Source organism: Schistocerca piceifrons, chromosome 3 (assembly GCF_021461385.2).
Source record: "Schistocerca piceifrons isolate TAMUIC-IGC-003096 chromosome 3, iqSchPice1.1, whole genome shotgun sequence".
Classification (NCBI taxonomy): Eukaryota; Metazoa; Arthropoda; class Insecta; order Orthoptera; family Acrididae; genus Schistocerca; species Schistocerca piceifrons.
Window position 1 is genome coordinate 296,217,797 of NC_060140.1, and position 288,358 is coordinate 296,506,154.

Genomic DNA, 288,358 nt, shown 5'->3' on the forward strand with positions numbered 1-288,358 from the left:
TTCCAAGTCACTTGCTGTCTCTGACAGAATTACAATGTCATCGGCGAACCTCAAAGTTTTTATTTCTTCTCCATGGATTTTAATACCAACTCCGAATTTTTCTTTTGTTTCCTTCACTGCTTCCTCAATATACAGATTGAATAACATCGCGGAGAGGCTACAACCCTGTCTCACTCCCTTCCCAACCACTGCTTCCCTTTCATGTCCCTCGACTCATATAACTGCCATCTGGTTTCTGTACAAATTGTAAATAGCATTTCGCTCCCTGTATTTTACTCCTGCCACCTTTAGAATTTGAAAGAAAGTATTCCAGTCAACATTGTCAAAAGCTTTCTCTAGGTCTACAAATGCTAGAAACGTAGGTTTGCCTTTCCTTAATCTTTCTGCTAAGATAAGTCGTAAGGTCAGTATTGCCTCACGTGTTCCAATATTTCTACGGAATCCAAACTGATCTTCCCCAAGGTCGCTTCTACTAGTTTTTCCATTCATCTGTAAAGAATTCGCGTTAGTATTTTGCAGCTGTGGCTTATTAAACTGATTGTTCGGTAATTTTCACATCTGTCAACATCTGCTTTCCTTGGGATTGGAATTATCATATTCTTCTTGAAGTCTGAGGGTATTTCGCCTGTCTCATACATCTTGCTCACCAGATGGTAGCTGTAGTGACGTAACAAGACTGTTACGCCACACGGTAGTAGCCAAAAGAAAGGCACGCTAGACTAATGCTGTGGCCGATAGTGCACGAACGGCAATAAGCAGACGGGCGTGAAGTCTGGAACATGAGAACTTATAAATGAATACGAAGAAAAGTATGTAGATGCTTTTTACTTAACTTTTATTTATTCCTTGGAATACATCTCTCTTGAATACTCGTAAGCTATAGGCACTGATACAAATGGCTCCTTGCTATTCGTAGCCATTAACTTCTGATGGCTATTCTGTCTCTCGGCTAATGAGAGAGAAAGGCTTCGTACAACTGGGCGATAGCTAGGTTCGCGTACAACTGGGCGGTAGCTTGGTTCTCGTACAACTGGGGTCGAGTTCACTCTCGTATCACGAGACCTGCCTTGGTGGTGGCGCTAGGTCTGCGATCACAGTGGCGACACGCGGGTCCGACATGTACTACATGGACCGCGGCCGATTTAAACTACCACCTAGCAAGTGTGGTGTCTGGCGGTGACACCACATTCCTCCCCCGCAAATCGGCGAACGGTCGTGTAATAAGGCTTCCGCCCGCCGTGGGGAGGACCACATGTTGACGTATGCGATGAGGTGGGTAGCCTAACAACAGGCGAGGCTGTGCCACCCGCACCCGGCCATCCGGTCCGAGGGGAGCTAGGAAACGCCTGCAAAACTAGTCCAGGGTGCACGTCAACATGCGGTGTATGCGCCCGTAAAGAGACAGAAGGGACCGCAGGATCAATTTCCATTGCGTCGGGGCAGCCGACGCGCGATGACGTCACGTGGTCCGGAGCGGGCGGGAGTTCCATGGCGGCGGACAGCTGGTCACGGGCAAAAAACACACATTTGTCCTTCCTCAAGCGAAGACCATTTTGCCGCAAGACCTGAAATAATGTTCGTAAAGTCGCAAGATGATCTTCTTCTGTCTGTCCGGAGATCACTATATCGTCCAGATAGTTTGCTGCAGTAGGGACCGACGCACAAATAGTTTGTAAATATTGCTGAAACAAGGCAGGGGCGGATGCTCACCCGAAAGGCAGTCTTTTGAAGCGGTACAATCCAAGATGCGTGTTAACCACCAATACGCGCTGGGATGCGTCGTCCACCGGTATTTGCAAGTACGCATCGGCTAGGTCCAACTTTGAAAAATATTTTCCCGGGCACAGTTTAGCAAAAAGATCTTCCGGGCGGGGCAAAGGAAAAGTAGCAGTCACTAGCTGTGGATTCACTGTGGCCTTGAAGTCCACGCAAAGTCTCAATTTTCCGGAAGGTTTTGGCAAAATGACTAAGGGTGAGGCCCAGAGAGAAGCTTGCACACGTTCAATTACACCCTGTGATTCGAGATCGTGTAACGTTCTTGCGACCTCATCACGCAATGCGTGGGGAACATTGCGCGCCCTGAAAAATTTCGGTTGCGCGTTTACCTTCAGTTCTAAATGTGCTTCATAGTTTTTAGCGCAACCTAAGCCCGGTGCAAAAATGTCTGCAAATTCGTCACACAGCCGAGAAACACTGTCTGTAGGCACAGTCTGAGTCACTGATAGGACCTGATTTACAATAGACATGTTAAACAACTTAAATAAATCTAGACCAAATAAGTTCACTGCAGAAGAAGAACGAAGAACGTAATATGACACAAGTTTTGTTTGTCCCTTGAATGTTGCAAGAAGGCTGCACTGTCCTAACACAGGAATGTTCTGTCCGGAATATGTAGTTAGCTTAACATTTGCGGCACGCAACGGAGGTGCGCCCAGTTGTTTGTATGTGTCGTGATTGAGCAATGAAACTGCAGCTCCGGTATCGAGCTGGAATGGTATCACTTTGCCTTCAAAGTCTAAGTCCACAAAAAGTTTATTGTCCTGCTGACGACAAGAGCGACTGTTTTGTGCAATTGGAACAGACACTGGTACAGAATCACTTGCTACTTGACGTGATTTCCGGCGACGTCGACGCACAGTTTTTGTGGGACGATCACAGTCACTGTTAGAGAAAGTGTCACTGGACGAAGCGGAATTAACGACATGAATGTCCATAGGCGAAGGTCCACGAGCCTGAGTGTCCTTGGTTCGATTCCGGCGCGAAGCAAAGGGCCTGGAATGATCGTGATTGTCTGATCTGAGCTTTTTCTGGCAAACACTTTGAACATGTCCTTTCTTATTGCAGAAAAAGCAAATAGCTTGGCGGGACGGGCAATGTTCACGCGAATGTCTAGCAGCACACCGCGGGCATGATTTCACTACATTTGTGGGCTGGCGCGGCACACCTGGCTTAGCACGCGGCGGTCGCTGTGCGGACGGGCGCAAGGCCCGGTTACCGGGCCGCGGAGCGCGTCCAGCGGGCCGGTTAATGTTACACACGGCTGGCGAAGTGTCAAAAGATTCCTGAGCACAGTCCAGTGTGTCCTGTCTATCCAATATGTCAATCACTTGTTGAAGGGAGGGATTAACTAGTTTCAAAATTTGCTCCCGTATGCGAACATCAGAAACATTCTGTGCAATTGCATCACGCACCATTGTATCTGAATAAGAAAGACCACAGTCACATTCAAAGGCACAGTCCCTAGTAAGTCCTTGCAATGTTGCTACCCACTCCCTATTAGTTTGACCGACCGTACGTTTTGTACGAAAAAACGTATACCGTTTTGCAACCACATTAACTGTTTCTTTGAAATAGGCATCTAATGCAGACAAAATTTCCTCGTATGACAAAGTTGCTACGTCGCGGCGGGGAAACAATTTCACTATCACACGGTATGTGGACACACCGACACAAGAAAGCAAAAACGGCTGCCGCTCATTACCTTGAATTTTGTAGGCTGCTAGATGAAAGTTGAACTGGCGAGACCACTCGTGCCAGGTCTCATCGGCTGCCACGTATGGTCGAAAGGGAGGTGCAACAGCGTTTAGTGGCAGCGGTAGCGAAGAAGCGGCGGCGGCCGCATCGGTTTGAATGTTACGTTGACCCTGGACGAGCTGTCCAAGGGCATCCAGTAACGCCTGCGTCTGCTGATTCTGCAAGCGATAAAATTCGGACAGTACATCTGGAGAATGTGGCGAAGCCATGACACAATTAATTGTAAGCAATCAGAAAGAAGTTTGTACTCGTCGCCAATCTGTAGTGACGTAACAAGACTGTTACGCCACACGGTAGTAGCCAAAAGAAAGGCACGCTAGACTAATGCTGTGGCCGATAGTGCACGAACGGCAATAAGCAGACGGGCGTGAAGTCTGGAACATGAGAACTTATAAATGAATACGAAGAAAAGTATGTAGATGCTTTTTACTTAACTTTTATTTATTCCTTGGAATACATCTCTCTTGAATACTCGTAAGCTATAGGCACTGATACAAATGGCTCCTTGCTATTCGTAGCCATTAACTTCTGATGGCTATTCTGTCTCTCGGCTAATGAGAGAGAAAGGCTTCGTACAACTGGGCGATAGCTAGGTTCGCGTACAACTGGGCGGTAGCTTGGTTCTCGTACAACTGGGGTCGAGTTCACTCTCGTATCACGAGACCTGCCTTGGTGGTGGCGCTAGGTCTGCGATCACAGTGGCGACACGCGGGTCCGACATGTACTACATGGACCGCGGCCGATTTAAACTACCACCTAGCAAGTGTGGTGTCTGGCGGTGACACCACAGTAGCGTTTTGTCAGGACTGGCTCTCCCAAGGCCGTCAGTAGTTCTAATGGAATGTTGTCTACTCCCAGGGCCTTGTTTCGACAGGTCTTTCAGTGCTCTGTCAAACTCTTCACGCAGTATTGTATCTCCCATTTCGTCTTCATCTGCATTCTCTTCCATTTCCAGAATATTGTCCTGAAGTACGTCGCCCTTGTATAGACCCTCTATATACTCCTTCGACCTTTCTGCTTTCCCTTCTTTGCTTAGAACTGGGTTTCTATTTGAGCTCTTTATATTCGTACAAGTGATTCCCTTTTCTCCAAAGGTCTCTTTAATTTTCCTGTAGGCAGTATCTATCTTAACCCTAGTGAGATAAGCCTCTACATCCTTACATTTGTCCTCTAGCCAACGCTGCTTAGCCATTTTGCACTTCCTGTCGATCTCATTTTTCAGACGTTTGTATTCCTTTTTGCGTGCTTCATTTACTGCATTTTTATATTTTCTCCTTTCATCAAGTAAATTCAATATTTCTTCTGTTATCCAAGGATTTCTACTAGCCCTCGTCTTTTTACCTAATTGATCCTCTGCTGCCTTCGCTACTTCATCCCTCAGAGCTACTCATTCTTCTTCTACTGTATTTCTTTCCCCCATTTGTGACAATTGTCCCCTTATGCTCTCCCTGAAATTCTGTACAACCTCTGGTTTAATCAGTTTGTCCAGGTCCCATCTCCTTAAATTCCCACCTTTCTGCAGTTTCTTCAGTTTTAATCTACAGTTCATAACCAATAGATTGTGGTCAGAGTCCACATCTGCCCCTGGAAATGTCTTACAATTTAATACCTGGTTCCTAAATCTCTGTCTTACCATTATATAATCTATCTGATACCTTCTAGTATTTCCAGGATTCTTCCATGTGTGCAACCTTCTTTCATGATTCTTGAACCACGTGTTAGCTATGATTAAGTATTGCTCTGTGCAAAATTCTACCAGACGGCTTCCTCTTTCATTTCTTTCCCCCAATCCATATTTACCTACTATGTTTTCTTCTCTTCCTTTTCCTACTCTCGAATTCCAGTCACCCATGAGTATTAAATTTGCGTCTCCCTTCACTACCTGAATAATTTCTTTTATTTCATCATACATTTCATCAATTTCTTCATCATTTGCAGAGCTGGTTGGCATATAAACTTGTACTGTAGTAGGTGTGGGCTTCGTGTCTGTCTTGGCCACAATATTGCGTCCACTATGCTGTTTGTAGTAGCTTACCCGCACTCCTATTTTTTTTATTCATTATTAAACCTACTCCTGCATTACCCCTATTTGATTTTGTATTTATAACCCTATATTCACTTGACCAAAAGTCTTGTTCCTCCTGCCACCGAACTTCACTAATTCCCACTATATCTAACTTTAACCTATCCATTTCCCTTTTTAAATTTTCTAACCTACCTGCCCGATTAAGGGATCTGACATTCCACTCTCCGATCCATAGAATGCCAGTTTTCTTTCTCCTGATGACGACGTCCTCTTGAGTAGTCCCCGCCCGGAGATCCAAATGGGGGACTATTTTACCTCCGGAATATTTTACCCAAGAGGACACCATCATCATTTAACCATACAGTAAAGCTGCATGCCCTCGGGAAAAATTACGGCTGTAGTTTCCCCTTGATTTCAGCCGTTCGCAGTACCAGCATAGCAGGGCCGTTTTGGTTAGTGTTACAGGGCCAGAGCACTCAATCATCCAGACTGTTGCCCCTGCAACTACTGAAAAGGCTGCTGCCCCTCTTCAGGAACCACACGTTTGTCTGGCCTCTCAACAGATACCCCTCCGTTGTGGTTGCACCTACGGTAAGGCCATCTGTATCGCTGAGGCACGCAAGCCTCCCCACCAACGGCAAGGTCCATGGTTCATGGGGGGGGATTTGCATTATGGTTCAAAAATGGCCCTGAGCACTATGGGACTTAACATCTGAGATCATCAGTCCCCTAGAACTTAGAACTACTGAAACGTAACTAACCTAAGGAGATCGCACACATCCATGCCCGAGGCAGGATTCGAACCTGCGACCATAGCGGTCGGGCGGTTCCAGACTGAAGATTTGCATCATGGATTTGCTTTTTAGGTATAATTTTTTGCTGGCGCGTATTGATAATGCTAGCTATTCCTGCAACACGATAGTCCACCTACCCACCTCAGTTTAGGTCATTTCAGTTTAATTCATTTCAATTTGCAAAATCGTAAAAGTATTGCCTTGTAAGACTTTTGTAAAGAAAGTAAAGTTTTGGTTTTCTGTGAGTTTTATGTTCTTGTGAAATAAGAGTTTCAAACACAGCATTGTCATTCTAATGAACGGATTAGTACTTTTATTTCAAGTAAGAAGTTTTTGCTAGTGTGGGAAAATCATCCCAATCTTTATCCCAGTAGTTTAGCTTTACTTTAGCACATTTTAACTGGCGTGATTTCTTCATGCTGTGGTGTTGCTGCTGATTATGCCATAATTTTTTCAGGTAAGATTCTTTTCATATTTTGTTGCTTCCTTTTTTCTCATCTAACGTTTGCATAGCGCAAATTCTAAGCACTTTCTTTGCAATTCAGATATTTAATGGGGCAGTGAACAGTGTGTGCTTCATGGTGTTGCTACGTAATTTCAGAGTTTCAATTTTTTTTGGGCGTGAACAGTTTGATTTTGGTAGTGGGTTTTGAGTAACAGTTTTGATTTAATCTCCTGCAGAATAACGCCAGCTAGTTTTGTCTTTATGCAAAAGTGTGCACTGAGACACACTGTTCACAATAGTAATTTCAGTTCAACAGTTTTTAATAAAGGACAATAGATTCAGTTTTTAGTAAAAACAGACAAATATTTTAATGCTCATTAACGAACGAATGATCGAGTCAGAGGAAATAGCTTGTAACAGTATTAGAATCAGAATTTGAAAGCGTTTTGAACGACTTAAGATCAAATAAGGCAGAAGAAATGGATAACATTGTATTGGAATTTATGAAAGCTTTGGGGGAAGTGGCAACAAAACAGCTGTTCACGTTTGCTGTAGAATGTATGAGACTGGCGATATACCATCAGATTTTTGGGAAAACGGCGTCCTTATAATTCCGAAGATTGAAAGAGCCGACAGGTACGATAATTGTAGCGCTATCAGGTTAACAACTTATGTATCCAAGTTGCTGACAAGAATAATATACAGAAGAATTTAAAAGGAGAGACGTGTTGGGCGATTATCAGTTCGGCTTTAAGAAAAGTAAAGGCACCAGAGAGGCAGTTCTGACGTTGTGCTTGATAATGAAAGTGAGACTGAAGAAAAATCAAGACATCTTCATAGGATTTGTTGATCGGGAAAAAGCGTTCGACAGTGTAAAATGGAGCAAGATGTTCGAAATTCTGAGAAAAATAATGGTAAACTATAGGGTAAAAAGTTAATAAATAATGTGCACAAGAGTCAAAAGGGAACAATAAGAGTGTAAGATCAAGAACAAAGAGCTGTGATTAAAAATGGTGTAAGGCAGGGATGTAGTCTTCCACCCTTACTATTCGATGTATGCATCGAAGAAGGAATGAGGAAATAAAAGCTCAAGATTGGGATTAAAATTCAGGGTGAAAGGATATCAATAATAATGTTCGCTGGTGACATTGCTATAGTGAGTGAAAGTGAAGAATTGACTTGTTGAGTGGAACGAACAGTCTACTGAGTACAGAATAAGGACAGAGTAGATCGAAGAAAATGGCTCTGAGCACTATGGGACTTAACTGGTGAGGTCATCAGTCCTCTAGAACTTAGAATTACTTAAACCTAACTAACCTAAGGACATCACACACATCCATGCCAGAGGCAGGATTCGAACCTGCGACCGTAGCGGTCGCGGGTTTCCAGATCGTAGCGCCTAGAACAGCTCGGCCACTCCGGCCGGCCGTAGATCGAAGAAAGACGAGAGCAATGAGGAATAGCAGAAATGAGAACAGTGAGAAACTGAACATCAGAATTGGGGATCACGAAGTAGATGAAGTTAAGGAATTCTGCTACCTAGGCAGCAAAATAACCCATGATGCTCGAAGCAAGGAGGACATAGAAAGCAGACTAGCCCAGACAAAATGGGCATTCCTGACCTAGAGAAATCTACTAATATTAAACATTGATCTTAATTTGAGGAAGAAATTTCTGCGAATGTACGTTTGGAGAACAGCATTGTATCGTAGTGATACACTGACTGTGGGAAAACCGGAACAGAAGAGAATTGAAGCCTTTGAGAAGTGGTCCTACAGACGAATATTGAAGGTTAGGTGGACTGATAAGGTAAGAAATGAGGAGGTTATCCACAGAATCGGCGAGGAAAACAAGTCATGGAAAACATTGACAAGAAGAAAGGATAGGATGACAGGACGTCTGCTAAGGCATCTGCGAATAGCTTCCGTGTTATTAGGGGTAGCTGTAGAAGGTAAAAAACTGTAGAGGAAGACAGAGATTGGGGTACACCCAACAAGTGATAGAGGATGTCGGCTGGTAACTCATCTCTTTAAGAACGAAAGTCTTCATTGCTCAGAAACATGCTGTAAGAACTACATCTGGTGCTCACCCGCGATCATCTTGTAGACTTTTGGTTAAGGAGTTGGTCTCTTCGACTACTGCTTCACAATACATTTATATCATCATCATGCTTGTTATAATTTTCTGTTGCAGTTCCAAAGGAACAATGATGTACATAATTACAATACCAAAAGAAAAATGGCTTTCATTACTCCACATTAAGGTTGTTTTTAGCGCAGAAAGGGGTTCACAATACTGCAACCAAAAGTATTGATTACTCACCCAGTGATTTAAGATGTGTGACATACGGCAAAGTAAAATTTCAAAACAAACTGAAAAGTTTCTCCTTGACAACTCCCTCTAATATGTAGAAGAATTTTTATTTTTGAAATGTGTACAATCTCTTACGCTGCCGTAACAGGCGCAGAGGTGCTACTCCGACGTGGCGCGTCCCCAGGTGGCGGATAGTGAGGGGGGGGGGGGGGGGGGGGGGATCTCACTGGCTTGCCAGCGGACTTGAGCGAAATGAAATAGATCTCGCGGACAAACACAAACCCTGTGGACTAACGCTCCAGTTGTATCTCGAGCAATCTTCGGAAAGTTCCACCACTCAAACCTTACAAATTTCATGGATTATGAGTGGAAAGAAAAGAAAACAAATCACCCCAGGGGGCATAATCTCTCGACATCAGGTCTAAGCAGGCATTTCGGATTCTGGGGAGCCTGCACTTTCTGCTCTTGTTTTATCGAAAGAACCTGAAAAACTCAAATTCAAGAGGAAATAATATAAGAATACTGAACATTAACTCACTGATCAAAATAGGAAAACATCAAGACTGACTCACGTACTTGAACACCATAATATCCTAATTTTGGCAGTACAAGAAACTCGCTATACTGATGAAAATTCTTTTGGAACGGGCAGTTACAGAATTTATAAAGGAAAACCAGCAGAGTATATCTTTGGAAAATGCCTTCTATTGGGTACAGCCTTTATTGTTAGAAGAAATATAGCGGAGTCCGTAACAAACTTCAGCTCTACGTCCAACAGGCTCTCAATATTGACGATCAAATGTAAAAGCAAAATCTATACGGTAGTGAATGCTCATACTCCAACAAATATTGACAATAAAAAAATGCGAACAAAGTACAGACTTTCTGAGAACTAGAAGACACGATTCAGAAGATTCCAAGGGAAAATGTCATCATTCTTCTCAGGAATTTTAATGCACAGCTCGGCAAGGAAAAGAAATACAAAAACATCATTAGAGAATACCCAGCGCATGAGAGGACAAACAACAACGGAATAAGACTTGTGGAACTGTGCCAAATCTTCAACCTCAAAATTATGACCACACACTTCAAGAAATATCCCAAGATGATGAAGACATGGAAACTATCATATCAACTCCTTGGAGAGTTCAACCGGCCGGGGTGGCCGAGCGGTTCTAGGCGCTGCAGTCTGGAACCGTGTGACCGCTACGGTCGCAGGTTCGAATCCTGCCTCGGGCATGGTTGTGTGATGTCCTTAGGTTAGTTAGGTTTAAGTAGTTCTAGGAGCCTGATGACCTTAGAAATTAAGTCCCACACTGCTCAGAGCCATTTGAACCTTGGAGAATTCCAAATTGACGACACAGCCATTTATAGAAGAGAATTTAAGACAATTCAAAATATTAAGGTACAGAAAGGAACCAAAATAGATACGGATCACTATCTTGTTAAGTCTAAAATTAAATTTCATACCAAATTCAGGAAGAAATAATAATAAACCTATGATAAAGCATTTTGAAACCAGGAATATTGAGGCAGATACTCAAAATTATTTCAAATCAAAATTGCAAGGTGAGACATGGCACGAAATGAAGTCTCAAATAATGAAAAAAATGGGTCAAATTACTCTGAGCACTACGGGACTTAACATCTGAGGTCATCAGTCCCCTAGACTTAGAACTACTTAAACCTAACTAACCTAAGGACATCACACACATGCATGCTCGAAGCAGGATTCGAACCTGTGACCGTAGCAGCAGCGCGGTTCCGGACTGAAGCGCCTAGAACCGCACGGCCACAGAGGCCGGCAAAATAATGAAAGCGGAAGCAGGCTCTCTTCCAACCAAAACTAAACACAAGTATATCTGGTGGAATGAAAAGTGCAACGAAGCTTTGGGAAACAGACAAAAGCTATGGCAAAAATTTACATCGAATCCGACACAAAACAACCTGGAAAGGTTCAGAGAATGTAGAAAAATAGCCTTCTATACAATCAGAAATGAAAAAAAAGACTGTGTGAAAGACTATCCCTTCAACAAATACTGGTGTACTTCACCCAATCCAAATCCAGAGACTATTACCAATCTTTGAAAGACACCTGAAAGGTTACGAATAACCCAGTTTAAATTTTCGTGATAAATCAGGGAAATTAGTACAATGTACTACAGTGTCTTGAAAGGAGGATATAAGATGAACACCAACAAAAGCAAATCGAGGATAATGGAATGTAGTCAATTTAAGTCGGATGATGATGAGGGAATTAGATTAGGAAACGAGACACTTAAAGTGGTAGATGAGTTTTGCTATTTGGAGAGTAAAATAACTGATGATGGTTGAAGTAGAGAGGATATAAAATGTAGACTTGCAATGGCAAGGAAAGCGTTTCTGAAGACGAGAAATTTGTTAACATCGAGTATAGATTTAAGCGTCAGGAAGTCGTTTCTGAAAGTATTTGTATGGAGAGTATCCATGTATGGAAGTGAAGAATTGAATAGAATTGGGAAGAAGAGGAGTTTGTGGCACAACTTGACAAGAAGAAGGGATCGGTTGGTACGACATGTTCTGGGGCATCAAGGGATCACAAATTTAGTATTGGAGGGCAGCGTGGAGGGTAAAAATCGTAGAGGGAGACCAAGAGATGAATATATTAAGCAGATTCAGAAGGATGTAGGTTGAAGTAGGCACGGGGAGATGAAGAAGCTTGCACAGGATAGAGTAGCATGGAGAGCTGCATCAAACCACTCTGAGGACTGACGACCGCAACAACAACAGTACAAATGACCAAGAAAAGAGCAACATTTTAGCATACTATTTTGGATACCTTATCAACTGTAAAGAGCCTCCAGAGAAATCGGAATTCGAAACTCCAGAGGAAATCCCTGCAGAATCACATCCAACAAATCTAAATGAAGTCCGGAAAGCTATAAAATACCTCAAGAACAAAGAATCTTCTGGTGAAGATGGAATCACAGCTGAACTTTTGAAACTAGGTGAGGAAAAAGTAGCACTACACCTCGGTACAATTATTATTGAAATTTGGAGAACTGAGAAGATCCCAGAAGATTGGAGGACGGCACTTATACATTAACTTCACAAAAAGGATGACAGATCAGATGTGAACAATTACAGAGGGATTTCCCTTTTATCCGTTCCACACAAGGTCCTTTCCAAGATATTACTAAATAGAATTGAACCAATTCTCGATGCACAGATAGGAGAATACCAAGGTGGATTTAGAAAAGGGAGGAGCTGTTCGGAGCAAATTATTAACCTTAAAAACATAATTAGAGCACGTGCTGGTCAACCACATGTTACGACGTTTATTGATTTTAGAAAAGCATATGACTCCATAGACAAAGTCTCACTAGAACTCTCGAGGAATTTGGAATCGGCAGAAAAACTAGAGAGATAGTAAAGCAAACACTGACAGATACCAAGCCCAAAGTCAAATTTCGAGGCAAGATTTCTGAACCTTTTAAAATCCAAACGGGTTTGAGACAATGGGATGGACTCTCGCCAATTCTATTCAACATCACTTTGGAAAAGATTATGAGGGAGACTTTGGACGAATACACACAACAAAGAGTAGAAACATGCACTAGCTTTTGCAGATGATATTGCTCTCCTATCCACAAATATAGCAGATGCAATTAAACAAATAGAAAACTTAGCAAAGCACGCAGCAAAATTTGGTTTACAGATATCACAAGAAAAAACTAAATATAAGGAAATCAAATATAAGGAAATCAAAGAATTGCACACAGTTATTGGATGTATCAAAAGTGTCAAACACCTTAAATAGTTGGGAGAAACAATAACGGATACTAACATAGAAAAAGAAGCTGTCAAACTTCGAGTAGCTAAACTTCGGAGGGCACACACTTTAACACAGAAGCTGTACAAGAAAAAATCCCTATCTCGAAAAAAACACTACAATACAGTGACGAGAACAGAAGCTCAATATGCAGCAGAAACACTCTCCCTCAAGAACGAAGGACTAATAGATGAGCTCGAGAAGAAGGAAAGTGTAACTCTGAGGAAGATTCTTGGTGGACACAAAAAAATTGGTGAAAAATGGGTAAAGATGAGCAATGAGAAGATCTATCAATTTATTAAACCAGTCACAACGGAAATGAGAAAGAGAAGGTTGATGTTCTTTGGTCATCGGGTGAGAATGGATGATGACAGATTAACGAAGAAAATCTTCAATATAATTCAACAGAAGAAAACACCCAACTCTTGGTTGCAGAGAATAAAGAAAGACCTCGGTGAACTTGGATTTACAGAAATGGAAGCAATGAATAGGGACAAATACAGAAAGGCAATAATTGAATTCGAGGTTTTTTAGGAGGCTCCAAAACTGAAGACCAACAGGAAACTAACAGCTGAACATCTAGAAAAAATGGCAGCAGGCAGAAGAGCGACACGAGAGAAGAGAAAGAAAAAAGTGAACATGAAATAAAATTTATAACGCTGTCCTTAGTTGACCAATTCGTGTAAATAAAAAAAAAAGTTGGGAATTACCAACTGGCATTGTAACGTTCTTCTAAAAAGATTTGTGGTTTTGTTTGCCAATGAATATGAAATGCGAAATGCTTCTGTCATGCAGATTTACTGTGTGATGTGTTGTTGAGCAAATGACTTAATATGTAAAACCAGTACGCAATTTTCATAATGAAATCAGTCCCTCTGAAATTTACCCAGTCTCGTGAGCACCGAGTTTTATGGCCCTGTGCAAAAAACTGATAAAATTCCTTGTGCAAATAAACAGTGAAATAAATTTTCCTTAGCTCTTGAGTCGCAACGGATATTGGTATTCTGTTCTCTCCCCAGTAGGCATAGAAAATATTCAATCTTGCTACAGCGAAGTACAGTGCCGCCCGTAAAATAGCTTCAGTAGATTGGTTGATAAATGAATAACCTTGCAAATGTGCAGTGAAAATACTGGATATTGGCTCAGCGCTGCGCAATGCTGCACGCATTGAAGCTGTTACAAACATTAATACTTTTCTGATTCTGGTACATTAATGTGTTTCTGATTGAAAAAAAGATTTTAAAAAAATATTCATTGGAACTAAATACACACACATGGAAAATAATGTGGTACTCATAACGGAATATGCTAAGACCGTATGCTTCAGTTTGAAAATTGTATTCAAAATAAAGTTTCTCCTTCACAAAACCTAATGTGAAACATTTTAAATTAACTTCAGAATCAGTGAACTTCTCAGCTTCTACAATTCTTACGTACTTACGTAATTAAAAATACTTGGATTGTTACATGACAAAAAGTCTGACATCGTTTGACAAAATAGATTCCAGAATTTAACTTCTCTGTATCAGGATTACAAAACACACAAAATATACCTAATCAACATATACATTAAATCTGATGAAAGATACTTGGTTCCTACATTCAAGGGTAAGTACTTTAAAATTAATTTCGTTGCTGCATACTTAAAATTAAATATAAAAAATTTCATTACCTTACAAATTTGTTCCACTTGCTTTGCCTTTCAGTTACAGTATCATTCATCACTTAATTTTATAAAAAAATCTCGCAACTAGCCACTAGCTTGAAGTCTTACATTCTACCTTTAACAGAGTGCAACGACAACTGCTACAGCGCTCCGCGAGCCCCTTCTTACAATCGATTCTGCCATTCAGGCATCTTTGGTTCAGTGGTGTCAAAAATACAATCTCTTCTACATATGACAATCGTTTCAGGTCATTTTTCATGAGTTGTATTACCAAATCGGGCATATTAAAAACAAAATAAGATATAAACATTTGTAAATGGGCTACATGTAGCCATAATTACAAAATAATTTCTGATGTGGTTAAAAATGAGTCATTTCACATCATTATGATATATCATGCAAATGATCCATGGAACAGGAAACTAAGTAACTAACTAACTAACTGTAGCATCAGACTCCTAAGCACAGTGTGATATTACAAGAGGCATGTCTATTAATGCAGAATATTTGATTGAGTAGTGTGCAGCTGGCAAGTTACCGATCTGTGGCAGCGAGATATTGCAGAGAGCTGAGAGCAGACGTGAGCGCTGCAAGGGAGGCTACAGCGGCTCAGCAACTTGGAAATTCGGAAGGGTTGAGGGAGAGTGTGCCACTGCATGCTGCAGGAAGCGAAGCTAGATGGTCCAGGAAATAATTGTGAGTGTATTAAAACTGAAACTTTACATAATCACTGAAAAAACCGAAAATGCTTACAAACATGCTACGAAAATCCTAAAGACAGCGTCGGAATTGCGATTGTGAGACGAACTCACTAAAATTATTAGCACGTGTATAAAATTATTATTTACAAAATTATTAACTTTTACACAATAAAACCGTTCATAAAATCAATAACAAATCAAAAAGACACAAAATATAAGCATGTGAAGTACCATTACGTAACTCTTGATGTCAGCTAGGTAATGACCATATTTCTATTTCTGTTAAAGAAATAAACATATATTTTAAATTATTTATTGAATAGTGTGAATCAGAAATCCAAAACAGATTTCTCCACGTGAAAAGGATTGTTTGGGGGAGGATACCAGACAGCAAGGTCATCGGTCTCATCGGATTAGGGAAGGACGGGGCGATTTAGGGAAATCACGGAAAACCTAAATCAGGATGGCCGGACGCGGGATTGAACTGTCGTCCTCACGAATGCGAGTCCAGTGTGCAAGCCACTGCGCTACCTTGCTCGGTTCTCCATATGAAAAGAAACGATTAATGTCGGCCTGAGAGACTTGCTCCATTATTCTATCAATCTATAGGTATATTTAATGAGATTTCAGTAACTTAATATATGTATCAATTAACTAATGAGCCGGCCTCTGTGGCCGAGCGGTTCTAGGCGCTTCAGTCCGGAACCACGCGGCTGCTACAGTTGCAGGTTCGAATCCTGCATCGGGCATGGATGTGTGTGATGTCCTTAGGTTAGTTAGGTTTAAGTAGTTCTTAGTCTAGGGGACTGATGACCTCAGATGTTAAGTCCCATAGTGCTTAGAGCCATTTGAACTATTTGAGCTGACGCTGACTGACGATTAATTTGTCTTTATTGTTATCCGTGTCCCAGTGAAGTAGCACCAGGCCACGCTATTCTTGTAAATTATGGGCCGGTGGTTTGTGGGCACCTAGTTGGCTCCCGATAAAATTTCCGATGTGTTTTGAGCGCCACTGGGCTCAGACCAGACGAATTTGGTGGCAGTGACATCAGCAGTAGTTCACTATCATGCTCTTCAAACTACAGCTGTGCGATTCTGGCCTTTTGATGTAGGTAGTTATCCTGGTGGAAGTTGCCATCAGGGAAGACTTAACGCATGAAGAGATGTAGGTGATCCACAATAATGTTCAAGTAATCCACAGCTCTCATGATGCTTTGATTAGTACCATACGTCCCAAGGAAGCCAAGTTGAATGTTCTACATAGCATAATACATCCCCCATTGGTATGCATCAGTGGCGTGGTGCATGTTTCGAGCACATGCTCGCTTGGATGACGTATCTAGACACGATCACCGACCTGGTGTAACAAGAAACGTGATTCATCCGACTATGTGACAAGTTTCCGTTGGTCACTGTCGAATCTCGATGATCCCGTGCCCTCTGAAGTCATAATTCACGATGTTGTTGGGTCAACATTGTAACGTTTAGTGGTCGTCTGCTACTGAACTCCATGTTCCACAATATGTGCTGAACAGTTGTAAGGTGGCAGAATAAATGGACAGATTCGCACCGTATATACATCGCAATGAGAAGGTGAATATGACACCTAACGTAATTTGGCAGTTATGAGAACAGTATGTAATGCAAAAAGGGATGACAGTCAATCGACAGTAATTAACACATTGTTCCTATACAATGCATCTCTTTGAGCGGAAGGTGGAACAGGCAATGCGAGTCGCTTTTAGTTGGAATGCCAGGCAGACTGTGGTGTAGCGAAGGCGCGCTGTAGGGGTTTAGAGGGAAACCACTTAAAGGGGTGGCACAGGAAGGTCAGCGACCAGAACCAGATGATTCAAGAGGGAGGACCGCGTGTAATGGCACATCTGCACTAGGGACAGAGAAAAAGCTTTAGAAAGCTGCGTTTCGGAATTCCAATGGGATATGAACAAAAACTAGTAATGCATTTCGATGACATGTCCACCGAGTGTGACACACAGAAAGGTCAATGTACTTTAGATGTCTAGAATGGGCACAAAACGTCCGATTGGAGGAAACGGACTAGGAAGGAGAAAAATACTGAAGTTTAGACGCAGTTTGATGGAAGGGACATTGCGATTGGTAGAGAGAGTCTCTACAAAATAAGAGGAACGCTCCTATTGGGCGAAAAGGGCCGTGATGTGAAGAACTAATGAACCTAAGTGGGGGAGGCAGTTCTGCCATGAGTAGGACAAGAGAGAAATTTCCTGGGGACTCTTCTCTGAACTGGCGTCAAGTGCAGGACGGAGCGCTTAACGCTCTGTACGACGCAGAGAAGAAATATGTGTGGATGCTGCATTCCAGCTAGAGATTAGGTGTAGCAACGTTTAGCTCCAACTTTGGAGAAACAAAACGGCCAAATTATTTAATTGTTCCTGCGAGAATTGAGAGGGCACTATAATATGCATGCTGCTCCAACCATGTGTTTGTATATCGCCACATACTAAGTCTAGAGCTGAGTACATGTTTTCTCACATAACGAGAAACATAGGGAAAGTTTCTGTTGGAAAGTTCAGCAAAGGCCTGATTATTTTTGTAGGAATTTCAGTGGGAGAGAGCTGCCTTGCAGTCGGCAGATCATCGCAGCTTATGGTAAATATCGCGTGCAGAAGCATAAACTTTGTTGGTTCACACGCTTGCGTCCACTGTAAACTCGAGTGGCCTTGGGTAATCTTGAGCTCAAATTAGTCACATAACTAACCATCCACCGGAGACTTGATTGTCATCCTAAATAGTACCGAACTTTGAACCGGAATCGGACGATTTTCGTAGTACTGATCAAAATCATAATGTATGTGTAGGTGCAATTTTGTAAAGAAACTTCCAATTAAACTTTCATATTATTGTGTTTAGGATTAATGTTCCTTCAAAGAGTTAATATTTAATAGTGTTGTGTATAAGATTATTTCACTTTTTGATGTTGGCGAGATGCATTATCCATTGCACTGTTTTTATGTTGTCGAGTTGAAAACTGTGTAAAAGCTGTAATATTGTGCTAAAAATTTGTGACATTAAACTTGTCATTTCAACTTACACAGTTGTTCTCAATTCTAGAATAAGCACCCATATTACACAGTGCACAAACTGGTCCTTTCAAAGCGTAAGTTAGCGAGCACTCCTATCTCAACAAACGTCACATCCAGCTCTTCTTCCTTTCTCTTATAACCTGCACCAGTCTTCTCTCCTCGCAACTCTTTCCAACACTCGTGCATTACTTTTTCCATCCAGCTTATCCACTCCATTCGCCTCCACCTCCAAGTCCCAAATACTTCTTTTAATGGCCATTAAAATAATGCGCTGAGATTGGGTACAGAGAGCATGGGAAGGGCGGGCAGCGAGGGAGGGGAGGGGCTACAAAGCGCAACTGGGGTAGTTTCGCCATCTTGCATCTTTTGAATAAAAAAAATTAATTTTTTATTAACTTTACTGCTTTCTTGCATTTCTGAATTTCCCACCACCGTCATTTTGTATTTTTATATTTTCCAGCAGTGCCATCTTAAATTTTTTATTTTACCACTATACGCCATCTTGGATTTTTTAATATCCCCCCACTGCCAGCTACTGCAATGCTGCGACAGCAATGCCGACTAGTGGTGGAAAATTTAACTATGGCCTGGTTAGTATTACTCAGGTCTCTTCTTCTTAATCGCCTATATTCCTACTATTTCTTCAGTAGTTTATAACCAATAAATCAGGAGCAGTGTACACATCAGCCCTGGAAATTGTTTACAGTTTAAAATCTGTTTTCGAACTCTCTGTCTTAGCATTATGTAATCTAGCAAACCTTCCGATGTCTCCAGACCTTTTTCACATATACAACCTGTTTCCATAATTCTTAAGGTGTTTAAAGTTGTGCTCTATAAAATGCTACCAGGCGGGTACCGCTTTCATTCCTTTCCTCAGTCCATATTTTCTTTCTCTTCATTGTTTAGCTACTACCACAATTTTCGACTCCTTTAACTACGTGAATTTTTCTCCTTCCATTAATCATCGGCGGAGCTAATAGGGTAATAAAGGTATACTACTCTGGTGGATGTGGGATTTGCAGCTATCTTGGCTGCAACAACGCGTTCACCATGCTATTTTAATAGCAGCTTGGTTGCATGTATATTTTCTTATTCATTATTAGAGCTTTTCCTATATTATCACTATTTCGTTTTATGTTGATTACCATATGCTGACTAGAATAGAAGCATTGTTCTTCCTGCAACTGTACTTCCCTAATTCCCACTACCTCATACAACTACGAAAGATAAATAAGTGTAGTAGTGCCCGTGAATTATGATTATTTTAGTGAAATATTGTTATCGAATGGTAACGTAGAAGCTATTTTATGAGTGACAGATAGAAAGGTACCATTCAACAAGAGCAGTATACAACTTGCAGAAAGATATCTCATAGTTAATTGTGCATAACTGGAGACACGATTTCCTACGAAAAAAAAAGACCACTGTTAATATTTCCGTATCCCGCCTGGAAGGCAGCGCGTGTGTCTACTCCTGTAAACTGAAAAGTGGACCGAATCTAGGAAGCGAGTAGGAGCAGGAAAATGTGAAGTATGTGGGCATTTCGAAAAGTAAAGATACAATGTCCCGCAATCCTTAAATAGAACATTTATTTAGAAAACGTCAGTTACATCTTATTAACAGGATTATATGCTGTTTTTCGATATAATGACCCCCGTTATCCAAACATATATTAAGTCGGTGCACAAGCTTTTGTATCCCACAGTCATAGAAGGTTGCCGCCTGTTGTCGGAACCACATTTCAGCTTCATCTTTGATCTCTTCATCGTCGTGGAATGATTTTCCACCAAGATGTGACTTCAGGTAACGGAAGACATGGAAGTCGGTGGACGCAAGGTCCGGGCTGTTTGGCGGATGGTCCAATACGTCCCATTTGAATTGTTTGAGTAGTGCTTTGGTTACGAGCGCTGTGTGAGACCGAGCGTTGTCATGAAGCAAGCGGACTCCACTTGTCAGCATTCCCCTGCGTTTGTTTTGAATTGCCCTTCGAAGACGTTTCAAAATCTTGCAATATGCAGCTGCATTAATTGTCGTTCCAGGAGACATATATTCCAACAGATGAAATGCCTTGCCTGTACCAAAAAACAAAAGCCATGATTTTCTTGGCTGAAATCGACGTTTTGCATTTCTTGGCTTTTGGTGAATTCGCATGGCGCCATTGCATTGATAGTTGCTTGGATTCAGGTGTATGGTGATAAACCCATGTCTCGTCACCTGTCACAATGTGATCAAAGAAGTCATCATCTGCTTCAGCATAGCGTGTGAGGAAGTCGAGTGCAAAGCCCATCCTTTTCTTTCTGTGTTCTTCCGCTAACAATTTTGGAACCCAGCGCGCACACAATTTCCTGTACCCTAACTTGACAGTCGCAGCATCATGAAGAGTTGTCATTGACACGTCCAGTATGATCTGAAGAAATTCTTTCAATGTGCGACGTCTATTCACACTAATAGCTTCCTCCGTTCTCCGATGAAGGGCATCAGAGATCACAGGTGGCCTACCTGTTCTTTGTTCGTCTTGAACATCGGTCCTACCGTCAGAGGAATGACGACATCATTTCGTTACATTTTGTCGATTCATAATGTTCCCATATAACAAAAAAACAGTTTTCAAAAGAGTGTTTTCTTCCATTAAGTCTATACCAAAAATGCAGGGCCATCATTAAACTCATTTGCCTCCGGTGTCATCTTTTTTCAGATTATTCGTATGGCAATCGTCCAATACCAAGTAGTGAATTTTCTTGGTGTTTTCATTTATAAGATTTCGTACCTCAATCGGCAAAAACTGAAGCCTTATAGCATCATTATGTTGTCTGTATATTGTTCTTCTATCTGTCCGACTATTAAGAAATATTTTTCTATGGAGTTTGTAGACGTATTCAGTTGAAATTTATGACACTACTAAGGTCTATAGTCCCTTGACTATGCAATAAATGCAAGCTTCTAAGTCCATGCAGTCAAAAGATACGGATAATTATGTCACATATTTCGATATTCGCAAACTGACTCATCGAAACCTGTAGGGAACTTCCTGCTGACCAAGAATCATGAAATTTGGCAACAAGCAAGGTATCACAGTATAAGTAAGGGAAAAAATGCGAAAACAGTTAATATGAATTTATATCGCACGTTAAAGTGTTTTGTCATTTGTTATACGACTATCAGTATGTTCGTCTGTTGAAACCCATTTTTATCAGGAATTTTATCACGCCATTTTATCCTTTTCGCCGCAATGTATGCGAAACGACTACTACAGAAGGGTGCATAAACAAACCTATTCTGCCGATGAAGCTCTCACTTGACTGCTCAGTTTCTAATAACATAAATGCGCTGAAGTGACAAAAGTCATGGGACAACGGCTCTCCTGGGCTCGTGACAATATTAGTTGGACGTTAGAAGAGATAGGGGATCCAGTATTAGAGCTGTGGTGCACATAAGATCAATTAACGCAGAAGGCATATATAACCTTCCCTCAGAATTTCTATAATCGTTGGGAGAAGTGGCAACAAATCGACTGTTCACGTTGGTGTGTAGAATGTATGAGCCTGGTGACATACCACCTGACTTTCGGAAAAATATCATCCACGCAATTCCGAAGACTACAAGAGCTGACAAGTGCGAGAATTATCGCACAATCAGCTTAACACCTCATGCATCCAAGTTGCTAACAAAAATAATATACAGAAGAAAGCAAAAGAAAATCGAGGATGAGCTATATGACTATCAGTTTGGCTTTAGAAAAGGTAAAGACACGAGGGAGGCAATTCTCACATTGCAGTTGATAATGGAAGCAAGACTAAACAAAAGTCAAGACACGTTCATAGGATTTGTCGACCTGGAAAAAGTATTCGACTATGTAGAATAGTGCAAGATGTTCGAAATTCTGAGAAAAATAGGGGTAAGCTATAGGGAGAGACGGGTAATGTGCAATATGTACAAGAGCCAAGAGGGAATAATAAGAGTGGACGACAAAGAACGAAGTGCCCGGATTAAAAAGGGTGTAAGACAGGGATGTAGTCTTTCCCCTCTACTGTTCAATCTGTACATCGAAGAAGCAACGATGGAATAAAAGAAAGGTTCAGGAGTGGAATTAAAATTCAGTGACACGATTCGCGGATGACATTGCTATCCTATTGTATGTATTGTATTGTATGTTAACCGGAGATGCTCCGTCCCCGCCGCAGCCGCAGTGGTCCACAACCCCACGACGACTACCGCAGTCCACTTCACCCCTCCGCCGCCCCACACCGAACCCAGGGTTGTGCGGTTCTGCCCCCGGTGGACCCCTCCAGGGAACGTCTCACACCAGACGAGTGTAACCCCTATGTTTGCGTGGTAGAGTAATGGTGGTGTACGCGTACGTGGAGAACTTGTTTGCGCAGCAATCGCCGACATAGTGTAACTGAGGCGGAATAAGGGGAACCAGCCCTCATTCGCCGAGGCAGATGAAAAACCGCCTAAAAACCATCCACCGGACCTCGACACACATCCGCCGGGCGGATTCGTGCCGGGGACCAGGCGCTCCTGCCCGCCCAGAAAGCCATGCGTTTGACCGCACGGCCAACCGGGCGGGCTTTGCTATCCTAAGTGTAAATGAAGAAGAATCACATAATCTGCTGAACGGAATGAACAATCTAATGAGTACAGAATACGGAGTGAGAGTAAATCGAAGAAAGACGAAGGCAATGAAAAGTAGCAGAAATGAGAACAACAAGAAACTTAACATCATGAGTGATGGTCATGAAGTAGATGTAATTAAGCAATTCATCTACCTCGGAATTAAAATAACCAGTGACGGACACAGCAAGGAGGACATCAAAAGCAGACTAGCAATGGCAAGATGGTGAAGAGAAGTCTACTAGTATCAAACATAGGCCTTAATTTGAGGAAGAAATTTCTGAGAACGTACGTCTGGAGTACAGCATTGTATGGTAGTGAAACATGGACTGTGGGAAAACCGGAAAAGAAGAGAAAAGCATTTGGTGGTGCTACAGACGAATGTTGAAAAGTAGATGGACTGATAAGATAAGGAATGAGGAGGTTCTACGCAGAATCGGAAAGAAAAGGAACATGTGGAAACCACTGATAAGGAGAAGGGAGAGGATGATAGGACATCTGTTAACACATGGGGGAATGACTTCCATGGTACTAGAAGGAACTGTAGAGGCCAAAAACTGTAGATGAAGATTGGAATACATCCAGCAAATAATTGAGGACGTGGGTTGCAAGTACTACTCTGAGATGAAGAGGTTTGCACAGGAGAGGAATTCGTGGCGAGCCGCATCAAACCAGTCATAAGACTGATGATTCCCCCCTCCCCTCCCAAAAAAAGATGATTGGAAAACGGTGGACTGGTCAGATGAATCCCGATTTCAGTTGGTAAGAGGTGATGGCAAGGTTCGAGTGTGGCGTGTACCCCACGAAGCTACGGACCCAAGTCGTCAACAAGACACTATGCAAGCTGGTGGTGGCTCCATGGTATCGGCTGTGTTTATACGGAATGGACTGGGTCCTCTGGTCAAGCTGAAGCGGTCATTGACTGGAAATGGTTATGTTTGGCTGCCTGGAGACCATTTGCAGCCGCTCATGGACTTCATGCTCTCAAACAACGACGAAATTTTTATAAAGACGATGAGCCACGTCACCAGGCCACAGCTGTGCGCGATTGGCTTGAGAATATTCTGGACAGTGATTGGGTCACCCATATCGTACGACATAAAGCCCATCGGAGATTTATGGGAGGAGGTCATTTCGTGCACAAAATCCTGTATGGCAACACTTTCGCAATTATGGACGACTATAGAGGCAACATACAGTACTGCTACAGGGGACTTCCAACGACTTCTCCAGAGCATGTCGCGTCGACTTGCTGCAATACGCTACGAAAAAGGAGGTCGACACGGTAGCAGGAGGTATCCCACGGCTTCTGTCTCCTCAGTGTATAAATCTCTAGAGCTGACCTCATTTCTAACCCAGCTGAGAAATTTTCTCCATGTCCTCGTAGCCTATACATTTCTAAACTCAGATATCTCTCTTCTAAGAGCAAGAACTACAAGAATGCTGTAGTCTCCGACACAGACATGAATTAGAAGCCAATGCTTTCTCACGGCGTATTTCCGGAAGTGGCGGGCGCTAGCTATTCTATCGCGTGTTTTCGACGGCGTCCGCGGGCTGCTTTCGCCGGGAATGACAGCACAATCTCCTTTCTCCGCGGGGACGTGCTGATGCGTGACGGCTATTTTTTGATTGGGCACGCTGCGACCGCAGTAGATTCGCTCCCGCAGAAATAGCTTCCCAGCGGCAATGTTCGTGTTTCACTAGCGCCGCGTGATGCCTTTCGGCCGACTGTACCACTTCCGGCCGCTGGCTGCTACTTTGAAGGAAAGGCAATTGAACAACAACGACACGCGCAAAATAATGCGAGGTGGTATCCAAAAGTTCGAGAAATACGAGGGTGTGTCAAATGAAAACCTCAAATATTTTTTTAAAGATTAATTATTGTGCAGAAGTGGTACAAAGCTGTATTACTTTTCAACATAATCTCCCCCACGCTCAATGCAAGTCCTCCAGCGCTTACAAAGTGCATAAATTCCCTTAGAAAAAAGTTGTTTTGGTAGTCTACGCAACCAATCATGCACCTAGTGGAACTTCTTTCTTACCATTGTGTCTTTGAGTGGTCCAAACATATGGAAATCACTCGGGGCAAGGTCTGGTGAGTATGGTGGATGAAGAAGTGATTGGTGGAAGTGAACCCAGGTTTCGTCCCCAGTAACGATTCTTGCAAGGAAGCCATCACCTTCTCATTCAAAGCGCCGAAGTTGTTCTTCACAAGCATCAACACGTCGTTCTCTCATTTCAGGAGTCAGCTGCCGTGGCACCCATCTTGCAGACACTTTGTAAAACTGGAGTACATCATGCACAATGTCGTGTGCTGACCCATGACTAATCTGTAAACATGCTGCATTGTCATTCAGTGTCACTCGGCGTTTTTCCTTCACTACGACTTCAACTGCTGCAATGTTCTGTGGAGTCACAACTCGTTGTGCCTGACCTGGACGAGGAGCGTCTTCCACTGAAGTCACGCCATTTGCGAAGTTCCTATTCCATTCGTAGACTTGCTGCTGGGACAAACATGCATCACCGTTCTGAACTTTCATTCGTCGATGACTTTCATTAGGTTTCACACCTTCACTACGCAAAAACCGAATAACAGAACGCTGTTCTTCCCTGGTGCAAGTCGCAAGTGGGGCGGCCATCTTTATACTGATACTGCGACGGTATGTGTGCATCTGCCCTATACTGCCACCTAGAGCCATTCTGCACTCTGTTTGTAGCACGCTTACCAACTTACAGGATAACGGCGCGAAATTTCGATATGTTATTACAAATTTAAGGTTTTCATTTGACTCACCCTCGTATATTAATTGAAATTATTACGTCTTACCTTGATTTCATTCTGCACCCTTGGAAGTGAATATACCGATCAAAACGTTTCTCCCACTTTTGAAATGCTTCCTGGAAGTCTGTCTTTTAGTATCCTCTACGTTTCCATTTTAATCTCCTCCACTGTATCAAATCTTCAGCTCTTTCCCAAATTCTACCCCTGCCCAAAAGAACTGAGATAAGCGGTCTTCTGTCTACTGTGGCGTGCAGACTTGTTTAAGGTTACTTACTCCACCTAACCAGAAGAAGGCGGCTTCAGCTTGATCGACTATATATCGAAGTGCACTTCTCTGTTGATACACACAACATACAAAATATAGAAAACAACCCGGCGAGACCGACAGCAGCCTTGGTCGACTAATACTGATTAAAGTACCTTACAAAGATTCCACCTACACTCTGTTACGTGCCACAACACTACATGCGTAACACCTATATAACAGGAAGCGGACTTAATACCAGAGAGAAGACTGTAGAGAAACTGTACTACGCCGTCGGAGATAAACCACTCAAGAATACCATTGAGTCAAAATTACTGCAGTACTGGTAGAACATCGTATGGTACAATGTCTCCGTTGCGTTTATTACGTCAAATACGCAGCACATTGTTGAAGATTGTTAACAGGACGATATCTAACAAAATTGTAAGAGGTCCATGACTAAGGAATTTGTTGCTAGCGCACTCGAGCAGATGTAATTTCGATGGATTGCTCACGCGCTGCCTGCGATATGTAAGCTATAAGAGAATCTCAGACCAAAGAGCAGTGTTGGCTGCAGTAGGAACTGAGTGGCAGTAGGAGTAAGTAGTAGCTAGCAGTCGTGTGTATGGAGTTGGCTGGGCCGGTCGTGGGGAGCGATGGCGGTGCCTGAGCGATGTAGTATAAGGTAAAAGCAGCCTCGCGCATATGTACTATTGTCATATCAAGTCCCATGTAAGCGTTTTTTCAAAAAATCTCTTAATAATAACCTTTCTTATAAAAATTAACTTTTGACAATCATTCATCTCAAATTTAAAGAATTTACTAATTTCTCCAATCCATGGTCATTCCGATTATTGTAAAAAAAAAAAAATCAGATGTTTCTTTTTATACAGGACAAATCTATCGGCCAGCATTGAACTGGGCTGTGCCAGAAAAAATTCTTATAGGAGCAGATATATACGCGTTATCCGGTGACTTCATTGAGGTAAGATTTTTCAATTTATTCAGTATGACCTTTCAGGGCGATGACGCAGCACTGCTGACGTCCAGAATTTACCAGTTTACATTCACAGTCAAGAATTCTCAGTTTATTCAGAATGATCTTCCAGGGCCATGACGCAGCACTGCTGGCGTCCAAAATTTATCAGTTAGATTCACAGTCAGATTATTATTGGAAGGTTATATATGAGTCACATTTTTTATTGGGAAGTTACGTTGAATGTGAATAATGAACATACATATTTTTCATGCTCCGGACAGACGCCTGCGACTCGTGCAGCGAAGCAGACATTCTGGTTCAAAATGGCTCTAAGCACTATGGGACTTAACATCTGAGGTCATCAGTCCCCAAGACTTAGAACTACTTAAACCTAACTAACCTAAGGACATCACACACATTCATTCCCGAGGCAGGATTCGAACCTGTGACCGCAGCGCGGTTCAGGATTGAAGCGCCTAGAACCGCTCGGCCACAGTGACCGGCTACACATTCTGGAGCACAGGATTTTGTGTCGAGCGGTCGCAGCCGTTTGGAAAATTGGTTATAGCTGACACCGAAGATTTTGTGAGGCTGCTAGTGTCAGGAAGCTGGGTGGCCGCGAAGTTGAGACTGGATGGCAGGCCAGCGAGGCCCATGAAGCAGCGGCTCTCAAAATTAACACTGTAGTTCCAACACATAAATTGGTTCTGCAGCTTAGTTGAGAGGCGATCACGACCCTACCACAAAGGAATGGATCGATAGTCGGTCAGCTGGCTACAACATGTGCTGGTGCCCTGCTTTGCTGATGACAGCACTCAACGCCAGACCCACAGCTATGTTGCATGAGCCACACCACGGCTATCAGCGGTGCGTACTGGAATTTTGCAGATGTAGCCCCTCTTCAATGGATGACTGCATCCTGGTGAGTGGGAAGAGGTACGCCTACCGCATTGTTTGGAGGCTGCTGTTAGGCCTGGAGTGTGACCTGCTGTCTCCTGGCAGGAGTCCGGTTGCTGCTGGTGTGGACCGGTAGGCTTGCTGCACTGTGGTACCAAATCTGGGAGGCGAACTTAGTGCAGGAAGCAGGTACCCCACCAGGGGCTCTAACCCGCAGCTGCGGCTGGCGTCTCCTTGTTGTGTCCTCGTCCAGTGAAGCCCCTGCGTCCTTGTGGTACTGCTGGACTTCGAATGAATCTGCTACAAAATCAATGATTATTTATACGAGGGTTATTCGGAAAGTAAGGAACGATCGGTCGCGAAATGGAAATCATAGTAAAAATCCGATGAAGTTTTGCACAGGTGTGTTGGGCAGTATCTCTAGTACGCCCATCGATCGCTTTACGTCGTTCTTCATAGTTCTGAGCACACAGGGAGCACATAAAGATACCTAGAACAATAGGGCCTCCCACCAAGTACGAGGGCCTGGTGAGAAATTTCGCCTGAAGCTACGCAGCCAACATTACATAACTGTCGTGCTTTATCTTCTTCAAGACAATTCTCAGCCGCATTCTGCAGGGGCCATGAAGATGCTCCTGCATCGTTTTCAATTGATTACCCACAATACAGCCCGTAATTGTCTCCCTGTGAGTTTCATCTCTGTTCACATGGACCGCTGGCCATGAAGACAACCTTTTTGGCACAGACAACGAGTTGTAGGCCAGGGTAGAGAATTGGCGGAAAGCACTGGCGGCTGCCTTCTCCACTCCTGGAAATGGAAAAAAGAACACATTGACACCGGTGTGTCAGACCCACCATACTTGCTCCGGACACTGCGAGAGGGCTGTACAAGCAATGATCACACGCACGGTACAGCGGACACACCAGGAACCGCGGTGTTGGCCGTCGAATGGCGCTAGCTGCGCAGCATTTGTGCACCGCCGCCGTCAGTGTCAGCCAGTTTGCCGTGGCATACGGAGCTCCATCGCAGTCTTTAACACTGGTAGCATGCCGCGACAGCGTGGACGTGAACCGTATGTGCAGTTGACGGACTTTGAGCGAGGGCGTATAGTGGGCATGCGGGAGGCCGGGTGGACGTACCGCCGAATTGCTCAACACGTGGGGCGTGAGGTCTCCACAGTACATCGATGTTGTCGCCAGTGGTCGGCGGAAGGTGCACGTGCCCGTCGACCTGGGACCGGACCGCAGCGACGCACGGATGCACGCCAAGACCGTAGGATCCTACGCAGTGCCGTAGGGGACCGCACCGCCACTTCCCAGCAAATTAGGGACACTGTTGCTCCTGGGGTATCGGCGAGGACCATTCGCAACTGTCTCCATGAAGCTGGGCTACGGTCCCGCACACCGTTAGGCCGTCTTCCGCTCACGCCCCAACATCGTGCAGCCCGCCTCCAGTGGTGTCGCGACAGGTGTGAATGGAGGGACGAATGGAGACGTGTCGTCTTCAGCGATGAGAGTCGCTTCTGCCTTGGTGCCAATGATGGTCGTATGCGTGTTTGGCGCCGTGCACGTGAGCGCCACAATCAGGACTGCATACGACCGAGGCACACAGGGCCAACACCCAGCATCATGGTGTGGGGAGCGATCTCCTACACTGGCCGTACACCACTGGTGATCGTCGAGGGGACACTGAATAGTGCACGGTACATCCAAACCGTCATCGAACCCATGGTTCTACCATTCCTAGACCGGCTGTTCCAACAGGACAATGCACGTCCGCATGTATCCCGTGCCACCCAACGTGCTCTAGAAGGTGTAAGTCAACTACCCTGGCCAGCAAGATCTCCGGATCTGTCCCCCATTGAGCATGTTTGGGACTGGATGAAGCGTCGTCTCACGCGGTCTGCACGTCCAGCACGAACGCTGGTCCAACTGAGGCGCCAGGTGGAAATGGCATGGCAAGCCGTTCCACAGGACTACATCCAGCATCTCTACGATCGTCTCCATGGGAGAATAGCAGCCTGCATTGCTGCGAAAGGTGGATATACACTGTACTAGTGCCGACATTGTGCATGCTCTGTTGCCTGTGTCTATGTGCCTGTGGTTCTGTCAGTGTGATCATGTGATGTATCTGACCGCAGGAATGTGTCAATAAAGTTTCCCCTTCCTGGGACAATGAATTCACGGTGTTCTTATTTCAATTTCCAGGAGTGTATAACGAGGGTATTGGAAAGTTGGTAGAACGCTATGATAAACGTCTAAGTCGGATCGGCTACTATGGAGATAAGTAGCTGTAAGCTGTAGCTACCTGTTGCAAATAAAACAGTTTTCATTTTCACTGTGGTTTCCATTTCGCGACCTATCGTTCCTTACTTTCTGAATAGCCCTCGAAGAATACAGAAGTGAGCCGGCCGCTGTGGCCGAGCGGTTCTAGACGCTTCAGCCTGGAACCGCGCTGCTGCTACGGCCGCAGCTTCGAATCCTGCCTCGGGCATGGATATGTGTGATGTCCTTAGGTTAGATAGGTTTAAGTAGTTCTAATTTCTAGGGGACTGATGACCTCAGATGTTAAGTCCCATAGTGCTCAGAACCATTTGAACCATTTTGAAGACAGAAGTCTTCTTGAGCCAGTGCAACGCTTGTGGTCACGTACTTGGCAACACCACCAAAATCTTGATGATGAAGGCATCATCTTGCCTGCGCTGTGCGTTACCAGTGTGCTGGTAACGTACACCACGCAAGACTAGCCCATTTGTCAATAGTTTCGCATGCTAAGTGAGATAACCCAAACGACGCGCTGTGCGCACTGGCTACTGTGGCTAACCCAACGTTCAACCACTTCTTCTCTCAAATTTTACTCTCAACCTAGTAGCGGCGATACATAGTAAATAAATACAAATTCTGATCAAAAGAACTACGCCGGACCATTTTTGTGCGACAAAAATCACAGCACCAGACTTTAAGCCGTTCCTGCATGGAAGCGATCAACCACCAAGTGCAAGTCGTCCACACAGCGCAATCCACCTCCTATGTGCGACACAGTGAGAAAGAGATTTTCGTTACCTCCCTGATCATAGCACTCGCCTCCCCAAACGTAATACTGTGACGAACGTCAGCAGTGAGGTCGGATACTGTGACGAACGCCAGCAGTGAGGACGGCCAACAAACTGTTTAACAATAAATTCAAAACCGACTGGCTCCTATCAACACAACATCGAGACATAGCAACACCGCGCATCAAGGCCTGGGAAGAAAGATACAGCAACCGGACCAAAGATGCAATCCTTTACACAGAGCCGGCTTTCCAGGGTTCCCACAACGAACCTCCAGCTACGAATCACATCAAAGGACAAGGATCGTGTATATGGAAATTGAAAGACTTCTCACGAATCAAATCGAAATACTTGTTTCTTGTTAACTACTAATTTGTATGTTCACTTTTCTTGTCATCTCTTTCATTTTATACCACTACGTACCATTAAGAGTCAAAACGTCTCCATTGCAAAAATATAAAATATTGAATTAGCTATATAAATTTCATAAGATAGTAAGTGAGACTTGTAAAAAAGGTGACTAGTAGGAGTGAACTCTTCATGAACAGTCTCATCGACGCAAAAGAAACAACTTTCAAACGGCCTTTGAAAGAACGTTTGGATCGGCTTAAAGCAATTTGAATTCATTTCAGGCTTCCATGCGATGTTATTTCTAATCGTCCAGAAGAAATCGTGGCGCAGACTTGGCAACGATCGTTTTTATTTTCAATTTTTCTGACAAAATATGTACATATAAAACTTCCTGGCAGATTAAAACTGTGTGCCGGACCGAGACTCGAACTCGGGACCTTTGCCTTTCGCGGGCGAGTGCCCTACCGACTTTTTTAATTTTTTTTTAAATTTCTCATTTTGTTCGTTTTCGTTCGCTGCATCTGCTCGGGGCCGATGTCACAAGACATCCGTTTAAGTTCGTTGTTGATCGATTAACTCATTTTTTTTTATTACAGAGGGCAGCTAACCCTCTGACCAAACACGCTGAGCTACCGTGCCGGCAGCCGACTGAGCTACCCAAGCACGACTCGCGCCCCGTCTTCACAGCTTTAATTCCGCCAGTACCTCGTCTCCGGGCGTGAGTCGTGCTTGGGTAGCTCGGTCGGTAGAGCACTTGCCCGCGAAAGGCAAAGGTCCCGAGTTCGAGTCTCGGTCCGGCACACAGTTTTAATCTGCCAGGAAGTTTCATATCAGCGCACACTCCGCTGTAGAGTGAAAATTTCATTCTATGTGCATATATACTGCAACTTATTCCCAATGTGTTGCAGAGGTCTTGGAATCTCCACGATATTACAGAATCAGAATCCCCATTTTCTCAACAATTTGTAGTATCGTACCAATTGGAGGCCTACCAATTTTCAAGTGGCCAGTTGCTATTTTTGTGTAACGGGTGAAACTTGAGTATGGCTAGCTGAAAACAGTAAAGGGTGGTTGTAAATCGTCGTTTTAAGCCCAAATACTACCACAATTAAGTATTCTTAAAACCTTTTATCAGCAGAGACAAATAAGCGAAAAAATAAATCAGTATCAAATAGTTCAACGAAATGCTGTATGATGATAATGTGAGCCCGCATCTCGTGGTCGTGCGGTAGCGTTCTCGCTTCCCACGCCCGGGTTCCCGGGTTCGATTCCCGGCGGGGTCAGGGATTTTCTCTGCCTCGTGATGGCTGGGTGTTGTGTGCTGTCCTTAGGTTAGTTAGGTTTAAGTAGTTCTAAGTTCTAGGGAACTGATGACCATAGATGTTGAGTCCCATAGTGCTCAGAGCCATTTGAACCATTTTTTGATGATAATGTGAGCTAAACCAGATTATTTCAAGTTGGGACCGAATCCTTATTTCGGAAAAATATGCACAAATTTCTGGGAATGGTGGCCTTACATAGATGAAATTGATAAATCGGTTGTACAATAGTTGAACCAGCAGTGAATAATGTAGTTACGAAGCGCATGCAAAGCATTTACATACGCAGCAAGCCCAAAATAGAGCCATGCATTAATTCACAAGAAAACAGTAGCAAAATCTTAAAGTTACTCAGCACAAAAAATCACTATCAGTCACTGCAAAAGCCAATGTCTCCAGTAGTAGTCACCTGTGTTATTAGGACATTACACGTAACAAGTCCGTAGAAATAGTAAAATGCAGCGATAATATTAAAGTTGACATCTGCCTTAAGCTATTTAAGCAACGATAAGTTCACGCAGTCGTAAAAGAAAATAACTGAAAGACATATGAAATTTTTAAGTCCTGACAGAATTCCAGCCCTCACTCCCACGAACTCTCCTAACAAGGTCCGCACCTACTTGCCGTCACCACTTTCTTCCAAATTAAATTTTATGATTAGCTTTTCAGAGCATTCACACAAGGTTTGCGCCGGTGGCGACACCTACAACGTGCTGACAGGAGGAAAGTTTCCAACCGATGTCTCATACACAAACAGCAGTTGACCGGCGTTTCCTGGTGAAACGTTGTTGTGATGCCTCATGTAAGGAGGAGAAATGCGTACCATCACGTTTACGACTTTGATAAAGGTCGGATTGTAGCCTATCGCGATTGCGGTTTATCGTATCGCGACATTGCTGCTCGCGTTTGTCGAGATCCAATGACTGTTAGCAGAATATGGAATCGGTGGGTTCAGGAGGGTAATACGCAACGCTGGATCCCAACGGCTTCGTATCACTAGCAGTCGAGATGACAAGCATCTTATCCGCATGGTTGTAAGGGATAGTGCAGTCACGTCTCGATCCCTGAGTCAACAGATGGGGACGTTTGCAAGACAACAACCATCTGCACGAACAGTTCGACGATGTTTTGCAGCAGCATGGACTATTAGCTCGGAGACCATGGCTGCGATTACCCTTGACGCTGCATCACAGACAGGAACTCCTGCGATGGTGTACTCAACGACGAACCTGGGTGCACAAATGGCAAAACATCATTTTTTCGGATGAATCCAGGTTCTGTTTACAGCATCATGATGGTCGCATCCGTGTTTGGCGACATCGCACATTGGAAGCTTGTATTTGTCATCGCCATACTGGCGTATCACCCGGCATGATGGTATGGCGTGCCATTGGTTACACGTCTTAGTCACCTCTTGTTCTCATTGACGGCACTTTGAACAGTGGACGTTACATTTCAGGTGTGTTACGACCCGTGGCTCTACCCTTCATTCGATCCCTGCGAAACCTTACATTTCAGCAGGATAATGCGCGACCGCACGTTGCAGGTCCTGTACGGGCCTTTCTGGATACAGAAAATGTTCGACTGCTGCTCTGGCCAGCACACTCTCCAGATCTCTCACTAATTGAAAACATCTGGTAAATGGTGGCCGAGCAACTGGCTCGTCACAATACGCCAGTCACTACTCTTGATGCAGTGTGGTATCGTGTTGAAGCTGCATGGGCAGCTGTACCTGTACACGCCATCCAAGCTCTGTTTGACTCAATGCCCAGGCGTATCAAGGCCGTTATTACGGCCAGAGGTGGTTGTCTTGGGTACTGATTTCTCAGGACCTATGCACCCAAATTGTGTGAAAATGTAATCACATGTCAGTTCTAGTATAATGTATTTGTCCAATGAATACCCGTTTATCATCTGCATTTCTTCTTGGTGTAGCAGTTTTAATGGCCAGTTGTGTATTTGCTGGGTTTTCTTTCTTGTAGAATACATGGTGCGAATATATGCTGATCAGCCAGAACATCACGACCATCTATCGACTATCGATATAAACCCAACCAGGCGAAAGCAGCGTCACCTGGCGAAGAATGACTGCTAGTCAGAGACATGCACGGTGTATGTAAGTGTGCTGTTCGTGTGTAGAATGGGGAAGGTGCGCGATCTATCTGAGTTTGACCGATGGCAGATTATGATATCCTAGAGGCCCGGCACGAGCATTTCGGAGCGACACGACTTATTGGGTGTTCGAAGAGTGCTGTAGTGAGTGTCTTCAACACGCGGCGAAGCCAAGGTGAAACCACGCTCATACGGCCACCCCTCATTACAGACGTCGTCCGTCATAGGCTGAGCAGGCTGGTAAACAGGACAGGTGGTGAACTGTGGCCGACCTAACCTCAGACTTTAATGCTGGGCAGAGTATAGAAATGTGTGAACACAGTACACCGAGCACTACTAACGATGGGCCTCCGCAACCGACGACCCACGCATCTGCCAACGTTAACACCGCGGCGACAACTACGACTGAAATGGGGACTTGACTATCGACACTGCACTTCGGCGCAGTGGCAGGGCATTGCATGGTCCGATGAATCCCGATACCTTCTTCATAATGCCGAGGCGAGAGTGCGAATTCGTCGTCTTCCAGGGGACACCTGTACTGCGGGTCGGAGACAAGTTGGCGGCGGCCGGCCGAAGTGGTCGTGCGGTTAAAGGCGCTGCAGTCTGGAACCGCAAGACCGCTACAGTCGCAGGTTCGAATCCTGCCTCGGGCATGGATGTTTGTGATGTCCTTAGGTTAGTTAGGTTTAACTAGTTCTAAGTTCTAGGGGACTAATGACCTCAGCAGTTGAGTCCCATAGTGCACAGAGCCATTTCAACCATTTTTTTGAACAAGTTGGCGGCGGCTCCACTATGCTCTGGGGAACACTAACGTGGGCATCGGTGGGTCCAGTGGAGCTCGTGCAAGGTACCGTGACGCCCAAGGAGTGTCGTACACTGGTTGCAGACCACATATGCCGCTTCATGACGACCATGTTTCCCGAACGCCGTGGAATTTTTCGACAAGATATTGCACCATATCACGTGGCCATGCGTGTGGTGGAGTGGTTGGAGGAACACAGTGGCGAGTTATAGATTATGTACTGGCTTCCGAACACGCCAGGTTTGAAGCCGATCGATCACACCTGGGATGTGATTGAACGTGGCGTCGGAGTTAATCGCCGCCTTCTACGGAATTTATGGGAATTAGGTGACTTGTGTGTGGAGATGTGGTGCCAAATCCCTCTAGCGACCTACAAAGGCCTCATTGCTTCCACGCCACGACGCATCGGCGCTGTTAACTTCGCCAAAGGTGGACATACCGTCTATTATGTAGTCAATCATAATGTTCTGACTGATCAGTGTAAGCCGTTTCAAAGTACTAGCAGACTGAGATTTCTCGGCAACGCGTCGTTGTAGTTACGGTGACAGGAAACTACATATCGGTAGGTAACAACTTCCCGTAGTTGATGCTTTTAGAGTCTAGCTACTGCACTACGAAAGTATACCGCTCCAGTCCTATGGTACAATGATGATCTACCAAAAACTCGTGTCTTTTGTCTAATTTGGACATTAAATATCAAATAATGGTATGAGTAGATACAATCGTTAGACAATGTATGTCATATACGGTGATTCAGCAGCAATGTCGAAACTGTAGTGCAGTTGACAGCGTTGTGAGCTGTGAAAATAGCGGTAGCAGATTCGCGTCGACCTCCTTAAAAAAAAAAAAAAAAAAAAAAAAAAAAAAAAAAAAAAAAAAAAAAAAAAAAACTTTTTCACCATTAGTTTTCTGAAAGATTCTGAATTTTTGTAATTCATTTAATTGAAGTATTATCTCAAAAGTCGATGTTATTTATCGTAAATGATGTATTTGCTGTAATTATTGTTCCAAAGACCAACGACTGGAATTTTTCCCCGATTACCAGAAATCTTAACGTGGCTGCCAGTCTCTAAGAAAACAAGTGTTACACTCTGGAAGTTATTTCTAGGCTTGGAACTTAAATAGTGGCAATTATTTATTCACAACCGATACAAAAGAATTACATGTTTGCACCTGTTACTGTCCTTCAAAGTAGTCACTGGCTTCTGTTTGTATCTTGTCGGTAAATATCTTTTTCTGTTATGCTGAGCAGCCTCGAAACAATCTGATCTTCGAATGAAATTACGAAACGAACCATGAACCTGAAAGGTATGTGATGAAGTACGTTATTTCAGGGTGTTGGTCGTCAATGCAATATCGAGAATATGGATATTATTAATGCGCACACTGACATTAGACACTATACCTGAACTATATTCAATTTAAAACCGAAAATGGGATGAGAATACAATTGAGATATCGGAATAACTTCGACTAGTAGGTATCTTAGGCCGTTGTACAGTATAATGCTGTGTTCCTCCAGCAGCAATTCACTGTTCAACCCATCGACGACCTTCTTAGCCATTTTCTCCACTCTTCTTGGACAATGGCTACGTAGTTAAGGCAGCTATTTTACGCGCATGCATCTTCGTAAAGAAACTGAGCGGTTTGCGAGCCAAACAACGGCAGCTGGAGAGCGCCGAGAGCGCAAATCACCTTAATGAGCTCGTTCCGTGTGCTGACGGCGCTGTCTCTCGTGACGTCGGGTGTCTGGTCCGCGTCCACGTCAGCGTTAGCTGCCTCGTATCTTAGGAGGACGGCTTTCGTGTAGCTTCCATGCAGCGGTTGGCGCAGCGGAGACAGAATAGAACGGTAGTCCGAGGGCTATGCAGAAATTTCGTTCTTTTTTCTATTTTAAAATGTTATGTTACTTACGTTACAAATAAACCGAAACAATGCTCAGTATAATGAATTTATTAATATTTTCATATACGTCATGAAAGGGAAAGGAAAAGGAAAATTTGCGATTGCAAATAAATTTTCAAGAAAGGATTGTACTTCCAGCGTCAACAACAACTCTGCAAACAAGTTTCCAAGTAGGCATTGTAATTAAAGTGTAAACGACTTCGTATTCCGTTAGTTTAATTTCGACCTTCGAGCAGCTCTCGGCAGCTGCACGCAAACGAATGGTGCCAGGTGCAACGGTAACTACTGCTACGAAACATATTCGCTTGCTAGCTTTCGACCGAGTAACGGAAATGTTTCAAGTACATTGCGAAAATATAGTAAGAATATCGTGAAAAATATCGCGCTGACAGAAAATGTTTGATAGTACATGTGAAAACGTTGGTGTGCCTGAAACATCGGCAAAACCATTATTTTGAATGCTAGTAACATAAAAATTGAAAATAAAAAAGTTTCCGCACGGGGACGCACATCATAATCCTCGGACTACTGTTATGTTCTCTTTCCGCTGCCTCAACCGATACCTCAAAACTGATCTAACATAAGTGGCCCATGTCTCTCCCAACCTGCGCCAAAACTGTTATTTTACGTAAACGCTTGGCCACCTGGAGCTCGCACTTCTGTCATTTTCATTTCTGGTCAATCATAAATCTGCACGAAATCGGTCATGACTAATGGGTGTGGTCCCACTGTAAGTCCTGGATTGCTTCTATGTGTTCACCTCAAGACCACCCTAAATTTACCAAGCCCCACGAACGCTGCGTTAGGCTTGTGGCGCTCTGAGCGCTCCAACCTTACTCACCAACCATACTACACTCAACATTCTCCATCGAAAGATCCTGCCTCCAGCTCTCTGCGCTCCTTTAAGCTTTCAGTCACGTGAGCTCAATACGTGTTTACAAATGACCATCATTCAATTGTTAAAATTAATTTCGCACATACATTGTAGAATATAGAGATACCACTCACGGTCAGCTTCTAACCTTACGTTAAAACGTTTTTTGGTTATATTAGCAAATGCTAATAAATTTACGAGTACCATGGCGCATCCGGAATTTTAACGTGTTCACATTCAAAACACGAAAGACAAATACATTTTAAATATTAAACTATGGTTCGTTAAACAATGGGATTTGTTGGATAATGGAATCGGATACACGTGCTGATCTCATACCATGTTTTCGCGTGTATAAATCGTACTTATGGCACAATTTGGATATAAACCAATACAATGTTTACATTTTTGTTTGACTATAAAAATCAAATTAGTAATTTTTATAAACGATAATAATTAGAACCATCGTTATTAAATAACGTGTTTGTAATAAAGGTTATATTTCCAATGAGCTCGTCTCATCGCTGTGATTGATACAGTGTATCTTATTCTCTCGTAGCCCGTCTGCAGGACATTTTATGTATTTTTCGAAGTATGTGGCAATTCACTTCCGTATTCCTCCTTAGATTAATCTCCATCTTTCGGCTCGCTCTACACGCAAGATGTTATTTCTGCGCTCCAGGTATTTTCTCTTTCTGACCGTTCGCGTCCTGCCTGCACTAACCGCCTCCAGCCTAGGGATGCTGCGATACCATCAAAGCACAGATACCTACTCAAACGAACAGTACTCAAGCCGTCCTGCAGTACTACTTATACGAGTTCTCTAAAACTATTCATATCGAAAATTTTTAATTTTTTATGCAATTGAAATAACGCTTAATGTTAATATATGTATTTTACTTGACTGCTTATTTTATTTATTCTAATAAAACACATTACTTTTACTCCTTTATGAATAATAATCCTTAAACAAAAAGTTGCCTTTTGGAAGGTTTTCCATAGAGAGCAGTTGCTGTAAATATTTAGGAGGCAATCCATTTCCATTTTGAATCACAGTTGCGTTACCTTTTGGAACAAGCACTCACTAGGCACTGAAGATGCGACGACGATAAGATATTGTTGAGCATAATTATACAAAAAAAGAAAAATTACTTTCGTGTCTTCCCTGCTATTACAGGGTTTGACAATGGAGAAATTGCTTTCGTGTCTTCCTTGCTTTTTGAAACTATTACAGGGTTTCACAAAAGACGAGACACATTTCACTACGGCGTGTTTCCTGTTTCTTTTTGCGGCTGTGCCTTAGTTCTTTACGATGCTTGCAAAAGCCATATTCCTGTTTTACAATGGACGAAGCATCATCTTCATCCGATTCAGTTGCGCTACTTCGTTGCTTACAAAACCATACTCTTAAAATTTTGTATGGCTCGCTGGCATGCTGCTGGATCTTGAAAACGCAATTTTTTGAACCTTGTGTCCAGCAGAGCAGCAGTGGCTGCATGGCTATTAAATTCAGTAACACCTGCCTTTTCTTCAGGTCTCTCAATAAAACATCCTTGCATTCTTTGACAGCTGTTGAGACTCTTGTGATACAAACAATTAATCACTGATATAATGTTGTCTATTGTCAAATGACTTTGTCCAGACGTTTCTCCTGTGCCCTATTCAACGCTCTTTTAAGACGCTGACCGCAATGAGGCCGCTGGAGGCCACATCAGGGCTTCACACACTCCTGACGTCATTTGCCAGCTGGCGTAACGGGGAAACATCCATCACCGTGCGTGAGACAGTGAACTTGTTAATAAAGCTATACATTCGTTGTGTGTTTCCATCCTCACAATCACAAAAAATGCCAATAGGAAGAAAACGGCACAAAGTTAAGGTAGACGTCGAGTAAGAACGTAGAATTAAGGCAACCATTATTACGAAGAAATTTTTAGCATCGATTTTACGGCTTTGATACATGGACTACAAATTTATGTCGTAAATTCGGAAACTATGTAAGACCGAAGTGTCACTAATTTGTCGAAAGATGACACTTTCCAGCACAATACGCATTAATTTTACTTTCGACATGTTATTTTCTCAAATCATCTTGTAATTTCCTAATTCAAAAGAAAGTTACTCGTAGCTACATAGTGAATCAAATTAAAGTACTGATAAATGTTAAAATACATCCACATAACCTAGAAAATAATCCTGCATATATATAACAGTACTGCATCACAGGATATACAAAGGGAGTTATTATTAGGATTATGACAGCAGATTAGAATCATGGAGGTAAAGAAAGAGGGGAGTAGTCATCACGTCAAAAACATGAAGCCGAGTCCGCTGTCTTAAGTTGCCCAAAAAATTAGTTTCACCGCATTCATACCTCCGTGATTCGCCCCGGGATAATTCCTCGTGACGTCACTCTGACGTGCTCGTACCCAGTTTCGACCCTGTTGGGTGCATTGATTGTGTGGAGACGTTGTTGTTTCATAAAAAAATGCCAGATTGCGTTGTGTATTGGTGTATTAAGCGATCCGATCGTAGTATAATGTTAAAAGGAATCACATTTCATTCGTAAGTGGAGCCGTTCGTGCTACATTTTCTTTGGTATACATGAATCATGGTTGTACTATTTACAAATATTGTAGTGATTTTGTTTCTGTAATTTGAATTTAGATTGCATTTCTTTACTCATTGTGCGTTATTTCTCTTCGTTCCTGTGTTTTCATTGCTTTCTTGTCCGCCTCCACAGTGAGTGGTCAGCGAGGCAGAATGCCATGCGAGGGGCCCGGGTTCGATTCCCGGCTAGGTCGGAGATTTTCTCCGCTTGGTTACGGAGTGTTGTGTTGTCTTGGGGTGTTGTGTTGTCTTCATCATCATTTCATCCGCATCGGCACGCAAGTCGCCGAAGTGGCGTCATATAAAAAGACCTGCAACAAGCGACCAGCCTACTCGACTGCAGGCCCTATCCACACGACATTTCATTTCATTGCTTTCCAAATAGCAAGCGCACAGACATCCGACACACACTGCATAAACGGTCTCGTCCTCGCACAACACACGGTGATGACTGCTGGGACAGTATCTCACGCCCTAAATTCCTCCCGCCGACAAATATTCATTGTTCACATTTCCTCCCCCTTTAGAAAGAGATTCGAGTCCTCCCTCGGGCATGGGTGTGTGTGTTGTCCTTTACGTAAGTTAGTCTAAGTTAGATTAAGTAGTGTGTAAGCTTAACAACCGATGACCTCAGCAGTTTGGTCCCATAGGATCGTACCACAAAATTTTTTAGATATTCCCTCATGAAGTTTGATGTAAACAATCCTTTGTACTTCAACAGGGATAAAGATGTACATAATTACAATAGCAGAAGAAAAAAATGACATTAAGGTTGTCTTTAGCACAAACAACACTTCACAATAATGCGAACAAAAATTTTGTTCCCTTGCCTTTTGATATAAAATACCTGGCAGTCAGCAAAGTAAAATTTGAAACTAAATTGAAAACGTTTCTCTTTGACAAGCCTTCCCATTCCTCAGAAGATTGTCTACTACTGTAATGTGTGAATCGTGATGGGTAGGAATTACTGATTAACATCAGTCTGTCTTTAATCAAAAAGCAAAACACTAATAAATGATCAACATGGAGGCATAGTTACAAAAAAAAAAAAAAAAAAAAAAAACCTGATGACAATGTATTATAACGACTCGTTCAACATCATTACGATTATTTCAGATGATACGTGAAACATGAAACCAACTAAGTAACTAACTATTGGTATATCACAAAGCATGGTATAGACTTACATACTTCGAAAACCTCAAAACCAAATTCGAAAGTAAAATAAACCAGATGGTCGAAGTAGACATCCATTCAAATTGTGTTGTTTTGTTATTCTTGAAAAACTGATAGAGCCACTGCCGAAAAATATTTCTGGAAAGGAAGCAAATAGGCTATTGTTGAAAAGTAGTCCTATGTGTTACACAGGTTGGGCTATCATTACTAAAAAGTAGCTTACATATGTGTTAAACAAAACATTCATTTTACGGGGCTTAAACGTTTGAGACCATTCCGTATTTATAATATTGCACAATGCTGGCACATGTTTAACAAATTATGTCGTTTTTTTATCCTGGAAATTGGTATTATTGGTCACACACTGAATGACACACCATACATAAGATGGTTCAAATGGCTCTGAGCACTATGAGACTTAACATATCAGGTCATCAGTCCTCTAGAACTTAGAACTACTTAAACGTAACTAACCTAAGGACATCACACACATCCATGCCCGAGGCAGGATTCGAACCTGCGACGTAGCGGTCGCGCGGTTCCAGACTGAAGCGCCTAGAACCGCTCGGCCACCATCGGCCGGCTGTGAGAAGATGTGCAAACTACAGTGAAAGTAGTGCAATGGTAATCTAACAGAACAAGAACTCTATTCTGAATGGAGTATACCTCCATGCAGTTCAGTTTCTTTGATATTTCGATAATTGTTCACTTTGTTGGCGTGCACTAGCATGCCTCGTTTCATTCCTCACTGCACGCATTTATGGGATAACAAACAACATGTAGGTACTTTTTTTTTTTTTTTTTTTTTTTTTTTTTGCTAACGTGAACATTAAAAATGTTGCGCATACGAGATGATAGCTGAAAATATACGAACAAGAAGCAGCCCCAGTAAGCTTTGTTTTCGGAGTTACAGCTTCATTTGCTATCGATACAAATATAGTAAAATGCATTACGAAAGCATCGTTTTCACATCATATACTTCTCTTCTTGATTAATTAAAATATATCAATAAAAGCAAGCTACATTAACGAGCCCGAATGAGCTGCATTACTAGACCAAATGCACCTTCAAGAACAGGAAAACGTTCGAAATTGCCTTCCTTGCACTATGTTATTCATGTAAGCACTGTAATCTTTAATATTTAACATAGCTGTCACATGCACATGACAGAAAGAATGAAGAAAAAGCTGTCGCAAACAGTAGCCTGCTAATGTTTTGGGCTATTTAAGATGGCGGCAGGCCTCGATCACTCTGTCTTAGAAATAACGGACATACTGCGGTAATCTGTAGCGCCATTGTCCTTCTTTTTTTTTACACCATACTTAGAGTAAAGGGAAAACGGCGTCATCTATGCCAAGCACAGACAAGCATATCCTCTTAGTGTTACTCCATTGAATTGACAGCCATTTATAAGTCCATACTTTCATCCATTAGTGGATGAATACTCATCGTCAGACAGTTCAAACTTGATTTTTTAACGTCAGTTCTCGTTCGTCGCGCATAGGGTACATCGCAGAAAAACAGCCGAACGTTTTATTCCTGTTTCAAGTGAACTCGAAGAGCAGAACTAAAGTACGAACACTTAACTAAGATGTGGTTATCTGACATGACCAGTCAGTGCAGGAGGCGATCTATAATTTTGTATTGTAGTCTTCTTTTAAAAACAAATTTATTTGCCACGCACGCTATGTAAACACAATTACTGGATTACTAGTTTCGGTAATATGTATTGCCATACTCAGATCCATAACACCGAGCAGTGGTAGCTACATCATGACAATGCTTATATCAGTCTGTCGTGTGAGGGCTATACAATACGCTGTAAAGTAACAATTGTTATAAAATTCTGTTCATACGGACAGCAACACTCCAGAGTCAACATATACTAAAAATGAATACTTCTATTAAGCAAAAAATTTTAAATAAAGACATACTATAAAGAGTTGAGGCATTACAGTGACATGCCAGCTATTCCAACACGAAGTATGTACAACTTTGAACACGAACAAAAGAGATACTTGCCACATCTTGGAGCTTCGTGTTTATAAAGCCATGTTGGCTGCGACAGAGTAACTGAGGACCGGGTTTGGAGTATAATGGGAGCTAGTTCAAAAATGGTTCAAATGGCTCTGAGCACTATACGACTTAACTTCTGAGGTCATCAGTCGCCTAGGACTCAGAAATAATTAAACCTAACTAACGTAAGGACATCACACACATCCATGCCCGAGGCAGAATTCGAACCTGCGACCGTAGCGGTCGCTCGGTTCCAGACTGTAGCGCCTAGAACCGCACGGCCACTCCGGCCGGCAATGGGAGTTAGTGCGGAGAGTTACCACCAGAAAGACGAAAGTTACATACAGATATGAAGACTGAACAACAACAGTTATGCAGAGATTTTAAGACTTTTAAAGCAGAACAGAGAAAACAATCCAAAGAATTAGCGACTTAAGCTGTTAATTTTAGTAATTTGTCTGTACCATACAATTGTTTAGCAAGTGACGTATCGCAGTTGAAAACAGCTTATCGTGATATTCCGGGAGACGTATCAGATTTGTAGAAAGAACAAAAAGAAATACGTGGTACCGTAAAAAAATTAGAGAACAAATTGAACACTTTTGTCTTTGATCAGCGGGCGAAATTGGAAAATCAGCTTAAAGATAAGACGGCTTTTCGCCATAGCTGACTGAAATAGCTACGGAGATAAATGATAAATTAAATTCCGAACGAGTTGCTGAGTGAAACGGTCAATGTCGTCGTGTCAAATTGTGACAATTCTGATAAATCTAAAGCAAACCTTAAATAAAGATTTACCACGATGACGTGACCAGATGACTAGGCAGATTTCTACCATGCAACAAGAAATATCTACAGTTAAAGGTTCACTCAAGTTGCAGCACCGACTGCAAACCAAATATATACTGAAAGTGCTAATTGCACTGTTTTTCTACACCGCACAATAATGCTCAGATCGAGGTACTGTACGAAATACCTGCAACCTCTACGTGCACAATGTCTTGCTTGAAGAAAGCACACTCAAACACAGACAATTCCAGTCTCGTATCTCAGAAAATGATACTCCACATCGAATTGTATTCATTACGTCCTTCATAGGTGTATTACCGTCATCCTGGTCGGAGCAGCAAAAGATAAGCTTCATGACAGTATATACACTGAAGAGACAAAGAAACAGGTACACCTGCCTAATATTGCACGTAGGGCCACCGCGAGCACGCAGAAGTGCCGCAACACTACGTGGCATGGTCTCGACGAATGTCTGAAGTAGTGCAGGAGGGAATTGATATCATGAATCCTGCAGGGCTCTCCATAAATCCGTAAGAGCAATAGAGGGTGGAGATCTCTTCTGAACAGCACGTTGCAAGTCATCTCATATATGCTCAATAATGTTCATGTCTGGGAGGTTTGGTGGTTTGCAGAAGTGTTTAAACTCAGGAGGGTGTTCTGGAGCCACTCTGTAGCAATTCTGGACGTGTGGGGTGTCGTATAGTCCTGCTGGAATTACCCAAGTCCGTCGGAATGCACGATGGACATGAATGGATGCAGTTCATCAGACAGGATGCTTACGTGCGTGTCAGTGATGTATCTAGACGTGTCAGGGGTTCCAACTGGACATGCCCCACACCACTAGAGAGCCCCCACAAACTTGAACAGTCCCCTGCTGACACGCAGGGTCCATGGGTTCATGAGGTCGTCTCCATAACCGTGTGCATATGTATGCGTATGTTGAGCCTATAAACGACAGAGAGGCTTCGTCTTCGCCGTAGCCCTCAGTGGTTCACAACCCCACAACAGGCTACAGCAGCCCACTCACCCCACCGCCGCTCTACACCGAACCCAGGGTTATTGTGCGGTTCGGCCCCCAGTGGAACCCCTCCCTCTCAGGAACGTCTCATACCAGACGAGTGTAACCCCAAATGTTTGCGCGGTAGAGTAATTATGGTGTACCCATACATGGAGGCAGTATTTGCACAGCAATCGCCGACATAGTGTAACTGAGGCGAAATAAGGATAACCAGCCCACATTCGCCGAAGCAAATGGAAAACCGCCTTAAAAACCATCCACAGGCTGGCCAGCACACCGGACCTCGACACTAATCCGCTGGGCGGATTCGTACTGGGGATCGGCATGCCTTCCCGCTCGGGAAGCAGCATGTTAGATCGTGCGGCTAACCAGGTGGGCCTCCATACTCATACATGTCCAGCCCCTCGATACAATTTGAAACGAAACTTGTCCAACCAGGCATGTTTCCAATCATCAACAGTCCAATGTCGGTGTTGTCGGACCCACACAAGGCGTAAAGCTTTGTGTCGCGCAGTTATCAAGGGTACACGAGTGGGCCTTCGGTTCCAAAAGCCCTTATCGATGATATTTCGTTGAATGGTTCGCAAGCTGACTTGCTGATGGACCAGCATTGGCATCTGCTGCAGTTTTCGGAAGGGTTGCATTTCTGCCACATTGAACGATTCTCTTCAGTCTTTGTTCGTCCCATTCTTGCAGGAACTTTTTCCAGCCACAGTAATGTCAGAGATTTGATGTTTTTCTGGATTCCTAATATTCACAGCACACTTGTAAAATGGTTGTAGGGGAAAATTTCCACTTCATCGCTACCTCGGAGATGATGTGCCCCATTGCTCGTGCACCAACTACACGTTCACACTCGTTTAAATCTTGATAACCTGCCATTGTAGCAGCAGTAACCGATCTAACAACTGCACCAGACATTTGTTGTCTCAGCACCGTTTTCAGCCTCTTTACATATCTCTCTATTTGAATACTCATGTCTATACCAGCTTCTTTGGCGCTTCAGTATACACAAGGAGATGGAGCACAAGGGGTAGGGTTGCCATCCGTCCAGATATAACGGGACCACTTCATTATGGGGCTTCTTGTCCCAGAAGCCCCACAAGACCCAATGTTGTCCCGATTTTGGAAAATATTGTTACAAGCTTGGCTGAAGTAACGCCATCTGTTAGCGCACCATATAAATGCCACCTCACTCAGTTTTATTTATGTCAACAAGTTTATTTTGATAAGGTCGTCTCACAGCTGGCGTTGCATACTGTGCATCTTGTACCTACGATGCAAGAACCTTCTAGATCTAGTGCCATCATTCGAGAAAATACAAGGCTCTTCCAGTAGTACGGAGATGAAACTATTTAAGCAGCACCAGGTGGAAGAATCAGATCCTTTCACCATCCTCCACACCTACAACTCCTTGATCTGCACCATCCTTTGTTATGCCAGCATTGCTTGAATTTCCGCCCCTCCCAGGTTCTATAACGCCCTCCAAATCCTTGAGTGCCATGCACTCCGCCTAGCCTTCTGTATCCGCCTTCCATCCCCCACACGCATCCTCTACAACCTCATTCCCTTACCCCACCTTCTGTTTTTCCTTGAACATATCTGCACCCTGTATATTGCCTGCTGCCTTGATCCCCACACCCCCTGGTATCCCCCTTCCTCTCCACCCCCAGCCCAATGCTGCGCCTTTACTGTTGTGTCCCACCCTCTCTCCATCTCCACACCCTCCACCTCCTTTCCCAACGCAACTTCCAGCACCTATCCTGTAAGTAGGCTGTTTAAGTTTTTATGTTGGCAACGTCACATAGTGCTCTAAATGAAAATCACTGACTGTGCTGTGTGAAGGCTGTGGCTGGTTTGCATTGTTGGAATATTTGCTATTGTATTGTTGGGCAGTTGGATGTGAACAGCACATAGTGTTGCGCAGTTGGTGGTGAGCTGTCAGCAGTGGTGGATGTGGGAAGAGAGATGGCAGAATTTTGAGAGCGGACGATCTGGACGAGTGTCCATCAGAAAGAGTAAATTTGTAATATTGGATATTATGAACTGATATATATATATATATATATATATATATATATATATATATATATATATATGTATATATATATATATATATATATATGATGAATTTTGAACATTATTAAGGTAAATACATTGTTTGTTCTCTATCATAATCTTTTATTTGCTAACTATGCCTATTAGTAACTAGTGCCTTCAGTAGTTAGAATCTTTTATTCAGATGGCAATATTGGCATTCGCTGTATTGCAGTAATTTGAGTAACGGCGATTTTTGTGTTGTAAGTGATTCATGAAAGGTAAAGGTTATTGTTAGTCAGGACCATTCTTTTGTAGGTATTATTGAAAGTCAGATTGCGTTGAGCTAAAAAAAAAAATTGTGTGTCAGTTTAGTGGTGATCAGAATAAGTAAAGTAGCGAGTGCTAGGAACCCTAGCTAATATGGTATTTGCTTATACAGCTTTACACATCAGTACCATATTTCTCTGACACAGAGTTACACAGCTATCTGATCATTTAACTGAGAGAGACAAACTTTTTTTTTTACTGCGTCAGTGACAGATGTTTACGCAATTACACAGCTGGATAACTTCACTCTTATGAAATTGTATTTTGTCTGTTCTGTGTTAACTGTTCACTTTTTTTTGGAACCATTGTGACACTGTGAGAGCTTTGAATGTCGTATTTGGTAAGGGATAATGATTTTTGAAATATGTTAGTACGTTTGAGGTAGATGACTTTATAGAAAGTTTTGAAATTATTGAAAGAAGCTGCAACGGTTTTGAGATGTGATTGATCTGTTATGATGTTATTATTACCACGATGATGTGTATTATGCTGTTGAGGTATGTTTATGATCAATTAGCTGATGCTATATGAGGAATTTGATTATGCTATGTATTTATTATGGTGAAATATTGAAGAAGTATCGACGAATATGTGTAATAAAGAAAGGAATAATGACTAGTGGTTAGGGACTCTGATTTGTGAAAATGGATGTTGGAAACCAAGAATTGTACTTTAAGAGTTATGAAATGTGTGTACATGTGTGAATGTATCACAATGTATTGGACCATGTTATATTTATAGGATTTCCTTTTTACACATTTGTAACATAAATTCTCGAGCTGTGAAATTTTTTATATGAGACTGTCACTGTTGCGCAAACTGCTGTCGTAAATATTTCGGTAAGAAAGCTAAGTGACCTTGATGTAATTCATTGTTGGCGCCCAGCTGCGCCAGTCGCCTGGAGAAAAAGCCATTAGGTGAAGAAAAAAGAGGCCATTAACCTCGCTATTAACATTCCTTTGTAGAAAGCATCGCAAATACGACACGCTCATTACTTGGAAACATATGATTACACTTTGGAGCTCGTACTTTGTGCTACTTACTGAAATGCTTATGAATTGATGGGAAATATTCTTACACCTGCACACCTGATTATGACAAGTGCCTTTCTACGAGAGTTGAGAGAATTTCTACTGACTTATGAAATGCCACATGGCTATTGAATGATGTTTTTATGCTTTGATTTGTGCATAGTTGCTTATTTGATATCTGGTTTCCAGCTGTGCTGCAACATTGGTTTTATAAAATAAAATTAAATGCATTTGCTAATGTGAACTCTTTCTTTCAACAGAGCTATTAAATAATAATTTTGTGATCCACATTCTTCAAAAAAGGAGCACTTGGAAAGGAAAGAACAATAAGAAGGGACTAATTAGAGTAACTACATACATAATTTTCTTTTCAAGTACTTGGTAATTTGTTTTGTAGAATAAGTTTTTGTGGTGCACCACTTTAATGACATAGACATTAAGATGTGAATAGACATTTCCCTTATCTGCATTGTTGTCTTTAGTGTACTATTTTTTCTGCTTGTGGGTTTGTCATGTTTAGATATAAGTTAGTGCATTTGATGCTGCTGTTTGCCAATCTTAGCGCTACTGAATTTAACTTTTTATTACTCTGTTAAACCAGTTTTACTACTGATTTATCTTTCTTGTTTGCTGCACATTGCCTTATATTAGTTGTAATATTGCATTTTCTTTGCTAATTTAGATATACTGCTGCTTGCTTTGCCAATTTGCATTTTTTTTTGTCACTGCTGTTTGTGTTAATTTTTCTTGCTGCTGCATTGCGTCATCCCTTAGTATATATATCTGAGCTCAGTAGATTTAAATTAACTTAAGAGGCGGCATGCTATATAAGAGAATGCGTTATGAAGAATGGGAAAAGAATGCATTGAGAAGTTATATGAAAAAGATTAGATGTTACACTGAAAACGAACCCTGTCCTTTCCTTTTGTGTTATTCCGCTATGTGTTTGTGTACCCTTGTATATTTGTGTTTTTCCTGTCTTTATGTATTTAGCAAATAAGATTTATGTTGTAGAATTTTTCTAATACTAAGCTACATTCACTATGGTTCAAATGGCTCTGAGCACTATGGGACTTAACATCTGTGGTCATCAGTCCCCTAGAACTTAGAACTACTTAAACCTAACTAACCTAAAGACATCACACACATCCATGCCCAAGGCAGGATTCGAACCTGCGACAGTAGCGGTCACGCGGTTCCAGACTGAAGCGCCTAGAACCACACGGCCACACCGGCCGGCTATTCACTATGATGAGGAATATTGTTATCCTCAAATATAATCTGCATTAATAATATGTTATTTACTTTGTAAAGATGTTTAGACATTATTTTCGAAAGCTATTCTGATCTTTTATGTATTTACTTATGTCATAATTCCTGTAACACTGATGTATATGTTTATTTCTATTCTTTTGTAAAGCCTGTATTACTACAAATGTTATCTCTATTATTATGTTTTTTAATGATGTTTTCTGTACCTTTGTAATTGTATTCTCATGTTATAAAATTGTTATTGACACCAGTTCATCAAATTAAGTAACTTGTAAGCATTCATTTCAGTGCACACATTACTGTTGGTCATAGTGTATGCACAATATGTGAGAAGTTGGGACTGTTAGTGTTTGCACATGTATTGACAATTCGGCAAGGGACTGGTTAACAGCATTGCTGGTTCTAAGGACATTTCAAAAAAATATTTTGTGAGTGCACAAGTGGTGGTTCATGGACTTGCTATAGTATCCGCAAGACTCTTCAAGGGTGATTGTGCACCGGCACAGTCACAACGGATGGCTGCTAGCAATCTCTACAAGCACTACAGAGGGTCTGCACCTTCGATGGCCCACCAGTACCATACTCTCTACAAGGACTACAGTGGGTCTGCTCTGTGATGACCTACCTGCGAATATTCTTCAAAATTTCGAGTGACTCTGCTGTGGATTTGCTATATTGTGGCCCACTACCTGTCTGCATGTTAAGAGTTAACACTGTCTTTCCATTGGAAGGACAACTTCTTCAAGACTGCATGGAAATCCACTACTCCCGTGTGAATTTTCTTTTACTGCTCAGACCTTGGGAGAAAAAAAGAAAACTGTAATTACTATTGTGATGAATAATCAGGACTGTCTTTATGAGAACAATTTTTGCTTTTGACCAACATTGCATTTGATATCTTTGTTATTGTAATTATGAAAAATTTTATCAAATCATTATTGGCCACCGCCCAAAACAATTTGTAAAATTTTTTGTGGGGACCATGGGGGCGATGTAAGTAGGCTGTTTATGGTTTTTTTTTTTTTTTTTTCGTTAGTAACGTCACGTAGCGCTCTATATGAAAATCACTGACTGTGCTGTTTGGAGTCTGTGGCTGCTTTGCATTGTTGGAATATTTGCTATTGTAGTTTTGGCCAGTTGGATGTGAACAGCGCATAGCATTGGGCAGTTGGAAGTGAGCCACCAGCAGTGGTGGATGTGGGGAGAGAGATGGCAAAACTTTGAGAGCTGACGATCTGGACGTGTGTCCATCAGAGAGAGTAAATTTGTAAGTGATTCATGAAAGGTAAAGGTTATTTTTAGTCAGGGCCATTCTTTTGTAGGGATTATTGAAAGTCAGATTGCGTTGCGCTAAAAAAAATATTGTGTGTCAGTTTAGTGATGATCAGAATAAGTAAAATTTTTCAAAGGGGATATTTCAACCTCTTACAGGTGATGAACTTCGCCATGACGTCAATCCCTCCTACCAACTCTAACCCCACCCTCCTCCTGCCTTCTCCTCAGGGCTCCCTCTCCTCCCCTCCATTCTCCTGAGTGGCTTTCCCCCTCCTACACCCCATCCCTTTCGCATGCTCCCCTTCAGTGTCTCTGCACTCTTTCCTGCCTTGTCTTCCCTCTTCATCTTCCACCCTGCCCGTCTCCTGCCTCTTGGGGTGCTCCCTGCCGTCCCCACCCCCACCCCCACTTTTTCATCTGAATGAAAGGAATCCTGCCAGTTTTATTAGCATCCTAACTAAAACGAATCTGAACAAATTAAAGAATGAGAACCCTAAACATAAATAATCAATTTGATTTCGAAATTTGAGAAAGAGACAGTCGCTTGCTACACCACTGCACTTTATAACTTTTTCTTTCAAAAAAATATCAAGTATTCTTTGGATGACGCTGTCAGAAACCCCAGATGGGCTGACGATTGAAAACGGTACCTGACTTGAAATGGTGTGAACATTTCAGGCGACAATTGTTTTCAGGAATATGTGTACCAGAAGAACTTTTTGGAAACTAAGCGTGACTCGAAGGACTGGAAGTCTAAACACTCCGTGTAAGAAAGGTGCATTTACCTTCTTCAGGAAACAGAAAATCCTGAACCAAAATGCCAAATGCTAAAATTATGCGAGTATTTGTTTTCTATTCCCGCACGCAACGCCATAGTGGAAAGAAATCGACTGCTGCAAGGTACTGTGGAATCAATCTTACAGTGCGAGTTTAACAAGAAGCTAACTTGCGTGGAGTTTTAGAAATACATAGAGGGGAAAAAGACTTGCTGGAAACGGTGAAATCTTCCGAAAAATGTGGTGAACCAACTACTTCTGTCACAACAAGTTCCATGTAATTGGGCTCTAAATAAAAAGTAATTATATTGAATAAATTTTTACTTCATTTCTTCACCAGCACCTCAGAGTGTCCCGACGAGGTCCCAGCTAGATACGGCAATCCTAATTATGGGCGACACAAACGGCTGAGTAGTGTCAAACTTATGAACAGTTAGAATGAGCCTTTTTGTCAAAAATATGTCTCGTAGTTTATAAGAGAAACTTGGAAACCTGGTTTTCAACAAAGAGGAATTCAATTCTAAACAGGGCAGTCTCCGCTTTTACTTTGAAAAGTTGGATAATACACGTTACTGGGACGAGGCGATCTCGCACAATGATGTGGGTGAGAATTTTGAAGGCAAAATTGCCATTAAATATTCGTGAAAAGTTAATGCCCGTATAGGAAGACGACCTAGAATTTTTTGTATCGGTTGTAGATTCAACTGATGTTTTACACGAAGATGGGAAAGGCGATAAGAACAACAATAACGGCTATAACAGTGCACCGGCGCCGAGCCTGTCGCGCGCGTAGCACCAAGAAAACGGCAGATCGCATGGCTTCCGCGACTCGCCTGTGATGTTACAGTCTACATGATTCGGATATGATGCGAGGCGATCTGATTATCGCCCGCTGAATATGAACAGGAATAATAAAAGTAGATACAATAATAACAACAGTTATCATCCCGGTTATCAGAGAAATGACAATGGACGAAATTACAGGAACAGTAATAAAGGTTACTGGCATGCGCACAACGCAAACCCGACCAGGAGAAATGAAAATGGTTCTTACCTACAGCATAATCAGGTGCCACCCGGTCCGCCTGACAATGGCTGGCCCAATCAAGGTCATTCTGTGAATATCATAGAAGTCACGAATGAACTGCCACCCGCTATTCAAATTAGATTCGACCCAATTAAACCCTCTGATGTTGATCGTATCACAGGTTAGGAGCAAGGTTGACAGTCACCTGAACATTTTGCGCTATAATAAGGGTAATGGTATTCGAGGAGAACTGTACAACGAGCACCACACAGATTCGAATGAAATGCAAGTTATGGTGCAAGTGTCTATAACTGCAACTGTAGGAACAATCCCTACTAAGATTATCCTAGATACTGGTGCCTCTGTGAATGTCATGTCACAAAAACTATTTAATAAAATTAAGGAAGTGAGCAAAGTACCAATGCAACCGTACAGAATTGTCGGATAGCAGGAGCTTTTCGTGTAAGGTCGCAGCGTATCAAATAGCAAACTCAAGTAAAACTTTAAATAGGAAATGGAGTGATTTTATACCCGTTCCTAATTGTAAAGAAAATTGTAGTTGAATGTCTGAGTTTTTAACGGAGAAGGACGCAACAATCGACCTACGTGTGTGCCGAGAGCGATCATGGTGAAGTTTACTTATAAGTGTTACAGTTGAACTTGATAAATATTATCAAGGAATAACAGAACACCATCTGCTTTCTGTAGTAAGAATTAAAGAGATAACATTAGTATGGTTGATGATGTACTTAAATCACCTCATACTGATGAGCAACAAGGACAACAACTGAAAGAATTTCTAATGACCCATTTACATATATTTGATGAAAAATTTAGAGTGATAAACACTTACGCAAGTCACTTCGACTTAGTGCCACTTTCTATAGAAAGTGATACCCCATCCCCTCGCCTAAACGTGAGGCTATAGGTTGCGAGATTAAGAGGATATTACAATGGAAAGTTCTTGAGACTTTGCACTCTCAGCACTGTAGTACTTCATTACCTGTAAAGAAACCTAATGGCCTTACGTTTGGACATAGACGCATATGCAGTTAATAAAATTATTTTACCAGTACGTACACAACCTGAGAATTTGGAGGAGAAGTTGCAAAAGTTTCACGGTGTACACCATTTATGTATCCTCGATCTGAGATCTTCCTACTTCAGATCCTATTAACACTAGAGCCTATGAAATACGCAGCTTCTTTTCATGCTCGCAGGAGCTATCAGTTTTGTATTTTACCTTTCAGTCCATATGTGAACTCTGGAGTATTTATTACAGCGCTAGACATTGTGCTCGGACCTGATTTGGTAGACAAGGTAAAGTTATATGCTGATGACATTTTATTTGCTACTCCCATGTGGAAAGAACACGTGGATTACCTAGAATTTTGTGCAAATTTTCGAAGAGTGACGTGATAGCTAATCTACAAAATTCGGAGTTTGGTAGAGACAAAATTAAGTTTCTAGGTTATTGTTTCCCCATTATGTATAGTGCCTGGTCCCTACAAAAAAAAGTGCAATCACCACGCATTAAACGACAGGTAAAATCATTCGTTCGTTTATATTCTTTCTTCTGTCGTTTAGTGCCGATTCAGTTACTGATCTACCCATCACTCTTAGGGTTACTGAAGGAGAACACTGTTTGGTTTTGGTCAGATAGTTGTCAAACAGATTTTAATGCTATTAACGATCACTTGTGAATTCCTATATCGCATGTACCCCTGACGTGAAGTTAGACTTTTATATTGCCACTGACGTATCCTTCACAGGAATCGGAGCTTGTCTGTTCTAGGTGCCAGACAGAAATGGTGAAGCTGGGATTGACGTGATGAACTTTGCAAGCAGAACTTAGTGTGAATGTGGATACTCAGCTACCGAACTTTAAGCTCTAGTTCCCATTTTGGCTTCTAAGAAATTTAATTGTGTTTATGACAAATTTATCAAAGTATACTGTGACCATGAAGCACTTACCTTTCTATTAACATGTAAGTTACTGTACCCTTGAGCTGATAGACGGACAGCATTTCTTCAAGAATACGACTTTGAGATGAAGTCCCTACAAGGTAAGGATAACGTCGTTGCTGATGCTTTAGCACGTTTGCCACAAAGAGTAATTGACCTTTCTAATCATCACTGAACAAGTCACAAACTACAAAATACTTTTGATGAAAGACGCCCACTGCACACAGTGTTATTTAGACACGTGTAATATCATGGAAACATTGCAGGATTCAGATCCTAAGTGGCATAAAGTAAAAACATTTCTATCAGACAACCCTTCTGAGAGATTTCAGGACCATTAAAAGATTCAAAATGACGTATATTTCTACCGATGCAATGGTAACAGGAACACACACACACACACACACCCTGCCCAAGGGAGGACTCGAACCTCTGGAAGAAGGAAATAGATTTATATATTAATACCTTCAGCTGCTGAGGGGCGTTGATGTGTATCAACGGGGACACGAACCCGGGATCTCCTGCTTACATGGCAGACGCTCTATCCATCTGAGTCACCGAGGGCACAGAGGATAGTGCGACTGCAGGGACTATCCCGCGCACGCCTCCCGCGAGACCCACATTCTCACCTCATATGTCCACCCACTACATTCGTAGTGTCCCTACCCAACACACTCATTACTCGTGGAAGACATTCTTACCAAGTCCCGTAAAACTTCGGGTAATATGTGTGCATCCGCACAGAAGAAGAAGATCATGGCCGGTATTGCCAGAACTATATACTTATACGGATATGGTGTCTGTTCATTCGGACATGTCCCGCTTCTCAACGACGATTCGGCGTATATCCCTCGGAGTGGTTGGTGGGTCAGGTCGTCCATAAACAGCCCTTTTTTCAATCTATCCCAGGCATGTTCAATAGGGTTCATGTTTGGAGAAAATCCTGGCCACTCTAGTCGAGCGATGTCGTTCTCCTGAAGGAAGTCATTCACAAGGTGTGCACGATGGGGGCGCGAATTGTCGTCCGTGAAGACGAGTGCCTCGCCAATATGCTACCGATATGGTTGCACTGTCGGTCGGGGGATGGCATTCACGTAACCGCAAAACAGCAGGGACCCTCCACCTTGCTGCACTCGCTGGTCAGTGTGTCTAAGGCATTCAGCCTGACCGGGTTGCCTCCAAACACGTCTCCGACGATTGTCTTGTTAAAGGCATATGCGGTACTCATCGGTGAAGAGAACGTGACGCCAATCCTGACGGTCCATTCGGCATGTTGCTGGGCCTACCTGTTCCGCGCTGTATGGTGTCGTGGTTGCACAGATGGACCTCGCCATGGTCGTCGGGAGTGAAGTTGCGAATCGTGCAGCCTATTGCACACAATTTGAGTCGTAACACTACATCCTGTGGCTGCACGAAAAGCATTATTCAACATGGTGACGCTGCTGTCAGGGTTCGTCCGAGCCATAATCCGCAGGTAGCGGTCATCCACTGCAGTAGTAGCCCTTGGGTGGCCTGAGCGAGGTATGTCATCGACTGTTCCAGTCTCTCTGTATCTCCTCCATGTCCGAACAACATCGCCTTTGTTCACTCCGAGACGCCTGGAAGCTTTCCTTGTTGAGAGCCTTTCTTGGCACAAAGTAACAATGCGGACGCGATCGAACCGCGGTATTGAGCGTCTAGGCATGATTGAACTACAGACAACACAAGCCGTGTACCTCCTCCCTAATGGAATGACTGGAACTGATCGGCTGTCGGACCCCCTGTGTATAATAGGCGCTGCTCATGCATGGTTGTTTACATCTTTGGGTCGGTTTAGTGACATCTCTCAACAGTCAAACGGACTGTCTGATACAATATCCACAGTCAACGTCTATCGTCAGGAGTTCTGGGAACCGGGGTGATGCAAAACTTTTTTTGATTTGTGTATAAAACCATCTTTTGCGAAGTCAAAAAGGTGACATTATGAGAGCCCAGATGTTGCCTTAAATTGCTTAATGGCATGCATCTATCATCCTCAAAATTACTTAATGAATTCCTAGATAGTGACATTCTATTGATTAAAACTGTTTTCATTACTGCTTCGAAATGAAAGTGGGTCGGGTTGCTGTTTGAAACACCATATTGCCTCACACATCAAAAACCATTATCGAGTGAGTCTTGATTGAAAGCCCTCTTGCTTAAAAAACTGAAGCCATTTTTTTATCTGTTCCAAGTTAACATCAGCGATGTTATTGTAATTTCCCACTCACTTATGTAAGTGAAGATTTTTGTCTCGTCTCTTCCTGCTCCTAGATCCAACACTTTCCAAATTTCTATTTCCTTTAACTGTACCACATTTCAATATGTGGTGACTCTGCAGAGAGAACACACTTACCAGATTTGCCATCTTGTGGGTAATAATGGGAGCAGTTTAGTGAACTGAACAGGCCGGTTGTCTTTTCGCCAACGGCCTTGCCGCAGTGGTAACACCGATTCTCGTCAGATCACTGAAGTTAAGCGCTGTCGGCTGGGCTAGCATTTGGATGGGTGATCATCCGATCTGCCGAGCGCTGTTGGCAAGCGGGGTGCACTCAGCCCTTGTGAGGCAAACTGAGGAGCTACTTGATTGAGAAGTAGCGGCTCCGGTCTCGGAAGCTGACATACGGCCGGGAGAGCGGTGTACTGACCACATGCCTCTCCATATCCACATACAGTGACGCCTGTGGTCTGAGGATGACACAGCGGCCGCTCGGTACCTTTGGGCCTTCATGGCATGTTCGGGAGGAGTTTAGTTTTAGTTTGTCTTTTCAACAAATTCTCCAATGTATATTTCCTCTGCAGGTAAAATGCTAAATGCTGCAAACGTCTCAGTAACTGCAGCAATAGTACTGCTAAGCTGGGCTGCAGCTACCATAACTTTCATTTTAGTATAAGAATCCTTTTGAATTTTTGGCAAAGTCTTAAATCTCTTCTGCTGATTCAGGAGAAAAGCGCTCTGAATAAATTCAAAACAGGTCTAATTTTCAAACCTAAATTTTATTTTATTTTCTGGTAGAGCATTTCTAGCATTCCTCAATAGGTGTGGGACATCGTAAATCATTGTGTTAGGTTCATCACTAACTAAAAAATGAAATGGACTGGAGACAGTCTATTTCTCATTGCGGAGTTCCTTCAGTGTTCTATCGTTGGCTGCACCCTGGCCAGAAACTGTGCAAACTATCTTCAGCCCGATTTCTTGCAGTTGCCTTATAACATAGGTAATGAGAAATTTTAAAGTAGTACTTGAAACCGAGTTTTGAGTGAAGTAATATGCAACAACCTGCTTTCAACTTGTATGTATGCCACTGAACATGAATACCAGTACATGGTCTGAACACACATTTGACCTTCCTACGTGTCCTAAATCCTCAAACCCTCTGATTTGTTGCTTGCTCACATCATAGTACAAGCCTCCCTCCAAAGACATTTCATCAAACAACAAAGCACAGTATTTATCATTGTTGCACATTGCCTAAACTTCTGCGTCTTTTATTACATTTCTCACTGCAGAATTCAGTCCTGGCACGAATGCTGCAGCAGACAACAGAGATTTCAGGTGCCTCACAGGAGGAGTGGAAAATGAACTGACAAATGCCTGTATTGTGAGGGCTTCGCTTGTATGACAGAGCAAATTCATGGTCCTCAGATGTACAGTCGTGCTCAAAAGTATCCGAACGACCTGAATTGCATTTCGCCGGATTCGCATGCAACCCACATAACGCAGCTGTCTAGCATGTCCTCTAATCGCTCCTTGGTACAGTCGTTTCACTATTGAAAATGGTTCCAACAAGTCACCACTAGAAAACACTGCTCTGTATCGCAATAACTCAAGATGTAAAGTAATACTACGATACTACAAATATCAGGGAACATCTTATCACAGATAACAGAATTCTCTTCACTTCTCAACCCAAAATAGTCGCATGTGGGAAAAGGGCTAACTTCTGCGACATTTTATTCTTTTCATGTTTAATAGACAACCAGGCAGCAGACGCATCTCGAAACTTTTGTATTATGAAAGGGGAGAGCGCATCTTGCCAAAATACGTCGGGAAAGTATTTCCTACATTAGCTTTCGTCTGGTAGTGGCATTTTATACTTCTTCAAACCTTGTTTGACAGCTTTAACTCAGAACAAGTTTTCTACATGCATGTAATCAATAAACCACATGCGCATTTTCACACTGTTATAGATAACATCAGAGAATTCGCATATATCGTTGATTATTAATTTCTCCCTCATGTTTACTATTGTTTCAACAACACTAAAGGAAACCTTAGGAAAATTGTGAACTGTATTATAAGAAATGTAATAAAACTATTCACAATAACCTTACGACGAAAGTCTGTTTTTATAAAACTGAGTATCTGTAGACGAGCGTGCCTCTATCGACACCAATTGGTAAAATACTACTCACTAGATTTTGATTGGGTCTGTGTTTAATTGGCATGCTGTGTCATACTCAAGAGGTATGCAAATGTGGCATTCCATAAATAAAGTTCTGTATTCCTACAAACCCAAAATTTGCTTGTTAGCAGCGGAAAGAGGAGTTACCTGTTGTGCAGCATTGTAAGTTTTTCACAATTGCACTATGAGCCGAAAGTATTTCCTTGCGATTTCCTTATCGATGTTTGATCTGACTGTTTGTAGCTCTTTCACAGAAGGGATATAAACGTTACACTCAGTGAGAGTGGAACTACGAACCATAACAGACGCTTTTTCACAAGTCAGGACGTTACCACAGAGCTGCTGGAGAAGTATCCGGCTTAGCTTCCTCTTACGTACCAATAGTGGCTAGAACTCGTAAACCACTATTTGAAGGACGAGATTAGTTGCGATTTCCACGTGCAACGACTTTCCTGGGCTGAAAACCCTAAATTTACAATCTTTTGTTACACCTCAAGCGATAATAACTCAGATTATTCAATGGAAATGGCAGGTAAAATCAAGTGAACTTTGAGGCTTAATTCCGTGCACACCAGGAAGTAACTCCTCATTCACAGAGTTGCCAAACATACATTGCCTTGTTGCCAAATCTCAGTTACAATACCAGGAGGAAGAAAACGAACCGATGTGATCTTATAGCGGGCTGGGAAGTGACCATAGCTGGTGTCTCCAAGTCGCGGCTGCTACGGCCTGGAATACGTAATGCGTCTGATTCGCATTTCTGTAACTAGGTTTAGGGACTGGAGCGTAGTTACTAATAATACTCAGAGCTGACTGCAAACTAAGTTTGGAAGGTAGGAGACGAGATACTGGCAGAAGTAAAGCTGTGAGTACCGGGTGTGAGTCGTGCTTCGGTAGCTCAGATGGTAGAGCACTTGCCCGCGAAAGGCAAAGGTCCCGAGTTCGGGTCTCGGTCGGGCACACAGTTTTACTCTGCCAGGAAGTTTTTTAAGCATCATAAATCAGTAACTCTCATAGTTGTTTCTATATTTCTTTCGTAAGTGTACTAAAAACTAAGAAACTCATTCAGACGTTTTCGGGCCTCGCCGATGGTCGAGCACAACAAACTAATAAAAATAAAAAAAGAATGTGAGTGTGTGTGACAGAACGGGAGAGAGAGAGAGAGAGAGAGAGAGAGAGAGAGAGAGAGAGAGAGAGAGAGAGAGAGAGAGAGAGAGAAATCAAAAAGAATGAGAGAGAGAGAGAGAGAGTGAGAGTAAAAAATTGTAAAGAAATTGAATCATGGTATGTAAAGAAAGCATTCATTAAAATGACACGTTCCACATCATTACGAAATATCGTATTCATGATCTATGAAACAAGAATTAATCTAACGTAATCTAATCTAATCATATCATATTGATGACTAGCCATGAGGAGTCATGAATTACCGAAATTTTTGCTAATACCATTAACCAAATCTAAACTTGAAAATAAAAGACGACAGTTTTTGTAATAAACCGGGACTTCTATCAAGACCCTTTCGTCGCTGTTAACTAACCACGAAAGATGTCTGATATACCTCTATTCTGAAGTAACAAAGTGTGCATGCATTTAAAGATGAAGTGCATGATGTGAAGTTCTGTGACGGAGATACGAACCCAACCTGTAATCGGATTGTTAACTAAGTAAAATGAAATGTTTCGTATCGGTTTTTCTTACCAGCTGCTAGGATTTTGAATCTAAAATAAGGATACAAACTTTTGTGCCTAAGCGACAATCGAACTGCACACCTACCGTGCATCCACAAATATAGCTTAAGTATCAGTTGCTTATTCACCAGTAGTGTGCGTGTTTGACCAGAAATAACGACACCTATTGCGACTGTTGGCAACACAGGAACAGATATTAAAAATGTACGTTAATTTTCACTAACAGGCCGGTGTACACGTGAGAGGGCTTGAAATGAAATTATGAATATTTTTGTACTGGATCAGGATTCGGACCCACATTCTTACCTTTGGAGGAGACCTAGAGAAGATTGCAGTCTTGAGTAAAGGAACGAAATGATTGAACTATACTGTTCCGAGAGATTCAGTTCCTTGAAAGAGGAGATACGAATTTGAATCACAGTCCAGCACCAAATTTTTCAACGTCTCTACTTCAATCAAGTACAAGTAAAGTAAGAGTCCTGTTCCTTTAAATGGCTATCGGTTCATCAAATAAAATAAAAGTTTCTAATGTAAGTAAGTTTACTGGCGACTGTATTTGTGTTTACCATGACTTCCGCTATGTCTTTTCCCAAAGTAAACCGGCTCTGCCCAGTTGGTAATAAAGGAACGTGATGTTTAATGCGGATTCTGGATTATAACGTCTTTCTCTTGATGTTACCAGGGGTAAAGTAAATCTGTTTGTGCCTCTTAAAAGTCAATGCCTGAACCCACGCACTGCACCTGTGATAGTTCGTTCCATCAGACCATTGTGGCCACATTTCCCAGCCCCAGGAGTGTGCTGTAACGAATGATGTGCTTAGCTTACAAAATTAGTCACGGTGGAAAAAACTCGAGTATATTAAATGGTTAAGTAGAAGCAAGCTTCTGAAGCGGAGATTATGTTATTCTCATGTCAGCAGGATGCAAAGACTCTTCTAGGCATCATAGGCTCGATGTGAAGCCATTTTGAAACTTTCACAAATTCATCAAATTTCTTAGTTCGAGAAAATCCACTGGGAAGTGTGACGTTACCGGATAATTCGATTATTACCGTCATTATTACTATCATTTTCTTCATACTGCTGCTGGAACACTGTACTTGAAGATCATTTGATGCCTGTGGTCACTATAGAAGTAGTTTCTCTAGAACAGGTTCTTTCCCAGTCTACGGAATCCTTTTCATGTTAATATCAAACATCAGCAATTACTCGTAGATTACATTAAAACTAAACTAATTGATGAAAACGTTACTTGATAACAAAAACGCGCTGCCTTTCTTCATTTACTTGCGCCTAGAAATGGCTATCGAGTACTGCCAAACCAAAAGGCAACATATCTTACTGCCTTCCGATATACGTCGCTGTCAGGTCTTCCATATGATTTGATCGACATGACCTGTTTCAAGTTGTGTATGACAGACAATGTTTTAGAAAATCAATTGTTTTCTTTTGCAATAAACAGAAAGATTTTCATTCTAAGCTATCCAAGTACAAAGTTTTCGCAATATTAGTTCAAATTTAATATTCGCTTCTGTAATGTAGGAGAGTATTTCACAGTTGCAAAACTCGCATCCGACTCATTGACCTTACACTTAGTCGCTGACCATAAATTCTAGCTCAGAGTGACACCAGATTAAGTAACCTAATGTAGCGAAGACTGTTTTCCAGTGCTCTTTCTCACCGGAAAATACGCAATTCACTCATTGGGCTCCATAAGTACACTGTAACAGTAATTTATGTGTGTATGCAATGCAGTGGTGCTCTCTGTTCCACTTCTGTATACAATATGCCTGACCTAAACGGGTCCTTTATCATTACAGGCCCTGGGCAGTGCAACATCATACTTACAAGAGTAATGTGCTTATACTGACAACGATTTTGTAATCATTTAAACAAAACAACATGACCTTCCAGTGGGAGACATTTAGTCCCACTTTTTCTTCTGTGAAATTTGTCAGTAAGCTTTTTGCCGTCCAGCCAGCGAAATGCAGCAGAGTAAACGATTCAAAAACCACGATTTAGTCCCGTTAAGACGATTTCTTTAAACATTGTCGTAGCTGAAGGAATTTTGTTTCGTCTTAAATCGTCTCAAGCAGAAATATTCACAGACATCTTAAATAGGAAAAAGCTCATTATCCAGGTACGAAGGTTGTAAAACAAACTTCCCACAGTTTGTGTCAGGTTGATCTTTTCGTCTGATAGCACTGCGTAAGTATTTTGTCTGTGAGGTATCACAAGTAGTGTTCCTGTAGCTGTGGGAATCATTGGTTGAAAACGAATTTAACACCAATGAGTACAGTGCTGCTAAATATTCAAAATGACTATCAACCTATGTCTGAGTTCATCCGCAAACCGAGGCGAATTTATAATATTGAAGCTAGACTGTGTATCCTTGTCTGCCTTGAGTGGGCATTGGAAGGCGTTTACACGCACGTATACAATACTAAGAATACTTCGAACGCTATAGTTAACGTTGCTCTCATGAACTACTTTCGTTTTTTAATTCTTCTGGGTCTTCAGCGTGCAATATGTGTAGTAGATCAGTCTTAGAGCAAAAAATTGACCGCCGAGTCGTTCACGTGAGGTGGGCAATACAGTCGTGCTCCTCTCAGAATCCTATTTCCGGCAATATGCTAGATCTGGCAACACTGTAGGCTGCGGCACTTCCCAGAGGAAGTCTTGACTTAAGTCTTAGTACTCTATTCTTGACTACGACCGTAGTCTTGAGGTAAAACGCGAGACTAGCTAATACGACGTCTGGTAACTAAAAGCACACGTCGACAAAGTTTTTATCGCCCCTTTCCTCTCGGTGCTGAAGCTATGAGTGTAATTCAAGCTAATCTACAATAGATATCGCTTTCTGTCACACTGGTAATAACAGTTTGGTCCAACAATGTTTTAGCGAAAGATTTCTTTGCAGACCATCTGCCTCTGAACACCGCATGCGTCTGAGTTCTCTGGGACCCATTTACTGCCTACCGGCGGGGGCTGGGGCACTGCATTGTCTCGCCTTCTGTCGACAACGTCTGCTCCACTCCGCACTCTCGACCATGTAAAATGCTTTAATAATGTTGAATAGTGACTGTTTACGATTTGTGTTTCACTCTTGATAGCAAAGGAGGCACAAAACCGTTTATACTTCATGATTATTTTATTACACTAGAATGCAATACATCAATGTGGCACAGAATTAATTTCATTGGGAAACTGTGGAAGAAAGGCGATGGTGTTTTGAAGGAAAACTGGACAAATGTTTCGTCTTCATCGCATACATCGCGTAAGATTCGTGATAAGAGAACCAGTGCTATTTTCAGTATCTTATCACAGACAGCTCTCCAGGATAGTCTGTCCCATGTATGCCTCCTCATCTCTGCATAACTACTGCTACCCACAATCACTTGATGTTTCTTACTGTAGTGAAGGCTTGGTCTCACTCTATTATCGAATTCCCCACCTCCCCCTGCCCTCTCCTATTTTTTCACTTGACCTGCATTACGAAACTGAACATTTCATTTGTGCCTTAGAACGTGTCCTATCAATAGAACCCTTTACTTAGTCAACCCGTGCCATAAATTTCTTTTTTACCCACTTTGATTCTGTACCTCTTCTACGCATCTACAATTCACGTTTCAGAAGCTTCTGTTCTCTTTCTGTCTGCACTGTCCACATTTCACTACCGTACAGGAGTTTATGAAATGATTTTAATTAATTCTCTTCTTCAGCTTATTTTCTTGCTGTTGGCTGACTTAAAATCCTCTCTACTTCAGCTATTGTCAGTTGTTTTGCTTCCCAAATTACAAAACTCCCTTTTTCTGCCTTTAATGTCTCATTTGCCGTACCTAATTTCCTCACATTCGCCTGGTTTAATTGAACTAAGCTCTCACTGTTCTTGTTTTAGTATTGTTTATATTCATCTTATCACCTCTTTTCAAGAAGCTATCCGCTCCATTCTGTTGGCCTTCCATGTCCTGTGCCATCTTTTGCAGAACTGCAGTGTCATTGGTAAATCTTTTTTCTTCTTCATGAACTTAAATTATCTTTCAAAATTCTTCTTTGGCTTCCTTTAGTGTTCGATCAGTGTACAAGCTGAGTCACATTGTCTCATTCCTTTCTCAAATTGTGCTTCTCTTTAACACTCAAAGAAGGTTTTTTGCTCTGGAGCTTTACCACCGGAAGAAACTTTCGGGACAGTAATAGCAGCCAACAATATATGTTTATCAGAAAGTGAATGTAATTTTAAATGCGAGTAACCATCTGATGATGAACTATTGATTTGAAACACTTAACGGTTCTCTTTATTCCTAGTAAATGGCATGATTAACAGTGACCGGCTTCTGTTTTCACTTTTTCGTAAGAATTAACCTGAAACGCGTGTTCCTGAGTAGTGTACACCTTTCTGGATCAAAGAAAACGACTTTAAGTCATTGTGTAGATTGTTATTATTCCTAGGGCGGCATTGCACCCAAATGCGGGAATGATACATGGAACATATTCATGAACATGTACTAGAGGACAGTAAAGTGTAACATCCAACACAGTGGAGCAGTATTACATTACTTGTTAAGGTAGACCACAAATGAAATTTCACCCAATTAGATTGTGTTTTAATAGAAAAGTCAACTACAGTTATACTAAGTAGGGCAACAGCTCATACTGAAGTCAATAGCAGCTCATAGCCACACAATTGCAATTATCTTGCAAACAGTTCATTTTCGGACCCTTTTTTGTTAAAACCTTTTTGTCTATTATTTTTTAAATTGATTCATGTTAGTTTTTGCTGTTAATTATTGCGCACCCTCTGCAAAGCAAGAACAGTAGTGGTCCCAATATTGAACCAAGTCGAACACTAGCTATTACCTGTGCCCACTAAGAAAAAATTATATCAGGAGAGCTACACAAGCTAACATGGCCCTTCACTTCGTGTCAGTTACATATTCTGAGGTGAACGACTTACTTCGAAAGCCATGCACTTTTAAGTTTCTCCAAAAGAACACTGGGTTTGTACAGTCAAATGCTTTAAATAGATCACAAACAGTACATGAAGGTGCATTCTTGTCGTTCAGATATTTTAATGCCCTATCCGTGGAAGAGAACATGGAATATATTCAGTGGGGAAGTCTTTTTGGTATTCAAATTCTGACTAACAATCTTACATCTGCAGATGTTCTCAATCAAGCTCAAATACGAGAATGTTTGATAAGCCTGGTAAAAAAGTAAGAAAAATGTTTGTTATGTGAACAACTCACCTTACTTCTCGACATAGTCTCCTTTGAAGGATATAAATTTGGTCCATGCGATCCTCCATCTTTTTCAGCCCATTGGGAAAATAGGTTCTGTCTAACTCTGCAAAATACTCATTGCTGCAACTATCACTTCCTCATTTTATGAAAATTTCTTCCCAGCAAGCCAATGTTTCAAGTTAGGAAGCAGGAAGAAGTCATATGGGGCTAAATAGGGTGGATGAGCGACCAGTTCAAAACCCAATACGTGCGCTTTCGCCGTAGTTATTGCTGATGCACGAAAAAGTACATTAGCCTGCTGAAAATGCATTTTCCTGCGTGCCAACCTTCCTCTTTTTTCAGCCAACGTAAGTTTCAAACGATCCAACAATGAAGTGTAATACGGTCCATTTATGGTTCTGCCTTTTTCCAAGTTATTGACGACTATTCCTTGGGAATCTAAAAAACTGTGGCTATCACCTTATCAGCTGACAAAATGGTCTTTGCCTTCTTCAGTGCACTTTTACCTTTGTCCATTGTTTCGAACGCTGTGTAATGAAGAATCTAGGTGTCGTAAACAGTCACAAATGGACGCAAAAAGTCTTTCGGACTGCTGTCAAACATCGCCAGACATTGTCTAGAAATGTTGTGCCTGCTACACTCTTGGCCGATTGTGAGCTATCGGTGCACCCACCTCCCACACAGCTTCTTCAAACTCAGTACTCCGTGCGGGGTATTATCCACTGACTCAGTTATGATGGCTCTGAGCATTATGGGACTTAACATCTGAGGTCATCAGTCTCCTAGAACTTAGAACTACCTATACCTAACTAACCTAAGGACATCACACACATCCATGACCGAGGCAGGATTCGAACGTGCGACCGTATCGATCGCGCGGTTCCAGGCTGTAGCGCCTAGAACCGCTCGGCCACCCCGGCCGGCTCAGTTGAGATGCCACCGAATAGAAATTCGTGAGATTGCTGAGACTTAAATATCTCACGAATTTTTTTTCGGCGGTCTTGCATTATCATATCATGGATTTCGTCCATGGTTTCCTTTTTGGTGACCTCAGTTGGGCAGCCGGAGTTCCCTTCGTTTTCGCTGCTTCTCCCACTACGTTTAAATTCATTAATCCAAAAGCAAATGGCCTTCGACAATCGTGCAGTGTGTGAACTTCATCCAATTCTATTTTGATTTGTGCGGCAGTCCAACCCTTCAAATAAAGTCTGCTTTCTCCATTTTCAATCGCAGTTGACACACTGACCACTTCGTACGACCGTCAACAATGAATTGTACACTGTATATTGTTGAAATCATTCATACGACCCTTGGAATAATCAAGCTTAGCAACAAAAGGTTTTAACAACTTTCACTGGTCTGCGTCATGAATTGCAGAACCGAGCCGAGCGTCAGCGCAAATACCCAAGAATGCTTCCCGGGCGCAGTACAAAGCAAGCGCCTTGCACTCTCTCCCTTGGATTTCTCCCGCGGTCCAGACTGAAAGAAATCGCAATTGGGATACGGGCCGTGGACCAGCGATTGCTCAATCGTGCTCCAGACAATCACCTGTAGAAAATACTTCCTAAAATTCAAATTTTTATTCGAAGTTAATAAGTTCCTGTTTTCCAGAAACGCTTTCCTTGCGATTGCTAGTCAGCATTTTATTTATATCTCACATTTTTTGCTGCCCTAATAGAAAAACCCATCTACTACTTCTAGTGCCTCATTTCCTAATCTAACACTCTCAGCATCGCTTGACTAACTTTACTATATTCCATTACCGTTGCTTTAGATTTGTTGACCTTCATCTTAAAATTTCTTTTCTGTATTCCAAGTCCATTGTCGTCTGTGACAGAATTATTGTATCGTCGACAAACCTGAAAGTATTAATTTTTTATTCCTGAAATTTAATTGTATTTCCGAATTTCTCATTAGTATCCTTCACTGCTAGGTGAGCGTACAGATAGAATAACATCGGGGATAGGTTTGATGCTTCTCCCACTCCTTTGTCAACTGCTGTTTCCCTTTAATGTCCTTCGGCTCTTATAACTGCAGTTTGGTTACTTTACAAGTTGTAGACAACATATCGTTCTCTGTATTTTATCTGTGCTACCTTTAGAATTTCAAAGAGTGTATTCCAGTCAACACTGTCAAAAGTTTTTTCTAAATGTAGAAAACGTAGATTTGTCTTTCTGCAATCTATCTTCTGTGCTCAGTCCTATGTTCAATAATGTCTCTCGTGTCCCCACATTTCTACGAAAACAAATCTCTCCTTGAAACTTCCTGGCAGATTAAAACTGTGTGCCGGACCGAGACTCGAACTCGGGACCTTTGCCTTTCGCGGGCAAGTGCCCTACCATTTCAGCTACCCTAGCACGACTCACGCCCCGTCCTCGGAGCTGTCAGAAATAAAAGCTGTGAGGACGGGGCGTGAGTCGTACTTGGATAGCTCAGATGGTAGTGCACTTGCCCGCGAAAGGCAAAGATTCCGAGTCCGGCACACAGTTTTAATCTTCCAGGAAGTTTCATATCAACGCACACTCCACTGCAGAGTGAAAATCTCATTCTGGAAATCTCTTCTTATTGAATGAAAGTGGCGGAGGGGCGCAGTATTCAGACTTCACATCTGGTGGACATGTGCTTTGCTGTTCTTGTTCACGTTTCTACGCTACTTGTTTATGTTTATATGGTTTTCTCCAAAGAGTATATGAAATAGTGTAATGAATCAGTATTTGTGCTCTGTGGGTAACTACACTACTGGCCATTAAAATTGCTACACCAAGAAAAAATGCAGATGATAAACGGGTATTCATTGGACAAATATATTATACTAGAACTGACATGTGATTACATTTTCACGCAATTTGGGTGCATAGATCGTGAGAGATCAGTACGCAGAACAACCACCTCTGGCAGTAATAACGGCCTTGATACGCCTGGGCATTGAGTCAAACAGAGCTTGGATGGCGTGCACAGTTACAGCTGCCCATGCAGCTTCAACACGATACCACAGTTCATCGAGAGTAGTGACTGGCGTATTGTCAAGAGCCAGTTGCTCGGCCACCATTGACCAGACGTTTTCAATTGGTGAGAGATCTGGAGAATGTGCTGGCCAGGGCAGCAATCGAACATTATCTGTATCCCGAAAGGCCCGTACAGAACCTGCAACATGCGGTCGTGCATTATCCTGCTAAAATGTAGGGTTTCGGAGGGATGGAATGAAGGGTAGAGCCACTGGTCGTAACACATCTGAAACGTAACGTCCACTGTTCAAAGTGCAGTCAATGCGAACAAGAGGTGACCGAGCCGTGTAACCAATGGCACCCTATACCATCACGCCAGGTGATACGCCAGTATGACGTTGACGAATACACTCTTCCAGTGTGCCTTCACCGCGATGTCGCCGAACACGAATGCGACCATCATGTTGCTGTAAACAGAACCTAGATTCACCCGAAAAAAATGACGTCTTTCCATTCGTGCACCCAGGTTCGTCGTTGAGTACACCATCTCAGGCGCTCCTGTCTGTGATGGAGCGTCAAGGGTAACCTCAGCCATGGTCTCCGAGCTGATAGTCCATGCGGCTGCAAACGTCGTCGAACTGTTCGTGCAGATGGTTGTTGTGTTGCAAACGTCCCCATCTGTTGACTCAGGGATCGAGACGTGGCTGCACGATCCGTTAGAGCCATACGGATAAGATGCCTGTCATCTCGACTGCTAGTGATTCGAGACCGTTGGGATCCAGCACGGCGTTCCGTATTAACCTCCTGAACACACCAATTCCATATTCTGCTAACAGTCACTGGATCTGGACCAACGCGAGCAGCAATGTCGCGATACGATAAACCGCAATCGCGATAGGCTGAAATCCGACCTTTATCAAAGTCGGAAACGTGATGGTACACATTTCTCCTCCTTACACAAGGATCACAACAACGTTTCACCAGGCAACGTCGGTCAACTGCTGTTTGTGTATGAGAAATCGGTTGGAAACTTTCCTCATGTCAGCACGTTGTAGGTGTCACCACCGGCGCCAACCTTGTGTAAATGCTCTGAAAAGCTAATCATTTGCATATCACAGCATCTTCTTCCTGTCGGTTATCGCGTCTGTAGCACGTTATCTTCGTGGTGTAGCAATTTTAATGGGCAGTAGTGTCAATTTGACGCCACCGAAAGGCAAGTTCATAATCGCTCGGTTCTATTTGTTTGTGGATGATGAACTGTTTTGGTGCTTTGAGTAAGAGTACAGTGGCCGGACTATCGTTTCAACAATCGTACAGTACCTTCCTCAGAGTAGCGAGGCAATTGCCCTACAGATCGATTTGATCTTAATATCATTGTCAAAGGCCTCCTCTAATGATTAATAATTAGTGCTAAACACAGTGAAGTTGCGGTGTCGCTTATCTGGGAGCGAAACGGCAAAAGGCTACATTATTTCTAGAGCGAAACTGTTATCCTCTAACAGGGGGTACGAAAAATTATAGTTATAACGGTATTTATTCATATGAGAAAGTTCATTTATGCAGTTAACTATACTAGATCTGTTGTTTAGTTGCGAATTATCCTTTTTATCAAGCTATTCCTCCGGTGAGAATGGGCCTCTTGAGATTTCTCGCTACATTTCCTGTTCCACTGTAGCGAGGCAATTGCCCTACAAATCGATTTGATCTTAATATCATTGTCAAAGGCCTCCTGTAATGATTAATAATTAGTGCTAAACACAGTGAACCGCAAGGTCCTGTCCGCGGGTGGCGAGCGAACTGTTCCTAGAACGGCCTCTGAGTGTGCGAGTAACGGAGCGGACGCTGCCCTTGTCTCGCGCGGCTGGCCATCCGGCGGTTGTGTAATGGCGAGCAGCGGCCTTGGGGAACGCGAAGGAGGTGGCTCATTCAGGGAAAGCACCGCCGCCGGCGAACAGTGCCCGGTAAGGGCCGCCTGACTTCCCCGTACACGTCCAGCGGCCGATGGCCACCCTGAAATCAGCCGCTTGCTTTGGTTGACGCTTTCGTACTCTGCTTCATAGCCCTGAGAAGGGAAACTCCCTATCGCAGCCCCCTCAGATTTAGTGGTAAGATGGCCCAGTGGATAGCCTGTCAGAAAGTGAACACAGATCAGGCTTGCAAACAGGAAGAAGCTGTACCGAACTGTGAAAAAAGGAAGCAAAGTAGAAACAGTGAACAGTCCAAGCCCAAGATATGTTACATCAAAGGGACCGCACGAAGCAAGGCGTTGTGTGGTCACAGTATTTGACTGCCCAGCGGGAGTCTGGGTCCAAATCTTCCTCGTGCCGTTTTTTTTCCCACAAAATTATGTAGTTTCCGTCCGTTCATTGAAGCGTCTGTAGTCTTCGCAATTGTCATACTACATATTGGTTTTAGAATACGAGTCATGTGGTAAGAATACACTACCGTCGCAAGCATGAATACTGAGAGCAGGCTAGATGCTGCATACATCTCTAACAGAAAACAACAAATAAACTGGTGTGAAATACGCTGAAGCGCCAAAGAAACTGGTATAGGCACCGTACTCAAATACAGAGATATGTAAACAGGCAGAACACGGCGCTGCGGTCGGCAAAGCCTATATCAGACTACAAGTCTCTGGCGCTGTTGTTAGCTCGGTTACTGCTGCTACATTTGCAGGTTATCAATATTTAAGCGAGTTTGAAGGCGCACGAGCGATAGGACACAGCATCTCCGAGGTAGCGATAAAGTGGGGATTTTCTCGTCCGACCATTTCACGAGTGTACCATGAATATCAGGAATCCGGTAAAACATCAAATCTCCCACATCGCTGCTGCCGGAAAAAGATCCTGGAAGAACGGAACCAACAACGACTGAAGAGAATCGTACAACGTAACAGAAGTGCAATCCTCGCGCAAATTGCTGCAGATTTCAATGCTGGACCATCAACAAGTGTCACCGTGCGAACCTTTCAACGAAACACCATCGATACGGGCTTTCGGAGCCGAAAACCCCCTCGTGTATCTTTGATGACTGCACGACACAAAGCTTTACGCCTCGCCTGGGCCCGTCAACACTGATATTGGACTGTTGATGACTGGAAATATGTTGCCTGGTCGGATGAGTCTCTTTTCAAATTGTATCGACCGGGTGGACGTATCAGCAGGGGACTGTTCTAGCTGGTGCAGGCTCTGTAAGTGTGTGAGGCGTGTGCAGCTGGAGTGATATGGGACTCCCGATACGACATACGACCCCGACACGGGGCATGTACATAACCATCCTGTCTGATCACCTACATCCATTCGTGTTCGTTATGCATTCCGACGGGTTTGGACAATTTCAGCAGGACAATGCGACACCATGAGCGCTACGGTCGCAGGTTCGAATACTGCCTCGGGCATGGATGTGTGTAATGTCCTTAGGTTAGTTAGGTTTAAGTAGTTCTAAGTTCTAGGGGTCTGATGACCTCAGAAGTTAAGTCCTATAGTGCTCAGAGCCATTTGAACCATCTGAATGCGACACCCGAAACGTCCAGAATTGGTACAGAGTGGCTCCAGGAACATCCTTCCGAGTTTAAACACTTCCGCTGGCCACCGAACTTTTCAGGCATGAACATTATTGAGCATATCTGGGATGCCTTGGAATGTGCTGTTCAGAAGAGGTCTGTACCCCGTCGTACTCTTACGGGTTTATGGAGAGCACTGCAGGACTCATGGTGTGAATTCCCTCCAACACTACTTCAGGCATTAGTCGAGTCCATGTCACGTCGTGTTGCGGCACTTCTGCGAGCTCACGGGGGCCCTACACGATATTGGGCAGGTGTACCAGTTTCTTTGGCCATACAGTGTATGTTACAATAAAGAAATTCAAGAGTCAAAACTTAAAAAACGGAGCTCCAGAGTCATAACATGTGGTACTTGTATAGAAGAAACAGGAGGTACGTACATGTGGAGGTCCCTTCCTTACACCTCGCTCATGCAATCGGATATTATATCACGACACAGACACAAATTTGAATATAGCGAACAGACACGTCAATGACCAGTCAGACAGTTCATAATTTTGTGAAAAAAAATGAGAACTGGGGATATTTGCACACGGATCTCCGCATTCGCAATCCAATACCGTGACCAGATTACCACGACGACGTTGTTGTACCACGGCGCTCGATGTTGGTCGTCTTAAACTTACACAGTTTCTATTTCCCTTCTTTTTTCACAGTTCAGTACACCTTCTTCCTGTTTTCATGCTTAATCTATGTTCTGTTTTTGACGGACTAGCCACTAGGCCATCTTAGCACTAAATCTGAGGGGGGCGCGATGGGGAGTTTCCATTGTGAGCAGCACCGATTCCTATGAAGTATCCGTGGCATCTAGTACAGTGTTTCTGCTTCGGCGCTCATTCACTGCACTGCGAGGTATTTGCCATTGACCCTGATATCCTCACCAGGCAGGCGGCGTCGGTTTCGTCGCTGGTTCGTTGCACAGGCCATCACTGCACTGTGGTATCTGCGAGCCATCCTATTTACAAATAAGGCTACTTTTACGAGGGACGGTAACATCAACCTTCACAACACCCTACTTGTGGATTACGGAGAATCCCCATAGTATGGTGCCAGCGAACTGTCAGCACCAGTTCAGCGTCGATGTATGGAAGAGGATTATTGGCGTCCGCCTCGTGGGGCCAGTGACCCTTCCACAACATCTCAACAGGGGTGGCACTTCCTGCGCGTGACGCTGCCTCCACTGCTGGAAGACGTGCCTTTGCTGGTGCGAAAAGTAATGTGGCAACTGTGTGATAGTGCTTCTAGCTCACTGACGTCTTGAGTGTGGAGCTAAAACACTAGTAGAGACAGAACGCTCCAAGTTGTCTGATTTGTTCTTCAATGCACTTTCAGTATCTGAAACTTCCGCTATCCAAGATATTTTATCTTTACCTACATGTGAGCGTATCTCCCTTCGGATATATTTCCGGCCATATGTCCATACGACATCTTTTGCTCTTTGCCCTCTCAGGGATCTTTTGTCCTCATTTAACAAAATCACCCTATATATACACTGCAGAAATGTATTTCGGCTCTCAGGTCAGTGCGTTGCAATATAAGTAGGCAGCAGCAGTGGAGCAGTGTAGTTGTCAGACCCACATATCCTCACGTTTAAGTTTCTAGTGTAACCGTTGCGCATATCTACATCTACATTATACATTTATACTCCGCAAGCCACCCAACGGTGTGTGGCGGAGGGCGCTTTACGTGCCACTGTCATTACCTCCCTTTCCTGTTCCAGTCGCGTATGGTTCGCGGGAAGAACAACTGTCTGAAAGCCTCCGTGCGCGCTCTTATCTCTCTAATTTTACATTCGTGATCTCCTCGGGAGGTATAAGTAGGGGGAAGCAATATATTCGATACCTCATCCAGAAACGCACCCTCTCGAAACCTGGCGAGCAAGCTACACCGCGATGCAGAGCGCCTCTCTTGCAGAGTCTGCCACTTGAGTTTGTTAAACATCTCCGTAACGCTATCACGGTTACCAAATAACCCTGCGACGAAACGCGCCGCTCTTCTTTGGATCTTCTCTATCTCCTCCGTCAACCCGATCTGGTACGGATCCCACACTGATGAGTAATACTCAAGTATAGGTCGAACGAGTGTTTTGTAAGCCACCTCCTTTGTTGATGGACTACATTTTCTAAGGACTCTCCCAATGAATCTCAACCTGGTACCCGCCTTACCAACAATTAATTTTATATGATCATTTCACTTCAAATCGTTCCGCACGCATACTCCCAGATATTTTAAAGAAGTAACTGCTACCAGTGTTTGTTCCGCTATCATATAATCATACAATAAAGGATCCTTCTTTCTATGTATTCGCAATACATTACATTTGTCTATGATAAGGGTCAGTTGCCACTCCCTGCACCAAGTGCCTATCTGCTGCAGATCTTCCTGCATTTCGCTACAATTTTCTAATGCTGCAACTTCTCTGTATACTACAGCATCATCCGCGAAAAGCCGCATGGGACTTCCGACACTATCTACTAGGTCATTTATACATATTGTGAAAAGCAATGGTCCCATAACACTCCCCTGTGGCACGCCAGAGGTTACTTTAACGTCTGTAGACGCCTCTCCATTGATAACAACATGCTGTGTTCTGTTTGCTAAAAACTCTTCAATCCAGCCACACAGCTGGTCTGATATTCCGTAGGCTCTTACTTTGTTTATCAGGTGACAGTGTGGAACTGTATCGAACGCCTTCCGGAAGTCAAGAAAAATAGCATCTACCTGGGAGCCTGTATCTAATATTTTCTGGGTCTCATGAACAAATAAAGCGAGTTGGGTCTCACACGATCGCTGTTTCCGGAATCCATGTTGATTCCTACATAGTAGATTCTGGGTTTCCAAAAACGACATGATACTCGAGAAAAAAACATGTTCTAAAATTCTACAACAGATCAACGTCAGAGATATAGGTCTATAGTTTTGCGCATCTGCTCGACGACCCTTCTTGAAGACTGGGACTACCTGTGCTCTTTTCCAATCATTTGGAACCTTCCGTTCCTCTAGAGACTTGCGGTACACGGCTGTTAGAAGGGGGGCAAGTTCTTTCGCGTACTCTGTGTAGAATCGAATTGGTATCCCGTCAGGTCCAGTCGACTTTCCTCTGTTGAGTGATTCCAGTTGCTTTTCTATTCCTTGGACACTTATTTCGATGTCAGCCATTTTTTCGTTTGTGCGAGGATTTAGAGAAGGAACTGCAGTGCGGTCTTCCTCTGTGAAACAGCTTTGGAAAAAGGTGTTTAGTATTTCAGCTTTACGCGTGTCATCCTCTGTTTCAATGTCATCATCATCCCGGAGTGTCCGGATATGCTGTTTCGAGCCACTTACTGATTTAACGTAAGACCAGAACTTCCTAGGATTTTCTGTCAAGTCGGTACATAGAATTTTACTTTCAAATTCACTGAACGCTTCACGCATAGCCCTCCTTACGCTAACTTTGACATCGTTTAGCTTCTGTTTGTCTGAGAGGTTTTGGCTGCGTTTAAACTTAGAGTGAAGCTCTCTTTGCTTTCGCAGTAGTTTCCTAACTTTGTTGTTGTACCACGGTGGGTACCCTGCCGTCGTTGGATAAGCAGCTGCAGCAGCAAGTCGTATACTCCTAGCTCACTCATTTGTTACACAGTTTAATACTTAATTTCTTTGCGTGTTTTTGGTACTTGCATTGTTTAATTCATAAATTTCGGGCGTATTATAGTATTTCAGAGTTGTAGCATCGCGTTTTAGTACCTGAATAGTGTAAAATCGCGTAGTCTCCTTCCGCTGCCGAGCAGTGTGTCAGCAGTGCGCAAGTAGCAGCATTACTGCATTTACTAGGCAATCTTGTATTTTAATAACCGTTTAAATTTTGTGTCGATTTGTTTGCGCTCTCTGTAGATTAGTTCAGACGTTCTTTGCGCAACAGTTTTTAGCACGGATAGGGACTGCAACTGCTGTGTTCGGATGCAGGCTGAGTTGGCATCCCTTCGCTCCCAGCTTCAGGCAGTGTTGGCTTCGGTCACGCAGCTTGAGGCTGTTGCCAATGGGAATCACTGTGGGGTTCCGGATGGGGGTTTGTCGGGGACGGCCAGCTCGTCCCACGCATCCCCCGATCGGACTACGACTGTGGTTGCCCGGGATACTGCCCGCATTGAGGCTGATCCCTCACCTGTGGTAGAGTGGGAGGTCGTCTCAAGGTGTGGCAGGGGGCGAAAGACATTCCGGAGGGCTGAACGGAAGGCCTCTCCAGTTTGTCTGACGAACCGGTTTCAGGCTCTGTCTCAGGCTGATACTGATCTTCGGCCTGACATGGCTGCTTGTCCTGTTCCAGAGGTTGCCCCTCAGTCTGCAAGATCCGGGCGGTCGCAGAGGGTGGGCTTACTGGTAGTTGGGAGCTCCAACGTCAGGCGCGTAATGGGGCCCCTTAGGGAAATGGCAGCAAGAGAGGGGAAGAAAACCAATGTGCACTCCGTGTGCATACCGGGGGGAGTCATTCCAGATGTGGAAAGGGTCCTTCCGGATGCCATGAAGGGTACAGGGTGCACCCATCTGCAGGTGGTCGCTCATGTCAGCACCAATGATGTGTGTCGCTATGAATCCGAGGAAATCCTCTCTGGCTTCCGGCGGCTATCTGATTTGGTGAAGACTGCCAGTCTCGCTAGCGGGATGAAAGCAGAGCTCACCATCTGCAGCATCATCGACAGGACTGACTGCAGACCTTTGGTACAGAGCCGAGTGGAGGGTCTGAATCAGAGGCTGAGACGGTTCTGCGACCGTGTGGGCTGCAGATTCCTCGACTTGCGCCATAGGGTGGTGGGGTTTCGGGTTCCGCTGGATAAGTCAGGAGTCCACTACACGCAACAAGCGGCTACACGGGTAGCAGGGGTTGTGTGGCGTGGGCTGGGCGGTTTTTTAGGTTAGATGGCCTTGGGCAAGTACAGAAATGGCAACAGCCTCAACGGGTGCAGGGCAAAGTCAGGACATGCGGGGACCAAGCAGCAATCGGTATTGTAATTGTAAACTGTCGAAGCTGCGTTGGTAAAGTACCGGAACTTCAAGCGCTGATAGAAAGCACCGAAGCCGAAATCGTTATAGGTACGGAAAGCTGGTTGAAGCCAGAGATAAATTCTGCCGAAATTTTTACAAAGGTACAGACGGTGTTTAGAAAGGATAGATTGCATGCAACCGGTGGTGGAGTGTTCGTCGCTGTTAGTAGTAGTTTATCCTGTAGTGAAATAGAAGTGGATAGTTCCTGTGAATTATTATGGGTGGAGGTTACACTCAACAACCGAGCTAGGTTAATAATTGGCTCCTTTTACCGACCTCCCGACTCAGCAGCATTAGTGGCAGAACAACTGAGAGAAAATTTGGAATACATTTCACATAAATTTTCTCAGCATGTTATAGTCTTAGGTGGAGATTTCAATTTACCAGATATAGACTGGGACACTCAGATGTTTAGGACGGGTGGTACGGACAGAGCATCGAATGACATTATACTGAGTGCACTATCCGAAAATTACCTCGAGCAATTAAACAGAGAACCGACTCGTGGAGATAACATCTTGGACCTACTGATAACAAACGGACCCGAACTTTTCGACTCTGTATGTACAGAACAGGGAATCAGTGATCATAAGGCCGTTGCAGCATCCCTGAATATGGAAGTTAGTAGGAATATAAAAAAGGGAGGAAGGTTTATCTGTTTAGCAAGAGTAATAGAAGGCAGATTTCAGACTACCTAACAGATCAAAACGAAAATTTCTGTTCCGACACTGACAATGTTGAGTGTTTATGGGAAAAGTTCAAGGCAATCGTAAAATGCGTTTTAGACAGGTACGTGCCGAGTAAAACTAATACAAAGTTACAGCCGGCCGCTGTGCCCGAGCGGTTCTAGGCGCTTCAGTCCAGGACCGCGCGACTGCTACGGTCGCAGGTTCGAATCCTGCCTCGGACATGGATGTGTATGATGTTTTTAAGTTGGTTAGCTTCAAGGTTCTAAGTTCTAGGGGACTGATGACCTCAGATGTTAAGTCCCATAGTGCTCAGAGCCATTTGAACACAGTTATAGAAATACGCATTTCAGCGAGGGCAACAAGCGGAAAACCTATCATTCAGGCAGGTGTAGGCATGAATTTGGTATAGCGTTATGAAAATAGTGTTTTGGGGACACAGTGCATACCGCTAATTAGATTCAAATGCCAGCCTTCAGTTTTCTTTTAAAATACATACACACACACTCACACGCACACTTGGTGTTTTGCCCTTAAAGAGCGCATTTGGACTAAACTACATGGCCAGTTCCTTTTGCTGCCTTCCTTGCTGCCCAAACTTCCCTCATTGGCTCGCTGTGTTTCTGTTTCCGGGGCCTCTGTCCATGCTTCTTGTCGGCTTTGTGTCTTCGGCTTCATCTTGATTGACTTTTTGGTTGCCCATATTTCTTTCATCTTCCGGCTGTGATCTTGCTTGCGTTCTTGGGTTCATTTTACGCCTGTTCGTTTGTCACACTGTATCTCATGTAGTTTACTTTTCTTAATGATGTTTCTGAATTTTATTCTGTCATTTATTGTGTCTGCTGTTATGTTGAGTTGGTTCAGGTCGTTTTTTACCTCTGCCACCCATTTGTTGTTTCTAGTGGTTACCCAGTCAAAGATCTGTTTGGTCAGTCTGTGTGATGGCATTCTGTATAGGTGTCCATAGAATTGTAGTCTGCGTTTTCTAACCTTTTCTGTGATTGTCTCCGTATGTTTGTATAGTTCCTCTGTAGGTTTCTTGATCCATATTCCATTGTTGTTAGTTGCGCCAAATATTTTCCTAAGTATTTTCCGTTCTACTTTTTCTAGTTGTCTGATACGTGTATGCCCTAGGATTAGTGTGGTCTCTGCTGCATATAGTGCCTCGGGGAGCACCACCCTGTCGTAGTGGCATAATTTGGCTTTTTGTGAGATAGACTTCTTGTTGTAATGATTTCACACTACTTTGTATGCCTTGTCCAGTTTAGTTTTTCTTTCTTCGTTTGAGTCTCTGTTATGTCCACTCCTTTGTAGTGTTTCACCGAGGTATTTGAAGTTTGCCGTTTTGTAAATCGTGCCATACTTTGTGTTCAGAGATGAGAGTTTCTTTGTGCTCATAAACTATGTCTTTTCGTAAGAGATCTGTAGTCCAGTTCTGGAAGCGATTTCGTGTAGTTTTTCAATAGCGTCTTTTGTTTCTTTTATACCTTTCGTGACAATCGCCAAATCTTCTGCAAAAGCCAGGCATTTAATTTGTAGGTTTCCTAAGGTTAACCCCTGTTGTGATGTTTCCCATTCTTTTATTATCTTATCTAACACCAGATTGAAAAGGAGAGGTGAGAGGCCATCGCCTTGTCGGACACATGTGCGAATTTCAAAGGGCTCTAATAGTTCCCCACAGAACTTAACTTTGGAGATCGTTTTGGTTAAAGTTTGCTCTATGATAGCCCGTGATTTGTTGTCTACTTTGTATTCTGCTAGAATTTTGAAGAGAGTTTTCCGGTCGATAGAGTCGTACGCCTTTTTGAAGGCGACTAAGGTAATGATCAGTTCTGTTTGTGTTGTAAAATCATTTTCAGGTTCCAAATTTGTTCCGCACAAGACCGTCCTTTACGGAAGCCTGCTTGGTATTCCCCAATCAAGTGGTCGGTCTGGCATTCTAGTCTGTTTAGTAAAGCTTTAGAGAGGATCTTGTATGTGGCCGGTAATAGGGATATTCCTCTGTAGTTGTTCGGGTCAGTCTTGTCACCCTTTTTGTGTAGTGGGTGTATCAGGGCAGTTTTCCAGTCGTCAGGAATTTTCATGGTCTTCCAGATATCTTCCAAGATCCTGTGGATGTCTTTGGTGAGTTCTGGGTCTTGTAACTTCCAGATTTCCGCGATGATGCCGTCTTCTCCTGGTGCTCTACGATTCTTGAGTGACTTGATTATTTCTTTAACTTCTTCTAGAGTTGGAGGTTCACTATCTGGATTGTATGTGCTCGTTTCTGTCATCATTTATTCCATAAGGGGGTCCGTGTTGAGCAGTTTTTCAAAGTACTTTGCCAGAATGTCACAATTGTTTTTGGTATTGGTTTCTATGGTTCCATCCGGTCTTCTGAAGCACAAGTTGGGTGGTTGATATCCAGTCACATTTTCTCTGAACGTTCTGTAGAAGTTTCTTGTATTGTTCTTCATGAAGTCCGATTCGATCTCCGTCAGTCGCCGTTTATCGTATTGTCGTTTTTCACTGCGAATGATTTTGCTTGTTTGCTTTAGTGTTTTCAGGAAGTTCATCCAATTCTCTTGGGATTTTTGGCTACTAAATTTTTTACATGCACTGATTCGTTGGTCAATAGCTTGGTCACATGTGTGGTTCCACCAACGGTGTTTCCTTGTGCTTGGTGCTTGTGTTAGTTTCATGGCCTCTCGGATTCTTCCTGAAAGTTGTGTCCAGTCTGTCGTTTTCTCCATTTTAATTTTGTCTAATATTTGTGTCTCGTTTAGAGTAAGATATTCTGGATCTGGTCTAACAATTTTGTTCTTCTGGAGTTTTTTCTTGGTTAAAAGACGAATCCTGATCTATAGTAGGTGGTGGTCTTAGTCGAAGTAGCCTTTACGTGTGTCTATGTTCAAAATTTCTTTTTATGAGTCTTTCTGGACTATTACGTGGTCGATTTGTAGTTCTTGCTTTCCGCTGGGGAATTTCCATATGGTAGGTTTCCGTATTGGTTTCTTGAATTTTGTTGACATAATGGCGAGGTCGTGGCTTTTGCAGAAGTCTATCAGGTGTTTCCCGTTTTTGTTTGTGTCCTTGTGTGGAGTATGTTTTCCTGTGGTATGTCTGTATATCTTTCCATTTCCGAGTTTAGCGTTGAAGTCTCCCAGTATTATTTTAACTCTATGTGCAGGAATTTATCTGATAGTTTCTTCCATTGTCGTCCAGAAGTCATCAATTTCGTCCGGGTTTTTCCTGTTGCAGTCATTAGTTGCTGCATGTGTGTTGATTATTGTGTAGCATTTGTTGTCTGATTTCACTGTGATGGTGCTGATTCTTTCGTTTGGTGACGAAAAGTCGATTGTGCTGTCCGTGATGGACCTGTGTACTGCAAAACCTGTGCCAAAAAGCCTTAGGTTTTTCTGTTGTCTCGATAGTTTGTATATTCTGAAATTCTCCGTGTTGAAATGGTCTTCGTCTGTGAATCGTGTTTCTTGCAGTGCACATATTTTGATTTGAAATTTTTCGAGAGTGTCGGTCAGTTGTTTCATCTTTCCTGTGTTCATCAGTGTGTTTACATTGAGTGTGCCGATGTAGTGTTTGCGTTTGGTCTTGAGGGAGTTTGAGAAGCTCCGATTCTTCTCATGATGTCCGTGAGCCCCCGGAATCCGGTGCTCACGACGATCCCAGTCTACTGACTGGGGTCCGGGGTTACGAGATTTTTCTCGTTGTTCCATCATGATGTTTAGTAGTTGGATATATGGCATGCTGCCGAGTACAACCTGACTTTCCAGATCAGGAGGTTGGTTGAGGCCGCCACTGACATGTGGAGCAGACGCTTTTTGTAGCCGCCCACTGTGGCAACAGACGCTAGTAGTAGTTTTGGTCCGCCCCGAATATTTCATTTCCTCGATACCACCTACATTTAGGAGGCATTCCCCTATCCGCCACCTGGGGAGTTGATCGGTTGCGGGTCTACTAACTATATATATATATATATATATATATATATATATATATATATATATATATATATATATACTGCAGAGCCAAAGAAACTATTACATCTGCCTAATATCGTGCAGGGCCCCCGCGAGCAAGCAGAAGTGCCGTAACACGACCTGGAATGGACTCGACTAATGTCTGAAGTCATGCCAGAGGAAACTTGACACCATGAATCCTGCAGGGCTGTCCATAAATCCGTAAGAGTACAATGGGGTGGAGATCTCTTCTGAGCAGCATGTTGCAAGGCAACCAAGATATGCTCAATAATGTTCATGTCTGGGGAGATTGATGGCCAGCGGAACTGTTTAAACTCAGAAGAGTGTTTCTGGGGCCACGCTGTAGCAATTATGGACGTGTGGGGCATAGCATTGTCCTGCTGGAATTGCCCAGGTGCGTCGGAGTGCACAATGGATAAGAATGGTTGGTTGGTTGGTTTGGGGAAGGAGACCAGACAGCATGGTCATCGGTCTCATCGGATTAGGGAAGGATGGGGAAGGAAGTCGGCCGTGCCCTTTCAGAGGAACCATCCCGGCATTTGCCTGGAGTGATTTAGGGAAATCACGGAAAACTTAAATCAGGATGGCCGGCCGCGGGATTGAACCGTCGTCCTCCCGAATGCGAGTCCAGTGTCTAACCACTGCGCCACCTCGCTCGGTCGATAAGAATGGATGCAGGTGATCAGAGAGGATACTTACGTACGTGTCGCCACTCAGAGTCGTATCTAGACGTATCAGGGGTTCCATATCACTCCAACTGCATACGCCCCACACGATTACAGACCCTCCATCAGCTTGAACAGTCCCCTGTTCACAAGCAGGGTCCATGGATTCATGAGGTTGTCTCCATATCCGTACACATCCATCTGCTCGATACAATTTGAAACGATACTCGTCCGACGGGCAAAATGTTACCATTCATTAACAGTCCACTGTCAGTGTTTACGGGCCCAGGCGAGGCAGTGCAGACATAGTCGTCGTTGGTCCCGTTCTTGCTGGATCTTTTTCCAGCCGCAGCGATGTCGGAGATTTTATGTTTTACCGGATTCCTGTTATTCACGATACACTCGTCAAATGGTCTTACTGGAAAACTCCTACTTCGTTCCTATCTCGGAGAAGCTGTGCCAGATAGCTCGTGCGCCGACTATAAGACCAAGTTCAAACTCACTTAAATCTCGATAACCTACCATTGTAGCAGAAGTAACCGATCTGCGCCAGACACTTGTTACCTTATAAGAGCTTTTCAGACCTCACCGCCATATTCTGTCTGTTTACATATGTCTGTATTTGAATACGCATGTCTATACCAGTTTCTTTGGACCTTCAGTATATATATAAGTTGACAGTATTTTTCGCGTAAGTTTAATAAATACAATAGATACACATAAGAGAGACTTTGGTCATCATAATATATCCTCCTTCAGCATTTCCAACAGTCTGCCAACGCCAGGGTATCTTTTAGATTCCACGACTGTAGATATCACGTGTTTTGAGGCGAAGAAATCATCTAACCATGTTCGGGGAGCATTTTCATCCGGAAAGGAAGTTCCTTGAAGACCCTTCTGCGGTTTGATGAAGACTGTTTAAACGCATAATGCAAAATGACCTACGTCCGTGTTCTTGACAACTGGCAAATCTGATGAACTGTGATCATTCCAGCATCTGCGACATTCACAAACAATGGTGAAGGTTAGAAACTCGAGTGTATAGGTGCCGCATGCTCTAAGCCAAAATTAAAAAAAAAAAAAAATGATTGAGCCCAAACAAAGCAGTCAGAGTGGGTCAGGGCAGTGCAGCCGCTACACAAGTGCTGGTTATTCTTCGAGTTTTACTGGTGATCAGAAGCAGTTTGAAAAGCTTGTAAGCGTGTTGCAGGACTGCCAGATACCAATCAGCGTCAGTTGTTCCCTATTTTTGTATCGCTTTCTTGCTCGGTTTTAGGAAACCAAACAGAGAACACGTTTGGCGACGTCGTCACTGGCTGACCGCTTGAATTTGCGCGCGTTACTTCCTGATTGGTTAATTTCAATGCTAATGAACTCGGAAATGGCGTGACGTATCGAATTTCCTCACAGTTATTTGCCGGAGCCTTCATCTGAGGCTTTAACCACCCAGAAAGCTAGTACAGCCCCGAACATGCTTTGTAAACTCAACTGTTTGTATGTATTCATGCAGTGGTCGGTTCGGGACGTCATCAGACCGCTGCCCTAGATCGCTAAGTCGCGCCGACGGGAAAGAGCTGGCGCTGTTTGTTTTATTGAGCACTAGGGCCCACAACTTGTCTCAAAAAAATGTTCAAATGTGTGTGAAATGGTATGGGACTTAACTGCTAACGTCATCAGTCCCTAAGCTTACATACAACTTAACCTAAATTATCCTAAGGACAAACACACACACCCATGCCCGAGGGAGGTCTCGAATCTCTGCTGGGACCAGCCGCACAGTCCATGGCTGTAGCGCCCTAGACCGCTCGGCTAATCCCGCGCAACTTCTCTCATTTCAATTCTTCTTTTCTGTTGGAATTGTTTTTGTGTTTTTGACTGTATTTGGCCTCCTGTATATTCTAGCAAAGTAATGATTAGATCTTGACAAAAACACGGTGTCAGAGAAACGAATTAGGTGATTTTCCTGTTTATCCTTCTTGCCCAGGCGGCAATTGCTCTTGTGTTCCTTGAGGCGGGTGTTTGTTTCTGTTTGTAGCTTCTATGTACACTTGTCGGTAAGTACACTCCTGATGTGGCCAGCGGGGGGTGCAGGTCCTTTGTAGTGCTCAAATATTTCCGCGCCTTACTTGTAGGTTTAAACATCGTATCAATACCGTGTTTTCTGAGTACTTTGCTGATGCGATATGTGATAGTTTTTACAAATGGAGGGAAAACTTTCCTTTCAGTTGGTTCTTTTCCATTAGAAACTCTAGACCTTTTACGATGTGGCGTCCTTTTTATCTCTTCTTCAGAGTATCCTTTCATCTGAATGCCATTCTTGAATTATCGAGCTCGTCTTCCAAGTACTGTAGTTCACAGATTCTTCTAGCCCTGTCTACTAACGTTTTGATCACTCCTCTTTTCAGCTTCAGATGGTGACTGGAATTTTTGTGATGACATCGATCCGTGTGGGTGGGCATTCTGTATACTTTATGCCCTAAAGTTCGGTAAGGTTTTCTATTTGCTTGTATACCCAAAAATGAAATTTCTATTTTCGCATAGTGAACTTTGTAATTAATATCATTTAGAAAATTTAGAAATTCACAGAGTTCCTTTTCTTCATGAGGCCACATAACGGAAGTATCATCCACATAAATAAAACAGACAGCGCCAGCTATTCCCCTCTACAACCCGATAGTATACGTCGGCACCACTGACGATCTTAATCAGTGTTCTGATGACGTCACCAAAGGCCTTTTTTCGTGGAACCTGTTGAAATGTCCCCTTAGAAAAATTATGAGTGACTATGCGGGTAAATTTCTACGTTATTTGATATCGAAACAGTTGAGTAAAACTGAACGTACTCAGACAGTTTTCTCTTCACTTATTCTGATTATTTCTAAACTGACACACAATATTTTAGCGCAACGCAATCTGACTTTCCATAATCCCCGCAAAAGAATGGCCCTGACTAACAATAACCTATACCTTTCATGAATCACTTACCACACAAAAATCTTCGTTACTCGAACTACTGCAATACAGCGAGTACCAATACTGTCAGCTAAATAAAAGATTGTAACTACTGAAGGCACTAACTACTGGTAGGCATAGTTAGCAAATGAAAGATTTTGATAGAGAACGAACAATCTATTTACCTTAATAATTTTCAAAAGTCATTATATATATCTATCCATTCATGATAACCATCTTTACAAATTTCCTGTTTCTGGCGGACGCGCGTCCAGATCGTCCTCTTATAGTAACCTCTCAAAACTCTGGCATCTCTCTCTCCACATCCACCACAGCTGGCGGCTCACCTCCAACTGCCCAACGCTACGTGCTGTTCACATCCAACTGTCCAACACTACACAAGCGAATATTCCAACAATGAGTCCAACCAGCCATAGACTGCACACAGCACAGTCAGTGATTTTCATACAGAGCGCTACGTGGCGTTACCAACTTAAAAACATAAACAGCCTACTTACATAGCCACGATGCTCCCCACAAAAAATTTTACAAATAGTTTTAGGCTGTGGTCAATACACATTTGCTAATTTTTTTATATTAACGATAACAAATACATCAGATGCACACAATTATTGATACACTGTTGGTCAAAAGGAAAAATTGTCCTCACAGTCTACAAAGACAGTCCTGATCATTCATCACAGTAGTACAAAGTATGAGCAGTAAAAGAAAATGCACACGGAAGTAGTGGATTTCCACACAGTCTTGAAGAAGTAGTGTTGTCCTACCAACTGAATGACAGTGCTAAATCTTGACATGCAGACAGGTAAGGGGCCATAACAGAACAAGCCTACAACGGAGTCAGTCGAAGTTTTGAAGAATATTGGTAGGTAGGTCATCACAGAGCAGACCCACCGTATTTTTTGTAGAGATTATGGTATTCATGGGCCACCAAAGGTGCAGACCCACTGTAGTCCTTGTACAGATGGATAGCAGCCATTTGTTGCGACTGTGTGGGTGCACAATCACCATCGAAGAGTCTTGCGGATAATATAGCAAGTCCATAAACCACCACTTGTGCCCTCAAACTTTTTGGAATGTCCTTAGAACCAGCAGTGCTATTAACCAGTCCCTTACTGAATTATCAACACACGTGCGAGCACTAAAAGTCCCCTTTTTTTAACTTCTCACATATTGTGCGTATACTATGACCAACAAAAATGTGTGCAGTGAAATGAAACCCTGTCCTTTCCTTTTGTGTTCTTCCGCTATGTGTTTGTGTACCCCTGTGTATTTGTGTTCTTCCTGTCTTTGTGTGCTTTTCTGATAAGAGCTATGTTGTAGAATTTTTCTAATTATAAGTTACATTCACTATGATGAGGAATACTGTTATCCTCAAATACTTTGGAAAAATGTTTCGATGTTGTTTACTCTGTTATGTTTTCGTTCAAAGATCATATGTCAAATTAATGTTTGAATATTCTCAGTTGTTTACTTATGTCATAATTCCTGTAACACTGATGTATATGCTTATTTCTATTCTTTTGTAAAGCCTGTATTACTACAAATGTTATCTGTATTATTATGCTCTTTAATGGTGTTTTCTGTACCTTTGTAACTATATTCTTATGTCGTAAATTTGTAATTGTATAGACACAAGTTCTTCAAATTAAGTATATAGTAGAGTTTCATTTCACTGCATACATTTCTGTTGGTCATAGTATATGCACATTATGTGAGAAGAAAAAAAAGGGGACGTTTCACTGTTTTGAGTCTGCAACAGCTTGTTGATTCATTAAAACCTTCGATGATGTCTCTAGCAGTGTAAGACGAAACGTGAGGCAGAGAATTACGCCTTGGGCCACGCCCTTATGCCCATAACTCAAACATGAGCAATGTAATAATAAGTCTTGTCATAATGCGCATGGTCGTCTGTTGCTGAAGCAAGTGTTACAAACAAATTTGGGACACTACAAGACGCACTGGTGAATTCCAGCAAACTGTGTTAGCGAAAGAGAGTGGCTGATACATTAAGAGTAAGTAAGAAGTTTGAACAAACAATACTGCTTATGTTATTGGTAGAATAATGCATGTTATATCTAACCAATGACACAGATGTGCCGAGAACAGATGTTTCAAAAGGCACAGAAGAATGGATCACTGGGCTGCACCCATTCGAAGCTGGCAGAAGACCTTCAGTGATGTCGCTCGTCATCAATCCAAATCGCACCCAAGATGGCTACATACAGATTCGTTCATTGATGGTCTTTAGTCAGCAGACAGGCAGCATACCGATCGGCCAGCATGTTATGGCTCACCCTCGGCAAGGTACCGGACATTGCTTCTCGCTACTAGCAACCACTACCATGAACCAGAAGCTTTCGCTTATATACGGCTACCTCATAGCACAAACATTTGTATCACGCAACAGCACTCAGGTGTCCATATGGTATAATTAACATACAATACATATTCCACCCAGGCAAAGCGAACCTGCGATTTACTCAGAAATTATGTACACTTATAAACAATACAAATAAATAACTCTTTGTTTAGTGTGGCCGGCCGTTGTGGCCGAGCGGTTCTAGGCGCTTCAGTCTGGAACCACGCGACCGCTACAGTCGCAGTTTCGAATCCTGCTTCGGGCATGGATGTGTGTGATGCCCTTAGGTTAGTTAGGTTTAAGTAGTTCTAAGTTCTAGGGGACTGATGACCTCAGATGTTAAGTCCCATAGTGCTCAGAGCCATTTGAACCATTTACCTTTTTTTTTGTTCAGTGTGTGTGGTTCCCTAATATCCACTTTTCCTTCATTTAATCTGCTACGAACTTTATAAACCTGACCTTTGTTGGTACACCTTAAGCTTTCTGTCGCTTAGTTTTGGCCCAGTAAAAGTAACCGCTATAACACTACATGATTTTTTGGAGTGTGCTTGTATCTATGAGAACAAGCTAACAATAAGAATGGATCAGAGTGTGAATGAACTGTTAAATTTCATGGACACAGAGTGTGTAATGCTAATACAGGGGCTAACATGTCAGATGTTGTGTAAACTGAAACCGGTTAGCCTGTCTCGTTGAACCTATGATTTCGACAGTATCCACCATTGTCTTCGTCAGGAAAGTGACAGACAGTCAGAGGAATGGAACAAGATTGATAACGTAAATGTTCGGTGGTGAGCCATGCGACCTGTGGAATCCACATGTGGAAATGTGTTATCGTGATCTCTGTTACCACAGATTGCATCGCCGGCAACGATGACAAGTCTTCCGCAGTGTCATCACGAAGTATAATACGGAACTCAGTGTTGTCAAGGCTTACTTACTTACTTACTTTCCGTGTCCGGAACTAGACTTCAGGCTTCCAAAAATCAGCACCCAATATGGCCTTGTCATTTGCCTCCCATAAGTCATTCATTGTGCTGGGCTGGTCTAAGTATGGACAGATAAGCAGGTGTTGAGGATCCTGGACAAAGCCACACAGACAGAGAGTGTTCTCATTCTCTTTTAGGAAACCCCATTGCTGCAGGTTTGTCTTACACTTTGGCACTTCTACTCTCATACGGTTTAGGGTTCTCCAGGGTGTGTGTGGTAGGTCTCCACCAGGCGCCAGTTCTTCTTTTACATCTTTATGGGGGTTTCTCACGTCGATTTCCCACCTTTTCAAACGATTCTCTGCAGCCGACCCTTCCAGGGCTCGGGTACGTGACAGGAAACTCTTCCTCGAACAAAGCCGTCGGTCAGCAGGCTGGTGTCCATATAAAGGATGACGCATGTCCTTTTCTTGCTTGGTTTTTTCGGCTTCTGCAGCGATGTCACGTCGTATGTTGGGCGGTGCGATCCCCATGATTAAGTACATCTTGTGCACTGGGGTTGGCCTCAAGCATCCGGTAACAATCCGTGCCATTTCATTCACCGCGACATCAACTTTTCTCGTGTGTGTTGATGCAGACCATACTGGAGCGGCGTATTCCGCGGCTGACACACTGAGCGCAAGGGCTGAAGTTCTCAGTACTTTTGGGTTTGAACCCCAGGATCCGCTGGTTAGTTTCTTGATGATGTTGTTTCTAGTTGAGACTTTTTCCCTTGTGGCATTACAATGATGTTTATAGGTCAGTGTGCGATCCAAAGTGACACCAAGATATTTGGGCGTTTTACAATGCTCAAGACGTTCACTTCTCCATATTACATTTAATTCACGATTTGCCTCCCTGTTATTTAAATGGAATGCACAGACCTGCGTCTTGGAGGGGTTCGGCCTTAGGTGGTTTGCCTCATAATACTGGGAGAGAGCTTCCAAGGTACTGGTTAATTTCACCTCTACATCCATAAAATTGTTACCTTGGGCTGCAACTGCTGTGTCATCGGCATACATAAATTGGCGCGTGATGTTTGGCACTGGTTGGTCATTTGTATATATATTATACAGAGCTGGGGCGAGGACGCATCCCTGCGGTAGGCCATTCCTCTGATTTCTCCACCTGCTCTTCTTGCCCTGGAGACAGACGAAAAACCCCCTGTTATGTAGGAAAGTACCTATCTGTGATGTTAAATGTTAATCTCTTGTCACATGAACCATGAACCATGAACCATGAACCATGGACCTTGCCGTTGGTGGGGAGGCTTGCGTGCCTCAGCGATACAGATGGCCGTACCGTAGGTGCAACCACAACGGAGGGGTATCTGTTGAGAGGCCAGACAAACATGTGGTTCCTGAAGAGGGGCAGCAGCCTTTTCAGTAGTTGCAGGGGCAACAGTCTGGATGATTGACTGATCTGGCCTTGTAACATTAACCAAAACGGCCTTGCTGTGCTGGTACTGCGAACGGCTGAAAGCAAGGGGAAACTACAGCAGTAATTTTTCCCGAGGACATGCAGCTTTACTGTATGATTAAATGATGATGGCGTCCTCTTGGGTAAAATATTCCGGAGCTAAAATAGTCCAACATTCGGATCTCCGGGCGGGGACTACTCAAGAGGACGTCGTTATCAGGAGAAATAAAACTGGCATTCTACGGATCGGAGCGTGGAATGTCAGATCCCTTAATCGGGCAGGTAGGTTAGAAAATTTAAAAAGGGAAATGGATAGGTTAAAGTTAGATATAGTGGGAATTAGTGAAGTTCGGTGGCAGGAGGAACAAGACTTTTGGTCAGGTGATTACAGGGTTATAAATACAAAATGAAATAGGGGTAATGCAGGAGTAGGTTTAATAATGAATAAAAAAATAGGAATGCGGGTTAGCCACTACAAACAGCATAGTGAACGCATTATTGTGGCCAAGATAGACACAAGGCCCATGCCTACCACAGTAGTACAAGTTTATATGCCAACTAGCTCTGCAGATGATGAAGAAATTGATGAAATGTACGACTAGATAAAAGAAATTATTCAGGTAGTGAAGGGAGACGAAAATTTAATAGTCATGGGTGACTGGAATTCGTCAGTAGGAAAAGGGAGAGAAGGAAATATAGTAGGTGAATATGGATTGGGGGGAAGAAATGAAAGAGGAAGCCGCCTTGTAGAATTTTGCACAGAGCATAACTTAATCATAGCTAACACTTGGTTCAAGAATCATGAAAGAAGGTTGTATACCTGGAAGAATCCTGGAGATACTAAAAGGTATCAGATAGATTACATAATGGTAAGACAGAGATTTAGGAACCAGGTTTTAAATTGTAAGACATTTCCAGGGGCAGATGTGGATTCTGACCAAAATCTAGTGGTTATGAACTGCAGATTGAAACTGAAGAAACTGCAAAAAGGCGGGAATTTAAGGAGATGAGACCTGGCTAAACTGAAAGAACCAGAGGTTGTAGAGAGTTTCAGGGAGAGCATAAGGGAACAATTGACAGGAATGGGGGAAAGAAATACAGTAGAAGAAGAATGGGTAGCTCTGAGGGATGAAGTAGTGAAGGCAGCAAAGGATCAAGTAGGTAAAAAGACGAGGGCTAATAGAAATCCTTGGGTAACAGAAGAAATATTGAATTTGATTGATGAAAGGAGAAAATATAAAAATGCAGTAAATGAAGCAGGCAAAAAGGAATACAAACGTCTCAAAAATGAGATTGACAGGAAGTGCAAAATGGCTAAGCAGGGATGGCTAGAGTACAAATGTAAGGATGTAGAGGCTTGTCTCACTAGGGGTAAGATAGATACTGCCTACAGGAAAATTAAAGAGACCTTTGGAGAGAAGAGAACCACTTGTATGAATATCAGGAGCTCAAATGGCAACCCAGTTCTAAGCAAAGAAGGGAAGGCAGAAAGGTGGAAGGAGTATATAGAGGGTCTATACAAGGGCGATGTACTTGAGGACAATATTATGGAAATGGAAGAGGATGTAGATGAAGATAAAATGAGAGATAAGATACTGCGTGAAGAGTTTGACAGAGCACTGAAAGACCTGAGTCGAAACAAGGCCCCGGGAGTAGACAACATTCCATTAGAACTACTGATGGCCTTGGGAGAGCCAGTCATGACAAAACTCTACCATCTGGTGCGCAAGATGTATGAGACAGGCGAAATACCCACAGACTTCAAGAAGAATATAAAATTCCAATCCCAAAGAAAGCAGGTGTTGACAGATGTGAAAATTACCGAACTATCAGTTTAATAAGTCACAGCTGCAAAATACTAACGCGAATTCTTTACAGACGAATGGAAAAACTGGTAGAAGCGGACCTCGGGGAGGATCAGTTTGGATTCCGTAGAAATGTTGGAACACGTGAGGCAATACTAACCTTACGACTTATCTTAGAAGAAAGATTAAGAAAAGGCAAACCTACGTTTCTAGCATTTGTAGACTTAGAGAAAGCTTTTGACAACGTTAACTGGAATACTCTCTTTCAAATTCTGAAGGTGGCAGGGGTAAAATACAGGGACCGAAAGGCTATTTACAATTTTTACAGAAACCAGATGGCAGTTATAAGAGTCGAGGGGCATGAAAGGGAAGCAGCGGTTGGGAAAGGAGTGAGACAGGGTTGTAGCCTCTCCCAGATGTTATTCAATCTGTATATTGAGCAAGCAGTAAAGGAAACAAAAGAAAAATTCGGAGTAGGTATTAAAATTCATGGAGAAGAAGTAAAAACTTTGAGGTTTGCCGATGACATTGTAATTCTGTCAGAGACAGCAAAGGACTTGGAAGAGCAGTTGAACGGAATGGACAGTGTCTTGAAAGGAGGATATAAGATGAACATCAACAAAAGCAAAACGAGGATAATGGAATGTAGTCAAATTAAATCGGGTGATGCTGAGGGGATTAGATTAGGAAATGAGACACTTAAAGTAGTAAAGGAGTTTTGCTATTTAGGGAGTAAAATAACTGATGATGGTCGAAGTAGAGAGGATATAAAATGTAGACTGGCAATGGCAACGTAATCGTTTCTGAAGAAGAGAAATTTGTTAACATCGAGTATAGATTTAAGTGTCAGGAAGTCGTTTCTGAAAGTATTTGTGTGGAGTGTAGCCATGTATGGAAGTGAAACATGGGCGATAACCAGTTTGGACAAGAAGAGAATAGAAGCTTTTGAAATGTGGTGCTACAGAAGAATGCTGAAGATAAGGTGGGTAGATCACGTAACTAATGAGGAGGTATTGAATAGGATTGGGGAGAAGAGAAGTTTGTGGCACAACTTGACAAGAAGAAGGGATCGGTTGGTAGTACATGTTTTGAGGCATCAAGGGATCACAAATTTAGCATTGGAGGGCAGCGTGGAGGGTAAAAATCGTAGAGGGAGACCAAGAGATCAATACACTAAGCAGATTCAGAAGGATGTAGGTTGCAGTAGGTACTGGGAGATGAAGAAGCTTGCACAGGATAGAGTAGCATGGAGAGCTGCATCAAACCAGTCTCAGGACTGAAGACCACAACAACAACAAACAACATTATATATTTTCCTAAGGAGCCTCCGATGGTTTATGGTATCATATGCAGCTGAAAGGTCTATGAATGCTACTCCCGTGATCTCTTTTCTCTCAAACCCATCCTCAATATGTTGGGTCAGGTCTAGGACTTGACCGCAGCACGATTTGCCTGGTCGGAAACTTGCCTGCTGTGGGATGATCTGTTGTTCCAGGACGCTTTCTATGCGACTTAGCGTCAGGCGTTCCGAGATCTTAAAATAGTGACATAAAAGAGACACGGGTCGGAAGTTTTCTGGATCATCAGAGTCCTTTCCTGGTTTCAGAAGTGCAACCACTCGGGCTTTCCTCCACATCTTTGGAATATGGAGCCTTTCTACACATGCGTTTATCAAATCTAGCAGTCACTGTAGGGTATTAATGCCAAAGTTTTTAATTTGCTCGACTCTAAGTTCATCGATACCAGGAGCTCTGTTAATCTTCAAGCTGGAAATGACTGCAGCGAGTTCTGACATTGTAAATGGTGCCTTGAGGTGACGATTTTCCTCTGCTCATCATTTTACCTATCTGTCCTTTTGGACATTTTCGAAAGAACAGACAACTCATACATGCGCCTTGGAGACTAGTATGGTCATTCAGTGCAGAGTACTCTTCGCTCGACCTGTGCGGGACTTCGCGTGATGCGACGAGCAAAATGAGGTAAAAGGGCTTGGGTACCCTACTCTGGTAACGTGCAGCAAATTGGAATTTGGACTGAATGGTGGGAGGGGAGGGGGGAGTGGAGAGGTGCGCTTGGGTAGTTCGTGTAGTTGGGTCTAACCATTGTGCCAAGGTGACGTAGATGGTTAACGCAAGGAATGCCACGGAACTCGTATGGCTGGCAAGATCATCACCGATCCTCGCCATATTTCGTTCGTGGGGCGTAAAATCGGCCAGAAGTTGGAAAAACAATGACACCTTTCCAGCTCTCCCTGAAATTCCCTGCTTACTTAGCTCCGTTCGTGTTGTTACGGTGATGATAGAGTTTGTGAGTGCAACATTCGGTACCGCAGTGAATTTGGCACTGTTGTTGTGTTATTTTTCGTTACAATCTTCTTCAGTCACCTTCCGTCACAATCACGTAACACCTACTTTCGCCCATGTTGCGACTTAGAGGATGATGTTTTTCCGCTATCCTTGTATGTGGTAGAACTCTTCGATATGGTGTCTGTTGAAACACCAAACATTATGGTTACCGTGGTCATGGAAGCAGCCACCATATGAGCACCAGCAATTTGCCCACGTTCGAAGCTCCGTCATAATGCTCTCACACACTACAGAGACGCGGTTCTGATCACGACTGACTCTTGAAACGTATTCAGGACATTGCATTTGTTCCATTCGTGGTCAGATATTAACATGTTGGGAAGTAATGTCTATTTCCATTAAATTCAAACTGATAAATTGTAACAAGTTGTTACTTTTAATCAATGATGCAGTCACTTTCGTCATCAACAAGCTTTTGCAATATAGTGTGCAAATTTTCATTGCCAGTTCGATAAAAATCAATTGCTTTTTGAGAAAAATAACTGGAAATGGTATTTTAGACATCATCCACATTTTCACATTTTTTCCACTTAGAAAATGTTACTGTGATCACAGTAAATGGAAATCCTATGGCACAATATCGGACGAGCATGGTGGCTGAGACAGTACCTCCCACACAAATTCCTTGATTTTTTGATGGGTTCGTCTTGCACAGTGCAGTCTTTCATAATCGTGCTGCAGAATAGTACCTTTCCTGTTGACAATCGCTGGGGGCTTTTCATTTAAAGATCGATTTTCTCGATCCATCACAGTAAGAGTCTGCATTCACAGTTTGTCCAGGTTCCAGCACTTCAAAATGAACAACCCCGCGAATGCACCACCAAACACACAAAAGCGCATTTTTGCGTTGTAAACCTGGCTTAGCTCTACTTCGTGGCGATTTATTCGAAGGGGGCCATTGCCTTTAGCGTTTTGGGTTATCACAGAGTACCCATTTATCATCTTCAATGATCAAACGACCAAAAAATGTCCCGGTATTGTCCCGCTGAAGCCATTAGTTGCACGTGGTGGATCGGTTAGCTTTGTCATTAAAAATCTGCTGCCAATTTTCTTCGGAGGTCGACCAAATTCGGTTAAGAACGTTTGACAGTTCCTCAATTTATGAAGTTCTAACATACTTATGGAAGATAGGACGGTCAGCTTGGGCTATTACATTTTTTCCTTCAATATCCGTCACAGTTGCGATAATAGTCATTTCTTTGTAGTGACAGTATCGGTCCATAACGTCCATTTTACAAACCATGGCCTTGGATGTAAAAATGATAAACTTAGTATATGAGCATACAATGTGAATTCTTTCCAGTCGAACGCATACACATTGGTGGAAAATGTAGTTCTACACTTGCATCTAACCCCATGGATTGAAAATGGACGTGATGGTCCGAAACTAGTCACCGCAAAGAAACGAATATTATCGCAACTGTGACGAATATTGAAGGAAAAGTAGATTCCTCAATTTGCGTCACGAATTTGCTTCTGCTCCCGCCTTTAACATGTCATTGTCAAAAGTTGTTTGTCTTCCTGATCGATGCGAGTCGGAAACATCAAAATTACCGAATTTGAATTTACAAAACCTCATTTGCCATTTACGAACGTCTAATGCACTTGGAGAAACATCTCAAATGTTTTTGAACTGTTGCGTTATTACCCTTGCGAACTCAAAAAGGATAAGGTGCTAGATATGTGCTTCTTCTCGTATTTGGCTGGCCATTTCACCACAAATTGCAAAAAGAAGTTTAACGTTTAATTACTTACGTGAACAAGTCACTCTAACCTTAAAATGTCCTTGGCAGGACTCTGACGTACACAATGAGTTGATAAATGAATTATTGTGCCAGAAGGGGCAATTGACCCTGAGTAAAGAAAAGTGTGAAGTTATTCACATGAGTACTAAAAGAAATCCGCTAAATTTTAATAACGTGATAAGTCATACAAATACAAGGCTGTAAATTCGACTAAATACTTAGGGATTACGATTACAAATAACCTAAATTGGAACCATCACACAGATAGCGTTGTGGGTAGAGCAAACCAAAGACTGCGATTCATTGGCAGAACACTTAGAAGGTGCAACCGGTCTACGAAAGAGACTGCTTACACCACGCTTGTCCGCCCTATTCAGGAGTATTGCTGTGCGGTGTGGGATCCGCATCAGGTGGGAGTGACGGATAACATCGAAAAAGTTCAAAGAAGGGAAGCTCGTTTCGTATTATCGTGAAATAGGTGAGATAGTGCCACAGACATGATACGTGAATTGGAGTGGCAATCATTAAAACAGAGGCTTTTTTCGTTGCGACGGGATCTTCTCATGAAATTTCAGTAACCAGTTTTCTCCCCCAACTGCGAAAACATTCTGTTGGCACCCACCTACATAGTGAGAAATGATCATCACAATAAAATAAGAGAAGTCAGGGCTCGCAGAGAAAAATTTAAGTGCTCGTTTTTCCCGCGCGATGTTCGAGAGTGGAATGGTAGAGAAACAGCTTGAAGGTGGTTCATTTAACCCTCTGCCAGGCACTTTATTGTGAATAGCAGAGTAATCACATATATGCACGAGGAGATGAACGAAAATCGACATGCGCAGAAACGACATTACTTTCCGGTCCCCATAAAACGGCGCAACCTGTAGGCTTGGCTAAAAAAATGGCTCTGAGCACTATGGGACTTAACTGCTGTGGTCATCAGTCCCCTAGAACTTAGAACTACTTAAACTTAACTAACCTAAAGACATCACACAACCATGCCCGAGGCAGGATTCGAACCTGCGACCGTAGCGGTCACGCGGTTCCAGACTGTAGCGCCTATAACCGCACGGCCACTCCGGCCGGCAGGCTTGGCTAACATCTGCGTTTATGTAATTTTTGAGAACATGTTATGTTCAAGGATTCAAGCCTCGCGGTGTTTCCACATTTTTGCTCAGCCTTGTAGATGGCGTTACTTCTATCTACACTGACGGAAAGAAATCTCAGCACCAAAAATAATTAATACAGACTAACGCAATTTCGGGAATACATTTGTCTAGGCAACATATTTAAGTGATTAACGTTGCATGGTCATAGGTTGTAAACTTATCAGTCCGTCGCTGACATAGAAGACTGCAAACCTTCTTTTCTTCCCGTCTGGGCAAGCTGTGCAATGACTAGAGTACATGTAAAGCTTACTGGGACAGGGTAAATGCTAGCTACAATGAAGTTGATAATTCGATCGTAATATTCGCATTTGAATTTGATATTCCCCACAACTGACAAAATTTACAAAAAAAAAAAAAATGTGAATCTCTTTGTCCACCCATACACTCCTGAGAATGGCACATTAACAATTTGAAATTACAGGCCTCTATTACCGGCAGCTGCGTTGATAAATACTCGGCAACTCGCAAGGATAACTTCTAGATCGAGAATGTTAGGTAAGTTGTTGGAAGTGGTTAGGCGTTGGTGAAAATCTTGCTTCTGAGCACACAAAGAGCTCTAACCGCAGAAGTCTGCAGGGAACACGCGTTAATGCAATGCTGTAATACAGACCGTATATCTCCCTTCGAAGACGATGGCCAAGACGCCGTCTCGAAGTCCGTACCCCTCGATGGCTGAAGGCGAAGTCTTCTCCACAATTCTCTCGTCTCCCACGCGTACGAAAACGCGGCGGAAGAGTACTCAGTTTCGGCCAATATCGAACGCTCTATCATCCCCGAAATCCCTCCACTGAGATCTACCCGATGATCGAGTAGGTCATAACGCCCCTAGGCAAACGAAATTCCCGTCTTCGCCACGTGTTGCCCAGCACAGGTGGCTCCGGATGCCGGGCTATCCCCAAAAGCGCCGTATTGTCCTGCGTTTCCGGTGACCGCTACCTGCCGCCCACGGCTGCCTGGCGAGCTACGGCCATCTGCAGACTTTACATTGCACAATCCTCAATTTCCGACACTTTTCACCAACGCTTTAAGTTAGTGGCTCAATCATGCAGACATGCAGGGGATACTGCTCGAGAGTGCCTCATATTTATCATAATTCAATAGAGTCATGATCTGATGCCCTGGCCAGTCCCTTTATTATTAATACTAATCTTGGTAAGCTAATGTGTAAGTGTCCATGTCCTGGCACCTTACAAGGTTAATGCAAGCGCCAAACAAGCCATTGCAAATGTGAAATGCTGGCACTTTAATAATCAGTGTAACCGCCAGACTGTTGAGAGCAAGAGTGCAAAAGTGCATACATTGTGTTGTACAGGTGCCGGTTGTCAGTTTTTGGGAAGGAGTTCCATGCCTGTTACATTTGTTAGGTCAATACAGGGTCAGTTAATGATGGTTGTGGATGATGCTGGAGTTGTCTTCCGATGATGTCCCATATGTACTCGAATGGAGACAGACCTGGTGATCGAGCAGACCAAGGCAACATAACGATACAACAACAGTATGTGGACGAGCGTTAGCCTGTTGGAAAACAAGCCCTGGAATGTTGTTCATATACGGCAGCACGGCAGGTCGAACTACCAGAGAGGCGTACAAATTTACAGTCAGGGTGCGTGTTATAACCACGAGAGTGCTTCTACTGTAATACTAAATCGCACCTCAGACCGTAACTCCAGGTGTACATCCAGTGTGTCTAACACGCAGATAGCCGGCCGCTGTGGCCGAGGGGTTCCAGGCACTTCAGTCCGGAACTGCGCTACTGCTACGGTCGCAGATGCGAATCCTGCCTCGGGCATGGATGTGTGTGATGTTCTTAGGTTAGTTAGGTTTAAGTAGTTCTAGGTCTAGGGGACTGATGACCTCAGATTTCAAGTCCCATAGTGCTTAGAGCCTTTAGAACCATTTAACACGCAGGAAACTGAGAATAACCTGGAGAGGTCAACAGCTGACCCACTGTGGCACCCTAAAGTACCTCGGAGGGAAGTTTGACCGGTCCCTCACCTTCAAGGACCACTGTACAGATACAAAAATGAAAGTCAATACGAGGAACAACATTAGTAGGAAACTGACCGGCAACAACTGGGGAGCACACCCACAGGTCCTCCGCACATTTGCCCTCGCTTTGTGCTTCTCCGCTGCTGCATATGCAGCACCTGTATGGCAGAACTTCAAACAGGTAAATATTGCCCTAAATGAAACAGGACGAATTGTAACCGGCTGTAACCCCTGTTGACAAAATCTACCACCTCATGGGCGTAGCACCTCCAGGCATCCGAAGGAGAACAGCAGCTGAAGTGGAAAGAAAGAAGCAGGAGACGGATCAGAGGCACCCCCTGTTTGTTTGCGAACATCAAACACCAAGACTCAAGAAAGAACTTGCTACAGGTCATCATCTCCCATACACGACATGCAAGGTACTCAATAGACTGAGAACTGGAGTATCTCGGTGTAAGGAGAACATGAAGAAATGGGGATACATCTCAGGGGATGAAATATGTGAGTGTGGTGAACCTCAAGACCATCAGCACCTACTCAACTTCAGGAAACTGTCGGAACCTGTGTCCATGGACGATCTGATTATCGCCAATGATAAAGCAGCCTGTGCAGCGGAATTCTGAGCAGCACATGGAATATAAATATGCACATATTCTCTGTAATATTTGTTATATATATGGTATGTTATGTATGATAAATTATATTTAATATGTCATGTTTTGGACACGTAGAAATAAACTCGCAGATAGATTGTTTGCAGGCCATCTACTGGCTCCCTGTAAACAATACACGGCCATGAATGGCTTCGAGACAAACCAGCTTTCACCAGAGAACACAACAGTACTCCGTCCTTCCCTCCAATGAGCTCTCGCTTGATCCCACTGAATTCCTAAATGGCGGTGGTTTGGGGTTAGTGGAATACACGCCATAGCGCGTGTGACTCGGAGCTGTCCTTGATGTAACCGACTGGTAACGGTTAGTTATGTCACTATGGTGCCAACTCCTACTCAAATTTCTGCTGCAGATGCAGTACGATGCGCCAGAGCCACATGCCGAACACGATGGTGTTCCCTCTCGGTGGCGTCACGGACCACCCGGAGCCCGGTCTTCTTGTGACCGTACATTCTCACGACCGCCGCTGCAAGCAATCACGTACGGTTGCTACATTCCTGCCAAGTCTTTCTGCAATATCTCTGAAAGAAAATCCAACTTCTTGTAGACCTACAACACGATATCTTTCAAACTCTGTGAGGTGTTTATAATGGCGTCTTTGTCGCCTCAAAGGCATTCTTGACTAACATCAACTCACCACGTCCAATTATTTCGAAGATAAATAACACTCACGGCCGTTACAGTTAATATTTAAAGGAAATCTGAATTGCATACTCCTATTGCAGCTACACTACAAGCCATAAAAATTTCTACATCACGAAGATGACGTGCTACAGACACGAAATTTTTAACGACAGGAAGAAGACACTGTGATGTGCAAATGATTAGCTTGTCAGAGTATTCACACAAGAAACTTCCTGACAGATTAAAACTGTGTGCCCGAGCGAGACTCGAACTCGGGACCTTTGCCCTTCGCGGGCAAGTGCTCTACCAACTGAGCTACCGAAGCACGACTCACGGTTGATCCTCACAGCTTTACTTCTGCCAACCATTCACACAAGGTTGGCGCCGGTGGCGATACCTACACCGTGCTGACATGAGGAAAGTTTCCAACCGATTTCTCATACACAAACAGCAGTTGACAGGCGTTGCCTGGTGAAACGTTCTTGTGATGCCTCGTGTAAGGAGAAGAAATGCGTACCATCACGTTTCAGACTTTGATAAAGGTCGGATTGTAGCCTATCGCGATTGCGGTTTATCGTATCGCGACATTTCTGCTCGCGTTGGTCGAGATCCAATGACTGTTAGCAGAATATGGAATCAATGGGTTCAGGAGGGTAATACGGAACGCCGTGCTGAATCCCAATGGCCTCGTATCACTAGCAGTCGAGATGACAGGCATCTGTAACGGATCGTGCAGCCACGTCTAGATCCCTGAGTCAAGAGATGGGGATGTTTGCAACACAACAACCATCTGCACGAACAGTTCGACGACGTTTGCAGCAACATGGGCTATCAGCTCGGAGACCGTGGCTGCGGTTACCCTTGACGCTGCATCACAGACAGGAGCACCTGCGATGGTGTACTCAACGACGAACCTGGGTGCACGAATGGCAAAACGTCATTTTTTCGGATGAATCCAGGTTCTGTTTACTGCATCGGGATGGTCGCATCCGTGTATTCGTGATCGCTATACTGCCGTATCACCAGGCGTGATGGTATGAGGTGCCATTGGTTACACGTCTCTGTCACCTCTTGTTCGCATTGACCCCACTTTGAACAGTGGACGTTACATTTCAGATGTGTTACGACCCGTGGCTCTACCCTTCATTCGATCCCTGCGAAATCCTACATTTCAGCAGGATAACGCACAACCGCATGTTACAGGTCCTGTACGAGCCTTTCTGGATACAGAAAATGTTCGACCGCTTCCATGGCCAGCGCATTCTCCAGATTTCTCACCAATTGAAAACGTCTGGTCAATGGTGGCCGAGGAAGTGGCTCGTCACAATCCGCCAGTCACTACTCTTGATGAACTGTGGTATCGTGTTGAAGCTGCATGGGCAGCTGTACCTGTACACGCCATCCATGCTCTGTTTGACTCAATGCCCAGGCGTATCAAGGCCGTTATTACGGCCAGAGGTCGTTGTTCTGGGTACTGATTTCTCAGGATCTATGCACCCAAATTGCGTGAAAATGTAATCACATGTTAGTTGTAGTATAATATATGTGTCCAATGAATACCCGTTCACCATATGCATTTCTTCTTGGTGTAGCAATTTTAGTGGCCAGTAGTGTACTAGCGTCATTCTTATGCGATTGATGCAAAATCTGAAAAAAAGATCATCTTTGAGATGCAGAAACATGCTTACCTACTTTCGTTTATGTAGCACAACTCCTACCTGGAGTTTCGATTTTCTTACCGTCAGTGTACCTCGTGCTGATATGTTGGAATACTAATCAGCAGCATATTCAGTACACTACATGAGAATTTCACATTTGCTGCACGACATCTATGTGCTGTTGCAGTGTTAATTGCCAGTAATGTAGACACATATTAGCATCTAAGAACAGTACTTAAGTCGGCAGCAAATCGCCTCTTTCCGTAATTTGTTGCATCTTTTTTTGAGAGAAGAATTTCGGGGCATACTGTTTCTAGTGGTGACTCCTTTGACGTTTTGGTCTAGAAACAGACTAAGCGGTATTCTCCCCCCTACACTTCTGCACATTTGCCCACTAACTCTGAAGCTGGGGGAGTGGTATGTAGTCCGCAGTTCCTGGTCTTGCGGTAGCGTTCTCGTTTCTTGCGCACGGGACTTCGGGTTCGATTCCCGGCGGGGTTAGTTATTTTCTCTACCACGTGATGACTGGGTGGTGTGTGTCTTTCATCCTCATTTCATCATCATTGACTCGCAAGTCGCCGGAGTAGCGTCAACTAAAAAGGACTTGCAATACGGCGGCCGAACTTCCCCGCATGGGGCCTCCCGGCCAACAGTGCCATACGATCATTTCATTTTTTGAGTGGCGCGTAATCACTCATTAGGAAAAATTTGATTTGTCATGGAAAAACTGACGACTATAGGGGAGGTACTGTTGAATGGCACGGATTGGCGTAGTGAGACGTACGCCACCTGCGGTTCCAGCCGTGGCCAAGTGAGGAGATAAGACCAGGCTGTGCAGTGAGTGAGGTGCCTGCCAGGGCGACGACCCGCCAGCCACCAGCGGCTACACGTGGGCACGTGCCAGCGTCCTGCTGCCTTCCGTGTCCGTTACGCAACATCGCGCGAGGACGACTCCGCGCCCATTCACTCGCCATGTTCCCCTGTCGTCACGATTTCAGAAAACGACTTCTCCGCTGTCGAGTGGCAAATTGATACACTGCGATTAGGCAATCTCGTGTTTCCCTCCTCATTCTCCAGAACTACGACACGCGACTCTCTCTCCCCCTCCATTTCATCTCCCCGCCATCTGCATTCCTTTTATCACTAACTTCTGCCTGTGGCTACTTTGGTCGCTTTTTTGGGTGTCCCATGTCTGTTCTGCCGCATACAGTACAAAGAACATGAAAAAAATTATTAACATTGTCTGTTCAAATGGTTCAAATGGATCTGAGCACTATGGGACTTAACAACTGAGGTCATCAGTCCCCTAGAACTTAGAACTACTTAAACCTAACTAACACACATCCATGACCGAGGCAGGATTCGAACCTGCAACCGTAGCGGTCGCCCGGTTCCAGACTGTAGCGCCTAGAACCGCTCGGACACTCAGGCCGGCTAAAGAACATCACTCCTTTCGTGATGGATACCAGTCTGATCGATATAGTTACATGTTTTATTCGCTCTAGCTTAAAGTATATCATGCCAGCTGCATGGAAATTTAGCGCACATTTCGGTACCTCCACTTATAGTACGATCCTGTCTCCGTGTGGTCCTCATTGATACATAACCAACACGGATTCAGAAAATATCGTTCTTGTGCAACACGTTCCCATGAAGTAGTAATGAGTGCTGTCGACAAGGGATCACAGATCGATACCATACTCCTAGATTTCCAGAAGGCTTTTCACACCGTTTCTCACAAGCGACTATTAATAAAATTGCGTGCGTATGGAATATCGTGTTAGTTGTGTGACTGGATTCATAGTTCTGTAAGTAGGCTGTTTAGGTTTTTATGTTGGTAACACCACGTAGCGCTCTGTATGAAAATCACTGACTGTGCTGTGTGCAGTCTGTGGCTAGTTGGCATTGTTGAAATATTCACTGTTATAGTGTTGAGCAGTTGGATGTGAACAGCGCGTAGCGTTGCACAATTGGAGGTGAGCCGCCAACAGTGGTGGATGTGGGGAGAGAGATAGCAGAATTTTAAGAGCGGACGATCTGGACGTGTGTCCGCCAGAAAGAGTAAATTTGTAATACTGGATATCATGAACTGATATATATATCATGACGACTTTTGAATACTATTAAGGTAAATATATTGTTTGTTCTTTATCAAAATCTTTCATTTGCTAACTATGCCTATCAGTAGTTAGTGCTTTCAGTAGTTAGAATCTTTTATTTAGCTGGCGGTATTGGCGCTCGCTGTATTGCAGTAGTGCGAGTAACGAATATTTTTGTGAGGTAAGTGATTCATGAAAGGTATAGGTTATTGTTAGTCAGGGCCATTCTTTTGTAGGGATTTTTGAAAGTCAGATTGCGTTGCGCTAAAAATATTATGTGTCAGTTTAGTGATGATCAGAATAAGTAAAGAGAGTAATGTCTGAGTACGTTCAGTTTTGCTCAGCTGTTTGAAAATCAAATAATGTAGATGTTTATCAGCACAGTAATTCATTAATTTTTCTAAGGGGACGTTTCAGTTCGCAGTGATAGACGGTAAATCATCGAGTAGAACAGAAGTGATATCTGGCGTTCCGCAAGGTAGTGTCATAGGCCCTATGCTGTTCCTGAGTTACATAAATTATCTAGGTGATAATCTGAGCAGCTTCCTTACATTGTTTGCAGATGACGCTGTAATTTACCGTCTAGTAAAATCGTCGGACGGTCAATTCCAATTACAAAATTATCTGGAGAGAATTTCTGTATGGTGCCAAAAATGGCAATTGGCACTAAACATAAAAAAGTGTGAGGTCATCCACATGGGTACTAAAAGAAATTCAATAAATTTAGAGTAAACGATAAATCGCACAAATCTAAGGGCTGTCAATTCGACTAAATACATAGGTACTACAACTAAGAGCAACTTAAACTGGAAAAACCACATAGATAATATTGTGGGGAAGGCGAAACATAGACTGCGCTTTCTTGGCAGAATACTTAGAAGATGTGACAAACCCACAAAAGAGACAGCCTACATTACACTTGTTCGTCCTCTGCTGGAATATTGCTGCGCGATGTGGGATCCTTACAGGTAGGATTAACGGAGGACATCGAAAAAGTGCAAAGAAGGGCAGCTCGTTTCGTGTTATCGCGCAATAGGGGCGAGAATGTCACTTATATGATACGTGAGTTGGGGTGCCAGTCACTGAAACAAAGGCGGTTTTCTTTGCGGCGAGATCTATTTACGAAATTTCAATCACCAACTTTCTCTCCCTAACGCGAAAATATTTTGTTGACACCCACCTACCTAGGGAGAAATGATCATCATAATAAAATAAGAAAAGTCAGTGCTCGAATGGAAAGATTTAGGTGTTCCTTTTTCCCACGCGCCATTCGAGAGTGGAATGGTAGAGAAGTAGTATGAAAATGGTTCAATGAACCCTCTGCCAGGCACTGAAGTGTGAAGTGCAGAGTAACCATGAAGGTGTAGATGTAGATGTGATCAGTGAAAAGTTTCGGCTGACTGTAATTTTACTGCGGCTATACACTGAGGTGATAAAAATGATGAATTACCTCCTAATACCTTGTCGGACCTCTTTTTTTGGACCGCCTTTTGCCCGACGTAGTGCAACAACTCGACGTGGCATGGACCTAACAGGTCATTGGAAATCTCCTGCAGAAATTCTGAGCCGCGCTGTCTCTATAGCCGTCCATAATTGCGAAAGTGTTGCCGGTGCAGGATTTTGGGCACGAACTAACTTGTCGTCTACGTCCGATAAATGTTCGATGGGATTCATATTGGCCGATATGGACGACTAGATCATTCGCTTGAACTGTACTGAATATTCTTCAAACCAGTTGCAAACAATCGTGGTCCTGTGACATGGCGCATTGCCATCCATAAAAATTCCTTGGTTGTTTGGGAACATGAAGTCCTTGAAGGGCGCAAATGATCTCAAGGTAGTCTAACATAACCATTTCCAGTCAACGATTGGTGCAGTTGGACCAGAGGACCCAGTCCCTCCCATGCAAACAAGCCCAGCTTGCACAGTGCCTTTGTTGACAACTTGGGCCCATGGCTTCGTGGGATCTGCGCAAGACACGAAACCTACCATCAGCTCTTACTAACTGAAATCAGGACTCATCTGACCAGGCACGGTTTTCCGGACGTCTAGTGTGCAATCGACATGGTCACGAGGCCAGGAGAGGTGCTGCAGGTGATTTCGTGCTGTTAGCAAAAACACTCGCGTGGTTCATTTGCGCATTAGCGCCAAATCTCGCCGTTAATGGATACGTTCGTCGTACATCCCAAATTTATTTCTGTGGTTCTTTCACGCAATGTTACTTGTCTTTTGGCGCTGACAACTCTACGCAAACTTTAATCCTGTCAGTCGTTAAGTGAAGGCCGTCGGCCAATGTGTTGTCCGCGGCGAAAGGTAATGCTTGAGACGTGGTATTCTTGATACACTCTTGACACTGTGGATTCACCAACGATTTCCGAAATGGAATGTCCCATTCATCTAGGTTCAACTACCATTCTACGTTCAAAGTCTGTTAAATACCATTGTGCGGCCATAATCACACTGGAAGCTTTTTCACACGAATCACCTGAGTAAAAATGAAAACTTCACCAATTCACTGCCATTTTGTTCCTTGTGTAGGCGATACCATTGCCGTCTTTATACGTGCATACAGCTATTCCATGACTTTTGTGACCTTGGTGTACCTCCATCCAATGCATCGTTACCCACACGGGTCAGATTTGGAGCCACCAGTTCTATTGCCACATTTAATACGTAAAGTTCATGTTTATTGTTCCGAGTAAATATCAGAATTCATTAATTTTTGTATCTAAATCATTATTCAAATTATATCATATATCGCAAACCAGAAAACCTGTTGAAGCCTCATTTGTCAATCACTGTCTCCATATTCATTGATGAAAGAAGGATTGAGCTTAAACTATATTCCTGCAGATAAGCTAATTCCCAGCATTGGTCCAATTCGTTCGAATCACAATATTCGATATGTCACTATCTGGATTATCTGGAATGGCAGTGGATTACAACACACATTACGAATTTGGTAAATTGCTTGGTAAACACATGGGTGTCAGAAGAATACTGAACCATGTCAGTACTGGATGAAGTCAGTTAAAAAAAAAAAAAAAAAACCAAAGGATTTTTCCTCTCCATTCCCCATCCATAGCCCCTCCACTTTCCCTCCTGATCTGTCACTCTGTCAAGGTCTATCCCTCAAGATCATTACACAAGGGCATCCACTAAACCTTCCCTGCCTTTTCCCTCTCCTCCCTTCCCTCATCCCTCCCCCTCCCCCTCATCCATTCAGCTTTGTTTTATTTCTACAGATATACCCCACTTGCACTACTTTAAACCTTCAGCATAGCGGAAATAGGTCGGTTAAAATGACTCAAATGGCTTTCTGTCTATACTTTTATTATTTATTTATAAACAACTATGCTACAGCAGGCAGCATCACGAGCAATTGTGCAGTGTGAGGGCATGAAAGCCAGTAGCATCTGCCTGTGTAGTGCATGGGCCAGAGGCCCTTGATCGACTGGAGTCCCACACTCTGCTGCATTGTAGACTCCAGCTGAGCGTGGGAGCAGGGCAGCTCGAATGATATCTCTTTAGCCATCTTCAACGTGAGTTGGGGTGGGTGGAGGGCAGTTAAGGGAAGAGGCACCTGCGGCATTATCACTGGGGCAAATAGTGGGCACAAAAGTATGGGGTGGATGAGGGCTATAGAGCCAACATCACAGATGCATAAAAAATGTCTCCGTAAGTATCAGTCCATGTTCCATACATTTGCTGTTGCTACCACAAAAACAATGTTACACTCACACAATGCTTGGTTTTCAACTAAATTTTTCAAGAAATTTGGGTGAATGGATTCCGGAACCAGGACCCAGCAACTCATCGTGGATGCCTAATACCGAATCAGGACCATCTTGGACGTGAAAACTGGCACCCAGCAACTCATCTTGGGCTTTAGATCCTCTGCCCAGCTCGTCACGAACTCTGGAACCGACGTCCACCAGATCGAAACGGACGCCAGAGCCACTATCCAGTACATAGAGGCTGATAAAACTGAAATAGTCAGCTCCAGATGAGCTTATAGTAATCTATCAGCCAACAGCAATTCCTCAGCCTATCCTAACAGCAACAACAATCATGTGCACAAGATATGTGATACCGCAGAATTATCATTTACAGTAATTTGGGGTGCTCGGTTCGAGGTTTCAGCTGAGTATCAAGATGTTTTTCAATGCCTGTGAACATGTTTGAGAATGGGAAATTCCAATGTTCTAGATTATCCGTGATATAGCACAATAAATTTCAATATTACGTTATTTGCAGTTTTGCTGAGACTAAGAATGGTGTAACTGATACAGCGCAGCCGACCGGGTTGGCCGAGCGGTTCTAGGCGGTACAGTCTGGCATCGCGTGACCGGTACAGTCACAAGTTCGAATCCTTCCTCGGGCATGGATGTCTGTGATGTCCTTAGGTTAGTTAGGTTTAAGTAGTTTTAAGTTCTAGGGGACTGATGACCTCAGAATTAAGTCCCATAGTGCTCAGAGCCATTTGAACCATTTTTTGATACAGCGCACATACATTTGTGCGGGTGCAAGACGGTGCATTATCGCAGGTTACTCCAATTCCGAGTCACATGAAAAATCCGTTAAAAAGAAGATACAGACCCGATTATTCGAATTAAGGAACGAGAGTCGTGGAAAGCCGTAAACAGCGTTCTATGGCCGGACATTTGCAGATATGTTTTTGATTCGTTATGAGGAGGCTCTTCTATACCTTATTCTGACATGTGTGATTGATAAAAGATCTATTATTAATGCGCAAATTCTGAGAATGCTTGCTTCACCAGGTGGCGCAGTTGTTAGCACACTGGACTCGCATTCGGGAGGACGACGATTGAATCCCGCGTCCGGCCATCCTGATTTAGGTTTTCCGTGATTTCCCTAAATCGCTCCAGGTAAATGCCGGGATGGTTCCTCCGAAAGGGCACGGCCGACTTCCTTCCCTAATCCGATGCGACCGATGACCTCAATGTTTGGTCTCTTCCTCCAAAAACAACCCAACAACTCAACCCTTGCTTCACCCGGTCTCTTCTGACTTGTGAGAATAATTTTGAATACAATAAACATTTTACGGATGGACGAGAAGTACCAGTACATAGTATCGAATGCTAATTGATTTGATTTGTTTTAGCAGAAGAACAAACTTATGTATTAAGAGTCCAATATATCGGCATGTTCCCTACCATGCTCTAAACTCATTTCCGTACACTTCCAAGTTCTTGTTGATATATTTTTGAGCATGTCCAGTATTATAGTGCAAAATGCATCTTCAACAGCATTGCTCCGTTCTTCGTTTGTAGCCGAAAGACGTGCAGATACATGCCCCTTAATGACTCCCTACAACGAGTTGTTAAGTTTAGTGAGCTCAGGACTTCTTGGTGGCCAATTCCAGAGAGCTGGTGTTTCTGACGAACCACGACCTATCCACCGTCATGAAAAGTGTTCATTGATATAATCGCGCACTGCAAGAATGTAGAGAAGGTGCTCTGTCTTGCTGCAATTGTGTGTGTTGTGTGAGGCCTCTTTCCTCAAGTTGAAGTATTAGCTATGTTTTTAACATGTGTAAATAATTTGCGCCGTTCACAGTCCCTTAAAAAAATATGGTCCAAGCAGATTTGTGATGTCACTACTGGCCATGTCATTACGTGAGGTGGGTTCCTCTCTAACTCGTCTTTATAATGAGGATCCTCTTTGGCCCAAACGACAACATTTCTAGCACATGAGCTACAATAAATGGCACATTCATCTGAAAACATAAACTTAGCGTTGTTCATTGCATTTGGAAACTGAGAAACAAGTACCGCGTGCTAAAACGCGCTCGTTCCAGTCTGTATCCAAAAATTCGTATGCGAACGTCAGTCAAAAAATTCTGGTCTTAAGAGATTTTTTTTATGTCTTTGTTGCATCGAGTTCCAAAGCGTGTTCATGTGTCGACTTCATAGGAGATTGTTCAATCAAACAAATATCCTGGGACATGTTTCTTCCCGTCTGCTTTCTTCCACGCGGCAGACTGTCTTTAATTCTGCCAAGAGCAAAAGCATGTCTTTCTCAATCCAGAAGTGTTGCCTTTCACAGTTGAGCTTCATTAAACGTTTCCTGGAATGCTCCTATAGTTTGTATCAATGTCTGCCTCGTGTCGGTGTTCATACAACCATACGCTTGTCACTACAGGCTCCTCAGTAGTGTAACTATGACCGATCACCTGTCATGGCTACAGATTAAAACCAGACTGCGACTGCAAAACATGTAAACAACTAATTCCAACAACTGGTGAGAAGTAACATAGCTACCAACCTGCGTAATACAATTTGATACTAAACAGGGGTTACAGGGGGACAGGGTCTTCTCGCCTATCCTGTATGAGTAAATAATATATACATGGTATTCATGGGCGCTATAAACATAATGGAATTTAATTCCGTGTCAAGTTTCAGGATGTTGACACATTTGAGAGGCAGAATCCCAGCACACCAATTCACATATACAGCCCTGAGAAGAAGAAAGACAACGATGACCCATTCTTAGGTCAACGCAAAAAACATGCCAATTCGTTGCTCATCTTGATGAAGCTAAACAACGCTACTACTGGATCAAAAACACGTCCATCCTTATTTCCAACCAAGAGTGCTGGCCATATTTGTTCTGACTGCCTCAATGAATTTTACACAAATGATCAATTGACAGGACACAGGAAGGATTGCTGTAGACAAGATACAATACGTACAGAGATGACTATTAAGGTGCAAATATTCCTAAATATAAGAATCTTTTTGCATAAGGAGGGAATACTATTTGTAGTGTCTGCAGACTTTGAATGTACTTTTATTCCTTTGGCAAGTTGTGAGTGTAAGCTCACTGTCTTGCCTACAACCCTCACATTACAACACGTACCAACTGCTGCAGCATATCAGGTTGTTTGTTCATATGATTTGAATAGTAACTATTTTAAATCCCAGAAAGTGGAAAGTCCTGCAACTTTCTTGCTCTCCGAATTTTGAATGCTAGCAGAAAAAGGGTTATGAGATTTATGGCAACACCATTCCCCTTACTATAACATGGGAAGTTCAGTTGGAGTGTGATGAATCTGTTAAGTGTCATATTTGTGAGCTGTCATTAGCAAATATCATCAAACAACCACATATGGATCACTGTCACCTAACCGGTAACTTTTGCGGCAGAGCACACAATGAATACAACCTGAATCACAAGTTCCCACGTCACATGTCCATTGGCTAAACATACGCACACATCTCAGCACCGCTCCCTTATGTTACAGGCACGTGGCTTGGAGGGAAAGGTAGAGGAGGGGGAGGGGTGGCTGCATTTGTGTGATATCAGGGACACTTTACTGAAATATCTCTGAATTAACGGAATAAGTTGATACATATTTAATTGCAACTGCTGGTGTCGTTGAAATCATTAGCTGATGACACAGAGGACCTGCAATTCATTACCTCCTATGGTTGAACAACTGATTTACACGAGACTGCACGGAGTTGATATGTGTATGAGGCAAACTACAATCATTAATCCAATATCCTTAAGGAATTGCTGGAACAACACACAATAATCTTGTGTGTGGAGGTACAAGGAAGAACAAATGAGGGAAAATAATTTAAAGGCTTCACCTTCATTAGTCGAAAAAAAAATGCTTGCACATTCCACTAGTACCAAAACCTGAGACCTCGATTGACATACTAGTATTGAAAAACAAGTTAATTGGGCACGCAAAATGACCCAATACCCCCAGTCAGCAGTTGAGAGCAGTTCTTTCAAAATGAGCCTATCCACGTGAACAACTAAACTGTGGTCCAGTCACGAATCGAAGATAAAGAATTCAATGAATTTGTGGAAGCTAAACTGGATAATAACACACATCTCGAGATTGTTGTCTCAGAATGAACAATACTTAAATGCACTCATCATCTCATTTTGCAAAGCAGCGCTTACCCTCTGAAGAGCCAAGCGTTATTCCCATCAAAAACTGAATTCCTTCAAGACAAGAAACTAAATAACTTTTAACGTAACTACAACAAGATTGGTTTCTGTCATTGTCAAACACCAGAGATGACCACTTCATTTGGCTCTTTTTGAACCTGCCAGTAGAACGAATACTTGAATAAAAAGTCACCTTCCTAGTTTGCTTGCCGATCACGTACAGACAACAATTGTTCCTCCAATCAGACAAGAGACTGATTTCAGATCATATTCTCTATACGTTCAATTTCGGAGACTAGTCAGTGGTTCACAGAGAGGTCAGATCCTGTCATCCCCTCCCAGCAAAACCGAGTGAAAAACTTTCATGTAGAGATAGAGAAGCGACAAGGTGTGAGGGAGGTAGTGTGTATTTCTACAATCAATTTCGTGGCGTCAGCTTGTCAGAGAATTTAGAACCTTTCAGATAATGTCCTGTTAATAGGCTTGTATCGGATTCTGCAAAGAGGGCTTCTCTTTCCACTATTTAACCTGACAGAAGTCTGAGCGTCTACTGAGGAGAATTATTCCCTTGACCCTATCTCTCTAGGCGCCACCTGCATATACCATAAGATGTAGCTACATTACAATTGGAAGCTGGGCTAAAGGAGTTCTTACTTGTTGATTTTCTGCCATTTCTTCACTACTGCCCACTACCTTTCTATTACAGGAGGCAGAAATTAAATAATAAGCAGGGTAGATATTGTTTTTAATGAAACAACCCAGCCAGCAATTGGCGAGAACCATTTCAACATACCATTAGTAAACGGTCTCAACTTTCTGACTAACCATTTCGCTTGTTAAAAAACTCTTGAATTCCTGGTATCGAATGTCTCAACTTACTGACTGATCGTTTTTGCTTGATAGAAGAAGATGCAGCGCATCGGAGCAACTACTCTATGAGCTTCTTCTCTTAGAATAATGTTTTAAAATCCAGTAACTGATTACCAGTATTAGGTTGTTGCGCACACACACTGTCAACTTGTGGTGTTAGAATACTATTCGATATCACTATTCAGTTATGGTACTTCCAATGTCTTACTTACGGTATTACAGTAAACTTTTAACATATATTAGCTAACACCCACTTTCAAGTTATGGCACATACACTGTTAACTTCTCATGTTGGAGTACTATTTTAGCTCTGAATGGCTGTTTGATTCTGTCAGCTATCACTGTCTTGCCTGCTTACCATTGTAGTTTCCACTCTGTGACAGCGTAAGTTAGCATTATCAGCAGAAGATGACAATTTTTTTACTGCAAAATGAAGTTCATACCCAAGTATGGGGGTCGCTCTAATGTTTTACTGGCGTTGATATCAGTTTCAGCTAAACTAAGTCATGTTTTTCAGAAAGAATACAGACAATTTAGACGTTGGAATAACATTGTTTACTTTGGTAAAAGGACTAAACTATTTTCGTCAGCATGTGCATTGCATGCTGTAATTTTTATCAATAGTGCTGTAATGTGGGCCAATCGTATTTTGATAAGTAATACAGACAATCAAATTTTGAAATATTTAATTTGACACTTAACTGAGCCTTACAAAGAGTGATACAGATGTGAAACTGCAGTCATCGAAAAGTGCTGCTTAAACTGTAAGTTTTATTAGTAGTGCTGTTGTGCGAGCCACTTGTATTTTGATTAGTAATACAGGCATTTTAGATGAGGAAATATTTAATTTGAGGATACATTGTGGCTTGCAAAGAGTGGTACAGATATCGAACTTCAATCCTCGATACAAGCTGCATAACCTATAAGCCTCATTAATAGTGCCATAGTGGAAGCCATATGTATTTTTTAAATCTTCTAGAACAATTAAGTTACTTCAGTAGTGTCAGAATTGTCACAAATTTTTGCTAATTAATGTCATTTTGGTTCAAAGATTGAATTTTCTTCCATGATCAGATATCTGCAATTGTACTTACATGTAACGATAAGCAACCTGCATTTGTCTTGTACTCAAAACATTTACTCATTTGATAAATAATCCTATTTTAGTGCAAAGATCATACTTTGGAGATATTGAACTTCCCTCTCCATATGTAGAAGCTTGCCCATAATTTTTTTGGGCCATGTTGTACTTTTATATCTCGTATTTGATGTATTACCAATTACATAAATTTTTAGACTTCCACGGCCAGTAACATTCTGAACAAAATAAACTGGGCTGTTAGGTTACATCATTAAAATTATGAAACACTAAAGCAACTAAATTGCCTGAAGAGACCGCGGCGAGTCGGTCGATACGTTGGCAATTTAGTTGCTACAGTGTTTTATAATGAAGCAGCCTAATACCCTAAATTATTTTATTCGCATTATACGAGTACTTTATTCTTATTATAAAAGTATGTTGTTTAAGTGATGCAAAGGATTAAATATCACACTGAAATACTCCCTTCTCCCACCTAGATTGGTGCTTTGCCAGTTCATTTGTCGTTGGCTACATTGTGTGTTTAATCAAGTATTTAGTGCATTACAATTAGATTTTGGTATTATTTAATTTTTGATTAGGAAAATGCAATCTGTTAACGCTTTATAGAGGCTTGGCGCCATACTTCCGATAGGTAAATGTTGCAGCCTTCCTCAAAAGTTCGTTTTCTGTGCATAAGCTCGAGCAGGCCTAGATCAGATGTGATAAGCCAAATTTTGTTAAGCAATATCATTGATAATATTTTTATAAGATCGCACATGATGCTTTATCTTCCTCCTACCTATGATCATTCTTATTGAAGTGAAGCATTACTGAAAAACTTCTGTTAACATCAGATGTTCATAGTTTGATGTCTGTACAACAAGTAACATAGCTGCAAGCAACCCTATGATTGAAATACCAGCAGCATTTGCTTATTTTAGATAAGGAGATACTACTGTAACATTTGACACAAACTTTGAATCTATTGCTGATGTATTTTTCACATATATTAACAAATTTTCGATAGATAATGTAGATTGTTTGGATACATTGAACATGATGCCAATTTATGCAATGTAGTTGAAGCTCACTTGTTTTGATATGTAATAAAAGTTATTCAGATAATTTTGAACATGACGCAAAATTCGAGTGTGGAGTGTGGAAGTGAGTGGAGGATAGAGAGTGTGGGGGGTGTGGCATGTGGAGGGTGTGGAATGTGGTGTGTGTGTGTGTGTGTGTGTGTGTGTGTGTGTGTGTGTGTGTGTGATTACATAATTTTTGAAATAAAGAAAAAAAATCAGATTGTACAGATGCTTTTGAACACGGCAAAACTTTACAGAGTTCATGTGAAGCATACGTTTTTTTGACATGGAAATACTGTGGTGTTGTGAATATTTGTCACAAATAATCGGTTACTTTTGAGCATGATAGGATACATATTGATTGGCTCTTTTGCTTTAACTGCCCTAGTAAAATATTGTGTTGTGATTGATTATTTCATTTTAATGAAACATAAGCAATTTTAAATTTCCTGTAGGTGCCATCTTGCACTTTTTAAAAATTTCCCACAGTCGCCATCTTGAATTTCTAAATTTCCAATCAACGCTGTCTTGGTATTTTAAATTTCTTGCCACTGCCATCTTCCATTTCATGACATCAGTCATGTCAAAAATACCTTCACTGGGTCCTGAAGCTAGGTGCTCTAGATCCGAACCCCTGGCTAAGTCATGTGCCAGAACATACATAGCTCATCTACTCCCCTCCCCTCCCCTCCTCAGTCTCCTCCACTATTAAATCAGCTTATTTCGTGACGCTTCCAGATGTGTCCAGTCGACCAACTTCTTATTTTCATCTATTTGTGCCATAAAGCTCTTCTTTCTGCATTTCATTGCACTGCTTCTACAATAATTAGGATCCACTTAGTATATAGGAATTTAATATCACTCCTCAGTTCGAAAGCTTCTATTCTATTTCTGTAGCATGACCGGTAGCGGCTAATACTTTACTGGGGCACCCCCAAAATATCTATTCAGATATAGTTATTTACATTTTAAAATTTTATGTGCCTTTACTAAATGAATCAAATATACAGCTCTGTAGAACAGAAACTACTGGTATATCGGTCATATAATGGAAGTTTTGCTGTGAACGCTATATGCGTTATCGGTTTTAATGTACCTAGAACACACGCCTAAAAAATATATCCATCGACTGTGTATGTTACACAGTAGTTCCATTTAGTGTATGATCAGAATACGGTTTTTTCAGGCCTAGTACTGTATTAAAACTGTTGGGCAACGGGTCAACGCTTTGGGGCGCTCCTTTGTTGACACTCACGACCTCAGCTGCCACTGCAGTGTCGCAACTCCTCCGCCTCCGTCTTACTCGAGTCGCAGAGGTCGCACAGCATCAACAACTTGTCATCTGCTTGCTGTTAGGAGCCGTGCGACATTTGCCTAAAAAATGTTTTTTCTCTCCTGGTAGGATAAACAGCTATGAGATCACTCTGTGACGACTACGTTTTGCTACATTACTCTTCTGAGGAACTGCGTGTATATTTCTTGAGGAACTAGCAAAATATAACGGAACCAGTGAGATAGCGGGACTTAGTGAATGTGGACCTTTTCTTCATCTCGGTCTATTCCAATAGGAACTTCGTTGTCGTGGGTCCAGTGCTTCAGTAGGTTCATCCTTCAATTTTCCCAGTCAGTAGGAGGCAGAATTGTAGAAATACTGCTAATCTGCATCTAGAGAACCGAAATCGTCAGTGTAAGGCTGCCGTAATACAATGGACGTGATGTAGAAGCACGTGATCCTAAGAAATAGTCAGGTATTTCTTCACAGTGCGGTAGACCGAACCATTGTTAATATAGATTACAACTGCACTTAACTTGTCGTACCCAGCTCTTGCCTATACACTGAAGAGCCAAAGAAACTGGTACACCTGCCTAATATCGTGTAGGGCTCCCACGTGCACGCAGAAGTGCCGCAATACAACGTGGCACGGACTCAACTAATGTCTGAAGTAGTATTGGAGGGAGCTGACACCATGAATCCTGCACAGCTGCCCATAACTCGGCAAGAGTACGAGCAGGTGGGCATCTCTTCTGAACAGCACGTTGCAAAGCATCCAAGCTATGCTCAATAATGTTCATGTCTGGAGAGTTTGGTGCCCAGCGGAAGTGTTTAAACTCATAAAAATGTTCCTGGAGCCACCCTGCACCAATTCTGAACTATAGGGTGTCGCATTGTCCTGCTGGAATAGCCCAAGTTCATCCAAATGCAAAATGGACATGAATGGATGCAGGTGATCTGGCAGTATGCATACGTACGTATCACCTGTCAGAGTCGTATTCAGACGTATCAGGGGTCCCATATCAGTCCAACTGCACACGCCCCACACCATCACAGTCTCCACTAGCTTTAACAATCCCCTGCTGATGTGCAGGGTCCATGGATTCGTGAGGTAGTCCCCCTACCCGTACACGTCCACTCGCTCGATACAATATGAAACGAGATCGTCCGATCAGGCAATATGTTTACAGTCATCAACAGTTCGGTGTCGGTGTTGACGGGGCCAGGCGAGGCGTAAAGCGTTGTGTCATGCAGTCATCAAGGGTACACGAGTGGGGTTACGGTTTCGAAAGCCCATACCGATGATGGTTTGCTGAAAGTTCGCATTGAAATCTGCAGCAATTTACGGGAGGGCTGCACTTTTGTCTCGTCGAACGATTCTCTTCGGTCGTTGTTGGTCCCGTTCTTGCAGGATCTTTTTCCGGCGGCAGCGATGTCGGAGATTTGATGTTTTACCAGATTCCTGATATTCACGGTCGTACCTCGAAGATGCTATGTCCCATCGCTTGTGCGCCGACTATAATACCGTGCTCAAACTCACTAAAATCTTGATAACTTGCCATTGTAGGAGCAGTAATCGAGCTAACGACTGCGGCAGGCGTTGTTATCTTATATAGGCGTTGCCGACCCCAGCGCCGTATTCCATCTGTTTACATTCACTGTGTAATCAAAAGTATCCGAACACCCCAAAAAACGTACGTTTTTCGTATTAGGTGCATTGTGCTGCCACCTACTGCCAGGTACTCCATATCAGCGACCTCACTAGTCATTAGACATCGTGTGAGAGCAGAATGGGTTGCTCAGCGGAACTCACGGACTTCGAACGTGGTCAGGTGATTGGGTGTCATACGTGTGTACGCGAGATTTCCACACTCCAAACATCCCTAAGTCACTGTTTCCTGTGTCATTGTGAAGTGGAAACGTGAAGGGACACGTACAGCACAAAAGCGTACAGGCCGACCTCGTCTGTTGACTGACAGGGACCGCCGACAGTTGAAGAGGGTTGTAATGTGTAATAGATAGACATCTATCGAGGCCGTCGCACAGGAATTTCAAACTGCATCATGGTCCACTGCAAGTACTATGACAGTTAGGCGGGAGGTGAGAAAACTTGAATTTCATGGTCGAGCGGCTGCTCACAAGCCAACACATCACGACGTTAAATGTCAAACGACGCCTCGCTTGGACGATTGAATAGTGGAGAAACGTTGAGTGGAGTCACGAATCATGGTACACAATGTGTCGATCCGGTGGCAGGGTGTGGGTATGGCGATTGCCCGGTGAACGTAATCTGCTAGCGTGTGTTGTGCCAACAATGAAATTCGGAGGCGGTGGTGTTATGGTGTGGCCGTGTTTTTCATGGGGGGGGGGGGGGGGGGGGGGGCTTGCACCCCTTGTTGTTTTGTGTGGCACTCTAACAGCACAGGCCTACATTGATGTTTTACGCAATTTCTTGCTTCCCACTGTTGACGAGTAATTCGGGGATGGCGACTGCATCTTTCAACACGATCGAGCACCTGTTCATGATGCACGACCCGTGGCGGAGCGGTTACACGACAATAAAATCCCTGTAATGGACTGGCCTGTACAGAGTGCTTACCTGAATCCTATAGAACATCTCTGGAATGTTTTGGAACGCCGACTTCGTGCCAGGCCTCACCGACCGACATCGATACCTTTCCTCAGTGCAGCACTGCGTGAAGAACGGGCTGCCATTCCCCAGGAAAACTTCCAGCACCTAACTTAACGTATGCCTGCGTGAGTCGAATCTGGTAGGGTGGGCCAACACCATACTGAATTCCAGCTTTGCCGATGGGGGTCGCCACGAACTTGTAAGCCATTTTCAGCCAGGTGTCCGAATACTTTTAATCACATAGTGTATGTCTGTAGTTGAACACGTTTGCCTATACCAGTTTCTGTGGCGCTTCAGTGTAGTAACTGTTTTGTATGTAGTCCCAGTTAAATCTTCTACATTTTTTGAGCTCGGTTTTCTTTTCATAAATATTTTTCACTTAATCCCTGCTTTAAGTAAATGTTTTCTTGCATTGTTTGACTGTTCTGTCGGTTCTTGGTAGAATATTTTAACATTATGAATGTAACACACACAACGCTAGTGCAATATTCTACAATATTGTAGCATATTACACAAGTGTTGAGTGTGTTTCAATCATAATAAGTGTTTTAGAACACTGTATATCCAATTTCTTGCACATTTTGACGTCTAATTTTGAACTAAAGCTGCTGAAATAAAATAATGATAATAACAATTCTAATTATGACAGACGCAGCACCATAGCCAAAACTAAAGATTACTTAATACAGTGTTTGTATTACCTAACAGTAAAGGAACAAGGAATGGGAACAGCTGCTACGGCAACCATGTTGAAGTATTAACGATTGAGCTCCAGTAATGTTATCTGAGGTCGTAATCGAAGACAGAGACACGGTGAGGGGCGGGGAAGGGGGGGGGGGAGAAGGAGAGAGAATGAAACATACAACAGAAAATGATGTGAGGCAAAATGAGGAAGGAAAAGACCAGAAAAAAGCAGAGGTGAGAGGTGATAGAAGACGACACAAAGATGCATCTAAACCGAATGAAATGGTGAACAAAGGAGTGGACAATGATCGACCTGATAATGAGAGCGAGACTGCATACGAGTGCAGCAGACAACTTTCTTCAAGTAACACGCGGACAAGAATGAAATCAGAAAAAGACAAAGTAATGTGCAGTGCAAGATAATAAAAATATAGTAAACCGATAGAGTCCGGGATGAAGTAATATTAGACAAAATGGGACAGAACAAAAATGTGGTGTCACCGCCAGACACCACACTTGCTAGGTGGTAGCTTTAAATCGGCCGCGGTCCATTAGTACATGTCGGACCCGCGTGTCGCCACTTTCAGTGATAGCAGACCGAGCGCCACCACACGGCAGGTCTAGAGAGACGTACTAGCACTCGCCACAGTTGTACGGACGACTTTGCTAGCGACTACAGTGACGAAGCCTCACTCATTTGCAGAGCAGATAGTTAGAATAGCCTTCAGCTAAGTCCATGGCTACGACCTAGCAAGGCGCCATTAGCCTTACATAGCTTGTATCTAAAGAGTCTCACTTGTATCGTCAAGAGCAATGTACCACAAGGATGGATTAAAGTTAAGTATTCCAGAAGCTACGTACTTTTCTTTATAGCATTCATTACGTATCCTGTTTCAGACCTCATGCCATCCTTCGTGAGCTTATAGCGTGCATTTCGGTCTCCTCAAACCACACTGTGTCGGCACTTCTGTCGACACATCAAAAAATATGTGTCAAACGCTTATGAGAAGAACGCACACGTATGTGAGACACGTGTTAAGTCGTCGTTGGCTAGTTGATATGGTAATGAAGAGAACAGCAAAGGGGAAGAACTGATGGGCTAATGAAGACTACAATATTATAGTAGAGGCCACTGAGGAATTTGGGCGTAGAATATGAGCGGAGATGTAGAGCTTAGTGTGCGTTTCAAAGAAACTGAGGGTACCACCAAGTCAGTGAATGAATGGTGTCTCCAAAAAAACTGTGGTCCACTGTTGCAATATTTCTTTATGCACCGTTGTTTCTCATCATTTATTTTACGCCCTGTGTATGCCACAATATTTACATAATCTCACAATCTGGTTTTGTTTATTTTAACTGTAAACAGTGCTCATTGAATAAAAATTGCATGTTATGAAACGTTTATTCTTTGTAAATTTCCTAGTCCCACATCAATGCACGTATTGCAACATCTCTGAGAGAGAAATTCGTTTTCACTCTTACGCTTGTCATATCGCCCTCTTGTATACACTCTTCAGTCATCGAGTACTTATATCTACGGCGTGAACGTACTGCGCACTTCTCAACTTCAAACATTGCCAGTGACGTGATTTTCGAGCAACGCTGCTCGCTTACATTCTAAAATTACACGTATTCGCCCTGTTTTGTGTACGTTGCTATACGTCTGAATATTAGTAACAGCTATTTCGCAGTATTGATGTTGCTATGGATGCAAAGATAAGTGCTTGAAAGGAGGGCCAGTTAATTTTTGAAAAAGAACAACAACAAAAGTTAATTTTTGAGGGCTTGTACAGCAGATGTCCAGTTGTAATTGTCATATTGATATCGTGCACTTCATATGTTGACAAATATTCAATTTGTGCGGTTTTTTGGCCATGCATTTACGAGAGAAGCGCTAGATAAATTTGGAAGTTTGTCTAAGTAATCTGCCAGTCAGTGTACGTATGTTCAGCTGCAGATGAAGTTTATACATGAAAGTCTGATTAATTTTTCCATTTTACGCAGGTTCTCAAACCCTTGTGTCTATCTACGTACTTCTGTACGAGACAGTTTTCTACATTATGTGGATTTTCTATTTTTGTTCCACAGAAGATGAATAAAGAGTCAAAAAATGGCTTCAAAAAATGAAAAGGAACAATTTCATCTCTACAAAGTATTTAAAAGTGTACTCTAAACACTTCACAGAAGAACGTTTAGATAAGGCGAGGCTTGGAAAAGTTAGGCTGAAGGCTGATGCTGTGCCAACAATTTCTGTTTTCACACAGTACCTATTACCAAAAGTGGTATCAAGAAAATAGGCAGTGAAAATAAGTTTATAAGATATGTCTAGATATTACCACACTTATGATTTTAATTTCGATTTTTTTCCTAAGCGAAATGTTGAATTTCATCTTACTTTTCATCAGCACATCCACAAATGTTACGAGACTGTCTAATAAAGTTGAAAAGGTTGAAAAAATCAGCCAACCAAAACAAAGGCTTATTAACTATTCACCTAAGTTTCGGTATTTCTAAAAATATCTTCTTCAGAAGCAGTGGGCCCTAAATATTTGTATAACCAGTTACAAATTTATTTTTACAAACATAAAAAATGGTAATAGAAAAATATTTGTGAGGTAAGTATACTCACTTGATGGTACATTAGATTAGCTGAAGCCTAGCGGTTCTTGTCATCCATAAAATTGACAAAACAAGAATTACCTCGAGCCATGGCGTTAGATAGCAACCAGATTACATTTTGCGTACTTCAGAATGAATGCTCACTAGTAAATGCTCACACGCAGAGGCTCTTGTCAACATAAAATTGTAACTGAACTCACAGGATAAAATATTTGCATAAGTTACACGTACGTCATGCCAGAGACTAAGGCCAACTATTACGAATACACAGACTCAAGAGACCAGGAAAAACTGTGCTGCAGAGGGCGCTATTACATGCACATAAGAACTTCGCCTTGCTTGAGTTGAACACCAGCATTTTACATTAAAGCAACCATGAAATTTCCACTACATGGCTGCTAAAAATGAGATAGATTTACTGGTATATATTGCATATAAAATTACTAATACATTTTCTGACAGAGTAATATTGTACATTAGTTCAGCGTGCAGAATGTAGTGTTATGTTTACCAAAGATCATTGTTACAAATGCAAGGGGAAAGAGGAGCAAACATAAGGTAAAATACCGTCACTGAAAAGAAAAAAACTTCCACTTAACATCACGGAAGCTTAAGCGATAAGGAAAATGGGAAAGCAGTGGACGCTATATACATGCTCGTAAACAATGCGCCTTGCTGGTGTTAAATAGCATAATTTTACATTAAAGTAGTATAACAATTTCTTATAGAAGGCCACTAATAAAGGCAGTAATTTTATAGGCATACGTTAAACATAAAATTATCTGTAAAACTTTTATGTAGCAAAGTAATACTGCACGTAGCTATAGTGTGCAGAAGATAAGTTACAAAAAATTACTTCTCTTCCCAAAAAATGGATAAAGTTAAATCACAACATAAAAAAGAGACCCTTCTGCTTAACTGTACCAATACCATTTTTGGAATATCACCAGTAGGAACATGGGTTGGTAACGCCACGAAAAATGAAACCTAGTGATATGAAATGTCAGTTGCTCAACACTAAAGAAAAAATAATTTGAGGAAAACGGTACATTCAGCGATATTAACGGAAATCGGTGAACACGTGTTATGTGAGCATGAGTAGCGGTTTAAATCCATTAAGGAAGTGCTTACTCGCGAATTGCAACTGATCGTTCAAAACGTTACCGTCTCTCTTAGCAAGACGTTTGTAAATTTCATGTTCTTATAATAAAGCCAATTTCCAGCCTTTTATTTCCTTACGTAAAAGTACAGTTTCTTCTAATTCCCTCGGAGAATGGTCTGAAGTAAGTAAATGTTCAGACAATGAAGAATTTTCCCCTTTCTTACCCAACAGGTGCTCCTTATGTCTGGCTTTAATAGCTCTACGAGTCTGCCCTATATAACAGCTAGGGCAATCTTTACAGACGATTTTATAAACGCCTGAATTTGTGAAAGGATCTTCTTCAGTTTTTAATGTACATACTAAATTTTTCTTCAAATTATTTTCATAGAGAAGGTAGCTTTACAACCGTATTTTCTAGTCAGAAGACGGCAAATCTTTAGGACATACTAACTAAAAATTGTATCGAGATAAACTTGCCATTTCCCTTTCATTACTCCTCAGTTTGTTGCCACCTGGTGTTGAAAATATTTTTATTTGCCCTTTTGTTGCTACGTATCTGGCCGACTACGTCTTATTTACAACCACTATTTCTAGCAATAGTCTTAATCAAATTAATTTCTTACTGAACATCGTATGGAGAAAGGACGTTGTTAAAGCACGATTTATTGTTGAATAGAAAAACGCAACTTATGAGGCTGTGGATGGGAAGAATCTGATGAAATAATATTGTCAAAGTAGGTTGTCTTACGATAGATATCGGAAGAGACACTGCCATTCTGTATACGAAATATCAGATCAAGCGAATTTAGGTTACCGTTCTCATTTTGAATTTCTTTCGTAAATTTAATTTTCTTGTGGAAATCGTGAAAAATGTTAAATAATGAATCTGATCCTTGGTCAGTTCCATCAAATGCAATATACATTTTAGGGCCCACTTCTCCTGAAACAGATATTTTTATAAATATCGAAAATTAGCTCAAGCGCTAATAAACCTTTGTTTTACAATTGGTTGGTTGATTTTTTTCAACCTCTTCAGATTTACACAGTTGCTGTTTCGCAGTCATGTTCAAGATTTCGAATAAAGTTCACTAAATCCAGATGACCACCTGGGAAATGTTAGTGAAAATAATATGTCCCCTTTAGTGCCCTTGGCATCAGAAAGCAAGACGAGGCCTCACAGGTATGGTGCTGTAAGCATATTTTCCAAAATGTTTGTAGATCAGTAGGTTTTATATTTATCTTTATAATCATTTCTGTTACCAGAGATATCTGAGAGATTTCACAGCAGAGGCCGTGAACTCTCCTGTCAAAGCAAATAAAGCTCTTTTTATTGCTAGAAATCAGATGACCTCACAAAAGCGGAAAATTTATCGCCTGAGAACTTCAAACACAAAGTGTAACAAAAAAGTAGCTTCCTTTTGTTCTTTGCTTGTTGTCTTGTAACCGAGAAAACGTAAATAAAAAAGTGGAATCAGATCTATGACACCGTGACGAAAAAGCACAATACCGTTATTCTTCACATCTTCAGGCGAACTTCAATTGCAGGTATCAAATTGTCATGATGTCTATAAAAAACGTGTAAAACGTTGCACGATACTTCTAGGGGGATCTATCCACACTAGCCAAGTAACAACACTGCAAATATGCTAAGTACTTTACGGGCTAACCTGCACAGTCCCAAAATCACGTGACTTGAGCTGTAGGGGATGTTGCGGATACGAATGCTCGCTCAATAGATATTTATACTCTCTGTACAAAGCCTTCTAAGTGCCTGAAACTTCTAAGTGTGTTTGTAAAACTAAAACAGCTCTGCCTTAGAGAAGAGTTTACATTGTTTTCATTCGCTATTAAGTACTGTTTCTCACATCGGTTTTGGCTATAGGGCACCACCATCCCAAAGAAATTTCGTCATAAGCGGGAATGAAGTGCCGGAAACAAATGTAGACAACAATATATGTGTTTAGAAGAGTGAGCTGCCGTCTGAAGATGAATCTGTCGGTTGGAGACTGGCAACCGCGCTATTTGTGTAAATAAATACCTTTATTAGCAGTAGGTGGCTACTGTTCTCTTCTTAGCAAGAAATGGGAATTTTGTGAGGCCACGGTCTCAAAATGTCAGTTTTCGACAAAATATAATAGTCACGGCACGGCACGGCCTGCTTTAGACAACCTAAAGGGGCCGCAAGCTTCTGACGGGAAGCTGCGTAATATTTTTCAGCTGTAATAGGGGAAGATTGTTGATCACTCATTTTAATTTTGTAAAAGCAGATCAGCTTTCTTTCCTTTTTCCTTCTCATCTCTGAAAAGGAGAATACATGTTTTTGTTGTAAACGTATCAGTATGTTTCTAAGTAACAACATCTGATTTCATACAATCCTCTTTTCAGTGCTGCTGAACATAAATTGTAGTTGTGATATAATCGCAATACCGTGTTCTACGTGTCAATTTAACTGCAATGATTATGCAGTGTGTCAATTAAGTCGTTGTTCGGTTATGTATAGTTAAGACTGAACTGCGAACAACAAATTACGGTAACATTTTCTTGATTATTTTAATAAAAGAAATTCTGTCTATTGTTACTTCACGGATGATTTGAGTAGAAATTGTGAACTGATTAAAAATTAATACATTTACAGGTGAAATTTATAAACATTAGTTTTACTAGTCCCTACCACAGTTTTAAGTTATAGCCCTGCAATTCCGAGAATAAAGGCAAACTGAAACGTCGCACAGGTGAGCAGTGAAAATATCGACGTTAAAGTGCTTCAGAGACGATCGTGCAGTTATTATGTACTAAGTTCTTCGGAATTGCGATACACTGAAAGCGACGAATGAGGTTTTCTTCAGGCCACGGTTAGCTGACTTGAACGTTGTAACTCAGAGAAAACATCATTTCGAAACTGCATTTAGGAAGTGACTATCTTCAAATTTAGTGTCTTATGTTACATGATTACGTGTCTTAAAATCGGTATTCATAAATACTGTAACGTTTACTTTATAGTGTAAGTGTTTGTTCTGCTGAATGGTATGTTGGTTTGAAGTATGTAATTAACTTCATGGGGGAAATCTATTATAACTATTGAGTTTACACAAATTTTGTCAAGTTAGAAATACAGACTTAAACTTAACCCAATGGCCTTTATAGCCTTTTTACGAATAGCGGAAGTTGGTAATGAGATGGAAATGTTATACGAAGAAATTTAGAGACATACAGAGTTATGAAAGGAAGTCCTAGACACACACGATCCTGTCAGCGCTAATTGAATAACAGTTTATGCTCGGTCTCTCTAAAATACGGAAGAAACAGCAGATGTCAGAAAGGTTAGCTCACGCGAGGTAAATAATGAACTCTTGGTTCTGTCAACGTAACAGGTGCGTACAACAGCTTTCACGAACAAAATCCTGATTAATCAGCGACGTCACGCTTGGAGATAATTCTTATGCATAGTGTTAACTGGCTTGGAAGCTGCGAAGTACTGTGCACATTATTCAGATTAGTTCTTACCAAATCCGATACTTAGAAAGGGAAAGAATGATAGAACTTTGTGTGGATTGGGCCGTTTTGTAGCGCGTTTTTCGTAAGGATTCCAATTAATGTGGCACGTCTTCTATATCGCATGAATCAAAACTTCATGTCAGACATTTTTAATAACTGTTGGACTTTATGAGTTACTTATCTACACTGTTGGAAAAAAATGCAACCCACTCAGAGGCACCAGGATCTAATGCCACTGTCTTCGGCGATCGGATGGCGTTCAGGAGGCCTCTCCGTTCGCCCTCTGTTTTGACTCTGCAGACAGTAACTGTGCCGAGTTTAGAGGTGAGCAATGTTTGCAACATTCGTTCTAAGGGACAGCCATGCCCCTCTGACGACTATTTACTTCAGTCGAACAGCTTCAGCCCTTCGATCAGGGTTGTATTGTGGGCATACGGTAAGCCGAATGGACGTATCGACGAATTGTTGCACATGTTGGACACAATGAGTTGGTGGTGTGTCTCTGTTTCAACAGTGCTCTGTGGAACATTCCTATAGCTGTAGACGAGATTCTGGACGCCCGTGTAGTACAGACGCTTGTCAAGATCGACACAACGTACGAGCACCGGTGGTCGATCGAATATCATCCAGGGACGAAATCCGGAAACATGTTGTACCTGCCGTGTCATCAGAGACCATTGGGAATCGTCTGCTGGCAGCAGGATTAAGATCACACGTGTCTCTGGCCAGGCTACGAATACCACCACGACACCACCAACCGTGGCTGTTCTGGTGTTAACTGGTAAGTGGAATGGCGCTCTGTTGTTTCAGTGGTGATCTGTATGCGTGTGATGGACGTATACCTGTATGGTGTGGACCTGGTGAGCTGCATATTCGAGAGCGCATTCGCCCACGTCACACAGCTCTCACCCCAGGCTTCATGCTGTGGGGCGCCATCAGTTAACAAATCGCGGTCAGATGCGGTGTTTCGGTACGGTAAAATAACCAATGCTTGTTACATTGCAGAGGCTGTTAATCTCAGTGCTACTGCCATTTGACAGGCTGGTGACATGCCTTTGCAGCAGAACAATGCACGACCATGTGTGGCTGCTGCCACGCAACTATTACCCTAACCAGCAAGATCACCCGATCTGCCTCCAGTTGAATAGGTACGTAACATGGGGGAAGCGGGAACTTACTCGTTTACCTGGGCCTGCAAGAACCGCTGCCGAATTCCAACAAAAGGCGCATCGTGCTTGAGACAATATGTAGCAGGATGCCATTCTACAACTTTATGATAGTCTGCGAGAACACACGCCTGCGTTGCCGCCAGAAGTGGCTCCAGAAGATAGATCAAGGTCTGTGTTTTCAGTACCTTGGAGACATTACCAATGCAGAGGAAGCCATTTAGTTTGAAGAATACAGCAACGTCATTTCAGAGTTTGTTGGACGAAGTGTCGAAAGAACCGAAGCCTCATCAATGTGTATTGTATCTGGACGACATAATTGTTTTTTCAAGAGATATGCAAGGACATACGTAAAGAATGAAGGAAGAGTGAAATCTGGTTTCACAGGATAGAGCGGATCAGGTTATGGTTGTGTGTGTGTGGGGGGGGGGGGGGCGTAATCAGTTATTGTCAGTTGCCAGTTGCACAAAACACACAAACTTTTATTTTCCTAAGAACCATTTAATTACACATTGCCTTAAAAGGATCAAAATAAAACAATATGGCTGAAGGTCTAGTGAAGGCCTAGTTAAGGAAACTTGAGATACCTCCCGGGGTGAAGGCCCAAAATCACACCAAAAACAAGAAAGGCTGAAGGCTGAACATAAGTTATAAAAAATTGCTTTAAAGAATACACACGACTGAACGCCTTACTTAAAAAAATATTTCACGTAAATACTCGGCTGAAGGCCACACACAAGACATTGAATAACTCAGTGCTTAGGGCCTGGGTAACAAGAATTTCAGATAGAGTAAATTTAAAAAAAAAGTTGTTTTAAACAAATGAATCTTAAAATTTAAATTTAAGACGGCTGAAGGGCTTAACTTAAAAATATTTCACATAAAAGCTTGGCTGAGGACCACTTACTGGACATTGAACAACTCAGGGCTTTAGTATACAGACAAGTTGCAGCATTAGAAAATTGCAGCGAAATGGAGGAAGATCTGCAGGCACTTGGTGCAGGGAGTGGCAACTGACCCTTAAAATAGACAAATGTAATGTATTGCGAATACATAGAAAGAAGGATCCTTTATTGTATGATTATATGATAGCGGAACAAACACTGGTAGCAGTTACTTCTGCAAAATATCTGGGAGTATGCGTACGGAACGATTTGAAGTGGAATGATCATATAAAATTAATTGTTGGTAAGGCGGGTGCCAGGTTGAGATTCATTGGGAGAGTCCTTAGAAAATGTAGTCCATCAACAAAGGAGGTGGTTTACAGAACACTCGTTCGGCCTATACTTGAGTATTGCTCATCGTGGGATCCGTATCAGGTCGGGTTGGCAGAAGAGATAGAGAAGATCCGAAAAAGAGCGACGCGTTTCGTCACAGGGTTATTTGGTAAGCGTGATAGCGTTACGGAGATGTTTAGCGAACTCAAGTGGCAGACTCTTCAGTGACCAAAATGGTACTGAAACAGAGGATGACAGACTAAAGGCCGAAATAATAAATGTCTTTTTCCAAAGCTTTTTCACAGAGGAAGACTGCACTGTAGTTCCTTCTCTAGATTGTCGTACAGATGACAAAATGGTAGATATCGAAATAGACGACAGAGGGATAGAGAAACAATTAAAATCGCTCAAAAGAGGAAAGGCCACTGGACCTGATGGGATACCAGTTCTATTTTATACAGAGTACGCGAAGGAACTTGCCCCCCTTTTTGCAGCGGTGTACCGTAGGTCTCTAGAAGAGCGTAGCGTTTCAAAGGATTGGAAAAGGGCACAGGTCATCCCCGTTTTCAAGAGGGGACATCGAACAGATGTGCAGAACTATAGACCTGTATCTCTAGCGTCGATCAGTTGTAGAATTTTGGAACACGTATTATGTTCGAGTACAATGACTTTTCTGGAGACTAGAAATCTACTCTGTAGGAATCAGCATGGGTTTCGAAAAAGACGGTCGTGTGAAATCTAGTTCGCGCTATTCGTCCACGAGACTCAGAGGGCCATAGACACGGGTTCACAGGTAGAGGCCGTGTTTCTTGACTTCCGCAAGGCGTTCGATACAGTTCCCCACAGTCGTTTAATGAATAAAGTAAGAGCATATGGACTATCAGACCAATTGTGTGATTGGATTGAAGAGTTTCTAGATAACAGAACGCAGCATGTCATTCTCAATGGAGAGAAGTCTTCCGAAGTAAGAGTGATTTCAGGTGTGCCGCAGGGGAGTGTCATAGGACCGTTGCTATTCACAATATACATAAATGACCTTGTGGATGACATCGGAAGTTCACTGAAGCTTTTTGCATATGATGCTGTGGTGTATCGAGAGGTTGTAACAATGGACAATTGCACTGAAATGCAGGAGGATCTGCAGCGAATTGACGCATGGTGCAGGGAATGGCAATTCAATCTCAATGTAGACAAGTGTAATGTGCTGTGAATACATAGAAAGATAGATCCCTTATCATTTAGCTACAAAATAGCAGGTCAGCAACTGGAAGCAGTTAATTCCATAAATTATCTGGGAGTACGCATTAGGAGTGATTTAAAATGGAATGATCATATAAAGTTGATCATCGAAAAAGCACATGCCAGGCTGAGATTCATTGGAAGAATCCTAAGGAAATGCAATCCGAAAACAAAGGAAGTAGGTTACAGTACGCTTGTTCGCCCACTCCTTGAATACTGCTCAGCAGTGTGGGATCCGTACCAGATAGGGTTGATAGAAGAGATAGAGAAGATCCAACGGAGAGCAGCGCACTTAGTTACAGGATCATTTAGTAATCGCGAAAGCGTTACGGAGATGATAGATAAACTCCAGTGGAAGACTCTGCAGGAGAGACGCTCAGTAGCTCGGAACGGGCTTTTGTTAAAGTTTCGAGAACATACCTTCACCGAAGAGTCAAGCAGTATATTGCTCCTTCCTACGTATATCTCGTGAAGAGACCATGAGGATAACATCAGAGAGATTAGAGCCCACACAGAAGCATACCGACAATCCTTCTTTCCACGAAAAATACGAGACTGGAATAGAAGGGAGAACCGATAGAGGTACTCAGGGTACCCTCCGCCACACACCGTCAGGTGGCTTGCGGAGTATGGATGTAGATGTAGATGTAGAGGCGCTCTGCATCGCGGTGTACCTTGCTGTCCAGGTTTCGAGAGGGTGCGTTTCTGGATGAGGTATCGAATATATTACTTCCCCCTACTTATACCTTCCGAGGAGATCATGAATGTAAAATCAGAGAGATTCTAGCGCGCACGGAGGATTTCCGGCAGTCGTTCTTCCCGCGAACCATACGCGAGTGGAACAGAAAAGGGAGGTAATGACAGTGGCACGTAAAGTGCCTTCCGCCACACACCGTTGGGTGGCTTGCGGAATATAAATGTAGATGCAGATGTAGATGGCCTGGATGACGAGAACTTCAGATAGAACAAACTTTCAAAATTTAGTTTTTAAACATAGCCATCTTCAAATTTTTAATTTAAGCTGAAGGCCTTATTTTAAAATTAAAACAAACCAAATTAATAGATGGCTGAAGGCCTCGCACAGTACTTCAGACTAAAATGAAAGTAACAATCTGAAACCAACAGAACAGTGGTGCTCAGAAGTGTTCCAAGGGTTGACCTGAGGAGGTCGCTCTAATGTAAGGTGAGGTGAGACAGGCAGCCAAGGGTAAAGTTAAATAATGGGGTGGCAACCTGACTCAGGGACAGCTGAAGTCGTGACCAACAACCTAATCAATTTCCTTCTGCCTGACCAACAGCACGACAACGAAAAGTATCAGCCATGGACGAAGATACCAACAGCACTACGTCTTCAAATCTGGCGTCTAGGAACAGCCAAGGCACAATAACCATTCTAAGAAAATATATGAACAAACAACTAAAAGGCTGTCGAACTACACGCCATGCTGGACAGCATCATCAAAGCGAGGAAAAACACACTGCCAGAAAACTACTCTAACGACCAGGGCAGGTAAGTGGGGTGTAAACGGCCACAAGGCAGAAAGTACCGCTGGTGCACTTCACTGATAAGTAACAACCAATTTAATAGTTAAAGACCATGCAGGAAGACGGCTACAAAATTTGGCTGACTCCAACACACCATACGTTGCTGCTTGCTAGAATGGCTCAGGAAGCAACAACCGGCAATGAACGAAGAGATGTTACAGCAGTTGAGGTTTCATAACAGGTTAACTGATCACTCAGCTTCAGTGTCCAGGATCGGTGGGCAACGAACGTGTAGCTCTCGCAGTTAGCACCTCACATTCCAACCGCACATGCACACAGCCAGCAGTCCCGGCCTGACTACGCACGACAGAGACTTCCTTACTGCTCTGTCCCAACCGACCGACTGCCACACACACCACCACACGGAAATATAGTGGTCACACCAAAGATGGTACAGCAGTACCAGTATCGATAAGCGTTGCTGCTGCCACTGATGGAGGTAAGTCAGCAACTCGTAATGGTAGTAACTCAGGGAGAAATAAGACGCCACTCGATTGTGACAAAATGCCAAAGAACCAACAGCATCAATGCGAGTCGGTCACAGCTCAAAGATTTCAAGAGGTAATGGGAAAAGTGTCATTTTCTGGAAGAAATAAATTACTTGGGTCATGTAATTAGTACAGATGGTGTAGGGAATATTCTGAGCTCAATGCAGGTGATACAAGATTCTCCAAAAGGCAAAGAATTAAAGTCTTTCCTGAGTCTCGTGAATTATTATAGAAAATTCGTAAGAGGGTTTGCAGGAATGTGGAACTGAACACTAGATGTTACGAAAGGCAGACCCGTAAGTGTAAAAGGAGGCAGAGAGTATCGTGTTGTCAATAGAGAAGAATTAAAGGCAGAATAGGACAGCCAGGAGAGCTCAGTAACTTCAAATGTGGACTAGTCACTGAATATTACCTGAGGGACGTTTCAAGTGTTCTAAAGCTGCCCAAAGACCTTTGATAGACCTAATGTACTGACAGACAGGGGCTGTCTAGAACTGTGGAGAGTGGTTGTGAAAATCTTATGAAATCAGCGGAAGCAATCGCTCCAAAGTGCTACCAGTGGTCCAGCTAGAGCAATGACTGTGTGTAGGGAGTTAAAGGGAATGGGGTACGATGGCCGAGTAGCTTCTCATAAGCCACACATATCAGTAGAAAGTGCTAAGCGACACTTGAGGTGGTGAGTGACGCCACAGGACAGTGAATAACCCCAAACGAGTGCTCTGGAGGGATGATTAACGCTATGCTCTGCGGCTATTCGATGGAGGGATTTGAGTTTGGGAAATGTCAGGAAAATATTGCCTGCCATCATATGCAGAGCCAACAGTAAAGGACAGAAGAAGCGGTGTTACGGGATGGGATGTTTTTCGTTGTTAAGGTTTCACTTAAGCAAACGCTAAATGCGAATGGATATGAACAGTTTTCACAGAATAGTGTACCACGTATAGTAGACCGACAGTGCGGAGGTGATAACTGTTTTATGTGCATGACTACGCACACTGTCATGAAGAAGCAGCTGCGAGGCAATGGTTTATGGATAATAACGATCCTGAAATGGACTGGCCTGCCCAGAGTCCCAACATGAACAAGGTGCAAAACTTTGGGATCATATAGCACGTGGACTTTGCTGCAGACCCCTTGTCCAATATCACTACTAATTTCTCTGGTTTTGACTCTTGAGGAAGAATGGACTACCGTTCCTCCAAAGTCAATAGGAAATCTCGTTGAAAGTGTCCCTTGCAAAGTTCAAGCCGTCATAAAGGCAATGGGTAAACATACCCCATAATAATGCCCACTAATACACTACTGGCCATTAAAATTGCTACACCTAGAAGAAATGCAGATGATAAACGGGTATTCATTGGACAAATATATTATACTAGAACTGACATGTGATTACATTTTCACGCAATTTGGGTGCATAGATCCTGAGAAATCAGTACCCAGAACAACCACCTCTGGCCGTAGTAACGGCCTTGATACACCTGGGCATTGAGTCAAACAGAGCCTGGATGGCATGTACAGGTACAGCTGCCCATGCAGGTTCAACACGATATCACTGTTCATCAAGAGTAGTGACTGGCATATTGTGATGAGGCAGTCGCTCGGCCACCATTGACCAGACGTTTTCAATTAGTGAGAGAACTGGAGAATGTGCTGGCCCGGGCAGCTGTCGAACATTTTCTGTATCCAGAAAGGCCCGTACAGGACCTGCAACATGCGGTCGTGCATTATCCTGCTGAAAAGTAGGGTTTCGCAAGGATCGAATGAAGGGTAGAGCCACGGGTCGTAACACATCTGAAATGTAACTTCCACTGTTCAAAGTGTCGTCAATGTGAACAAGAGGTGACCGAGACGTGTAACCAGTGGCACCCCATACCATCACGCCTGGTGATACGCCAGTATGGCGTTGACGAATACACGCTTCCAATGTGCGTTCACCGCGATGTCGCCAAACACGGATGCGACCATCATGATGCTGCAAACAGAACCTGGATTCATCCGAAAAAATGACGTTTTGCCATTCGTGCACCAAGGTTCGTCGTTGAGTACACCATCGCAGGCGCTCCTGTCTGTGATGCAGCGTCAAGGGTAACCGCAGCCATGGTCTCCGAGCTGATAGTCCATGCTGCTGCAAACGTCGTCGAACTGTTCGTGCAGATGGTTGTGGTCTTGCAAACGTCCCCATCTGTTGACTCAGGGATCGAGACGTGGCTGCACGATCCGTTACAGCCATGCGGAGAAGATGCCTGTCATCTCGACTGCTAGTGATACGAGGCCGTTGGGATCCAGCACGGCGTTCCGTATTACCCTCCTGAACCCACCGATTCCGTATTCTGCTAACAGTCATTGGATCTTGACCAACGCGAGCAACAGTGTTGCGGTACGATAAACCGCAAACGTGATGGTACGCATTTCTCCTCCTTACACGAGACATCACAACAACATTTCACCAGGCAACGCCGGTCAACTGCTGTTTATGAATGAGAAATCGGTTGGAAACTTTCCTCATGTCAGCACGTTGTAGGTGTCGCCACCGGCGCCAATCTTGTGTGAATGCTCTGAAAAGTTAAATCATTTGCATATCACAGCATCTTCTTCCTGTCGGTTAAATTTCGCGTCTGTAGCACGTCACCTTCGTGGTGCAGCAATTTTAATGGCCAGTAGTGTAGGTGTATGGACACTTTCGGTCACATAATGTATGTGAAAAACACTAATGACAAGAAGTGATGGAACATGAGTTATAATAGCAAGTAATAACATTCATGGTACTAGAGAGCGGCAGTAGTGGCGGTCAAATGAAAACGAGACAGATGGGAAAAATGTAACTAAACTGTTTATTTTTTCAAAATTAATCGTTACAAATGTTAATACATTTAACCTATTGTGAGACAAGACAGTCAATAACCGCATGGAAAAATGTTTGTCGTTGCGCACGGAATGGCGATCGTACCCAGGCATGCACCTCTTGGTCCGAATCAAATCGACGGCTACAGATGTCTTTTTTTAAGACTTCAAACATATGGAGATCGCATGGGGAGAGATCAGGACTATATGGAGGATGTGTAAGGTATTCCCAGCGATTTGTCTGCAGCGTAGTCGAAACACGAGGATGGGCCCACATGTTGCCAAGGTTTCTGTTTTGACCGGCGCAGCTATACAATTCTTCGAATGAAAATGTTGTGTAACTGCATCCTGTTAATTGTTTTGTGTCGTTCAACCATACAGTTTTGCCGCTGGACGCTTCTGAGCTGAGTTTCCCGCGCTGAACAGCTCAAGTGCTGCAAGCGTCGGTTAACGATGCACTCGAAGGTCAAAAACACCGCCGAATCTCAGAAGTGAGCATCCAGGAAGCTAGACAATTGTGGACGTCGGTTTTCACGATTAGCAAGGACACCTTCCGTACCGAGCGAGCTGGCGCAGTAATTAGCACACTGGACTCGAATTCGGGAGGACGACGGTTCAATCCCGCGTCCGGCCATCCTGATTTAGGTTTTCCGTGATTTCCCTAAATCGCTCCAGACAAATTCCGGGATAGTTCCATTGAAAGGGCACGGCCGACTTCCTTCCCCGTCCTTCCCTAAACCGATGACACCGATGACCTCGCTGTCTGGTCTCCTCCCCCAAAAACAACCCCAACACCTTCTGCGTGGCTAACAAAGGCAGCGCGCCAAATACTGCCTCAAGAAATGACAGAACAGAGACAATGAGAGTAATGTACCACTAACTAAAACCAAAGTTTATAAGAGAGAAGTTGCGGATCGAGATAGTGGCACTTCCTAATGAGAAAATGAAACCTGTAAAACTTAAGACACATTTATGTCTGAGTGTACAAAGTTTAATGTCTGCAGTTACAATAGAGTGCTCAGATCCCCGGCGTCCCTGTCATAATTATGTGTTAAAGTAATTATTGTCATATTATTTTCAACCAGACGTTGCGTTCAGCAGCCGGCCTACATATAAGCACTTGTAGTGTGAGCCAGGGATGCATAGGCTGCTGTCCGCAGGCTACATGCGGCCTGTCATTGATCTGAGTTGCACATGGGCCCTGCAGGGAAGGACATTGTTTAGTCACCAGCGGTTTGTATATTGTATAGTAAATACCTTGCATCAGTGAGCTTCAGCAACCTACTGACCTACTCACTAGTGCATTGAACTTTTGCGACGAAGGTTAGTAAGGATTTTATTCATAATGTTTCAGATTAAACTGTACGAATAACATTTGCCGGGGAAAACAGGGTCACCCTTGAGGACTGTGTTAAGTGGCATCAGGTATAATATGTGCTTACAGAGGGGTCGTAGTGTTAGTGACACGTTTGTCACGATCATTGGTGATCAGATGGCGCTCTGGAGGCTTCCCCTTTCGTCCTGTGTTTTGACTCAGCAGGCAGTAACTGCGCCTAGTTTCGAGATGGAGAGTGTTCGCATCATTCGTTCTAGGGTACAGTCGTGCCTTGCCAAAGAGTACGTGCTCCCGTTCATCTTCTGCCATTTGAACGCGGTGCATTGTGGGCCTATGGGAGACTAGATTAATGTACTGACACGTTACTCCACATGTTGTTCACAGTGTTTCGGTGGTACATCGTTGTTTCAACATTAGTGTCTCCAGATTCTGGACGTCAGTGTAGTACACACGCACATCAACATCGATTTATGTATGATAGCAGCAGTGACCTACCGAACATCATCCAGGGAAGCAATCTGACGACATATTGCACTTCATTTGGAACTATCTGCTCTCAGAAGAGCTAAGATCACGTGGACCCCTGACCAGGCTGTCGCTCAAGCCACGAAACCGTCAAGTAGGGTTAGCCTGGTGTCGTAAAATACACACATCAAAAAAAGTTTTGCATCACCTCGGTTCTGAGAGTTCAGAAACCTGTACAGAAAATTGGAATAGAGATCAACATAAACGTCATTTCCGCTCTTTTTATTGCTCATGAAAACCACACATTGTATGTTGTACCACCATACAGCGAGACCCTCAGAGGTGGTGGTCCAGACTGCTGTACACACCAGTGCCTCTAATACCCAGTAGCACGTCCTCTTGCACTGATGCGTACCTGTATTCGTCGTGGCATACTATCCACAAGTTCATCAAGGCACGGTTGGTCTAGATTATCCCACTACTCAACGGCGATTCGGCGTAGACCCCTCAAAGTGGTTGGTAGGTCACGTCGTCCATAAACAGCTCTTTTCAATCTATTCCAGGGATGTTCGATAGGGTTCATATCTGGAGAACATGTTGGCCACTCTAGTCGATCAATGTCGTTATCCTGAAGGAAGTCATTCACAAGATGTGCACGATGGGGGCGCGGACGGTCGGCCATTAAGAGGAATGCCTCGCCAATATGCTGCCGATATGGTTGCACTATCGGTTGGAGGATGGCATTCACGTATCGTACAGCAGGTATGGCGCCTTCCATGACCACCAGCGGCGTACATCGGCCCCACATAATGCCACCCCAAAACATCAGGGAACCTCCACTTTGATGCACTCGCGGGACAGTGTGTCTAAGGCGTTCAGCCTGACCAGGTTGCCTCCAAACACGTCTCTCATCGGTGAAGAGAACGTGATGCCAATCCTGAGCGGTCCATTCGGCATGTTGTTGGGCCCATCTGTACCACGCTGCATGGTGTCGTGGTTGCAAAGATGGACCTCGCCATGGACGTCGGGAGTGAAGTTGCGCATCATGCAGCCTACTGCGCACAGTTTAAGTCGAAACCCGACGTTTTATGGACGGACGAAAAGCATTATTCAACATGGTAGCGTTGCTGTCAGGGTTCCTCCGAGCCATAATCCGTAGGTAGCGGTTATCCATTGTAGAAGTAGCAGCTCTTGCGTGGCCTGAGCGAGGCATATCACACTTCCCTTACTAAAGCCCTTCCCGGCACAAAGTAACAATGCGGACGCGATCGAACAGTGGTATTGACTGTCTAGGCATGGTTGAACTGCAGACAACAGGAGCTGTGTACCTCCTTCCATGGTGGGTGACTGGAACTGATCGGCTGTCGGACCCCCTCTGTCAAATAGGCGCTGCTCATGCATGGTTGCTTACATCTTTGGGCAGGTTTAGTGCATCTCTGACAGTCAAAGGGACTGTGCCTGTGATACAATATCCACAGTCAACGTCTATTTTCAGGATTTCTGGGAACTAGGGTGATACAATACTTTTTTTGATGTGTGTAGTTGACTAGAGAAGGGCATGGCGCAGTTTTGCATTCAGTGATGAGAGTAGTTTCTGCGTATGTGTGAGTGATAGACGAACACGTACACGTGTACGGCACAGACCAGGTGAGTTACCTATTCCAGAGTGCACTCGCCCACGACACACAGGTCCATCACAGATTTCATGGTGTGGGAGGCACGGTAAAGTGACTAGTGCCTGTTACACTGCACAGGCTATTATCCCCGTGCTACCGCCATTTCCTTGACAGGAGGATGAAGTGCTTCGTCCGTTCAGTTACGGCTGCTGTAACGCAACCTGCTCTTCGTGGTACGGAACAATTGTTCTGGTCACCATGATCAGCAGATATCTCGTCCATTGTACACATATGTTGAAATGTACTCGTTCTCCACAGCTCCCAAGGACCATTGCGAAATTGCAAAAAAAAAAGGTGCGAGTTGCTTTGGAAAAACCATCGCAAGATGCCATTCGGCACCTTTAGGATTCTTTGCATGTAAACGCCTGGATTGCTGCCAGAGGGGAGTGCACTGTGTGTTGTTGCCACTCTTGGGGTACACTTTACTGTGACATGTCTGTTACATTCGGTCTGAATTTGCTATCATATACTCCTACAATTATGAACTACATCATTTGTCAATAAAGTGGTATTGTCCTTCAGGATGTTACATTTTTTCCCAGGCGATGTACATGTGTGTAATCATAATTCAAGAGACGGTTTTACGTCCTGCGGTACTCTGTACATCACTGCACTATGGCTTTTCACACCGCTACATGTGTTTACAGTGTTCTACACACAGCTCACACCATGTTTCTACTTACAATAAACTGAATGTGCGCAGCTCTTCGTCCGCTCTGCATCTTCGTTAGCAATGCGGAAGCCCAGCAGTGAGCGTGCAGGTGCCAGCTACGAGTGAGTGCAGTGCGGGAAGTGAATGCACGCTGCCGGTTACCGGCAGCTCTCGCTTGCGACCTTGACCGCCAGCGCCGCCCAAGGCCCCGGCCTCTGGAGCCATAGCGCTTTCGCCAGCACAGGAGTCACCAGCTCGTGTCTCAGTCCTGAGCCAGCCAAGGCACGCAGTCTCCCTACACCCAGGCGCACCGGTATTTCATACACAGTTTGTGAAGCACTCTGAAAGTTACGCTGACGGAAGTCGCACATAAATGAAAGTTAGCACGCGTGTTTCTACACCCGAAAGATGATGTCTATTCAAATTTCGCAACCGTTGCATAAGAATGGCACTAGTAGCGACAATATGAGGTTTGCTTTAAATACTCGCTGTAACGGAAGTGGGCATTAGTTATCTTAGAGATTGAAGCACCACATCTTGGCTCAGAATTTCGAAAAAGTGGTCATACATAAAAAAAAGTTCGAAGTTAAGAAATGTCGTCTAATAGGTTGGCTAGAGTAATGTTGCGCCTAGTGACATTGACCGCGGCATGCTGTTTATTCAGAAGGTTGAATTTCTTTCGGATAAAAATTTATTTTTTCAGAAAAATCAGACCTAAAGCTTTCTTTGTGTGTGTGTGTGTGTGGATTTTTTTTTTTTTTTTTTTTAACGGAGGCTATTCCAGGAGGTATATGCATATTTACGAACATTTATTTCATTAATCATTCATATTATTTATGGATCATATGTTGAAAAAAATAGACTGGCTGGGTGAGATTAAGATATGTGAACACAAAATAAGCAATCTCGCATATCCGGATGACTTAGTTGTGATGGCAGACTCGATTGAAAGATTGCAAAGTAATATTTCAGAGCTATATCCGAAATGTAAGGACTATGGTATGAAGATTAGCGTCTCCAAAACGAAAATAATGTCGGTGGGAAAGAGATATAAACAGATTCAGTGCCAAATAGGAGGAACAAAGTTAGAACAGGTGGACGGTTTCAAGTACGTAGGATGGCAACGTAGTGAAAGAACTGGAAGCGAGGTGTAGCAAAGCTAATGCAGTGAGCGCTCAGCTACGATCTACTCTCTTCTGCAAGAAGCAAGTCAGTACCAAGACTAAGTTATCTGTGCACCGTTCAAGCTTTCGACCAATTTTGTTGTATGGGAGCGAAAGCTGGGTGGATTCAGGTTACTTTACCTATAAGGTTGAGGCTACGGATATGAAAGTAGCTAGGATGATTGCAGGTACTAGTAAATGGGAACAATGGCAGGAGGGTGTCCACAATGAGGAAATCAAAAAAAACTGGGAATGAACTCTATAGTTGTAGCAGTCAGGGCGAACAGGCTTAGATGGTGGGGTCATGTTACACGCATGGGAGAAGCAAGGTTACCCAAGAGACTCGTGGGTTCAGCAGTAGAGGGTAGGAGGAGTCGGGGTAGACCAAGGAGAAGGTACCTGGATTCGTTTAAGAATGATTTTGAAGTAATAGGCTTAACATCAGAAGAGGCACCAATGTTAGTACTGAACGGGGGATCATGGAGGAATTTTATAAGGGGGAACTATGCTCCAGACCGAACGCTGAAAGGCATAATCAGTCTTAAATGATGATGATGATGATGAATAATTAATTAACAACTGATTTTTTGAACTAACTTCTTGCCGGAATGCAAGCAGGAAAACATGAAACGCGAGAGAAAATAAGATGAATTTTAGATTCCACGACATTGACCCTTCTTTTTCATTCCGTCGTTAAGTATGTACTATTACCATTGCGAATCAGCCTTAAAATCCACCTATTAGCCATTATTCCTGCTTAGAGTCATTTTTAAGCGACAGCTGCAAAATGCCGTTATTTACTCTTAGAAAATTCACTGACAAAAAAAAAAATCGCAACATCGAGAAGAAGTTGTTCGACATAAATTAAAAGTTATCAGGCGTGTTTCTACACCTTAAAGATGATGTCTGTTCAAATTTCGCAACAGCTGCATAAGAATGGCACTAGTAGCGACAATGTGAGGATGCAAATGAGGTTTGCTTTCGAACAGGCAGAGGAACAACTGATCAAATATTTGTGATAAGACAAATGATATAGATCTGCATTTCCTATTCATCGATTTCAAACAAGCCTTTGACAGCATAAATCGGCAAGAACTATACAGAGTACTGAAAGAAGTTGGTATATGTGCTAAATTAATAAAGCTTAATCAGAATGACAATGACAGAGACAAGAGCAAAAGTAAAGTTCCTTAGCAGAACAAGTGAAAGCTTTGACTTTAATAAAGGTGTGAAGCAAGGGGATAGTCTCTCCACTGTCCTATTCAATATAGCCCTGCATAGTGTAGTAAATAAAAACAAAAGAGGCACCATATTTATGAAAACTAGCCAGATATGTGCATACGCTGATGACATTGCTATAGTAGGAAGAAATACCAATACACTCCTAGAAACATACCGGGGAATGGAAACAGAAGCCTTAAAAATTGGCCTCATAGTAAATGAAAACAAAACAAAACATATAGCATGTCACAATCTGAGGCCAGAAGAACCCCTAAAAACCTAAACATCAATGGGAAAATCTTCAATGGAGTGTCCTCTTTTAACTACTTGGGAGCCCTAATAAATTATAACAGTATTGGAAAGGCTATAAAGGAAAGAATACAAGCAGGAAACACAGCTTACTTTGCAAATATGCAGCTTTTCAAAAATAGCCTTGTTAGAAGAAAAACTATACTGCTAATATATAATTCCCTAGTCCGTCCAGTTATCACATCCGGCTCAGAGGTATGGACGTTGACAGAACACGATAAAAATGCACTAAGATGCATTGAGCGGAAAATACTACGCAAAATCTATGGGCCAATAAGGGAGGAAGAAAGGCTGGGTAATACGCTACAATGCCGAACTACAAGAGTTAATACAAGGCAGGGGCATAGTAAAATTTGTGAAATCACAGCGAATACGATGGCTAGGACACTTGGAGAGAATGGCAGAGGATAGAATTCCAAAGAAAATGATGAAAGGTATGATCCATTCAGTTAGGCGAAAAGGGAGACCTAGAAGAAGATGGATCGACGAGGTAATAATGGATATGGCCAATATGGGAGTCCGGGGGTGGAAAAGAGCAGCAAATAACCGAGAGGTGTGGATGAAGATTGTTGAAGCAGCCAAGGCTCAGCAAGGGCTGTAGCGCTACTGAAGAAGAAGAAGAAATGAGGTTTGCTTCAAATACTCGCTGTAACGGAAGTGGGCATTAGTTATCTTTGAGATTGGACGCGGTGAGCTGATGTTAGACAATAATGCCTTTAAGTCGACAAAGACGCCATTATCAACACGTCGCTGAGTTTGAACAAGGTCGAAACAAGCCTACGAGATGCTGGATGTTCCTTCTGCGATATTGCAGGAAGACTTGTCAGGAATGTAGCCACTGTACGTGATTGCTGGCAACGGTGGTCACGAGAATGTACGGTCGCAGAAAGACTGGTGTCCGGTCGGCCACGTGGCACTACTAAGAGCGAAGACCATCCTGTTCGGCGTATGGCTCTGGTGCATAGTACTGCATCTGCCGTAGCAATCTGAGCAGTAGTTGGCACCACGGTGACAGAACGAACTGTTACAACGGGTGACAAAGCAGGGAACCGGACAGGCCAGTGAAGGATCCGTAAAAAATATATGTCGTATGGTACAGTTTGCTGGGATGTCCCATGGAGTGGGTTCAGCCACCTGTCGGAATGTGTGGACTTACTGCGCTCACATTAATCCCTTTCCTTGTGGATGTTTAAAGGCTGTATCGTGTGTCTAATTTTAGAGCACAGATCAGTGTAATGTGTCTGTGTGTAGTTTAATGTTATGAATGTGTTGTATTCATGCTGGCGTGTAGAATCTGTATGGTTACAGGCATACTATCAGACTTTCGGAAAAATATCGTCCACAAAATTCCGAAGACAGAAAAAAAGTGTTAGAACTAACGCACAATTAGCTTAATAGGTTATGCATACAAGTTTCTAAGAAGAATAACACACAATAGACCGGAAAAGAAAATTTTGTTCTGTTTGACGTCGATCAGTTTGAGTTTATGAAATGTAAAGACACTACAGAGGCAATTCTGACGTTGAGCCTGATGACGGAAATAAGACTTAAGAAAATGCGAGACATGTTCAAAGGATTTATCGAACTATGGAATGCGTTCAAGAATATAAAATGGTTCAAGATGTTCAAATATCTAAGAAAAATATCAGAAAGCTATAGCGAAAGACGGGAAATATACAATACGTATAAGCACAAAGGGGGAACAATAAGAATGCAAGACGGGAGAACAACAGAGCCACCAACGGAGTCCTGGAGTATTTTTTCTTTTTTTTAAAAAAAAAAATTCTTTATTCAAATTATTTCATACATTGTAACCCACCACCTAATACATTAGTGGGTCTTAGATCTACATTACATTTTATTGATATTAGCAGCATTTTTAACTTCCATTTCTAGTGTTAGTGAACTTACTTGCTACAGGAAATGCGGAGTTAGCTTCTTATTGGGTAAGATCTAGTTCTACTCTTAGCTAACTAATCTAGGGGCTACTTCCTGCAGCGTTACAGGCGTGCCAGTTGTTAAATATAAACCTACTGTGTGGCCGTGCCCACTGAGCTAACCCCAGTGAGCATGCCCCTGGCACTAGGCTGGCCTTAAAGAAAATCGCTGCAGGTTCTGTTAGGGGTCTTCTGTCTACTATCTACTAAATGGTTAAATTATTACTAAGTCATAATCGGTGCGCAGTTGTCAAATTCGGGTGTTGGCGCTCCCTCCCCCTTGTTCCAGGGCGTGGCGGATTCCTACCGTCACGGCGATTGGCCAGTCCATGCCCCGGGGGAATGGGATGGGTCGCCTTCAGTTATGTCATGTCTGGTGGTTCATATATTTTCCCTGAGGTATTCTTGCAGGACTTTTGCTGATACCTCGCTGGCAAGGCGGTTTAATATGGTGAATGTAGTAGGGTCTCTAATTAACTGGTACATGTTGCTGTGAGGCAGCTGGTTTCTTAGGTCACCGGCTACGTCATCAAAGACAGGGCACTCATAGATCACGTGATCCGGAGTGCCCCATTCAGCTGCGCAGTCACACGAGGGGGTAGCCCTTTTCCCGAATCGGTAGAGATATGCCGGATACGGTCCATGCCCTGTGAGGAAGTGCACCAGTCCCTTACTTGGTTGAAAATGCGAGAGTTGGAGCGTTCTTTGATGTTTGGGAGCAGCTGGTAAGTCCTTCGGCCTGTTGTCTCTGCGTCCCAAAGTTCCTGCCATAGCTCTTCTCCTCTCCTCTTAATTCCAAACTTGTCCCCCACCCGCACTCCCAAGATGCTCTCTGTCTTCTCTACATCTCCCCTTTTCACCCAGTACCAGGCTGCCTGTTCCCGGATTTTGATGTCCAGAGGACACACCCCCATGATTGTTCGTAGTGCCCCTCCTGGCGATGTTCTGTACGCTCCGATGGAGCGCAGAAGCATGTTACGTTGCACCCTCCTCACAGACATAGCGGACACGACCCTCGTGAGCCTGTGTGCCCACAATCCGGATCCGTAACCCACGATGGAAACGAGAATGGTGTTGTGGTACAATTTTATGAGTTCTGGTGGAAGATGAAATATGCTGTGTCCTATCAGGATCAAATTGTTCAGAGCCTCTAGTGATCTTTGTGTGTTTCTATGTGTTTGGCAAAGTTCCACCTTTCATCAATTGTTACTCCTAGGTACCGGGCCTCTCGACGCTGAATCACCAGTGAGCCCTCGATTCTTACCATTGGATTCCTGGCCAGTTGGCCTTTCAATAACAGGTATGTTGACTTGCTAGGCGCAATAGTCATTCTCGTGTTTTGGCACCACTGTGTAAGAATTGCTAGTGTCCTATTAATTTTAGGTTCGAGGTCTTCGCGGCTTCGGCCGCCAACCAGCAGAAGGAGGTCGTCAGCGTAAACTATCGCCTCTAGCACATCCACACTATTTTCCAAGCTCTCCAGGAGAGGCTCCATATTTATATCCCAAAAGAGTGGCCCCAGGACAGAGCCCTGTGGACACCCCTTCGTGATTTTCTTGCCAATTCGCTCGCTAGGGGACGATAGCCAGTCCTCTCTTTCCATACAATAGCTCCTAAGACAGCCGTATAGCGGCCCTGGACACTCCTTCTCCCGCAAGCAGGAGAAGAGCGAAGGCCACCACAGGTTATCAAAGGCGCCACTGATGTCCACCATGATGCCGACAATGTACTTGTGCAGAGACGACCCACAGACCTCGGATGCGAGGGCAATTGCGTCACACGCAGATCGCCCCTGCCGAAAACCGAATTGTCTGTCGCTCTTCCCGCACAGCATTCGGTGTGCTGTCAGTCTATCAGCTAGTAACCTCTCCAGCAATTTGCCTAACAGGTCCGACAGAGGTGTCACCAGTTGAGGAGCGAGGTATTGCACCACCTCCGCGATGATGCCGTCTGGTCCTGGGGCCTTTCCTTTCTTTAGTAATTTTATGTGGGCTGCCACTTCCTCTTCTGAGAAAGGGTACACCATGGTGTTATTCTCGTAGTCTGCCTGCATAGCCTACCTAATTAGGCATTGTTCTTCTGTGTCCTCTTCCTCTTTATCATCAGGGAGGAGGGAGTGGAGGAGGACCTCAGCAGTTTCCTGCCAAGATCCAGTCATCCGGTTCCCGTCCCTGATAGTGGAGATCACCATTGGCGACCTGATTTTTTCTCTTACTATTTTGTAAGGAGTGCCCCAGGGATCCATAGCCAATTGGCTGTGCATATATTTCTTCCAGCTTTCCAACCTGACTGTTCACAGTTCCTTCTGAAACTGCTCCTTAGCTTCCCTGTATGTTCGTAGCCATCTTTGTTTTTCTTCCCAGACGACACTTCGCTGGTAATACCTCCTCGCCCTCCTGACAGACTGACGCATCTGCCCCAGTTCTGCAGACCATGGTGATGGAGAAGCCGCAACGGCTCTCCTTCTGGTTGGTACAGCAGCCTTGACTGCCCTGGTAAGAGCGCCCACCAGATCTTCGGCGTGTTTGTCGATATCTTCGTCATCATCTGGCCATGTCAGAGGGTCAAACTCTCTTGCAAGGCGCTCCCAATTGGTCTTGTTATAGTTTAGTTGTACTTCCCACCCTATGTCCCAGTGGCACTCCCGATCTGAAATTGTAAATGTGATCAAGTTGTGATCGCTGGTTGTTTCTCCATCAGTAACAATCCAATTTTGTATATTGGTAGCGATGTTGGCGGTCATCATCGTGATGTCGATATTAGTTCCATCTCCTCCCCCTCCTGTGTAGGTGGGGGGGTTTCCTGGTCTATTGGCAATGAGGAGTTGTAGAGACATGATCGTCTCTTCCAGCTTGCCTCCTCTTTCATCTCGAGTGCCACTGTGCCATAGGGGGGATTTGGCGTTCACGTCCGCCACCACAACTGCCTTTCTACCCCTCAGCACCGTTGCCACCTGCGTGAGTTGGTCAAGGTAAACGTCAAGTCTGTACCGTATTGAAAGTACATATTTATTAAGTATATGACGCCAATTGGTGACTGAAGTTCGATGACATTGCAGTGATCGTCCGAAAGATGTGAGAGCACCGTTACCCGCAGTGCCTTGTTGGTTATTATGATGGTGGCTTTCGGGTCATCTCCGAAGCTTACCACTTGCCAGCTCATGGCAGCAAAGGCTACATTCCCCGCAAGAGAGTATGGCTCCTGCAAACAGAGCATATCAAGGCTCCTCTCCTCCACCACTCTTCGAAGCTCCTGCATGACCAGCCTACTATTATGTGCGTTTAGCTGCCCGTTCTGTATTTCTGTAATTATGGGAAATATGTGTGTACATATGATGCTGGGAAGGTTTTCGTCCAGTCGTTGGCTATTCTCCCATTGGATAGGACAGACTGATTATATATTTCATCTAAGTTGAAGGTTTCGTTTCTTCTCTCAAACACCTTCTTTACAAGGTCACGCAGGGCGCCAAAGTCGGTGGGGAGATTCATGGTCTTTAGTTGTACCCTGTCAACAGCCTCCATGACCGAGAAGGTGACCTTACGCCCGTACCTATGTCCTACTCGCACTAGATGTCGCAGTGCAGTGGTCAGGACAGAGATTAGGGTATATTCTGATCGGATCAACCGCTGTTCTCACAGCTGTTGGTTGTCTCGAGTCAGTACTAGCATTAGTGTTATTTGTTGTATGTGTATTTGAACTTGTAATTGTGTTGACCTGCACCGGCAATTCCAGTACAGGACTCCCTTGAACGAATGCTGGTCGGCCCACCGCTACAGGACGCCTGTCTCGAGTTGCCTGATTCCCTGGCGTTCGCGATCCCCAGCAGTAGGGAGAGGGAGCTGCCGCTTGCTCTTGTGGGTCCGTTTGGACACACGCATCCTTCATTCTCTTCCTGCCATCTCTTCCTTCTGCGAGTGTTGCAAGGAACTGTTTGAACTGGGCTGCTCTTGCCGCGTCCCTTCTCCTCTTGCATGGGGATTTTCTTTTAGGCATCCTGGGTGCCGTAGTTAACTCAGCCATAGTCGGTTCTTGATATTAGCCTCTGCTCCAGCATCCTGTACGTTGGGCAGTTGCGACCAGAGGCATTACAAGTCTTTTTGCCTCTTCTCATGCAGGGGATGCATATTGCATATTTTGTGCAGTTTTTTCTAATGTGATTTTCTTCTCCACACCTGGAGCAAGCCGACTTCCTTTCACAATATTTATGCACATGGTCAAGATCGCCGCAATTATGGCAGCGAGGTACCACCAAAAAGTCCCGCACGTTGATGGCGTGAAAGCCAATGTAGATCGTACCCATTGAGCTTAGTCTCTTCCACATCTGGCCAGAGACTTCCGCTACATGATGTACAACGTCTTTGTCTCTTGGCCCCGTTTTGAATTTAAGTTTGAATTCATTTTTAAAGTCATCAGTACTTATATCATCAAAATTCTGATTTCGGATTGTTTCCTGGAGTTCATTATTATCAAATGTGACTGGTGTGTCATACATAATAACAAGAGGATTTCTCTTTTTTGGGTGTTCACATTTTACTGCTTTACACAGTTTCTGATTGTTAAGTATTTTGTTCAGGTCATCTTCCGTTGCCACATCGACTATTACTACATTCTTCGTAGCTTTCACTTTATTTATTTTGATTTTGTCTTTTGCAGGATTAATCGTTGTTGTAAAAATTTCCTGTACTTTCTTAGTGTCTTGACCGGGCAGTGGTCTCAAAAAGACAGCAGTGTCCGGTCTTTGTGACACTTTTACAATGGTATCTCTTGTAGTCTGGCTCTTAGGTGCCGTTTGAGCGACTACATTAGCCGACGATTTTGTTGGCTGCTTGCGCAGCCTTTCATTTTCCTTCTGCAGTTCTTCAATTCGCCCCTCGAGCTTCGCATGGGCGATGGCCCAGGAGGCGAGTTCATTTTTTAAGGTCAAGATCGCAGCCTGGCTTATCCTTCCATTTTTTACATTGGCTTCCAGGTATTGTGTAATCCTGGCATGCCTCTCACTAATGCTTTCCTCGATCTGCCCCGTGCCCCCTGATGGGGAGGGAACAGTAAGCATAGAAGCCCTCGAAGGCGCGCATGAATTGCTTGTCTCTGTCTGAGCCATATTGTTGACAAGCGAAAAAAGGATTGGGAGCCCGTCTCTTGCCCCGGACCGGCTCCTCTGGCATGAGGCGGGGGGGGGGGGGGGGGGGGGACTGTTGCAGCTCGCCCACCGGCCTCGCCCCAAGGCCAAGGGCACTCTTCGAACTGCGGGGTTCAGCGCGCCGTTGCCAGCGCACTGGTCCCCTTCGGTGGCTCCGTCATCGTCGATTTCATCCGCCGCTTCTCGGCAAGTGCACCCCGCACTCCGGAGAGGCGGATGCACCTCTCGCCCTTTGCCGCTTACTAGCCCGAGCTTCCACCTGTCGGCCAAGGACCCACTCCTACTCAGGTGATGGGTCGGTCACCCAGTCGTTCAGCGGTCTGGATCCATCTAACCTAGCCCAGGCGATGTCACCACCTCCTGGGTTTGGCAGAACACGCCCCGGTTACCCAGGGGCGCGGCGAAGCATCCTTGCCGAGTCGCGGCGCGATCCCACGCCGACAAACGAGGTCTCCGGCATGCAGAGCACCTGATGGTCTGTACCCTGCGAACAGAAAGGGACTGATGTTCGGTCCCTCGACACAGCTCCCCCTGTGCCACGCACCTTTCGCTCTTGCATCGGGTTGGGTCGCAGCTCTCCCTTTTGTCGCAAGGCGGAATGCCGAGCTTAACATCTGGCACCACGGGAAGGCGGAAAGAGCCACTTGGGAAGGAGAGGCTATAAGAGACGCATCACTTCCCCTGTGAGGACTGCCGCGGCACACCCGACTGAAAGCGATACGCCCCAGTGCGAGCTTCCGTGCCTTACGGCGCGCCGGCAACGGGCGGGAACGCGCCGAAACGCGCCGTCAAGCGACTGACCTCACGCCACATCGGGGTAAATACAGCTAAAGGGCAGTGTTGTTCAGTTAAAATGTCATAAAATAATTTATGAAAAATATACGCAAAGGTGCAGCCTCTCCTGCACCGCGCTTAATCTAAAGTGCTTCTGGGCCTCCGCACTAACCAGGGTGGCGGGCAGTCATAACCCTGAATTTGTGGATGTACTTGTTCCACATCAAGTGACATCAACACACGCTGTGCACAGATCCCAAACAGCCTTGTTGCTCGTGGACGAGCAACAGTATGGTATCTGGTGAATTCGGAGCAGCAAAGAACTTCAAAACGACACACCAAAAAGGAGCTGCCGACAGTGTGTGGTGGTTCCCCAGCCTCAATATAGAGAGTATGCATGGGGTAGCCCTGTAAGCATCTATGGACAGTCTCATCCTCTCATGGTGGACAGCGTCAATCATCTTTCGATGAGAACGCCTCGCTCGTCCATAGACTCTGCACCGTAGACTAGTCGCGATCGTGCGAAAGCCCTGTTAAGACGAGCAGACGTGCTCTGTCTGCTCCCTAAGACCTGTGACTAAGGCATCGTTAAGATGTTGTGCCTTTGGGGTCCTGGCTTTCAGGTCTCTCAGGTGTAGTAACCACTATAGTATGGATTAAAAAATGAGATCCATAAACCTCGCCGTGTTTAAAAATGTAGAGTGGTGTCCCTCATATTCATGTCAGGTAAGTTAAAAACGCGACGAGAAATTTTAAAATGGACACACACACACACACACACACACACACACACACACACACATACACATACACATACACACACACACACACACACACACACACACACACACACACAAACTTACTCCTCTCTATACTTTGAACCTTTGCACTGTCAGTTGCAATTGATGAGTCGCTCTTACAGTACTGGAGGACGAATACAAAACTGCAAAACTCTTCCACGAATAAGGAGCAATGCATCGGTTTCCATACCGTAGACATGGCGAAGAGGATAACACTTAAAACACTCAACTGCTCAAAACGATCCGACAGCACTTCAGCAACTGGAGACATAAAATAGCTCTTAGGTAGGAAGGACCATATGAAGATAGGCAGGCCACGAAAGCCTTAATGGTGGCACTGCCATAGGGTCCTGAAACTGCAAGTAATGTTACACACGTTGCTAATGTCAAAGAATATACTCAATGAATATACAGACACAGTGACGTTTACGTAGGAAAGCCCTCTGGATAGGCGCCTCTATGTCGGTCTTGTTGTCGACAATGGCTCAAAATCTCCTAAATCCACACCGAGAGCGGCTAAGAAAATGGTTCAAATGGCTCTGAGCACTATGGGACTTAACATCTGAGGTCATCAGTCCCCTGGAACTACTTAAACCTAACTAACCTAAGGACATCACACACATCCATGCCCGAGTCAGGATTCGAACCTGCCACCGTAGCAGCAGCGCGGTTCCGGACTGAAGCGCCTAGAACCGCTCGGCCGCTGCAGCCGGCAGCGGCTAAGAAGTTGCTGGTCTAATGTACAGACTAGATGAATGTTAATCATTCGCTCCAGGGTATTTCCTACGCAGCTCATTAAGGCGATGCTCTAGTAACCATTGGGAGAAGTTCGGTCCTTTCCTGGTGTGAGAAGAGGTATAAAAATTGCCTCTCTCCACCAGCTGGGAAAGGGGCCTGTCTGCAATATTAAATTAAAACATTCGATGAGAATTTCTCTTGACAAAACTTCCAAATGTACTGGATTTGGTCATGGCTGAATGCAGCACCACGAACCTCAGACAGAGCAAAATCCTTTTCCCACATGGAGAAAGTGCTGTTGTAAGAATTGTTGGATCTGAAGTCCAGCTTGCATCCCTCTATGGTCGCGTGGCAGCGGCAGTGCGCCAGATGCTAGCTGGCATTGGCGTTACAGAATGCTTTGCCATCGTCTGGGTGATGGCTCCGGGCGTTGTTTGGAGACAACTTTCTTTCAGCACTATTGGCATTGGTAAACGACAGCATTGATTTCAAATGCTTCTGATAGCTTCCCATACAATTGTAGAACAAATGGAACGTTGATACAACCCAGGAACGCTTGCCATGACCTTCTCTTGCTCTCCTCAGTAACCCTCCTCAGTAACCCATCGAGCCTTGGCTCTCGTGACTCGAAAAGTTACGACGTTGTCTCCTGTTGGGCGGCATTTAAACCTTCGTTGAGCTGCACGCCTGACAGATTACCGAGCGGCATTCATCGGTCCCCAAGGTACACGTTGGTGCGTAAAATGACCTTAAAACTTCGGGATGGGTAAGTCAGTGACATGGTGAATCATTCGTATGAGGTGGTGTTCACACACCTGGACGTTCAAACACAGCAACTGGCTGAACAGCGTCCAGTTAGGTCTACTGACCCATTTCGGCGGCCTCCTTTTAGGTAATGCTTCATCCAGTAGGTGGATCCACAGTGGGAAGTGTTCACTGGAATGAAGGTCTTCAGTTGCTTACTACTGTCTGTGGAGGCTGGAGAGCAGAAAAAGGGGTCAATAGCATAGGTTAACCCAATAGCAATCGAGAATCGAGTGGGATTGTTCATGTTGAGGACGCACAGCTCCTAAGACATTACGAGGCTCTCCAATACTCGATCCCTAGGGAATCTTGAGACCGAGGACCATAATACATTATGGGCACTGAATACACCCAGTAGAACAAATGGGTGGGGGAGTTGTTCTATTAAGCCCATGAAAGCCTCAGACTCTGTCGTAACCTATGAAGGTAAATATGTGATCAAAAGTATCCAGACACCTACCTGAAAATGACTTACAAGTCTGCGGCGCCCTCCATCGGTAATGCTGGAATTCAATATGGTGTTGGTCCACCCTTAGCCTCGATGACAACTTCCACTCTCGCACGCATACGTTCAATCAGGTTTCTTGAGGAGTGGCAGCCCATTCTTCACGGAGTGCTGCAATGAGGAGAGGGATCGATGTCGGCCGGAAAGGCCTGACACGACGTCGGCCTTCCAAAACATCCAAAACGCGTTCTATAGGATTCAGGTCAGGACTCTGTGCAGGCCAGTCCATTACAGGGATGTTATTGTCGAGTAACCACTCCGCTACAGGCCGCGTATTATGAACAGGTGGTCCATCATGTTGAAAGATGCAATCGCCATCCCCGAATTGCTCCTCAACGGTGGGACGCAAGAAGTTGCATAAAACATCAATGTAGGCCTGTACTGTGATAGTGTCACGCAAAACAACAAGGGGTGCAAGCCCTCTCCATGGAAGACACGACCACACCATAACACCACCGCCTCCGAATTTTACCATTGGCACTACACACGCTGGCAGATGAAGTTCACCGGGCATTCGCCATACGCACATCCTGCCATCGGGTCGCCACATTGTGTACCATGATTCGTCACTCCATACAACGTTTTTCCATTGTTCAACCGTCCAATGTTTACCCTCCTTACACCATTCGAGGCGTCGTTTGGCATTTACTGGCGTGATGTTTGGCTTACGAGCAACCGCTTGACCATGAAATTAAAGTTTTCTCATCTCCCGCCTTACTGTCATAGTACTTGCAGTGGATCCTGATGCAGTTTGGAATTCCTGTGTGATGGTCTGGATAGACACCTGCCTATTACACATGACGACCCTCTTCAGTTGTCGGCGGTCGCTGTCAGTCAACAGACTAGGTCATCGTGTACGCTTTTGTGTTGTACGTGTCCCTTCACGTTTCCACTTCACAATCGCATCGGAAACAGTGGACCTAGGGATGTTTAGGTGTGTGGAAATCTCGCGTGCGGACGTATGACACAAGTGTCACCCAATGACCTGACCACGTTCAATGTCCGTGAGTTCCACGGAGCATCCCATTCTGCTCTCTCACGATGTCTAATGACTACTGAGGTCGCCGATATGGAGTATCTGGCAGTAGGTGGCAGCACAATGCACCTAATATGAAAAACATATGTTTTTGCGGGTGTCCGGATACTTTTGACCACATAGTGTACAATGAGCAGATAGTGGTCTGCTCATTGCACATGAACTTCAACGCCTACTATTTGTAGGTAAGTAACTGTGGAGAGAGCAGAGGAGAGGTGAGCTTTGTTTACAGACACGTAACTCCTCCCTTAGCTCTTTCCCTAGTCGGCTCGTCATTATTTAAAGCTGGCCGGGGTGGCCGAGCCGTTGTAGGCGCTACAATCTGGAACCGCGAGACCGCTACGGTCACTGGTTCGAATCCAACCTCGGGCATGGATGTGTGTGATGTCCTTAGGTTGGTTAGGTTTAAGTAGTTCTAAGTTCTAGGGGACTGATGACCTCAGAAGTTAAGTCCCATAGTGCTCAGAGCCATTTGAACCATTATTTAAAAAGTGTTTCTTGTAAACACAAGCGGCAAGTGTGTGCTGCTGCTAGGAGTTTCAGTTCATGAGTCCTGAACCCATTCATGTTCCAGCGTGGTGTGGGAGATATTTATCAAGGGGGTTGCACACTCGCCCTATCTCTCCGGTGGGGTGGGGAGCCTGCTGCGGGTGGAAGCTCACTCTTGGGGTGAAATGGTTGCCCCGGGCAGACTTTTATTTGCACACTCTCTCTTTCTTCAGACTACTGAGCATTAACATTTTTATATCACGATAATATTTTTTCTAAGTATAACACGTGAAGGTGAATGGAACAACTCACTCCACGAACTGTGTTGACTTCGAGAGTCCTGGGTTGTCACGGCTAATGCGTCTTCTCTTGCTGTAGACTTGGATGGTGCCAATGAAACAAACAATAATTACTTTGTAAAGAATGGTAGGGTCTTTGATTCATAATCAAAACGTCTTCGGTCCCGGGTTCGATCCCCGCCACTGCCTAAATTTTGATAAATAATCAGCATTGGCGGCCGAAGACTTCCGGCATTAGAAGTCAGCCGCATTCTGCCAACGGCTTTGTCAAAGAGGGCGGAGGAGCGGATAGAGGTTCAGGGCACTCTCTTGTCCTAGGGGTGGGAAATTGCCCCTAAAGGCGGAAGAACCAGCAATGATCAACGACATGAGGATGCAGAAGGCAATGGAAACCAATGCATTAAAGACACGTAACGTGTATCCACAGGACATGTGGCCTGTATTTGAAGAAGTGTCATGATGATCTCTCCATTGGCAAAAGATTCCGGAATAGTCCCCCATTCGGATCTCCGGGAGGGGACTGCCAAGGGGGAGGTTACCATGAGAAAAAGATTGAATAATCAACGAAAGGATAACGTTCTACGAGTCGGGGCGTGGAATGTCGGAAGCTTGAACGTGGTAGGGAAACTAGAAAATCTGAAAAGGGAAATGCAAAGGTTCAGTCTAGATATAGTAGGGGTCAGTGAAGTGAAGTGGAAGGAAGACAAGGATTTCTGGTCAGGTGAGTATCGGGTAATATCGACAGCAGCAGAAAATGGTATAACAGGTGTAGGATTCATTATGAATAGGAAGGTAGGGCAGAGGGTGTGTTTCTGTGAACAGTTCAGTGACCGGGTTGTTCTAATCAGAATCGACAGCAGACCAACACCGACAACGATAGCTCAGGTATACATGCCGACGTCGCAAGCTGAAGATGAACAGATAGAGAAAGTGTATGAGGATATTGAAAGGGTAATGCAGTATGTAAAGGGGGACGAAAATCTAATAGTCATGGGCGACTGGAATGCAGTTGTAGGGGAAGGAGTAGAAGAATAGGTTACAGGAGAATATGGGCTTGGGACAAGGAATGAAAGAGGAGAAAGACTAATTGAGTTCTGTAACAAGTTTCAGCTAGTAATAGCGAATACCCTGTTCAAGAATCACAAGAGGAGGAGGTATACTTGGAAAAGGCCGGGAGATACGGGAAGATTTCAATTAGACTACATCATGGTCAGACAGAGATTCCGAACTCAGATACTGGATTGTAAGGCATACCCAGGAGCAGATATAGACTTAGATCACAATATAGTAGTGATGAAGAGTAGGCTGAAGTTCAAGACATTAGTCAGGAAGAATCAATACGCAAAGAAGTGGGATACGGAAGTACTAAGGAATGACGAGATACGTTTGGAGTTCTCTAACGCTATAGATACAGCAATAAGGAATAGCGCAGTAGGCAGTACAGTTGAAGAGGAATGGACATCTCTAAAAAGGGCCATCACAGAAGTTGGGAAGGAAAACATAGGTACAAGGAAGGTAGCTGCGAAGAAACCATGGGTAACAGAAGAAATACTTCAGTTGATTGACGAAAGGAGGAAGTACAAACATGTTCCGGGAAAATCAGGAATACAGAAATACAAGTCGCTGAGGAATGAAATAAATAGGAAGTGCAGGGAAGCTAATACGAAATGGCTGCAGGAAAAATGTGAAGACATCGAAAAAGATATGATTGTCGGAAGGACAGACTCAGCATACAGGAAAGTCAAAACAGCCTTTGGTGACATTAAAAGCAACGGTGGTAACATTAAGAGTGCAACGGGAATTCCACTGTTAAATGGAGAAGAGGAGAGAGCAGATAGGTGGAAAGAATACATTGAAAGCCTCTATGAGGGTGAAGATTTGTCTGATATGATAAAAGAAGAAACAGGAGTCGATTTAGAAGAGATAGGGGATCCAGTATTAGAATCGGAATTTAAAAGAGTTTTGGAGGACTTAAGGTCAAATAAGGCAGAAGGGATAGATAACATTCCATCAGAATATCTAAAATCATTGGGGGAAGTGGCAACAAAACGACTATTCACGTTGGTGTGTAGAATATATGAGTCTGGCGATATACCATCTGACTTTCGGAGAAGCATCATCCACACAATTCCGAAGACGGCAAGAGCTGACAAGTGCGAGAATTATCGCACAATCAGCTTAACAGCTCATGCATCGAAGCTGCTTACAAGAATAATATGCAGAAGAATGGAAAAGAAAATTGAGAATGCGCTAGGTGACGATCAGTTTGGCTTTAGGAAAAGTAAAGGGACGAGAGAGGCAACTCTGACGTTACGGCTAATAATGGAAGCAAGGCTAAAGAAAAATCAAGACACTTTCATAGGATTTGTCGACCTGGAAAAAGCGTTCGACAATATAAAATGGTGCAAGCTGTTCGAGATTCTGAAAAAAGTAGGGGTAAGCTACAGGGAGAGACGGGTCATATACAATATGTACAACAACCAAGAGGGAATAATAAGAGTGGACGATCAAGAACGAAGTGCTCGTATTACGAAGGGTGTAAGACAAGGCTGTAGCCTTTCGCCCCTACTCTTCAATTTGTACATCGAGGAAGCAATGATGGAAATAAAAGAAAGGTTCAGGAGTGGTATTAAAATACAAGGTGAAAGGATATCAATGATACGATTCGCTGATGACATTGCTATCCTGAGTGAAAGTGAAGAAGAATTAAATGATCTGCTGAACGGAATGAACGGTCTAATGAGTACACAGTATGGTTTGAGAATAAATCGGAGAAAGACGAAGGTAATGAGAAGTAATAGAAATGAGAACAGCGAGAAACTTAACATCAGGATTGATTGTCACGAAGTCAATGAAGTTAAGGAATTCTGCTACCTAGGCAGTAAAATAACCAATGACGGACGGAGCAAGGAGGACTTCAAAAGCAGACACGCTGTGGCAAAAAGGTATTTCTGGCAAGAGGAGTCTACTAATATCAAATACCGGCCTTAATTTGAGGAAGAAATTTCTGAGGATGTACGTCTGGAGTACAGCATTGTCTGGTAGTGAAACATGGACTGTGGGAAAACCGGAACAGAAGAGAATCGAAGCATTTGAGATGTGGTGCTATAGACGAATGTTGAAAATTAGGTGGACTGATAAGGTAAGGAATGAGGAGGTTCTACGCAGAATCGGAGAGGAAAGGAATATGTGGAAAACACTGATAAGGAGAAGGGACAGGATGATAGGACATCTGCTAAGACATGAGGGAATGACTTCCATGGTACTAGAGGGAGCTGTAGAGGGCAAAAACTGTAGAGGAAAACAGAGATTGGAATACGTCAAGCAAATAATTGAGGACGTAGGTTGCAAGTGCTACTCTGAGACGAAGAGGTTAGCACAGGAAAGGAATTCGTGGCGGGCCGCATCAAACCAGTCAGTAGACTGATGACAAAAAAAAAAAGAATAATTGTGCAGAAAACGCGAAACACTGTAAACGTATGCGGTTATTCAATTATTTCGAGTCTTACCCACTTTTATCATAAGCGCATCTTTAAACTGAAAGTTCTGACAGCATATTGAACATTCCGAGGAGCTGAAGGCCAGCATGAATTGTCAGCATAGAATTAAGCAGCCTTTCCGACACGAACTTTAGCTAATAATCATTTCACTAAAGACCCTCACTACTTCTACATTAAGATGAAGGTAGCACTAGAAGTAAACATATTGCGGAGTTCACTTAAAGGCTTCCGTTTACTTGCATCCTCCTGCTTTGATACTTTACATCACATTCCAACCGTGTCTCTCACATTCTTCCGCTCCACAAAGTTTATTTTATGCCACTGGAGTTCTACGACAGACAAGGTGAATGGTCCGATACCTATTTCCAAAGCTTATGGTGTGATGTCCTTTATTCTCCTTAAACAGCTCTCTGGTGCTATAGACGATACGTTCTTCTTGTCAGTGTTTTCCACATACTCCTTTCCTTTCTGATTCTGCGTCGAACCTCCTCTCTCCTTACATTATCAGTGCACCTAATTTTCAACATTCTTCTGTAGCACCACGTCTCAAATACTCCTATTCTCTTATGTTACAGTTTTCCCGTAGTCCATGTTTCACTACCATACAGTGCTGGGCTCCGAATGTACTTTCTCAGAAATTTCTTCCTCATATTAAGTCCTGTGTTTGATACCGGTAGACTTCTCTTGGCCAGGAATGCCCTTTTTTCCAGCGCTAGTCTGCTTCTGATGTCCTCCTTTCTCCGCCCCCATTGGTTATTACCCAACGTGGATAGTGGAATTCAATAACTTCATCTACTTCGTGACAGTCAATCCTAATGTTAAGTTTCTCGCTGTTCTCATTTCTGCTACTTGTCATTACTTTCCTCTTTCTTCGATTTACTCTCAGGCCACATCATGTACTCATTACACTTTCATTCCATTCAGCAGATCATGTAATTCTTCTTCACTTTCACTCAGGATAGAAATGTCAGCATCGAATCGCATCATTTATATCCATTCACCTTGAATATTAATTCCAGTCCTGAACCTTTCTTTTATTTCCATCATTGCTTCTTCTATGAGTAGACTAAACAGTAGGGGCGAAAGAATACAGCCCTGTCTTACATTCTTTTTAATCCGAGCACTTCGTTCTCCGTCTTCCACTCTTATTATTACCTCTTGGCTTTTATACATTTAGTATATTATCCGTCTCTCCCTATAGCTTTCTCTTATTTTCTTCAGAATACCGAACATCTTGTACCATTTGACACTTTCGAACGCTTTTCCCAGGTCGTCAAATCCTAAGAACGTGTCTTGATTTTTCTTTAGTCTTACTTCCATTGTTGACCACAACGTCAGAATCACTTCTCTGGAGCCTTTACCTTTACTGAAGCCAAACTGATCGTCATCTAACACGTCCTCAATTTTCTTTTCTGTTCTTCTGTATATCATTCTTGTCAGCAACTTGTATCCATGAGCTGTTAAGCTGATTGTGCGACAGTTCTCGCACTTGTCAGCTCTTGCAATTCTCGGAATTATGTAGATGATATTTTTCCGAAAGTCAGAGAGTATATTGCCAGACTCATACATTCTACACACCAATGTCGATAGCCGTTTTTTGTCCATTCTGCCAATGATTTTAGAATATCTGATGGAATGTTATCGATTCCGTTCTGCTTTGTTTGATTTTAAGTCTTCCAGACCTCTTTTAAATTCTGTTTCTAATACTGGGTCCTCTGTCTCTTTTAAATCTACTCTACTGCTTATTCTATCACGTCAGACAAACCTTCCCATCATACAGGCCTTCAATGTACCCTTTCCGTCTATCCACTTACTCCTCTGCATTTCACAGCGGAATTCCCGTTGCACTCTTAATGTTAATACACTTGTTTTTAATTTCACCGAAGATTGTTTTGACTTTTCTATATGCTGAGTCAGTCCTTCCGACAACCGCTTCTTTTTCGATTTCTTCACATTTTTCGTGTAGCCAAGTCGCCTTAGCTTCCCTGAACATCCTATTTATTTCGTTGTTCCTAAGTGACTTGTATACCTGAGTTTTCCTGAATATTTTTGTACTTTCTTCGTTTATCGCTCAACTGAAGTATTTCTTCTGTTAAAACATGATATCTTCGCAGTTTCCTTCCTTGTACGTACGTTTTTATTTCCAACTTCTGTAATTGCCCTTTTCAATGTTTTCCGTTCTTATTCAAATGAACAGATTATTGAGCTCTTCATTATCGCAGTCAAACATATCCCTTCATCCTCCCACTTCTTTGCGCATTGATTCTTCCTGAATAGTTTCTTAAACTCCAGCCTAGTCTTTATCACTACTACGTTAGGATGTGAGTTTGTGTCTGGCACTGGATACACCTTACAATTCAATATCTAATTTCGGAATCTCTGGCTGACCATGATGTAATCTAACGGGAATTTTCCTGTATCTACCGGCCTTGTCCAAGTATACTTCTTCCTCTTGTGATTCTTGAATAGAGTATTCGTATTACTAACTCATATTTATTGCAGAGCTCAATCAGCATTTCTACTCTCTCGTTCCTACTATCAAGACTATGTTCCTCCGTAACTCTTTCTTCTACTTTTTTCCCTACGACTGCATTTCAGTTTCCGATCACTATTAGAGTTTCATCTTCGTTTACGTATTGAACTACCCATTCAGTGACCTCGTATACTTTCTTTATCTCTTCATCCTCTGCTTGTGGCGTCGACATGTGTACCTGAAATATTGTTGTCGGCATTGGTTTGCTGTCGATTCTGACGAAAATAATTCTATCACTGGTTAGTAGTCAGAAATGCTTTAATATTAAGCAGCTGGAGAAAATTTTGATGAATAGGGCAGATGAGCAGCACAGTTGCAAATACAATAATTCTTTAAGGAACCTTGAAGCGAAGGAGCTTGTGTAACAATTAATGATAAGTTGCGGAGCATTTGCTAACCTGTATTTGAATTTCAGCTTTATGGTTTGGTTCCCTTTTTGTTTTGATTCTGCGTTAATTGGTTACGTAAGGGCGTTAGTGATCCACTTATTGTACGTCGTAGGGCAGTAGGGTGTTTCGATGAGATTAGGGACAAAATTGGCGAGGGACATTTGCTGCGAATGCGGATGAAAAATCAAGAGTAGAGCAAGGATGAACGGGGTTGTTCAAAATGGTTCAAATGGCTCTGATCACTATGCGATTTCACTATGCGATTTAACTTCTGAGGTCATCAGTCGCCTAGAACTTAGAACTAATTAAACCTAACTAACCTAAGGACATCACACACATCCATGCCCGAGGCAGGATTCGAACCTGCGACCGTAGCGGTCGCTCGGTTCCAGACTGTAGCGCCCAGAACCGCACGGCCACTCCGGTCGGCCAATGGGGTTGTTGCTGTAGTTCATGCAGAGAGGGAGGACAGAACAGAGAATCTGGTAGTTGTCAGATAACAGGGGTAAGAAACGAAACGGGAGAGATAATAAGGAAAGGAGCAGGCAAATTCAGACAGAAATGATATGGAATGAAATAATGAGGGTACAGAAGCCGCGTGAGAGGGATTGAGAATGTAGTATGGGAATTGGTGTTTACATGGGTAGGGGAGAGAACAGATGATGTGTCAGGTGACAGTCAAGTATGTTGGCCACACCAATCGTTAGGGAAGAGAATACCAACAACGATATACGAAGACTCTAGCTACACAAGATGAGGAAAGTGACAAAGGAAAGTGAGCTTCAATTGGAGCAGTTTCCGGTCATGAAGCAGCAAATCAGCGAAGTAAAGCAATGGAAAAAGACAGCCACATGGAGCAAGTAAAAAAGGGACTAGGACCGTAGAAGAAGTTGTGCACAAGATACCGGAGGAAGTGTGACGGAAACTGTGCAAGGCAATAGATCAGCTTAAAATCGGAGGCTGTGATGTCGTGACGGAAGCTGTAAGAAATACACATGAAGGATCGAACATTACATGTCCAGTGTTAGTCTGGGAAAAGGCGGAGGTGTATAAGCAAGGGAGTATTAATCAATGATAAAAACAACGAGAGGAAGTACTAAGAGAAGAGATAGTTAATTTCAAAGCGAGAGTTACGTTAGTGTTATGGATAGAGGAAAATGGAGATGAGCTAAACTGCAGCACGCACTTACTTTCTGACTATACTGGAGGAGCAAAGCCAGCTCGTACATTGATCAGTCATAGAACAGAGCGGACACACGCGCCGATTAGATCACGTATTGATCCCCGAACTATGATAAACTGTGTAATGAAGTCATCGGAGAGTGAATCGTTCAACCACAAGCCTTTTCTAACAGTTCAAAAGTTTCAAGTATTTAGAGAAAATTGCAGTAATCTTCAGACAGAGGCTTAGGTTGGACAGATCGATTTTTCTTTACCTTCAGCATGGCCAGTTCGTCATCAAGTAGAGAGCAGTTACCTGGGAAAGAGAATCAGCGACAAATATGCAATCAATAGCTTCAAGTTGGAGATCGGGACCTTAGAGATACATTTCTGTCGAACTAATGGTCGGCAGAGGTGCAGGCGAGGGTGAAAGAGGATATAATGATGGGACTGAACCTAGTGAATTCTGGAATCAGTAGCCCAGTAAAATATGTCTAAATATCGGGAAAGAATCAGTTTTTGGACACATCCTTCAGTCCAGCAGAGCTAACATGGTTGTCTTACGTGAAGCTGCTACCGCATTATCAGCAAACCCTAGTAGGATGGTGTATGGATAACAGACACATTTAAGTCATTGCTGCAACATGTATTTTAATAGTGTAGGTAATATGGGCGTGAGGCCTAGGGAAACCGAACAGTATGCTCCATCATCGTAGAGAACACACAAGGAGAGAAGGAATGAACTTTACTGATCTTGTGGATGAAGACCATACCCAATGAATCAACCAAACAGAACGGAGGTGATTTTAGAGAGAACGGAAACGATAGGGCGGAAGTGAGACATAGTGGACACAGTCTAGAGAGGTAAAAGGTGAAGATTATCGAATTCTGTCTTCCGATCCTCGCTGTGATCAAAATTCAGGAAATTTACTTCACAATGAGAGGGAACTACAGTGGGAACGACAGAGCAGGACAGGCCTATGAATAGATTTGACATAGGCCATGTGCATTGGTTGGGCTATGATGACAGGTTAGATGAAAAAGAGAGTGAGCGAACAGGGAATTTGCATCCAGCTAACGCTATTTCAGTGAAGGGAATCAGTCTGGAAGCAATATATGATAGAGGCAGTAAAGTTTCGTTTATCTCTGAGGAAGAATTAGGGAGATGTTGAAACATGATTGGTTGATACTGAAATTACAAAGGGTTAAGGTTGAAGGAACGACAGCTGGGCAGAGTATGTATGCAAATTGACAAGTGACACGCGATTTTGAATGTTGGGGGCATGCTCTAGAATAGTATTTTCTAGTAGTACAGAAGTTGTCAGTGAATGTGATTTCTGGAGTGAATTTCATCCATTCTCCTGCTTGCACCACTAATATCTTACCTTTCTCTGCACCTGTGCCATTGATTTCTACATGGAGTTGCAAACAATTCAGTGGTATCTGTTTCCAAATCGCATGCTCTTCAAAATGTACACTGAAGCATATTCTTTTCAATACTATAATTTATCCACTTTCTAGGTCTACGTATGCTTTATACTCCCACATGAATATCTACAGCAAATTTGACAATACTTTCTCTTCGGTGACTTCCTTTAGGACTTCCAGGTTTGAACAAAAACACAATTTCTTATTGTTCACTAATTGCGATACATGTTTTAGCAATGTGACACCATCATCAGCGGGTTTCTCTTTATTTTACAGTAAATAATGAGTATTATTAAATAAAAATTCGTATGGATTGTTATTATGGTCATCACATTCTTAGTACTGTTTTAACAAAAACCAAGCATTTGCTTGTTCCTATTGCCTGCCTAGCAGGAAAGGAGTAGTTTATGTACTGCATTTAATTTGAAACTAATAAGGATTTTCTTTTTTACGCAAAACGAAACCTTGGCCCTGAAATGGAACTAATGATGTTTCTACCACTCATTTTGGTAAATCTGTTTACTTACTAACGCTGTTTACTTGCTACTACTTCTGCCAAGATTTTACGTCAAAACTCTTACATATGGTTTTGTCGTATTTCTAAGAGTTTTGTTACTTGTGTATGAAGTAGTATATTTGTGACCGTGAGAATTATTGCTTTATGTTGATTTTGTTGTTGTTGTTTGTGCGTTTTACATGATCACAGCTCTATCAGCTGTGTTCATGAAACACTGTCTCACATTGTCCATAAAATGAACTCAGGGCCAAACAAACCCCTGAAAAGACCCCGCTGGAGACGGAGTACAGTGTCTTAATAACGTTGGCCATTGAGTGCACCGTGTTCAAAGAGTTGGGAGTCATACGCCCTTGACCATTATGCCTCCCCACACCATAACGCCTGGGCCACCAAAACGATCATACTCGGCAAAGTTCCTTGGTGCATTACATGTTTCCACCTCTCGGCATATCTGAGTGTGTCCAGCACTGTCGAACATTATCACTTTTGTGCTCCAGATGTTATTGTGTATGGAGTCATAATGTTGCATGGGTGTACTGACCTTCACATCTTTGAATACGGTACGTTCACCAGTCAACGTTGTTCTGATACTGTACTCCTCTTTTCAGGGTTGCATTCGGCCCTGACATAATTTTTTGTTCCGAGCGAGGTGACGCAATGGTTAGCACACTGAGCTTGCATTCGGGAGGACGACGGTTCAAACCCGCGTCTGGGAATCCTGATTTAGGTTTTCCGTGATTTCCTTAAATCGCTTCAGGCAAATTTGAGATGGTTCCTTTGAATGGGCAAGGCCAACTTAATTCCCAATCTTCCCCTAATCCGATGGGACCGACGACCTCGCTGTTTGATCCCGTCCCCCAAGCCAACCAACCAACCAACCTCATTTTTGTGTATGACAATGTGCTAAACATCATCGAACAACGCAGGTGGAGCTACAAGAGATTCCGTGAGTGGACTGGCCCGACCCAAATCGCATTGCGTACGTGCGTGATGCTTTGGGAAGACGGGTTGCAACACGTCCATATGCACTAAATACTATTCCGCAGTTGTCAACCGCACTGGTGCAGAAATGGAACGCCCTATGACAACAACTCCTTACCAACCTTGAGGCAGGCATCGGAAGACCTTGCAGAACATGCATTGCTCCCCGTGGTGATCAGGCACCCTATTAAGAATCATATGGCGCCTTCTGTAATGGTTCAAATGGCTATAAGCACTATGGGACTTAACATCTGTGGTCATCAGTCCCCTAGACTTAGAACTACTTAAACCTAACTAACCTAAGGACATCACACACGTCCAAGCCCGAGGCAGAATTCGAACCTGTGACCACAGCAGCCGCGTGGTTCCGGACTGAAGCGCCTAGAACCGCTCGGCCACCACGGCCGGCCTTCTGTAATGTCCAGGGGATCATTATAAATCATGGTGACTTCAGTGTAATTATCGTCTTCGAATAAAAGTGTCATTTCTGTTCATGTCATTCCGTATTTCTTTCAATTACTATCTGCACTATATTGTAGCACCTCTTTCTAAGCACGGTCCAAGTTTCAGGGAGCTACGTTACTTGGCAGCGACATATGAAGCGAAAGTTACATTCCTCCATAAATTTTGCACACCAGCTTAAATGTACCAGCTGCTGTCAAGTTTCCAGGGGTGCTAATAAGACGTGGTTGTGGCAGCCCATACAATCCCTCCAAGTACACGTAATCTGTGGTGCTCTAAGCTTCATCGCACTGCCCGTAAGAGTGTTTATTTTGTTACGTACAATCATATTTCGTGACCTACGTGTCGTGACTGTATGATCCTGCACGAATGTGGGAACAAGATGTCAGTCCATTCGGATGCCAGTTACGTGGAGCCGTTGAGGCCACAAATGGGGTTGAATATGACCCTCGTGAACACATCGATTCCATATTCACAGGACAGTTTTGCGACCCCGAACAATGTGGGTAGGACTATCGCGGAAGGACAAACTGCTCCTCTTTATAGAACACGGTTGTGCTGCTGTCGAATTCCAACACGTACTGACAGATATTTCCTTTTTTTACACGAGGCATGTCACGAAGTTCTCACAAACAAAGAACACTAAAATACGTTTTCTGAGTGGGAAACCCGCTACGTAATCCAAACACGCAGAACGTAGATGGGATTACTCCTACTAGTCCTGTTGAGCTGACATTCTACTAATTTGAATATACAAGCACGTTGGAACCTATATCAGTTATCGTTCGTTGTATGCCCCACCTGAGGACGCGTATTAAAGAAACGGATTTATCTGCCAACGAAATCCTCTGGAAATGCGCCACAGCTAAAATGTTTGTTAAAGATACAGCCTGTTTCGCTAGCTACGTTTCAGTTCTCGACCGGTGTTACGGATCTAAATTTCCAATGTTGTTCCATCTATGTCAAGGATATCGAAGTACAAATTAAAGCAATCAAATTAGGCACAAAAAGGGAAACTTATTCTTAGAAGTATTCACGAGAATTTGAGTGCTACACTATACGATCAAAAGTATCCGGACAACTGGTTGAAAATGACTTATAAGTTCGTGGCGCCCTCCATCGGTAATGCTGAAATTCAGTATGTTCTTGGCCCACCCTTACCCTTGATGACAGCTTCCACTCTTGCAGGCATACGTTCAGTCAGGTGCTGGAAGGTTTCTTGGGGAATGGCAGCCCATTCTTCACGGAGTGCTGTACTGAGGAGAAGTATCGATGTCGGTCGGTAAGGCCTGGCACGAAGTCGATGTTCCAAAACATCGCAGGTGTTCTGTAGGATTCAGGTCAGGACCCTGTAAAGGCCAGTCCATTGTAGGGATGTTATTGTCGTGTAACCGCTTCCCCACAGGCTGTGCATTATGATCAGGTGTTCCATAGTGTTGATGCAGTCGCCGTCCCCGAATTGCTCTTGAACAGTGGGAAGCAAGAAGGTACTTAAAACATCAATGTAGACCTGTACTGTGATAGTGCCACGCAAAACAACAAGGTGTGCAAGCCCTCTCCATGAAAAACAGACGGCCGGAGTGGCCGAGCGGTTCTAGGTGCTACAGTGTGGAACCCCGCGACCGCTGCGGTCGCAGGTTCGAATCCTGCTTCGGGCATGGTTGTGTGTGATGTCCTTAGGTTAGTTAGGTTTAAGTGGTTCTAAGTTCTAGGGGATTGATGACCTCTGATGTTAAGTCCCACGGTGCTCAGAGCCATGAGAAACATGACCACACCATAAAACCACGGCCTCCGAATTTTACTGTTGCACTACACACGCTGGCAGATGACGTTCACCGGGCATTCGGCGTACCCACACACTGTCATCGGATCGCCACATTGTGTACCGTGATTCGTCAATCCACACAACGGTTTTCCACTGTTCAATCATCCAATGTTTACGCTCCTTACACCATGGGAGGTGGTTTGGCATTTATCGGCGTGATATGTGGCTTATGAGCAGCCACTCGGCCATGAAATTCAAGTTTTCTCACCTCCATCGTAACTGTCGTAGTACTTGCAGTGGACCCTGATGCAGTTGGAATTTCTGTGTAATGGTCTGCCTATTACACATTACGACCCTCTTCATTGTCGGCGGTCTCTGTCAGTCAATAGACGAGGTCGGCCTATACACTTTTGTGCTGTATGTGTCTCTTCACGTTTGCACTTCACTATCACGTCGGAATCAGGGATGCTTAGGAGTGTAAAAATCTCATACGTATGACACAAGTAACACCCAATCACCTGACCACGCTAAAAGTCTGTGAGTTCCGCGGAGCGCCCCATTCTTTTCTCTCACGATGTCTAATGACTACTGAGGTCGCTGATATGGTGTACCTGGCAGTAGGTGGCAGCACAATGCACCTAAAACGAAAAACGTACGTTTTTCGGGGTGTCCGGATACTTCTGACCACATAGTGTCTGGCGTGTTTGTAGTCAGTTGGTATAAGCACGCTGCTATAGACAGTGGTCCTCGTTTTGTATGGTTAGCTGCAGGTTCTGATCACTGAGTCGTTGGGGGAGTGTGTGGAAGGCGACACGCCTTCCATATCCGCCGACAGCGCCGCAGGAATGCGTCGTCCATTGTCGGCCACAGCAGCCTCACGTCGGTCGGAGTCCTTTCGGAAAGTCGCAGGGGAGTGGAAAAAGTTGCAAGTGAAAGAGGCCGTAACGAACCGTGCCTCGCGCTAGACGGTTTTTGTTGCGAAAGCCAGTGCTCCGAGGCACAAGGGCGACGACCTTAGGAGTTGTGGGTGGCATTTGGATCACCACAATAACTCTCAACAGTGACTTTTATGTTTCGTAATCTAATCCTGCTACACTAATGTTTGTAAATGAAGGAATCATTTGAAACGAAGAATGTTTATTCTACATACACCAAGTACGAGACTGGATTAATAAAGACTAGATAAAAGTTAATGAGGTGTTTTTAACGCTTCTCCACCTGAGCACAACGCATGGAACGTTTATACAATCAGAAAGTTCTTCTTTCAGGTTTTGAACTGGCGCGTCATATGGGCTCGAATGTCGCTTATGCCGCCGGAGCGTTAGACCTTCATGTGAATTTCGTATTGATGACGACAAGTCTCGTCACCCGAGATGAGTTTTTCCAGAAAAGAGGTGCCCACGCTTTGCTTTTCGGTCAACTCACGACAGCGTCCACACGTCATTGTTTTTGTTTATGAGTCAGGGTGTGCTGAACAAACTTTGCACGCGATTTTGTCTTCTTCAAAACATTCTGGAGAATTCCGTGAACACGCGATTTAAAGGTGTTCATTTCGTTCCTCCATTGTGATTTGTGACACAACAGCATTGACACAGACACACTCGCATGTCCACTATTTAACACTGCTTACTCAACACTGACTGGTACGAGTGCACATCTGTAGTTTAGTTTGAACTGCCACCGCAGGTACTGCGCTTACATCGCTTACACACCAGGAATAAAATCATTCTCGGACCTTTTTGGACGGACGGTATGCGATCTATCTAGTATACTGACCAGCAAGTTTAGAATTTCTCTCATAACCTGGGAAGTTGTAAGGTCTGCGCCCTGCTGTTCGGTTCTCTCACAATAGCGATTGGCTGCGATTAGAATTCAGTGCAAAGTTATAGCTTTCAGTGATACAAATCGGGTTAAAGAAGATGATTTTTATTTTTCTTCTATTAATTTTCTTGAGCGTTAGTATTCTAGTTCCTTTGTAGCTGTGCTCTTTTCCCATAGAGTGCTACTCCATTCATCTCATAGTAAAAACTCCATACAAAGTCCTCTAAACAATGTTTTGTATACATGGTGTCCCAGGTAGAATGGTCAGTATTGAGGGATATGACAGGAACGAACATTCGAAGCAAAGAAAATCAAGTGAACATCAGCTCTAGAATGCATACCTTAACAGCTATGAGCACTTGTTCAGTAGTAGAGATGTGTTTCACAGTAGCGAAGATGAACACGTTCTCATAACTCTTAAGGCATGCAGTTTAGAGTCCAGTTTTACTGGAATGTTTTGCTTCGAATGATCGTTCCTGCCACGTCCCTCAATGTTGACCTCGGACACCCAGCGTTATACTCCTTTTTTCCCTACGACTTTTCTCCTGTACTGCTCCTTACAGCGTAGGGTAACTTTTCCTGGCTGCCTATGCAGATGCATAGACTTCTTTCCTCGCCTACATTTGTTTAGTTCGTTTTCATTTCGCACTTCATTCATCGATTTTATTTTTACGTTGTGCGATACTACCACATTACAGACCCGTCCGCTTTTTTCTTCTTCGGATTTCCTATCGTACATGTATCGACTCCTCATAATACTGTTTCCCGAACACACGCTATTAGAATCTTCTTGCTAACTTTCATATCAATATCTAAAGAAGAAAGCTTCCCCTGACGATGCCATTCTACGTACTACTTCTACTTCTTCCAGTGCTTTCCTTGCACGGCCATCCTGTGCAGAAAAATATTCTTTCATTTCTTCCATTATGCATCGTTTCCAGTCTTGATGTTACGCAAATCGTTATCGTCATTTCTACTGCTGTCTCATTATCTGCGTTTTTGCTCTGTTTGCATTTAAGCCAAATTCTGAACTAAGTACTTCACCCCTTCGTTTCTTCTAAGTCTTCCTTACGTTAGGTCAAAAGGGTTTTATTGTCTGCTATCTGTTTCCCTTGCACTTTTGTTCCTTTTCCTACAGTTTCGTTCCCTTTTCTGTATTGCTTTACGTACGTGCATGTTGAGCAACAGTGGCGGCAAACTACAATCTAAAACGTTTATCATTATCTAACTGCCTGAGCAACACTACTCTTAACACTGAAATAATATTCTTTCACTTTGTATGTTTGAATGGTGGACTAACTGTCCATCTCCTTAATCAACGCTTGAAAGACTCTCTTCACAGACTTAATGTTCTGCTTGAGTAAAACAGGAATAAACGAATGTCTACACTGAATGTGGCAAAGTCTCGCGTCTTCACATGCAAATAAGAGGTAACGTATTTCCCATGGCTGTGTACATGTTCATATATGACATTTTTGGTCTTTCATTAAGTACAGAAACGTTTTGACACAACTGAAGTAATCTTATGTTATGTTAACCGGGGACCTAGAAACGACAGAGAGGCTCCGTCCCCGCCGCAGCCGCAGTGGTCCACAACCCCATGACGACTACCGCAGTCCACTTCACCCCTCCGCCGCCCCACACCGAACCCAGGGTTATTGTGCGGTCCGACCCCCGGTGGACCCTTCCAGGGAACATCTCACATCAGACGAGTGTAACCCCTATGTTTGCGTAGTAGAGTAATGGTGGTGTACGCGTACGTGGAGAACTCGTTTGCGCAGCAATCGCCGACATAGTGTAGCTGAGGCGGAATAAGGGGAACCAGCCCGCATTTGCCGAGGGATATGGAAAACCGCCTAAAAACCACTCACAGACTGGTCGGCTCACCGGTCCTCGACACTAATTCGCTGGGTGGATTCGTGCCGGGGACCGGCGCTCCTTCCCGCCCGGGAAGCCGTGTGTTAGACCAGGAGGGCGAAGTAATCTTTAAACAAAGTTATGCTATCAGGAAAACAGTGAAAGTGCTGATTTAACATTCCTCTTCTAAGAGGATAAAGTTTGTCTGTTTGATTTTCCTGCAAATATTCGTTGTATATAGCTACGAGAAGTAATTCAAATTTATCAACAGAATAAGAAAAGTTTCATTATTATCTTTCGGAATAGCTATCTATATTTAAATACTGTCCACAGTGTATTATTCAGTACACTTATCAATATTCATCTGCTCGTTGTGAAACCAACCATCCGAAGATGTAGGATCGTTTCTCTTATTTGAGATGCAATTGCTCTGAAAGCAGATGATTGCTATATCTGTGGTGCGGAAGCTGTTCCGCTGGCCCAAAGGAAGCTGGCCATATGGCGAAGAGTCTTCAATTCAACCCATAAAATTATAGGATTAGTGTTAATGACTCGAACTGTGCTTCGTCGCACCGTACTGCCGCTAAAACTTGTTTACATTCTTGGATTGTGGTATGTAAACTGGTTTCACTGGTCTAATTCACAAATACACACTGTTTTTTCTTTCACAACAGTGAATGGTCAGACAATAATTTATTACCTGGCGTAGCATCAGTTTGCGGATTTTAAAATTTTCCCAGCGGATTGAATGTTCAAACAAATTTCGGACTTTCAGCTGGTCGTCGTTTAATACATGCATTACTGTTCTCATGCAATTATACTGCTCAGAGATCGCCTTGCCTAGCACAAAGATCGAATAATGGTCACTTGCGTTTACGCAGTCTACTGCTCCGCCGTAGTTCACAATCTTTCTTCTACTCTCAGTAGAAATAAATAGCAGTAATCTTCTCCGTGCACAGTCGTTGCTGTTGTTCCATATACTCAAATTTCTTTGATAGGAATCTGATCAGTTCTTGTTTTAATGGTGTACTGATTTCTTCGTTTCAATGGTAGTATCAAAACCAGTCGAGTCCAACTGATGATTTCTGCCAAGTTTTCGCTGCTAAAAGTCATTTGTTTGTCATAAAAGCGAGTAGACAGAAAATTTCACAAGAGTGTGTATTCTGCTAATATGCTTTCCTGCCTCTCCTCTAAAAAAATCGAAAGTGGGCTTGGCACTTCATTAATGGTGTAATTTAGGATTTGTATTTTAAAAAAATAAAGCACGTATTACATCTGTATACGAATTAAAACCATAAACCACGAATGAAACATATTACACGAACTTATAAAGGCGAAAATTTTCTGCCACAAACTCTGCCATACACTCTTCTTTTCAGGAACTCGTTTTTCTTCACCTTCCACTTTCATTAATTCCACATGGTTTTTTAGACGTTTTAATTATTCACCTGTATATGTTATTTAGCCCCAAAATTATTAGGATTGCGAACTTCGTATTATACTTTGCAATTTAGACACCTTCCTCACGAAGGTATCCCGATTGTACTTCAGTCTGGATTCGATTATTAAGCGCAGTGTCAACTTCAGTGGTATCTTTTTCCTTCGTAAAATCAAACTTATCTCCGTTCAGAAAGTCGTCACTTTTCTTTTTATTTTTCTGTATGTTATTCCGGTAAGAAATTTATTAGCATTAATTATCAGACTAACATTGTTCGACAGTTTTCACGTTTATCTATTTGTAGGCGGTTTTGTGTTGGTAATGCTGTTCATAATATATGGTGATAAGTCCCCTGTTGCATAGATGTTTGATACTAACTCAAACAATCTTCTGGTTACTACGCTTCCTAGTGATTTTATAACTCTGAAGGTACAGTGAGTGACTGCTACTGTCTTGTTGTAGCTCCGTTCATTCAGTGCCCTGTCAATCTCTGACCACATTTTTGGACGACGTGTTTGTTTCACATCAGCTTCCTTATCTTCTGCCATCGTCCTTTGGGACAGTTGCTCTCCATCGCGCAGGCCTTTGTTGTTCGCCTGTCACACGTCAGCCTTTTATTCTAGTTTTGATAGAAATTTTCTTCTGCTCCTAGTAGGTTAATATCTTAACACTTTACTTCTCCAAAGATACGTTCATTCTTTCTGTACGCCGTGTTAATTTTCCCTACAGTCATACATTTTTCAATTTCTTCACTTATTTCTCTCATCCATTCTGCCTGTTCGTGTACCTGCTGTACAATACATTTGACGTTGATACTCATATCAGTATACTCTTAGTGACATGATGATGACAGTAAATCTTAACCTGTCATATTCTGAACTGCATAATAATGTGCCATCAAGACGAACAGTCAAAAGTAAAAACCTTCACCCTGCTGATCACGACTACTAGGTTAACTCCATGTCCGCACCTAGGTATGCCACATCATCTAGAATTTGTTGAGGTAGCCAGGTTAATATCTCCATGTCTTCTGATATTTTTCAAGAATATCCTTTTTTCTTATAATAATGGAAGCGGTGGTCGCTACAGTTAGATGAAACCTGTGGCAGAACTCTAGAACCTTCAATCTCCTCACATTCCTTTCCGCAGCCCGTGTTCTACGGTAAGTCTGTCCACCATTTATTCCCATGTAACAGCGTTAGTCACCTTAGATTTACAAAATTTTAATTCTCTTCATACACTTTATCAACAGTTATATTTGCTCATACATTCTGTCTGCGTGTAGGAATGGAATATCATGGTCAATCTCCACTGTAGAGCTTGGAATGTGGGCACTTTTTTCCTTCACCTTTTCCTTCTGGGTTAGCTAAGCTTTCCGCACTCTGAGCACGGAACCAGACAACAGGCAGCCACTTTTCTCCTTTCGCTCTTTATCTCGGCATCATCGTTTCGAGCAAGAGACCAGCGCTCCATTCGTGTCTAATTGAAGTTCTGCGCTCGCTCTGCGCTTGTCAGCAGGCGCGATTCCTGATGCCAGAACGCAGAAAACCGTTTCTTCAAAATCAAAATCGTGTAAGAAAAGACAAGTATCATTTCATCAGCGATTGTTTCATTGCACATAAACGCACAAATGTTCATTACATTAGATAAACATATTTATACATACAGAAATTAAAATACATGTGTAAAATATTAATAGTCCATACACATTATAAAACTGTATGTATATTTGTATGCCGGTATGTACCGTCCACATCTCCTCCTAAACCACTGCATCAATTCCCACCAAATTTGGTACACATGTCACTTACTGCCTGGAAAGAAGGGAATGTCTGGATAAGAATCGTCTACCTCTCCAAGGGATGAGGGTGGACGTGAAAAAGTAGCGTAGCTCACGACGCCCCAATGGTCAGACTATATTCATCCAGTATTTGATAATGAGAGCACTTACTGACTTGCAACAAACTCTGCACATAATATCAAACTTTTACGAGACCTTTCTCACTGGCATCTCCACAAATAGATGAAAGGAACGAAGTTTATTGCTTGTTACATTTTCACTGTTCGTGAGTAAACCTGCCGCATCAGTCATGACATTTTAATTTATTACTTCTTTACTAATAACTCTATTCCCAACACATTCCACAGACAGTGTCCACATATACCATTACATCTACGCAAAAACTTGTGTCATTGTAAGACATAGTTCAGCAGGTATGACGTCATAACATTGAGCTGCACAGAAACGAAATTACAGGGCAAAAATCGCTAGATATACAGGTGAAATATGTGTACTAATATGTGTTAAATACACTCCTGGAAATTGAAATAAGAACACCTTGAATTCATTGTCCCAGGAAGGGGAAACTTTATTGACACATTCCTGGGGTCAGATACATCACATGATCACACTGACAGAACCACAGGCACATAGACACAGGCAACAGAGCATGCACAATGTTGGCACTAGTACAGTGTATATCCACCTTTCGCAGCAATGCGGGCTGCTATTCTCCCATGGAGACGATCGTAGAGATGCTGGATGTAGTCCTGTGGAACGGCTTGCCATGCCATTTCCACCTGGCGCCTCAGTTGGACCAGCGTTCGTGCTGGACGTGCAGACCGCGTGAGACGACTCTTCATCCAGTCCCAAACATGCTCAATGGGGGATAGATCCGGAGATCTTGCTGGCCAGGGTAGTTGACTTCCACCTTCTAGAGCACGTTGGGTGGCACGGGATACATGCGGACGTGCATTGTCCTGTTGGAACAGCAAGTTCCCTTGCCGGTCTAGGAATGGTAGAACGATGGGTTCGATGACGGTTTGGATGTACCGTGCACTATTCAGTGTCCCCTCGACGATCACCAGTGGTGTACGGCCAGTGTAGGAGATCGCTCCCCACACCATGATGCCGGGTGTTGGCCCTGTGTGCCTCGGTCGTATGCAGTCCTGATTGTGGCGCTCACCTGCACGGCGCCAAACACGCATACGACCATCATTGGCACCAAGGCAGAAGTGACTCTCATCGCTGAAGACGACACGTCTCCATTCGTCCCTCCATTCACGCCTGTCGCGACACCACTGGAGGCGGACTGCACGATGTTGGGGCGTGAGCGGAAGACGGCCTAACGGTGTGCGGGACCGTAGCCCAGCTTCATGGAGACGGTTGCGAATGGTCCTCGCCGATACCCCAGGAGCAACAGTGTCCCTAATTTGCTGGGAAGTGGCGGTGCGGTCCACTACGGCACTGCGTAGGATCCTACGGTCTTGGCGTGCATCCGTGCGTCGCTGCGGTCCGGTCCCAGGTCGACGGGCACGTGCACCTTCCGCCGACCACTGGCGACAACATCGATGTACTGTGGAGACCTCACGCCCCACGTGTTGAGCAATTCGGCGGTACGTCCACCCGACCTCCCGCATGCCCACTATACGCCCTCGCTCAAAGTCCGTCAACTGCACATACGGTTCACGTCCACGCTGTCGCGGCATGCTACCAGTGTTAAAGACTGCGATGGAGCTCCGTATGCCACGGCAAACTGGCTGACACTGACGGCGGCGGTGCACAAATGCTGCGCAGCTAGCGCCATTCGACGGCCAACACCGCGGTTCCTGGTGTGTCCGCTGTGCCGTGCGTGTGATCATTGCTTGTACAGCCCTCTCGCAGTGTCCGGAGCAAGTATGGTGGGTCTGACACACCGGTGTCAATGTGTTCTTTTTTCCATTTCCAGGAGTGTATATGTGACATGTGCGTAAGTGGGCAAATCCGCGAGTAAAAATCTCCTATATCGATCATATCTAAACTTTGTACTCATATTACTGATGGGGCAAGAACTAGCAGCATGCTACTGGGTCGAGGGCCATAATGTAGAAAGAGAAGCAGGAGCAATAGATGGACAGACAGAGAGTGGGGAGGAGGAGATGGACACAGATATGGTGGAGCAGGAGATGGACAGAAAAAGGGAGGAGGAGGAAGAGTTGGACAGAGAAATGGAAGAGGAGGAGATTGACAGAGAGAGGGATGAACTGTACAAAGAAAGAAAAAGCAGGAGATGGAGAGGCAGAGGGAGGGGAAGGAGATGGACAGAGGGGGGAGGAGAAGATTGACAGAGAGAAGGGGAGGAGGAAATGGATAGAAAAAGGTAAGAGGAGATGGACAGAGGGAAAGAGGAGATGGGCAGAGAAAGGAAAGAGAAGGAGATGGACTTAGAAAGGAAAGAGGAGATGGACAGAGAGAGGAAAAAGGAGAAAGTGGTCAGAGAGAGGGGAAGGAGGAGATGGACAGAGTATGGCTAGGGGGAGGGGGTATTTGGAAGAGATGAACAGAGAGGGAGAAGGAGGAGAGTGACTAATACAAGACTGGAATAAATACATACCTGGACGACACTTGGTACTCAGCTTGTAATGAAATAAATACACAAATTAAATCCAGATGCGCCAATATCTTGACCTTTGTTTCATGAAATTAATTCTCTCTGAGGTGTAGATTGTTACCTCGTTACTACTTAAGAGAATTGCGCCCAACAGAACCCTAACTGGAATAATTTTATGTATAATTCTGTTTCCTGTCGTCCATATTTAGACTACCCAAGTATTAAGTAATACAAATTTTCTTGTTCATCAGCGTCATGACCGCACATGAAAGACTAAAATTTTAATTTGGAGTCGGTTAACTGGGCTGATATCCATTCTGTAACCTTATTCGTATTAGGGAGCTGCCGTTTTCTCAGTATGGCACCGTCAAACCACGTACTGCTCGGCGACTCTGGCTGTAGACGGACATAACATCTGTCTCTTTTTTGGGGTACGTTCCACTCTCTTTTTCAACATTCTTCTGTTTGTTGAACTATTTCCAAAATTAAATTGCCACATGGGATTCTAGTTACTAAGAATACTGCAACATTTTTTACATCTGATGAATAAGTCGCTGGAATCCCTGAAATATTGCAGACTTTGTTCTAACTGACATTGTTTAGTAACTCTGAACACATTATCCATCCTATCTTGTTTGTATATCAAAGTATGTCTTTTAGTATTTGAGGTAGGGTTTTCTTAGACGCATCCACAGTTTTTGTAGATCTACAAGAAACGAATGATGATGAAAGTGGTGCGAGGTATTTGAAAGATTCAGAGAAGTAGGTATAAACTATAGCGGAAGACAGTAATATATACGATGTTTAAAAAAAAGTGGAGACAGACACCTGGGATAGAGTTTAACTTATGCATTGGACTACAAACTTTTATTTTCAAAAGAACCATTAAATTCACAAGGATAAATCTTTTACATGCTTGCATATCCAGCCTTAGATGCATCCACCAAACATGCAAACGATATCCAAACTCGTTCCATATTAGCCGAAAACGATTCAGTTCCAGTGTACTTGTACAAGCTATAATATCAGTAACTTAGCCAAATGGCGAGTGCTTTAGGAAACGAGATAATGGGAAGTGGGCGGGAGTACGTTCACACATGATTCAGTTGGTGTTCCAGTGCCGACTGCTGATTTTGAGTGCGAGGACGACTCATGCGGTACTTCTTGCAGCAAAGCTTATTCTGGAAGAGGTGAAAGGAGAGATTAAATATTGGCCGGATGCTAGTAGGACTCGCTCACTGAGGGGTCAGTTCAAATTTAATTACGCATACAGAGAGTTCGTCCATTCCGGGAATAAAGGATCTCGACGGTTTTCGCCTGATATCGACATTTATACTGGCACGATATCGATAACACGGATTCCAATATTTTCGAGAATGCTTTAATTTCAAGTTTGAAGTCGGCTAACAAACGCCAAAATAAATTTTTTTCGTGTTATATGATTACAGATTAACAATTTTCTGAGTTTTTCCTTTAGTTGTACTGCGAAACGTGTTTTCTTGGCAAGTTTCATGATCCTAGGTCAACGGGAGGTACCCAATAGGTTTGACGATGTAGTTTGCGAGTATAAAGAGATGTGACATAAATGGCCGTATCTTTTGACTGCATTGTTGTAGAAGCTAATGTTTATTATACCGCTCACGTACCACATAAATGCTACACAAATTTCGACGACATACGTCTACCCGTCCCTCAGATAAAGGGCTTTGAACAGTCGGACAAACAGAGAGGCAGAAAGACAGGTAGGATTGGGACAACAAAGTGATCCACAAGGGTTCAGTTTTTACCGATTGAAGTACGGAACCTTAAAAACGAAAATAAGAGAAAATGGATATGAAAATGGATTTTCATGGAGCATTCAATTTACTTCTTAAAGAACTTCCAGCAGAAGACCCAAAATACTACATTCCCACTCTGAGCATATCACAAAGTCGCTTCATCTTTCTGTCAGAAAAAGAATGCAAAATCCAGTGTACCGATACGGACCTAAAAGAAGCTATACCTGCAGAAACAAAACTGCTGGCAGTATTGTGTCCCGTTGCTACTGGATGCAGTAAAAGGACCCTGACACACGCCTTTCAACTAGAGAAAACTGTTTCGAGATAAAAATACAGTCTTGGTTGCGGAGGTTCTTATTTTCAAAACTGTTTCTATATTCTTTAGAGAAGTCAGAGTGGTAGTTCATGAAGCATTGAAGGTTGTTATCAAGATATGGAACAGGAAAACATCTCCTGTACTTTTCTGTATTTATCTGAGTATGACATATTTGTATTAATAGGACGAAACGAGCTTAAGAGAATACATACAACACAAGCTGATGCTTTTAATTTTGAGAGTCTTTTTGTCGAAAGTACGTTATTACCTTTTCCAGCTTAGCGAGACCTTCCTTCTTCCTTGACAGGTTTCTTTTTGGACAGGAGACATTAATTCCACAGGCACTTCTATTCTATGTAAGCAGTAACAAAATTGGCCGTTATATCATCACTCCAGTGAGCTTAAGTTGGCGATCCATAGCTGAGTACTTTAGGAGACGAGATAATGGGAAGTGGGCGGGAGTGCGTTCACACATGATTCAGTTGGTATTCAACAGAAAAGAGAGAACGGAACGAAAACGGACTACTAACGCACTCAACTAAAAGTATCGTGTTCACACCTATCTAGTGGCGCAACAGAGGTAAAAGAGTGCAGGAAAACTACGACTTCTATACAGCTTAGTGTATCGGGCTCACTAACTCGTTTTACTAAACTGCTTGAATAGACTATGTTCTTCATCGCATTTAATTATTAAATGACTCGAGTACCGGCTTCGTGTGAACCAGCTTTCTTTTAAAACTACTACGTTTCTTGTTTCTGAGAATATGAACCTACATTATATAAAAATTTCTTGGAGTGTGACTTTCTGTTGTTTCCGTTGTACTTTATTCATATGCTATTTGCTTGGGTTGGAGGTTAATGATTGCTTCAAAATGGTTTCCCCACGTGTCCGTTGAGATTCCTTTTACTGCTGGTGGTCCCTGGTTTTTTGAGCGCTATGAATCGGCCCCTTTGAGAACTTTATCCAAGAGATAACAAAGGCTAAAAGCAAAAAGTCTTCCGGGCTAGATGCGATACAGAGCATCTCAAGGAATCCTACTGGCTGGACCTATTCAACAACTGAAGGTTCAAAATGGTTCAAATGGCTCTGAGCACTATGGGACTTAACATCTATGGTCATCAGTCCCCTAGAACATAGAACTACTTAAACCTAACTAACCTAAGGACAGCACACAACACCCAGCCATCACGAGGCAGAGAAAATCCCTGACCCCGCCGGGAATCGAACCCGGGAACCCGGGCGTGGGAAGCGAGAACGCTACCGCACGACCACGAGATGCGGGCAACAACTGAAGGAGAACACGAAAAATACCAGAACAATGGAAAACATCGACGATCAAAGTTTTTCCAAAGGGAAAGGAGAAACCTGGAGCCCGAACTCATGCATAGCAAAGATCTCCAAAACACATCTTTCAAGTTTTTTTCTTTCAAAATTAACCAGCAAGCTTACCGCTGAAGTATATGCCCAAATACCGGAAAACCCATTTGGTTTCAGAAAAAGAAGAAGCACCTAATGCACTGAACTACTTAATAGAGCGAATACAAGACACTAAGACATCCAGGGGAAAAATGTTTTGTAGTCTTTATGGACGATAGCAAAGCCTGCGACATTATTAACAGAAAAACTTTCATCCGAAAACTCAGCTTGTTAGTTGCTGACACACGCCAAGTAACGAAAGTACTTTCAGACATCCTAAGATACAACCACATGCAAATATCTGATAATATCACCGTATCCAAGAATCTAACACAAAAAATGGAGTACGACAAGGAGACCCGATTAGTCGGACACAGTTGAACATCATGACAGCAGACGCCACGGAGATCATCGTGGACAGCTCAGTTCAGCAACAATCATACTTTATGCGTCTGACATGGAAATAGGTTGAGAACACAAAGAAGAGCTACAAAAGGTGCTAAACAGGTTCACGTCACGGGCTGTAGAAAATGACCTACAAATAAACCACAGCAGAACCAACAGATGATTTTCAGGAGAGGTGGTAGACTCTCACCAAAATATCACAAAGTCTCTCTGTAAAGAAAAGTGACATAAATCAACGCCCATGTGAAAGAAAGAGCAGTAGCAGTAACAAGAGCGCCTTACAGCACCGACAAGCCTCAAAAACTCTCAATAAAAACGGCGGTGACATTATTTGAAACGGCGATAGCATCAATAGCAACTTACGGGATCCATATAATCTGGGACAAACTTAGTGACCGAGTAACACTGGAGAAAGTCAAATCCCTCTAAATGAAACGAATCCTGGGCGTCGGGAAGACATAGCCTTCAAGACTGGCTTACGTCTTATTGGAGAGAGCTCCTTCGTAGAAGACATCAGGATGCATGTTCTCCTGACCGACACCAAGGCCTACGAAAGAACACTCCAAACACTCATAGAAAAACACAACTCTGTCTGGAACGACTTTTACTCAGACGACAGTAAATGACAGAAGAGTGGAAACAGACAAACTGCGGAACCTGAAACGTGATAACGCGATACGCAACACATGCCAATAATAAAATTAGGTCTAGAATAATAGAGGTTTATTCGGAAAGTAAGGAATGGTTCAAATGGCTCTGAGCACTATGGGACTCAACTGCTGTGGTCATAAGTCCCCTAGAACTTAGAACTACTTAAACCTAACTAACCTAAGGACATCACACACATCCATGCCCGAGGCAGGATTCGAACCTGCGACCGTCGCGGTCGTGCGGTTCCAGACTGTAGCGCCTTTAACCGCTCGGCCACTTCGGACGGCAGTAAGGAATGATCGGTCGCGAAATGGAAACCACAGTGAAAATCCGACGAAGTGGTGTGTTGGGCAGTGTCTCTAGTAAGGCGTCGATCACATTGGCTCGTTCTTTTCAGTTCTGAACACAGGTGGCACATAAAGATACCTAGAACAATAGTGTTTGCCACCAAGTACTAGGACTTGGTGATAAATTTCGCCTGAAGCTATGCAGCCAACATTACATAACTGTCGTGCATTTTCTTCTTCAAGAAAATTCTCAGCCGCATTCTGCAGGGGCAATGAAGATGCTCCTGCATCGTTTTCAATTGAAAATGTTTGATTACCCACAATACAGACCGTAATTGTCTCGCTCTGAGTTTCATCTCTGCTCACATGAACCATTGGCTATGTAGACAACATTTTGGCACAGACAACGAGCTGTAGGCCAGCGTAGAGAATTGGCGGAAAGTACTGGTGGCTGCCTTCTATAACGATGGTACTGTAAAGTTAGTACAACGTTACGACAAACGTCTACGTCTGATCGGCGACTATGGAGATAAGTAGCTGGAAGTTGTAGCTAACTGTTGCAAATAAAACAGTTTTGATTTTCACTGTGGTTTCCATTTCGCGACCTATCGTTCCTTACTTTCCCAATAGCCCTCGTATAACTCAACCTTGTTCTTGAATTGGTATTTGAATTTGTATTTTTTTGTATTTGCTCATTGCACGCATTTTCATTAACAATAATAACAATTTTCTGGTGTGGTTCCACGTCATACTGTAAAACAACTGTCACAGAAATAAATCGACGTTTACGCCTTCCTCTGTTTTTATTACTGTACTGTGTTGCCGTGGGTCCACTTGAATTTCGTCACTACTAATTTACTGGACACAGCAATGCAATTAAAAACCAGTTTTATCGTTGGTATGATTTTATCATTGGTATGCTGTAGCGGAAGGAGTGGAAAGCTTTATTAGATTGACTTCCTAGATTGGGTATGTGCTATTTTTCCATTCAGTGTGAGCCACGATTGGCAGTTATAGGCAGAAATGGTGTATACTCCTTTTTTCCTCGTGCGGACATCGGATGCCAGAGGAAGTTTCTCGCTGCTAAGTCTCGCTTCTCTTGTTCTTAGTGCGTTCTTAAACGTTCTGGTGGTTGGCAGCCAGAATGGTGAAAGCGCATAGCCAATTTCTTTACCCATAGTGTTAGGGTGTTTTAATATTTCAATGCCCTCCCTGATCTTGTGCTTCAGCACCCCTAGGTGTTTGGCAATTTATTTCCTTGTGTCAGTCTTTCTGGTATTCAGTCACCATCGACCTCTTGTGTTGCCAATGTGAATACAGTGTGTCTCTATTGGCCTGGTGGTCTTGCCGCTGTGTACTTCCTCGTACTCAACGTCCACATTGTACGCACCCCTAGTGTACAGAGCCTCAATATTGTCATTGATGAAGCTTTCACTTTCGGGATCTGCTGAAGAAGTACTAGATGCCAAAGCTGCGAAGATATTTTTCGACTGGGTCATTGACATCCCTCACATAAGCCTCATGCGTTGCACGATCTCTTTCTCTGTTTTGGTTGTCTTCTGTTGTTTTATTGCTAGAGAGGGCCCTGAGTATCAGTTTGGAGCTATATCTACTGAGTAGCAAGGAAGCCTGCGCAATTACATGAGAATCTAAATAGCCACACAGTATTATGCTCGACGTTGATGAGAAATGAAGTCTTAAGTGTTTTCTTCTTCTCGTCAAATACAGTGTCAGCACAAAGCATTGGCATACCTACCATTCTACATACATTTCAAAGAAAGGTGATGCCACACAGGGTTTTATTTTTTGTAAATGTGCACTTGTAACTATAAGGTTCTTCTAGTATAATTGGTTTCTCGTAACGAAAATATTAGTTTACAAAAAGAAATTAGTTGCTCTACACATCAAAAAAGTATTGCACACCTACACAAAAATGAAGTTAAAGTCTCTCTAATCCACATACCTTAATTCTAGTAGTCTGTGTGCATACCATTGGCAATGATGCAAGGAATGAACTAAGTTGCGAATAATAACTGGTGAGATCTTCGACAATTCCTCTAACAACACCATCCGAAACTCCCGCTTTCCTGTAGGCCGAAAAACCCAAGTGTGCCCAAGGATGCTCTATCGGAATAAGATCAGGGCTGTATAGTGTAGTGGAAACGCTTCTTGGAGCGTTATATAGTAACCACTCCCGAGTTCTCGGAGCCATACGTTTAGGATCGTTGTGTTGTTGAAAGCAAAAGACGGCTTCGAGACCCAGTTTTTGTGTACTGCTACGTAAATGGCCTCGCAACACATCGATATACACTCCTGGAAATTGAAATAAGAACACCGTGGATTCATTGTCCCAGGAAGGGGAAACTTTATTGACACATTCCTGGGGTCAGATACATCACATGATCACACTGACAGAACCACAGGCACATAGACACAGGCAACAGAGCATGCACAATGTCGTCACTAGTACAGTGTATATCCACCTTTCGCCACAATGCAGGCTGCTATTCTCCCATGGAGACGATCGTAGAGATGCTGGATGTAGTCCTGTGGAACGGCTTGCCATGCCATTTCCACCTGGCGCCTCAGTTGGACCAGCGTTCGTGCTGGACGTGCAGACCGCGTGAGACGACGCTTCATCCAGTCCCAAACATGCTCAATGGGGGACAGATCAGGAGATCTTGCTGGCCAGGGTAGTTGACTTACACCCTCTAGAGCACGTTGGGTGGCACGGGATACATGCGGACGTGCATTGTCCTGTTGGAACAGCAAGTTCCCTTGCCGGTCTAGGAATGGTAGAACGATGGGTTCGATGACGGTTTGGATGTACCGTGCACTATTCAGTGTCCCCTCGACGATCACCAGTGGTGTACGGCCAGTGTAGGAGATCGCTCCCCACACCATGATGCCGGGTGTTGGCCCTGTGTGCCTCGGTCGTATGCAGTCCTGATTGTGGCGCTCACCTGCACGGCGCCAAACACGCATACGACCATCATTGGCACCAAGGCAGAAGCGACTCTCATCGCTGAAGACGACACGTCTCCATTCGTCCCTCTATTCACGCCTGTCGCGACACCACTGGAGGCGGGCTGCACGATGTTGGGGCGTGAGCGGAAGACGGCCTAACGGTGTGCGGGACCGTAGCCCAGCTTCATGGAGACGGTTGCGAATGGTCCTCGCCGATACCCCAGGAGCAACAGTGTTCCTTATTTGCTGGGAAGTGGCGGTGCGGTCCCCTACGGCACTGCGTAGGATCCTACGGTCTTGGCGTGCATCCGTGCGTCGCTGCGGTCCGGTCCCAGATCGACGGGCACGTGCACCTTCCGCCGACCACTGGCGACAACATCGATGTACTGTGGAGACCTCACGCCCCACGTGTTGAGCAATTCGGCGGTACGTCCACCCGGTCTCCCGCATGCCCACTATACGCCCTCGCTCAAAGTCCGTCAACTGCACATACGGTTCACGTCCACGCTGTCGCGGCATGCTACCAGTGTTAAAGACTGCGATGGAGCTCCGTATGCCACGGCAAACTGGCTGACACTGACGGCGGCGGTGCACAAATGCTGCGCAGCTAGCGCCATTCGACGGCCAACACCGCGGTTCCTGGTGTGTCCGCTGTGCCGTGCGTGTGATCATTGCTTGTACAGCCCTCTCGCAGTGTCCGGAGCAAGTATGGGGGGTCTGACACACCGGTGTCAATGTGTTCTTTTTTCCATTTCCAGGAGTGTATTAGCGATGATCCATGTTACCTTCAATAATTGTCAAGTCACCAATACAAGAATCTGGCATGCATCCTCAAACCATTATGCTTCCTTCCCCATCTTTTACTGTAGGTAGGACATGTTGTGATTGGAGCTCTGTATTTGGTTTGCGAAACGCTTTTACCTTTCCGTCAGATCCAAACAAGTTAAACTTGGATTCGTCAGAAAACAGCACAGTATTCTAAAATTCTATCGATATACTGGCATAATCTTTGGTGAACTGCAAGCGTTTTCTTCGGCTAACTTTTGAAATAAATGGCTTCTTTCTGGGAGATCCGCCATGAACATGAGCTGCGTTCAAAACATTTCTAACAGTCTGAGCCCTGACTTGGACTGGATGTCCAAGACAAACGACCCAGTACTTTTAAAGGGCTCTTTTTGTGCAAGACGAACTATCCTTCGCAGCTCCCTAAATGTAAGAACTCTTGGACGTCGGGATCTGCGTTTATTGTCTGCTGTACCAATCTCTTGAAACTTCTTAACGATTGCCCGCACTATTGTATAATTAACAGAAAGTTCTTCACCAATCTCACGGTAACTTTTACTCTGCCAATGCAATAAAACCGCCTTACTGCAGAATGACACGGAATGTCCCTCCCCTTTGGGACTCATCGTGACAAGTGAATGGCCCTTACACTGGCCGTCAACTCCGATTGCACAAATCTGGTACGCGCGGCGCTGTCTGTCAAGCACAATTGCGAACGCCGTACAGTATGTCAATATCTTTTTGTGCAGAAGAAAGCCCTCATTTAATTATTTCTGTTGCGTTGGTTAAATATTTGTTGTGCACATTATTTCCTTCATTGAGCCAGAGTTAACGGTATACATATAATGTTCCTAATACTTTCTACTAGATGCGAAAAGGTGTCTTTGCCAATACTTTTTGGTGCCACCGTGATACGCAGCAAGACTGGAGGAAACTGTCTGTGAGTAATACTAAATGCTGCGCCCGTGTTACGTAAAGTGTTCTCGGTCTGGAATATTAGTTCCTAATCTGATGCACGACAGAGCTGGCTTGCACTGCTTCATTGACCAAGCCCTTGCCGACGTGTTCTTCCGGCAAGCCTCTGGCTTTCATCGCCGCTGGCCCACCGCTGCGTTAGTTCCGTGCTTGGGAACCATTTGGTCTTCGCACTACGCAGCGCTGTTAGTCTAACCGGCCGTCTGCCGGAACAGGCACCGCCATAGCCACACCCAATGCAAACAGGGCGCCCTGGTCTTCTGTGATCAACACCTATCACGTAACCAGTGTTAACACTTTTGGTGCCCCCGCCCCGCCAGGCGTAGAAGCTCGGGGAACAGCAGCTGGCCGATACCACGCCTAGCGTGTTCTGACTACGGCGCCGTCTAGTCTGTTTTGTTTACGATACTGTGAGGGTTGGATTTGAGTCCGTCCGTCCCCGGGCACTCTGCAGTGAACGTCGGTTGCGCTTTAGCTGTCGGTTTATCTTTCCACAATTCTGTGGTGAAACTTGTGCAGGTAAGTGCATTTGTTTTCAATATATCATTGTTTATCCGTAGAATAATTATTTTCAGCGTAATTACACACAATATTTACCTTCAACAGGAAATTATTTCCTCTTACGTTCAAACCAGTTTTGGGACAGTTGTATAAAATAAAAAGTGTGTGTCATTGCGGCGAAAACAATTATTTTATAGATAAAGAACGATAAATTGAAAACTAATGCACGTAAGTGCACAGGTTTCACCACAGAATGGCAGGAGGATCGTACAAACATACCGCCGTTTCAGTCTCGTACAGATTCCCGTATGGAAGACATAGTGATAGACATCCCTGGGGTTGTGAAGCAGCTGAATGGATTGAAAATAAATAAATCGCCAGGTCCTGATGGGATTCCATTTCGGTTTTACAGAGAGTACTCTACTGCATTGGCTCCTTACTTAGGTTGCATTTATCGCGAATCTCTTGCACAACGTAAAGTCCCGAGCGACTGGAAAAAAGCGCAGGTGACGCCTGTATATAAAAATGGTAGAAGGACGGATCCTCAAAATTACAGACCAATATCCTTAACATCGGTTTGTTGCAGGATTCTCGAACATATTCTCAGTTCGAATATAATGAATTTCCTTGAGACAGAGAAGTTGCTGTCCATGCATCAAAAAATGGTTCAGATGGCTCTGAGCACTATGGGACTTAACATCTATGGTCATCAGTCCCCTAGAACTTAGAACTACTTAAACCTAACTAACCTAAGGACATCACACAACACCCAGTCATCACGAGGCAGAAAATCCCTGACCCCGCCGGGAATCGAACCCGGGAACCCCGTGTCCATGCATCAGCACGGCTTTAGAAAGCATCGCTCCCGCGAAACGCAACTCGCCTTTTTTTCACATGATATCTTGCGAACCATGGATGATCAGACAGATGTCATATTCCTTGACTTCCGGAAAGCGTTTGACTCGGTGCCCCACTGCAGACTCCTAACTAAGGTACGAGCACATGGGATTGGTTCCCAAATATGTGAGTGGCTCGAAGACTTCTTAAGTAATAGAATCCAGTACGTTGTCCTCGATGGTGAGTGTTCATCGGAGGTGAGGGTATCATCTGGAGTGCCCCAGGGAAGTGTGGTAGGTCCGCTGTTGTTTTCTATCTACATGAATGATCTTTTGGATAGGGTGGATAGCAATGTGCGACTGTTTCCTGATGATGCTGTGGTGTACGGGAAGGTGTCGTCGTTGAGTGACTGTAGGAGGATACACGATGACTTGCACAGGATTTGTGATTGGTGTAAAGAATGGCAGCTAACTCTAAATATAGATAAATGTAAATTAATGCAGATGAATAGGAAAAAGAATCCCGTAGTGTTTGAATACTCCATTAGCGGTGTAGCGCATGACACAGTCACGTCGATTAAATATTTGGGCGTAACATTGCAGAGCGATATGAAGTGGGACAAGCATGTAATGGCAGTTTTGGGGAAGGCGAATAGTCGTCTTCGGTTCATTGGTAGAATTTTGGGAAGATGTGGTTCATCTGTAAAGGAAACCGCTTATAAAACACTAATACGACCTATTCTTTAATAGCCGGCCAGTGTAGCCGAGCGGTTCTTGGCGCAGGTTCGAATCCTGCCTCGGGCATGGATGTGTGTGATGTCCTTAGGTTAGTTAGGTTTAAGTAGTTATAAGTTCTAGGGGACTAATGACCTCAGCAGTTGAGTCCCATAGTGCTCAGAGCCATTTGAACCATTTTTTTGGAGTACAATTTTACTGCCGCCAACTTATATTTCGCGGAAAGACCACAAAGATAAGTTAAGAGAGATTAGGGCTCGTCCAGAGGCATATAGGCAGTCATTTTTCCCTCGTTCTGTTTGGGAATGGAACAGGGAGAGAAGATGCTAGTTGTGGTACGAGGTACCCTCTGCCACGCACCGTATGGTGGATTGTGGAGTATGTATGTAGATGTAGATGTAGAGAGATAAACCAATAGCTAAAGCGCAACCGACGTTCACTGCAGAGTGTCCGGGCACTGACTGACGCAGATCCGACCCACACAGTAAACAAAACATACACTACACTGCGTCGATAGTCATAACACGGAAGCCGTGGCGTCGGCCACCTGCCTTTGCTCAGGCTACAGCGCCTGGCGCGGCGGGGGCACAGAACGTGTTAAACCTGACTGCTCTCGGTTTCATGTACACCGTCTCAGTTAACGCGCCCTGCAGACTTCCTGAAGCAGAGACTCAGAACAACTAATTAACAAGATTTACGAAGTAATATAAGGAGGTTATTCTTGTTTACGCTTGAAGTATTTAATAAGATCGCTCTCAGTGCATCATCGCGTGCGCGTGTTATTAAAAATACACCAAAATACTTTCTTAAGCATCACTTTTTATTTATTTATTTAGTTTTTTATTATTTAAGATCCAAGCTACCTATACTTTGACTGTCGTTACTACGCTTGACACTTTTTTTTCATTTTTGTTACTTGATTTCCATCAGTTCACAGAGGGGGGGGGGGGGAGGGGATGGGGAGCAAGGGGACATTCGGGGGTTGCATCCGTTCTTCAGCCAGAGTGAGTTAACGGCTTGGAAACATTGAAAACGTGATACATGCCATATAATTTACAGAAAGAAAAATGTCCCTATTATAGCACAAGAAAGGCAAATATGTCCTGCACGGAGTTAGGGATGTAGAAGAAGGGAACTAACTAGCTTTTCGGCCTATCTGACAGCTTCAAAGACATTTAAATCAAACCATCTTGACATATTCACGCTTTTTCACGAATTAACCCTACTTCCCCAGCGCAGCGAGCTCTCTTAGACCCTCCACCTATTACTCATATGGTCAGGGATGTAACAACTAACAGACTCAAATTTATGTACTTCTGCAGAGAGCGATGCTTCTACAATAGGAAGTATCAGAGACTGGGATGCATCTATAATAGGAAATATCTCAGGGTGGCGACGCTATTTAATTACACGTTGTGTCGTATTGCACGACATGACAAATGCAGTGTTGGATAACATGATGCCATGTGTCATGTTATAAGACGTGATATCGTGTATCATGCTGTTTTACTTCACTCGATGCATTATACTGCATGACATAGTCACTAACATAAACAAGTTAAAAGCACGAATATGTCAAGGTATTTCGATTTAACTGTCTTTGAAGCTGCCAGATAAATCGAAAAGCCGCTCCCGTTCCTTTACATCTTAACTCTGCCCAGGACGTATTCGCCTTTTTTGTGCTATAATAGGAGCAATATACATTCTGGTTCCCAACTTTTACTCTACCACAATTTTGACTTTAGACCGCCATTGGCAACCGAGTGATCCGAAATAGATTTTTTTTATAACCTTTCGGCCCATGTTGCTTATATCGTGAAAACGGATAAGGCCGAGCGGTTCTAGGCGCTACAGTCTGAAGCCGCGCGACCGCTACGGTCGCAGGTTCGAATTCTGCCTCGGGCATGGATGTGTGCGATGTCTTTAGGTTAGTTAGGTTTAAGTAGTTCTAAGTTCTAGGGGACTGATGACCTCAGAAGTTAAGTCCCATAGTGCTCAGAGCCATTTGAACCAATTTTGAACTTAAGAACGAATGTTATGTGATACACTTAGCTCGACTTTAAGCTATCGTACCTCGAGAACGGATAAAAATTATTGGATAAAAAAATTCATTTTGACTTTATCAATTTATGTACCTTTGTGCAAAGTTTGAACAGGTTCGTGCAAGTTAAAAGTATAGAAATGGCGTGCTGCAAAACCGTGATTTTTGTACGTAAAATCAAAACGTAGCAAGATTTTTTTCAAAGTGTTAAAATTTGTTTTAGACCAAGGTCTGATACACCGGCGGACCAAATTTGAACCATCAGTCTCGCTCCAGTCCGGAGACAAGGGTGACTCTTCCTGCACGTAAAATCCGAACGGTGCATGTACAAATGATGCCATTATCTGAGCATCAAATTAAGTCCAGTTAAAATCTTTTGCAAAAGGAATAAATCGATTCGCACAATTAGCGCTGTAGCGATAGGTCAACCGTTAATTATGAGTATTTATTAAAAGACAACTCTTAAATGATATAGGTGATTTTCTTGATTGTTACAGAATTAAATCCCATGTTAATTATTAGCTCCGTAGCTGAGTGGAGCCGGCACGATAGCTTAGCGTGTTCGGTCAGAGGATTAGATGCGCTCTGTAATAAAAATGGATCAACGATGAACCTGAACAAGCGCCATGGGACGTCCGCCCCGAACGACTAGAACGAACAATAACGAACAAAATGAGATAAAAAGAAGTGGACAGCACGCCGGCTTGTTATGCTGGGGGATCCGAGTTCGATTTCCGGCTGGGTTGGAGATTTTCTCCGCTCAGGGACTGGGTGTTTGTGTCGTCTTCATCATCATCATTTCATTCTCATCGACGCTCAAGTCGCCGAAGTGGCGTCACCTCAAAAGACTTGCACCAGGCGGTCATGTCCACCCGCCGGGAGGCCCTTGCCACAAGACATATCATTTCAGTTACTAGCTACGTCATTTTTTGAAGATTTCGATAATTTGGTAAGGTCAGCCGAAGCTGTCGTGAAAGTTGATTTGAAAACCTTAATGTTTCAGTAGACTTGGTTCTGTTGGAGGCACTGTCTCCTCGCCTACCCCAAATAAGAAATTCTACTAGCTACAAAGGGATCTACATTTCAACGGCGGATTTAAACGATGGTGCAACTTCAAGTCTTTCAAGTGGGCAAAACATTACAAGAAGGTAAGATTACGTTAAGTGTATCGTACCTCGCGTTCTAGTGGTTTTTGCTGGCACGGTATCTCAGAGTGCTGAGTCCCAGGGCTGGTCACTCTTTGTAATAAAAAAGAAACTGAATGTAGCTCTCAACGATGACATTTGAGAAATGTTAACCGACATTCGCAACGAGCCACTGAGGAGAAAGAGGTCGAGTAAACAGGTCGAAATAAAGACGATAAAAAAAGAAAAAAAATATTAGCGTCGCAGCCGAAATATCGCAGCGTCCCAGATTCGATTCCCGGCCTTATCTGAGTTTTTCCTCGTCCGGGGACGATGTTTTTCTTGTCCCAATGATTTCATCTGACGCACAAGGCGCTGAAGTGGCCTCAAATAGAAAAAGTTGCACCAGGCGGCCTCTCGCACAATCCTGCCATACAGAGGTCTCATTTTCTTTTATGTTAGCTGAAGAAAATGTAAAGAACGCTTGTTATATATCAGATAAACCATATGTCAGTCACTGTTATGTTATACTCTACTTGTGACTTATAGATTTTAGTAGAGATGATTGAACTTTTAATGAACCTTTAAGTGTGTCAACCGTATCTTGTACGAAGACCTTTCTCTTGCAAGTGAGCTGTACACTTCAGGAGTATCAGCGATAATTTCGTACGTTCCTGCAAAAATGTCAGTAATGATAGAGTCAGCGGAAATGCCGACGATGTTTCCATAGGTTAGGAGGACAAATAACCTGAGGCCGCTCAGATGAAGGTTGTGCGGAATGGATACTGAGAATTCGTAACGCGCGTATCGCGCTTCAAGGATTCCAGCCCTGAGACCTTCTGAACGTCGCGCGCAAACAGTGTAATTGGTCCGCTTTCGTTCTACATTATTCGCGGCTGTTGTCGTTTTTGTGAGTTGTCGTTCCGGAAATCAACGCTTGCCTCACCCAGAGTGGTATCCGGTTCCACACACGCCTTTATCACCGACCTACTTGCCCAGAAGGCGCATCTTCCGTCCCCCTCCCCCGACCCACTCTGCCCGTCACAAGTTACTTACTGTGAGAGATTTTCGGTGCTTCGGACTGTCGCGGACTTCAAATGGCTCTCAGCACTATGGGACTTAACAGCTAAGGTCATCAGTCCTCTAGACTTAGAACTATTTAAACCTAACTAACCTAAGGACATCACACACATCCATGCCCAAGGCAGGATTCGAACCCGCGACCGTAGCAGCAGCGCGATTCCAGACTGAAGCGCCTAGAACCGCTCGGCCACAGAAGCCGGCCTCGCGGACTTCTTGGGACGCACAGAGGTGTTTAGAACCTAACAGGCCTTAATGACTATCTGTACCTAAATTTTTCGACCAGTTTCTTTTTAGGCAAACTACAGCGTGTTGTAGGAGGAATGGTACATATAGCAGGAGGTGGTTGTATTGATTAGTGGTTGTATTAATTATCTCGCCGGTTAAAGTTCATATGTAGGTGGGTGAAGATTTTTAGATGTTCAGATGCTATGCTTAAAAGGAATCTTACAGAAATCATTGAAAACACGCAGATGATTAAGTGATTTCAATCTTCCATTGACCATCATTGTGATTTCATCCCCTGTAGAGGAACGTGTTACGTAGTTTACAAGTGGAGTACTATTTCACAGCGGAAAATATGGCAAAATGCTGATCACTTACATGACGGTACAGAAGGCAGAGGAGAGATGGGTCTATTTTTTTGTGGTCATCCACTAACCTCTGTTTATGACACCATTCTTTCTCTTCAATCGTCCGCAGCTCGTGGTCGTGCGGTAGCGTTCTCGCTTCCCGCGCCCGGGTTCCCGGGTTCGATTCCCGGCGGGGTCAGGGATTTTCTCTGCCTCGTGATGACTGGGTGTTGTGTGATGTCCTTAGGTTAGTTAGGTTTAAGTAGTTCTAAGTTCTAGGGGACTGATGACCATAGATGTTAAGTCCCATAGTGCTCAGAGCCATTTGTGTTGTGGCGTAACAAGACAGCTACGCCACATTGAAGTAGCCGAAAGGCACGCGTAATCTCACTTAGGCTAGAGAGAGGTCTGAAACAGGATACGTAATAAATGGTAGCAAGAAAAGTACGTGGCTGCTATAATACTTAATTTTTAATATTCCGTGATGATACAAGTGAGACTCTATCTTAAAATGGTTAATGGCGCCTTGCTAGGTCGTAGCCATTGACTTAGCTGAAGGCTATTCTAACTGTCTCTCGGCAAATGAGAGAAAGGCTTCGTCAGTGTAGTCGCTAGCAATGTCGTCCGTACAACTGGGGCGAGTGCTCTTCCGTATCTCGAGACCTGCCTTGTGGTGGCGCTCGGTTTGCGATCACACAGTGGCGACACGCGGGTCCGACATGTACTAAGGGACCGCGGCCGATTTAAAGCTACCACCTAGCAAGTGTGGTGTCTGACGGTGACACCACAATTTGAACCATTTTTCTCTTCAATCGCTCTTCTGAGTTCTTTGCCGTCTCTGACAGAATTACAATGTCGTCAGCTAAACTAATGTCTTTAATTTCTTCTCCCTAAACTTCAGTTCTGTTTCCAAATATCACCTTGTTTTCCTTCAATGCTTGCACGATGTACAGAGTGAGCATCTTGAGGATAATCTATAGTCCTTTCTAACTCCCATCTCAACTTCTGTGTCGCTTTCATGCTCTTCGAATCCTGTAACCACAGTCAAGTTTCCGTATCAGTTTTAGATTACTGCCGCGCGGGATTAACCGGGTTCGATTCCCGGCGGGGTCAGGTAATTTTCTCTGCCTCGTGATGACTGGGTGTTGTGTGTCTTTCATCATCATTTTATGACGGCACGGTAGCTCAGCGTGTTCGGTCAGAGGGTTTAGCTAGCCTCTGTAATAAAAAAAAAAAAATGAGTGAACGGATCAACGAACAATCTGAACGGGTGTCACCGGACGTCCGCCACGAACAAATTCAACGAACAATAAAGGACAGCAGTCAAAGGGGCTGCAGTGATGGACTGTGTGGCTGGTCCTGGCGGAGGTTCGAGTCCTCCCTCGGGCATGAGTTTGTGTGTTTGTCCTTAGGATAATTAGGTTAAGTAGTGTGTAAGCTTAGGGACTGATGACCTTAGCAGTTAAGTCCCATAAGATTTCACACACATTTGAACATTTTTTTTTTTTTGTAGATTACTTTTAGCTCCCTGTATTTTGTCCCTGCTAACAGTAGAATTCCAAAGAATGAATCCAATTCAGTGTCATCAAAAGCTTTTTTTTATCAACAAATGCTGTAATAGTAGACTTTTCTTTCTTCAATCTACGAGGGACGTTCAAAAAGTAATGCAACACATCTTTTTCTGAAAGCCGGTTGGTTTTATTCAGGTTTCCAATACACCATATTATTGCTCACTCTTTTGGGTAGAAAACCCAAGTTTTCGACATAATATCCGTTCAATGCGACGGTCTTACACCATCTCACTGGGAGGGCCTGTAAGCCCGCATGATACCACTCTACTGGTCACCGTCGTGGCCTCTGGCGATGTTCAATAAAAAATTATCACGATCAGCCTCGTAAGTCGCAAACAATTCCGCACAGATGATCCTTCGTTGCTCTTCATGGTCATCCGTTAGACGTGAGAAACGCCGTGGGCACATACCTTTGATTATCCCAACTGGTGGACGAGTGTGTCACCACCACCAAAAGAGACATCCAGTTTTGCAGCGAGATGTTAGATTGTGATCCATGGATCACCTCAGAGGAGAGTATGCTCGCCGGCCAGGGGTGGCCGAGCGGTTCTAGGCGCTTCAGTCTGGAACCACGCGACCGCTACGGTCGCAGGTTCGAATCCTGCCTCGGGCATGGATGTGTGTGATGTCCTTAGGTTAGTTAGGTTTAAGTAGTTCTGAGTTCTAGGGGACTGATGACCTCAGATGTTAATTCCAATACTGCTCCGAGCCATTTGAACAATTTGAGAGCCATTTGCAGGATTAGAGCTGAGCGCGGCCGTCTCGCCCTACGACTCACCGTACTTCTGTTCACTACCAGATCTCCGTAGACATTCTGCAAGCGCCTATGAATATCTGCGATGGTCTGGTTTTCCGTCAAAAGAAACTCAACTACAGCGTCTGCTTCGAACGCATCTTCGTTACAGACGCCATCTTGAAGGCTATAGCGCCGCCATTTATCGGAACTTCATGAAACTGTAGGGGTTGAAGCGGGAGTATTCCACGATGTCCCACAACAAATTCCGTATTTTTTCTACCGAAACTAAGAAGAAAAGTGTTGCGTAACTTATTAAATGCCCTTCGTTTGTTCAAAGATTTATTTATTTTTATTTATTTATTTATTTAATCGTATTGTGATTTTATTCAATATATAGTTGATACAAGGCAAGTGATTTTATACAATATACATATAATAAAAAACAAGATTAAACCTTAAAGTCCGTGTTTTTCAACCAGTTAAGTAAGCTGGATGTGAGGGTGAACAAGTCGTCAGGAATTCCAGGGTGTGAATGAAGTGAACAGCGTTGGGCTAAATGTTCAATTGTCTGCTCTTCTTGATTACATTCACACATTGGTGAACTGATCCAGTCCCATTTGTACCTGAAGTAGCTACAACAATCATGTCCAGTCCTTAACCTGTTGAGGCGGCACCAGAGGTTCCTCGGTGGGTCAAAACCTTTTGGTTTCTTTGTGGGATCAAGGTGACGGGCTCTTGTTCCCGACGTTTTTGTTGACCATTCATGCTTCCAGCTTTCATTTAGATCAAAACCATCCGCGATGAGTTGTCCTGCTGGTCTTCTTGATCGCAATCGTTGCTGTGGCGGTTGACAGAATTCCTGGTGCAGTGGTAGAGAGGGTGATGCAGTTTCTTGGCCTCCCTCAGTAGAGCTTGTTTTCGCCTTAAGTGAGGTGGAGGGATGTTACTCAATACAGGCAACCAGTGGCATGGGGTTGATTTGATGGAACCAGTAATGCAGCGCATTGTGTCGTCAAGTTTTGTGTCTACCTTCTTCACATGTACACTTTCCACCCAGACAGGTGCACAGTACTCGGCAGCAGAGTGCACTACACTGATGCCAGTTAAACGCAGAGACGGTGTTACTTCCTGCGACTACACATATTCCTGGAACTCACACATACCTTCCCGCATGTTGGTCTCTACCAGCTGTTCCATTATTTTGTAAATAACTCGTAAAGGTGAATAATTACTGAACTGATGGCTCGTTATACCTTGGAAATATCACAGGAACTGAAGCAGTTATTAGACGGTCATAGAATAAGTGCGTTGCCTTATTTCTGAAGATGTCCTCTCCCTAGGTTAGACGAAGGAAGTAAGAAATGTCACGGTACGTTCTCAGAGTTGTGAAGGTCGTTCAGCAAATAGCCTGTCAAGAGCAGCGATTGCCCTGGGGTACCGCCGCCTAAAGCGACCCATTTTCTGCGGCGCCCGCTATGGCTAACCTCCAGTGTTGATAGTCGAGGCCGCCGCAGCGAATGGCGCAACGCGACAATCCAATCCAATCCAATCCAACCCGCCGAGCTATTATTAAACTGTGGTCTGCCGCGGTGCCCTCTCCTCCGAGATCGCCTGACTGCCAATTACACTCGCGATCGCTGTCCCCATCTCTCGCCGTTGCACGTGCCCGCGTCGAAACACGTAATCGTTCTCCATCGGCACGGCAGCACGTATTGCGGATATAGGAGCAGCTTTCCTGTTGGCGGACTATTATTGGCCCACATGGAAGGAATGTAATTCGTAGCGAGGTGAGCTCAGTAACGACCTAACACTGGCAATTTACACCAGCCCTAATTCCTGCCCGCGCGAAACATTTTCAAAGGAAGCAAATACAGGAAGTTGTGTAATTGTAGGATTCGAAGCATACGGAACTGTGATCTACTTTATGGCCACAGAGGTGGTGGACGCGTTACGGCCTTGGCAGCAGGCAGGCTGGAGACGGTGGCACAATGTCAGCTCTTCGCAGCTAAGTAGATGAACTACCAGACCGTCATGCCACGACACGCTCATTACCATACCACAATCGGGAGCAGCGGAAGTCAAATGACCATCTGACCACCCAGATGTGACTTTCTGTCGTTTCCCTAAATCGACTGAAGTAAGACCTGTAACTGTTGCTTTGAAAATGCGGCGCCTCGTTTCCTACCACATGCTTGTCGAAACCAAGTGCGTGTAATGAACTGGACGTGGACGCGAATTTAAACTTTCATCTCACTCCAGCAGGTTCGTTTCTCCTTTCCCTGGGATTTATTTTAACTTAGAAAGGAAAACACGTTGTGGTCTAAAAACGCTCATGCAGTGCCGAAACGTGTCAGGCTGAAGACGAAAATTGTACTTTGTAACTGTCGAACGCAATATGGAAAAATACTGATATGAGAACCCGAAAAAAGGCTGCGAATATAATTACCATTACTCAGAATTATTGGATCAAATATAGCAAACTTGTACTGAGCCGAAAATAAAATTGTTCTCTAGAGTTCAACAGCATTCTCGATGGGCTAGATCGGCTGTAAACAGACTGTCACATTGGCTTCTTTAGTTACGTATTTGTTATTGGAATTAGTGGCATAAAGCTCGAAATCAAGTACCATGTTTCGTACCGTACTTTTAAGTCCATCCTTCTTGGGAAATTGCAAACTGATCTGGCCGGCCGGTGTGGCGCTTCAGTCTGGAACCGCGTGACCGCTACGGTCGCAGGTTCGAATCCTGCCTCGAGCATGGACGTGTGTGATGTCCTTAGGTTAGTTAGGTTTAAGTAGTACTAAGTTCTAAGGGACTGATGACCTCAGATGTTAAGTCCCATAGTGCTCAGAGCCATTTGAACCATTTGAGCCAAACTAATCTGGTGATGGCTGCAGCAGGAGGGGGAAGGAGGGGGGGGGGGTGGACTATGAACGGGCGCTTCCAGCGTGGCAGAACATCCTAGCCTTCCTATTATCGCTTTATTTTCTGGGACACTCCCCTCACTGATCATTTTTCTATTTGCTTCATAAACGAGAAACTCTGACACAACATTTCCAACTTTTGACAATGAGAATGTCTCGTACAGATCAATGGATTATCTCCTTTTGTAGCAGCAAACTTTCTCTGTTGTATACACTTCGACGGTACCGTTCACGAAAAGTTGTAATTGCATATTGCTGATACGCAACATCTGTAACGTCCTGTATCTGACTAGGAAATTATTTTACACCTCTCGACGTCTATAATTAGTAGACTTCTGACTACATTTACGTTATTTACTTCTAGATACCAATGAAATGCTTTAGAGTAATAATAGAATCAACAGAAGGCAGGCAATAATACAGTTATTTGTAAAATATCTGAATAGTAAATAAACAATAAATTATTCAGAACAATTTCAAAATTTCGTGTCAACATGTGTGTTCTGGGATTCAAATACAGCGGTGATGCACTTAGATGAACAGCAATTTCACGTTCGATGCCTGGAACGAATAAGGCTGCAGTTTAAAGAAGATAGTTGGTAATAACACAAGGTTTGAAACCATGTCGCACATATTTACAATGAAAAAGCCAGCATGGTATTTGTTGGTGTTTGTAATGGTATTGATACCACTGCTCTCGCGGAATACTGTATAGATGTTTGCTTAAGCCAAAGATACTGCGACACTAATATTTTTTATTTTATTCCTATTAATGCTTTGGGTTGAAAATTATCGCATTTATAGACTACCGTAGTTATTTAGTTAAAACATTCACCGTATTTCTCCACTTTGATATGTTAGCAGCAATCTAAGAGAGAGCAATCGAATATATACGAATTATACAAAGTCTACGAGTAAATGTTATACAGTATGATTTTTTCCGCCTTGTACAAACTCTAGTGATTGATCGACGAGAGGATATGGAACAAGAAAGGTCTAATGAACTTATGTCCGGAAAAATATGCTTACATGCGAGAGACCATTTACACCACTGGCCATTAAAATTGCTACACCACGAAGATGACGTGCTACAGGCGCGAAATTTAACCGACGGGAAGAAGGTGCTGTGATATGCAAATGATTAGCTTTTCAGAGCATTCACACAAGGTTGGCCCCGGTGGCGGCACCTACAACGTGCTGACATGGGGAATGTTTCCAACCGATTTCTCATACACAAACAGCAGTTGACCGGCGTTGCCTGGTGAAACGTTGTTGTGATGCCTCCTCCTGTAAGGAGGAGATATGCGTACCATTATGTTTCCGACTTTGATAAAGGTCGGATTGTAGCCTATCGCGATTGCGGTTTATCGTATCGCGACATTGCTGCTCGTGTTGGTCGAGATCCAATGACTGTTAGCAGAATATGGAACCGGTGTGTTCAGGAGGGTAATACGGAACACCGTGCTGGATCACAACTGCCTCGTATCACTAGCAGTCGAGATGACAGGCATCTTATCCGCATGGCTGTAGCGGATCGTGCAGCCACGTCTCGATCACTGAGTCAGCAGATGGGGACGTTTTCAGGACAACAACCATCTGCACGAACAGTTCGACGACCTTTGCAGCAGCATGGACTATCAGCTCGGAGACGATGGCTGCGGTTACCCTTGACGGTGCATCACAGACAGGAGCGCCTGTGTTTGTGTACTCAACGACGAACCTGGGTGCACGAATGGCAAAACGTCATTTTTTCGGATGAATCCAGGTTCTGTTTACAGCATCACGATGGTCGCATCCGTGTTTGGCGACATCGCGGTGAACGGACGTTGGAAGCGTGTATTCGTCACCGCCATACTGGCGTATCACCCGGCGTGATGGTATGGGGTGTCATTGGTTACACGTCTCGGTCACCTCTTGTTCACATTGACGGCACTTTGAACAGTGGACGTTACATTTCAGACGTGTTAGACCCGTGGCTCTACCCTTCATTCGATCCCTGCGAAACCCTACATTTTAGCAGGATATTGCACGACCGCATATTGCATGTCCTGTACGGACCTTTCTGGATATAGAAAATGTTCGACTACTGCCCTGGCCAGCACATTCTCCAGATCTCTCACCAATTGAAAACGTCTGGTCAATGGTGGCCGAGCAACCGGCTCGTCACAATACGCCAGTCACTACTCCTGATGAACTGTGGTATCGTGTTGAAGCTGCATGGGCAGCTGTACCTGTACACACCATCCAAGCCTTGTTTGACTCAATGCCCAGGCGTATCAAGGCCGTTATTACGGCCAGAGGTGATTGTTCTGGGTACTGATTTCTCAGGATCTATGCACCCAAATTACGTGAAAATGTAATCACATGTCAGTTCTAGTATAATATATTTGTCCAATGAGTACCCGTTTATCATCTACATTTCTTTTTGGTGTAGCAATTTTAATGACCAGTAGTGTATTAGCAGCAATCTAAGAGAGATCAATCGAATATATACGAAGTATACAAAGTCTATGAGGTAAATGTTATACAGGATGACTTTTTCCGCCTTGTATAATCTCTAGGGATTGATCGACGAGAGGATATGGAACAAGAAAGGTCCAATGAACCTATGTCCGGAAATACATGGTTCTATGCAAGAGACCATTTATTTAAACGTGCTTTGTTACAGAGACTGTGGTCTAATGCACGCTGTATGATGCAGCGACAGTTCCAGTACGCTAGGTTTCCTCCTAGAGGGTGGTACTGTCCCTCATACGTCTTGACCTAGCGCCCTCTCCTGCCATAGTAATTGATAATTTTGTATCCCATTCACTTCTGTTGCAGACTCACCTTGTAGTGGATGTGATACAGCGTTGTAAAATGGTTCAAATGGCTCTGAGCACTATGGGACTTAACATCTTAGGTCATCAGTCCCCTAGAACTTAGAACTACTTAAACCGAACTAACCTAAGGACATCACATAACACCCAGCCATCACGAGGCAGAGAAAATCCCTGACCCCGCCGGGAATCGAACCCGGGAACTCGGGCGTGGGAAGCGAGAACGCTACCGCACGACCACGAGATGCGGGCACAGCGTTGTACACAATGGTTCCATATTCTAATCGAGAGTTTGCCAACACCGTGTTTTCCTACGGAAAGGCAAATGGCAACGGGCGGCAGGCAGCAAGGTTGTATCAGGAGACATATCCCTGCCGACAACAACCATAGCACTCAACGTTTGCAACATTGTTTCGCCGTTTTATGAGACAGGGTCGTTTGAGGAAGCAAGAAATGTTTCGAACCCAGACTTGGAGGGAAAATGTAACATTGTGGAAGGCGACCGCCGTACCAGTACCAGGCAGCTGGCCCGCCAGTACAGGGTAAGCCAGACGCCCGTGTGGAACATTCTCCATGGCAATGTTTACCACCCTTATCAGTTACAGCGTGTGCAGGGCTTGCTAGCGACAGACTTTTCACATCGCGAGCAGTTTTGTCACTGGTTTCTTACCCAGACACGATTCCGGTTCAAAATGGTCCAAACGGCTCTGAGCACTATGGACATCACACACATCCATGCCCGAGGCAGGATTCGAACCTGCGACAGTAGCGGTCCCGCGGTTCCAGACTGAAGCGCCTAGAACCGCTCGGCCACCCGGGGCGGCTCACGATTCCGGGATTTGTGTCATCCATATCCTATTCACGGATGGGGCCAACTTTACGTGGAGCGGTATCTTCAACTTTCATAACGATTATCAGTGGATAGTATGCAGAACCCCACGGTATGGTAACAGCGAATCATCAGCATCGGTGCAGCCGGCATGTGTGGGCCGGGATATTTGTCGACCGTATTTTGGGACCAGTCTTCCTTCCTTCCACGTCGTCCAAGAGGCCGGAACTATCGGCGTTTCCTGCGGGCGACTTTGCCTCCCGTGCTGGAAGCTGTGCCATTGATGATTCGAAGGCTTGTGTGGCTGCTACATGATGGTGCTCCAGCCCACATCGCCGTTAACGTACGGATGTGTTTCAGTCCTGTCTTCCCTGGTCGACGGATCGGACGAGCGGGTCCAGTTGCATGGCCTACTCGTTTTCCGGATCTCAACCCATGCGGTTCCTGATTATGGGACCATCTAAAAAGTGTCGTGTATGCAGAGCCTGTTACAGGTATGGAGACACTGGAGCAGCTGTCTTTGACACTTTTCGGATGCAGTCTGGCCGATGTGAACGTTTGAGACAAAACATGCTAGGGCGCTTACACGCATGGGTTGAGGCACGTGAAAACCATTTTCAGCACACACTGTAACTGTGAGTTACAGCTTGCATTAGACCGCAGTCTCTGTGACAATGTATGATTGAATAAATTGACTCTAGCATTTCCGGACGTAAGTTCATTAGACCTTTTTTGTTCAGTATTCTCTCATCGATCAATCCCGAGAGTTTCTATAGGGAAAAAACACCCTGTATAAATAGTGGAGGATTCTAAATTAGGTAGAGATAAGGCATTAAAGTTTGGGTAGAGTATTTAGGGGACCTAGAAACGACGGAAAGGCTTCGTCCCGCCGTAGCCTTCAGTGGTTCACAAACCCGCAACAGGCCACAGCAGTCCACTCACCTCACCGCCGCCCTACACCGAACCCAGGGCTACTATGCGGTTCCAATGGATGCTCCGCCCCCCCCCCCCCCCCCCCAACCCCCTGGGAACGTCTCATACCAAATGACTGTAGCCCCAAATATTTACGTGGTAGAGTAATGATGGTGTACGCGTGCGTAGAGACAGTATTTGCGCAGCAATCGCCGACAGAGTAACTGAGGCGGAATAAGGGGAAACAGCCCACATTCGCCGAATTAGATTGAAAACCGCCTTAAAAACCATCCATAGGCTGGCTGAACACCGGACCTCGACACTAATAAACCGCCGGGTGGATTCGTGCCAGGGACCTGCCCGCCTTCCCGCTCGGGAAGCAGCGCGTTAGACTGCGCGGCTAGTCGGGCAGCCTTTTTGCAGTGACTCATGAAGTGAGAGCTTGTGGCATTCTTGACGGAATGTTAAGCTCAATGGGCTTCTTAATGCTATTAGAGAGGAGCAGGCTGTGTGCCGGCTGTGGGTTCCCTTGTCTTGGTCCGTAACAACACAAACCCAAAACACGCACTCATCGTAGTCACGCGGAAGACACACGGTGGACATTTCGTAACAGATCGGAGGAAGGCAACGTCAAACCTTCTTCACCAGGACCTTGCCAAGAGCTGCGACGCATGTTTCCTGCATCTGCATCGACACATTCATCCCCCGAGTATCAGACTTTAAACAGCTTACACCTTACTGCACCTCACAGCAACAACTAAAGGTCACCGCAACCGCTCAACATGACGACCTACGGTTACGCTGCCTGCATTACAACGACGCATACTATTATGCGGTACTCGCTGTTATTCCTGTTGTGTGAATGAAATGAATAAATGTACAGTGCTGCGTCGGTCACACAGCTTTTACTTCATCCAGCACGATCAAACCATCATCAGGTGGGAGGCATCTTTTACATAGCTTGTTTTAGCAGCAAGGATAGACAAAACGAAACCTGATCAAGAGTTTCCAGACACTCCAGTGTAAAGCAGAACTGACCATTAGATGCCACGAGATGCGAACCCGCCTGTGTAAAAAGAGGTGGGGAGTCATTAGAGAATCAGTAACAGCAGAATGGTTGGTCATGAGTGCTCGGTGACACTAGTCATTGACTATCACCTGAGTAAGAAATCTAGCACAGACACTGAAAGCCTTCTAAAGCTGCCCAAGTCAATACTGGTGATGTGAAAACACGTAGGCACAACCACAGCTAAATCGAGATCAGGTAGACCTCATATGCTGACTGACAGCTTCCGTCAAGCATATTGGAAGAAATTGTTATTCTGCCGTGTATTGCACAATGAGAAGGTACCTAAGATTTTACTAAGCAGTTACCTTCAGTTTTTACCAGTGTTTGTGGTATCACCACACGGGGGAGGGAGGTGCATGGTGTGGCAATCAACCTAGCTACGTCAGAAACGTCTCTGCACCTATCTGACGTTTTTGCTGTTTCAGTCGTCTAGATAATTCGATTGATATTTAACCGTAAATCCAACAGTTTTCAAGAGCTCATAAGACATTTTTGATCTTAAAAAACCAATAAAAACTGGAGAAGACGGTTGTCTGATCTGGTTATGTTACTGCGTGGTCCTGGAAAAGATGGAAAATGCGTCAGTCGTGTACTTGCCAGAATAGAAGCATTTTAGTGAATTAATGACTAAATTACTCCTTGAATTTAAGACAATTTTCAGTGGCCGTTAGTTTTAAAGCATTTTCAACGCCCAACCACTCACAAGGAAAGGTAAAGCTTGTAGAGCGTCCATTGAGGGACGTTAAATGGTTCATAAACAGACGATTTCATACCACAGTGTATTGCGTGGAAGCTATCTAGTAGGGATCTTTGTTTTTATTATTTACAAAGTGTCTTTCGTTACCACTTTTGGGAAGTGCACTTTGAAACTCATTAAAATTCCTCCTTGACGTTAAGTGAAAAACTGGTGTTTTGAGGCATTTGTAGAAAGTTTTTATTATAATGCAGACTTGTGTCTGTTATTTACAGTCACGAACAATTGCTGTAATTCTGAGTATTATGGGCACAGTAAGATATCAATCAGTGCGAAAAATTCGTAATGTTTTGCACTTTTTTTAAACTTGTGAAATTATGTAAAGCTCTCTAATGGAACACTGTGTAACACACTCCTGGAAATTGAAATAAGAACACCGTGAATTCATTGTCCCAGGAAGGGGAAACTTTATTGACACATTCCTGGTGTCAGATACATCACATGATCACACTGACAGAACCACAGGCACATGGACACAGGCAACAGAGCATGCACAATGTCGGCACTAGTACAGTGTATATCCACATTTCGCAGCAATGCAGGCTGCTATTCTCCCATGGAGACGATCGTAGAGATGCTGGATGTAGTCCTGTGGAACGGCTTGCCATGCCATTTCCACCTGGCGCCTCAGTTGGACCAGCGTTCGTGCTGGACGTGCAGACCGCGTGAGACGACGCTTCATCCAGTCCCAAACATGCTCAATGGGGGACAGATCCGGAGATCTTGCTGGCCAGGGTAGTTGACTTACACCTTCTAGAGCACGTTGGGTGGCACGGGATACATGCGGACGTGCATTTTCCTGTTGGAACAGCAAGTTCCCTTGCCGGTCTAGGAATGGTAGAACGATGGGTTCGATGACGGTTTGGATGTACCGTACACTATTCAGTGTCCCCTCGACAATCACCAGTGGTGTACGGCCAGTGTAGGAGATCGCTCCCCACACCATGATGCCGGGTGTTGGCCCTGTGTGCCTCGGTCGTATGCAGTCCTGATTGTGGCGCTCACCTGCACGGCGCCAAACACGCATACGACCATCATTGGCACCAAGGCAGAAGCGACTCTCATCGCTGAAGACGACACGTCTCCATTCGTCCCTCCATTCACGCCTGTCGCGACACCACTGGAGGCGGGCTGCACGATGTTGGGGCGTGAGCGGAAGACGGCCTAACGGTGTGCGGGACCGTAGCCCAGCTTCATGGAGACGGTTGCGAATGGTCCTCGCCGATACCCCAGGAGCAACAGCGTCCCTAATTTGCTGGGAAGTGACGGTGCGGTCCCCTACGGCACTGCGTAGGATCCTACGGTCTTGGCGTGCATCCGTGCGTCGCTGCGGTCAAGTCCCAGGTCGACGGGCACGTGCAACTTCCGCCGACCACTGGCGACAACATCGATGTACTGTGGAGACCTCACGCCCCACGTGTTGAGCAATTCGGCGGTACGTCCACCCGGCCTCCCGCATGCCCACTATACGCCCTCGCTCAAAGTCTGTCAACTGCACATACGGTTCACGTTCACGCTGTCGCGGCATGCTACCAGTGTTAAAGACTGCGATGGAGCTCCGTATGCCACGGCAAACTGGCTGACACTGACGGCGGCGGTGCACAAATGCTGCGCAGCTAGCGCCATTCGACGGCCAACACCGCGGTTCCTGGCGTGTCCGCTGTGCCGTGCGTGTGATCATTGCTTGTACAGCCCTCTCGCAGTGTCTGGAGGAAGTATGGTGGGTCTGACACACCGGTGTCAATGTGTTCTTTTTTCAATTTCCAGGAGTGTAGTTTAATGTGGAGCACAGCCCTTAACTCTGTTACGGTGATAAGAAACTCCGTTCTAGTAGCTATCGATAATCATGAGAGTCAAAGAGTGGCACAGAGGGATCCGTCTGATACAACAACTGAGGTCCTGATATCTTTAGAGGTTTTTCTAAAACTGATGATGAAGAACAAGTACCAAAAAAATAGAAAGATAGGAATGAGATGCATTTCTACAGATACCCGAGCTAAAAATTTATTTGAAGATCATTCAAGACAGCGGAAGATGACAGAAGAAAATAAAACTAAAATTAACTAGAGACATCTGTTTTCAAAAGGATCTGATTTATCTGAAACAGTGGAAAACAAAATCTGTGATCCTTTAGATTACTCAGACAATGAAAATATTACAGATCAAAGTAAGGGCAAAGAAGAAAATATTAGGGCAGCTGGTGAAGACAGTTATGTTTAAGTAGGATTCCCTGGAAAATACACAGTTTACTATATTGGTGAAGCGATCAAGAATAAAGATAATGATGGTGACTTTTGATGGTGGCCTCTCTGTAAGAGGGCCAAAAGCCCAAACGCATTTGTGTATCCTCATATAGAAAATTGAAATTCTCTTCAAAATTTATAAATATTAATATTGCCTAGCATTTAATTGTAGCTTGTATTCTGAAAAAATTTAACGATACAAGTTATGCTAACACGAATGCTGTTTATCATACTTGTTAGACTATAGCCCTGTGTGTGTTCCTGCTGTCATACAACGAGGCATACTGCAACAATTTACAATCTTAGTTTGTATTCTAGGCAAATCCCGGGTTCGATTCCCGGCGGGGTCAGGGATTTTCTCTGCCTCGTGATGACTGGGTGTTGTGTGATGTCCTTAGGTTAGTTAGGTTTAAGTAGTTCTAAGTTCTAGGGGACTGATGACCTCAGAAGTTAAGTCCCATAGCGCTCAGAGCCATTTGAACCATTTATTCTAGGCAAATATATCAATTTTAAAGCCATACTGAGTCTGTGAACTTTAAATGATTGTTAACTGTCTCTTAAAGAAAAATACGCAAAACGAATGTCTCCACAAAAATAAATTTTTCAAAATTTAAGAAAATAACTTTTAACCTTCTACATTTTTACATAATTTTGACCCTAAAGGTTTGGGTTGTATAACCTGGTGACTTTATCAAACGTATTTGCTGTTAATGTGTGTGAGGGATCTGATGGAAATTTGTTAATTTCTCCACGTTTGAATGGTGCAGATTCTCCAGCTGTACGTTCACTTAATGAAAAGCCGGTTTAATAAATTTTTTATTATTAACTGGAGTGGATTGTTAACAACTGATCGAAATTTGCTTCTTTCTATAGTGGAGATAACAAAGATATTCTTACTCTGTTTTATAACTAGACTTCCTCTGAAATTTATGATTCTTTGTCAATTATGTAAATATTCTCTGTGTAAAATCTTTGTCGAGTTTGTTCCAGATCCTCTAAAACTTCCTGGAAGCTAAGTACTTGCACATTTAAGTCAGAAGCACATAATTTCAATTTCAATAAAAATGTACAATAGGAATTATTTCTTATTATTAACATCAAGCATCTTAAACAGTTAATATACACATACGTGTTTTCTGCTTCAGTAACTATTGCTCAAAGATGAAGATATCGATTGAAAAGATAGAGTGAAACAATACTAGATGTGTAAGTGTTTACGCACGCTTTCAAAAAGCTTTGTGCCCCTAGCAGAAATCCTATTTAACACGGTGTTTTTGAAAGTGCTATTAAACGAAATGCGACTGAAGGCATTCTTCAGGAAGTAAAACTAAGTCCTACTGCAGTACTCAAGGAACGCCCTCGAATTTAGCATCCGTGTCCAAAGATACGGCTAGTGTTACGTAGTCTTGTCTTGAATACTCTACGCTATCGGCGGGCACAGTACTTTCACCCGAGCGATGAAGATCTACGAATAGTATTTTGGCGATTCAAAAAACTAAACTCCGTCCGAACAGGCCATGAAGGCCCAACGGTACCGAGTATGATTTGCCGATAGGTAACTGCCAATTATCGTTCTCTTGCCTTCCCGATACAAGTCGCTGTTGCCAGGAACATTCATTCACTGTTTTATAAGCTTATTTCCAACATAATTTCAATGTACATGTGTAGTGCACTGTTATTGTCAATCGGTTAAACGGGGCAGGCTTCGCATGTGCAGGCTTCCTGCAAAATGATTTCCTTGGACTGTATTACTGGGCACATTATTTTGGCATGACGTACTAAGCCATTTCATAATCTAGGCGTCATGTGACAAGCATATCATCTAATTCTGATTGATTGATCAATCGCACTGGTTACTTTCCGTGAGCAGAAAAGTCACAGTATAGCAGCACCGCGTCAAGGTTTCTCTCTTCTCTTAGTTATAAAGGAACTTAATAACTTTTTTCTTATTGATGAATGTATAGATAATTATTCGACTCTCATACCAAAGATTAATTTGAAAAGTATTTAATGCTGACGGACAAAAGAAGATTTACGTTCTTCGTCTATTGGTTTTAGTAATAGTTACCTTTCGTTGTTCTCATTCCCTGGTGATAAGACGCGCCGTACAATTACTAGTGAAATTGTGCTAAATAATGAAAGCAACTTCTGAAACAAAAAGATTTTCTCATTTTCGATACCATGGATCCTAGTTCCAGTAACTCTGAAAGATCATTATTATTTTCATTTTGGACGGAGAATTTAGATGGAGGCGACGATCTTCACGACGGCGCTGCTCAACAATAGAGGTACGTGAATGTGTTCATTTCTTTCCCTTCGTGGCTACCAATGTCAGTTTCAATATTTAGGTCATATTTTCCGCGACATTCAGAGCCTACAATCTTTCTTTTTATTTAATTACGAAGTCTGATTATTTTCTTTCTTAGCTGAATAAACGCATTTTAACCACAATTATTTTTACCCAGGCAACGGGGAATGATAGTATTTAGAACGTACGTGCCTCTATCCCGATCGTACGTTCGCATACAACTGAGTGTGTACTGACGTAACTACACTTATGACCCATTTCCTTTACAGTATTAATTCTTATTTTGAACCACTCATTCGCGAATGTACGTGCCCTCTTATTTTGTGTAGTCAGTCGGGTATATTCCTTAATAACGATACTTTTACTGTTCAGTGGCTTAGTTTGCACAATTGACCATTCCCTGTGTCGCAAAGGTGCTTCACGCGAAATACTTACTACGCGACATTCATACTATCTTTCATTTCAAAATTACGACATCGGCTGACTAAGTTTTCAACAATTTAACAGGGCGGTTACGGAGTATATAATTCCAAAGCAATTTTTCCTGGGTGAAATACAAGAGCTCCGCGCTGCTACCAGTTCAATTTGGTGTTCATCAAGAAGTTATAAAACTAGAAATCAATAATGTCCATCACTCATCGCTCTTTCGACCTTCTATCCTTGACTCTGATATATGAAGCGCTTATGTAACTATCTTACGTTAAATAAAATGTTAAAGAGGTATTTACGTATTATGTTTACCAGTACCTCAATCCTGATATACAAATATTTACTCAGTTTCGTGCAAAGATTAAATGCTTAGCAATCACTTAGAGGAGTACTTAAATTTATAATGTGCTGTGCATTAGCGTCATGTCTGGTGATTTTTTTCATTATTATTTCATTTAGTGAAACTACAACCTGCATTTCCAGAATGAGTCCGATTTAAAGATCAACTGTAACTTTAACTTAATTTGTATTAAACATCAATTTTAACAAAATTTCATTACATCATATCGAACGAATAGGGTACACTACTACATATGTTCTATTTGTTTAATGCATAGACAAGCTAGAACTGGATTTTATTTCATTAAATTTTCGTTCATTTATTTTTCTTTATAAGTTGTTACATTAAGTAGCTTGAATGTCCTTGCTCATTTTGATATCTAGTAGATCTAGTTTGTTATCAAATGGCACACTCTACCAGCTTCGTGAATGGACAGGAGACATTTCAGAAAATCGTACGCAGCACGTAGTTCAAATGGAAACAAATCATCAGGTGTGAAAGTTGCTTAGGGCATATCATACTGAAGTGTTATTGGACTCTTGCTGTTCACAATGCATAACGTAGGAAACCAGCAAAAACAGTGTAAGCAAGCGTCCCGAGCTACCTAAGTGGAAATTCAACATGGTGTAAGTCTGGTGTACGAAAGGTAAATTCCAAGATATGGTTCACTGGAGGAATCCAAATAAAACGGAAATTGTTCACAAAAAAGTTAACTCACAAAATCTTCGTTAAGCGTGTCGTTTTAAATTGTATAAATAATGATTAAAACCAAAAGAAAATTTGTGATTCCAGCGCAGCACTCTCAACTGAAACATAAAACTGCCTGAAAATATCCGTCTCTTTTTCATTATGATTACATTTCTCAGTTTTTGTCGTATGATTCGAGGTTTTGCACTTGGTTCCCTATTAAGAATTTATCCCCAATCTAACTAACATTCATTGGACGTCATCCACACCTTTTGTTCGTGGCGAAATAACAGGTTTTGTGGAGGATGGCTTCCATGAACTAACCCCACGAAGCCTGATACGAGAGCGCTGCTCATCGTACTTTTTTAAAATGCGTCCTGAAGCACTAGAGGCACAAAGTCAAAAATACCTCAATGTGGGTAGCTCGTTTTACTCTAAATGACGGTGTTTCAATTACTATCAGTTAATTAAAATATCGATAAAAGTGTATCGATAGTTAACGATAATTTGTCTTGACAAAACCCGATTTCACCATTTGTATTCTACTGTTCAAAAGCAGTCATTCGATACGTAGATCAAGCATATTGTGTTACATTTTCAGTTTGACATTTTTATAATAATTTCCGTTTTTCTTTGTTTTTAACCCATTCTCTTGTCAACCCAGCTCAAGAGATATATTATAAACATCATTAGTAAACATTAATATAATAACAGGAAACTGGTGGATACAACATACAGAAATTTATGGGATGGTGAAGATTCTGAAGAAGGATGCTATATAACAATTGATAATAACATAAGAGAATTAAAACAAATCCTAAACCTACTGGCCTAGAAAAAATTGAAGCTGAATTAATCAAATACGGAGGAGTCATTATAGAATTCTGCTTTCTCCATTCTCGAAATGTTCATTGGAAGAACTATTCCTTACCCAGCTCAAATTATTTCTATATTTAAAAAAGACAATAGAAAAGGTACATGAAATTATAGAGGAATAAATTTACTAAATGTGGGACATAAAGATTAAATTCTTTATCAAAAATTGCGAACCGTCAGTGACATAATAATTTCAGACGATCAATCAAGCTTCAGGAAGGGACGTCCGTGTAATGACAATATATTTATAATAACATAAATTTCTCAAAAATGTCGGCAATCTGGATTGGAAAGGCACTTACCATTTATCAGTTACGGAAATATCTTTGATAAGGTAAAAAGACCCTTTTTGTTGAAAGTGTTAGAAATAAAAGGTTTTCTTAAACACCTCATTTTATCATAAAGACTCTGTATGTAAATACAAAAATAGTTGTAAGTTCACACTCGAAAATGATGCACGAAAGTTGGGTAAACCAAGATGTTCGACAAGGATATGGTCTCATTTTATTTAATTTATGCGTTGACGACCTAGTTGTGAAATGGAAAGTTTAAATGGCTTTAGAATTGAAATAGGATGTAGCATACCATTAAATGTTTTTTTATATCCTCATGACCAGATAATTATTCAGGACAAAGAAGATAATTTACAAAGAGCAGTATACAGACAGAATCTAAAAGCAATATGCTTCAACTCTATCTATGAATAAACCAAAGATATAGGCTTTCAAAGGGAAGATTCGAGTAAGATCGAAAATAATATTGAGAAGATTTTAGAACAAGCATCCCACTCAAGTACCTAGGATGCAATACTAATTTAACAATGAGATTGAGAACAAGGTTAATAAATATTAAGTTATCTGCGGAACAACTGGAAGAAATTTAGGCAGAAAATAGGAAAGCAAATCCAAACGAAATTCTATAAAGCTATTGCTGGACCTTGTCTTGTATACTGTTTCGCGTAATGGATAATAACAAAAACTAAATAAAAATAAAAGTCAGGTGTACAAATAGCAGAGATGAAGTTCACGAGATTTATAAGGGGCTGCAATGAAATGGATAACGTATGGAATGGAACAATAAGATCAGACTTAAAAATGTTTTCAGTTAAGACGAAATAGAAGAGAATAGAATGAAATAGAAGTGTCATGTTGGTAGAACGACAGAAAATATATTACAAAAATTAAAAAAAAATTAATTATTGGGCTACTGGAAGAGAGAACTAGGAAGACCTCGTAAGAAATGGATGGATGCTAGAGACCACATCAGGTAACTGTAACACCTTATCCTTGTAAGGAGATGATGATGATGATGATGTTTATGATTTTGATGCGGACAAAGCCGAAATATTTGAGGGTCCTCAAACTCTATTTTGATCCATTGAATCATGTTTAAATTTGTCCTTCAGTGCCATTTGAAACTGTATAAATAATGATCAAAACCAAAAGACAATTTGTAATTCTAGCGTAGTACTTGGTTGACACCAAAAAATTACGTCACGTGCCATCATAACAAAATAAATTGCTTCAGCTCCAGGTGGGGACCTCTTCTCTGAGTTTCGACAGCTGCCAGCGGAATAACGGAAACGACACGTGGTGATTTATACTGACGGTTTCAGATGGTACTGTGAATATAGGTTTCTCAGTAATAGTATGGTATCAACACTGATGACGACAGTATTGAATAGAGTAATATACTTTTATTTTACGCTGAACAATAATAAACAAACAAAACGTAAACGCCTGAGAAGCTACTGAATAGAATCTCTAATTTTATGCCAAAATTATACGTAATTAGATCTCAGCAACAAGATATTACAGTTAAAATTCCGAGAGTGTAAGTCTCAATAAGAGTCATGCAACCTAATATTTTCTGCTGCGCGTATCTTGCGAATTGACCATGAACGTAAAACATAAAAGAATTTCGACTCATATGGAGGCTGACTGTCGTTCTTTAGCGCATAATTCGCGAATGGAACAGGAAAAGGTGTGGGGTTGTGGAGGGGAGGAATCGTAATTACAGATGAAGTACCCTCTACCACACACCTTAAGAAGTTTTGCGGATTGTAAATGTGGACATAAATAATCTGATGTTAGGTAGACCATTTCGTGGAATGCTGGTACTGTGGGCCTGCGAAGTAGCACACCAAGAGAGACATCGGAGGCCCCCTCTGAATCACGTTGACCGGTGTGTTCTCTTGGTGACATCACAAGCGGCTGGGATACGAACGGCGCCCTAGTTGCAGACACAGCTGTGTACTTACGCAAAGTACTCACCGCGTCTCTCAGAAGCTCGGTCACCTCGAGGACTGCCCCAGTCCTACCTTTCACTTTCTTCCCAGCAACCGCAAGGTGGGGAATTTCCTCTCATTCTTCGTCCCTGAAAGCATCTCTTTGCTCTCCATTCTCCTGGAACATGTAACAGCAATTCTTACGTTATGAAGCTAAGAAATTCTTCAAAATTCCATGCAGAACGATAGTCGGTGGTTTCGCGGTTCCGAAGACGAGAGAAGACTCCAAGCTTAACATCACCCAGTAATGTTCGTCTGTCATGGTTAACGATATGCACCATTTTTTTCTGATACGGTGTTGTAAAAGCTTTTCGGGATGTTTATTTTATTCAGTTGTCGCTGTAACCGTACATACAGTGGTTAGACAAAGGTATGGAAACACTGCAAGAAAGGCATGCTTGAACATAAATGCAGAGGCTACGCAAGCTTGCAGGTGGCGCTGTTGTATTTGACCACGAAGAGCATCTGCGCAGCGTCCTCAGTACGTTGCAAGCGCCATCCTTGCTCATAACAGTAGTTATGAGTGCATATGTAGGAGCTAAGTCAATTCTAACAGGGGCCAAATGCTGGTGTTCGTACAGTGGGTGCTTCCGAAACAAGGTAGCCAAAATGTTTAGTGATTCAAGGGGCACCGTATAGAAGGTTTATACCGCACACAAGGAAAGCAGAGGAACATCATCAACTAAGTCACAACGCGGACGAAAGTGTGTGCTGGAAGATCGAGGAGGACTGTGGCGCAAAGTATGAGGACGGCAGTTGCAAAAGTAACTACTGCAGATCTGAATGTCACACACGCGAACCCTGTCAACACTAAAAATTACAAATAGGGCTCTATACGAAGGGTATAGCAGGGCGAGTTCTCATTCCAAAGCCACTTATGTAATTGCCCGTAACAGAAAAACATGGTGCCGAAGCCATAGAACCTGGCCTATCTAGCATTTGATCGGATGAGTCTTGTTTTACACTGATTTGAACTTGTGAACGAGTTCACATCGCAAGAGTGAAAAAAGACAGATGTTCGGTGATGATTTTGTCAGCCAGATCGTGGTATTCCAGTGGTCCGATGGTTCCTCTACAAAGTAGCACCACTGCCAAGGATTATGTGACCATTTTGGCCGATCAGGTCCATCCCATGGTACAATGTTTGTTCCCCAGAGACGATGGCCTGTTACAAGGCGACAGGGTTCCCTGTTCACACAGCTCGCATTATCCAGGACTGGTTTTGTGAGAAGGAGGATGAACTATCAAATCTCCCCTGGCCACCACAGTCACCATATCTGAATACCATTGAGACTTTGGGGCCTGAACTTGCCACTATTTTGCAGGAAAAATGGTATAAGATTCCCTTGATAACAATACAGGACCTGTATTTACCCATTACGAGACGACTGGAAACAGTCTCGAATGCCAATGGGTCTCCCACACCGAATAATGTATGGTAATGTGTTTTAAGTGTTTCCTATTTTTGTCCATCCCCTTTACGTCGTGAATGATTACCTGCCTTACAAGTTTGTTTAGCTCGAGAGCTACAGTGATTATCTGTGTGAAAGGCCGGAGCAGGGTTGGACAAACTATGAGCAGCGAGACACAATGAATGCAAAATTTTTTGTCAGCAATTTATTCATTTATTCTCGATCTTTCCCATATTTCGCGATCATACAAAACGTGCTGCCTTTCTTTGAACTTTTTCGATGTACTCCGTCAGTAATATTTGGTAAGCTTCCCACACCGCGCAGTAGTATTCTAAAAGAGGACGGACAAGCGTAGTGTGGGCACTCTCCTTTTTTTTTTTTTTTGGGTCATCAGTCTACTGACTGGTTTGATGCAGCCCGCCACAAATTCCTTTCCTGTGCTAACCTCTTCATCTCAGAGTAGCACTTGCAACCTACGTCCTCAATTATTTGCTTGGCGTATTCCAATCTCTGTCTTCCTCTACAGTTTTTGACCTCTACAGCTCCCTCTAGTACCATGGAAGTCATTCCCTCATGTCTTAGCAGATGTCCTATCATCCTGTCCCTTCTCCTTATCAGTGTTTTCCACATATTCCTTTCCTCTCCGATTCTGCGTAGAACCTCCTCATTCCTTACCTTATCAGTCCACCTAATTTTCAACATTCGTCTATAGCACCACATCTCAAATGCGTCGATTCTCTTCTGTTCCATGTTTCACTACCATATAATGCTGTACTCCAGACGTACATCCTCAGAAATTTCTTCCTCAAATTAAGGCCGGTGTTTGATATTAGTAAAATGGTTCAAATGGCTCTGAGCACTATGCGACTTAACTTCTGAGGTCATCAGTCGCCTAGAACTTAGAACTAATTAAACCTAACTAACCTAAGGACATCACACACATCCATGCCCGAGACAGGATTCGAACCTGCGACCGTAGCGGTCACGCGGTTCCAGACTGAAGCGCCTTTAACCGCACGGCCACACCGGCCGGCTGATATTAGTAGACTCCTCTTGGCCAGAAATGCCTTTTTTGCCATAGCGAGTCTGCTTTTGAAGTCCTCCTTGCTCCGTCCGTCATTGGTTATTTTACTGCCTAGGTCGCAGAATTCCTTAACTTCATTGACTTCGTGACCATCAATCCTTATGTTAAGTTTCTCGCTGTTCTCATTTCTACTGCTTCTCATTACCTTCGTCTTTCTCCGATTTACTCTCAAACCATACTGTGTACTCATTAGACTGTTCATTCCGTTCAGCAGATCATTTAATTCTTCTTCACTTTCACTCAGGATAGCAATGTCATCAGCGAATCGTATCATTAATATCCTTTCACCTTGTATTTTAATTCCACTCCGGAACCTTTCTTTTATTTCCATCATTGCTTCCTCGATGTACAGATTGAAGAGTAGGGGCGAAAGGCTACAGCCTTGTCTTACACCCTTCTTAATACGAGCACTTCGTTCTTGATCGTCCACTCTTATTATTCCCTCTTGGTTGTTGTACATATTGTATATGACCCGTCTCTCCCTATAGCTCACCCCTACTTTTACAGAATCTCGAACAGCTTGCACCATTTTATATTGTCGAACGCTTTTTCCAGGTCGACAAATCCTATGAAAGTGTCTTGATTTTTCTTTAGCCTTGCTTCCATTATTAGCCGTACGTCAGAATTGCCTCTCTCGTCCCTTTACTTTTCCTAAAGCCAAACTGATCGTCACCTAGCGCATTCTCAATTTTCTTTCCCATTCTTCTGTATATTATTCTTGTAAGCAGCTTCTATGCATGAGCTGTTAAGCTGATTGTGCGATAATTCTCGCACTTGTCAGCTCTTACCGTCTTCGGAATTGTGTGGATGATGCTTTTCCGAAAGTCAGATGGTATATCGCCAGACTCATATATTCTACACACCAACGTGAATAGTCGTTTTGTTGCCACTTCCCCCAATGATTTTAGAAATTCTGATGGAATGTCTCCTTAGCAGGTCTATTACATTTCCTAAGTGTCCAGCCAATAAAACGCAGTCTTTGGTAGCCTTCCCCACAAAATTTTCTATGTGTTCCTTCCAGTTTAAGTTGTTCGTAACTGAAATACCTAGGTATTTAGTTGAATTTATGGCTTTTAGATTAGACTGATTTATAGTGTAACCGAAGTTTAACGAATTACTTTTAGCACTCATGTGGATGACCTCACACTTTTCGTTATTTAGAGTCAACTGCCATTTTTCGCACCATTCAGATATTTTTTTAAATCGTTTTGCAGTTTTTTTATCTTCTGATGACATTGTTGTTGTTGTTATTCTGGTCTTCAGTCCCGAGACTGGTTTCATGCAGCTCTCCATGCTACTCTATCGTGTACAAGCTTCTTCATCTCCCAGTACGTACTGCAACCTACATCCTTCTGAATCTGTTTAGTGTATTCATCTCTTGGTCACCCTCTACGATTTTTTCCCCTCCACGCTGTCCTCCAATACTAAATTGGTGATACCTTGATGCCTCAGAACATGTCCTACCAACCGATCCCTTCTTCTAGTCACGTTGTGCCACAAACCCCTCTTCTCCCCAATCCTATTCAATACTTCCTCATTAGTTATATGATCTACCCATCTAATCTTCAGCATTCTTCTGTAGCATCACATTTCAAAAGCTTCTATTCTCTTCTTGTCCAATCTAGTTATCGTCCACGTTTCACTTCCATACATGGCTACACTCCATACAAATACTTTCAGAAACGACTTCCTGACATTTAAATCTATACTCGATGTTAACAAATTTCTCTTCTTCACAAACGCTTTCCTTGCCATTGTCAGTCTACATTTTATATCCTCTCTACTTCGACCATCATCAGTTATTTTGCTCCCCAAATAGCAAAACACCTTTACTACTTTAAGTGTCTCATTTCCTAATCTAATTCCCTCAGCATCACCCGATTTAATTCGACCACATTCCATTATCCTCTTCTTGCTTTTGTTGATGTTCATCTTATATCTTCCTTTCAAGACACTGTCCATTCCGTTCAACTGCTCCTCCAAGTCCTTTGCTGTTTCTGACAGAATTATAATGTCATCGGCGAACCTCAAAGTTTTTATTTCTTCTCCATGGATTTTAATACCTACTGCGAATTTTTCTTTTGTTTCCTTTACTTATTGCTCAATATACAGATCGAATAACGTCCTGGAGAGGCTACAGCCCTGTCTCATTCCCTTCCCAAACATTGCTTCTCTTTCATGCCCCTCGACTCTTATAACTGCCATCTGATTTCTGTACAAATTGTAAATAGCCTTTCGCTCCCTGTATTTTACCCCTGCCACCTTTAGAATTTGAAAGAGAGCACTGCAGTCAACATTGTCAAAAGCTTTATCTAAGTCTATAAATGCTAGGAACGTAGGTTTGCCTTTCCTTAATCATTCTTCTAAGGTGAGTCGTAAGGTCAGTATTGCCTCACGTGTTCCAATATTTCTACGGAACCCAAACTGATCTTCCCCGAGGTCCGCATCTACCAGTTTTTCCATTCGTCTGTAAACGCGTTAGTATTTTGCAGCTGTGACTTATTAAACTGATAGTTTCACATCTGTCAACACCTGCTTTCTTTGCGATTGGAATTATTACATTCTTCTTGAAGTCTGAGGGTATTTCGCCGGTCTCATAGATCTTGCTCACCAGATGGTAGAGTTTTGTCAGGACTGGCTCTCCCAAGGTTGTCAGTAGTTCTAATGGAATGTTGTCTACTCCCGGGGCCTTGTTTCGACTCAGGTCTTTTAGTGCTCTGTCAAACTCTTCGCGCAGTATCGTATCTCCCATTTCATCTTCATCTACATTCTCTTCCATTTCCATAATACTGTCCTCAAGTAACCTTGTATAGACCCACTATATATTCCTTCCACCTTTCTGCTTTCCCTTCTTTGCTTAGAACTGGGTTTCCATCTGAGCCCTTGATAGTCATACAAGTGGCTCTCTTTTCTCCAAAGGTCTCTTTAATTTTCCTGTAGGCAGTATCTATCTTACCCCTAGTGAGATAAGCCTCTACATCTTTACATTTGTCCTTTAGCCATCTCTGCTTAGCCATTTTGCACTTCCTGTCGATTTCATTTTTGAGACTTTTGTATTCCTTGTTACCTGCTTCATTTACTGCATTTTTGTATTTTCTCCTTTCATCAATTAAATTCAATATTTCTTCTGTTACCCAAGGATTTCTACTAGCCCTCGTCTTTTTACCTACTTGATCCTCTGCCGCTTTCACTAGTTCATCCCTCAAAGCTACCCATCCTGCTTCTACTGTATTTCTTTCCCCCATTCCTGTCCATTTTTCCATTATACTCCCCTTAAACTCTGCACAACCTCTGGTTTAGTCAGTTTATCCAGGTCCCACCTCCTTAAATTCGCACCTTTTTGCAGTTTCTTCAGTTTTAATCTACAGTTCATAACCAATAGATTGCGGTCAGAGTCCACATCTGCCCCTGGAAATGTCTTACAATTTAAAACCTGGTTCCTAAATCTCTATCTTACCATTATATAATCTATCTGAAACCTGTCAGTATCTCCAGGATTCTTCCATGTATACAACCTTCTTTTGTGATTCTTGAACCATGTGTTAGCTATGATTAAGTTATGCTCTGTGCAAAATTCTACCGGACGGCTTCCTCTTTCATTTCTTCCCCCAATCCATAATCATCTACTACGTTTCCTTCTCTTCCTTTTCCTACTCTCGAATTCCAATCGCCCATGACTATTAAATTTTCGTCTCCCTTCGCTATTTGAATAATGTCTTTTATCTCGTCATACATTTCTTCAATTTCTTCGTCATCTGCAGAGCTAGTTGGCATACAAACTTGTACTACAGTAGTAGGTGTGGGCGTCGTGTCTATCTTGTCCACAATAATGCGTTCACTATGCTGTTTGTAGTAGCTTACCCGCACTCCTATTTTTTTATTCATTATTAAACCGACTCCTGCATTACCCCTATTTGATTTTGTATTTATAACCCTGTATTCACCTGACCAAAAGTCGTGTTTCTCCTGCCACTGAACTTCACTAATTCCCATTATATCTAACTTTAACCTATCCATTTCCCTTTTTAAATTTTCTAACCTACCTGCTCGATTAAGGGATCTGACATTCCACGCTCCGATCCGTAGAACGCCAGTTTTCTTTCTCCTGGTAACGACGTCCTCTTGAGTAGTCCCCGCCCGGAGGTCCGAATGGGGAAGTATTTTACCTCTGGAAAATTTCACCCAAGAGGACGCCATCATCATTTAGTCATACAGTAAAGCTGCATGCCCTCGCGAAAAATTACGGCTGTAGTTTCCCCTTGCTTTCAGCCGTTCGCAGTACCAGCACAGCATGGCCGTTTTGGTTATTGTTACAAGGCCAGATCAGTCAATCATCCAGACTGTTGCCCCTGCAACTACTGAAAAGGCTGCTGCCCTCTTCAGGAACGACACGTTTGTCTGGCCTCTCAACAGATACCCCTCCGTTGTGGTTACACCTACGGTTCGGCCATCTGTATCGCTGAGGCACGCAAGCCTCCCCGCCAACAGCAAGGTCCATGGTGGGAGGCTGATGACATTATTAGTCGATAAACGACAGCGTTATCTGCAACCAACCGAAGACGGCTGCTCATATTGTCTCCCAAATCGTTTATATAGATAAGGAACAGCAAAGAGCCTATAACACTACCTTGGGGAACGCCTGATATGACTTCTGTTTTACTCGATGACTTTCCATCAATTACTACGCACTGTGACCTCACTGACAGGAAATCACGAATCCAGTCACATAACTGAGACGATATTGCATAAGCACGCAATTTCACTATGAACCGCTTGTGTGCTATAGTGTCATAAGCCTTCCGGAAATCCAGAAATACGGAATCGGTCTGAAATCCATTGTCAAGAGCACTAAGCACTTCATGTGAATAAAAAGCTAGTTGTATTTCACAGGAAAGATGTTTTCTGAAACTATGTTGACTATGTGTCAATAGACCGTTTCCTTCGAGGTAATTCATAATGTTCGAACACAATATATTTTCTAAAATCCTGCTGCATACCGACGTTAACGATATGGGCCTGTAATTTAGTGGATTACTCCTACTACCTTTCTTGAATATTGGTGTGACCTGTACAACTTCCCATTCTTTGGGTACGGATGTTTCGTCGAGCTAACGGTTGTATTTGATTGTTAAGTATGGAGCTAATGCATCAGCATACTCCAAAAGGAACGTAATTGATATACAGTCTGGACCGGAAGACTTGCTTTTATTGATATAAGTTGCTTCACTACTCAGAGCTTATTTACTTCTACGTCACTCATGTTGGCAGCTGTGCTTCATTCTAAATCTGGAATATTTACTTTGTCTTCTTTCGTGAGGGCATTCCAGAAGGCTGTTTTTAGTAACTCAGGTTTGGCAGCACTGTCTTGATAGTATCTCCATTGTTATCGCGCAGAAAAGGCATTAATTAGTTCTTGCCGCTAACGTACTTCACATACCTCCAGAATCTCTTTGTATTTTCTACCAGGTTTCAAGACAAAGTTACGTTGTGGAAACTGTTGTAAGAATCTCGCGTTGAAGACCGCGCTAAATCTCGAGCTTCTGTAAAATATGTCCAATCTTGGGGATTTGCGTCTGCTTAAATTTGGCATGTTTGTTTCGTTGTTTCTGCAACAGTGTTCTGATCCGCTCATGTTTGTTTCGTTGTTTCTGCAACAGTGTTCTGATCCGCTTTGTGTACCAAGGAGGATCGCCTCAGTCGTTTGTTAATTTATTTGGTATGTAACTCTCAATTGCTACCGATACTATTTCTTTGAATTCAAGCCAGGTTTCGAGACAACGTTTCGTTGTGGAAACTGTTGAAAGCATCTTGCGTTGAAGTCCGCGCTAATTCTCGAGCTTCTGTAAAAGATGGCCAATCTTGGGGACTTGCGTCTGCTTAAATTTGGCATGTTTGTTTCGTTGTTTCTGCAACAGTGTTCTGATCCGCTTTGTGTACCAAGGAGGATCGTTTCAGTCGTTTGTTAATTTATTTGATATAAAACTCTCAATTGCTGCCAATACTATTTCTTTGAATTCAAGCCACATCTGGTCGTCACTTATATTATTAATTTGGAAGGAGTGGAGATTGTCTCCCAGGAAGGTATCAAGTGAATTTTTATCGCTTTTTTTAATTGGTATATTTTTCGTTTATTTTTGGAGTATTTGGGGGTTACAATATTCAGTCTCGCTACGACACCCCTGGATCCACTAATCTCTGTATCCGTTTTGAAGCTCGTTATTAACTCAGGATTATTTGTTGTTAAGAGGTCAAGCGTGTTTTCACAACCGTTTACTATTCGCGTGGGCTCATGAACTAACTGCTCGAAATAATTTCCAGAGAATGGGTTTATCACAATTTCGGATGATTTTTGTGCTTACCTCCGGAATTAAATATGTATTTTCGCCGACATATAGAGAATAAATTAAAGTGACCAGCAAGTATAATCGTTTTAGACGGGGACGTGTTTGAAATCAAACTCAAGATTTCTTTGAACCTTCCAGAAACTGTATCATCTGAATCGGGACGTCGGTAAAATGACCCAATTATTACTTTATTCTGGTTGCCAACAGTGACCTCTGCCCATACTAACTCACAGAAATTATCAACTTCAATTTCGCGACAAGATAAACTACTTGTAACAGCAACAAACACGCCACCGCCAACGGTGTTCATCCTATCCTTTCGGAACACCGTTAGGTTCTTCGTAAAAATTTCGGCTGAGATTATCTCCGGCTTTAGCCAGCTTTCAGTGCCTGTAATGATTTGAGCTTTAGTGTTTTCTACTGGCACTTGAAGCTTTGGTACTTTCCCAACACAGCTACGACAGCTTACAACTGTTATACCGATGGTTCCTGTATCTACGTTCTACCTGTGTTCGGCCTGCACCCTTTGAGACTGAAGTCCTTCTTGTGTTGTCCCAAGACCCTCTAACCTAAAAAACCGCCCAGTCCACACCACACAGCCCCTACTATCCGTGTAGCCGCCTCCTGCGTATAGTGAACTCCTGACCTATTCGGCGGAACCCAAAACCCAACCAGCCTCGATACGATTTGAAACGAGACTCGTCCAACCAGAGAACATGTATCCAGTCATCAACAGTCCAATGTCGATGTTGACGGGCCCAGGTGAGGCATAAAGCTTTGTATCGTGTAGTTATCAAGGGTACACGAGCGGGTTTTCGGCTCCGAAAGCTCATATCGATAATGTTTCGTTGAATGGTTCGCACACTGACACTGACACTTGTCGTTGGCCCAGCAAATTTGTAGCAATTTGCGGATGGGTTGCACTTCTGCACGTTGAACGTTTCTCTTCAGTCGTTGGTCCCATTTTTGCAGGATCTTTTTTCGGCCGCTGCGATGTCGTAGATTTAATGTTTTCAGGGATCCTGATATTCATGGTACACTCATGAAACGGTACGGGAAAATCCCCTCGTCTTCGCTACCTCGGAGATGCTGTGTCCCATCGCTCGAGCGCTGACTATATCAGAACATTCCAACTCACTGAAATCTTTATAATCTCTCACTGTAGCAGTAGTAACCGATCTAACAACTGCGCCAGACACTTCTTGTCTTATATAGGCGTTGTCGACCGCAGCACCGCATTCTGGCTGTTTACATGTCTCTGTATTTGAATACGCATGCCTATACCAGTTTCTTTGGCTCTTCACTGTTGTTTTTCTTTTATATCTCGAAAACTACGCATTTTTAGAAGATGACAACTGGATGTAAAATTAAAGTAGAGAAAATTACTTTTAAAAGAGGTGCTTTTGAATGAATTAATGGGAAGACATGTTAGATTATAATATTAACAAATTCTATTTACAACATATTAAGTACATAACACTGAATAGAAAGATGAATATGATATATGCACTTAGTAATGTACATGTGTCATGAAATGAGTGAATTTGGAGCCCAGGACTGGGTCATCATTTTGAGTAGCTTCTCCATCTGGAAAAGAAAGAAGGCTTTTAGTGATAAAATATGGGCACGAAAGACATGTAAGTTGTATACTGAAGCTATGAAGTGTGAAGAAATACCGGTGGTCATTAAGCCATCCACTCTGTTTCAAAAGATGGCTACCGCCGAACAGTGAGACAAAGACCGGCTACATATCCCCTAGCTTTGTTCGATGAGGGTGGAATCTGCTTTGTACAGAGCATTAAACCCATTCTAGACGCCACACTCCTGGACAAGAGTGCGGTATATGTGGTTCATGGGGGCTTCTTGCTTTCCAGATTTGTATCGTAGAGTGGTGGAGTCGGTGTACCTTCCAATAAATTACCGACTCGTACATCCATAATGTACGAACTAAGTACAATCAAAGTGTGAAAATTATGTTTGATGGGTATTCGAATGGACAGAAGACTACCATGTCCATGGAGCGCTTGAGCAGGTCGACGAAAAAGCTGTCTGTGGAGATATAATTTAGCATCACATGACACCAACAGTACCACAATCAAATTTTCTATCGAATGCGAAAACCAAGGGTAGACTAATCAACATGCTGATGACAAAATGCAATGAATGTGAAATCGCCTCCAAGGAGGTAGCTGATGACGCAGACACAATGATAGTGCAGACGGCAGAATCCCTGGCTTCAGCTCCGAAGAATGTCGCATTGTGGCGGGACGGAGGGGTGGAGGTGGGGGGATGGAGGGGGAGTTGTTGATCATTTGGACCTAATGGAGGGTCTTCAGCCGGCCGCGGTGGTCTAGCGGTTCTAGGCGCGCAGTCCGGAACCGCGCGACTGCTACGGTCGCAGGTTCGAATCCTGCCTCGGGCATGGATGTGTGTGATGTCCTTAGGTTAGTTAGGTTTAAGTAGTTCTACGTTCTAGGGGACTGATGACCACAGATGTTAAGTCCCATAGTGCTCAGAGCCATTTGAACCATTTTTGAGGGTCTTCAAACATATCCCTCCCCGCACCCCAATGTATACATCCTAAAGTCATAAAGACGTGTCACTTCTACAAACTGGGAAGTGCAGTGCAGAAGAATGCTGCCAACAACACGCCCTTCCTCCGTACAATGAGTGGTTGCTGCTCTTCATCCACGTTAATCAACCAAGGCAAGGCTAAATTTCTAGAAATCCTCTAGAAAATTTCGGATCTCGAAACATATATTACCAAATTTACTGATCGTTCAGCCCATCGAAAGGGAATAACAGGTGCTGATGAAAAATTTCTAATTGCCATTCATGGTAGTAACCACCCACCTAAAACACTCAACAAGCTGAGGGATAAGCATTACGTGACATTAGTCCACAAGGCATCAGCAAACACAGCTTACAAAGCTCTCACTGAAGCTGCAGCTCGACAATACACCTCCAGACGCAACAGTGGATCGGAAACCACTTCGATCCTGATCAGTGGCGTGGGGGAGGAGTAGGAGCGGGTGGCTATGAGGTGGGGGGGGGGGGGAAGGGGGGGAGAGAGAATCTTCAGCTTATATCTTGTAAGTTCAAGGTAGATTGTCAAGATCGGTATGGGTGTAGGCGCACAGGACTGTTTTGCACGAATCTCTGCTCCAAAATCGATGACAATTTTGGTGTAGAAGACGAATACGACCAGGATGAGCCCCTCGCAGTACCACTGTCTGAAGCAGCTAAGGCGACAGAAGGTATTACTTCATTTTACAGCATTATGCGTCTTTGCAAACAATTCTTTTATCATAACATTAATCATTCAATTACAATTTTTCTGTTGAGAATAGCAACAACTCACAATTCAGCCTGGACCTTTACCAGCTCCTGACCCTTTTCTTGGACCTACCAAGACCCTTCACCTGGACCTTCTACTGCACAAGAGACATTGCGTGGATCACCAACAGCCAAATGGAGACAAGTAAAATAACTGCACACTTGACATCGGCGCAGATATTTCTTCATACATCGATAGTTCACTTTCCTCTGCAATGTCTGGACTACAATTGACCCGCAGCCATACCTTGCCTGTCGTAAGAGGCGACTAATGGGAGTCTTTTTGTTTGGTCACTTTTTACCTTGGTGTTTTGGTGAATCTTTGGACTTCTGATGGTTTTCCTTCATTTCGTATTTTAACGCTTTTTACCCAATATGTTTGACTTTTTAAACACGGGTCTCCATTTTGGGTTTGATCTCCACTTTTCAAATTTTATAGAAGTGCGGGCCGTTTGGGGAAAGATGCCTTACTGTGGTACATTAACTCTCCACTGTACATTGTTGTCTTCTGAAACTACCAATCAAGTGGATCTTTGTTTGCACCCGAAATCCAGCGCAGTAGCTGGTCTGTCGTGGTAGAGTTTTCAAGTACCCTCTCGGTGGTAACCCGCTGACGATGCCTGAGCTCTAACCTCGCCATCTTAGCCAAGACATAGGTACCTATCCACTTCGGGGTACAGGACTCAGAGCAATGGCTACCGTGCCAAGTGGCCATTTCATTGGCGGAGTGGTGCCCACAGGGAGAGCCTCCAATTAGAGTGAGTAGCATCGGGGTGGATAATCCGCAATGAAACTTAATGGTGGCCATGCAAACACGGCTGTCTCAATGTTTAGGAACGGAGATTTTAATGCAAAGGTTTGCAGTCCTGTAGCATTTCCGTCTTTGGCCATTCGTCAAGACGAAAGCCAGGTTAGGAGAAATTGAAGTGGACGTTTGCCGAGTTCTTGGTTTGTTCCTGAAATGACGGCGAATCTTTCGTTACAAGGAAGCCACCGTTTTTCGTTGAAAATATTGAAGATTGATTTGTGTAGATTGCTGCAATAGAGAAAATAAGAAACGAATCTTTGCTGATAAAAACATCGCACGTCAACTGATCATGGGCGCTTCACGTCTGTGTCATGGTAGGAGACATACCAGTCATCATTTTCCTCATAACAAGCTCAATAGAATTCAAGGTGTTAGCATAACGCTAGGAACTGATGAAAAGCTGCATACTAATCTGGCGCGGCGTGGAGCCCATTTTGTTCGCCACGTCCAAAGGGGACTCAAGGATAATAGAATGGACACTGAAGCTTTTATCCTAGCCTTCGAAGGCAACGTTTTTCCTCAGAAGGTTAAGGTCATGGTATATATGTGTGCTGTGAGGCCTATTTTCCTCCTCCAATGCGATGTTTTAGGTGACAAAGGCTTGGAACATGTCCTCCCTCTGTCCTAATGTGGATGGGCGTCCTGTGACGGCAGCCCCTGTGACCATCCCCTCAATGTGTCAACTGTCTAGGACCGCACCCACCTCGTTCGCCGCAATACTCAGTGTTCAAGAGGGAGAAGAAAATTGAAGATCTCTTATCAAGCTGCAAAGAAAAAGGTTGGAAGACTTCATCTGACCGATATGAACTCACATTTTGCGACTGTTGTGTCAGAGTCCATAGCTCACGCGATGACCAGATTTCGCACGTCACCTTTTGGCTCTGGTCGTATTCCAGAGCCTACCCTACAGCTGGGGGAGCGAATGTCAGCTCCCTCACCCCCCACACCTATAGCACCGGCGGTTCCCACATCATCGGTGCGGCCAGAGATGCCTAGTCATCCTCTTGAAGTTGACAAGGACCAGCAGCTATAGGCTGTGGGCAGAGGAAAATTATGGTCCTCTTCACTATTGGAAGATAAAATGGGGAAATCTTGGTAATTGCCGAATGTTTTGCAGTACACTTCCCTGAAGTATCCGCTTGCAGTAACTACCATCCTCATTCCCTGACACGGAAATACCTCATTGAGCGCCGCCCGCTATACTTCCATGCACACGTCCCTCTATCATACAGCGCCCCTTTTACCAAATGGAAGCTTTGGAGCGCTTTGGCAGAGTGTCGAGATACGGCTTCTGGACTCGACAAAATCCGCTTCTTTGAGCCGGCAGCACGAGACATCCCCTTGGGATTTTTTATCGTATTTGGCGGGAAGAAGTATTTCTATTTTAATGGCGGGAAGGTATTATTATTTCTGTCCTGAAACTGGGGAAGGATCCACATATTTTAACAAACTACTGGCCAATCTCTCTGACGAATGGGCTGTGTAGGCTATTCGAATGAATGGTAAACCGCCACTTTATTGGCACCTTGAAACTGGGGTGCGGGGGGGGGGGGGGGGGTGTCACTTTTCACGATTCCACAGTGGCTATCGGGCTTTCCAGTCCAGAACAGATCATCTCGTTTACAATCTGCAGCGCGCAATGCTTTCGCTTATAGAAGGCATACGCATACGATACCAGTTGGTGACAAATCCTGTCTACACTGAACGAGTGAGGTTTTTAGGGAAGCTTGTCCATTTCCTGTCTCTTCAACATTTTCGGGTCCAGAGAGACTCAACAACTAATATGTTCCGGAAGCTGGAGTCCCTCAGGGATCGGTTCTGAGCGTAACGGTGTTCGCTATCGCTATCAGTGGAATCGCAAATGCAGTGGGCCCCCAAGCCTCTCCGTCACTGTATGGTGATGATCTTTGCCTGTATTATGCCTCTGCATCATTGCATACAGCTGACCGCCTACTTCAGGAGACTATCTGACGAGTGCACGACTGGGCCCTGAAACAAGGCTATCAATTTCCTCTGGTAAAATCAGGAGTTGTGCATTTTTGGCTATTCTGGACTGTGCACATGCACCCAGAAATTTATCTTGATGACCAGTTACTGGAAGTCGTTGAAACTTTTCAACTATTAGGTATTTTATCTTACAACAAGCTATCTTGGCTGTTGCACATCCGCCGGCTCAAGGAAACTTGCATGAAGAAGCTAATTGCTCACCGTTTTTTTAGTAACGTCTGATGGGATGCGGATATCGTAGCTCTTCTGAGATTTACCAAAGTGCTGATTTTATCCCGCATGGACTATGGATGTGTTGCCTGTGGGTCGGCAGCTGCGTCCGTGCTGAGCTTGTTGGACCCTGAAACTTCCTGGCAGATTAAAACTGTGTGCCCGACCGAGACTCGAACTCGGGACCTTTGCCTTTCGCGGGCAAGTGCTCTACCAACTGAGTTACCGAAGCACGACTCACGCCGGTACTCACAGCTTTACTTCTGCCAGTACCTCGTCTCCTACCTTCCAAACTTTACAGAAGCTCTCCTGCGAACCTGCCAGGAAGTTTCATATCAGCGCACACTCCGCTGCAGAGTGAAAATCTCATTTTGTTGGACCCTGTTCACCAAACTGGCGTGTGGTTGGCAAAGGGTGCCTTCCGTGCGAGCCCTGTTGACAGCCTCCTGGTGGAAGCCGGTGTCCCAACACTGCAGGTTAGACGACAGCAGCTTCTGGTAAATTACGCAGACCCAATATGTCAGATGACTACTCACCCACATGAAACTTTGTTCCAGGATCGACAGTTCAACCTAAAATTGGGCAGACCAGCTGGGATCTGACTCGACACTCTACTGAAGGACCTCCAGCAGGCTCCATCTCGACGCCCCCACGGTCTGTACATTGTCCTGTGATACGGATGGACCTCTTCTGTGGCCCCAAGGACGATGCTGATCCCACCCTTCTCCGACACCAGCTACGCTTGATCGTCTACGCTTATTCTAATGCGGAATGTGTCTACAAGGATGGACCAAAAGGTTGGTTAGCTTTTGCACATCCAAGGGGTCACGAGAATCACTCTCTGCCAAGTGCCTACTGTGTATAGGCTGCAGAGTTGGTTGCCATATCTCAGGCTTCGCAGTATGTCAAATCCCTGGCCACAGCGAACTTTCTGAACTGTAGCGATTCCATGAGTTGCTTAAAAGGCATTTCCCTGTGCTGTTCCAAAAATCTTTTGGTCGCCAACATCCAGCACCTACTGGTTGACCTCTACAGCTCTGGAAAAACAGTGACCTTCATCTGGACACCGAGCCACATAAGCATGTCAGGAAATGAACTCGCCGCCCGTTAGTTAAAGACGCAAGTACAGGAGATCAACTTGATCACGTCGGAATACCCAGCACCGACTTACCATTATAACTTCCACTACGATCCAAAACAATTTGAGAGAGATTAAAGGATCCACTATGGTGTGGCATATATCTCTCCATGCCTATCGGAAAGACGTCATTGTGTTGTGCCGATTTAGCATCGGCCACACGAGAGTCACCCACGAGTTCCTTCTGCGTCGGGCGTTCTCACTGCAGCTGCGGCAGTCTACTGACGATAGCGTATGTTCTTGTTGAGTACGACCTGCTAGCTGATCGGCAGCTCGCTCTCAGCTTGCCTTCCTTACTACCTCAGATACTTGCGGATGATGAGACAGCCATTACCAAAACGTTGCATTTCCCGAGGGAGAGCGGATTTTACTCTAAACTATTATACTCCTCCACTTTCAGCATTAGCGGTGTTCTTGGGGGAAGAGAGACAGACTCCCACTGCGGCGGGTACCGCCCCCCCCCCTCCATGCGATCGCAGGGTTACTTTCTTCCCCCCTAACCTTGTTGTGACTTTAGACCCTCTTGTGCAAGATGCCTGTGTTATCTTTATTTCCTTTTACCAATCGTGTTACACCAGCTGACAATGTTTTTTTAAAGTCTTTGACTTGCTTGTGTAGTTGTAGCTGCCAAGTTGGGTTGGATTGGGTTGTTTGGGGGAAGAGACCAAACAACGAGGTTATAGGTCTCATCGGATTAGGGAAGGATGGGGAAGGAAGTCGGTTGTGCCCTTTCAAAGGAACCATCCCGGCATTTGCTTGGAGCGATTTCGGGAAATCACGGAAAACCTAAACTAAGATGGCCGGACGCGGGATTGAACCGTCGTCCTCCCGAATGCGAGTCCAGTGCAGCAGCCAAGTCCCCACTTTTTCCTCTTTATCTTTCTCCGCGTTTCTCTCATAAACTGGAGTGACTGATGACCCAGTAGTTTAGCCCCTTTAATTACATAATCATCATCATCATCATCAGCGATAGTTCACTATACATCTGTCTTTTATATTCATATTATACACTGAAGTGCCAAAGAAGCTGGTGTAGGTATGCATATTCAAATACAGAGATATGTAAACTTGTAAAATACGGCGCTGCGGTCGGCAACGCCAATATAAGATAGCAAGTGTCTGGAGCAGTTGTTAGATCGGTTAATGCCTCTACAATGGCGAGTTATCAAGATTTAAGTGAGTTTGAACGTGGTGTTATCGTCGGCGCACGAATGATGGACACAGCATCTCCGAGGTAGCGATGAAGTGGGGATTTACCCGTACAACCGTTTCATGAGTGTACCGTGAATATCAGGAATCCGGCAAACCTGTACCCTTGATTACTGCATGATACAAAGCTTCATGCCTCGCCTGGGCCCGTCAACACCGACATTGGACTGTTTATGATTGGAAACATGTTGCCTGGTTGGACGAGTCTCGATTCAGATGGACGTGTGCGGATTGGGAGACAACCACATGAACCTATGGAACCTGCATGTCAGCAGGGATCTGTTAAAGCTGGTGGAGGCTCTGTAATGGTGTGAGGCGTGTGCAGTTGGAATGATATGGGATCCCTGATACGTCTAGATACGACTCTGACAGGTGACTTGTACGTAAGCATCCTTTCTGAACACCTGCATCCATTCATGTCCATTATGCTTTCCGACGGACTTGGACAATTATAGCAGGACAATGCGACGCTCCACATATCCAGAATCGATACAGAGTGGCTCCAGGAACTCTCTTCTGACTTTAAACACTTCCACTGCCCACCAAACTCCCTAGATACGAACATTATTGAACATATCTGGGATGCCTTGCAACGTGCTGTTCAGAAGAGGTCTCCACCCCCTCCTAGTCTTACGGATTTATGGACAGCCCTTCAGGATTCATGGTGTCAATTCCCTCCAGCACACCTTCAGACGTTAGTTGAGTCCTTGCCACGTTGTGTTGCGGCACTTCTGCGTGCTCGCGGGGGCGCTAAACGTAATTAGGCAGAAGTACCAGTTTCTTTGACTCTTCACTGTATCACTATATGCCTTCCTCTTTTTCAGAGGAAGAACCTACTGTGGTCGACATTCACATATTTCATGACACATGTACATTGCTACATATAGATACCGTATTTATTTTCTGTTCAGTGTCATGTACCTAATATGTTGTAAACGTAATTTGTTAATATTTTCATCAAACATACTTTGCCATCAATTCTTTCAAAACAATATCGTATAAACGTAATACACTGAAGTATAGCACCAATAAGAGATAGACAGGTGAAAGCGATCTTTTGGCTGTAGGGCGCAGAGGGCACATTTCGTAATTGTCGCTTTGCTCCCTTCTCCTTAAGAGAAAATTGTATGTGACAGACGTCCCTACAGGAAATTTAATCTACTTTCACTTGGTGTAGCAGTTTTAGCCCATGACGTGTGCACTTTTCAAGTTATGGTAGGTGGAAGTAAATGTTTTTGATTTTCTCAAAAGGCCCATAATCGCTTCTTTTCAGCACTCCCTAACGTGCATACCGCTCGTCAGAATTTCAAACCTGGCTAATGAATTTTGTAGGAAACACAGTACTGAACTAGTGCTGAACTACAAACAGACTCCATCCAAAAGTACCAAGAGAAGCTGAAAAGACTACTTAAAAAGCTCAATACTGTGTTATAATGAATCCACAGGCCCCTAGGTTAAGGTCTCAGCCAAAGATTCACAAAACTGGTTGTCCCATATGTCCAATTGTAATTGCAATAAACAGCTCAGGATACAAAATTACCATAAAACGTCATGATATATTGAAGAAAAATTACATCTTTGAAAACAGCTTTTCAACTAGCAACAGTTTCGAGTTAATTAACTACATTAAAGATCTAATTGTGCCAGACACAGCAACGTTTGCCTCCTTTGTATAGTAAACCTCTACACCAATATCCTCCGAAAAGACACTCACAATAATATAAAAGAATCTAATCAAATACAAAAAGCTAAGCAATGCAGAAATTTATGAACTCATGATGGTGCTTGAATTAGTCCTCTCATATACTTATTTTTCATTCAATGGCAAATTTTAGATGCAAAACAATGGTCTGGCAATGGGTAGCAGCCTTGCAGGCTTGCTTGCTGACATATTTATGCATAATCTGGAACAAAACATCTTCTTAACACACCCACAATTTACTGACAAAATTCTGTATTATAAATGATAAGTGGATGACGCAATAATACTTTTCAATGGTTCAAAAGAAGAACTAAATAATATAGCAGATGAAATGAATAAAATGCACCCATATATTAAATTCACAGTTGAATACCAGACCACTGAAGGAATTAACTTCCTTGACATGACTATCTCCACTCACAATAACAAGCATAGCTTCCAAATATACAGAAGACCCACTACCAGAGATGTTATCATTAACAATACCTCATGTCACCTGAATCAACATAAAACTGCTTTTTCAGTGTCATCTGTAAACCGTATACTCCGCATCCCTATCAGTGAAGCAATGTAAAGAAATGAACATACTTAAATCTACAGCCCACAATAATGCGTATAATGCCTCTTTGATAAACACACTATTTGAAAAAATTCAAAGTAAACTCAAACAACCACGATCACCATTTCAAACTAAGAAATAAATGCCGAAATTTGTCTGTCTTCCTTTCCTTAGCAAAGTGTCAGATAAACTTGAAAATATTTTCACACCACACAACATAAAAATATCCTTCCATATTGACAATAAACTACAAAGTGAAATTGTTCACAATAATAAATCCACTAGAGTTTACCATAAAAATTCTGGCATATACAAACTCACATGTTTCTGCTCTTCCTTCTACATGGCCAAACAAGGAGAAATGTTGCAACCCACTACAAAGAACATATGGATGCCCTTCGACTCAAAAACTTAAATAAGTCCAGTTTTGCATCACATGTTGCTCATCATGAACATTCTGTTCATGATATCAATGACAGTCTTTCTGTTTTACACATTGCTGAGAAAGGACTAAAGATTGACCTCTTTGAACAATCAGAAATTTTCATCCACAAACTAAAATCATCCCAAAAAATCCTGAATGAACAGACAGTCAACGAGAAACCACCTTTTGCTCCAGGATATCCTGCCATAAAAAAAAAAAAACAAAAAAAAAATCTTCCTGCATAAATATTGTTCTTCTTGGTGTGGAACAACTATGGTATACCGTAACTTACAAAAAGTTTTTAATTATGTATTAAATATTCACGTCTAGCTGTTTACCTTTTGTATGCACTAGCAATATTTACTAAAATGTAAAACCTGTACTAGTAATATTTGTATCGTAATACCATGCATTTCTTGCCAGAGACTATTATGTGGTCAAGTGCAGTATTTGTCATATCCTATTCTTTGTAGAAACAACGAATGTTTACATCCTGTGAGCCAGTGTAAAACCAAGTGTAGCTACATACTGTGTTTATTTGTGTGCGTAGCTTTACTGTAAGTACCTAAAACATAAAAAACTTTCGGACTCGTAAATGTTTCGTCACCGATTACTAAATTTACGTCATTTCCACCAGCAGCACCAGCACAGCATCTAGTTGCACTTGGTCCACAAAATAATGTTTCTGTAACACCTCCATCTGAAGAAGAGCCTGCAGCGGCTCGAAAACATGTTCATGGTTGAATAAATCGTAGAAAAGCGACTGGCTGCACATTTATTACCAGATAAACGCCAACATGTAGGAATGTTGAGAAAACACTTCCGCAATCTTCCAAAAGGAAAACCACCATTTATTAGCTAAATGGAAGGCGCACAATTTTTTAGTCCTCATAGCTCTGCTGAGATGGTTTGAGGTATAGGTCCGCAAGCGACTTTTTCCGATGTGCAGAACGGCTGATCGTCTGCTCTCCATTCCACCAACACGACCAGGAAAGCCAGTTTCCCTTTCTCCATCTCCGCTACAAATCTAACGTTGGGATGCGTGCCTTTCATACGGTCGACGAACTGCTGCAGTGCCTCGGATACATGTGTCCAGATGCAAAGTGTATCGCCAATGTATCTGAAACAACAGGATGGACCTACAGGGACACTGTTCAGCCCTCGAAATCCTCCATGATAAAAATATAAGGGGGGATCAAAAAGTTTCCATTCGAAGGCCGCACAGTGCAGACTCGGTATGCCAATCATGCAAAATCGCCGTGAGCATTGGGCCAATCATCCTACCGACACACGAGATTGAAGATACCCGTTAGATAACACACCATGTCCTGCTGCCTGAGGAAGTCCGTAACTACAAGCTGTACATCTCCGACCGACAGGAATCGTTGACCCTTAGAGGCCTTTTTTAAGAGACCGAAGACATGATAATAGCATGCGCAGAGGGCGGCACTGTAGGGCGGGCTCTCGAGTGTCTCTCACTTGAGTTTTAACTTCTGCTGATCTCCCAGATCGACTGCTGTCTTGTGTCAAAACGCGACCGGCACGGAACTTGGCACACCATTCTACAACGGTGGTTTTCGACAGTTGTCCTGCCCTATAATCTTTCTTTATTCTCTGATGGATGTCTACCCGTGCTTGTCCTTCGGCAGCTATGAAAAGAATAACAGCTCATTGGTCCTGTTTGGAAGTATTTGGTAATAACGTCACCACAGTTCACATTTGGACATTTACCGCAAGCACGTCGGAAAGACACGAACACCACAATAATCCCTTGCCTACATGTCGTTGATTATACACCCTCTTCGGAGTCCCTATGCGTTGCATATAGGCTGCAGCAACGCCCTCAAACTGAAACTTTCTGACAGCTATGGCTGAAGACGGTGGCGGAACCATTGCTGTTTCATCAGTCATTTAATAACAATTCCGACTGTACAAAGAATGCATGGCCGTCAAGGTATGTCGAAACAATTATAAGATTTCTAGGGAGAAATGAGCGGCCAATAGTTTTAATGTATCTCCTACTGACATATCTTTACTGACACTTTCATATGAAAGGAGACCACGTCTAGACTGGCCATGATTTCGCTTGGGCCTATCCTCACCTGCTAGTAGTCTTTTTATACGGGGGGGGGGGGGGGGGGGGTTGGAAAATAAGTTTCTCCTGTCGACTGTGGTCAGAGTTGTGTCTGAAAGGAAGAAAAAGAGAATGAGACATTAAGGATAAGACATATCTTTATTTTTCTACATAATTTCCAAGTACATTGAGACATTTGTCATACCGCTTTATAAGCTTCAAAAAGCCTTCCAGGAAAAAATCAGAGCGTTGCATACGGAAGTAACGTTGAACGGCTTGTTCTACGTCAGCGTTTCTGCCAAAGCGCCTTCCGCCGAGAGTCTTCTTCAAAGCAGGAAACAGATGGAAGTCATTTGGTGCGTGATCCGGACTGTAAGACGGATGGTGTAGGCGTTCCCAACCAAGAGTTGCAATATGGTTTTGCGTTGCCGTCGCCATGTATGGTCTCGCATTGTCATCCAACAGTAGAACGCCAGATCTGAGAAGGCCAGGCCGCTTTTTCCGAGTCACCTCTTTTTAATTTCGACAGAGTGGCACAGTACCGCGCAGCATTGATGGTTGCATCCTCCAGAAAGTCCAGCAGCAAAACTCCTTCGGCGTCCCAGAAAACGGTGAGTAGCACTTTACCCGCAGAATGAGTGCTTTTGAACTTCTTTCGGACAGGTGATGGCGGATGTTTACACTTCATGGATACCGTCTTCGATTCTGTCGTGTAATGGTGGATCCACGTTTCATCCCCCGTCACAATCCGAAACAGAAGGTCATTGCCAGATTCATGGTAACGCACGAGATGTTCAAGGCAGAACGCCATGCGTTGTTCCATGTGTGTCGGGGTCAGTTGGCGGGGCACCCATCGTGCTGACACCTTCCTGTATCGAAGAATGTTGCGGATGATCTTGTGAGCTCGCTCATGTCCGATTCCAAGTTCTGCCGCTGCTCCATCGATGGTGATACGCCGGTTCGCTTTAATCATGTCATCCACCTTCCTGACATTTGCATCTGTAGTGGCCGTGCGCGTCCGTCCAGGCCTCGGTATGTCCTGCACTTGCTGACGCCCATCACTGAATTGCTGGCACCATCTCCGCACCATTTACCTTGACATCACACCTGACCCATACACCTCAACAAGGCGGTTACGAATTTCTGTGCCTGATACTCCACGTGACCATTTACAGCGGATAACAGCTCTCACTTCCGCCTTTTGCCACGACTCCAAAACGCACCTTCTCTCCATAGCTCCGGAAAAAGACCGAGCGGCTGGCCTCCGCTTTGCGCAGGCACTGCGACAGCGCCCTCTGCTTGATCGCGGTCGACCTCTACCCAATGGTGTATCGGTGTCTTGCACGTGCGCGTTCACCTGCCGTGTCGTCTTTCGCCCATATCGCACAACTCTGCCTACCGTCGACAGGGGAACCTTATTTTCCAACTCCCCCCTCGTAAATACACTCCTGGAAATTGAAATAAGAACACCGTGAATTCATTGTCTCAGGAAGGGGAAACTTTATTGACACATTCCTGGGGTCAGATACATCACATGATCACACTGACAGAACCACAGGCACATAGACACAGGCAACAGAGCATGCACAATGTCGGCACTAGTACAGTGTATATCCACCTTTCGCAGCAATGCAGGCTGCTATTCTCCCATGGAGACGATCGTAGAGATGCTGGATGTAGTCCTGTGGAACGGCTTGCCATGCCATTTCCACCTGGCGCCTCAGTTGGACCAGCGTTCAGGCTGGACGTGCAGACCGCGTGAGACGACGCTTCATCCAGTCCCAAACACGCTCAATGGGGGACAGATCCGGAGATCTTGGTGGCCAGGGTAGTTGACTTACACCTTCTAGAGCACGTTGGGTGGCACGGGATACATGCGGACGTGCATTGTCCTGTTGGAACAGCAAGTTCCCTTGCCGGTCTAGGAATGGTAGAACGATGGGTTCGATGACGGTTTGGATGTACCGTGCACTATTCAGTGTCCCCTCGACGATCACCAGTGGTGTACGGCCAGTGTAGGAGATCGCTCCCCACACCATGATGCCGGGTGTTGGCCCTGTGTGCCTCGGTCGTATGCAGTCCTGATTGTGGCGCTCACCTGCACGGCGCCAAACACGCATACGACCATCATTAGCACCAAGGCAGAAGCGACTCTCATCGCTGAAGACGACACGTCTCCATTCGTCCCTCCATTCACGCCTGTCGCGACACCACTGGAGGCGGGCTGCACGATGTTGGGGCGTGAGCGGAAGACGGCCTAACGGTGTGCGGGACCGTAGCCCAGCTTCATGGAGACGGTTGCGAATGGTCCTCGCCGATACCCCAGGAGCAACAGTGTCCCTAATTTGCTGGGAAGTGGCGGTGCGGTCCCCTACGGCACTGCGTAGGATCCTACGGTCTTGGCGTGCATCCGGGCGTCGCTGCGGTCCGGTCCCAGGTCGACGGGCACGTCCACCTTCCGCCGACCACTGGCGACAACATCGATGTACTGTGGAGACCTCACGCCCCACGTGTTGAGCAATTCGGCGGTACGTCCACCCGGCCTCCCGCATGCCCACTATACGCCCTCGCTCAAAGTCCGTCAACTGCACATACGGTTCACGTCCACGCTGTCGCGGCATGCTACCAGTGTTAAAGACTGCGATGGAGCTCCGTATGCCACGGCAAACTGGCTGACACTGACGGCGGCGATGCAGAAATGCTGCGCAGCTAGCGCCATTGGACGGCCAACCCCGCGGTTCCTGGTGTGTCCGCTGTGCCGTGCGTGTGATCATTGCTTGTACAGCCCTCTAGCAGTGTCCGGAGCAAGTATGGTGGGTCTGACACACCGGTGTCAATGTGTTCTTTTTTCCATTTCCAGGAGTGTATTTGAGAATTCTTAATAAGGTGTCTGCAGTGGCCGACATTAGATGCCTATAATTTAGTTAAATACTTTTCCATCCTCCATCCACGTCAGAAGAGGGCTATACTGAACACCGTTACTGTTTTATCAATACTTTTACTTTTTAGTTGAATACTTTGCCGAGTGTAGCTGTAAAAGAATGTTGACTATTTGGTGGACTAATAAGGTAAGGAATGAGGAGGTTCTCTGCAGAATTGATGAAAAACACTGACAAGGAAACGGGACGGGACCATAGGACGTATGTTATGACATCAGGAATGACTACCGTGGTACTAGAAAGAGATGTAAGGGTGAAAACCGCAAAGGCAATTAAAGAGTTGAATACTTCCAACAAGGAATTGAGGACGTAGCCTGCAAGTGCTACTCTGACATGGACTGGTTGACGCAAGGAAGGCTGCGCGGAGTGGCCGTGCGGTTTGAGGCGCCACACCACGGATTGCGCAGCCCCTCCAGCCGGAGGTTCGATTCCTCCCTCGGGCGTAGGTGTGTCTGTTGTTCTTAGCATATGTTAGTTTAAGTAATGTGTAAGTCTAGGGACCTATGACCTCAGCAGTTTGGTCCCTTAGGAATTCACACATTTGAACACAAGGAAGGAACTGGTGGTGGGCCGCATCAAACCAGTCAGTCCTCGGACTGAAGACCACCACAACAACGAGATTGGTAGCATGTGTACGTGCAGTCTAAGTGCAAGCAACTTATCAGTCAACATTACCAACGTCGGACTTTTTTTGTGGTCTGCGAAATCGTCACTTCGTGCAGGGTGGCGGCGAATGAAACGCTGGTAGGCAATCAGTACGCTGCGGAAGCTGTGCAGAGCGGTGCAGCGGTGGCTGATGCGATAGAGGCTGCTATCAGGTGCGTCAGGGGACACGAACTCTCCGCGTGCCAGTCGCATCCGCCAACTCTCGAAATCAGGGAACAGGAAGCGGAACTGATGGCGCCACCGCTGATGCGCAAATGCAGTGCACGCTGCATTTCCTGCGATTAGGGAGAGAACGAGAGGCAGAATTGGTAAACCTATGTCACAACCACTGAAGTATTTCCGCCTATCTAACAGGTGGGCCGGTGAAGAAGTGCCGTGTTAAACATTCTGCTTGGTTTCAGAGATGTCCTCGTGCATATCTTGACTTGCCACTGACGCCCAATCAATTGAAGTCTCCAGTATCTATTCGCAAAAGGGCAGCTGATGGTCTAGTACAGCGTCAACAATCCATGAGTGCATTAGAAACGTATTTGGAAATGAGAGGACTGGGACTGCAAAATTTTTGAGAACATTTTTCATGTAGGACAGCGGTATGGGAAAAAGTAATTTAAAAACGAACACAAACAGTCAGGACCGCAAAAACATTTATTTTATGGTAACTGATTTCGGTCAGTTTTTGACCATCCTCTGACCCTCATACCATTATGGTAGGCTTCGGCGGTGAATAGAGCGGGTGTTGTAAGTCCACGAACGATGCCAAGCAGCGACCGGAAATTAAGCTAATGTTATAATTTTTTTAAATATTTGTCCAAAAACGCTTTTCATGACTGATCGAATACATGTGCGTTGTTTCTCTAACACTAAATAAATTAACTTTCTTTGGTCTGTATCAAGCACTTCAAACCAGAGGAAAGCCGAGCGTGGGCGGAAATAATCGAAAATGTGTTCCGGTCGGAGTACGATGCGAGCGCCTCGCTCTCTCACTCACAAATTTCTTCCGCGGGCCGCCAGTTTCCCACCCGTGGTTTACGCCGGCACGGTAGCTCAGCGTGTTCGGTCAGAGGGCTGCGTGCTCTCCGTAATAAAAAAACTCCTTCAAGGCATCAACGATCAACTTGAACGGATGTCTTGTGACGTCCCCCCAGACCAAACGCAACGACCTATGTCGAAAAAAATGGAAAAAAAAGTTTGCCCTGCGTCGAGTAAAGGCCACAGTGAACATTTGTGAAAGTTAAACGAAAAATTTTATTATATGCGCAACTGCAGAAGGTGTCCCAACACCGTATGTGCACGTATGTGAAATACATATCCTTATTAAATCGAATAGTTGTTTCCAAAATGAAAACTTTGCCCTCCTATGTGCAAGTTAAAGTTCACTAGAAGCACCTCCATTCATTCATGTAGAAGATGGAATCTTGTGAAATAAGTTGACGCTTTTTGAAACACCCTGTATTATGGTCAAAAGGGTGGCTAAATTAGTTAGAAATTTTGCAAAGTATCTGACAGGGATTCCAAAAGGTCCTGCAACTTTGCTTGATTTTAGCGATTCGAGATGTTTCTCAGCGCTACTGACACCAATAACTACAGGGTGTTCCAGAAGTTCTATTGCAAGCTCGTGGAAGGGACTTACAAGATACATTTTGATACTGAATCCATCTCCGAAAACGTACCTTTTCGATATAAAAAACAAGTTTGAAGATAGGATTACTTTCAATTCTCTAGATGGAGTCCCTGTCAGATACCATAGTTGATATTGAAGTGCTGTGTTGTTAGGAAGAACGATGCAATATTCCTTTGGACACCATGCGTGTCCGAAGGAAAGTGGCACTGCGGCGACTATAGCCGTTATGAAATACGTGGAATGTATTCGCAGTTGCGAATACGACCAACCATCGGCTCTAAAAGGGAATGACAACAATGGAAACTTGTGCCGCACCTGGACTCGAACCCGGATTTGCGGCTTATCGTGAGCGGCGCCCTTAATCACTTTGGCCATTCGTGCACGACTCAACCAGACCCAAACTTCCATATGTCGTCGTTACTGCATCACAACCTGTTCTCGTACACACATTATGTGATTCCCGTACAGGGGAGGACATTTTAATAGAAATCCTCTGCCTAGTATCGGCGGGTGAAAACGATATTGTAGTGCTTGTGTTGTTAAGAAAAACGATTCATTGTGACATGCATGCTTGTCCGAAGAAACACTGCATCATGGTTCAAATGGCTCTGAGCACTATGGGACTAAACATCTGAGGTCATCAGTCCCCTAGAACTTAGAACCACTTAAACTTAACTAACCTAAGGACATCACACAGTCCATGCCCATAGCGGTCGCGCGGTTACAGACTGAAGCGCCTAGAATCGCACGGCCACAGAAACGGGCTCATTGCATCATACTTATGAATAATACAGGCACTACAATAACGTATTTACCGCGGACACCGGACAGCGACTTTCAATTAAAATGTCTGTCCAGTACAAGAATATACAAAATGGATGTACGAGTGCAGGCTGTAGACACATGGTTGACGACATACGGAAGTTTGTCTCTCTTCGTGAATCGTGTTCGTGTAGCCTAATGGGAAGTCGACCACTCGCGACTAGCGGGACACCCGGGTTCGAGACCCAGTCCATTACACAACTGATGGTTGTCGATATCCACAACTGCGAATACATTTTACGTATTCAATTAAAATGTTGTCCCCCGTGTTGAGATAACATAACGTGTGTACGAGTACAGGTTGTGACATAGGAACGACACATGGAACTTTGGGCGTTGCTGTGAATCGTGAGCGGATAGCCGAAGCGGTTTATTCTACAGCTCACGTAAAGCCCCGGGAAATCCGCGTTCGGTTCCTGGTCCGGCACAAATTTTCGTTGTCGTCATTCCCTTATACAGCTGATGACTGTTATTATTCATAATTGCGAATACAATTCAAAGACTCTGTAGTGATTTTGCCGCTGAGCTAGCCCCTCTTTTAAATATAATCTGACCAGATTCTTCGAATAAAAAGACGTGCCCAGTAAGTGAAGGAAGTCACAGGTCACGCGCGTCTACAGGAACAGTAGTATAAGTGATCAACAAAACTACTGTCCGATGTCTCAGACAGCTCTTTCTTGAAGTATCTTAGAACATGTTGCGAGCTCAAACGTAATGAGGCATATCTAATAGAATGACTTCTTCAGTGCCATCTGCACCGTGTCGTCAGTTCGTCCTGGTGCAAATTGATAATGAAACATACCCAAGAACAAACGATGTTTTAGAGGGTTCCAGGAGTAAAATAAACTGCAGATGGAAACTTGTGTCCAACGCCGTCATCCACCGAGGCAACAGAGAATCGCATTCATAGGAGAGAAGGTCTTTCTACGCAGCAACCAACTCCATCTTTTCCACTGACGATCGTGGGTATCAATCACTGAATAAAAAAAAAGCATTACGAGACATTCCGCCTTTGGTCTGTCAGCGTACAAAGTCCCTTTTGCTGACGAAGAGATGAGTTAGTAGCAGGGCCTGCGTCCATAACTTCGACATTCTGCAGCGTCGTTGGATGGCGTTTCCAGACGTGGGTCCCTATCGTCGATTTGTCCTTCAAGACTCCCTCTAAAACACCTCGAAGTTTGTCGCAACACTTCTGTGACACCCTGTATATAGCGTCGCTAGTTTAGAATGCCTATAATATTAAGCGGAATTTACGTAACTGATAGCTGCATAAAAATCGAGCACTGAATTCTACATACAACCTGAACCACGAGAACCTCTGCCCTTCTGAAGTAGAAATCCATAAACGACAATTATATATATATTACTCCTTTTTCCGTTTCGGCTGTAGCTGAAAATGCAAGTGAATAAATCAGTGAAATGTCGATTTGGTAGAGCAACTGAAAATAATGAGAATTCAAAAAATTAAATACAAGTGAAAAGAAAAAGGAACTAAAATCTCTGTTAGTAGAGAAGATGGTGGTGGTGGTAAGCTCCTATCGGATCAAACTGCCGAGGTCATCGGTCCCTAGACTTACACACTACTTAATCTAACTTAAAGTAACTTACGCTAAGGACAACACACACACCCATTCCCGAGGGAGAGCTCGAAGCTCCGACAGGGGAGCCGCGCGAAGCGTGGCAAGGCGCCTCAAACCGCTCGGCTACCCCACGTGGTAGTAAAGAAGAGGAGATTGATGAATATATAAGAAACTCTCAGCCTCGATTGCCGTAATGAAACCAACCTTTACCTAGGTTTCAGCCCAAATAATTGAGCCTTCTTCAGAAGATATATCTGAATCTATAATTTGTCTAAGTGGGCATGATTTAGAAATAAAACTAAAACAACCTGAATAGGCGTAGTCACATTATTCAGGTTGTTTTAGTTTGGCTGTTTTAGTTTGGTTATTTTAGTTTTATTTCTAGACCATGCCCACATAGACAAGTTATAGATTCAGGTACATCTTCTGAAGAAGGCTCAATTATTTGGGCTGAAACCTAGGTAAAGGTAGATTTCATTACCGCAATCGAAGCTGATATTGCTGACTGTGCTGCAATGTTGAAAGTACAAAAAAAAGAATGATAAATGTTTCTGTTTAGTTTGTCCTGGATCATATTCTAGCAGTTAAGCTAACGAGAAATGGATCCATTATGTAAAACGTAAGAAATGGACCCATGAACTACGTACCTTTCGGTCAGATAACTTTCATACAGATCGAAATTGTGAGAGTGCACTCGAAAGTGGCAGGCTAAAAGGGGATCTGACCTCAAACGTCTTTTTAAATTACAGTTCTTAAATACAGTTCTTAAATTACAGTTCTTAAATATGTGTTAGTGCTTTACCAATATCATTGTTTGATTTTTCTATTCTTAATACAAAGTTCTTTCCGTTCTAGATACCGGTGACACACGCTATATGTTACAACCAACCGAGAATGGCCACAAATTATCAGGAAAACCTAGTCAACGATACACATTACGAAATATACGAAAAGACACAAAGAGAAACTGTAAACACTATCTCTTCAAAAATTACAAATCAGAAATTGTGACAACCTTTCCCAGTCCCTCCTTCTACGTGCTTCTCTCTTATGCCGCCTCTAGTATCCTTTCTACTTTGTTTTAACACAGGAGATGTGATAACACATTCATGCCAGTTCCTACTATATTTTTTCCGACCCATCTTAGGAAACAGCATAATTATACTATGTGGAGTGAGACGCCTTCCACAAATACGGTTATCTGTCCAAGTAACATTACAGCGAAATGGATTCTGGAATGACTACTAGTACCAGCTGTATATTTTAAATCTCCACTGTGTCACTGAGGATGTCTAATTCTCTGTCTAAATGGCTTATAACCTGCACAAATTAGTGTAACGCTTACAACCACCGAGCGAGGTGGCGCAGTGGTTGGACACTGGACTCGCATTCGGGAGGACGACGGTTCAATCCCGCGTCCGGCCATCCAGATTTAGGTTTTTCGTGATTTCCCTAAATCGCTCCAGGCAAATGCCGGGATGGTTCCTTTGAAAGGGCACGGCCGACTTCCTTCCTCATCCTTCTCTAATCCGATGAGACCGATGACCTCGCTGTCTGGTCACTTTCCCCAAAGCAACCCAACCCAAGCTTACAACCTGTGATATACAATGCTATCATGTTTTCATCCAATTCAATACTCGAAAATTAATTATGAAACATGTCACTAAATTTATGGAAATCTTATACTAAAATCGACACCAGATCATGAGGTGTTTCAAATGACCGTGATTTCGAACAAGTGTTATTTACTGGTGAAAAACTCTGGGGTTTCCAGCGCTAAAGATCTTGCTGCCGTGCGCCCACGCAACCTTTAATCATTATCATGGGGTTTCCATCCAGGAGGCAGTGTTCAGATAATACTACGTTTCAAAGAGTGTCATAGTCATCACCTTGTAGCAAAACGTCGAGATTACGGATGTCCCAGTATTATATACACGTAAGTTCCACTTATCCTCCAGTGAAATGATGGTCGCAGACCAATCTGGTTGCGTAGGAAGAGTAGTGCCACATGAAGTTCTTTGCAGAGTTACGCTAAACGGAAAGCTGTCACGATGGTGTAGACAGGCGCAGGGTGTCTGCAGCGATCTGGTGCTTTAGAAACAGCGGATTTCCGTGGAAGCATCTAGAGGCTGGAAATACATTCTTCTTTGAGCACTCTTCTAGTCCAGATTGGTAGAAGGACAGCACCTAAATCGTTTAATTTTCATACCTTATTTATGGTGCTATAGTTAACTTAGACGTGCTCCGCAAATGGTTCAAATGACTCTGAGCACTATGGGACTTAACTTCTGAGGTCATCAGTCCCCTATAACTTGGAACTACTTAAACCTAACTAACCTAAGGACATCACACACATCCATGCCCGAGGCAGGATTCGAACCTGCGACTGTAGCGGTCGCGCGGTTCCAGACTGAAGCTCCGTAAATGTCATTGATTACAAGTGTATGTGATAAGGGCGTTTGACAAAGTGTGTTAACCCAAAATGGATTCCTATCGAATCATCTTGCAAGTAACATGAATAAAAAAGTGCATAACCACTTATATTTTATACCACGACGTACAGAAAGTCGTATTGCTGTTCGTGACACACTATGATTCAAAAACAGATTCTACCTTGACAAGTAATTGACTTCTTTCTTTTTTGCTCTGTAGATGGTGTGAAACGAGACACTTCGACAGTTCTGACAGCGTTGTAACCTCAGACCTCGTCTGCGGGCTTGGCTCCGAACAGCCATTAGCCACGTACTTGGCTTGGTGTTGCGTGACTGCACGTTCATCTGCGGAGGCGTGATTGTCGCTTACGGGCATTGTGCTGTGCTGTGCTGGGCTGGCTTACTGAAAAGCTGCACGTCATGCGACACGTACCATTGATGGGTCCTAAGCACAATGACCCGGCCCAGGTCACTGACACTCCGCCCGTGTCCACGCTAAGATACGTAGCGAGCGCTTACTGGTTTCTGTGTTGTTAGTGTAGATCAGCAGTGTGGCGCCAATGGTTAAGGCACTGGACCAGTAATCGGACCGACCACGGTTTCTCTACGTAACTTCAGATTCAGCCTAGATCGTCCATATACTAAGACTGCGGCAATTTCCTTATCCCACTAATGTCCATATAAGTAACCATTCCATCCCTAACCACACCTCTCCCCACCTACCGACAAGATGTTAAACACTGTCCTCACTTTAATTCTCCTTTTTCGCTTGTCTGCTCATCACCGATGAAATTTTTGTCGCTTTATATAGGACGGTTGTAAAATTTAGAGACAAAGTTCGTGAGGCCATTCTTGACAAGATACGAATAAAAGACAATCATATTATCATAGATGTTGTGTGTTACGAGAAAGCTGAGGGAAAGAAAATCTTAAATCGAAAGAGGCGACTACTACGGAGGAATCGAGAGTTCCTAACAAACGACAAAAAGCAATGTGATCATGCTCAGTTAAAGAAAACTATCCTAGAGTCATACAAGGAGATGAAAATGTACATTCTCTTATATTAGCCAAATTACATATGAGAAACACTTGAAAAAAATAACTACGTGACGCATAAATAAAGCAGACTATAACTTCCACCAGTTAGTGTGGTAGACAGTGAAGTAAGTAACAAGAGATAATGATACTAGCTTACACAAAAATATTTAAACATTTATGTACTGCAAGAGAATATTGAGAAATACAGATAGGTTGCGAGTAAAAATAATGAATCTTCGGAAATAGTTGCACCTAAACTGCATAAAGCTAATCGAGACCCGGGGAAAGTAAAGGTGCTAGGCGATAATGCTACATCAGGATAAATGATTAAATTCCGAGGAAAAGTAGTAAAAAAAAAGACTTGCAAAGTTATTTATAGTGTGTCTCCGAAGTTAGACAATTCCCACAACTTCTACAGTGATGTAACTGAAAAGTGTAGACCTCTGTACCCTCTCTCCGTAATGTAAAAGAGATACACAATAAAAAAGATCAGTCACATAGAAGAGATATTTAATCGGGCAAAGTAAAAATGATCTGGAGAGTATTTCGTAAATTAAATAGAATTTTTAAAACTAAGTTGCCGATGTATCTGCAACGGGATGTTTACAATGAACTATGACTTTTGACTTACGTTTGTGAGAGAGAACCATCCAACGTCAGTTAATCAAAGATGTGTTTTGTTCTGCGGGAACTGGAGACATGCTTGCTTGGAATTACTAGGTGAATAGAAAAACGAGTAAATGTTTCAAAGAAAGGATCGAAGATCAAAACTTTATTTTTGCTTAAATGTAATGGAATTTTTCGGAGTATGTATCATAATTTTGCGAATGTATGCCCCCCTCCCCTTCCCAATCCCCCTTGCAACATACAGTATGCTAGTATGCTGCGTGAACTTATAATTTCGTTACTCCTGTGTGTGTGAAATCTTATGGGACTTAACTGCTAAGGTCATCAGTACCTAAGCTTACACACTACTTAACCTAAATTACCCTAAGGACAAACACACACAGCCATGCCCGTGGGAGGACTCGAACCTCCGCCGGGACCAGCCCCACAGTCCATGACTGCAGCGCCTTAAACCGCTCGGCTAATCCCGCGCGGCTCGTTGCTCCTGTAAGATTTATTTTAGCTCTTCCGTGTCAGGCCATTTAACAGCGTCAAGGGAAGTGGACATCAAACATGGATAGCATCTTTGTATGTAATGATATTTTATGCTTGTTAATCAAATGGTTAAAATAATAAATTGAAAGTAATATTCAACAAAGCAGCTTGTTTTGTAATTTGGTTACACTGTATGCGTGAGTTTTCTTGCCTCATTTTTTTTCCCAATTATTACGATTCACATTCAGTCTGGTGATTTCTTATTAACTTACTTCCAAAGCACAATATACAATCTAGGTGTAAGAATGCCAGTGTTGTGATAAAATTAAACAAAACAGTTGTTCTGTACCAGAATTGTGCAAACAACGTATTTAAGATGAAAGCTGAAATTTCAGTCAGTGCAACATATTTTCCAGCTTTCGTGTACTTCACTTATCTTCATTTCATATTCGTATATTCCTATTAGCATATGTTTAACTTCCTGTTTACTTTCAATTATCTATACTCTAAAGAGTTGGTGCGCTCTCTCTCTCTCTCTCTCTCTCTCTCTCTCTCTCTCTCTTTCTTTCTCGTGTGCGCGTGCGCACGCAGGCACGCACGCACGCACACACACACACACACACACACACACACACACACACACACACACACACACACAGGGAGCTTTTCTTTTCTGTTTTGCAAAACATTCTATCCTACCAAGAGTGGAATATTTCGTGAACATTTTGCTTTCGAATAAAACACGAAACTGTTTCTTCACTTTACGTAGTACCACATGGGAAGTACATTTCAGTTTAAAACAAAGTGGCCACAAAGTACCCTGGAGTAAGCTATGAGAAATGTATGAAAAGGAAAAAAAAGCCTAACTTCTTTATCATTTCTGAGGTTCACAACTGTCAAAAGAAATGACCATTTTTCGAGTTGCGGATTTAAGTAACCTTTTGTGTGAATCACTAACAAGAAATGACTTACATTTTGCACAGACATTAACAGATTTAAAACATATATTCTAAATGAAACCAGAACACCACAGTACGTCAAAGTATTCATATAACACCAACTTTTTCTCCTTCCACATATTCTTCTTTACACCTGTACCAACAACAGTAATTCACATTGCTAAACAAATGATGCAAACGCAACAAATACGTCTAATATTATAAGTTTTGACCTCTGCAGAAAGCATAAACAAATAGCGATATCCCGAGATCACGTGACAATCCCAGGTTAATGTTGACAACATGGGCATAACGGAATACTCACTCCAGAGATATTTGTACTCTATTGTCGAAGCTCGTCCCGCAATTTCCCGCTTCTGGAGCTCCCTTCGTGGTGTTCTGTTACTGACAGGGTTCGCGAGTGCGCCACTCCCTTCTGGAGTGGTTTTTGCAGCTGTCTTCCTCTTATTTTACGTCACAATACTCTTCAATGACCGTCCGTCACGTTCACTCAACACAAACTTCCATCTGGTCTGTGGCTTGCGAGGAGAACACGGAAAATCCCACCACAAGATTATCTATGAATTTCGCTCAGTAGAAGAGGGGTCAAAATAAGCGAACACGTAACTCGGATCATTCATAGATACTCGAAGGTTTCTGAAAAAACGACGGTCAAACCTTTGAGGTATTTTCGACGTACTTATCTAACTTTTAAAGCGCGCTCTTCTGACACTAAGTTGCTGCTTACTGTGTGAGAAAACAATGCTCAGGGGTGTACTTCGCGAGACTGTAGACCGTGCATTTCTAAGAGGTTTTCTTAGAAATAACTCAACTGATTATTTCGCCCCAGAATAACTCGTTTTACTTCCGAATTGTGTGAATGTCACTAAATTATACAAATAACACACAATTCTGTTACTAATCCTCTAAATATTGTGGGAGTAGACTATTATGACTCTACATCTGTTCACTTAGCCCTGTAATCATCAACAAACAAGTTATTACACTTGAAAGTGTGGTAACATGACTCGAAGTACGAGGTAAACATAACCTGCGAGGTTTGATAGTTGTCACATACAATTTTGGTCTCACCGTGAAGCTTCGACCAATAGCGTACAAGCAGCTTTAATTCTATTGGCTGACGCTGCGGTTTAGCACGCGACCGTATCAAAAGTTAAGGTATACCAACTCACTGTGAAATTAAGTCTGCACACGCGTTTATAACACTTCCTTCCAAAAGGCACGCAAAATACATACAATTTCAGCAGCATTAATTTTAAAGAAAGATATAGTTAATGTAAAAGAAAAAGTGCTATAGCTAAAGGTGGATCAAAAAAGCTACATTCAAAGTTAATAGTTCACTTCCAGCTTATGTTAAGAAAAGGAAAAGAAAGAAAGTAGTTTTATAATGATACAAGCGATTTACAATATGAACTTCCAAATTCTATTAGTCTTTAACTGGGCAGAGCGCACAGCAGTGCAGCTTATCTGTTCGTTGTTGGATAGGCGTGGCGGCATGTTGAAGGCACGGCGGCAGCTTGTGGTGCAGATTATTACAGCAACTTCGTTTGTCGTATTTCCACGGCGAAGCACGCTGCTGAGGTCTGTTCTCGGTTATGCAGCAAAGTCATCTGCACCGGCGTTTAACAGGCCACTGGCTGAATAGCCGTAATTGCTTGTGACAGTCCATCCTTCAGCATGTACACGTCTGTTACTCGATATACACACCAAGTTCTCGTTTCAATACTTTGTACACTGTTCGTGATAATTTACGACGCGATATAACTGTTCGTCACGTTTGCATAGGACTACCGCGATCGCGAACTCGCAGTCACTAAATCCGTTCTAACACCTGATCCACAGTTGTAACTACGTTCACCCCGACAGTTATGGCTTCAGGCACTCGACTGTTCATTAAGCAGACAAATATACTACACAGTTTTATGGAGCCTTAGCTCTCGAGATGCGACTAAGTGTAAAAGCAATTTGTCTCAAAAATGGTTCAAATGGCTCTGAGCACTATGGGACTTAACTTCTAAGGTCATCAGTCCCCTAGAACTTAGAACTACTTATACCTAACTAACCTAAGGACATCACACACATCCATGCCCGAGGCAGGATTCGAACCTGCAACCGTAGCGGCCGCGCGGTTCCAGACTGTAGCGCCTTTAACCGCTTGGCCACCACGGCCGGCCAATTTGTCTCACACGGTAACAATGTCTACCTACGAAACCATTGTCAGTACCGGTTGAAACAGTCCATTAGTAATATTCAACCCGTACGCTCTTTCATTACGCACTGCGATGGTAATTCCAGTCATCAGTTAAAATGGTTCAAATGGCTCTGAGCACTATGGGACTTAACTTCTGAGGTCATCAGTCCCCTAGACCTTAGAACTACTTAAACCTAACTAACATAAGGACATCACACACATCCATGCCCGAGGCAGAATTCGAATCTGCGGCCGTAGCTGTCGCGCGGTTCCAGACTGTAGCGCCTAGAACCGCTCGGCCATTCTGGCCGGCTCTTCAGTTAAGTTCCACGATTCACTGTCTCGGTAACTTTTTGCATCTCAAATCAACAACACCCTTCTCGCTATATTATCTCGCGCGCGCGCGCGCGCGCACACACACATACACACACACACACACACACACACACACACACACACACACAGTTTACAAGGGGCCTCCCAAAACCGGATTTCGTAAACCAATTTCCTAATACTTCTTCTTTGCGGAGACATAAACACTTCAAAGTCAGTTCTGAAAATATGCTTCTACACTCCTGGAAATGGAAAAAAGAACACATTGACACCGGTGTGTCAGACCCACCATACTTGCTCCGGACACTGCGAGAGGGCTGTACAAGCAATGATCATACGCACGGCACAGCGGACACACCAGGAACCGCGGTGTTGGCCGTCGAATGGCACTAGCTGCGCAGCATTTGTGCACCGCCGCCGTCAGTGTCAGCCAGTTTGCCGTGGCATACGGAGCTCCATCGCAGTCTTTAACACTGGTAGCATGCCGCGACAGCGTGGACGTGAACCGTATGTGCAGTTGACGGACTTTGAGCGAGGGCGTATAGTGGGCATGCGGGAGGCCGGGTGGACGTACCGCCGAATTGCTCAACACGTGGGGCGTGAGGTCTCCACAGTACATCGATGTTGTCGCCAGTGGTCGGCGGAAGGTGCACGTGCCCGTCGAACTGGGACCGGACCGCAGCGACGCACGGATGCACGCCAAGACCGTAGGATCCTACGCAGTGCCGTAGGGGACCGCACCGCCACTTCCCAGCAAATTAGGGACACTGTTGCTCCTGGGGTATCGGCGAGGACCATTCGCAACCGTCTCCAGGAAGCTGGGCTACGGTCCCGCACACCGTTAGGCCGTCTTCCGCTCACGCCCCAACATCGTGCAGCCCGCCTCCAGTGGTGTCGCGACAGGCGTGAATGGAGGGACGAATGGAGACGTGTCGTCTTCAGCGATGAGAGTCGCTTCTGCCTTGGTGCCAATGATGGTCGTATGCGTGTTTGGCGCCGTGCAGGTGAGCGCCACAATCAGGACTGCATACGACCGAGGCACACAGGGCCAACACCCGGCATCATGGTGTGGGGAGCGATCTCCTACACTGGCCGTACACCACTGGTGATCGTCGAGGGGACACTGATTAGTGCACAGTACATCCAAACCGTCATCGAACCCATCGTTCTACCATTCCTAGACCGGCAAGGGAACTTGCTGTTCCAACAGGACAATGCACGTCCGCATGTATCCCGTGCCACCCAACGTGCTCTAGAAGGTGTAAGTCAACTACCCTGGCTAGCAAGATCTCCGGATCTGTCCCCCATTGAGCATGTTTGGGACTGGATGAAGCGTCGTCTCACGCGGTCTGCACGTCCAGCACGAACGCTGGTCCAACTGAGGCGCCAGGTGGAAATGGCATGGCAAGCCGTTCCACAGGACTACATCCAGCATCTCTACGATCGTCTCCATGGGAGAATAGCAGCCCGCATTGCTGCGAAAGGTGGATATACACTGTACTAGTGCCAACATTGTGCATGCTTTGTTGCCTGTGTCTATGTGCCTGTGGTTCTGTCAGTGTGATCATGTGATGTATCTGACCCCATGAATGTGTCAATAAAGTTTCCCCTTCCTGGGACAATGAATTCACGGTGTTCTTATTTCAATTTCCAGGAGTGTAGTTACCGGTTTTCCAATACCGCAATCGATTTTCGGTCCCATGTAAACGCAATCGGTTTTGAAACGTGCTTGAGCTGTAAGGTTTCGTTTTGTTTTTAAAAAATTTCTGCAGATATGGCGGAGTGACTTTTTGTACAGCGAAGCGTAAGTAGAAATACTAGACTGAAGCTGTTTACACCTCGTCTAATTCAAGAGAAATAGCGATTGTGCTGACTAAATCGGAAACTGTAACAGCTGTTCTCCAGGTGCCATATATAACTGGGCCAACGAATCCGCTTCAGACTTTAAAATATAAACACGACAGTGAAAAACAGTTTTCGAAATTCGGTTTTCGTCTTTCGGAACATGTGTCACATGTAAACGTAGTGACACTCACTGTCTAACACTCACCGTATATCACTGCTCCACTGTCACTCTCGATATCGGTCTTACTGCTTTCACACCCACGATTTACATAACAGTTCTCCACATCACAGTTAATATTAAAAACGCAGACAAAATAAACAAAAATTTAGTCATTCAATATTCAAGCAATAATAATAAAATATACACTCCTGGAAATGGAAAAAAGAACACATTGACACCGGTGTGTCAGACCCACCATACTTGCTCCGGACACTGCGAGAGCGCTGTACAAGCAATGATCACACGCACGGCACAGCGGACACACCAGGAACCGCGGTGTTGGCCGTCGAATGGCGCTAGCTGCGCAGCATTTGTGCACCGCCGCCGTCAGTGTCAGCCAGTTTGCCGTGGCATACGGAGCTCCATCGCAGTCTTTAACACTGGTAGCATGCCGCGACAGCGTGGACGTGAACCGTATGTGCAGTTGACGGACTTTGAGCGAGGGCGTATAGTGGGCATGCGGGAGGCCGGGTGGACGTACCGCCGAATTGCTCAACACGTGGGGCGTGAGGTCTTCACAGTACATCGATGTTGTCGCCAGTGGTCGGCGGAAGGTGCACGTGCCCGTCGACCTGGGACCGGACCGCAGCGACGCACGGATGCACGCCAAGACCGTAGGATCCTACGCAGTGCCGTAGGGTACCGCACCGCCACTTCCCAGCAAATTAGGGACACTGTTGCTCCTGGGGTATCGGCGAGGACCATACGCAACCGTCTCCATGAAGCTGGGCTACGGTCCCGCACACCGTTAGGCCGTCTTCCGCTCACGCCCCAACATCGTGCAGCCCGCCTCCAGTGGTGTCGCGACAGGCGTGAATGGAGGGACGAATGGAGACGTGTCGTCTTCAGCGATGAGAATCGCTTCTGCCTTGGTGCCAATGATGGTCGTATGCGTGTTTGGCGCCGTGCAGGTGAGCGCTACAATCAGGACTGCATACGACCGAGGCACACAGGGCCAACACCCGGCATCATGGTGTGGGGAGCGATCTCCTACACTGGCCGTACACCACTGGTGATCGTCGAGGGGACACTGAATAGTGCACGGTACATCCAAACCGTCATCGAACCCATCGTTCTACCATTCCTAGACCGGCAAGGGAACTTGCTGTTCCAACAGGACAATGCACGTCCGCATGTATCCCGTGCCACCCAACGTGCTCTAGAAGGTGTAAGTCAACTATCCTGGCCAGCAAGATCTCCGGATCTGTCCCCCATTGAGCATGTTTGCGACTGGATGAAGCGTCGTCTCACGCGGTCTGCACGTCCAGCACGAACGCTGGTCCAACTGAGGCGCCAGGTGGAAATGGCATGGCAAGCCGTTCCACAGGACTACATCCAGCATCTCTACGATCGTCTCCTTGGGAGAATAGCAGCCTGCATTGCTGCGAAAGGTGGATATACACTGTACTAGTGCCGACATTGTGCATGCTCTGTTGCCTGTGTCTATGTGCCTGTGGTTCTGTCAGTGTGATCGTGTGATGTATCTGACCCCAGGAATGTGTCAATAAAGTTTCCCCTTCCTGGGACAATGAATTCACGGTGTTCTTATTTCAATTTCCAGGAGTGTATTTATCTGTTAGGGAAAAGGGAATAAATTGCACTTATGTTTCAACATTATTACCAAACACAGCTACTCTACATCACCAAAGATATAAATACCTTGTCTAATAAAGAGAGAGAAATAACAGGAAAACAAGAAAAAAATACCTATCACTAAAGGTTATATCTTCACAACTGGTTAACGTCCGGCTTTTTTAATTTTGTGCTCCGTGTTCGAAACCCAACTATTGTTTTTATTTTTATTGTTCTCGTTTACCTAACCACGTCCGTTGAAAATTACTACACGAGTGTTTCTTCTCAAATTAGGTGATACAAGGGCGTTGTATTAATCGTAAAATTACAGCTGGATCTCAAAAAAAGTGTCACACATTTATCGTACAGGGTGGCGCGGTTCAAAGTAACCCGCCTCCTCTTTGAATGGGAATGCAATATTTCGACTTCTGAAATAAACATCTACAACAATGGACAGTTTTAGGCAATAATCGATTCTTAGAACTCTTCTGCCAGCATTTCAGTTTACTTCATCAGTGAAGTTAGATGTTTCTCTTTGCGGTCTGCAATGATTTCTCGATAGAAGAAAGAACTGAAAGTATGGGAGCATGTGTGAAAACACCCCCCATGAACCATGGACCTTGCCGCTGGTGGGGAGGCTTGTGTGCCTCAGTGATACAGATGGCCGTACCGTAGGTGCAACCACAACGGAGGTGCATCTGTTGAGACGCCAGACGAACATGTGGTTCCTGAAGAGGGGCAGCAGCAGCCTTTTCAGTAGTTGCAGGGGCAACAGCCTGGATGATTGACCGATCAGGCCTTGTAACAATAACCAAAACAGCCTAGCTGTGCTGGTACTGCGAACGGCTGAAAGCAAGGGGAAACTACAGCCGTAATTTTTCCCGAGGGCATGCAGCTTTACTGTATGGTTAAATGATGATGGCGCCCTCTTGGGTAAAATATTCCGGAGGTAAAATAGTCCCCCATTCGGATCTCCGGGCGGGGACTACTCAAGAGGACGTTGTTATCAGGAGAAAAAAACCTGGCGTTCTACGGATCGGAGAGTGGAATGTCAAATCCCTTAATCGAGCAGGTAGGTTAGAAAATTTAAAAAGGGAAATGGATAGGTTAAAGTTAGATACAGTGGGAATTAGTGAAGTTCGGTGGCAGGAGGAACAAGACTTTTGGTCAGGTGAATACAGGGTTATAAATACAAATCAAATAGGGGTAATGCAGGAGTAGGTTTAATAAGGAATAAAAAATTAGGAGTGCGGGTAAGCTACTACAAACAGCATAGTGAACGCATTATTGTGGCCAAGATAGACACAAAGCCCACGCCTACTACAGTAGTACAAGTTTATATGCCAACTATCTCTACAGATAATGAAGAAATTGATGAAATGTATGATGAGATAAAAGAAATTATTCAGATAGTGAATGGAGACGAAAATTTAATAGTCATGGGTGACTGGAATTCGAGTGTAGGAAAAGGTTCAAATGGCCCTGAGCACTATGGGACTTAACATCATAGGTCATCAGTCCCATAGAACTTAGAACTACTTAAACCTAACTAACCTAAGGACATCACAAACATCCATACCCGAGGTAGGATTCGAACCTGCGACCGTAGCAGTCCCGCGGTTCCGGACTGTAGCGCCTAGAACCGCACGGCCACCACGGCCGGCTGTAGGAAAACGGAGAGAAGGAAACATAGTAGATGAATATGGATTGGGGGTAAGAAATGAAAGAGGAAGCCGTCTGTTAGAATTTTGCACAGAGCATAACTAACACTTGGTTCAAGAATCATAAAAGAAGATTGTATACATGGAAGAATCCCAGAGATACTAAAAGGTATCAGATAGATTATATAATGGTAAGACAGAGATTTAGGAACCAGGTTTTAAATTGTAAGACATTGCCAGGGGCAGATGTGGAGTCTGACCACAATCTATTGGTTATGAACTGCAGATTAAAATTGAAGAACCTGCAAAAAGGTGGGAATTTAAGGAGATGGGACCTGGATAAACTGACTAAACCAGAGGTTGTGCAGAGTTTCAGCGAGAGCATAAGGGAACAACTGACAGCAGTGGGGGAAAGAAGTACAGTAGACGAAGAATGGGTAGCTCGGAGGGATGAAGTAGTGAAGGCAGCAGAGGATCAAGTAGGTAAAAAGACGAGGGCTAGTAGAAATCCTTGGGTAACAGAAGAAATATTGAATTTAATTGATGAAAGGAGGTAACATAAAAACGCAGTAAATGAAGCAGGCAAAAAGGAATACAAACGTCTCAAAAATGCGATCGACAGGAAGTGCAAAACGGCTAAGCAGGGATGGCTAGAGGACAAATGTAAGGATGTAGAGGATTATCTGACTAGGGGTAAGATAGATACTGCCTACAGGAAAATTAAAGAGACCTTTGGAGAAAAGAGAGCCACTTGTATGAATATCAGGAGCTCAGATGGAAACCCAATTCTAAGCAAAGAAGGGAAAGCAGAAAGGTGGAAGGACTATATAGAGGGTCTATACAAGGGCGATGTACTTGAGGACAATATTATAGAAATGGAAGAGAATGTAAATGAAGATGAAATGGGAGATACGATACTGCGTGAAGAGTTTGACAGAGCACTGAAAGACCTGAGCCGAAACAAGGCCCCGGGAGTAGACAGCATTCCATTAGAACTACTGACGGCTTTGGGAGAGCCAGTCCTGACAAAACTCTACCATCTGGTGAGCAAGATGTATGAGACAGGCGAAATACCCTCAGACTTCAAGAAGAATATAATAATTCCAATCCCAAAGAAAGTAGGTGTTCACAAAAATTACCGAACTATCAGTTTAATAAGTCACAGCTGCAAAATACTAATGCGAATTCTTTACAGACGAATGGAAAAACTGGTAGAAGCCGACCTCGGGGAAGATCAGTTTAGATTCCGTAGAAATATTGGAACACGTGAGGCAATACTGACCTTACGAGTTATCTTAGAAGCTAGATTAAGGAAAGGCAAACCTACGTTTCTAGCATTTGTAGATATAGAGAAAGCTTTTGACAATGTTGACTGGAATACTCTCTTTCAAATTCTAAAAGTGACAGGGGTAAAATACAGGGTGCGAAAGGCTATTTACAATTTGTACACAAAGCAGATGGCAGTTATAAGAGTCGAGGGGCATGAAAGGGAAGGGAGTGAGACAGGGTTGTAGCCTCTCCCCAATGTTATTCAATCTGTATGTTGAGCAAGCAGTAAAGGACAAAAGAAAAATTCGGAGTAGGTATTAAAATCCATGGAGAAGAAATAAAAACTTTGAGGTTCGCCGATGACATTGTAATTCTGTCAGAGACAGCAAAAGACTTGGAAGAGCAGTTGAACGGAATGGACAGTGTCTTGAAAGGAGGATATAAGATGAACATCAACAAAAGCAAAACGAGGATAATGGAATGTAGTCGAATTAAATCGGGTGATGCTGGGGGAATTAGATTAGAAAATGAGACACTTAAAGCAGGAAAGGATTTTTGCTATTTGGGGAGCAAAATAACTGATGATATTCGAAGTAGAGAGGATATAAAATGTAGACTAGCAATGGCATGGAAAGTGTTTCTGAAGAAGAGAAATTTGTTAACATCGAGTTTAGATTTAAGTGTCAGGAAGTCGTTTCTGAAAGTATTAGTATGGAGTGTAGCCATGTATGGAAGTGAAACATGGACGATAAATAGTTCAGACAAAAATAGAATAGAAGCTTTCGAAATGTGGTGCTACAGAAGAATGCTGAAGATTAGATGGGTAGATCACATAACTAATGAGGAGGTATTGAATAGAATAGGGGAGAAGAGGAGCTTGTGGCACAACTTGACGAGAAGAAGGGACCGGTTGGTAGGACATGTTCTGAGGCATCAAGGGGTCACAAATTTAGCATTGGAGGGCAGTGTGGAGGGTAAAAATCGTAGAGGGAGACTAAGGGATGAATACACTAAGCAGATTCAGAAGGATGTAGGTTGCAGTAGGTACTGGGAGATGAAGAAACTTGCACGGGATAGGGTAGCATGGAGAGCTGCATGAAACCAGTCTCAGGACTGAAGACCACAACAACAACAACAACAACAACAACGTGTGAAAACAGGTTCGATTAAGGAAACTCGTGAAAGTTTCGGCATCAGATATCCGGATAGAGGACTACCAGGAAAGAAAGCAATACAGAGTCTGTATAAAAATTGACGCACCTAAGGATCTGTGAAAAATGTGAAACGACAAAGAATTCCTTCAGTTCGCAAACTAGAAGTTATTGCAGACATTCACCAAAGAATTATTCAAAGCCCAAAGAAGTCTACACGTAAATTGGTCCAACAGGCCTATGTAAATAGGAGGAGTGGCCAGCGGATGTTGAAAAGTCTTAATCTGAAGTCAAAACGCGTGTCGGTTGTGCAGAAATTAAGAGAGGATGACAGTCAGAAACGTGTAGATTACTGCACGTGGCTTCTGAATAACATCATTGATAATTTGTTAGACCCTTTTATTACATCATGAGTGATGAAGCATGGTTTCTTCTTTCCGGTCATGTGAATTCACAAAACACGAAGTACTGGGCAACGGAGAAAGCTAATACTGTGTGTCAGCAATCACTCCATGATCAAAAAATCGGCGTTTGGTGCGGTGTAACAGGAACGCACATCACTGGACCAATATTTTTTGACACCACCCTCAACACGATTGCATGTATGGAAATTTTTGATTCATTTTGTGCTCAACTCACTGAATATAGAAGACAATACTTCTTCCTCCAGCAATAGAGGGCAACATGCCACATGCCTAAACTATCCGTGCGACGAGTCCATGATGTCTTCACTGAGAAACGAACCGTCAGCAAACATTTATGGCCACCACTTTCGCTGGATCTAACAACACGTAATTTTTTCCTGTTGTTAAACTTGAAGAGGTATGTATACGAAAGAAATACACACATAATAGAGGAAATGAAAGACAGCATCAGCTGTGAAGTTCTAGCCATAGATATCCGAACTTTATGCCGGGAGTATCTGAATTTGTTTAGACGTGCACAGCTGTGTATTGATGTTGCAGGAGGTCACGCTCAGCATCTACTATGTAAGTATTTTTCACTGTATGTTTCATTATAAATAAATGGAAGTCCATTACAGCTATTCGTTTCTGTAATATCGCTGCATTTCCTTTATACATACACGGGCTACTTTTATCTGCACCATCCTGACTTTTAATCTTTTTCCTAATCGTAGTTTATAGGGAAACGTTATGGTGTTTCGATGGTTAATTTTTTTTAATTCTTCCATCAGAATTCAGTCTAACGTCTTGTTTAGCTGAGTAACTGCAAAATTTTATTAATACTACAGCCTTTACAAATTGGTGGTTGCTGGCCACATTCTGCTCGTCTTAACAATTTCATATCGATGACTCTCAACACTGTATTTTGTTTTATTTCCACCTAACTTTCTTGTGGACTGTATCCAGTATATTTGTGTAAGACATTGTATAAAAAAAATCCTTCATTAAACCAAAAGAAAACTTTGACACAACTCTGTTAAGCGTTTCTGATGTAATTTATTATAAGTGTTCCCTGTCTTCTTAGTAGTACCTACTCTCCCACTAAAATATTTCTATAAATATAAATTTTCTTAATTTCTCTTAGAAATACTCTCAAATTCATCTTTCAGTTATAAGTCATGTCATCAGTGGGTACATACTCGACTGTCACTGCCGATATTACACGGAAATCGTAGAGGAGAAATTAAGGCTTTTCTCCTTGAAACGCAGTTGGACTAGTTCAGATAAACGATTTTCGCGACAGAGTATAAAACGATTGTATTATCTCCACCGTATATACCGAGTGAGGTGGCGCAGTTGTTAGCATATTGAACTCGTATTCGGGACGCTGGCGGTTCAAATCTACGTCCGGCCATCTAGATTTTTCCGTAATTTCCGTAAATCGCTCTCCAGGAAAAGGCGCAGCTGGGGGAGGGGGGGGGGGGGGGGGAAGTGGTTCCTTCGAAAGGGCACGGCAGATTTCCTTCCCCTTTCTTCAAACATTCCGAGCTTATGCTCGATCTTTAATGAACACGATGTCGACGGGACGTTAAACCCTAATCTCCCTTCCTTCGTTCCGTTGCATATCTCAAGCAGGACCAACAAACAAATAGGAGAGCGCGAGATGGTTATTTTTCCAGTGCTGTAGTGAGGTATGAACTGATGAACGAGTAAATGAATGAAGCAGTCTGCGATGTGGAATGACTACCTGACCGAACTAATTCAGCTGTGGACTGGGGATGGAGTGAAAATTGGAAAACGAATCAAGCTGCGATCTGCAGAAGATACTGGATGAAGGTAAGCGAAGTAAGAGCTCTGATAATAGTCCGCAGTAGCTTTTCACGATGCATGGTAATCGAGATTTTCATTTACCACTGAAACTATACTGAGAGACGGCTTAGTAGCGAAGTGTAGCAGACGAAAATGGGTTGGCGTCTCTCCACGTGCCTACTACCGCAGCGAAGACGCCCGGAAAGGGAAAGGCTGTTTCAAAACGCCGGCTGCTGCTGATCATGGTGGTCTCTGTGGCGTGCGGTCGGCCTGGATTCGCAGAGCGCGTGTGCTAGAGGATGGATGTGGCCGCCGTGTGTTTTGTTTATCTGCGGCGGCGAGCCCGCTATCTGCCCAGATACCTCTCCCATGGGCGTTCACCCTGCCGGACACAACGCTTTCTGTCCCTGGCAAATAAAACATAGGGCCGGAGGGAACAGCGTAATGCGTTTGTAGATGTACGAGTATATCCAGGTTTCAGTTGAGGAATTAATAAAAACAAAGTGTCCGTCAGCGTGGTTGGAGTCTGTAACTAACACCTGAAAATAGCCACAGATAATTAAAATTGTCTTTCAATTTAGATTTTTGTTACGTTTACTAGCCGCAGTCCACATGCCAGGCGTTGACGCATGCTAGTGCAGTGAGGTAGGACATTGTAAGTTGCTGTTCGAATCCTGGCATCGAAGAAGTTTCTGCTACGAACAAGCTGATTACTTGGCGTTGCCCGGTTTTTTATTTACCAAAATTTCCATTGTTTTTGTATGTCACCTTCTTTCCGCAGCTGTTCAAATTACCGGCGGCGAGTTGTCATCCGCCTGCCGGTGTGGCTGAGCGGCTCTAGGCGCTTCAATCTGGAACCGCGCGACCGCTACGGTCGCAGGTTCGAATCCTGCCTCGGGCATGGATGTGTGTGATGTCCTTAGGTTAGTTAGGTTTAAGTAGTTCTAAGTTCTAGGGGACTGATGACCTCAGAAGTTAAGTCCCATAGTGCTCAGAGCCATTTGAACCATTTTGAACAAATACGTAACACTCATCCATCTCCATAAGAGTCGGCGCTTTGTTTCCAATAACCTCGTCGTCGAAGAGGCATTAAGTTTTGACGTTTCGTTCCTCAGTTTGACATGGATCTCAAGATGAACTTGAATGATGTAATTATGTAATGAATTTCGAGGCAGTGCCTTGCCATTAAGCAATACGAAGTGGTCAATGCTGCGCACCCTTAATTTCTGTTTAGTAAAGCATTTACGACAGTCATAAACAGAGAGGATTGCAGTAGGAGGTAAGTGATCTGCTTGTATAGCTTAACGCGCACACGCTGACTTTCGAGACTGTGAGATGAGCCACACGCTAACCGAATCTGCGAGGAGAATCAACGATTGTTGACCTCCTACACCAGGCAGCCTGTGTGTGGTTCTTAGCCGATTTTCCCCTCTCGTTTAGGTAATTTGCTGGCGTTGTTCTTAATCTCCCAGACAGAAAATATCATCCGCAAACGGTTAACAGTCGATTACATACAGAACAAAATTTACATGAATTACAAATACTTGCAGCACATGACCTGACCCTCGCTATATTTTTGGTTGAATGACGAAGGCGGCGACACGAAGAGCTTCCAGCCATAAAGTTAAAATAAAACAAATCAGCCAAATCATCAGAACAGTGGGTCACGTACGACAGGATAAACGCCGCTGAAGAGAGAGCGAATTCAGAGAGAAATGTAATCGTATTAGTGCCACAAAAGCTCAATTATGATAAGCTACAACAAACTGAAGAAAGAACATCACAGCAAAATACCAAAGACACATTCAATGAGGTACACTTATTTTCGTATTGTGTAGAGAAAAAGATTGCCTATCAATCTCTAGTGACAAGATTAGTATGCCCAGTGTTGATAAAGTAGTGCCAGTTAGGCTGGGAGTAGGTGGCGACACTATCCGAAACCGATACTGAACTACTGTAACAAATTAATAATTGCTGACAAAGAACCGTTTTTGCAGCCAGGATCACAAGTTGAAATGTTTTGATTTCCCTATTGACCTGTTCCAACAGATTCTATCTGTCATCTTCGGATTTTCTTGAAATAATATTACGGTGCATGAATCGCACAACCATAACGAGAGGACATTCTGTTTAGGGGTGCTCTCTTTATTAATGTGCGATTCATGCGTCGTAATATTTTTCCAGAAAATCCGATTATGACTCGCAGACCCTGTCGAAACCGGTCATTAAGGAAATGACTTGGCTGCAGAATTCTTATTTGTCGTCAAGTATAGCGGTCAGCAACATGTGAACTTACGAAAATTAATTAAAAAAGCGGGCGAGTAGTGTGTTGAAATTGATTCCTAATAGCAAATATTTGGGAGGGGATTTCCAGTTTCGATATTTGTCTCACAGTGAATGAAAAATCTCCCAAAGATCTTGGTCGGAACTGGGGAACTGAAGTTATATTCATTTATTGCTCATGTGAAGATACTACTGTAAACCAATATAAATTTTGTTTTTAATTTTATTTTCAAACGAAGATACAAACGCAATAATCCAGGTTTTGTGATTCATTCTATATCCGTTCTGCTGGGTGATCGAAAAGGAGTCACATGCATTTTATTTCATTACCTTACACACATTGTTTATAAATGTGCTCGAGATGGTTGCCTTGTTCAGTCACACTTGTATGAACTCGTTTGACCATGTTTGAGATCAGTTTGTGGAGCATTCTGACATTCATGATGTTAGTCTTTAGTTCCGCTAGTGTTTGCGGTCTGTTTTTATAGATCCTTGCTTTAGTGTTGCCTTACATGCGTATTGTTGTATCGATGACCGATCGATAGTCACCACGTTGTCGAGGGTAGAGTGCGTAAGGAGTCATAGCTGAGTTACCGTGGGGTGCGGGCATCATGCAGTGTTGATGTCGTGGCTGCACCAGGCATTTCTCAAGTTTTGCAAAAACAGACATAATGTCTGCAGGGATACCGCAGTAACCCGTCCACACCCAGCAACCTTCACATGCTGCGTCATATTCAAATGTGACGCAGCATGTGGAGATTGCTGGGTGTGGACGGGTTACTCCTGCAACCGAAATTGCAGATCTGAAGATGGTTCTAGAGGAACCGAAACCGGTCACGTGAATAAATATTTTGCAATGAAGACGGATTATAAGTAACATTGTATTTCTCAAGTTATTGTGATGTAATTAAAAACGTTTGTCACGAAAGTTGTACATTTCGTATCAATGTTCACTGCTCAATATTAATATTTGTCTAAATGGTGACGATTTTCGTTCTTGTGTGTCTTGCCGGGAGGTCAATAACAAACCGCGTCGCGACGTAGATTGGACTGACTAACTACAAGTTCCAAGTGAACGAAAGATGTATAGTTGAAATGTTTGAATGTCATGAGCGTAGGTACTTTCTCATTTCGGATATCACGTACGACCTTTTCAATTATCTACATCGGAATTCGGTAACGCGCACGCCCTGTGACGAACGAAGGAATTGTTTTGTAGTGACTAGAATAACTGTGGTTTTTATCAACTTATAAAGCACCTTTTGAACAACGAAGTTCACATGTGTTCTGTGTTGCAAATACTTGACTCTAACAATATTGCTCCAGCAACAACTTTAGTACACAACAGATTACGAGGTTGGAATGCAAATACCGACGAGATCGATTGTGGAATAATGTGCAGCCCAGCCCTGTACGTGTGTTTAACAGAATATACTAATAGAAGCTGAAGAAATGAATTAAAATCTGTGCTACACCATGACTGTGAAGCCTGGTCTCGCTGCTCACTAGGCAGGGGTGATAACCATTACACCAACATGACAGTCCTGGTAACGCACCTGGACGGACTATCTAGTCAAGTGCCCTCCAAGTCCCAGCCATGGCACAAATTTTCATTCATTTCTTCAGCTTTATCATTATCATAGATAAAGTTGAAACTCAAATGTCTCAAGGAAAATTTAATGCTATTAGAATATACTGAATTCTACCAGACTAAGTTGGCAAGTTGGTACTGTTTGAGTGGTTCTGCAGCCAGTTAGATAAGAATTATTACAGGGCACATCGAAGCAGGTAATGCAAGGAGAGTATAGCAACACCGTGGGAAAACCAGGTACGTGGGGCTTGGCCAAGCAGTCGTTAAATATCTAGCCCCAGTTCCTGTGTTTAGAGAGTGCTTGTGCAGAACGTAAACGCCACATTTTCCCCGGATGCGTTACAGCCTCCCACGAGGAAGCCTGGAGACTCTAAGTTGGGAGAATGTGGGAGTAATGATTCGATCACCAAAAAATTCGCTTAAGAAATGAATCGTTGCATTAGATGTATGAGAAGTGTCATGGTCCAACAATAACGTTCACATGCCTCAAGAAGCGAAATGAACTGTATAATGATGTCTTGGTACGCAAATTGCTCACTGTAGGTTAAAAAAAAAATAAGGTCCTCTATTCGACTACGCTATACGGAACACAACACACTAATTTTCTGACAAAGTAGGAGTTTTGGTTGACCAAATTCTTGTTTTCGTGCTATTCACCCTATCTGACAAGGTAAAACCACGCACCGTCAGAGAAGAAAACAGGTCCCAGTTCTGCGATTCCACAGATGTCAACAAATGAATCAAAGCAAGTGCAGTACGCTAGATGTTTTTCTTTATCCAGGGCCTTCAATTCATGCACACTACTATAATGATATGCATGAAATTTTAGCTTCTATATCGTTCTCTCAGCATTACCATACGAAACCTGAGATTGGACACATAGTATCCTCTTACATTTATAGCACTAACGCTTTATCACATCCCTCCCCTAAGCCAGTTCAGTATCCATCAAAGTGGCAACCCGAAACGGGTGATTAATGTCGGAACTGCAGGATCTCGATATTTCCCAATTTCAGCACGTGCATTGTTAAATCATTATTGTAGACTTCTCTCTGTTATCGTCTGTCGCCACTGTTACTGCCATTCCAATATTTGCTTTTTATTAAACGAAAATAAGTAGACTTTAGTTCAGTTTTTCCTCCATGTTCACCAATAGACATAATCTTACCAGTCTGTGTCTGGATCAAAATGCCGAAACGCCCTGTGGAGTGGTATTGGAAGAAATCATATGACTGTATCAAAGGCAATCCTCAAGATAAATTCAATGCGATCCACATCAGCTGACACAATGACTCATACAATGACAAAAAGTCATAACACCAAGAAGGAGTTACGCGGCGTAAACGAAAGTTGGTGGGCGTGTTTCTACATCTCAAAGATGATGTCTTTTCAAATTTCGCACCAGTCGCAGAAGAGTGGCGCTAGTGGCGCCACTAGGTGGATGCAAATCAGGTTTGATTTAAGTACGCGCTGTAACGGTCGTAGATGTTACTTACCTTTGAGACTGGACGTGATCAGTTGATGTTAGTCAAGAATGTCTTTAAGGCGACAAAGTCACCATTACCAAGACCTTCCTGAGTTTGGACGAGGTCGTGTAATAGGGCTACGAGAAGCTAAACGTTCCTTCTGAGATATTGCGGAAAGACTTGGCAGGAATGTAGCCACTGTACATGATTAGTGGCAGCGGTGGTCACGAGAATGCACAGTCGCAAGGAGCGGCCACGTGACACTACCGAGAGGGAAGAACATTGTTTTCTGCATATGGCTCTGGCGCATTGTGCTGCATCTGCAGTAGCAATTTCAGCAGCAGTTGCCACCTCAGTGACACAACGAACTGTTACATAGCGGTTGCTTTAATGACATCTCCGAGCCAGACGCCCTGTGCATTCCACTGAACCCAAGCCACCGTCATTTGCGACTTCAGTGGTGCCAAGAGAGACTTCATTGGAGGAAACGGTGGAGATATTTTGCGTTTCCTGGTGAAAGCTGGTTCTGCCTCGGTGCCAGAGATGGTGGTGTGTTGGTAAGGAGGCCAGTTGAGGGTCTGCAACCAACGTGCCTGGGTGCTGGACACACTAGACCTACACATGAAGTTATGGTCTGCGTGTGATTTCTTGTGACAGTAAGATCACTCTGGTGGTTATCCCACGCACCCTGACTGCACATTTGTACGTCAATCTGGTAATTCGACCTGTTGTGCTGCCATTCATTGACAGCATTCCAGGGAGTGTTTTCCGACAGAATAGCGCTCGCTCGTATACTGCTGTTGTAACCCAACATGCTATGGGAGTGTTTTTCGACAAGATAGCGCTCGCTCGTATACTGCTGTTGTATCCCAACATGCTATGGGAGTGTTTTTCGACAAGATAGCGCTCGCTCGTATACTGCTGTTGTAACCCAACATGCTATGGGAGTGTTTTTCGATAAGATAGCGCTCGCTCGTATACTGCTGTTGTAACCCAACATGCTATGGGAGTGTTTTTCGACAAGATAGCGCTCGCTCGTATACTGCTGTTGTAACCCAACATGCTATGGGAGTGTTTTTCGACAAGATAGCGCTCGCTCGTATACTGCTGTTGTAACCCAACATGCTATGGGAGTGTTTTTCGACAAGATAGCGCTCGCTCGTATACTGCTGTTGTAACCCAACATGCTATGGGAGTGTTTTTCGACAAGATAGCGCTCGCTCGTATACGAGGTGTGGCTAGAAATAAAACCTGACTAGTACTGGTGAAACAATAAAACGAATGCAATAAGGCTGAAAGTCGCGTGGCCTGTCACGTGACTCTCGCTCCGCCTACTGCTCGAGTTTCATCTGCCTCCTGCACTCAGTCTGCCCGTGGCGTCTGTTTTAAGTAGTTGACGTTTTGTCTGTGCGTCGGAAAATGTTGAGTGTACAGAAAGAACAGCGTGTTAACATCAAATTTTGTTTCAAATTAGGAAAATCTGCAAGTGAAACGTTTGTAATGTTACAACAAGTGTGCGGCGATGATTGTTTATCGCGAACACAAGTGTTTGAGTGGTTTAAACGATTTAAAGATGGCCGCGAAGACACCAGTGATGACACTCGCACTGGCAGACCATTGTCAGCAAAAACTGATGCAAACATTGAAAAAATCGGTAAACTTGTTCCTTGTCAACTCCTGTTAACTCAGACACTGCTCTGATTGTTAAACGGCGATCTTGCCGAACAAGTTTACCGATTTTTTCAATGTTTGCATCAGTTTTTGCTGACAATGGTCTGCCAGTGCGAGTGTCATCACTGGTGTCTTCGCGGCCATCTTTAAATCGTTTAAACCACTCAGACACTTGTGTTCGCTATAAACAATCATCGCCGTACACTTGTTGTAACATTACAAACGTTTCACTTGCAGATTTTCCTAGTTTGAAACAAAATTTGATGTTAACACGCTGTTCTTTCTGTACACTCAACATTTTCCGACGCACAGACAAAACGTCAACTACTTAAAACAGACACCACGGGCAGACTGAGTGCAGGAGGCAGATGAAACTCGAGCAGTAGGCGGAGCGAGAGTCACGTGACAGGCCACGCGACTTTCAGCCTTATTGCATTCGTTTTATTGTTTCACCAGTACTAGTCCGGTTTTTTTCTAGCCACACCTCGTACTGCTGTTGTAACCCAACATGCTATGGGAGTGTTTTTCGACAAGATAGCGCTCGCTCGTATACTGCTGTTGTAACCCAACATGCTCTACAGAGTGTTGACATGTTGCCTTGGCCTGCTCGATGACAAGACCTGTCTACAATCGAGAACTTGTGGGACATCATCGGACGACAATTCCAGCGTCATCCACAACCAGCATTAACCATCCCTGTATCACCGATCAAGTACAACAGGCATGAAACTCCATCCGGCACCTGTACAACACAGTACGTGAGCGTTTTCATGGTAGTGTTCGACACTGTGGCGGTTACACCGATTATTAATTTATCAGCATTTTACATTTGCAATCTCGCACTTACATTAACGAGTGATCCTGCAATGTTAATCACTTAAATATGTTACCTAAACAAATGTTTTCCCGAAATTTGATTGCTCTACGTAAATTATTATTTGGTGTTACGATTTGTTTCCGTCAGTGTACTATGGTACTGTATAAGTTAAAGAGATTCAAAGAATATTAACGAACGCTTACAAATATTTCTCGGCAAAAACAAAAATCCGACAAATGACAGTATATGTTTGAAAAACTAACGATTACATCTCCAAACGGTTTAAAAAAATGTAATATGCTTTCTATTTACGTCTCATCAGTATTTACCGAAAGAGAATGGAAACTAGGGAGAGAGAGAGAGAGAGAGAGAGAGAGAGAGAGAGAGAGAGAGAGAGAGAGAGAGAGCTCAAAGAATTTAAATTAAGGAATACTTCTTCATTCTCTTAAACATAAAATTATAACGCAGCACGACATCTTTTAAAACCAAGTAACAATCCATTTTTAATTCGAATGTAGGAAACTTCCTACTTAACTAAACAAATATATTAATTTTGAAATTAAACCTTGTTCTTGAAATATACTTCTTACTCACCTTGTCTTGAAATAAGACACGATATTTGTCTCTGAAAAAGCTGATTTAGGAGTAACGAAAAGGGCTGGAAGTAGACCTGAAGTTATGAAGTACTTTTAATATTTTGGAAGCCATAAAAAAGTTCCATTTCCGAACCTGTTAAAACCTGGATAATGCCGATTTTTACATCATTTTATTGAAAGAACACCTGACACTACATTGCCCCCAGGCATGGGCGTCATTACCAATAATAAAGGAATCCAAACTGTAAAGCGCCATTGCTGAGTGCTGTATGAAAGACAGTGTACAGAACGCAGTACGCGACGCATCTCTCACCTGTCGAGAATGTATTTAACAAAGAAGACTACTTTTCAAAGCCTAGTAATATAAATCTGTATCTTTTGAGTTGTGGAATTATGAAAGCCTATGCCCGAGGTGGTAAGTATAACCGATTCTCGTCTACGTAATCAGCATGTGACCCAGGAGACTATCACCATGCGTTTTGACTAGATAGCTGTTAACCTCCGCTGACAAGTAGCGTTATCCACACAATAGTAACGCGACAGGCTTTGTTCCGTGTCGAACACCGCCTTGACACGAATAATATCGCCATTCTGATCTACACCAAGGTCCCTGTGCAGAGTCGTTTCACACCGTGACGAATACGTACCCACCAGTGAGGTGAACGTCTCGTTAAATATCACGCGGTCAGTCCAACCGCGCTCGCGGCAACTATTCTCGGCAACTGGGTCTCATGCTCTGCTGTTGTTCACTGCGCTAAAAAAGAATTCCCTTGAGGGGACCAGTGATTTTTGTCAGCGTCTCAGGACAGTTTAGTAGAAATGTGAAACACAGCGTACAATAGGTGTAATCAAATGCAAATGATAGCGAATAAGAGGGTGCATAGCACGACAAAGTGAGACGTGTCGTGCACAGGATACCAGCCCATTCTGAACTGCACTGTTTTTCATACGGCCCCTCCCGACGGAGGTTCGAGTCCTCCCTCGGGCATGGGTGTGTGTGTTGTTCTTAGCGTAAGTTAGCTTAAGTAGTGTGTAAGTCTAGGGACCGATGACGACAGCAGTTTGGTCCCTTAGGAATTCACAGACATTTGAACATTTGTTTTTCACAATTCAAAGAAAAAGAGTCATAAAAAGAGGAATTATGCAACATAGCCAGATTCCAGGAAACGGAAAGGATTGTAAACAAAACAGTTTCAGACTGAGCAAACCCGTTTGTAATACGTGCAATTGATGTGTCTATTATACTCCATCTAATGTTGAATGAAGTCCATTGCATTTCATTTGCAGTCGACAGAAGGGCACGCAGTTGACGATGTTTCCGTCTTTCCGTGGCTAGCGAATGGCCAATTGAAAGACTTGTACATATAACTTTTTTAGGTAATTTTCTTGTTTTTTTTTTCATTCTTAGGGCGCATTTGTAATATTTATACCGTTTAGATATGCACGAGAAGCCCCATCAGAGACACTGCACCTGCCAGGAGACTAGTTAAGTCATCTTTGATTTGCGAAAGCTCGCGGTTGTTAAGTGTTGGTTGCGATGGGAGGAGATAGGAAGTTGTAGCGGGGTATCGTGGCAGTGAAATTGTACAGGAAGAACAGAGGACATGGAGCTCTTGAGAATTGTTTTATTGATCTAATGGAAGATATTATTATTACAAAAGGAATATTATCATTATGCAATGAATGAGATGGATTTTCCAAGATAGGCGCTATTTTGAGAAGATTGGGATTTAAGGGGATGAATGAACATATTTTACTTTATTGTGGCAGCAAGTAGTTAGGCATTCTTGGTTCAAACAGACACCAAAATCAGGAATTTCTTGCTATTTTTACAAAGATTTGTCACATTCAGTGTTAATGGATATGAAAAGACGAAAAGAATTTAATCATTAGTATGAGGTCCGCCCCGGTAGCTGAGATAGTTCCGTTTCAGCCGCGCTCGCGAGTGGCCGCTGTTAACTGTTGCGCTGCACTTCAGTGTTTACATCGCTATACTTGTGCTTCGCCGAGTGCCGTCCGTCCGTTAATCTCCGTGTTCGTTCCTGTTCCTTGTGATCTGATCGCTCTTTCTGGTCTTGCTGCTGCTACTTGGAATTTCGGTTGTTTAACAGAAATTGCTTCGCTGGATTAACCATGGCTACAAACCTCAGGAAGAACACTCTGGTATTTGCTTTTGACAAAGAATCACGTCCTGTTCAGCCGACATCCCTGGAAATAGATGACTGGATTACACAGGTAATTGGTCTAAATTCTGAAACCGTTCATACCTGGCAACTGGATCAGGAAAAATACTGTGTTTTTGTCAAGTTAATCAGTGCTTCGACTGTTGATAAAGTGTTACGAAAGTGGGGCTATGAAGTAGATTTTGTGCATAGAAATGGTTATAAAAGTAAGGTTTCCATCTATAGAGCGGACATTCATTACAAAACCGTTCGTGTCTTGAATCTCCCCATTGAAATTGAAAATGATAAGATTAAGGAAGCTCTTTTAAACTACGGAGACGTTAAATCAATTGCAAATGAAAGATGGTCGCCTCGCTTTAAACTGCAGTGTTTTAACGGGGTCCGCTGTGTAGAGATGGACGTTAAGACGAATATTCCGTCTCACATAACTGTTTGTGGGTATAAGGCACAAATTGTTTATACAGGTCAGGAAGCTACATGTCATATATGTAACGAAACCGGCCACTTCAGACAGGAATGTCCGCGGCGAACTGTTGTGCTTAAAAGTAATTTGATACAGCGTCAGAAGCTTACCTTAAATGATCTGTTACCAAAGAATAGCCCGGAACAACTGGTTGAGGATGTTAACGCAGCGGGACAAGCTGATGTCTCCCTTCACGATAACAGTCAATTTCCCCCGTTAACAACAAAAGGAAACTCCGTTGCCACTACTCGTGAAACTGAAATGCAACCGAAAAAACGACCTCTGGAGATAACTGATAGTTGTTCAGAGGACGAGCTGTCTTGTCCCACTCCCTCACTTCGCAAGCAAAAACAGTGCGATGAGAAGGCAGAGGAACCTGAAGGCAAAATGCGAATGGAAACTAATGAACAGAAAGATAATACACATACGGTACCAGAAAATGAAAGGGGTGTAAGCAGCATTAATTTGCAAGAAACAACAGGTGCAGTAGCCGATTGCAAAGATCAGAATCTATCTGTTAATAAACAAATTCAGGGAGAGGATGCAAAACTGCAGTCTCCATTTGTTTCCCTCGATCAGAAAGTGAGTGAAATTAATAAAGAACGAGGAAGTGGTGGCCAAACTGAAATCACGGTCAACACCTCAGGGCAGGCGCCGGCAACCGAAATTGCTAAAGCGTCTGCTGCTGCTCCAGATAAGCCGCGAAGTAAAATACCGACGCAACCAAATGAGAATGTAGCTCGTAACCAAGGGAAGGGAAAATCCAGTAGGGGCGACCCAAGCCCAAAGAATGTTCAGTCCGAAACGGTCGTACACGAATCACTGGAGGAAAAATCAGAAAGTTTACCAGGAAATCAGTCTGCTTGCGGTACAAGAGAAAACATCAGAAGTAGAAAAAAAACGGGACAGTAACTAATAAACTGATTGAAGTGTTATTCCACGTTCAGCCTTCCGAGAAAACTGTTACAGCTTAACTGAACCCTGAACCACAGTAAACTAAATTAGTTCAACAAAACAACTACATAGTGACAGCACAATGACGCAATCTTATTCTGTCACCACTATAAACATAAATAAAATCACGACCGGTTTGAAATTATCGGCCCTTAAGGAATTTTTGTACGAATCCGCGACTGATATTGCCCTGTTACAAGCTATTTTGGTAAGGGAAGGGATTACAGTAAGCGAGGTGGAACGACTGGAATCCGGAAGGGGAATAGGACTCAATATCTATGATGTGACTATCATCAACTTGTACGCCCCTTCAGGAAGTTCTCATCGAGCTGACAGGGCACGTTTCTTCAAAGACGACTTGATATACTTGTTAAGGAAATCACCAAGACAGTTATTACTTGGAGGTGATTTTAATTGTGTTTTAAATCGAAAAGATCAGTTACCTAATTTTAACTTCTCAAGTGAACTAAAACAATTAGTTACTGGTTTAGAATTAAAGGATATATGGGAAATCAAATACCCCTCCATTGTTGAGTTCACTTATGTCACGGCAACATCACGTAGCAGGATTGATAGACTATATATTTCTAAAAATCTTGTAACTTCCGTGACAAAAGTAGAAACCATTCCTACGTACTTTTCAGACCATTCAAGTGTCTTAGCTTGCATAAATCTAACAAGACAGCCGGTTCGCCGATTCAAGAATCAGTGGAATTTGAACACTTCCTTGTTAGTTAATCATGATTTAGAAGATCTGATTAAAGAAACATGGGCAATATGCCTGCGAGCCCATAGTAGATATGCCACTGCTATTGACTGGTGGGTTAAAATGGCAAAGCCAAAGATGAGGAAAGTTCTTATTCAATACAGTGCCCAGAGCGCAAGGGAAATGAAATGCACTATAGAGTATTACTATTCCGTTTTGAGAGATCTATATGATCAAGTCTCAGCAGGTTCCTCAATTCGGACAGCAGACATCAAAAAAGTCAAAGCCAAGTTACTTAATATCAAGAGAAGTCAAATGGAAGGGTTGAAAATAAAATCGAAGGCAAATTCGGTGTCAGCAGATGAAACTACTTCCCTATATCATTTAGTGAAGCATACGAAAAACGGGAGAAGGACTTTTATTGAAGAAATTCGAACAAAACACGGCACGATTCTCAGCACCCAGCAGGATATCATGGACGAGATTTATCGCTATTATTGCGAGCTATATTCTGTACATCAAAGTAGTGATGCTACCTTGGAAGAATTCCTTGACATCCTAGCCCCACAGCTGACAGAAGATGACAACGAAAATTTTCTCGAGGTTGTCAGTGAAGAAGACGTGTATGAGACTCTGTGCGCCTCGCCACCAAAAAAATCCCCAGGACCGGATGGTCTGCCAGCAGAATTTTACATCCGTTACTGGCCAATAGTGGGTGCGAAAATCACGGACATTGTAAATGAGGTTATTCAGGGTAAAATGATTCCGGCTGAGTTTAAGGAGAGTAAAATTGTTCTGGTGCCAAAAAATAATGGAAACAAAGATTTAAATAATTTTCATCCAATTTCACTGCTGAATTCTGATTATAAATTAATAGCTAGAATAATAAACAAGAGAATTTCATGCCTTACAGATAAAATTATTAGTCAACATCAGAACTGTGCGCAAGGCAGAACCATTTTTCAAAATCTATCGGAATTCAGGGATATCATTGCAATAACTTCTGTAACAAACATAAAGTGTGCTTTATTGTTTTTAGATTTTTATAAGGCGTTCGATGTAGTAAACCATGAATATTGAAAGGTGGCTACACTGTGCCACTGCGCCAGAGATTGCGCCAAAGAGTACTATTAAGCCGCCTCCACAGTGCGTGTTTAGAGTTCGTAGCAGTCAGTGGTTGTCGAGAGTTCATAGCAGTCAGTGCTACCAGAGAGCTCGTAGAGGACAGTGTGTGTTAAGAGTTCGTACTGAGATGTACTAGTGGGCACTGCTTGTCGTGAAGTCGGAGTAAGATGTTGTAGTAAAGAGTGTTGTTCCTTGTCTTATGCAGTGATTTGATGGGAGAGATAGCAGATGTTATTGTAATGAGTGCATTTCGTCAATATATGAAGGTAAAATTTATTATGTTCCTTTATTAGTTGTGTATCTGAAATAATGTGTCACTACAGGTTCAGTCAACAAAGCATCTGGCTTGTGTTCTTGGATTAGAGTGTAATTGTGATTTTTTTTTGCGTAATTATAGTTTTCTAATTTTCTTTTGTCACGTCTGTATAGTTGGTATTTAAAAATTCTTGTCTTGTTGGAAAAGAACCGTGCCAGATGCATACGTTGAGTCACACTCCCACATACAGAACAGTTACATTTGTGCTTGGATTTTGTAGGTTTTTTAGTTGCTGGGGACTTAATTAATTAACTGTGTTTACTGAAATTTTCTTACATTGTTCTTTGCAGTCAGATAGCGTAACAATTCTAGTCAGGGCCAACCGATTACGAGACTTGCGTAATCGTACATACAAAAAAAAAAAAAAAAAAAATCATTTTCAATCTTAAATATTTAATTAAGCCCCCATGCACGTGGCGACCGCTGCTTCGGATCGTCCCTTGGAATTGTTCTGATTGTGAAAATTGTAGACTGTAGTATTGTTGTAGTAATTTGTAGTTTATTAATTGTAGTCTATTTTGCATGTGTAGATTTGGTAATTGGCATTCTTCTAATGGTATTTTTCAAAATTTAATTTTTATTGCCTTGTATACGCGTTTGACAAATTAGTGCAATTATTTCAATTGTTCGATTGATCGTGTCTGAAGGAAACATCTAGTGTGAATAGTATTGTTGGAGATAAGGAGTCATTGTGTGTGATTTTCGAACAGTGACGAATTTTTTGTGTATTTTGTAAATGATTACGCGATCTATGAGAAAGGCAAAAATGATGACTAGTGAGAATAACGAAATTGTTGATATGGCGAACTCGCCAACAGAGGAAAACAGTATGGTGGATAATGGAGTTGAAAACAATGTAATAAGTCGGGAAAATAGTCCGGAACCATTTCAAAATTTTTCTCAATCAGAAAATTTACAGAATCTGAGACTAACGACAGAAGATTCTGGAATAGCATCGAACACAGATAGCCTTACGGCTATGACGAAGGAAACTGGTTTTGCGGGAAATGTTAGGGGCGAAAAGAATTCTGAACAATTTAATATGGAGCAGTTGATGGGTGCAATATTAAATCTGGGATCACAAATGGAAACAATTAAAACTGAGATGGGAACTTTACGGGCTGAATTAAAAACTGATATGGGAACAATGGAAACTCGGTTAGGATCTGAATTTAAAACAGAGATGGGAACTTTGGAAACGCGGATAGATTCACGAATAGGGACATGTTTCAAAAATATGAAAGATGAATTAAAGAAAGAAATCAGGGAAGAAGTACAACCGATTCTGAATTCTCACAATAATAGATTAATTGCAGTAGAAATCAGACAAAGGGAACAGGATAGAGAACAGGAAGAAAGAGATCGCGTGATAGTACAGAATTTTTCAGAGTTAAATTTACAACGTGCAAAGGATAAGGAAGAAATATTTGAAAGAATCGAGGAATCCGTACCAAATGACAGAATAAATAATCTAACGCGACAATATGAACAGTTAACTACCAAATGTGTCAATACTGAAACCCGAGTCGCGACACTTACGGAAGATGTAAACAAACAGAAAGAAAAAATAGGTGACTTATCGGAAAGAGTTGAGGAAATTTCAGATAAATTGACAAATCTTAGTTTACATGGGGACAGAGATTCGGATGATACAGCCCCATTACCATTTGCAGAAACCGAAGAGTATCAGAACATAAATAAGCATGTTGAGAATCAGGGAAAATTTAATGAACGCGTGAAAAGGGAATTTGAGGCATTACGGAAGCAAGTCAAGCAGATCGAAGGCGAAATTGTAGGAAAAGATAGCAGAAGAAATTTAGAATCACAGGTAGCAGAGGGGTTTGAAGAAAATAATTTGTTTCATTTACGGGATGCAACAAGAGAGCGCCAGGCGCGCGAACTTTACAATAATCGACATTCGGACCGGGACAGACGCGGTAGGTCTTTGTCGCCACGAGGCGAAAACTTTGATTATAAACACTTTTTGACTGTTCGGAAATTTAAGATCTTCCGCAATTCTAAGAATGACATACATCCATGTGCATGGCTAGATCAATTTATGTACGCACTTCCACCAAATTGGCCACTAAGTCACAAACTAGAATTCATGTGTGGATATTTAGAAAACGAACCGGCGACGCGGATGCGCGCACTCATTAGAGATTGTAATAATCTAAATGATTTTTATCATGCATTTCTATCGGCATATTGGTCCGAAAACACACAAGACAGAGTCAAACACAGTCTTATTATGCAGCGTAATTTCAAACAGTCTGAGTTCCGCACGCCGGCAGAGTACTTTGAAGATATGATTCGAAAGAATCAGTTCCTGTCCAACCCGTATAGCCCGACTGAATTAATTCGCATTTGTTTAACTAAGCTGCCACAATCAATAAGACAAATTGCTTTGGCCGGAAGATGTAAAGACGACATTGAGACTTTTAAGACTTTGTTGCAAGAACTTGAGTATGACAACGATGACGGGACCTCTTGTAACTTTTTCAGTAACAGTAATTACATTAGATTTTCAGAGAAAAGTGATAGTGGTCGGAACGGGCGTTATATGGGTAATTTTGAGAATGATAGACGTAACAGACAGGACAATAGATACCAGCCCTATGACAATAACAGACGTTCTAACAGAAATTACACAGACAACAACGGTAATTCGTATCGGAATGATCAATCATACGGAAACAGTAATCGGTATTATCAGGACAGAAATTATTCATACAGTAATAGAAATTCTTACTACAGAAATAACCAGGGTAGTAGGTACAACAATAATTTCAGAAATGACAGTCGAAATTACACAAGAAGTAGTTATGCAGACAGACAGGAAAACAGAAATTTTAATAACAGACACAGCCAAGAATTTGCATCTAACAGACAGGAAGGACCTAATTGGCATCCTTCACGTGACAGAACTTCTGAGAGACAAGTGCAAATCGTAGAAATGGATCCGCGAAATGACGCGAATACTCAAAGACGTGACGCAAACAATCGACAATGACTTGTAGCTTCGGCTTCTGGCAGCAATATAGACGGTTCAGAAAGTAATGACACTACGACTTTACACTACGTACGCCTGGAAGACATGAGAGACATTTTATTAGACGAAAAGGAAAATAATGTAGACGCATTTTTACACCCTGTTATTGAAGTATGTGTGGGTAAGAATAAGTTCACTGCAGTATTAGATTCTGGGAGCCCACTGAATGTCATTAGTGAATCAGTTTTTCGTATATGTGAAAGAACTATTGCCTGTCCTGTGTTACCTATTTCTAAAACTACAATTCGAGGTGCGATTTCTGGAAAAAGTGTGGAGGTCAGACAACAGACCAATTTAAATTTCATTTGTCAAGGATACGAATTTTCTGCTAATTTTATTATTGTTCCATTACTCAGTACACAAATTATTTTAGGTATGGAGTTTCTTAACGCACATAAGGCAATTTTGAACTTTAAAGAAGGAAGTGTAAATTTGACTGTTGCCGGAATGCCGAAATGTTTAAAATTTTTCGAGTGTTTAACAAGATCTGAGTCAGATACAAAATGTTTAAGGTTTCTTACTTCTGATGTTTTCGTTGAGCATTATGACGACAATGTGTTTATTCATGATAATGACAATAGATACAGAGACGCGATGGATGATATAATTAATAGCGAAGAATTAATTAATGAAAAGGTTAAGAAAGCTGAAGTGCCAGATGACGTTGCAAGAGAAGAGCTGCACTACATTTTGACTTCACATGCTACAGTGTTTAGTCGTCACACAGGAACTATACAAGGCTTACAATATTTATTTAAAGTAAAAGAACACACACCATTTCGCGGAAAAACGTACGCTATTCCTTTGGCTTACAGAGACAAGGTTAAGAATGAACTTCAGTACATGTTAGATCAGGGCATTATTGAGCCTGCAGTCAGTCCTTATACTAGCCCATTACACGTTGTTCTTAAAAAGGATGGGTCAATTCGTTTGGTTCTGGATTCCAGACAGATAAATAATATCATCATTCCTGAAACTGACCGCCCACAAAATTTAGATGAACTTCTTCAACATTTTCATGGAATTAAAGTTTTATCCACGATTGATATGCGCGCAAGTTTTTGGCAAATAGAACTCCACCCTGATTGTAGAAAATATACTGCCTTTTTAGCCTTTGGTAACTGTTACCAATTTCGAAAATTACCGTTTGGACTTACTGTATCTTCAGCAGCATTCATTCGTAGCTTAAATGAAATTTTACCTGTTTATCTTCGTGACAACATTACTTCTTATGTTGACGACATTCTTATTGCTAAATGTTCTTGGAGTGAGCACAACAAAATTTTGGACTCATTATTACGTATCTTTGCACGAGTTGGCATGACAGTGAACTTGGAAAAATCTGAATTTGGTCGTTCTCAGGTGAAATTTCTCGGTCACATTATTTCTACAGAAGGTATTCTTCCTGATCCAGAAAAATTAGACGCTATTCGTAATTATGCTGTTCCTACCACAAAACGTGATGTTCGTAGTTTTCTTGGTGTCTGTAATTTTCTTCGACGCTTTGTTAGATTGGACGATTTGGCCACACCTCGTTTATGTGAACTATCCGGAAAGAAATCTAATTGGTGTTGGGATGAGGAAGCTCAGTCAGAATTTGAACAGCTACGTGATGCTTTAGTTGCTGCTCCACTTCTTTCACATCCGGATTTATCAAAAGAATTTTGTTTGGCGACGGACTCATCATACAAGGGCCTAGGTGCACATTTATTTCAAGAGATAGAAGAAAACGGCGTTGTAGTACAGAAGACTATTGCATTTGGAAGTCGTGTTCTTTCTAGATCCGAAAAGAATTATTCGATTACGGAACTTGAAGCTTTGGCTGTTGTTTGGGCTTTTACAAAATTTCGCACATTTTTGTTTGGCAGACATACTAAGGTTTACACCGATCATCGAGCTCTGGAATTTCTTATGTCAACAAAATTAACTAATGGCAGATTGTCACGATGGGCGTTGTACCTACAGGAATTTGACTTTAGTATTGTTTACATACAGGGTTCTTCTAATATTGTTGCCGATGCTTTATCACGTGCACCTATGGGTTTGAAACAAAGTGCTGAAGAGGACTGCAAGGAAAACAATTATTGTTTGATGTATATTCAAGGTGTTGCTTTTGAGAACTTTATTTCGTCTTCGCTCCAGGACATCGCTAAGGAGCAAAATAAGGATCCAATCTGGAAGGACATTAAGGAGAAGTGGAGGAGAAAGGAAAGCGTGGCGATTAGACAGCATTATTTAGTTCGCAATGACATTCTTTTTAAACGAAAATCGGTCGACAACTCCGTTTGGTTAGTTTGTATTCCTGATGAGTGGGTCAATAAATTGATTTGGTATACGCATCTCAGTTATGCACACTTTGGTCCCCGAAAATGCTTTCACAAATTACGAGAAAATTGTTACTTCAGTAATATGGAAAAACGTATTCGATCTGTTCTTGCCAAATGTAAATTATGTCAAATGGCTAAGCCTCCAACGATTTCTCACAGAGCACTGTTGTTTCCCATCATTCCAGCGAAATTAAAGGAGATGGCTGCAGTCGATTTGTTTGGTCCAGTGGTTCGTTCTACTAATGGTTTTGCGTACATTTTCGTAGCAGTGGAGTTGACGTCAAAATATGTGTGTTTTACACCTTTACGCAAAGCAACAGCTCGTTCAGTATCTAACGCTTTCATCAAACATTTTCTTAAAGAAGTTGGTCATGTTGACAAGGTTATATCAGATAATGGATCACAGTTTCGTTCTAAAATTTGGCTTCGTACTCTACAGCGTCGTAAAATTAAACCAATTTTCATTTCACTTTTTCACCCTCAATCTAACGCTTCAGAGAGATGGATGAAGGAAATCAATAAATTGTGCCGTCTTTATTGTCATCAGAATCACAGAACTTGGGATCAGTACCTTCATATTTTTCAAAACATTCTGAATGAACTTCCTAATGACTCAACTTCTTTACCGCCTCTATTGATATTAAAAAATAAAGTACCAACAAATCGCATTTCTGAAATCGTTCCTTTTCCGCCTTCACGGAAACTGCGGCATTCTGAAGTTGTCAACCTGGCTCTACGAAATATTGCATCTGCGGCTGCTAGAAGAGAGAAATCAGTTAGACGTCCTGGTCGTTCAAAAATCTTGTCAGTTGGTCAAAAGGTATTAATTAAGTCCCACCGTTTGTCTCACAAAGGAAAAGGCTTGTGTCGCAAATTTTTTCTGCTTTATAACGGTCCATACAGAATTCGCAAAATTATACATGATAACACTGTTGAAGTAGAAACTCTTAAATCTCGACGCTCTAAGGGAATACATCACATATCAAACGTTAAAATTTTTGTGGAATGACATACTTTAGAGAACTAACAGCTACATGTAAACACGCGGAGAGTACAAGGATACCGCGCTGTGTTTTGGCGGCGGCACATACTCAAAGCAACAGTGAAGTCTGCGCGCCGCACAAGGCAGTCGTTGACCGCAAACAATTGCTTCCTACGTCACGCGCCTACAGCTGATCGAGCGCTCAGTGCGAATGCACTGACAGCCGTAAACAAACACACAGTTTAATTTCTCCGACTAAATTCAGTATAAAGCTATAGTGACTTGATGAATTCTGTTATTAACATTCAGTATTTTGCAGGATACGGTTCTATAAAATATTTAAGAACTTCAGGTAAACTCTGTGTGTCTCCGACGTTAAGACGACCTGCTATCGAGAAATTTTCAGGAAGAATGTAATTTCCAAGAAGAAACTAATAAACTAAAAAAGGTAACTATTAATTGAGTTTATTTTTCAGGTAACAAATTTCCACTTAGGTACGTACTTTAGACGTAATTTGCTGCTCGCGATTACGTGATTCATACTTTGTGCTAATTTTATGTTCTATGAATTTACTTGTGAAGCGACGTTCTTGCGTACGTTAACTGATTTTGACAATGATTATTAATGAACTGGGTTGTAACTTGTGTATATTATGCATCGCTTGGCTGCTATGCTTTTTCACTGACTGATTTTGACAATTATTGATTAATGAACTGGGTTGTGACTTGTATAGATTATGCATCGCTTGGGTGCTATGCTTTTGCACTGATGTCATATTTTTTTATTATGTGCCTGCTGTGCTTATTTATTTGAATTATAATTGTAACCTGATTTATTGTGCTGATGAGTTTAGTTATGTAAGTTATACTTTGTGATTTATCTGCTTGCGCCTTCATGTTTATTTATTAGGATGACATATGAACATTTATTTGCTTATGCTGATATGATGCTAATGACCTGTTTATTACGTAAGATATATGTTTGCTGCTTTTTGTATGGATTACATATTTACACATTTCTGTTTTGTTGCCATAACTGCTCGTTAATTTGGTGTATAGAAATGCTGATATACTGTGTATAAACATAGAGTTTAGGTTACACTGTGGTATTAATTATAGATTGTTCGGTTGGCAGAGCCTCGTTGTAGGAATTGTGCTGCATCCACTTGTTGACATTTTGTTCTCTACTGGTATATTTACTCGCTATTGCTTGTTTTGCTTACGCTCAGTGCCTTATATTTTTAAGATAAGAAAATTCACTGCTATAATTCGACGAACCACATTAGTACAAGAAAGTCATAGAAGTCACATGAGCTGAGGTTTTATGGAAGCTGTATAAATTTATGCTAATAGGAAGGAAGCTAACGACATGACATACCAACACTAGGTTTAGACCATTAACAGTTATTACACTGCATTTTTCGTGAGCAATTGAAATAGGAAGTGACACTTGACACAAAAAATACTCCACATGTTTGCTTCTGCTATGATTCTTGAAGTGGTGTACACACTGTGAAATATTATGATCATTCACACTCCGTAATCGTACTTAATTACTGAGAGTTATTCGAACTAAGTCTGTTAGAGGTCAGGTATGCATTTCTTTTATTTAATGATGGACAAGGAACCAAAATATATCTTATAATTTATAATGAGTAGAAAATTTGGGTCAGATGGATTACACAGAGGTTGTGTGTTGGCAATGTGTCTTCGGATTGTATGGGATGCTGAATTGAAGTTGCATTAGGATTTTATCTGTACTTGTTCAAGGAGACTGACTAGAGGAAAGAGTTGTGTTGGAAGTGAGATGATATTGGCAATGAGGTTTATATTTATCGATGTATTATTATAGGTATTGAGAGTATATGAAGTTGTTTGTGGACAAGAGGTAAGGTGATATTGGTGCTGAGGTTTACATTTATCGACGTATTATTGAGGTATTATTGAGATTATGTGATGCTGATAATTATTGGAGTTTTGGTGGATAAGAGGTAAAGTAAGTGAGGAGCATATTTTTTTTTGTTGGTCTTATGGAACAAGAGGATGAAGAGAGCAGACTAAAACACTAAAATAGAAGGAAGATAGTCTATACACACACTTTGTTATATCACTAAGCAGTATATACTTTTTTTTGAAGAGAGGAAGTAATTGCATATCGTGGCTCACTGACAGTTGTTCAACAACAGTACATTTTGATCTGGCTTGGCAAACATTCGTCTTGACATGATGACTATGACGTTGACTAACTATTATTGACTATTATACATTGCTGCCAGTACTACTTGATACACATGATGAACATCAGATTTAGACAGAATTTCATTTACACAATTAACACTATTCAGTTACACAGTAGTACTTAATGTGGATGAGAGATGAGTGAGTGTGTTCTGTGTGTTTTCCTTTACTAATCCTAACCACCTATCTCCTAAATATTATTTTATTTGTTTGTAGTGGCTTGCACTGACACCCATAAATATTATAGGTTTACTGGTATTTGTGTATTGTAATAGTTAATAGGACAATTATCTGATATCATTTGTGTGTTTGTTATGATTTGTATGCTACTGTAAAAGCATTTGTATGTGCATTCAAACTATTGTTCATGCCTGAACTGTCTGATTAGTGAAGATAAATATTCTGAGCTGTTACCTGCACTTTTCAATATGATGTGTGACACTAGGACATGTTTAATTTGTGCTCATAAACTCTGATGAACTGTGTGATCAGTGCTAGTGAATTTTATGGAACTGCTTCTGCTAAGAAATGTGACTTTTTGGTGTCTGCACCTACTCAACATTGCTGGGTGCAACTGATGAACTGTTTTTACTGAAATGATGTCACTTGTTGGTGTCTGCACCTGCACTCAACATTGCTGGGTGCAACTGATGAACTGTTTTACTGAAAAGATGTCCCTTGTTGCTGTCTGCACCTGCTCAACATTGCTGGGTGCAACTGATTGACTGCATCTACTGAAACGAAGTCACTTGTTGGTGTCTGCACCTGCTCTCAACATTGCTGGGTGCAACTGATGAACTGTTTTTACTGAAATGATGTCACTTGTTGGTGTCTGCACCTGCACTCAACATTGCTGGGTGCAACTGATGAACTGTTTTACTGAAAAGATGTCCCTTGTTGCTGTCTGCACCTGCTCGACATTGCTGGGTGCAACTGATTGACTGCTTCTACTGAAACGAAGTCACTTGTTGGTGTCTGCACCTGCTCTCAACATTGCTGGGTGCAACTGATGAACTGTTTTTACTGAAATGATGTCACTTGTTGGTGTCTGCACCTACTCAACATTGCTGGGTGCAACTGATGAACTGCTTCTACTGAAATTATGTCACTTGTTGGTGTCTGCACCTGCTCAACATTGCTGGGTGCAACTGATGAACTGTTTTTACTGAAATGAAGTCACTTGTTGCTGCTTGCACTTACTCAACATTGCTGGGTGCAACTGATGGACTGCTTCTACTGAACTAATGTGACTTGTGCTGGGTGTACCTGCTAAACTTTACTGGGTGCAACTGATGGACTGCTTTTACTGAAAAGATGTTACCTGTTGGTGTTCTTTTTTTTGTATAAACTAATTATTGAAAGCATTTTATGTGAACATTTGTATAAACTGATTTTTTTGTATATTGTGTAAACTATTATGTAAAGTCACATGTATGAAAAGAAGTTGTATTGCTTACTGTATTTCATACATTAGGTTAGTGAAAGGTCAGTGCAAAGCCAAAATTTTTAACTAATTATGTGATGTTTAGGTATTAATATTATCTTTTATTTTTGTCTGTATTTTTGTGGACGAATTTGGTGGTATTTTCACCACCAATGCTGGCAAAAATACCATCAAATTCTGGCCTGTGGAGGAGGGGCATATGAAAGGTGGCTACACTGTGCCACTGCGCCAGAGATTGCGCCAAAGAGTACTATTAAGCCGCCTCCACAGTGCGTGTTTAGAGTTCGTAGCAGTCAGTGGTTGTCGAGAGTTCATAGCAGTCAGTGCTACCAGAGAGCTCGTAGAGGACAGTGTGTGTTAAGAGTTCGTACTGAGATGTACTAGTGGGCACTGCTTGTCGTGAAGTCGGAGTAAGATGTTGTAGTAAAGAGTGTTGTTCCTTGTCTTATGCAGTGATTTGATGGGAGAGAT